Raw genomic sequence first — 288358 nt, 5'->3', positions numbered from 1 at the left:
ACATTCTGGTAAAGTACCAGAGAGAACCACATTAAAACAAACAACAAATTATGATTCCTAACTTTAATATTGATAACAATTTTCTGGAAAATGACACTTCATAAAATTAGTAGATCAATGGCATTTCAAATATAAAATGAAAGCTACAGTAAAAGTATTAAAAACACTAACTACATTTGAAATATGTTACTTTGTTACCAATCAATATCTTCTGTTTGAAGGGAAGCAACTGTTGAGTAGCCTGGTAAGAGTTTAACAAGGGAAGTAACTCTTGAAGCCTAGGTAATATTTCAAATCTTCTATCAACTTGCTCAAATCTTTAAGTCTCAGAAAAAACCTTCTTGTCAAAAATAGTGCTGAACATCAACAGTTTTAAAAGGCCAATCTTCCTGATGGACAAAGTAGATGTCAGAAACAAGGGATGATTTGCCTAAAGTTTGAACTCTACCCCTTAAAAATGATTTTAATTTAATAAAAAAAAACAATTTTGTAACATATATTTGGGTGTGGGCTGTTTTAAGGTACTATGATTTAAACTCACTAATAAGAAAGGTTTTGACTTCAAATCATGAGTTTTTTGTAAATTCAATATTAACAGTATCACCCTATATGTTCCACACCAGGACTGTACTCTCTTGAAAATATGATCTACAGCTCTGGACTTCTGTTCTGACCAGCGAAAAAAAAAAAAAAAAAACTTCACTCTTACCTGAAAGAAGAATGTCCCAATGATTTCTGATCTACTTTTTATAAAAACTCACAATGTATTTTTGTAGCATCTTCATATTGTAACTTGTATGTTTATGCAAGCAGATGTAAGATGTACAGATACTGGGACTTTATCATGAGATATGATTACCCCTTGAGGGAGAAACCCTAATGAAGCAGGAAATTTCCCTAACACAGTTTAAAAACACCCTTGAAAGTCTGTAATATCAATGATCTGCCACTACAGGTCAAATGATTTTTTTTAGTTTCATCCAAATTTGGAAAATCTAATGTGTGTTTATCCTTTTTTCTGAAGAAGTCATTACACAGATTTAGGTCATATTGATTAGATATGAAGTGGGATGGGTGTTTTAGAGATATTTTCATTGAAACACAAGCATCATAATTACAGGAGTTAATTGGGCTCGAGGATCAATTTCATCGTTTACAGTGCGTGTACATGGCATTGAAACAACAGCTGATGGAAAACCATCAAAAACAAATGATTAACTCAGATGGAGGCACACAAAAAAACCCAGACAATTCAAGTTGGGACCACCAAAATCCAAAACGAAACTGAAAACTCAGAAATCTCTGACTAGCTGTATTCTTCTTTAGCATACAGAAGGCTCCACCTTAGATATACATCCCAGCATGGCGCGGACCAAACCAGAGAGAGCCTATGGGTGTAAGTACTCTACCAGACCGGACATTAAAGGCCAAGTTTTACCTCACAAGGAATTCCCCGCCGCTTATCCTATAGAGAGCCAGCTTGCTGTTTATAAAACAACATGGCTTTATTTTGTGCTAGTTGTCAAAACAGTTCGCTCCCATGATGAATTCATAAAGCTACTATCACCTTGTAGTCAATTGACTTTGTAACCAGAATCCCTCCAATCTGTAACGCCATGATTTCTGCTCTGCTCTTTTTTTTTGTATCTAACATCCAAAGCTTTTAATCTAATGATGGTGGTGTTTATAGAATCACATAAAACATCTGTTGAATGGAGAATAAGCTTTACTTATACTGTACACTAAACTGCAATAATGGATGTTCCGATCCCAACCCAAATTTCACATACAACATGCTACAGTTTTTTTTTATACTTTGTTCGAATGTTAAAAGATGTCCAGTCTTACTTGGTTTCAAGGAAAACAAAATAACCAGACTAACAATATCCAGATAACACAGAAAGGTTCTATTGTACACACACACCAAAGTATCCAGACTAACAAGGTTCTATTGTACACACACACCAAAGTATCCAGACTAACAAGGTTCTACTGTACACACACCAAAGTATCCAGACTAACAAGGTTCTACTGTACACACACACCAAAGTATCCAGACTAACAAGGTTCTACTATACACACACACCAAAGTATCCAGACTAATAAGGTTCTACTGTACACACAAACCAAAGTATCCAGACTAACAAGGTTCTACTGTACACACACACCAAAGTGTCCAGACTAACAAGGTTCTACTGTACACACAAACCAAAGTATCCAGACTAACAAGGTTCTACTGTACACACAACCCAAAGTATCCAGACTAACAAGGTTCTACTGTACACAAACCAAAGTATCCAGACTAACAAGGTTCTACTGTACACACAAACAAAGTATCCAGACTAACAAGGTTCTACTGTACACACAAACCAAAGTGTCCAGACTTACAAGGTTCTATTGTACACACACACCATAGTATCCAGACTAACAAGGTTCTACTGTACACACACACCAAAGTATCCAGACTAACAAGGTTCTACTGTACACACAAACCAAAGTGTCCAGACTAACAAGGTTCTACTGTACACACAAACAAAGTGTCCAGACTTACAAGGTTCTACTGTACACACACCAAAGTATCCAGACTAACAAGGTTCTATTGTACACACACACCAAAGTATCCAGACTAACAAGGTTCTACTGTACACACAAACAAAGTATCCAGACTAACAAGGTTCTACTGTACACACAAACAAAGTGTCCAGACTTACAAGGTTCTACTGTACACACAAACCAAAGTGTCCAGACTAACAAGGTTCTACTGTACACACACACCAAAGTATCCAGAGACTAACAAGGTTCTACTGTACACACAAACCAAAGTGTCCAGACTAACAAGGTTCTACTGTACACACAAACCAAAGTGTCCAGACTAACAAGGTTCTACTGTACACACAAACCAAAGTGTCCAGACTAACAAGGTTCTACTGTACACACAAACCAAAGTATCCAGACTAACAAGGTTCTACTGTACACACAAACCAAAGTGTCCAGACTAACAAGGTTCTACTGTACACACACACCAAAGTATCCAGACTAACAAGGTTCTACTGTACACACAAACCAAAGTGTCCTGACTTACAAGGTTCTACTGTACACACAAACCAAAGTGTCCAGACTTACAAGGTTCTACTGTACACACAAACCAAAGTGTCCAGACTTACAAGGTTCTACTGTACACACAAACCAAAGTGTCCAGACTAACAAGGTCCTACTGTACACACAAACCAAAGTGTCCAGACTTACAAGGTTCTACTGTACACACAAACCAAAGTGTCCAGACTAACAAGGTTCTATTGTACACACAAACCAAAGTATCCACACTAACAAGGTTCTACTGTACACACAAACAAAGTGTCCAGACTTACAAGGTTCTACTGTACACACAAACCAAAGTGTCCAGACTAACAAGGTTCTACTGTACACACAAACCAAAGTGTCCTGACTAACAAGGTTCTACTGTACACACATACCAAAGTGTCCAGACTACCAAGGTTCTACTGTACACACAAACCAAAGTGTCCAGACTTACAAGGTTCTACTGTACACACAAACCAAATTATCCACACTAACAAGGTTCTACTGTACACACAAACCAAAGTGTCCAGACTACCAAGGTTCTACTGTTCATGTAAACCAAAGTGTCCAGACTTACAAGGTTCTACTGTACACACAAACCAAATTATCCACACTAACAAGGTTCTACTGTACACACAAACCAAAATATCCACACTAACAAGGTTCTACTGTACACACAAACAAAGTGTCCAGACTTACAAGGTTCTACTGTACACACAAACCAAAGTGTCCTGACTAACAAGGTTCTACTGTACACACATACCAAAGTGTCCAGACTACCAAGGTTCTACTGTTCATGTAAACCAAAGTGTCCAGACTTACAAGGTTCTACTGTACACAAACCAAAGTATCCAGACTAACAAGGTTCTACTGTACACACAAACCAAAGTGTCCTGACTAACAAGGTTCTACTGTACACACAAACCAAAGTATCCAGACTAACAAGGTTCTACTGTACACACAAACCAAAGTGTCTACACTAACAAGGTTCTACTGTACACACAAACCAGTGTCCACACTAACAAGGTCCTACTGTACACACAAACCAATGTGTCCTGACTTACAAGGTTCTACTGTACACACAAACCAAAGTGTCCAGACTAACAAGGTTCTACTGTACACAAACCTTAGTGTCCAGACTAACAAGGTTTTACTATACATACAAACCAAAGTGTCCACATACATACCAAAGTGTCCAGACTAACAAAGCTCTACTGTACACACAAACCAAAGTGTCCAGACTTACAAGGATCTACTGTACATACAAACCAAAGTGTACAGGCTAACAGGGTTCCACTGTAAACACAAACCAAAGTGTCCAGACTAACAAGGTTCTACTGTACACACAAACAAAGTGTCCGGAATAACAAGGGTCCACTCAGAAACTAAAATGGCCACACTGATAAGGTTTCATCTTGAAAATCAAAATACCCAAACGAAATGAAAACAGAAATAAAAAACCAATCACCATAACAGATTTATCCTTTTTAGCGAGGTTCCACATTTCACAAAATTTCCATGAAAACCATATTCTTATTTGATAAATATTGACTTACATAAATTATCCCCTGGTAATGAATTCAGCATCGCAGTCATTGAATAAGTCATAGTTGATGCATGTTATCTCCTATGTTTTGAAACGATGAGATGAAATAGGTTGATATAAATACCTTTCATAATGCTTTACATTCACTCCTTGTTATCACTTAAGTTGTCTCATCACTCAACCTTCATTCAGAAGTAAAGCTTTAACTAAATTTTATCACACAAGAATTTACCCACGGCAGGAAATGGTAATGAAAAGTCTTATAAAACTTGGTGTAACAGAGATATTGTCAGTTTAATTAAAACTTTTTAATTTTGACAAGAAATCTAATTTTCTGAGATCAATAAAGTGGATGAAGTCTTCTGTCTGATGACTCCAAAAACCACCTGAATATCACTCATGTTATTGGAGTTCAACCAAACCAACACTTGGTTTCTTCATACAGGCCACGTAGTCCAAGTAGGTGTTTTAACAAAAACCTGGTTTGTTAAAAATAAAATTTTGAAAATGAACCAATTTAATCTTTCCTATTCAAACTTCATAACTACAAAAAAATTCAAATATTTTTTTAATTTGAAGATCAATTAAATGTATAACAATGACTTTTTAAATTTTTGTTGAATAACAAAATTAAAACCGTTTGACCCTTTGCTGCAAGAATTAAACAACCTCATCATAAAAAGAGAAAAAAAGACAAGAAGGACTTTACAGACCAGAGACCAACACCAATACACAGAGACACTCTCAGACCAGAGAAAACTAGGTCATCCCAAGGACATTCCCCAAACTTGTCTGTCCAGAGACCGTCATCACCATCACACAGAGGCTTGTACATTATAGAGAAGATACAGACTTGTCAGACCAGAGACCATCATCACCATCACACAGAGCCTTGTACAGGATACAGAAAATATAGACCCTGTCAGACCAGAGACCATCACCATCACAGAGGTTTGTTCAGTATACTGACTACATGTTTGCCTGTCTGTCTGTCTGTCTGTTTCTGAAATACTGAAATATCCTAATGCCCAATAGTGCAGCATGACCTGGCATCTCAAACACTTACAGAAAAGTTCTTAATTGCATTGGACAAATATTTCCCAGAGAGGCGATTGGTTCGGGTGCAACCTTCTGCAACTTATCACAATTAAGGATAAACCTCTCAGAAATCATCTTAGAATCCCCTAAAAATCCATATGCTTGCTATAACTAGCACATTTTCTTTACTTACAGAAACCCGACATGCTTTGAAAAAAACATTTCCAATCTGTGTTTGCAGTGTAGAACACTCTGTAGACTGAATGGGACACTTATTAACACAAGAGCTGCGATTCGTACAAAAAGCAAGAGTATATTTTTGGGATTGTGAAGTAATTACTTGGTGAGATTATGTTGATATCTCTATTGCAATTTCCAATAAAAACACTTTGAGGGGTCAACAGGAACAGATGCAAATAGAAAACTTAGAATGCTAAATTACAATTTTTCGAAATCCCTCTTCATCGAAAAGACTCCCTAAACTTTTTCATGGATGCCTCGAAATATTCAAAACTTTTTAAATATTAAAGCTGAAATGTATAATCTACAATTTGAAATGCTTCAATGCAAGAGCAGACAATAAAAGTGTCAGATCAGTGCTTATCACCGCCAGCTTACAATATAAGTACAAAAATGTTTACACCTATCAATCAAAACACAACATATATATCAACAATAAAATATGCACATTATTGTTTAGCAATGCAACACATAAACTTCCAACATAAAAATCTGTGGAGTACAATTTTTTCTAACTTTGATTTCAAAACATGGAGACACATAAACTAAACAGCAGGATTATATTAAATTTTATCATTGAAATCTTGTGGGCTCCAAATTACACAGAAATGCTGAATAGTGACTTGCTTGCTATCTGACACCAGAACCTCAGAGAAGACCGTTTTAAGTTACACATCACATAGGGGAAAAGTTGTTCTAATAAAATTTATTCTCATCCATGGTCATTAAAAAAAGAAAAAGCCCCCCTCCTCTAACTTTCATATATCTCTTTTCATTGATAATCACAGAGCCCAGGACACCCAATTGACCTGAAGAAAAACATGCCATACTAGATTAAATATTTTCAATCTTATTAAAAGGTGTCCAGTTTCTTCTCACATAGCTCAAAACCAAGACCAGCTGGTTTGTATGGCAAACCCTCATCTTTAAAGACTGAGCCAAGAATACATAATACCTATTATTATCACCTCTGGGTCCTTTGTAGAATGTGTTTTGATATTAAAGACTGTTTATTGATAATTTGAACTCTTTGTCAAATTGTCTTCTTTTTAGAGGAGATTGTTTCCACAAAAATCATTAAAGATAAAATTATTTTAAATGAATGTTTTGTCACTAACAAGCAAAATTAATAATTGACCTAAAAACATGTATTAAAAATTCATTCAGTATAGAATTCCACAATCATGACTAATGGCAAATCTATAATTACAAATTGTATTTATCAAGGTCACCAAACACCACATTAACCTTTGTAAAAGTTAATAAACCCCTTCATCACCTCTGTCAATGTCTATATCAAAAAATTCAAAATGACTTATGTCACAGAAAGCAATCTATCTCTATAAGACCTCTTTGTCAAGGTTAATAAACCTTAAAGTGACCTCTCTGAAGGTCAATAAACATAATGACCTACATCAAAAGTAAACAATATAATGACCGATGTCAAGGTCAATAATCCATACAAAATATATGATAGCCCTGTTCCAAGGTTAGAAATCCTTCTATAAATAACCTCTAATTAACAAACCACACAATGTCCTTTGTTGAAGTCTACAATAACTATAATGACAAATATGCAGCAAACGTTACATTATTCTATGCATAGACTCACAAATTCTAAAATTACCTTCTCATCAAGGTCAATTCACAAACCTTAAAATCATAAGGCAAATAAACTTTGTAATGAACAACTTGTCAAGCCAACATTTCTAGTACATTGATCAAAAGTACAAAACAGTGAAAAAATCTACCACAAAACTTCTCAACCTGATGTATACAAAATCTTAAAAATAAATCTAGTACAAAGTCAACATGTGAAAAAATCTCATGCTTCAAAATTACAAATATCTCAGTCAAGGCAGTCTTCAATGATGTCATCAAATTCTGCACACTATATGAAATGACAAATGTCAAGGTCAACACTCTACAATGATGTCATCAAATTCTGCACACTATATGAAATGACAAATGTCAAGGTCAACACTCTACAATAATGTCATCAAATTCTGCACACTATATGAAATGACAAATGTCAAGGTCAACACTCTACAATGATGTCATCAAATTCTGCACACTATATGAAATGACAAATGTCAAGGTCAACACTCTACAATGATGTCATCAAATTCTGCACACTATATGAAATGACAAATGTCAAGGTCATCACTCTACAATGATGTCATCAAATTCTGCACACTATATGAAATGACAAATGTCAAGGTCAACACTCTACAATGATGTCATCAAATTCTGCACACTATATGAAATGACAAATGTCAAGGTCAACACTCTACAATGATGTCATCAAATACACAACCTAAATAAAAATATTGCTGCGGTCAGTGTTTGCTCTGGTCAGTCCCCTGCATGTGGAAACTTTATCCCTCTATAATTTAACGTATTGATCCCCAAGCACCAAGAGTCCCATTCAAGTCTACAGAAATGGCGGAAATGATGCCGCAGTATAGTACATAGCCATCAGATTGACATCCAACATTCCATGGTGAGTCTATCATAAGTCTACTAGTCATGCAAGCTTATACTTAATGGATATTCAGCTAATGTTTCAATTTTCCACTCGAACAAATCAGAACCCATGATTGTCTTTGTAATGGAGATGATCCCTTTACTCATAACATTCGACAATGACCTACTTCTGGACCATTTTCTAGAACACTTATTATTCCATCCAATTTTCTTTTTTTTTTTTTTTTTTGAAATCCAAAATAAAGTAGACACTCAATGACCTGAGGTAATGAGGTTTAATAAGTACAAAATGATAAATGACAAAGCTATCCTATCATTTGTCAGGGATCACTCCAAAGCTCAAGTTTTTTGCTGAAAATCCCATTGAAATTCTCAAAATGTACTCTATAAGAGTTTATGAATATCACAAGAATTTCTTCAACAAGAAACCAATCTTTCTTTACAAAAGGAAAGTTGCCTGCAGAAAAATCAATTAAGAAAAAAAGAATGTCAGGAACCTTTGTGACATCTGAAACACATTTCTTTTTATTTTGAGATTATCACATAAGTCATAACAGAATAGTGGTTGTCAGATTCATGTCCACACAGACTCAGAACCGCGTTCATCTTTTGCACACTTATAATTGCCAGGCACCTGAACAGATATCCTATTTTCTGAGCATTGTTTATTTTTGTCTGTATCATCTTCAATGCAGGTCCTATAAAAGGGTGTTTTTGAAATAAAAATTAAACCTGAAGAACACTATCTAGGTAGCCATTTACCCAGCATGCAACGCTCACAACATTCTCTCCCTGTAGCTGTGCGCCACATGTCAGTTGGATGCTGGATCTGTGACCTTAAGGATGACCTCTGGAGCACCTGTGTGGTGTAGATGGAATCTTGTTCTCTTTCATAAAAACAAGTTAGCCAGTTGATCTGCCATAAGTGTGAAATCTGATAAAATTGACTTCCTATTTTCCCCAGCTCGAATGCAGTATAAGATCTCTATATCTACAAATAAACTTTTCCAGCGTATTTTACAACTACACAGCACATTTTTCAGAGATAAGTCTGTGTTTTATCAGCTACAGTACAACTGATACTAGTCCTTAGTATAAACTAACCACTAAATCAACATCATCATTATATTGAAGATACACTGTAGAACAAAATATAAAAATGAGAGTGACCTCCCTTGAATGTCAGTAAATTCCCCCTTTTGACCCCCACTACAAACTATTTCCCATATATCTACAGGGATTTGCAAGGTCATCTATACCTAAATCTGTTTCACAAGTAAAGGAATTTTTGGGTGGAAACTTCAGAGATTGGGCTTTAGTATAATCCCCAGGGATAAAAGATAAAACCCTACTGGTTGAAGATACATTTTGTCAGCACAAAGAAAGATAAATTTTCATATGAAAATGACTAACAGGTTCCGTAAGAAGTTTTTTTCATCTGCATATAACATCTAGAATGACGAAAATCTTCACTTGTACAAAGAAACGATGCATGCCTTTGGCAGCTGCATATTCCAATGTTAGTTCAGTGGAAAATAAAAACCTACAAACCAAGGGAAGGGTAGATAGGGGGAGGAGGGATGGGGGAGGGATGGGGGAGGGGTGGGGGAGGGATGGGGGAGGTTAGGAAGTATACCTTGCACCACAGATATAGATAGACAAGATGAATTGTCTACAAATCAATAAAAAAGAATGAAGTTTGACAGGTATTTCCGTCCAAGCAAAAGAGTGGAGCACATGTACTTCTAGCTAGCATACCACAACAGACACTCCAAGGGGATCAGTTATCTAAACATGGAAATCACTCCAAGGGTCTGGCTAATGAACCACGACGTTTAACTCTTCAGCAATATGCTTAAGAACCATGCCAGTCTCACAACGTTTGGCTTAACAAAGCATGACAGACACTCTAAGAGACGAGATTTGAAACAAAATGCAATATAAAGAATGGTTCAAAAACTCCATGACTGACACTTTAGGGATCATCTAAACTTAACCTTAGATGGACCAGCCATGTCAGAAGAGGTCAAACAAACGTATAATAAAAATATCTCTTGACTGTGGATAAGCTTCATTACTGATCAACCCAAACACAAAGTTCCTGTTAGAATAACATGCCTTGTTTTACACCGGAGACAGCTGTAAGCCTTTCACTACGTCAACTGACATCTCCCCACCCACCTCCTCCAAAGAATTATTGGTTCAAATCGATATGTCCGTGCATGTGAACCTGTGCATTTATTGATGTCTGTACACCAGGGTAACGTATACCTCCAGTTGTTATCATTTAAACGACAACCAGCTGAGAACAGTGTCCATTTTGTCTACATCGTAAGCATGCACATTCAATCTTTACAGTTTAAGCCTCCATAGATCATTCTTGAATGATTTTGTAAAAATTTTCCAGAAATTATACAAGCTTCTTTTTCTTTAACATATGATTAATTTTGTTATCAAAACAAATTTGTTAAAAAAAAAAACAATTGTCATGAATTAAAACAGGATAATGAGCAATGATTACAGCAAAGTTTAAAGATGTTTTGTGAAAGGCCTTTGGTTTACGGCAATACTTGGATTCAGGTTGATGATAATTATAAATTAACACACATCAAGAAAATATAGATACTTAACTTACTACACAAGAAGGATAGGGAATAAAAGGAAAGGGAGGGATAGGGTTCGGGGAACGAAAGGAAGAAATGATGGTAAAAAGAAAGGAAGAAAAGGAAAGGGAGGGATAGGGTTCGGGATACAAAAGGAAGAAATGATGGTAAAAAGAGAGGAAGAAAAGGAAAGGGAGGGATAGGGTTCGGGGAACGAAAGGAAGAAATGATGGTAAAAAGAAAGGAAGGAAAGAGATAATGGATGGAAACGTATGATACATATAGAATTATAGCAAAGAATGAAGAGGAGAAAAGAGGAAGTGGAGGATCGAGGAGAAAAGAGGAAGTGGAGGATCATAACAAGATGCTAGAAAGAAAGAAAAAAAGAAAGAATGAAGCAGGCATTAAGTGAAGGCATGAAGAAAGTAAAAGGAGAAAGGAGAGTAAGAGAGAAGGTAAACAAGTAAACAGGAAAGGAAAGTGGATGTAGATACATGGAAGGGGAGGGGGGAGGGGGATGGGGAGGGGGAGGTAAGAAAGGTAAGCCATCAGGTGTTTCACTCCTTCTGCTACTTGTGATTAATGACAGGGATATTGAGCTTAGAGTGGCTGGGAAAGAGATACAGGAGGAAGGAGGGGGAGAAATGAGACAAAGGGGGAGGTATGGAGGGAGCAAAGTCTGGGAGGAAATGGAAGGAAGGAGACCAGAACCAAACATAAAGCTGATCACCATTTATATAGTCATTATCTTAGCTTCTGTCATCATCTTTGAGTGATTACAACCACACCGCTTTCCCTGTACAGCTGAACAGCAGGCACATAGCATTGTCCACCTGGCACACGGTTACAGCTGCTTATTTCTGCCTGTCTCTATATCTAAACTGTTGACCATGTTGTTGTAGTAGGTTATAATGAAAACAAGAAATTAGCAAGGCAATTTAAGCTTCATTTACCCTAAATATTGTGTGAAGGATAAGTACTCCATAAAATATAAATGTAACAATAACTCAGATATCTACTATTTGTAAATATCAATCAAGTACTGAATTAACCTAGACTAAAATTAGAAAAGGATATATGAAATTAAATTATCTTGTAAACTGAAAAAATTTTATTGCAATGCAAACATCTTTTTAACCTTGATTTTAATCAGTCTCTACAGAAGATTTGAGAGATCTGCAAGCTTGTGCTGTAAGTAACAGACGTCAGGACCACCCAAATCAAACACACTAAGGAAAGAAATTTTTTAAATTGACCGAAAATTAGGACAATTTCCACCTTCTCAATTAATCTGATTACCATTTACGTGAACCGATTGAAATCAAATAAATATATTGGAATTAAGAGAAATGCGTTCTTTTATCATCAAAGAACTATTCCCAAATATGTTAAGTTGGCTGATGTTACACGTAGTCTACTTCAAGCATTAAATTGAAACCATAGATACTTCCCGAGACTATTTTGATCTTTTCGTCTTGTTATGTTCTAAAGAAAATCTTTAAAAATACGAAGTTTGTGCAGATTGAATTTCATCAAGCAACATACAACATCTAACAATGATTTTTTATAACTGCTAGATGTTGTTAACATAACACAATATTTAACTGATTAAGTTCAGATAAAAACAAAAAGGGAGGCAAAAAATCACAATTCCTTTTCCTCAAAGAATTTATCACACTTCTCTCCCCTTCCTTTTTTTTGCTGATGTTAAAAAAAAGAGTGCAGTAAAATAAGTAACAAACATGTACAATATTTCATAATAGGCATATACAATTACTTAAGTTATACGAAAGTGTGTACATAGATAAATATGTCTTACAATTCTACATAAAAGCCAGTTGTTACACAGCCTATCCTTTGAGAAGACAGAACGACATCAGATCAGAAAATAATTTCCTTCACTTATGTGGTATAACATTGTACATGTTTATCAGCAGCTTCAGAAAAAATAGTCAACTCCTTTAAAGATCTGAAACACAAACCCTCATAATAGCATGTTGGGGTTACAATAAAAAAGACAAACCAAATTAAAGACAGCTGCATCTTAATCACACAAGCGTTTGACACCTACAGTCATATGCCACAACTGTCTGTAGAGTTTTCAAATCTCAGGCAGAAAGTCCTTTTTTCACAAGAGATTATGATAAATAAGTTGTCATGGAAATATGCATTTCTGCATGATGTGATAATGAATGACAGATGCGGAGGAGTTTTTGAAATTCTAGTTCTATTTTTTTTGTGGATTTGGACTTCAATATCTCTCAAGAGAAAAAAAATGATAACCAAACTGAAATTTCAAAAATTGTTTTTGCAATGTGCACATTGCATTTTTTCTTCTTCTTCTGAACTTCACACCACAAAGATCTATTTCTGATGAATTTCACACCACACAGATCTATTTCTGATGAACTTCACATCACAAAGATCTTTTTTCTGATGAACTTCACATCACAAAGATCTGTTTCTGATGAACTTCACATCACAAAGATCTTTTTCATATCTGATATACTGTATTTCAGAAAGATCTATTCGATAAAATTACATTTCAAGTCAATCTTACTTGTGTTGTTTAATTTTACTCACAGCTCTTGTCTGGATTGTCATCTTTCAATAGATACAACAATAGATTTGAAATGAAAAAAATATTCTCAAGAAATTATAACTTTCATTCATTTCTTCCATTAGTTCACAAAATATGCAACAAGTCTGAATTTTTTAATGTAAGAGGCAATATTTTGTGTCACCCTTGGTAACAGTATAACAGTACTATAGGATTATATTTAAACTAGTGTTATGTCCTTGAAAGACTTTTGACCATTATTGTTTCATAGACAACCCAGCTGTACCAATTGTAAAAAATGTAAAGAAAATGGGAAGTAATCATGTGATGCATGCATGTATTGAATGCAATCATTTGAGAAACAAGTTGTTACAGCAACAGACCAATATTTTTTTCTTTTCTATTGAGTATAGCAACTTCCCAAAAGTGTGTTCAAATACTGAAAAGACCAATTATGTAAGCGATCCATGATATATATTGTAATATAAGAATTAATGATATCAAAAGATCGTAGTAATTCTTGTCGAGTAGACCTCAAGTTGTTCTAAACTTCAGGTCCCCCATTGTAATTCTTATCGAGTAGACCTCAAGTTGTTCTAAACTTCAGGTCCCCCGTTAATCGTCAAGTAGACCTCAAGTTGTTCTAAACTTCAGGTCCCCCGTAGTAATTCTTGTCAAGTAGACCTCAAGTTGTTCTGAACTTCAGGTCCCCCGTAGAAATTCTTGTCAAGTAGACCTCAAGTTGTTCTAAACTTCAGGTCCCCCGTAGTAATTCTTGTCAAGTAGACCTCAAGTTGTTCTAAACTTCAGGTCCCCCGTAGTAATTCTTGTCAAGTAGACCTCAAGTTGTTCTAAACTTCAGGTCCCCCGTAGTAATTCTTGTCAAGTAGACCTTGTTCTAAACTTCAGGTCCCCCATAGTAATTCTTGTAATAGACCTCAAGTTGCTGAACTTCAGGTCCCCCGAGTTCTTTCAGTCATATATTAAGTTGTTCTAAACTTCAGGTCCCCCGTAGAAATTCTTGTCGAGTAGAACTGAAGTTGTTCTGAACTTCAGGTCCGCCATAGAAATTCTTGTCAAGTAGACCTCAAGTTGTTCTAAACTTCAGGTCCCCCGTAGTAATTGCTGTCGAGTAGACCTCAAGTTGTTCTAAACTTCAGGTCCCCCATAGTAATTCTTGTCGTGTAGACCTCAAGTTGTTCTAAACTTCAGGTCCCCCGTAGTAATTCTTGTCGAGTAGACCTCAAGTTGTTCTGAACTTCAGGTCCCCCGTAGTAATTCTTGTCGAGTAGACCTCAAGTTGTTCTAAACTTCAGGTCCCCCGTAGTAATTCTTGTCGAGTAGACCTCAAGTTGTTCTAAACTTCATGTCCCCCGTAGTAATTCTTGTCGAGTAGACCTCAAGTTGTTCTGAACTTCAGGTCCCCCGTAGTAATTGCTGTCGAGTAGACCTCAAGTTGTTCTGAACTTCAGGTCCCCCGTAGTAATTCTTGTCGAGTAGAACTCAAGTTGTTCTAAACTTCAGGTCCCCCGTAGTAATTGCTGTCGAGTAGACCTCAAGTTGTTCTGAACTTCAGGTCCCCCGTAGTAATTCTTGTCATGTAGACCTCAAGTTGTTCTGAACTTCAGGTCCCCCGTAGTAATTGCTGTCGAGTAGACCTCAAGTTGTTCTAAACTTCAGGTCCCCCGTAGTAATTGCTGTCGAGTAGACCTCAAGTTGTTCTGAACTTCAGGTCCCCCGTAGTAATTGCTGTCGAGTAGACCTCAAGTTGTTCTAAACTTCAGGTCCCCCGTAGAAATTCTTGTCGAGTAGACCTCAAGTTGTTCTAAACTTCAGGTCCCCCATTGTAATTCTTGTCAAGTAGACCTCAAGTTGTTCTAAACTTCAGGTCCCCCGTAGTAATTCTTGTCAAGTAGACCTCAAGTTGTTCTAAACTTCAGGTCCCCCGTAGTAATTCTTGTCAAGTAGACCTCAAGTTGTTCTGAACTTCAGGTCCCCCGTAGTAATTGCTGTCGAGTAGACCTCAAGTTGTTCTGAACTTCAGGTCCCCCGTTGTAATTCTTGTCGAGTAGACCTAAGTTGTTCTGAACTTCAGGTCCCCCGTAGTAATTGCTGTCGAGTAGACCTCAAGTTGTTCTGAACTTCAGGTCCCCCGTTGTAATTCTTGTCGAGTAGACCTAAGTTGTTCTGAACTTGAGGTCCCACTTGTTCACTGACTGATTAGTGATAATCAGTGGGTAGTGAAAATCTTCATACTGACACAATAGTGATCAAATTGTTTGTAATTTCATGGCTAAAGGTTTGACAGGTCAGATTGATATATTTTGAGCATTAATTTGGCCTTGAATGCTCAACAACTTGATTTTTTAACTAACAATGGTTAACTAACCATTGAGCAACCAGGGACTGATGTCAAACTAGAGCTTTCAAGTGCTTCCATGTCTGGTGCTAAAGGACTTGGATGTGTTGTGGCCAACTGAACGAAGAAATAAACTAAGGCCATGACATTGATTTATCTTATTTATTTTACCTGAAGTATCTTTGATATTAGAACAAATATATTTTGGATTTCGTATCGTTTGTTATTACAGAAATTTGAGAACTTTTAGAAAAGCTTGAAATCTTAGTAAAAGTGTGTAATCTGATTCCAAACTAATATGATATTGACACCATAACGACAGAAAAAAAAGATCAGTGATGGATTTCAACAATCAATCAATGCGGGAGAAATGGGTACAGCAAAACATTTAAGTATGGTTCTCACAAAAAAAATTTATGACTCATGAGAATGTTCATAACAAAAACAGAATGACAAGCAATTGTTTTTGTCATATCACTCCTTTATCCATAGAAACAGAAAAAATGTATCAGTATTCGAGCCGTATAGATTGTCTATGGCCCATCGAAATAGATAGACAGGCTGGCCCTATCGTGGTGTGTGTACCTTAGGGAGGGAAACTAATGCATGAAGCCATGTGGCCATTCATACACATCTCAATGTGAAAGATAACTTTTTCTGCCAACATGGGTATGTAAGCACAAACATTTCCACCTCTCACCAATCACAAAATCAGTCTCACAATGTGCAAATTCAATCAACACTCCACTCTAACATATCCCAACACTTGCGTCGGAAATGTTCACTTCTAACAGCAACCGGACACCATTATTCTTACATAATCGCATCATAAATGTAGTCCACATCAAATAAGAAATGAAATTTTAATTAAATCCACAGCTAAACAGAGAAATTCACAGAGATCGCGGATACTCAGAAAGCGATCAGTTCTGCTTTGTGGTGATGTATGAGGGGGTTAGGCACCATACCTTGCTCCCATCCGAACCGAACGCCTGTTTCTGCCATTGTGCAAACCGCTGTCTGCCTTAGCATGTTAGGCGTCCTGCCGTTGTGCCAGCAGTTGAGAGACAATGTTTGTTTTTTGATGAATGTAAATGGTTTCATCATTTCTCTAGGTTCAAAACTTCGTAAAGATTAATATATCTGGCGTCTTCAAAAGCTTTTATGTACTCAACGTTCGAAACTGTTATGCCACAAATCTTTCATTTTTGTCAAGAATCATCACTTTTACCCCTCTACCATTACATAAAACTTCACTAAAGTTAGACAAAAATCTACAAAAGCTACTTTCCCAACAAATACATATCAAAATTTGATATATTCAAACTTTTCATTTTATTTAACGAACAAATTACTCTAAACTAAAATTATTCCTTCAGAAGAAATCTTTTTCCCAAATTTTACGTGACTCATTTTGAGATTCAAGATTAAAAACTAGGAATCAGATTTGAATACATGTTAAAAAAAGGCTGAGCATTGGAAACTTATCTTAACAGGACCACCTGCCTAACAAGACCAGTTTTCTTACCCGCAAAATGAGTGCAGGAGGAATTCTAATGGAAAAGGGGGTTGGGCACTTTAGACAGACTGTTTTAGAGTACAAGATCCTAAAGCTACAAGTGAGTTTAGAATTCTGAATTTTGTGTTTAGGAAGATTCAATCCAGAGTTTGGTCAGACAGCAACAGACACTCCATATTAATTTGACATGCCTTAAACACATAACTGCCACAAGAAAATGGCAAGTTTAATTTATAGGAAGTAGCTATCACTACTGCAGAACTGGTGAACCATGACATTTGTAGGTCAACAACAGGTGGCGCTACCATCACAGTGACTCTATCTGGCCAAATGTCTTGTCAGTATAACATAACACTAGACCTGCCAAACCTTCTAAATACCATATATGATATTTGATATTTGCTTTTCCGATTCTAGTATGGCTTCATATTATATTACAGTATAAACAGAAGATATTTCTGTTGACCTGATTCAGCGAAATCAAATGTACTAGATTGCAAAAGAATGCAACGATATCTGCAGTAACTCTTAGAAAATATAATAATGATTTTTGATTCTTGCATTTAGCTACAAAACTAAGAATCAATGCAAATTTGCAGTTTTGAACTGATATGAAACACACATAATCATAAAATCATTGTGAATTTTGAAGTTGATAAGTGTTACAATATACTGGCTACTTTGTCATGTGATATATCAATCAGTACATATATAAACTTGTGTTTGCAATCATTTATATATATGTATATACATTAACTTCTTTTTTAATAAGTGCATTGACCTCATAAGAAGACCGTCATCGTAAAAAGGTTGTGAAAAGTTACAACTTATTTGAAGACAATCATTGTTGAAATTAATTCTAAAAACTTTTCCTACGATCAAAAAAGAATTCTAAGGGAATTTTAATAAAAAAAACAACCCGTAAAGACAGGAAACAGAAAAAGCAATAGAGAAGGCTGATGATAAGAAATCTCAAATTTCAAGAAACAAGACCAAATTGTTAAGTTTTAGACATTAACGACTAAAAAATCTATAATTATGTTGTCAAAGAAATGAACGACCTTCATTCCAAAATGAGGCTCTATGATTTATTGCATCATAAACCCTCACCAGCTTGTATGCCCTATCTCAACAAGGGCATTTTGACATTGGTAGAGCCCTAGCTGAGGCTTTTAATAGGGTTCCTCACAGAAAACAGGGTACTAGATAACAGTGTATATGTCAGGTTATATTTTCATAATGTCACTTAAACTCCATGTTGTGTCAGCCAAAAAAGATTTTATAATTTTTCACTCCACAAAATTTTATGACGTGAATTCAAGCAACAAGGGAAGCTATGAAAATTCTACTTATGTGACATATAAATCTTTGGTTCATAGATGAATACAGTATCCCAAAAATAGTTCAATATGAAATATTTAAGATGAGTTTTTTAAAGAACCAAGTTAAATACTTGTGATAAATATATAACAGAACTGGACTGGGTTAATCATCAGCAACCAGATAGCTGACAGAGCATCCATCTAGAGTTCAGAGGGTCCTGTAAATGTAACCTTTTTCATTATCGAATAAAACAATATCAAACTGAAATGTCTATGATTTTTTTTGTACTTCTGTATTAACTAATTTAAATATTAGAAAAATTCTTCTTAAACTTTGTTAGCTTCGTTATTTTGTCCTTCAAAAGATAAGTTAATGACAAGAATACTTTTGTGAAAAAATATTTCTTTCATACAAAAAACTTTTGTAAACTGATAAACTGAAAAGAAACTGCAAATCAGAAACAGCTAAATTCAATGGAACTCTCCACTGTTGGAGGTCCAAAAGAACAATGAGACAATCTTCTTTAATGCATTAAAGAAGTTTTTCTGAATTTTCTTTCATGTTTTAATTCTTTTTTTATTCATGTTCTAATAGATTCATTTAATTTGTTCCAGAAAGACAGAAACAATTCAAATGATAAGGTCCTTCATATCTTTAAGTCTGTAATACTCTCACAGCCTGTAATAATATTGGCTATAGTGTTTGTTTTTGAGTGAGAACTAATGGATTAATTTCTAGGTGTATTGTAGTCGACAACACACATGCACTATTACCAAAGCCGAGATGATGATCATCGACCCGAGATATTTATAAAGGATAATAAGAATGGTGACGAGGAGTCATCAGAAATAAATGGTATCCATCCATCATCCTGACAGACACGGCCACAATTTAATTATTTTGGATTGAGTAACCTTAGCCCTTTTTCAGGAAGTTGAGCTGCCATGTTGTCGAAGCAATTGGTATCTTCATATCTAGTTTATAGCAGTCCTGTATTCCCTGGCTGTCCTTGGTACGACACACCGCTTCATTGTGTTTGAATTAGGGGCAAGCAGTTAACTGCAGACGTTGAAGGAATATCTACCTCTCAATAATCGCCCACAGCAAAAACCTATAGCCAGCAACAATCATACCATTCTTCAACATCATTCATCATCACAATATTTGAAGACACAATGAAGCTTTTCATTTCCCGTGTCAGTCCGAAATGAATAATGTAGAGAAAATTCAAACTCTGAGACAAAGTATTCTGACCATAACAACTATATAACTATTTCATTTAGTATAAATTTCTAATAAGATATTGTCCACATGGCTGTATAATCAGGTACCAGTTTCATGGGGAGTAAATCTAGCTGTTATATTTTTAAATCAATAGATTCCAAAAACAACTTACTCTCCTGGGATAAAAACATTTATTTGCTTTCAAACATTTTCATAGAAATTCCTATAAAATTCCAGTCATTTTTTGCACAAACCCCGAGTTGTGAAGAGAAAAATGAAACTTAAATGCTAGTATATGTATCGAGGTTTCATAATTGTTATTTGATATGTTTTTTGGAAGATATTTTTTCATTATTTTCTTCAAATATTACTTTTCTGTAAATATGGATGTTTTGAATAGTCTCCTTTGACAGAGACACAAAACAGTATATATACATAAGCAAATATATAGATATCTTTTGGGTGCTCTTTCTTATAATGAGTTCTAAAATCAGGTAACTCTAGTTTTAGTGTGTGCGACTGATTCACTTATTTTAATTTCTTTTAAGTCATTTCATCAGAGATAAAAAATTACTTCCTTTCATAAAACGCAGGCTGCACATCTTCCATTACGCTGAGAAACATATTGTAACCTACTTCATAAATGTACCATGCAACTAATACTACTTAATAATTTTTTTAAAAGTCATCTGAAAATTAATGAACCAATTTAATACAACCCGGTGCATTTTCCCATAAATAATTGTAAATCATCTGTCCTTGGAAGGCGATTTCCATCATGCTGAAATTCAAATACTTAAAAACACGTCATCTTCAAAATGCCTTTAAAATCGAAGTGGTGAACCATATAGTAATTTGTCACTACATGAAACCAGAGTGACAATGATAGCCGAGACGGTAGAACATTGATATTTCAACACTGGTGGAGATCTCAGTCGTGGAATCTGTATTAAGCCCAATGTACTATATCATTGTCCTGTAATAAGCCCATCCCCTTCCTAACTAAGAACAAATATTTCTATATTGGCCATATGGACTTATCACCCAGTATCTACCATACAGATCATTCTTATTCTCCATTACTTCATGTCTAGCTTTGATCATGATAATGGACTAAGAGACCCACCCCTCCCTCAGTGTGTTCTCACAAAACCTTCCCTACCCCCTGCACCTGCAAGGAAAAAAATCCCCAGGCTCCACATAAAAACTGTCCGTCCGAATCATTCTTGTAAACTTTCTGAAGACTTACAGTCAAAACTGGAATAGGAAATGAGAATGTATGGCCAATGTTAGTTAATGGATCCAGAACCGTCACTGCTCTGAGCTACTAAAAAAAAACACAACCCGATAAACATCGGCTGGAAATCAGAATAGAAATGTGGAGATGATATAGTAGATGTTGAAAATGTGGGTTCACCAGGGAGTGTTAAAGACATACAAAACACAAACACTTAATATTAAGTCAATATTTCTGTTTCTTCTGACAATATGACTATCCGTCTGCCATTTTGACAATCCTTACTACCTTTAGATGGCAAGTTTTCTTAATCTTCTGGTCTAAATCAGAATTCATCAGCGTAGGTGCTTATCTACGTTTTGGTTTGGTCTCACACCATGCTTTCTCTGATAGCAATCTAGCACTGTAGCAGTCAAACAGTGAGATAAAAGGGAGGTAAGTCAGTATGATAAAAACACATACTTAATATTTATATCCTGTAATGCACTGAGAAATTTGAAATTGCTGGATCATAAACACATGTTAAAAACATTAAAGACAGATTTAATTTTTTTCTTTTTTTTTCTTCTTTATCCAAATAATTTTTTTTTACATCAAAGCCAGGTTGGAGGATGGACAAAAGCCAGGTACAATGATTAAATTTTGGTGCTGATGCAAATTACTCAACAATCAAAACCGACAAATGAAATTATCCAGCACTTGTATTAAAAAGAACACTTGCAGTTTGTATAACAGAATAATGACAAGAGATAAAACATTCCTATCATGATAAACATCAACAAAAACGATAAGTTGTTCAATCGCGACAGAAATGGTTTTTTTTGGGATGTTCGAACCAGGAGTATTGGCATTAAAGCCCTGTAAATGGCTTTTAACTCTAAATGTTAAACTTTATTTATAGCTGTATGTGGAGACCTGAAATGTAAACATTTACGTGTTATCGCTGTGTAGTACTGGCATTTGGACAAATTCAAAATTAGACGGAATGGGGATTACTTCTTCTGAGATGTAGAAGTGTTTTAAATATAGAGGGGGATCACTCCAGAGGTGGAGATGGAGAAAATCTTATTTCATGTGGGGGAGTTCAGGAATATTAGGGAGATTCTTTTAAAGGTTGAAGAATTCAAGTTGGAATTCTTATGGCGGTCAAAAGTATTCTTTCAGAATTGAAAAAACTGCATAAAAATGGAAGATAAAATTTTCTCTGAAGTTAAAGAAAATCCTTTTAGAGGTAAATAAATTAAATATGGAAGCTTATCAAGGCCACAGAAGATCTTTCTCAGAAGTAGAGAGACCCTTTTAGAGCCGAAGGATCTTGGAACTTGAAGATGCTCATTTTAATGGACAAGAAGATGGAAAGATTGGTTTCAGATGTGAGAAAGGATTTCCTTCTAGAGGTTGGGAAAGGAGGGGTCTATTCTGGTACGTTGGAGAACATATTATTTCAGCAATGGTTTTTACTTCATTCTTCAGTCAGACAGAGACTTAGGTGTCAATGACAAAGCCAAGTTTAGTTTGATACAAACAAAAATAAAAATCATATTTGTACTTTAATGACCTCTCAACTCTGAAGATGCAACACTACCAACACAAAGGACAGTAGGAAGTATAAATACATTGCATCCACCTAGAAATCACAAAGGTTTTTATTTTGGAATCGAAAAGGATATATTGGATCGACAATTGATAATTACAAACTATCAATGGATTGAGGTCAGAGGGCAGAAAAACAGGAAGAAATCATTTAAAGCTTCTGCTTTAAGACTGATAATATATCATGAAAATTTGTTCCCAGATCTGTACAATAAATGTAATACCCTCGCTATAATGAATGATCATTTGATCAGAACAAAATGTGTAAAATCTCACATTAACAACTTTGATTCCCCACTAAAATTGTGCAAATCTGACAACCATGCCATCAAACTGTTAATTAAATTGTCTGCTGGATTTTCTCCCATCAAAGATTTATTTACACTGACGCTGTTAGATCGTAAACAGTCACATCACTGTATTATACAGAAGAGTTCCAATACACCTATACAAAAGTTAACAGTTTAAGACATGCATATGGTTTGAAATGACTTTAAAATTCTACAACTTCTCAAAAAATTACAGACATAATCAATTTTCAACTAAAAAAAGGCATTAATAATTGAAAACAGATTCTGTCTGTAGTTGTTTCCCCTTATTTATATACGAAGTTATCATAAGGATAGAATGTAGCTTTAATTATCCACACTAATTATTTCCAGCTGTAACAAAACATTTACACCACAAGTATACAGTGAAATATGCATTTCATTTTTCAGCATTCCTAAACTACAACTTGAAAGTTCTTTCTGTCCAATTTCGAACAAAGGTTTCACTTTATGACATTGTATCTTGTCACGTCATTTAAGATCAAAAAGTGATGTCATGAAGAAAGTTGTGATGACAACACTAAACTGACCTAGAAAACTTCATAGAATGAGGGTAACTTAAGTTAAAGGACATTTTCTTCAATTACAAAACACAAGAGTACATCAGCTGTAAAATATACGTTAAAAGTAAGGACGGCCTAAAATAACCTCTGACCTTAAGACTGTCCAATGAAAATGCAACACTTACCTGTAGAAGGTGACGCAATGATAAGCATTATAAGAAACAGGCCTCCACACCAACCTGCAAAATAAAATACAACAAAAAAATAATTCAACTGCTGAATTGTAGAGATCTGCTTATCACACAGAGTACACACCTAAACAAACCTTAAACAAAGACAGGAAGTAGAAGTAAGGGCAATAACTCTAAATGTAATCGAGAAAGAAATGTAAAAAGGGCAACAACTCTATCCAGACACAAAACTATTTCAGTATGTAAAATTTCCAAATCAAAATAAGATACAAAATATTTCGTATAAACAAGTGACTCTACACCAAACAATGAGATTCTAATAATCAATAGGCTTCAGACAAAGTGACATTTAGTCAAAAAGGGCAATAACCCCAAATTTTAGGAGTACAAAACCAAATTTCTTTTTATACCCCAAGTCATTCCTTGTCCTTTTCTCTATAAATTCCAAGCATATTTGATAAATTCTATGACTCATTTTGCATCAGACACATTTAAGTTCTTCATTTCAGTTCTGGAAGTTACCAATGGAGAATTGAAAATCACTGTCTGCTGTGTTTGAAGGTGTTCAGAATGGACATTTTTGTTTACATAATACAGTAATCTCGAATCCATCTAGGAATGGACAAATATCACAAATCAAACACAATGAATAGGTGTTAATGCATTATATTGGCAGTATGGAATTCATCGCTGAATGTGTTTTTTATCATTAGATTCTAATCTACCCTCAATGGCCGTCTGCTTGCCTACATCATTCAATGGCCTGACCATCACAGGTTGGATGACAAATTTTCCTTTGAGTGCTGGACCTGAACCGAAAGCAATCATTCCAAATTGATCACTGGTTCATCACACCAATAAAAAAACCAAATCGCTTAATGAGAGGACCCCAGATTCTGCTTATTGGAAAAACTAAGGGGAGATAATTACTGATACACACACAAGCGTCTCAACATGTTACCATCACCCATAAATAATTCACACTGCCACGAAGACATGACAATCAAATTGTAGGTTTCATCTGCTAATCACGAACTATATCATACATTGTGGCCTGCCCATGCCAATTTCAACAAGACACAAAGAGGAATCCCAGACCTCTGAAGGGCTGGAGTACCTTATACTCCTATACAATACTGTTTCCAGATCAGGACATATCATTACCACACCCAACGGAGCGTGTCAGAGAACTGTGACTGGTATGGGGTGGGTGACATTTGGTGTCAGAGCACAGATTAAGTGTCCCCTCCCCCTCTATCATCTCAAACCCCTACCTACTCCGTTAGATTAACTTCCCCTCCCTCGCCCCTTTAAAATCTCTAACCCTTTTATCTAGTCATCTGATCTAGTAACACTAGCCACAACTCAACCACAAAATTGTATTAATCTTTCTGGTTTTTCTTTAATTTCAAATTCCAAGACAGACACTCACAGCCTGTGAAGTTGAGAACATGCATGGATCAAGTTGTCATACATATTACATACCTAAGTTTAATAATAGGTACAGGAAAATATCAGTTTCCTTTTGTAAACATAGTCCCATTTTTTGATTCTGAACTCTATTTTCATCCCAGGGCACCTGTCAGGAAAATCATGCATTAACGTTTATCTATTCATTTGGCTTTCTTTAATTCTTTTCTTTAACTGTCAACATCTATGTTTTGATACTTTAGCTTTTTCTTTATTTGTATATGTTTCAACATCAAGATCCTATTTTACTTTGAGAGAAAGAAAGAAAAAAGAAAGAAAAAAAGAAAGAAAGAAAGAAAGAAAAAAGAAGAGAAAGAAAGAGAAAAAAAAACAGGAGGAAAAAAAAAAAAGAAAAGAAAGTAAAAGGAAGGAAAGAAAGAGAAAAAAAGGAAAGAAAGAAAAAAAGAAATACAGAAAGAAAGAATAAATGAAGGTATGAATGAAAGAAAGAGCAGATAAAAAGCAAATATAAACAATTAATCAACTATTAAGACTCAAAGAAAGGACAAGGAAACAAAATTCAAATATAGAGAAGTACGATGTTGGTGTCCTACCATAATTACAACCAGAGGTCACTGGGTTTACATGCAAATATAAAGATGGATGTGAGATGCCGGGGTTTATGCTAATTACTCATATGTTGTTGTGTGGTACTTCAACCTTGAGTTACAAACAAAGAGCTTCATTGAAGACAAACCACACAACTACAGTCATCCCGAAATAGCATTTATCTTCTACAGAGAGAAGAAACTACCACAAACTCGCCAGTCACCAAAATCCCATTAAACAATGTATAGCTAGGAATGTTTACAGGCAAATTACATTTTTTATATTGAATTTCTTAAACAAAATGCTACCAGTGAGTGAAGAATGTTTCAAAAACAGATATGATATATCAAGGTTTCTGATTAATGAATTCAATTTGTATCTATTAATAATTAGTAGAACTAACAACAGTGGTTCTGTAATAAGCCCACTCATATCTATTAATAATTAGTAGAACTAACAACAGTGGTTCTGTAATAAGCCCACCCATATCTATTAATAATTAGTAGAACTAACAACAGTGGTTCTGTAATAAGCCCACCCATATCTATTACTAATTAGTAAAACTAACAACAGTGGTTCTTTAATAAGCCCACCCATATCTATTACTAATTAGTAAAACTAACAACAGTGGTTCTGTAATAAGCCCACTCATATCTATTACTAATTAGTAGAACTAACAACAGTGGTTCTGTAATAAGCCCACCCATATCTATTACTAATTAGTAAAACTAACAACAGTGGTTCTGTAATAAGCCCACCCATATCTATTACTAATTAGTTGAACTAACAACAGTGGTTTTGTAATAAGCCCACCCATATCTATTACTAATTAGTAAAACTAACAACAGTGGTTCTGTAATAAGCCCACTCATATCTATTACTAATTAGTAGAACTAACAACAGTGGTTTTGTAATAAGCCCATCCATATCTTCTGTAATAAGCCCGCTCATATCTATTTCTATTTAGTAGAATTGCCAAACCAATTCATTGTCCTACAATAAGACTGTCCATACGTCTGAACCAGAATTTCCTATTTTGGTCCCAAAGGTTTCTGGAATGATCAAAATATAAATGATAATGGATATTGTTATTTTCACTGGACCTCACAACCTGCCATTCAGCACTACAGTCTGATCCTTTTCTCTGTTTTTGCCTACTGAGCCGCAGAGAGCTCAACACTCTGAAAATGTTTCTGGGTTTTAATATACAGAAATATAACCACATACACTTTGGAGTACTGACTGCTACAGAAGCCTCAGGGTACAGGTGACTTCAGACTGGCTTAATTCCACATTCAATTCAAAGAAGTTTTCGTCATCCCGTTTGGTTTTTAACACCTTATTTTTCCCCACAGTGAAGATATGGTGAGTCCCCTAGGAGTTAATTAGGAAGCATTCAGCCTACACAAAACATATAAAACAGCTTGATACTTCCCTCGTTTCTATCTCTCTTCTGAAGATGAGACACAGATAAATCTGGTAATTGCCAAAGAAAAAATGCATTTGACCACAGCCTGAAGGATGTTAGGCAATACATATATCCCTGTTGGATTAAGTTTCTGTAGGAACCATGTTTATTTCTGTAAACTCAAAGACCTGGTGCTATTAGTTATGAGAAGAGGGAATCACTTGCAGCAGAGAATATTCGAGGGATCTTTTGTCAGGGTTGGTCTTCAGTCATGTCCTAATCCAAAGTAATTGTCACAATGTATCACCTGTCAGAAAATGTCTCACTAATTCCCCGCCCTCTCCCTTAAACTCATTACTCCTCAGCACTCAGATCTGTGCTTCATTTTCTTTCTCATTAATCTCGGTTATTATTTCATGCCATCATCCAAATCAAAAGGAAACAAAATAATTGTAGAACCTGTCTTAAAAGGGCACTCTCAAGAGAGACCACTTGTGTTGATAGATCAAAGAGGCCACAGCTACAGCAAGAAACAGGTTTAACTTGCCTTGATAGGCCAAAGTTATAGGAGACAGGTTCAACCTGTCATAAAAGGCCAAAGTGATAGAAGACAGGTTCAACCTGTCATAAAAGGCCAAAGTTATAGGAGACAGGTTCAACCTGTCTTAACAAGACAAAGTTTCAACCTGTCATAAAGGCCAAAGTGATAGAAGACAGGTTCAACCTGTTATAAAAGGCCAAAGTGATAGGAGACAGTGAATTCTTGTTCCATAGACCACTATCAAAGATAAATTTGATTTGTCAATCATTTTATACAAAACTTCCAATATTTTTTTGGAAAGATAAGTTTGCCAGTTAGTAATAGTGTATATCCTTACTTAAGTGTTGTTTTAGACAAAACATCAACATAATATCAAAAATTTCCCCATACATGAATAAGACATTGAGAAAAAGAGGAAAAAAATTTGATTATTCAGTATGAAATATTTCTCGGACCATCTTTGGAGAAACAAAAAATATATAATTACCCATAAAAACCGAATTCCAGCACATCTTTAACTCCGTAAATCTAGGCCGACTTTTCTTGTAGACGTGTTTTCCTTTTGATGAACAATTTACCCACTATCCACCAAAAGAAACTGTTTTTCTGAACAGACACAAAACAAAAGTCTGGCTGATCCTGATCACTAACATTAGTTTGCGGACAAAGTCTTTTATCTTACCATAAGTCAACAAGTACGGTACCTGGCCACGAACCACGGCTACTTCGCCCATGGTGTGTACAGATACATTAAAATTACACTCCAACATTTCTTTCCGTTGCTTTCAATGGATTATTCTGGTAATTAGATAACACTAAACGTAAAATTTGTAACACAAATCGCTGTGTTAGGTCAGCCAATCAGATTAATGTGGTTCAAGGTGTATTACGACACAAAGCGGAGTGTCCTTACGAAAAACTCATTAACGTTATCATGGCTTTATCAAAGCACTGTAACATATCAGACTACCGAAATTGTTACGGTGTAAGATCTTTACGTTTTTACAGGAAATTTGTCATCAAATGCATTGAGCCTGAACATGTTTGACAGTAAACAAAATCTATTGTTCAATCTCGTACACATCTGAATTCTAACTCCACCACTGAAAGTTCAGCCATTGTAAAAGTAAAATTCTAATGGATCACTGAACTGAGGTGGTGGTTATAATGAATCTCGTTACTAATACTATAAGATTTCAAATTGTTTTCTTGTACTTTTATGGAAAACAATTGAGCAAATAGAACAAAAAATTTTTGTGTTTTTTTTTTTCTTTCATATAAGTTCACAACATAGCCATATAATATCTACTTCTTTTAAACAACACTCTCAGCTTAGCCTTCATATCATCACAGTTCTTTTTTATCAATGAAACATACCCTCCTGATGATAAGTCTAAATTACAAGGTAAAGCCCCATCCCCAAAGATTAGGGTCATTTCTTCATAAAAATTTCTTCATGCGGCCCTAGATGTGAGTCTTCATTTTACCTTGTTTCAATGGAAAATTTCCTCCCCACCCCTCCCCCCCCCCCCTCCCCCCCACCTTCCAAACATATATCAATCACATATCCATCTCTCCCTTGACCCTTAAGGAATAATTCCAGCCCCCTAAGGAATAATTCCCGCCCCCAATGCTCATTCCTCTACCTGTTAAGATAAGCTGATGATAAATTTCAATAAGGGAGGTCGATGTCACCACACATAGAGAATGCACTGCCAAATGCCTATTTAATTCTCATGATGACATGCCATGACTTGGTGATGATTTCCCATCACGCAACAAGGAAATCACATTTCTAAAATGTTGGAGAGCATTGTTGTGTGAGACCAAAAGCCTTGTACACCTCAAGCATTTCTCTACATGTGTGTTAATTACTTACAAATTCCCTCAACGACCCGGCCTCTTATCTCAGCCTTCCAGTTAACACTGGGATGCTAGAGAATTTTCCTGATGGTGGGCCATGGAAAACACACACACACAAATATACGAATATAGTTATAACAAATTGACCCTATCAAAATCACAATCTAAATGTAATTTTGTTCATTTCAAATTAAGTAGTTCCGCAAATGTTATTTTCATTCACATGAAATGAAGTATGAAATTTCAATTTTCAAGTTACCTAAATATCTTCTATTTAGCTACAGTTTCATCCTAACAAGAGGTCTGTGTTCTATACATAAAAAAAAGCCCTCTGTATTCAGCCCGACTATGCCGTCTGCCTCTCACTACAGTAGAAATGGTGATGTGTCATAGTTCTGACATCACAGCCAATAATCAATACTCTGCCAATATTGTGAGCAACCTGTGGTAGCAAGTTCAAGCTTCTGTTCATTGGAAAGCACTACATCAATAACAAAAAATAGCCCTTTTTAAATAATAGTGCAAAATAGTTACCATGGCAATAACAGAAATCTAACTCCTTGCTGTCAAAACAAGATTTTTTTTTTTTTTTTATGTTTCCTTTCATTTTGTGAACACATCATTTTTACAGTAAATTTCAGCGTTTTTATCATTTTATTATAGTCTCATGCTATATTACATAGACTTACATTGCCTAGCATTGCTATTTGAAAGAAAAGACAATGTGCTAATAGCTATGATTGCACTAAAGCACCATCCATTTCAGAAAATGACAAATATGCATGTGCTTAACAGTATAATCATGACCAACAATAAACTATTGATCAACCACATATGTCATTTTTTTTATTCCTTTTCAACATAAAAATGTTTGTAAATTTGTCTTAAAATCTAACAGAATTACTGATCAATTCATTTATCATAATCAGTTGTGTTAATGATAATTCAATCTTTTTCCAGGACATCTTTGTTCTCACATAATCATTCAAAGATCAACCAACCAAATCCAGCTTTAATATTGCATATTGTGTTACATATTTTTCCATTACCATTCCAAAGAATCATTGTTTCAACTTTCAGATTTTTCAAACTTCAGGTTACATATGTATAAATGTCTTCAATTAAGTGAAAACTAGGACACCTATATTTTTTTTATTAAGAGTATTCTCCCATTTATTAATATAATGAGAAACCAATGAATGGCCATTTTATTATGGCATTGAGTTACCTCCCTTAATCAGAGTTTGAATCTTGAATTGTTTTGCATATTTTTTCTCTTCTTAAAATTTCAATGTATCCAATATAAATCTAGATCTGAAGATTTAAACTATTTACTATTGTATGGTATCACTACGATGTAACCTTACAAATGTCTGTTGTGTATTACCAGCTCATGAACTGCCGTTATCCTGTTAACATTCAAATGCAATTCAGTGCTGAAATATTTCACAAAAAGTGATCGTGAAAATATTACACCAAAACTTGTATTAACTGTTAGGAGTACATTGATTTTTAAATTGATTATTCCTGAAAGTTATTTTACAGGTCTTGTAGTTTTGACCCCAAAATGTTTGTATCTGCTGTCTTAGATACAAATATTCAGGGTACCATATACCTTTAACTTAAAGGGTCTAGGATGGAGAATATTTCAGTGAATCATATAAAAGATTGTACAAACAGATCTTTGGTTACATTTTAATTTAAATATTTCTCACATTATTTATAAAACCTGATTTTCTTATCCCGAAATCTGTTACCCATACCAGGAAAAAATGGATTGCCCTATGATATTGAAGGATTTATCTACTAATTCAGATCAGTATGATAAACACAATTGAGACAAGCTGTCAACGTTGAATTCAGGTATATTAATATTGTATTGACCAAACAGGACAACAGACTATGGTGGTAAACTTGTAAGCCATCTGAATCATAGACGACGGTGTTTTTATACTGTAATTTCTATAGGATTTTTATACGTAAAGTCCCTGATCTATAAATAAACACAGTGATTTTATTCCGGATCTATATATAATAGACTCAGGCTGAAAATGGTTGTCCAACAAAGAAACCTGTCAAAATATTTCTCATCCCAATAGTAGCCTTTAAAATCTAGGTACATGTACAATGTTTAACCTTAACCCTTAAACCTGGGATTTTCAAACAATAACTATTAAAGGAAACATACCAGATATTCATAATGTGTTTGTTTGGTTATTCAGGGTATTTTGTTCAATACTGAACTGTTTTACAGAAAAAAAGATATTTTTCAGACAAACATTTTGTTTGTATACCCCATAAAAAAATTATCTTGAAGGAAAAGAATATCATTACTACTGGATAATATTTCATTCTGTTTTTCTTTCTATTTTTCTTATTTTGCCTGTCAAAATCATTTTCTGATTTTTAGTCTATTTCTTTGTAAAATGCAGAAAGCCCATACTGAAATGTCACGGTAAAGTTGCATATTCAAAATGTCAATTACAAATACATGACAGGAATCGCCCATTACCATTTAAAACGTTAAAAACATCAGTGTGTCGATTGCTGATGAGAGTGGAGTTTACAAGTGGAAGTCGTCCAAGAGGAAACAGATTATGTAACCCGGACTTTTGAAAGCATTTTCTGGTAATGCATAGAAGAGTATAGGGCAATTCTGTTTGTCAGGTTAGATTAGACTGACTCAAAACATTGCACATGTCACCACAAAACAAGTCCTTCAAGTGAAAACTGCCTCTACGTACCCTAAAATTCAACTTTGCGGTCACTTTAAGTGAAAAATGATCTGGCAGTTACATCTCCTTACCCGGTTTTCAGAAAGATTTCTGTTTCCAGTACCTTTACCATGAGAGAACTCTTATTCATGAAATATCTAATGAGATGGAAATTTCAACTTTTTGAAAATAAGCCTTTAATTATTATGTTTGCTGATAATGACTTAACGGATGCCTTCTAATTAACATATTTGCAAAACAAAATATTATTTTTTTAAGAAAACAAATAAATTTCATGCCATCCGTAAAACCTACAGAAACAGAAACATTACAATGAATTTGAAGAGACTTTCTGTACAATCCCAATTTTTCTCCAATTTTTCTCCTGCTACAGAAATACTTGACTACTACATCCATGTTGATCTGTGACCTTTTAAGATTTTTTTTCTTCCCCAAACCTTTCCTCACATTTTATCATGATGATAATTAAAGAAGCCCTTGAGTGACCCCATCAAGTTGTGGATACTATCTTTATATATAGCCTTGCCAAATCCAATGACATCGAACAAAAGCTTTTTTTCACATTTTGTCAATCCTGATGTCCAGTAAATTCCTCTGTTCATTACCAGGGTATCACTTATTTGACACTTAACAACTAATCTGTTATTCTTTCTTTCATCTTTCACCATAAAAAACAAATATCAGAAACTGTAACATCTTTATGTTTTCATTTCTGTACTTGTTTAATACCTCACAAATTTTACATACCTCTATAAGTAATTGTACAAGTTCCCTTTCTGTGATTTATATAGATGAATTTTATAGGTTTAAAATTATAGGAGGTGTATGTTTTGGGCTGTGAAAAATACATCATTCAAGTTATTTTCGAAACTTTGAACTTTTTTACCCGGCAGCTAACTGTGAGAATCAAGCCATGATTTTCACCCTTCATCACCATTAAACTCTCCTTTGCCTCTACATTATCCTTGCTTCCTTCGCCTTCCAACCCCACCACCCACTCTACTTCCTCACAAAAACAGGATACAACGTGACACTTGAGGTTATTTTATTTCCGTAAGAATATCATATGATATAAACAAAAAGATATATTTTTCAAACTCAACCTCACTTTTGACAGTTTTTTCTGACTTCTGTCGTCATCACTGCCCTGAGAACATGCCCTCACACCCCATATACCAGACATGACAAGAGATTGACACCAGATGGCAGCACCATAGTCAGAAACGAAATTCCAAGCTAGGGGAACCTTTCACAGTAATGACACATAAATTATCAGAAATATTAAAACTGTGTGGTAAGCTACGTGACGTATGATTGAAAACAACAGTTGAATAATAGCTGTTAGAAAATAAGTAGGGGAGGTACAGTCGGAAATGTGGCTTAACTTTGGAACACCTCCTCCACAGGAAGGAGGGACAAAGCTCAATCTCTCATAACAACCAGTAATTTTACATAATGTGGAAATTTTTACAAGCTCTATAATGGATTAGACATGTGGAAATTGACATAACATATCTATCTCGTGAGGAATCGGAGGATTGTCAACTTAGAATTTTCTGATTTTCTTATAAACACGCAATCTGCGTACTCAGAAATGATCCCCAGAACACGGTCTGGAATGGCTTGTCTGGAGTTATTAAGAACACTTTTGAAGTTATTTTCCTAAAATGTTAATAGTAAACAGGTTTAAATCTAGGTCAAATGACAAAAGTTACTGGTTAAAACCCAGACATTTGATTAACAAAGAGACCCAATAGGTTTATATCATTCATGAAGTTTGTTAACAAATGTATTTTAATTTTAAATGAAACATGGTCAAATTATTTTTTAACAGAAAAATCACAGACAAAATTATACTGCAAGCTAGAAAATATTATAATGCTTCTTTTATGGGTCAATTTTTTTTTTCAGCAAGCATGACAAAGCATAAACCTATGTGGTTACTCTATGCCTTATGGGTCGAAAGATGAAGTTGTTTGAAGCTTTCAACACATTTAACCTCGACCTCAAAGAGAGAAGGTTCCTTAATATTTTAACACTTCATCATGTTTTATGCTAACAAGAAATGGGCCAAATATTGTGACTTCATTACTTACAGACTATCATCAATATTATTCGACCTTTTCTGTTGTTTAAAGTGATACTGGACTGAAGCCAGACATAGCACCATTGCAGCTTGCCAGGTAAGTTTGAAAAACATACATGATGGCATAAAATTGACTTTATTAGGGACCTGGATTTGCTCTGAAAGGATACCAATAATAAATTGATGTTAAAGACAACAACAGCTGACCATAACATACATTTTTCATTTGCCTGTAGCTCATTGTGGGTCATTGCACTTTCAATGGTTGTTGTTGTCAGCTGTTGATGACACGTTTTTCAAAATCAGTCAACTATCATTTTTTTTTAATCCCAAAGGATTCATTCCCACTCCCCTCCCCCTTCACTGCCTCAATGACCTGCCAAATCATACATGTTAATGATGAAGTACTCAGCTACCTGTTTCATGCACAGGTATCATAAAATGATTGGTTTCTATAAATAACTCCCATGACATGCTACAGGTATTTTTGTTCCTCTGTGTAATCATAATAACATCAGTACACATGTCTTTATTTACTAGTAAATAGGGTAGCTAGTGAAAATTGTCCATGTAAAAAAAATAACACAAAATTCAATTCATTTTAAAAATCATACAAGACCAGGAATGCATCTTATCAATCAATCAGTTTGATTTTTTATATAGAAAGCACCTTTCTAAACACTGCATGCCTCTATCTGTAATTGCTATACAAATGACACTGCATATTTCCCATGTAATAATTTCACTTGTTAATTTAACCCTGCATCAAATGGTTCACTGAATGAACATTTAATAATGTTTAATTTAAGGCAATTTAACCTATTGTTGAACAATAACAGTTTTTTAATGGACCTCACCAGGTGGATAAAATATGATATTGCAGATTTTGGTTGTTTGAGAAAAGAATTCCTGAGTAGTAGGTTATGTTATTCTTGACAAAGGTAGCAGTTTGATTCTAAATTGGCTATGATTACTGTCAGATACAAAAATAACCATATATATTTCAAATAATTTACTATTTCTAATCAAATTAAACATCCTAGATAAAATGAAAGTCTATGATTCAAAATACACAGTAAAATATGTTGTAACTAAAAGTACTTTGTAAAGTGTTCATTTCACTCAAAGATATTTGCAATAATTTGATTACCAGATGTTTATTTCAAAGGAAAGATATTTCTCTTAATTCATAATTTGTGTTTCATTTCTCAGTATTTTCACTTGATGAAATGAGATCACTGATGAAAAGAAAACTTGACACAAAATGCTTCATATTCGACATTTAAGTGTAAAAGGTCATTACATCCAACTTCACGATGAATTGCTGCCACACTCTGTTGAAAACAAGAAACAGGAACATTTGAGTAAAAAAGTAAAACAGATTTTTTCCATTAATTAATTAAATTCTGAGTATTTTTTTGACAGAAAGTTTCTTCCGACTGGCATTCCGTTAAATGCTGTCCTCTAATGAATGTTAAAATAGTCATAAAACCTAGCGCCGTCTCAACTCCCAGGGGTGCAATATTTATCCTCCCTCAACCAGAACTCTGCACAAAGCATCTTCACAAAAACGTCTAATCATTTGAAAGTAGTCAACAGTCAACAAGGTAAAGTAACATCCTTCACAAGAGGTCTACGGGTCCTGTATCATATATATTCTCCAGCTCAGAATGTAATTTGAAATCCTTCACAAGAGTTGTCTTTTCCTTACCCCATGATATAATTTATTTAATAGCACACTGTTTTTTTTATTTATCAGCTTTTATGCCATTTTACTCTCATGACTTTTTATTCTTCTTTAACAGATCTTCATATTTCTGATATCAATCTGTACATTACATCATTTCATATAACACCTCTAAAATACACATGAGAAGAACAATTCTGCAATAATCTCGACACAAAATTTAATACATAAAGACTGAAACGCTTTTCTTACTAAGAAATCAAAAATCATTTTCCTATCTCGCAAATGCATTTTATACGAGGTAATTTCTGAAAATAATCATAGTTTGTCAAAACTAACAGCACGAGGTGTTTATCACTGATGAAAGTGATATAAGTTGCCACGATATATTTCATTGAAGATATGTAACACTATATAACTACAGCTGTGTTTTAACACCATATATTAATTGTTCCTGCGAGATATGTGCCTGCGTCACATACCTACCAGGAAGGTGAGCCATTCCTGACATACCCCACTAACCTTCCCTCCTCCACCTTTCTCTTTGATCCGGGCCAAAAGGGTCTACAATACGAAATTATGACTAACATTTCATTAAATGCCCTATCATTTCAGCACTGTATCGGACATATGCTGCCTTCAAAGACTAAACACTCCATGAGTCAACATATTTCGCAGTTTATGAGATTACATGCAATCCATGCAAGTCAAGAGAAGTTTAAAATGTGGACAGCGGCATGTTTCCCTAGTACTAAAATACATGCTACATGTGTTTAAAACTTTCAAGCAATGTTATGTATTAAAAGTCTGAAATTTAATACTTAAGAGAAAAAGAGTGTGTCGATTTCCTCTAGGCTTAAACAGATTCTGTTAATAATTTTCTAAAATAAATACTATAGGTGTTGGATTTTCTACAACTTCATCAGCATATCTTAAAGAAGTGAAAAATTGCTTGTGGCTTGTTTCTTTGAACTATATCGATGCTACAGAATGGTATTAGTTTTCATAATACAATCTGTTTTCTAAAATGTTAAATTTATCAAAAACACTTGTAGTAGATATCAAATGTGAATGAAAACTGAAAAAAGAAAGATTTTTTTTTTTCAACATCTCATTTCAGGGTCTTTTTAACCCACAATAGCAAATAAATTGACTAATTTTCTTTGATGGTTTGTAAGAAAATCTATTTTTCATAACTTTCAAGTGCAATGCTGGTCCATCAATATCACTGCAATGCAGATGCATCTACTGATTTGTGGAACTATGCACTCAGAACAATATATATAAGGAGGTAGAGAAGTACCCTAAAATCTCTTAGATATAATTTGTGTTCCTTTTCTTCATGTTTTATCAATTTTTTTTAATTCAAACACCTGTATATATACATGTATACATAAAGCTCCTCTTGACCAGACAACTTAAGACAGGAAATATTTCCAAAAATAATGCAGTGTTTTACCAGCAACCTGAATTTTACAAGAGCCTGTGCATGTATGGATATGAAAGATATTTCTGTCTTTTTCTTTCATTTAGGGAAAATGGGGCACGTTTTACTTGTCGAACCAAGTTTAGTTTTTAATCATAAAGCAAGGGATCAATTTTTTTGAGTAAAATCAATACTTTCACCACCAAAGGCAGACAAAGTCACAAAATAAAGTTATATGAGAACACACTCCCCTAAATGATTATAGTATAGTTTGGAAACAATAGCTCTAAGGGAGTGTTAACAGAGAAGTAATATTTCAAATACTTGGCATAGTATTACACAGAAAACAATCTTACACAAAAAATATACGAGGGGGTCACAATATTAGAGGTGTACTGACAACATTTCACCCTCTGACATATATCGCCTGTGTTTCTGTCAAACACATGTTACTTATGTAGAAAACTGTAGTGTTACCAGACTTCTGCCCCAATACATTATCCAAAATCCTTGTCATCTTAACTTCATACACATCATGTTTTTTTCTTTTAAATTAAAAATGACTCCATTAAATTTCTAGTATTCATCAATATATTTATGATTTTTGTTTGAAAATTGCAGATTTGAAAAAAACAAAAGCAGTTTTAGCTAACAGTTAATGTCTAATAAGAAAACTTTTGTTACACAAGCTGACAAATCTTTTCCCCGAGAAGGACATATTTCATCCGTGATAGTTTATGATGTCATAGGTAAATATGAAGAAGGCAAGAAAAAGCATCATATTCTCCATAATTCTCCATAATAATTTTGTCGTGAAAATGTTTGTAGTCCACTCTGCCCGCTGGGATAAACCCCCTGAAGTCTGTAATAAATCTGAAACGTCCTGTATTTTACATCTGTTATGACTACCACCGTAATGACATGAGTTTTATTTAGGAAGCAAATATTACCAGTCAATTTTCTACCATTACAGACAAAACTCAACGTTATTAATAGTGTGTAAATTGCAGTAAAATTTGTGTGATATTTAGAGTAAAAACAAACATTATTTGACAGACAGTTACGAGCTCCCTATTCCCTATATATAGTTAAACATCATACAAAAGTACAATAATTGGGGATATCCTGTAGACAATTAGCTTCTAAGTGATTTTTTCTCCTGTCGTATAAAATCATTATTTGGAATATTTTCTGAGTGAAAACACAATGTGACAAATCGCAACTGAATATGACAAAGAAGGAGTCTTGTTCCCACAGAGATCTGGTCTGTACATCAATATAACAAAGGAAGGTCTTGTTCCCACAGAGATCTGGTCTGTACATCAATATAACAAAGAAGGAGGGTCTTGTTCCCATAGAGATCTGGTCTGTACATCAATATAACGGAAGGTCTTGTTCCCACAGAGATCTGGTCTGTACCTCAATATAACAAAGGAAGGCCTTGTTCCCACAGAGATCTGGTCTGTACCTCAATATAACAAAGAAGGAGTCTTTTTCCCACAGAGATCGGGTCTGTACATCAATATAACAAAAAAGGAGTCTTGTTCCCATAGAGATTTGGTCTGTACCTCAATATAACAAAGAAGGAGTCTTGTTCCCATAGAGATCTGGTCTGTACCTCAATATAACAAAGGAAGGTCTTGTTCCCACAGAGATCTGGTCTGTACCTCAATATAACAAAGGAAGGTGTTGTTCCCACAGAGATCTTGTCTGTACATCAATATAACAAAGAAGGAGTCTTGTTCCCACAGAGATCTGGTCTGTACATCAATATAACAAAGGAAGGTCTTGTTCCCACAGAGATCTGGTCTGTACATCAATATAACAAAGGAAGGTCTTGTTCCCACAGAGATCTGGTCTGTACATCAATATAACAAAGAAGGAGGGTCTTGATTCCACAGAGATCTGGTCTGTACATCAATATGACAGAGAAGGAGGGTCTTGTTCCCACAGAGATCTGGTCTGTACCTCAATATGACAAAGAAGGAGTCTTGTTCCCACAGAGATCTGGTCTGTACATCAATATGACAAAGGAAGGTCTTGTTCCCACAGAGATCTGGTCTGTACATCAATATGACAAAGGAAGGTCTTGTTCCCACAGAGATTTGGTCTGTACCTCAATATAACAAAGGAAGGTCTTGTTCCCATAGAGATCTGGTCTGTACATCAATATAACAAAGGAAGGTCTTGTTCCCACAGAGATCTGGTCTGTACCTCAATATAACAAAGGAAGGTCTTGTTCCCACAGAGATCTGGTCTGTACCTCAATATAACAAAGGAAGGTGTTGTTCCCACAGAGATCTGGTCTGTACATCAATATAACAAAGAAGGAAGGTCTTGTTCCCACAGAGATCTGGTCTGTACCTCAATATAACAAAGGAAGGTCTTGTTCCCACAGAGATCTGGTCTGTACCTCAATATAACAAAGGAAGGTGTTGTTCCCACAGAGATCTGGTCTGTACATCAATATAACAAAGAAGGAAGGTCTTGTTCCCAAAGAGATCTGGTCTGTACATCAATATGACAAAGGAAGGTCTTGTTCCCACAGAGATCTGGTCTGTACATCAATATATCAAAGAAGGAGAGTCTTGTTCCCACAGAGATCTGGTCTGTACATCAATATAACAAAGAAGGAAGGTCTTGTTCCCACAGAGATCTGGTCTGTACCTCAATATAACAAAGGAAGGTCTTGTTCCCACAGAGATCTGGTCTGTACCTCAATATAACAAAGGAAGGTGTTGTTCCCACAGAGATCTGGTCTGTACATCAATATAACAAAGAAGGAAGGTCTTGTTCCCAAAGAGATCTGGTCTGTACATCAATATAACAAAGAAGGAAGGTCTTGTTCCCAAAGAGATCTGGTCTGTACATCAATATATCAAAGAAGGAGAGTCTTGTTCCCACAGAGATCTGGTCTGCACATCAATGACAGAGAAGGAGGGTCTTGTTCCACAGAGATCTGGTCTATACATTGTCTGTCGATACAGGGTGAGAATTATTCAGGATCTAATTTATACAGTCTGTGGTTTTAACAGATTTTCTTTCATATAGGGTCTGATCTGTAAAGATATGGTTAACACTTGGTCTGGATTAAACAGGGACAGATTTATGCATGGTTTGGTTTACACAGGGTCTGGTTTACATAGGGTCTGGTTTACACAGGGTTTGGTTTACCTGGGGTCTGGTTTACACAGGGTTTGGTTTACACAGGACTTACACAGGGTCTAATTTATACAGAGTCTAGTTTACACAGGGTCTAGTTTAAAAAGGGCCTGGTTTACACAGGGTCTAGTTACATGATCTGAATTAAATAGAAGTATATAGATCGGTATTATACATTGTCTCATTAATCCTTATACACTAAAATTGGTCTCCAATAAAAATATTCGAAAATAAAGTTCATATTGAGTTTTCAAGGTTTTCAAAATTTAGCAGTTTATACACCAATATCTGGAAAGAGATTCACGATCATATCTTTGATACTAAAATCTACACAGAGAGAAATTCTGCAAAAATCATTTATTTGTTAAATATTAGAATGTAGGTTCCATGTTTTTATATGTTAAATCAGTTTGTTAACAAATAGTTGAAGTTTTCAGCAGAAATAAAAACACACATGTTAAATATTAACGGACAAGTGTTTTTATGGGCGTTTTAATAATAACACCCTGAGTCAAAAATGATGAAACATGACGTTCCAAAGGTTGGGAGAAAGAAACATAGAAATAGTGTTGATATAACTAGTTTTTAATTTGCTTCATCTTTGAAATTTTGAAGATGTAACATCTTCAACTTCAAAGTAAATAATGAACATAATTAATTATCTTGTTTAAAATCTGTGAAACTGATATCAGTCGTCACTTGTGCCTCCGCACAAAGGTAAATAGCAATTTTTTTTCTCTTTTGAGTTTCTGTTAATCGCCAAAGTACATGTACACTTCAAAACTATCTCCCTAGCAACAAAAGGTTTGAAATATGGCGATGAACAAATTGCTTGTAAATTCCTTTCTCATCCTGACAATCTTTTCCGCTGAAAAATATTTTTCCTTGCTGGAAAATCTCTTCCTATTTTGATGTATTTTTTCTAACAATCATCTCTGTAATTTATTGAGCCTACCTCCTGTTGTTCAATCAGGCTTACACATTCTGACAAACAGCCAATGAAATTATAGATATAGACAATAGCAGCTGTTCCATCAATCAACCAGGCTGGTGTATCAATGGATGTTGGGCTATCAGTGAAGCAATAGGCTCTAACACACATGTTTATATATAATCCTTTACAGTTGTTTTATAAACACTGTCTAATTTGCTTGTGGCAGTAAATGGGAATGTATACAAGCCACATTAGATTACAAGTGGAGTGAGAAATGGTTCCCTAGCACCTGTAATGAAACGATGGATGGCTTGTCTTAATGCAGGGTATCATAGACTTCATGTTACTTAAGATGTAGATATTTAGTTAGTATAGGTGTAGGGTAGATCTTCACCAGTACAGGGCAGATATATATATATAGGTGTAGGCTAGGTCTGTACAGGTGTAGGCTAGGTCTGTACAGGTGTAGGCTTGGTCTGTACAGGTGTAGACTAGGTCTCTACAGGTGTAGGCTTGGTCTGTACAGGTGTAGGCTAGGTCTGTACAGGTGTAGGCCAGCTCTGTACAGGTGTAGGCTAGGTCTGTACAGGTGTAGGGTAGATCTGTACAGGTGTAGGCTTGGTCTGTACAGGTGTGGCTAGGTCTCTACAGGTGTAGGCTAGGTCTGTACAGGTGTAAGGTAGATCTCTACAGGTGTAGGCTAGCTCTGTACAGGTGTAGGCTAGGTTTGTACAGGTGTAGGGTAGATCTATACAGGTGTAGGGTGTAGGCTAGGTCTGTACATGTGTAAGCTAGGTCTCTACAGGTGTAGGGTAGATCTCTACAGGTGTAGGGTAGATTTTATCAATGACAGTCCATCATACCTATATACTGTCCTTATTGATGACAGTCCATTATACCTATATACTGTCCTTATTGATGACATGTCATTATACCTATATACTGTCCTTATTGATGACATGTCATTATACCTATATACTGTCCTTATTGATGACATGTCATTATACCTATATACTGTCCTTATTGATGACAGTCCATCATACCTATATACGGTCCTTATTGATGACAGTCCATTATACCTATATACTGTCATTCTTGATGACAAGTCATTATACCTATATACTGTCCTTATTGATGGCAGTCCATCATACCTATATACTGTCCTTATTGATGACATGTCATTATACATATATACTGTCCTTATTGATGACAGTAAATCATACCTATATGCTGTCCTTATTGATGACATGTCATTATACCTATATACTGTCCTTATTGATGACAGTCCATTATACCTATATACTGTCCTTATTGATGACAGTCCATCATACCTATATACTGTCCTTATTGATGACAGTCCACTAACCAAGCTCAGTCAGACAGGTTCTTTGTTCAGTGAAGCTCAAATAACGCCTATACACTTAAATTCAGGGAAAACAAAAACTGTATAAAAATTCAATATTAGTAAACAATGCTTTTATAAAATGGACAATAAAAATATCAATTCTAGGGAAACATTCTTTCTATAATAAATCAACTGCACTACAAACAATTATACTGAACGACAATTTTAGATAAAACATTCTTCCTTAGAAAAATCATTCCGGAATTGGTCAATAGGTTAACAAATACTTTTCACAATGATTAAAATAACAATGAAAATATCAATGATTTCTGTGTATATTCAACATGACACTTTGTTACCTACAAAACATTAAGATAGATATATCTGAAAGGTATGACAATAAAAAGAGCAGAACGATGAAAAGAAGGACAGAACAACACAATATAAACCTATAGCAAGGTCTCCCTTCCCTGGTTTTGTCAAAAGTGCCAATAATCATAATCCTTTTATAATGATTTATTTAGAGTTGTTATCATTTGAATGAGTTCAACCTCATCCTGTTATACAACAAATATGGACCAATTATTTGTCAGGTGTCAATTTTACCAGCAGATGTTTAAACAACAGTGCAAACCCTGGAATCACCAGCTGAATTATCAAGATTACAGACACAGATGTCAGAAAAATATAAAAATCTAATTCAGTACTGGTTCTACCTTAAATAGCCATGTAATAAACCATATCTTATGGACGTTTAGTACCATTTCCATCAGTCATTAATCTCTGTGGGGTATTTATTTACTTTGATGTTATTACCATTCTTAAAACACAAATTCAGATGTCTATGTGTATTTGTATCAGTAGATTTAGTAAAATATCTTTATCAAAAAAACAAGTGACAATGAAATAGTGTTTCTTTGTAAAACCATGAAAATTTAGCTCAACAAATACTTATGATTTTATAGCATCAAAAAATAATACACATTGTATCAATGATCAGTAAACAGTCTGTTCACTGCAGGCTACTTTGAGCATTGGATCAGAGGTAAAATTTCACTCAATTTTCCTTAAGGGTTCATCCTACCTTCCACTGTATATATAATACAATTTTCAAATGTGAAACTTTGCAAAGTTACATATAAACCTCATTCTCATAATTCAATGAAATTGATTTCACTCCTTATTACAAGTTTAAGAGTTCCCCATTGACATTCAAGATAATCATTTCTTGGTATTTTAAGCGTATTACAAGCCAAGATCTAAAATATGATCAGCGTCAGATAGCTGCGGGATATACCTGCGATAGTTCATTCACTGAGCAGTCAATTTCAAGGACTTTCTCTCTATTTCGAGAAAGTACTCCAGAAAAAGAAGCAATTAGTGTTTCTTTTTTTATTGGACCTTGGAACTGTTTACAAGTTGTTTGCAGTTTTCTTTTTTTTCCCTCAAAGCATATCTTAGATATCACTACAACTCTTCTACAAAGTGTGTTTATTTCTTTTTTTTTTTTTTAGTTTGTCATTAAGAAAAACTGATCTCATTTTATAGCTCACAAAGGAATATATAACTGCCAAACGGACTACAGGAACAAAATGCTTTTATTCTTAGACTTCTGTATCTCAACAAGGGAAAAACACAAATGGTGTTTAAAACAGTAACCTTCAATTCTAGAAATATATTAAGGAAAATAGATTTAAATTTTAGCACCTCACCTGCTAGACTTCCTAACTTTAATACCTTAAATCAGCTTATATCAGACCCTGAGCACACCTACACCCAGGATCAAGGTAAAGGTTTCCATTAAATTTCAGTAATTGTAAGGAGTGCAGTATTCATTAAGTTTTATACAACTTTACAAGACAGCTAGTAAACAAAAATTGCTTCCGACATCTTTTCCTTAAATTGTGTATTTATCCTACAAAAAGCCCAGGCACCAACATAGAAATTCTTATTCAAATCTATGGGGTTTGCTTCTTGCAGGACAATAAAGAAGCATTTCAGATTACTTATTCTAAATGGCAATTTAAAAAAATACCATCTATGAAAAAATAAGTTCTTCCAAAAAATACAACAGCCTGCACATTAAAAGCTATCACTCTTCAAAACTTACACAAAGTCTCACTTTATGAATTATATGAATTATTACAGGAGTTACCTCCCTCTGAAACATTTAATATTAAAGTGAAAAGTTCAATTATTTTTTAATGGTTTCAAACTTGTAAAGAAAAAAAGTAATTGAAAATCATTTTAGACTACAGAAAATACCTAGATGTCAACAAAGCTTTCCTCAACCTAACCGAAAGGATTCCAACATTTTAACTACGGAATGTACCACAAGCTGCAAAAATAAGAATTCTTTTGTTCTGCAACTTTTCCACATTCCTCTGCCATTAGCAACAACCTTCAAACTGCCTTAACTACCAAATCCATCTATGTACAACAAAACCAAGAATGTTCAGACTTCAGAATGAATTCTCTTCAGTTCTACTGCAATCCTAAAAATCATTCATATACTACATGTCAAACTTGATCCAATTCAAACATGGAGATGGCCCCTTTTTGTTCATCGCTTGTGGATTTATGGTATTGAGATGACCCCTAGAGCTACATGTTGTCCAATCATCATAAAGAGGGTTACTTTTCTCAAATATTCCAGACAGCTTCAGATCATAATTTAACTAATAAAGCATCTGACTGACAGAATATGTGTGCAGCCATTATAATGCCCAGTATATAGGTATGAGATAACTGGCTCATCCAGCACAATATCTTTGATTTTCACTTCCACAGTTTCCCTTCTGTTACCAATAGACTGATGTTAAACCATAATGTTAACGATACCAACAGCTTTAGTAAATCACAAACAAAAATTAACATTATTAAGACATAACAGTATATAGGGGTTAGTAAAAGTACTAATCCACCTCAACACAGGCTAATAACTGTACTTTGTATGCCAGGACAACATATGTGTTACAAAGAGCCTGGTAATTTCCTGTGATTGTGATTATGTCCAGCTGTGATGGGTCCTGATGCTACAGATGGTATCATCTTGCTAAATATTGCTGTTATCTGTCGATTGATCAAGAAGATACATAGGAGGTTTATTGTCATGTCTCATAAAGCCATTCAAACGTTACATGAAAGGTCACAACAATATACCTGTCTCTTAAGGTCTCTGTTAGCCAAACCATTACAAGAGGCACCCTTATGATCTTTGTATAGTGGACAATGATGGCTGGTGTATATTCTATAAGTCAATGAGAACCAACCCAACCCCTAACCCCCACCCTACATCACCCCCTCCCATCCCCCCACCCCACCCCACATCACCCCTTCCCATCAGTGATATGTTCAAGGTGTTTTGTTCAATCCTTGGGCAGTTTGAGTTTCTCTGGAAGCTAGAGATCTCAGATCATGTTGTACTGTCACAGTTGTGTTCATGGGCAATGCACTTTATCCTAACTGTTCTGGTTGTGGTAAGTCTGCTGCTAGATGTTCATTGCGATAGTCACCAGCTACTACCAGGAGACCTTTGGGTGACTGACAACTAGAACCTTTTATATATACTTCACATCTATAATGAAACAATTTATGTCATAGTGTATTAATGACTCTCGATAGCCTATATATAAAGGCACAAGGGGTTTACCTATTGGAAGAAATCCTACCCAGGTGAAAAGTGAATAAGTTACCACTTCACCACCTGACTACAATGTTACAAAGTATACTTGCCTTAACACACAATTAAAAGTCAGGCCAATGACCCCTGGGCATCAGCCTTAGGTTGGATTATGATCATCATGCTCATATATATGGTACATTCGAGAAGTAATTTCCAAGTACATGTTAAATTGTTACAATGAATTCCACAAACATGAGAGATTTTAATTTTTTCAAGCATAGATGGCGTATTTCAAATCTCACAAACACGGCACATTATCACCAATGATTTTGACATATACTGATTTACATTTAGTCAAAACGACAAGTTTACAATCAGTTTTTTAAGATATCAATGTTAAATCCGACCGCTGGCACCATCAAGATCAGTACCTCTACTATCCTAACAGGGGCCCCCTGTTGATGCCGGAGGCAATTGGAGATGTTACAGATCGTGGATCAGATAGATGACAATGATACCATTGGGCTTGTAATAAATTTGAAGAAAACAGATATTCTTTTATCATTTCAAGCTCAATAATTGAAAAAAAATAAGAATCACCTTACAGCACTATAAAACTTGACTCCAAACGTAAAATAGCATCAGTGTATTTTCCTTCGTTTCTCTTTTATTGCTATTCTCATCTATCCATCACAGTTTGACTCCAGAACACATGAATGTTTCATTATCTTATGAAAAAGGCCTACATCTCACATATAACATGAGTATAGTTACAGGGTCCATGTGGAGATTTTCTGGTTAAAATTCCTCAATGTTTACCATACATTTCCTGTTTTGCAAGTACCTCCTAAAATGTGATTACCTGGTCTAGATTCACAGATTTCTGTCAAAGAGATATGCAGTCCTTGTACAGCAGTTCATCAAATTTGACAATCCCCATTTACTTTGCTCTAATAAAGTTTAAACAGAAGGGATAAGTCATTTGATATGTTGTAGAGATTTCCTACAATCTATTTGAGACCCTTGTACAGCAGGGTTACTAAGGACTGAGGTCATTAAGTACATGAAGGTGTATACAGAAATATAGAATAATGGAGGTCATACCAGTTTTTACAACCAAAACAATGAAACCTTTCAGAATTTAATTTGTCAGACAGGGGTCAGTTTCTCTTTTATTATCAATCAATGTAATAATTTGCCAAACAATGTTATTAACTAGCTGTCAGCCAGTGTTCAGCTACAACATTATTAAATACACATTACACATTTCTACGTGAAACTGAATCTGTAATGAGCAAGGATTTCAATGCTTTGTATATCAAACTATATATATCACATATCTTGAAGTTAATCAGAATACAAGATCACAAAAGAAAACTGGAAATAAGAAATGTATACATCACATCATCAAAGTTGCTTAACCTGAAATTTTTCTAGTAAAACTAATTTTCGTGATGTAATACTTACCATAATTTAGTATGTATATTCAATGCCTACATCCATCTCTGTATCACCTTAACAAGGATTTCAAATAATCCTGCATACCTTCCCCAATCCTCCAGCACAAACTCTTGCATTTAGTTATATCCTCAGAACTAGAAAATGTCAAATCTTCGCATATAGGAAGAGTAATGGAAAAGGCTGGGGGGAACTCAATAAAGTTATGGTAAGAAGTACATCATGCCGCAAAAAGCAGCAGACAAGACCTGAAAAGAAGACCCATTGAGAAGAGCCCAGGATGCAGCCAAGCCAAGGGAGAATGGGACCATCCCCTGTTTACCTGAGGAACCTCCTGCAACAGGGACACCGCGAAGGTAACAGAAGAGGTACTGCCAGACTGGAACTGAGCAGCCCCACCTTATCGTAGGAATGGATGAATCCTTCTTAGGGGAGTAAGTGGACATAACATAAATCCAAAATGACAACAATAGAAATTTTAAATAAGTGAAATTTTTTATACAATAAACAATAAATCACAACGTTGTAGCAAACAACAGGAGCTTGTCTGAAAAGAACACTTAAATGTACACCACTGAAATATACAAGAATACGCCAACTAAAGAGCAAACCAAAACAAAATGGCCACACCTACACTACACATGGACAGCCACATGTCTACAGGTGAGAGGAATCAATTACCCACACAAAAAACAGTAATAATCACCATAAATTGTCACAAACAATAAACGATAGATGGGCAGTATTCAGAGAAATGGCTACTGAAGGCAAGTAGGAGCAGTATTGAAAATGATCCAAGCACCTGATCTGCCATAAAGTGAAGGGAATGTTATGTAATATGAGAGTTTGAATGTGAGTTTATTTGAGTATTGGGAAAGATAGGCGAGATTATTTGAAATCCTTGTTAAGGTGATACAAGATGGGTGTAGGCATTGAATATACATACTGAAATTATGGTATGTAATACTTAAATAAAAACTGTATTCAAAATTCCATGCCTGATGATACAACTCATAAAACCAACTGCTGGAGACTCAAGCATTCATTCTAAAATAAATTGTTTCTCAATCTTCATTCAACAGACAAATAGAAATACAGATTAGGTAATTTCAACAGCAATCATAAAACATTTTCTATCTATGACTATCCAATTCTTAATAGATTTCATACTTTCTTTCATCACTTCCCAAGCCAGAAGATCTGCAGCAAATGTGTAAAAACTTAAAAGAATCATGGCACGGATATCATTATTAAATCTGAAACAAATGCATTTTAAAGTTTTAACCAAAACTTTCAAGCATATTTTAAAACACTTGCACTTTCACACTACAAAAACCCAAACTCTGATTCTACTTTAAAATTTTACTTTTTCTATTTTCTACAGATCTATAATTAACAAATGATGAACATTAGGGTGTATTTTTAGAAAGAATGTATAGCATAGCTAGCTGAAGTTATCTTTTGTTTTTTACAAAAGCTTCCGGTTCGGAGATCTGAATACATGCTCACTAAATGTAATTTTTGTCTACTTCTGAAAAACCATTGTAAAACATTATCAGTGAAGTCTCATCAAGTCAAGGGAGAACTTTGTGTTGAGAATGCAGGCTGCAACATGAGTGTTTATAAACAGTTTTGTTTTCTGATTACGAACTGCAGTTTACAAGCGATAAAGCAGCTAAACATAATCTTTTGAATCCTTTGGGATAAAACAGCCCAGGTTACGCCGACATGAACTGACCCAATGTGCAGCTAATGTTTATGTATAGCTGGACTTGGTTCTCATCTGAAAAAATCCATACACGATTCAGCTGGGTTTATCTCTTAGCATGGGCTTATCAAGAGTAAAAACACAAAGATAACATTATTTATTTTTGTTGGACGACTGATGTGTTGAATTGAATGATAATTTTGGATATAATGTCAGTTAGAGATGCCAGATCTGAAAATTATCTGAACTTGATTGCTGACACATTGAGAAAAATTATAAATATTTTGGCTGGTAATGATTGCTGATAATAATACACTTATTTTTCAATCTAATCATTATCATAAAAAATATCTCAATATTCTACAGATTTTACTATCAGAACAATAGTGAAAAGGACAGGAAACATATGGCACTGATTCAAATCAATTTCATTCATGTCACATTTCTCTTGCCTGGTGTGTTAATTTTAATGTCAATTTCGACTGGTCTGTCATTATTCTATATTGACATCATCCATCAAAATTACCTGACAGTATGTCAACAGACATCTGCAGTGCAGTACAGGAGTATTTGTTTATAAATTATCTTCTAGGTACAGAATCTTTCAACTAAAGCCTTCTGTGATCGATCAAGCTTACATTTTATAACATGTAGTTATTAAAAGAAGCAATTCAGCTCTGAATCCATATTTATCTTCATAGCTATGTTTTAAGTTCTGAGGGAAACTCTTGTTTTCTTCAAAATTCAATTTTCCAATTTGGTAGAGAGATGGCTACACATTAGACACTTTAAGCTGGCGAACCTTGACTGTATCGTTTCTAAATAATAGATGATTTAAATATTTCATTGCTTTGGAAAGAAACAGACAAATGCTTCTTGTTTTTCTTTTTACATTTGACAACATAACATTTTTTGTGAAGACAATGCCTTTCTTTTTCAGCCACAAAACTGTTTAATAGTGTTTCGTTTCTCAGGACTGGAAAGAGTGATATTGATCTATAGCTAAAATGTTTGATAATCAGAGTCTTAAATGGAGAATGAGATAACTGGAAAAATAGGAACTGATGAATTAATTGATAAAAAGTGCTAACGATGATGACAAGATCTTTCATTGATATCAAAATCTCTTTTATTCTTTCTCATCTTATGTTGCTGAGAATCTTCCATAACATTTTTCACTGTAAAATATTCTCTAAATTGAACTTAAGATACATTTAATTTAGTTTATATTCAATATGTATTTGTTTAATATTATGCTAGTTTTTCAATATCAGTCAACTTTCACACAAGTTTGAAGTCAATTAGTCACCAGTCTATAGAATAGAATTATGTAATATTTGGATAACAAACATTAACACTCGTTCAAACATTACGACTAAAAAAGCAAAAAGCCATGAATAGAGATTTTTAAAACATGAATGAGAAATAAAAAAAACTCAATGTAATACTCTTTTGTTATGTGAAAGTTAATTATCAGACATAAAATTGTCCTTATCGACCAAAACCTCACGCTTGTCATTTTAACCGTGTGCATCCCTCCATGATTTAAGTATACTGCACCGCCTTTCTAAATAGCCCCATGACTACCTTAGCGCTTAATATAAAAATCAATCAAACATTGTGAAAATCTATTAACATCATTCATCGATTATGGTAATTTTTTCTCCATCCTTTGACGCTTAGTTTATCATGCAACTGTTGGCAAAAACCAACGATGCATGAAATTTGGTGACACACACAAAGATTATTCATTTCACGACCAACAGTATCCTTTTTCCTGGACTTATAGTTTTAATCTGTCATTAGTTTTCCTTGTTCTGTAAGAATGTTACATTTCACTCATCGGGACCTCTACTCTTTGTCTTCAAGCTAAAGTGAACAATTTGATCAAAGACAGAAAAAATATTAACGACCAAACATCCTTTTTCATAGTTATTGTACATGCCAGGTATAGGAAAGCAGAATCGATAATGAGGCATTCGACCGTGAAAGGCCTCAGTTGAGCCACTTGAGTATTGTTTGGTGAGTAAGATTCAGTCATGATGCAGCTGGAGACAGGAACGTGATCAGCTGGTAGTTAGCTCTATAGTAGGGATTATTTGTAACAATACCACAAAGAAAAATAAGCACAGAAATCATTCTAGGACTGCTTTATATCACACAACATTGCTTTGTGTGAATTAACCAACTACTTTTTCCAAATCAAATATGAATTGAATTATTTTTTCTGTATCAATGAATTTTATCATTAATCAAAATTAATCATGTTGTTTCCTTCAAGGTGTTTGAAGATTGTGTAACATTGTATTGTGTCTACATGTATGTATTAACAATCACATGTCCATGGTGACTGTCAGCCCTAGGTAAACCATGAAACCAGTCAGTCTGGACACCATTATATGATCAGTTCTTAATAGTAACAGTTCATGTAATTGTAAATACTTGTCTTATTTTCAATATCTAGTCACATCTCTGAATGCAATCATATTTCTGTATCTAATCACATCAGTGTGTAGTGACATCTCCCTATCTATAGTCACATCTCACAGTATCTCTGTATTAAGTTACATCTCTGTGTCTAGTCACATCTCTGTATCTAGTCACACCTCTGTACCTAGTCACACCTCTGTATCTAGTCACACTCTGTATCTAGTCACACCTCTCTATCTAATCACACCTCTGCATTTATTCATCTCTGTATCTAGTCACATCTCTGTATCTAGTCACACCTCTGTATCTAGTCACACCTCTGTACCTAGTCACATCTCTGTATCTAGTCACACCTCTGTACCTAGTCACATCTCTGTATCTAGTCACACCTCTGTATTTAGTCACATTTCTGTATTTAGTCACATGTACATATCTTGTCTTAATTTCTATATGCACACCTTATGTTTATTTTTATGCACTTTCATATCAATTACTATTAGTATGAAAGATTCTGGTTATTTCCCAGATGTCATGACATAAAGCCAACCTGAAACCTCGGCCATTCACATCCTTGGAGTGATCACTTCCCCTTACAGATGATAAACGACATAGACTTTCTAATAAATGGTCCTGTGACTCAAAACAGTGGCAAATGAAATATTACTTTTGTTATGAATATTACCCAGTAAGAATATCCCACATAATTCACAAGCCTATTATGACCCCCACACCTACATACCACAGACACAGCCTTTTGAAAGTTGCTATCTCGTCTCATATTTTACTAATACGAACGAACATATTAATAATTTATGTTAATGACTGTCTGATTTTCCATTTCAATCAAAATTCTAATTCAAGAATGTCTTTTCAACAATTCCTTTCAAAATTTTTAACCAGACCCAATAATATTTAAATAAATCTTGAAGTAATTTTAAATAGAATATTAAAAAAGCAGGTAATTTGAAATCAATATGTCATCGCAAATGGAAGTAACCCTGAAATTTTTCAGATCTTTACATGATGACATGTGATATGGCACAATCTGATTTTGAACACATGACCTCACTGAGGCGTGACAACAGCCATTTGAATTGTGGCCTGGTTATCAGATATATTGCCAAGTCATTAACAATATTATCATGCATAGAAATTTTGAATCATATTCAAATAGTTCCTGGCTTAAACTGTTATAAAGAAATTCCCGTCATGTTTGTCATTTAATAATATCTTTCCTTCCATTTGTCTGCCATTTAACTCATTCCTTCTGTCCATCATTCACTCCTATGTTTCCATTTGCTCAACTTCTAACCAAATTCATCCCTTTTTTATTTTCTAAACCAAAACAAATTAATCAATATTTTCTATCCTTAAGTTACATACCTGGTAAATCTTATTCTTTATGTTCAAATTACTTCTTTGTCCATATTTCCGGTGGACATTTCTATGTTTATTTTTCAAACTAATTTTTCAGTCTTTTTTTCTTCCCAATAAAAATATTTTCATCCAATCAAATGATTTCTGTCTGTCAATTATCCAATCAAATTACTTTATTGTCTTCTTTTCATCAAACAATCTGGTATTTTCAAATCAAAGAGCTAGTTTTGATCTCATCTCAAGAATTTGATCACAAAAATTCAAACATATGTATATTCCAACAAAAGTGTGTTCAGCATTTTTTTTTTAAGTTTTAAAATCCATCCCAGATTAAATGGCTACTGTGTTATCCAGGCACCAAATAACTTGACTTATGTAGTTAAGGAGTTCCTCTAATGAAAACACCCACTTCACATTTTTCAAGTGATATAAGATATTAGGTCAAAGGTTGACAGAACAGAATATATTTTTCCCATGCTGCAGAAGGTTTCATGCAACTTGCACGTCCAATAGTACCCATTTATTTCATTATCCTATAATGATGTCAATTTGTTCCATAATTTCATCAGGAATTTGTTGTTAATACTTACACTTGATAATTCATTTAATTAATTCCATAAATTTGAAGTCACAATGGTTTATAAACTGATTTTGGTTTTAAAAAAAGGCATAGAAACATTAAAAATGAAAATTAGCTCATCAGTCCATCAGAAAAGTGAGATGTTGCAATAATACTCTGTATCTTCATCATCCTCACAGTACGTATTTTTCCATTGTTTCAAACTCAAACAAGTTAAATACTCTCAGTTTTCAAACCCATTATCTCCCCAGAAATCAATATTTCAAGAGCAGCGAGTGAACAAAGTAGTTTTGGTTTTCTATTCCAGTCGGCTAATCTGACCCTTGTTTAATCCAGCACAACTTTAACCTAGTTGGCTTTTCTAGCTGACCTGTCCAGCATATACTTTACTAAAGCCGGAAAACCCTGCTACTTAAATTAACAGCTACTTCCTTATTCCTTGTCTCTCTATTGCACAGACCCTTACTATTTAGCACTTTGATCACTCTGTGCCTTGCTAATCTTGCAAGCTCACCCAAAGCTAACTTCAGTTAGTGCCTTGCTTGTCTAGCCCCTTGCTAATAACATTCATTGCTTACATATTACTAGAAAATCCTTGCTAATTCAGTACCTTGCTTATGCAGCATTTTGCCAATCCTGTCCCCTGCTAATCCTGTATGTGCCTTGCTAATTTATCATAATCAATGCTAAGCCAATACAATTCTTAAGCAGACCTTAAGAAATAAGAATTCCACAAGTCATCATCTCATATGTGACTTCCTCTACACATAAAGAGATGATTCAAGGTCCATTCCTCTGAAAAATGTCTGCAATATTTCTTATTCATTACTTTTTTGATAGAAAACAAATTGTCTGGACTAATTTATCACAAGGTTAGTGCTCATGATTTGGCACCACTTCAGAATTATCTCCCATTAAATTGGAGATCCTACAATGACACCCAACCCCACAGAAATATGTACTCTTCATGTTACAAAAAGCTTAAACAAAAAAACAAAAAAAAAAAACCCAGTCATACATAAACAGGCTACCAAAGGAAACATCACACTCAGACATTCTTTATGTATAATGCATGACATACACCTACCAAATTTGTGTAATATCTAGAAAGACAAGAAAACCTACCATTAGCAGCGTCGAGGTGATCACAGCTTTGCTTTAACCTAATTTGTCTCAAGGGATACATAATTAGAGTTCTGAAGCAACATCCATACTCACACGATAGACAATGGACCTGAATGTATGTTCCTCAGTACTCATATATAGTTTAGCCAGCCAGTAAAAACAGTCAGCTGCAACACACAGCCTGTGTGCAGTTTGGATTCTTATTAGTTGAATATAAAGTACAATGCTGTTTTGTGCATTTTTTTTTTATACAAGTCAATACAGGATCTTTTCTAATCCCATCAGATCTGGTTAACCTTGCTGAACTACAAATATTGTGCCTTGTAGGAGATGTATTATACTAAATATCTTTTTAACCTGTCTTTGTGTTTCCAACACAACCTCGTCAACCCTTCCAGCATGTACTGTACTAATTAGCAGACAGCATACAGCAGGCCTGATATCAGACCAAACTACATTGCTTAGCTTTTGCATAATAACTATTCCAACAGCTCGGGAAATAGGAATGTACGTCCAATACAAAGGCCATTTCGTAATCGTACATCCCTTGCACAAGCTTTCTAATAACTCGGAAATAAGCACTTTGGTGAGTGAGATTATATTAAAGCATGCTCTTGACAGATACATATGAATAATTCATTGTAAGCAAAATGCCAGAGATATAGGGTTATTTCATCACACAGAATATTGGTTTCTTCATTTCATTTATTGTTTAGGAAAGGCTGTTCTGTTACATTAAATGTTGTCATAAAAAACATTCTTAATGAAATTCTTACACGACATGAAAGTGAAAATTTTAAATGTTTTTTAAGAATGCTAAAAATAGCAACAAGAATAGCATTTTTTTTTAGAACTTAACAACAAAAAGTTGTAGATCACTTCTGACTTTTGTCGATTTTTCCCACCAAAGCCTTGAAGCTAGGATGTAAACAGATTCAAGTTGAGTCAGACAACAATCGAAGACCTATTCATGAGGCACACTGCCTCCACAACCGAAAGCAATCATATAAACTACAGCGAATCAGTCCATGCTTCATTTTCCAATTTTTCAGTCAAACAATATCCTTCCTTCCATAAAAACTCCATACCAATCTCCTGTGTGAGGGCAGCTTAATTAATCAAAGACTTCATTCACAAACTTGGTGGGAAGGTTATAGAACTGCCCCACTGTATACTAGATCTATCTATTTATCAAGATGAACATTCATATCACTTTGGACTTTTGGGAATGGGGGTGAGGAGATATGAATTTCAACTTCTAGTTGTTTATTTCATATTAAAATTGACAGCCTGGGAAGGAAAGCCATGGAAATCCCCTATCAGCTGTCACTGGGATTTAATTTCAGCACAAAACCAGAAATATATTTATCATTTCTAAGTTCAAAACTCTCAATTAAAACAAGTCAGATTTCTATTCTAGAAATAAAATCTTGTGAAACTTTTTCACGAATGATTCAGTTTTACATCACATATGTAACATCTGATGGGGTTGTAAGGATAAAAGTTTCTTTAGAATCTATAAGAATGTTGACAATACTTTCAATAGAAGATGGGCATGCTTGGTTCATGTCTGTCTGCAGATCATAAACAACACCAATAGCCATTCAATGCACATATTATTGCCACTTTAAACTGGATGAACCTCTGAGCTGACCCATAACACACCATTTTATCTGTGTCAGCCATTCTATCTTTGCACGAATATTTGTGTTGCTAACAGGCTAACAGACAGAGTACAGGAACAAATCAGGTTCAAATTCAATATCAAACAATAGATTGAAAACTTCACTTGTTTCTTTACCAAAACTACTGAAAAGTGAAGTCACCAAACACTCTATACAAAAACCTCTACTCAATTACAGAGAATTAACCAATAGAGAAAGTTTAAAATCTTCAACATGTCAACTTCAAACTTAATTTTGTTGTTGTGCCTCCAGCTCTGGGAGTTATTGATTTAGCCATGTAGGAGCCCAGTCATCCCTTTACAAGTTAGTTAAGTCGTACTTCAAGTAGAAAACAAAATAAGGGTTTAACCAAACAAAGAAACATCTAAAACAATTTAGAGCTTTCAGTTACGGAAAAAACGGTCCAGAGATGTAGCCATATTGTCAGCAATAATCATTGTCAGGGTTTCCAAAATGGCTGACATTTTCCAACTGTTAGGTCTCCTGAGATTATTCCAGATGTTAAAATCTCTTTTTTAATTCATTTTTACAGCTTCATTCCAGATTACAGACAGGCAAATCTTTATTTCCATGTTATGACCGAGGTTTTCACAAACATCCTTTGGATCCTGTTAAGTATGGATGAAAGCAAAATCTTGAATTACTATTGTAACAGAAAAACTAGCATGCAGTGACCCATGACATATTGCATGTGGAAATTTGAAGAGAAAATTACCCATAAAATCCCAATCATTCCACTAATGTCTACTTAGAAACAGTTTCCATGGCAACAACTGAAAGAGACTATTCAAGTTTAATGGATAAAATTGGTGGACATACAGAGAGAGAGTCTTCAAATTATGTGCAAATAAAAACTGTAGGATGATTTCAATCTCCAGCCATACCATAAAAATGTGTCACAGGTTGTGTATTTTATCTGTGCTAAGATGAAGACCAATCGCTGCCTGTTATAGGGACTGACACTCACCAGTATTCCAGTAAATGCATGAAAAATCAATTGTACACAATTTAAAACAAGAGAAAAAAGCAGATTTTATTGTAGTGAGTAAGTCTGACATTGTTAAGCTTACTGCCTAACAAAAGAGGACAACAGAAAAATTGGTTAAAGACAGACTTTAAATGGTCCATACACTATGTTTAGGTAAGGTCAAAGGTTATCTGTAGTTATACATTGTCAGAGCCCTGCAAATGATACATGATCTACATAAACAGAGAGAAAGCTTTTAAGGTAGTTTATAAAAGACACAAAAATCCAGGTACAAGTTTAATAGATTACAAAACGTTCAGCATTTCACATTTAAAAACTCTATGTCCATGTTTATCACAAAAAAGCATTTCCTATCCATGGATCAATTGAATATGTAAATGAGTAAATTTGAAGACATGGACAGCACTTCAGCTGATTTGCTTTCATCTTGAAACACATGATATCAATATCACAGAGTGTTGACAAACAATGATTCGACAAGAGATTTAAGTAGTGTACAAGCCTGTTTCATACTTATACTGGCAAAGAATTTTTAATACTGAAAGTTAATACCCATAAAGATTATATGCATGCACAAGGCTTAAAATTGTCATCAACAAATCCCAATGAGATGTAACCAAGTCACTTAACTACAGTTTAAAGAAACCATAACAGGACCAAGGTATCATATTATATCTTAATCTGAAGAATATGACGGCAGTGTTTGTTCTCATATCAGTTCCTAAGCAAACAATGTAATATTGTTTAACCCGAGTCAATTATATCACTCAACCAATTATTTCAAAGCTTCAAACCAAGGGTAATCAAATTACACATTTACAAATTGCTTATTGTGTTTTCCCTATCTCAGAAACGAGGAAGTGGAAGTAGGGATCTGGGAGACAATTTCAATTAGGATATTTCATCCATTTCTTTTTTTTAATGATAATTTTATTTTAGTTTATCAAAACAGGATAACATTGATATGAATGACTACCTTTAAAATTCAATCAGTTTATAAACAGTAAATCAGATTTTTTTTCTGTTCAGTTATAGGTAACCCTCAAAATAAAACTCTAAGTACTTTTCACAAAATTATTACAAGTAACCTGTGATATATCCAGACTTGTTGACCGGTGATATATCCAGACTTGTTGATATATCCAGACCTGTTGACCTGTGATATATCCAGACTTGTTGATCTGTGATATATCCAGACTTGTTGATCTGTGATATATCCAGACTTGTTGACCTGTGATATATCCAGACCTGTTGACCTGTTATATATCCAGACTTGTTGATATATCCAGACCTGTTGACCTGTGATATATCCAGACTTGTTGACCTGTGATATATCCAGACTTGTTGACCTGTGATATATCCAGACCTGTTGACCTGTGATATATCCAGACCTGTTGACCTGTGATATATCCAGACTTGTTGATATATCCAGACCTGTTGACGTGTGATATATCCAGACTTGTTGATATATCCAGACCTGTTGACCTGTGATATATCCAGACTTGTTGACCTGTGATATATCCAGACTTGTTGACCTGTGATATATCCAGACCTGTTGACCTGTGATATATCCAGACTTGTTGATATATCCAGACCTGTTGACCTGTGATATATCCAGACCTGTTGACCTGTGATATATCCAGACCTGTTGATATATCCAGACCTGTTGACCTGTGATATATCCAGACCTGTTGACCTGTGATATATCCAGACCTGTTGACCTGTGATATATCCAGACCTGTTGACCTGTGATATATCCAGACTTGTTGATATATCCAGACCTGTTCACCTGTGATATATCCAGACTTGTTGACCTGTGATATATCCAGACCTGTTGACCTGTGATATATCCAGACCTGTTTACCTGTGATATATCCAGACTTGTTGATATATCCAGACCTGTTGACCTGTGATATATCCAGACCTGTTGACCTGTGATATATCCAGACTTGTTGACCTGTGATATATCCAGACCTGTTGACCTGTTATATATCCAGACTTGTTGATATATCCAGACCTGTTGACCTGTGATATATCCAGACCTGTTGACCTGTGATATATCCAGACCTGTTGACCTGTGATATATCCAGACTTGTTGATATATCCAGACCTGTTGACCTGTGATATATCCAGACTTGTTGACCTGTGATATATTCAGACCTGTTGATCTGTGATATATCCAGACTTGTTGACCTGTGATATATCCAGACCTGTTGACCTGTTATATATCCAGACTTGTTGATATATCCAGACCTGTTGACCTGTGATATATCCAGACTTGTTGACCTGTGATATATTCAGACCTGTTGATCTGTGATATATCCAGACTTGTTGACCTGTGATATATCCAGACCTGTTGACCTGTGATATATCCAGACTTGTTGACCTGTGATATATCCAGACTTGTTGATATATCCAGACCTGTTGACCTGTGATATATCCAGACCTGTTGACCTGTGATATATCCAGACTTGTTGACCTGTGATATATCCAGACCTGTTGACCTGTGATATATCCAGACTTGTTGATATATCCAGACCTGTTGACCTGTGATATATCCAGACCTGTTGACCTGTGATATATCCAGACTTGTTGAGATATCCAGACTTGTTGACCTGTGATATATCCAGACCTGTTGACCTGTTATATATCCAGACTTGTTGACCTGTGATATATCCAGACTTGTTGATATATCCAGACCTGTTGACCTGTGATATATCCAGACTTGTTGACCTGTGATATATCCAGACTTGTTGACCTGTGATATATCCAGACCTGTTGACCTGTGATATATCCAGACTTGTTGATATATCCAGACCTGTTGACCTGTGATATATCCAGACTTGTTGACCTGTGATATATTCAGACCTGTTGATCTGTGATATATCCAGACTTGTTGACCTGTGATATATCCAGACCTGTTGACCTGTTATATATCCAGACTTGTTGATATATCCAGACCTGTTGACCTGTGATATATCCAGACTTGTTGACCTGTGATATATTCAGACCTGTTGATCTGTGATATATCCAGACTTGTTGACCTGTGATATATCCAGACCTGTTGACCTGTGATATATCCAGACTTGTTGATATATCCAGACTTGTTGATATATCCAGACCTGTTGACCTGTTATATATCCAGACTTGTTGACCTGTGATATATCCAGACTTGTTGACCTGTGATATATTCAGACCTGTTGATCTGTTATATATCCAGACTTGTTGACCTGTTATATATCCAGACTTGTTGACCTGTGATATATTCAGACCTGTTGATCTGTTATATATCCAGACTTGTTGACCTGTTATATATCCAGACTTGTTGACCTGTGATATATTCAGACCTGTTGATCTGTTATATATCCAGACTTGTTGACCTGTGATATATCCAGACCTGTTGACCTGTGATATATCCAGACCTGTTGATATATCCAGACCTGTTGACCTGTGATATATCCAGACTTGTTGACCTGTGATATATTCAGACCTGTTGACCTGTGATATATCCCGACTTGTTGACCTGTGATATATCCAGACTTGTTGACCTGTGATATATCCTGACCTGTTGACCTGTGATGTATCCAGACTTGTTGATATATCCAGACCTGTTGACCTGTTATATATCCAGACTTGTTGACCTGTTATATATCCAGACTTGTTGACCTGTTATATATCCAGACTTGTTGACCTGTGATATATCCAGACCTGTTGACCTGTGATATATCCAGACCTGTTGACCTGTGATATATCCAGACTTGTTGATATATCCAGACCTGTTGACCTGTGATATATCCTGACCTGTTGACCTGTGATATATCCAGACTTGTTGATATATCCAGACCTGTTGACCTGTGATATATCCAGACTTGTTGACCTGTGATATATCCAGACCTGTTGACCTGTTATATATCCAGACTTGTTGACCTGTTATATATCCAGACTTGTTGACCTGTGATATATCCAGACCTGTTGACCTGTGATATATCCAGACCTGTTGACCTGTGATATATCCAGACTTGTTGATATATCCAGACCTGTTGACCTGTGATATATCCTGACCTGTTGACCTGTGATATATCCAGACTTGTTGATATATCCAGACCTGTTGACCTGTGATATATCCAGACTTGTTGACCTGTGATATATCCAGACCTGTTGACCTGTGATATATCCAGACTTGTTGACCTGTGATATATCCAGACCTGTTGACCTGTTATATATCCAGACTTGTTGACCTGTGATATATCCAGACTTGTTGATATATCCAGACCTGTTGACCTGTGATATATCCTGACCTGTTGACCTGTTATATATCCAGACTTGTTGACCTGTTATATATCCAGACTTGTTGACCTGTTATATATCCAGACTTGTTGACCTGTGATATATCCAGACCTGTTGACCTGTGATATATTCAGACCTGTTGACCTGTGATATATTCAGACATGTTGATCTGTGATATATCCAGACTTGTTGATATATCCAGACCTGTTGACCTGTGATATATCCAGACCTGTTGACCTGTGATATATCCAGACTTGTTGATATATCCAGACCTGTTGACCTGTGATATATCCAGACCTGTTGACCTGTGATATATCCAGACTTGTTGATATATCCAGACCTGTTGACCTGTTATATATCCAGACTTGTTGACCTGTTATATATCCAGACTTGTTGACCTGTGATATATCCAGACCTGTTGACCTGTGATATATTCAGACCTGTTGACCTGTGATATATTCAGACCTGTTGATCTGTGATATATCCAGACTTGTTGACCTGTGATATATCCTGACCTGTTGACCTGTGATGTATCCAGACTTGTTGATATATCCAGACCTGTTGACCTGTTATATATCCAGACTTGTTGACCTGTGATATATTCAGACCTGTTGACCTGTGATATATCCAGACCTGTTGACCTGTGATATATCCAGACTTGTTGACCTGTTATATATCCAGACTTGTTGACCTGTTATATATCCAGACTTGTTGACCTGTGATATATCCAGACCTGTTGACCTGTGATATATCCAGACTTGTTGATATATCCAGACCTGTTGACCTGTGATATATCCAGACCTGTTGACCTGTTATATATCCAGACTTGTTGACCTGTTATATATCCAGACTTGTTGACCTGTTATATATCCAGACTTGTTGATATATCCAGACTTGTTGACCTGTGATATATCCAGACTTGTTGACCTGTGATATATCCAGACTTGTTGATCTGTGATATATCCAGACCTGTTGACCTGTGATATATCCAGACTTGTTGACCTGTTATATATCCAGACTTGTTGACCTGTTATATATCCAGACTTGTTGACCTGTGATATATCCAGACTTGTTGACCTGTGATATATCCAGACTTGTTGATCTGTGATATATCCAGACCTGTTGACCTGTGATATATCCAGACTTGTTGACCTGTTATATATCCAGACTTGTTGACCTGTGATATATCCAGACTTGTTGATATATCCAGACCTGTTGACCTGTGATATATCCAGACTTGTTGATATATCCAGACCTGTTGACCTGTGATATATCCAGACTTGTTGATATATCCAGACTTGTTGACCTGTGATATATCCAGACCTGTTGACCTGTTATATATCCAGACTTGTTGACCTGTTATATATCCAGACTTGTTGACCTGTTATATATCCAGACTTGTTGACCTGTGATATATCCAGACTTGTTGATATATCCAGACCTGTTGACCTGTGATATATCCAGACTTGTTGATATATCCAGACTTGTTGATATATCCAGACCTGTTGACCTGTGATATATCCAGACTTGTTGATATATCCAGACTTGTTGATATATCCAGACCTGTTGACCTGTGATATATCCAGACTTGTTGACCTGTGATATATTCAGACCTGTTGATCTGTGATATATCCAGACTTGTTGACCTGTGATATATCCAGACTTGTTGACCTGTGATATATCCAGACTTGTTGATATATCCAGACCTGTTGACCTGTGATATATCCAGACTTGTTGACCTGTGATGTATCCAGACTTGTTAATATATCCAGACTTGTTGACCTGTGATATATCCAGACTTGTTAATATATCCAGACTTGTTGACCTGTGATATATCCAGACTTGTTGATCTATCCAGACTTGTTGACCTGTGATATATCCAGACTTGTTGACCTGTGATGTATCCAGACTTGTTGACCTGTGATATATCCAGACTTGTTTACCTGTGATATATCCAGACTTGTTGACCTGTGATATATCCAGATTTGTTGAGCCCTAAACAACATCATTTAGCCAAAGACAATTGTTTGTATCTTGGGCTAATTCACTTGTTCAAAAGTTGATGTCAGTAGCTCGTATAACGATCCCTCCATTATTTTTCTAACACACCAACCCTAAAGAATGCCTGCTCTCTCATTTGATTGTCAGTGGAACTCTTCAAATATGGAGGAATATTAATTAATCATTACAAGTCATACCAGAAACACATTTTTGATGCTGTTTCATTGATTTCTTAGCACTGGCCTATTATATGATGCATCAATTCATTAGAATTAAGCTTTGGGACAATTCATTAATTGAAAATCCGACCGGGGGCCAGATGACTTATGTGCCTGTGGTGAACTGCAGGGTGCAAACTGTGACCTGCCAATCAAAACTACACACATATTTTGTAAGCTGTGTTTTTAATGAGGACAGAGAAATGTCCTCTATGTAATTCTTTAAAATCTAGACAGATCTCAACTGTTTGCATTCTCATTTGACAATCAATAAATGTAACTCCAATTGATGTGAAATGTACTTTTCGATATAATCTATAGCCTAAAGCAAATCCATTCACTAACTCATTGGTCAAAAGAATTCTGAACCTACCAGCATTGAAACATTATCTGAGAAATTAAATTGCATAACATTCAACTTTTAAACCAATTTTTGAGTTTACCGCAGTATCTTCATGAATCAAAGTGAAAAAAATTAAACTGCTTTTAAAGTTATCAAGGAATTACATTTGTCTTTGAGCATTAACTTTCTTCTCAACTATAGATAAAGATGTGTAAGGATTGTAATGCACCACGTTCAATCTACAAGACGTGAGATATCAAATCCTATATAAGAATGTCATGTAGCGGTCCAGTTTTTAGAACTCTCAAATGTGTGTCTGAAAGGACATTGAATTCCATTTAAGACAAGCGTCACATGTGGGTCAGTCTAGACTTACATGCTAAGATTTAATACGAGACCTCAAAGCCCTAAATAGGACCTCTGTGGACAATCCAAACTAGAACATTATAATCACAAAACATAACAAGAGAGCCCTTAAAGGACATCTGAGTCCCTAACGGTTCAAACCGGAACATAAGACACTAAACATAACAACAGAACTCCAAACAGCAGCTCCAAGTCGATGATGGTCAAAACTCAGATGAAAGAATCCAAACAAGGACAACAGAGCTTCAAACAGGACCTTCAACCAAACGTGGGCAAAAGATTCTGAAGAAGAATTCAGAAACAAAAACAGAACTGGACTGTCCAGTGTTAGAAACATAACAGTTAACAAAGCCACAAATATATATACTAGGACATAAGACACCAAACCTTAGGACATCTGAACCACAAACAGAACCTTTATGTCCAGGACTTTTCATACTAGGACATAAGACATTAAACCTTAGGACATCTGAACCACAAACAGAACCTCTATGTCCAGGACTTTTCATACCAGGACATAAGACACCAAACGTTTGGACATCTGAACCACAAACAGAACCTCTATGTCAAGGACTTTTCATACTAGGACAAGACACCAAACCTTAGGACATCTGAACCACAAACAGAACCTCTATGTCAAGGACTTTTCATACTAGGACATAAGACATTAAACCTTAGGACATCTGAACCACAAACAGAACCTCTATGTCCAGGACTTTTCATACCAGGACATAAGACACCAAACGTTAGGACATCTGAACCACAAAAAGGACCTCTATGTCAAGGACTTTTCATACTAGGACATAAGACATTAAACCTTAGGACATCTGAACCAAAAATAGAAACTCTATGTCCAGGACTTTTCATACCAGGACATAAGACATCAAACGTTAGGACATCTGAACCACAAAAAGGACCTTTATGGACCTATGAGTAAAGGGCTATCCAGAAAAGGATATCTTAGACTAAAACAAGACAACACCGCCCAAACAGGACCTCAGAATCTAAGACTTTCTAAACTAGGACATCAGCATTCCAAACAAGACAAGGAGTTCCAGACATGACATCACCAGGAACAACATTGGAGTTTCAGGAAGACAATAAAATCCCAGGTGTCCAACACCTTATTCAGGACATATACAGATTATACCTTAATTGTAAGGTTTCAAAAACTACTTCCTTAAGTAAGACTTATGCTAAGTTATCATAAGACTAATTATGACATGTTGAACAATGATTTACATGAGAGAATCATTAAATTAATGTTTATAATATATATCATACTTAAGCCCCAGGCACACACATTACCATGGTAGAAACACATTGTCCAACCAACACACAACACATATCTTAAAAAGATCTGTCAGCTTAAACTTGGAAAAATTCAATTTAGAGTTTCTGATTTTTATTTAATTCAAATATTTCATTAAAAAAAATAGTTATGTCTTAATCTAATTAATATCAATATTGCTGAACATGTATAGAGAATTACTACCATAAAATATCTAAAATGACTTGTAATCTTTGGTGTTGACCTAACTCGTCATACCGACTATACAGAGCTGGTGAATACAGATGTTGCTCCCTTCTATCCTATCACAAAGCAGTACAATATATGAGCTTTTTTTATATATATAAATACGCTATAATTCATGCATGCAAGTATCTTAATGAAATTTTGATTAAAATACTTACAGCAAATAAAGTAGGCTTAAGTTCCAGATGGTAGGAATATTAATCATGCTCAGAGAGATGAGAACATCATCAAACTTGTCTAGAATGACTGCTAGCTTGTCAGATCCCTCTAACAAGACCACTACTTTTAGTACCTCTCTAAAACAGCCACTACATTGTCATCCCATAGTATTTAGGAGATACTTAGCCACACCTTTCTAATAAGACCACAAATTTGTTGGACCTCTCCAAACATACCACTTGCTTATCACACCTCTCTAAACAGACCACTACTTCTTCACAACTATCCAATGAGATCTCTACATACAAGGAGGTCACTTTTTTGTTCTATCTCTCTAAAGAGACAACTTATTTTTCACAGCTCTCCAAATGGATCACATCTTTGACACACCTCTCTCAATAGATCATGTCTCTATCACATCTATCCAAAGATATCAGTCTCTCTAATTTTGTTGTACTCTTTAAAGACACTGCTTCTTGTCAAACCTAAAGGGCATAATTTTTGTCAAAACAACTGTTAATTTGGAAACCTAAACTATGGACCACTACCTCTTTCAACCTGCATATAGAGGCTGCTACAAGTCATTGAAGTACAATTAATGTGCACATAAATATTTTGTTAGCTTCCTGTTCTACAAGGAAACTTAAATCCTCTTCTAAAGGAACCAGACATTTGTCCTAAGGCAAGCAATTTATAAATTTAGGTGGCTCAAGTATAGATGTAAAGTCTTTGTGAAAACTTCAAATATTGGTTAAGGTTTCAAAATAGTAATTATGTCAAATTTAAAGGGAATAAAACAACAGATTCATTTCTGAAAATATCTTTAACTTTTACGATAGGTTCAAATTTCAATACAAAATATCTTGCTCTGACTGTTTCAATATAGATTTAACTCTAAGGACAGTTTCTCAGGACAACTTCAGCTTTCAAACCAGGCTTTCATATAGCAGGTTTAATTTTAAAGAATTAACTGATGAGAGATAGATTAAACTGCACACACTTTCGCACATTAAGAGAAGTACAACTCACAAATGTGAAGGTAATTACATAATTGGGCACATGGACTACAGCTATTGCAGATATTACCCAGCCTGCTTGTACATGGAGGTGATCACAGGTTTTCAACATGTACACATCCCCCATGGGGATTCCTATCTTACAAGTCTGTTGATATGCATTGCCCTGCTGCCAAAGCCAAACCTTTCTAAGGACCTATGAATCCTACCACAAGCTGTACACAGCCCCAACTCTCTCCTACAAACTCCACCACAGAGGTCTGACCTCCAAGTTCCATCTAAATTTCCCACAAACACACCATATCTTTCCGAATCAAGAGATTTGGTACACTACACTAAAAACGAAGTTCTGCTAATGGATGGAGTTTTTATCAGTTACTCCAGCTATATGCGACGTATGTACAGCTAAATGGACGTAATTCAATCACATTATTGTAGGATATTATTTCATTTGCAAAATTAAGGGAATGTATGAAAAGGTTAGAGCAATGAGATATCTTACATACTCCTTGTTAAGTACATACATAAAAAATACATTCTTAAGACATTATTTCAGGAAAACCACCAACCATCAGCAAGTTTTTTTTTATTAGTTGTCGGGAATGATTGTTGGGGTTATATTGGAGTGGGAGTAGAGGAGACCAGGGGGTAGGGTTAGGGGCAGGAGAACGTCCTTTAAAAATCAAAAAAATATAAAGGAATGAAATATGAACATAACTCACAATTGATTTTCAAATGATCAACAAAATGTATTCATTCAGATGTCAGAAAATCATTTTATGGAATATCTATGATTCCAGCTGTTAATAAGTATCCAATGGTCATTTCTTAAAACAACTTCTAGACACCTGTATACCTGAATGATAATAATGACCTATTAACTCATCAAGTATCAACCTCCCATATTGTCCTGATAGGTACAATAATGTCCATGAATGAAACTGACTGCTGACAGGTCAAACTTTGACCTATGACCTCATAAAAATATCAAGTTAAGTGTGTAACTGGAGGGGCCCATCTATTTCACCTGTGGTGTTTTGGAATTTTGACACTTCTCCAATTTTTCTTGTTTGTAGAGCATTGACCGCCACAAACTGACCAGGTTTTGAAATGATAGGCTACTTGGACACCTTCTGTGCTACAATAAAGTCCTAAAAGTCAACTAAACTTGGTCAAGCATGCACCCCATGCAGCATTAAGGACCCTTCAGAAGTAGCCAATGTCTTACTTGTAGAAGCTGATTTATGACTTGCAAACTGGCCATGGGGAAGGACTTTCAAACTGGCCACAGGGAAGGACTTTCAAACTGGCCACGGGGAAGGACTTATAAACTGGCCATGGGGAAGGACTTTCAAACTGGCCACAGGGAAGGACTTTCAAACTGGCCATGGGGAAGGGCTTTTAAACTGGTCATGAGGAAGGACTTTCAAACTGGCCACACGGAAGGACTTTCAAATTAGCTATAAGAAAGGCCTTTCAAACTGGCCACAGGGAAGGACTTTCAGACTGGCCATGAGGAAGGGCTTTCAAACTGGTCATGAGGAAGGACTTTCAAACTAGTCCTGAGGAAGGACTTTCAAACTGGCCACAGGGAAGGACTTATAAACTGGCCATGGGGAAGGACTTTCAAACTGGCCACAGGGAAGGACTTTCAAACTGGCCATGGGGAAGGGCTTTTAAACTGGTCATGAGGAAGGACTTTCAAACTGGCCACACGGAAGGACTTTCAAATTAGCTATAAGAAAGGCCTTTCAAACTGGCCACAGGGAAGGACTTTCAAATTGGCCATGAGGAAGGGCTTTCAGACTGGCCACATGGAAGGACTTTCAAACTGGCCACAGGGAAGGACTTTCAGACTGGCCATGAGGAAGGGCTTTCAAACTGGTCATGAGGAAGGACTTTCAAACTAGTCCTGAGGAAGGACTTTCAAACTGGCCACAGGGAAGGACTTATAAACTGGCCATGGGGAAGGACTTTCAAACTGGCCACAGGGAAGGACTTTCAAACTGGCCATGGGGAAGGGCTTTTAAACTGGTCATGAGGAAGGACTTTCAAACTGGCCACACGGAAGGACTTTAAAAATTACTTGATTTTTTAGAAGACAACGTGGGACGGGCCTCTGTGCAGTATATCAGGAAATCAACACAAGAATGCAACAAATGAACATATACACAAATTTATTAACATAGAAAACATGAAAACTACAGACACCCAGTCACACTCACAATCACTCTCCATTCATACACTTTAACAGTAAAGATGGCTACAGTCTCTTCACAGACAAGGTACAAGGTGGTCTCACAATCAACATCTCCAATGTGTCGAATAGTGCACACGGAGGGTGCACGCAAAACAGCTTCCGTGGACTGACAAAGTCCGAGTTGTAAAGGAACGACTCGCTCAGTTCCCAACACCAAGACGAATTGCTGACAAAGCAACCGTATCCTGAAAACTCCCTCACTGATAGGGCGGTGACTAGCTTACATATTACAGCCGAGTCGCTACATGACAGCCTGTCCCTGGAGACAATCCTTCTTTGCAGTTGACCTAGACCCTGAGTAACTGAAATGTAACGTTGGTCGGTCCCGTTACTGCACGGCGAAGACCTGGCGCTCCAGCGGTGCTGACCTTCTGTAGGCTCTATGGTGATTTACCCATCATGTGAAGCTTAAAACAAAAACAAAAGACCACTAAACGTTCATCCTTCCACCCATGACTACAATTACATATAACTCACAAAGTTTCTTACAACTAACCAGTAAATTAACATTATTTATAATCAATACTCTATTATTTGTTTGTGTAATACAATGGGAATACACGACTACATTTTACAATTCTACGGTGCGTGATAAAATACACAATATCAAAATTCAACAAAACAACCATATCGTTACGCGAAACATACACGACGCTAACGGCCTTCTATAGAATTTATACCGTGACGCTCTCACAACGGTTCATGCGCACACGACTTCCACTCACGGCTTCCATACTTTTTTTAACACGAACGTAACCACATTTCTACGTGTACTTTACGGTTTTACAACGACTAAATAACTGACAAAATAGCCACTCTAGATGTACAATAACAATTTTCAAATGTATCCAGCCTAATTCAACGTTAAATCCTAGAAAATAAACATGCATCGTAAACACTGAAAGCTACGCATGAACGAACACGCACCGACAATAGATAGCTTGACCTATAAGAAGGACATCGTAAATATGGCAATAAACAACCACATAAAACAGCATATTACGAAAGAAAGACAGAATACTTACCCCAGTCAGATGTCTGGGCTTCATTTCCACGACTAAACAAAGTCACTCACGCCATAAAATCGGCAAACAGGTGACGAAAACAGAACAAAGGCGTGCTGGTCACCTGGACAGTCAATGTCCACTGTTCCGCTCACACTCGCATACCCGCTCACGTGACCAACTCAATAACAATGCACAGGTAAACATACAGGTGTGCGTGACATCATCCCCCTTTTTCTTAGGAAGTGGTTACCACTTTCTGCCCAAATCACGAACAATGTATGTTCCTAGATCCTGCTGAGGAAATCTGCTCCAACGTTGTCTTGGCCCTTTATGGCTCGTATTCTGAGTCTGTATGGCTGCAGAAGAAGTGCCCAACGCATCAGTCTGGCATTTGCGGTCTTGGACCGGTGCAAATAAGTGAGAGGCTGATGATCTGTCTCAAGTACGAATTCCTTTCCGTAGATGTAGGGCTCAAATTTCTGTACCGCCCACACTATTGCTAAGCATTCTTTCTCAACAATTGCGTAATTCTTCTCCCTGGGTAAAAGCTTCCTGCTTGCATAAGCCACTGGCATCGTTTGACCGTTTTCCTCTTGAAGCAGAACAGCTCCCAAAGCTGTATCTGACGCATCAGTGCGTAGAATAAACTCTTGCTCGAGGTCGGGTAACTTCAAAACTGGTTTCGTTGTAAGCAACCTTTTGAGGGTTGTATATGCCTTCTCGTGACTCATATCCCATAAGACTTTGGTAGGATTGCCTTTCTTTGTCAAGTCCGTCAATGGAACGGCAATAGCAGCAAAGTTAGGGATGAAGCGCCTGTAAAAACCTGCCAGTCCCAAGAACGAACGAACCTGTTTTTTCGTTGTTGGCCTCGGTGCGTTATCTATGGCAGAAATCTTTGACTCCTCAAGACGCAGTCTTCCGTCTCCAACAATGTGACCCAAGCAAGGTAGACTGCCAAAACCAATAGAACATTTACTTGGTCTTGCAGTAAGTCCTGCCCTGCGTAGACGTCTGAAAAGCTCCCGCAACACCTCCAAATGTTCCTCCCACGTACTAGTATAGATGAGGATATCATCGATGAAGTTATCAACATGTTCCATTCCATGCAACAACTTTCTCATCAAACGGCTGAACGTTGCCGGGGCGTTCATCAACCCGAAAGGCATTACCTTGAACTGGAAAAGTCCCTGGGGAGTCGAGAATGCCGTCATCTGTTTCGCTTCCGAAGATAGGGGAACTTGCCAATAGCCTTTGCTAAGATCTAGCTTAGAGAAAAAATTAGCTCCAGCGACTCTTGTGAAGATGTCTTCGGTGTTTGGCATAGGCTCTGCGTCGAATATGGTGACTCGATTCAATCTTCGAAAATCAATACAAAAACGGTTTGTCCCATCCTTTTCCTTGATCAGCACGACAGGTGCAGAGTATGGTGATGTAGACGGCTCAATGACGCCCATTTCAAGCATCTTCTTCACCTCTTCTCCGATGACTTCCTTGGTGTTGTACGGTAACTGATATGGCTTGACATGCACAGGATCCTTGGTGGATGTGTGTATTACATGTTCCGCTAAGTTTGTCCTTCCCGGAAGATCCGTAAGAACGTCCTGAAAATCAGTCATCAGCTTCTTGACTTCAGCCGTACGTACTTCAGTCAAATCCGACGAAATTTCAACGTGTTCTATGTTCTCCGTTCTGTTGTCAATTGGAACCGTTTCGAGTTCGCACGGAAACTCCATTTCATCATCAACATCCTCCTCTGACACAACCGTATTCATCACACAGGACAAAACTCCGCCTATCTCCTCCGTAATGATGCTGAGGGGCTCCAAGTACTTCTTCAATAGGTTTATGTGGAAAGTCTTCTCTTTTCCCTGCTGGTTGATTCGATAATCGAACTGTCCCACTTTCTCCAAGACCTCGAACGGCCCTTTCCATTGCATGAGGAGCTTGTTAGCCTTAGTTGGTAGAAGGACCAGCACTTTATCTCCGGGTTTCAATTCTCTAGCCTTAGCTCTTCTATTGAAATGTTTTCTCTGCATTACCTTGGCTTCTTTCAGGTGCTCCAAGGCGATCTGACATGTATCTTCCATCCTCTCCTTCAAATCAATGACGTACTGATATGTGGTCTTAATGTCGTCGTCTGGCATCTCCTTTGTCAGTAGCTCTTTAAGAATCATCATGGGGCCTCGCACAGCTCTCCCATACAACATTTCGAAAGGCGAAAACCCTAGACTTTCTTGCGGTACTTCTCTGTATGCAAAAAGGAGAGCGTTGAGATATCGATCCCAATCCTTAGGTCTTTCTGTGCTCATCCTCCTCAACATCCGTTTTAAGGTTCCATTGAACCTCTCTACGAGGCCATTACACTGAGGATGGTACGGCGTTGTTGTGAGTTGACGGATTGATAGTAACCGACTGACTTCCTTCATCAAATTGGAGGTGAATTGAGCTCCTTGGTCTGTCAGCATTTCGGTAGGTACTCCAACACGACTAAATACCTCCACTAGTGCCTCGGCAACTCTCTCAGTCTCTATGCCTTTTAATGCGACCGCCTCCGGATACCTGGTGGCGTAGTCAACAATAGTCAAAATATACTTGTTTCCTCGATCAGTGGCTGGCTCAAGAGGTCCCACAAGGTCGACTGCTATCCTTTTAAATGGGGTGTCTATTAACGGCATGCTTCCCAATGGTGCCTTTGGTACTCGCCCTTTTGGAAAAGTGCGCTGACACACGTCACAAGAGCGACAGAAACGAGTCAAATCTCCCTGGATTCCCGGCCAGAAGAACTCGGAGAGTACTCGGCTCGTCGTACGCTTTGCTGCTAAATGTCCGGACATAATCGACTCATGTGCAAGTCTCATGACGGTGTGACGGTACTTCTCTGGCAGTATTAGCTGTCTGAAGACCCTTCCATTCGCCACCTTAGGGCTTTGAAACTCCCGATAAAGCAGATCTTTATGGTAGAACACAGTTGACCTTCCGCCATCATCTCGAATGTAAGGTTCTGCCTTCGAAGCCAGTTTTCTGAATTTCTCCAAGGTCACATCTTTCTGTTGTTCCTCCTTAAGTTCCTGAACACTACCAATGTCTTCAATACTCTCTGGTACATGAAGAGCTCTATACGCCCACCGCTTCTTCTTCAACTGTGCCCTCGTCTCAACAGCTTGCACGGCCCCTACCATCTTCCAGTTCTCATCCGGCTGACCAACAGGGCGTGCTTCCTTTACGTTTCCAACAATCAGGTCATAAATGGGTGAGTCCAAAATAAATGCTTCCGTGTGTCCTTTGAAGTAGGGTGTGTCCACTTCAAGATTTACCAGGGGACATTTTATGAGCGTTCCATCTGCCAAGTAATAAGACTTTGTCCTCCCAGTGATCCGCTGAGGTTCCACGAGACTCCTCTTGACTCCTATTCCATCACATCCAGAATCTCTCAGAACAGTGGCAAGCTTTCCTTCTACACGCCCAAATACCACCGGCATGGCATCTGTACCTGATAACTTCAAATTACAAGGGGCACTCAAAGTCTTCGTGGTGCTTCCGTTCTGTTCTAACTCTTCGGTGTCTTTGGCTTTCACCGTGCCCTGAGGTATCCTCTTTCTGTCAAAATGACTTCCTTGCGCCCGGGATATAGAGGCAACTCTATTCTCACCAGCTTTCTTCTTACGGCAATCTCTCTCTATATGACCCATCTTCTTACAGAAGAAACACTCTTTATCTCTGTAACTACCAGATGGTTTCTTCACCGATGGAGTTTCAGAAGAAGAGTTTCCAGATGCTGAGACAGATGATGTCTTGTTTCCTCCCCCTTTCTGTCCATGACCTTTGAAAGACACCAAGTTGGCTCGAGTTCCTCGTGCTGCGACAAACTGATCGGCAAGTCTAGCCATCTCGTCAATTGATGTCGGAACTCTCTCCTTCAGGAATAACGACAGGTCCTGATTACAGCAATGGAGAAGTTGGTCCCGAAGAATCAAATCCTTGAGCCCGTTGAATGACTTTTCAGTCTTTGTTAACTCTATCCATCTCTCCAGATAATTATGAAGTCGGATGGCAAACTGTGTAAATGTTTCACCTCCTTCCGGTCTTGAAGTCCTAAAACTTTTCCGAAACCCCTCATCCGTCATTTCAAACCTTTTTAGGAGTGCCGTCTTGAGTTCATCAAAGTCCAGCGACTGCTGAACTGGTAATCGTGAAAATACATCTAATGCCTTTCCTTTCAACAATGCGCTCAAGTTCGCTCCCCAGTCTTCTCTCTTCCATTGTTGCGCTGAAGCATATCTTTCAAATCGCTGTATGTAAGCGTCCATGTTGTCTTTGCTTTCATCAAAAGCTGGTAACTTAGGACCTCTATGCACAGGCAAATCTCTAGGAGTAGAAAAGGACGACTCTTCTAGCGTACCCATTCCAGCTTGAAAGAGTTCCATCTTGCGTTCATGCTCCCTTCGTGCTCTCTCTTCAGCTCTAGCCTCTCTTTCTGCTTCTATTCTAGCCTCTTCCGCGATCAGCTTCAACTTGTTGTCTACTTCACGCCTCGCTCTGGCTTCTCTCTCTGCTTCTATCTTGGCTTGCTCAGCGAGCATAGCTGTCTTCTCTTCTTCCATCTTCAAAGCAAACTCGGCCTCTCTCCTCGCTTGGCGATCCTGTCTCTCCTGCTCACGTTCCTCTCTTTCTTTCGCCTGCTCCTCTCGTATAAACTCCTGCAACTTGGTACCTTCATACCCCAAATCCTTTCCCGTTGCGATGAGTTCACGGAGCTGAGACATGATGGCAAATAATATTACTTTGAAATAGAAAATAACAAGAATAAACTGTAAAATACAACTCTTAACTAAGCAAAATTACAACCACTCACCTTGTTTGTTCTTGACATGCAAATGACGTCCGTCCGGATTAGCAACCTACTTACCTTCAAGGCTCTCTCACAGCTACCGGATCCATGGTAAAACGAAAATACAGCAAAGACGGAGAAGAAGCAACGCGAGAAATGTCAAGCAATCTATCCTAAACTATCTCCTGTGTTTCTTTCCAGAACACTTAACGTCGGTCATCCCACCGCTGCCACCAATTTTGTAACGTGGGACGGGCCTCTGTGCAGTATATCAGGAAATCAACACAAGAATGCAACAAATGAACATATACACAAATTTATTAACATAGAAAACATGAAAACTACAGACACCCAGTCACACTCACAATCACTCTCCATTCATACACTTTAACAGTAAAGATGGCTACAGTCTCTTCACAGACAAGGTACAAGGTGGTCTCACAATCAACATCTCCAATGTGTCGAATAGTGCACACGGAGGGTGCACGCAAAACAGCTTCCGTGGACTGACAAAGTCCGAGTTGTAAAGGAACGACTCGCTCAGTTCCCAACACCAAGACGAATTGCTGACAAAGCAACCGTATCCTGAAAACTCCCTCACTGATAGGGCGGTGACTAGCTTACATATTACAGCCGAGTCGCTACATGACAGCCTGTCCCTGGAGACAATCCTTCTTTGCAGTTGACCTAGACCCTGAGTAACTGAAATGTAACGTTGGTCGGTCCCGTTACTGTACGGCGAAGACCTGGCGCTCCAGCGGTGCTGACCTTCTGTAGGCTCTATGGTGATTTACCCATCATGTGAAGCTTAAAACAAAAACAAAAGACCACTAAACGTTCATCCTTCCACCCATGACTACAATTACATATAACTCACAAAGTTTCTTACAACTAACCAGTAAATTAACATTATTTATAATCAATACTCTATTATTTGTTTGTGTAATACAATGGGAATACACGACTACATTTTACAATTCTACGGTGCGTGATAAAATACACAATATCAAAATTCAACAAAACAACCATATCGTTACGCGAAACATACACGACGCTAACGGCCTTCTATAGAATTTATACCGTGACGCTCTCACAACGGTTCATGCGCACACGACTTCCACTCACGGCTTCCATACTTTTTTTAACACGAACGTAACCACATTTCTACGTGTACTTTACGGTTTTACAACGACTAAATAACTGACAAAATAGCCACTCTAGATGTACAATAACAATTTTCAAATGTATCCAGCCTAATTCAACGTTAAATCCTAGAAAATAAACATGCATCGTAAACACTGAAAGCTACGCATGAACGAACACGCACCGACAATAGATAGCTTGACCTATAAGAAGGACATCGTAAATATGGCAATAAACAACCACATAAAACAGCATATTACGAAAGAAAGACAGAATACTTACCCCAGTTAGATGTCTGGGCTTCATTTCCACGACTAAACAAAGTCACTCACGCCATAAAATCGGCAAACAGGTGACGAAAACAGAGCAAAGGCGTGCTGGTCACCTGGACAGTCAATGTCCACTGTTCCGCTCACACTCGCATACCCGCTCACGTGACCAACTCAATAACAATGCACAGGTAAACATACAGGTGTGCGTGACAAACTGGACAGATTTAGCTACCTGGGCAGGTGGTATTCAGACATGGGGCAGAACACCATCAGGTGACCAGGAGAGTTAATTACAGGTAAACACAAAAGGTTTTAACAGAGACCAGTAGCCATCAGTGTATGATTCAAGGCCCTGAAGCAATAAAACCCTAGGGAGTCCAAACAATTGGCCAGGTCATGTATAAAATGTACACTTTTCTGTGACATCTTTATATACAGGTACTTCGATCAGTCAGAAGTTGGGAATGTGTTTTATGTCATATTTTCTACCAAATTTTCATTTAGATTTTTTTTTCTCAAAAGTATTAAAATAAATGATAACATAAAAAACGTATGTAGGATTATGTGAAAGGAAGATTTTGTTCTCTCGGCCTAAACAGAACAGGTAGAGGCAGGTGGTAAGGCTTTTTTATGTGAACAAACAATTCATTCTTCTTAATTATCACACTAATCGCAATTTGTTATTAACGTTACCGACAGGAAGACAGCGTCTGAGCTCCTTTAAACTTTAATAGGTGTAATTTTATTCTACAACGACAGTTGCAACTCGATTCAAATCAATACAAGAGTTTGGCTGATGCAGAGTTGCTGCACCATGTTCTGCAAAAACCATCAAACGAATGCAACATAATATATTTCTCATCTCAGATTTACCACCCTTTAATAACGCCAATCAGCTCCCTGTACAATCAAAACTTCATTAACATCATTTTTTCCAAACTAGTATCGTGTGATTTATACAATATCATTTTAATGTATCATAAAACATGCAAGGAATGTAATAAAATCAAAAGCAGGCATGTGCAGATTTTCATCCCTGGAAGGATAAAACACAGGTTTTATTGAAGAGAAATGTACATTACGTTCACCCATTACATGCTTACAGATGCTCTGATATCACCTTCCTGTGTAATAACATGCTGTCACATGCGTGTATGCCATATGCAGGTTGAACCACAGCCTTCTTAAGGCCCAAGTTTTACACTTGTGTAGGCTTGTCATAGTCCCAGGCCCAAATTTTACACTAATGTAATTTTGTCAAGGTTGAAGGCCAAAGTTTTACATTGTATAGACTTATCAAGGCTCCAGGCCTTGGTCAATTCAGAATTTTGAGAAAAAGGAGAGGTCCAAAAATTTTTTTTTTTTTAATGACTTAATAAAAAGATTCTAAAAAAGAAGGAACACACCCCTCTCCTACCTGCACTCTTTAAATCATCCCCTTGCTGTGAATCTGTGTTTTGTACTGTTGATTGTATTCCATAACTAATTTCAAATAGATACAGTCCCTCAAGATCTGCTACTTCATCATTACAAGTAGATTTATAACCTGACACCTGCAAAACTTCGAGATGCTGAAGCTATTAACATACAATACAGCATAATAAAACTATAGATATGTTGAAGTCCTGTGATCAGGATTAACTGGTATATCAATGTTGTTGGATACATGGTAGACTTATTCAAGTCGAAAAATCTTCAACTTTAACCCAAATCGTTAATTTATATATATTTTTTACTAGTGCAGGTGTCTGATTAACAAGTTTTCTATTCCATACAATAGGTAGAGAATACAGCAGTCAGGATATTGTTACATTTTTCAACAATCTCTGCCACGATCTGACACCCAAACTTCACTGCTACCCGTCAGATACTATCACAACCACAAACGCAGTTTTACTATAGCCTCGCCTTCTATATCTTTCATCATGACATTAAATATCTGTAATATTATTTCGAGCTTGATTCAAAGGCAGGAGATTTTTTTTTCAAAGCAAACTTAGACAGAATTTAAAGCTATGAAGTGAATATGGGTGACTGAGGTAATTTGTGAGGTTTTTTTATATATATATTATATTCTGTCTTATCGGAGATACACTTGGTGGATGTGTGCACTGCATGAGAAGCATTTAAACATGGTGATGCTGTGATATATTCTAGTTTTTCGTCAACACATGGGTAACTGATGAGTATGGGATATAAAACTCAGTACAGCATGTCTCTGGTTTTAATAAACTAGTGCATTACAGAAATATTCTGCCATTGAACAACCAAACCCAAGCTACAGGACCATGAATTCACTATAAAGTCACAGTCATCTGTCAACTTCTTGAAATTCACTTTTTTCTTTTACTTTTAAACAAGTGACTTGTGTATAGACTACATGTGCATTTTGAAAATCAATTTTTTTTCATTTGTGATTAAGATTTTATATTGACAATGATATTTAATTTCAGAAATCTTTTTATATTTGCTAGGTCAGAGTTGCCATGAATTTAAGTTTATTATACTCTTGAATACAAAATCAAAAATTTTACTTTTATGAACCAGTATTTTTATTATTTAATCTAAGTTGATTTGAATATACACAAGTACATCAAATAGCTGAAAGGAACCGGATATAGTTTTAAAGATACCTAAAAGATAGTGATACCACCCATGAGATGAGAAAATTTGTGAAGAACTTTAAAGACAATATTTTGAAAGTGCAATCATCAATTTTCAATGTTTTCATTTGAGAAAACTAGATGTTGACAAGTATCTCTTTTTAGCAACATTGTATTTCATACAATAAGTCAATCTGGTTTCCAAAGATATTAATTCACTTAACTAAAAAAGAAAACATTGGGAATATTATTAAAATGAAGCAACAATCAGCTTTTCTCCCTCCAAAAACAGATTACAGAAGTCTTACAAAAAATGCCTAGAATCAGAATTAGAATTTAATCAAAGCTAAATATCAGTCCAATGTATTATCAGAAAAACTCTTGATGCTGAAAAATGATTGTACCTAATTAAAAAAAGTCAGACAATAATGTAAAAAGCATTAAGCCTCTTCTTATTTACGTATGTAATTACTTACATAGCCAGCAGTCAAACATTATAACCAGGTGTACGTGTATGTAAGAGTAATGAGGAGTGGAAGTTAAACAGAACACACTGCCTCTATGTGTAGACCTCTTACACCACCCGATTACCCAGGCAATCCTGTATGCTTTGATATTAAAATGTTTATGGACACTTGATATGAAAAAAAATACATCACTTACCTGCTTTCTGTTTGCTCGTCAGAAAATTTAGGAGACATATGAGGATTATGAATTGCCATAAATTTCAATGTTATCTCCTATGTCCTAACGTAGTGAAATATGAACACAAACCTTTGTGATCCCATAAATAACTACCAACATGACCTTCTGCAACTAAGTAAATCATTATGAGATTTTTATACAATGTCATCCCCAGCATTTATCAGTGCAAGTGATGTTTACTTGCAATAAGAAGATTTCTTTTCATTTATTGACCACACTAGATAAAATTATGACCTTACAGAGACAAGGCAGCTAGTCTGACAGAAACATAAAAATCGGAATGAGAGGAAACAAAACAGACACGCACAAGACAGACAAACAATAAAAATGGTTGCCAGCAATGGAATAGGAGAGACAGGCAGAAAACAAACAAAATACAAACAGCTATCTTGATTGATGAACACTCACTGAGCAGAGACAGAAAAATCGCAGACTGAATTATTCAAGATGAATTCAAAATCAAATCAGGATCTACAAAGGAAACAATTGTAAAAATATAGGACTTAAATTAGAAAAACAAGAGGCTGGCAGATATTCAAAAGTTCTTAAACTTCTTACAAGAATGAAACATGATAACAGACGGAAAAGAATGGTCCATAGATGGACGGACAAAAACCAATACAGACAGGCAACAAGATAGTCAGACAGAAAATTCAACAGATGAACCTAAGGCCCCTTCTGGGAGTAAACAAACCAGCTATAACCTTCCAAGTGAAGCACTCTGCTTTCAGAGAGCAACCCTATCTTTTAACACTGCACTTCAGTACACTGCTGAAAATAAAAAACATGTCCTATATATACACCAATAACATAGCCCTTTTTTCAACTTCAGTCAAATTCAATTTGCTCTTCAAAAATACTGATTCTTACCATCTATTTTATATCCTAAAACCCACTTTGAGTACAAGATTTTTAAGATGCTGGCTTGGTTTTCGTAACGAGAGTATCCGTGGGTAAACATTTTTTCCCTGGTGCCACACAGTTGATTCAAGGCTTACTATGAATCATATTTCATTAGGTTTAATATCTTAGCCTTATCCTCGGGTTGCTGGGTTTTTTTGATTGACATTGTTCTAGACTATGTCCAAATGTCTGCATATCTTTTCAAAAAAATCAGGGTTCCTTTAATTTAGATAGCAAAATATGTAGTTACGACTCAATCGAAAAAGCATACAGGTGGCAGTTCAATCATATAATCTCGCAAAATTGTTCTGTATAACACAGAATTTCAACATCATATTATACATTTACCATGGCCTAACCACCAGAATAAAAGATACCAAACATGGACTGATCCTGAATACAAGATACCAAACATGGACTGATCACCAGAATACAAGATACCAAACATGGACTGATCACCTGAATACAAGATACCAAACATGGACTGATCACTAGAATACAAGATACCAAACATGGACTGATCCTGAATACAAGATACCAAACATGGACTGATCACCTGAATACAAGATACCAAACATGGACTGATCACCAGAATACAAGATACCAAACATGGACTGATCCTGAATACAAGATACCAAACATGGACTGATCACCTGAATACAAGATACCAAACATGGACCGATCACCTGAATACAAGATACCAAACATGGACTGATCACTAGAATACAAGATACCAAACATGGACTGATCACCAGAATACAAGATACCAAACATGGACTGATCCTAAATACAAGATACCAAACATGGACTGATCCTGAATACAAGATACCAAACATGGACTGATCCTGAATACAAGATACCAAACATGGACTGATCACCAGAATACAAGATACCAAACATGGACTCATCCAAAATACAAGATACCAAACATGGACTGATCCTAAATACAAGATACCAAACATGGACAAGATACCAAACATGGACTGATCCTGAATACAAGATACCAAACATGGACTGATCAAATACAAGATACCAAACATGGACTGATCACCAGAATACAAGATACCAAACATGGATCACCTGAATACAAGATACCAAACATGGACTGATCACCAAACATGAATACAAGATACCAAACATGGACTGATCACCTGAATACAAGATACCAAACATGGACTGATCACCAGATACCAAACATGGACTGATCACCAGAATACCAAACATGGACTGATCACCAGAATACAAGATACCAAACATGGACTGATCCTGAATACAATACAAACATGATACCAAACATGGACTGATCAATACAAGATACCAAACATGGAATCCTGACAAGATACCAAACATGGACTGATCACTGATCACCAGAATACAAGATACCAAACATGGACTGAATACAAGATACCAAACATGGACCGATCACCTGAATACAAGATACCAAACATGGACTGATCACCAGAATACAAGATACCAAACATGGACTGATCCTGAATACAAGATACCAAACATGGACTGATCCTGAATACAAGATACCAAACATGGACTGATCACCAATACAAGATACCAAACATGGACTGATCACTAGAATACAAGATACCAAACATGGACTGATCCTGAATACAAGATACCAAACATGGACTGATCACCAGAATACAAGATACCAAACATGGACTGATCCTGAATACAAGATACCAAACATGGACTGATCACCAGAATACAAGATACCAAACATGGACTGATCACCAGAATACAAGATACCAAACATGGACTGATCACCTGAATACAAGATACCAAACATGGACTGATCACCAGAATACAAGATACCAAACATGGACTGATCACCAAACATGGAATACAAGATACCAAACATGGACCGATCACCTGAATACAAGATACCAAACATGGACTGATCCTGAATACAAGATACCAAACATGGACTGATCACCAGAATACAAGATACCAAACATGGACTGATCACCAGAATACAAGATACCAAACATGGACTGAATACAAGATACCAAACATGGACTGATCACCAGAATACAAGATACCAAACATGGACTGATCACCTGAATACAAGATACCAAACATGGACTGATCACCAGAATACAAGATACCAAACATGGACTGATCCTGAATACAAGATACCAAACATGGACTGATCCTGAATACAAGATACCGAACATGGACTGATCACCTGAATACAAGATACCAAACATGGACTGATCACCAGAATACAAGATACCAAACATGGACTGATCACCTGAATACAAGATACCAAACATGGACTGATCACCAGAATACAAGATACCAAACATGGACTGATCCTGAATACAAGATACCAAACATGGACTGATCACCAGAATACAAGATACCAAACATGGACTGATCACTAGAATACAAGATACCAAACATGGACTGATCACTAGAATACAAGATACCGAACATGGACTGATCACCAGAATACAAGATACCAAACATGGACTGATCACCAGAATACAAGATACCAAACATGGACTGATCACCAGAATACAAGATACCAAACATGGACTGATCACCTGAATACAAGATACCAAACATACATCACCTGAATACAAGATACCAAACATGGACTGATCACATGGACTGAATACAAGATACCAAACATGGACTGATACAAGATACCAAACATGGACTGATCACTGAATACAAGATACCAAACATGGACTGATCACATGGACTGAGAATACAAGATACCAAACATGGACCAGACAAGATACCAAACATGGACTGATCACCTGAATACAAGATACCAAACATGGACTGATCACTAGCATACAAGATACCAAACATGGACTGATCACCAGAATACAAGATACCAAACATGGACTGATCACCAGAATACAAGATACCAAACATGGACTGATCACCAGAATACAAGATACCAAACATGGACTGATCACCAGAATACAAGATACCAAACATGGACTGATCACCAATACAAGATACCAAACATGGACATCACCTGATACAAGATACCAAACATGGACTGATCACCTGAATACAAGATACCAAACATGGACTGATCACCTGAATACAAGATACCAAACATGGACTGATCACTGAATACACCAAACATGGATACCAAACATGGACTGATCACCAGAATACAAGATACCAAACATGGACTGATCACCAGAATACAAGATACCAAACATGGACTGATCACCAGAATACAAGATACCAAACATGGACTGATCACCTGAATACAAGATACCAAACATGGACTGATCCTGAATACAAGATACCAAACATGGACTGATCACCAGAATACAAGATACCAAACATGGACTGATCACCAGAATACAAGATACCAAACATGGACTGATCACCTGAATACAAGATACCAAACATGGACTGATCACCTGAATACAAGATACCAAACATGGACCGATCACCTGAATACAAGATACCAAACATGGACTGATCACCAGAATACAAGATACCAAACATGGACTGATCACCAGAATACAAGATACCAAACATGGACCGATCACCAGAATACAAGATACCAAACATGGACCGATCACCTGAATACAAGATACCAAACATGGACTGATCACCAGAATACAAGATACCAAACATGGACTGATCACCAGAATACAAGATACCAAACATGGACTGATCACCAGAATACAAGATACCAAACATGGACCGATCACCTGAATACAAGATACCAAACATGGACCGATCACCTGAATACAAGATACCAAACATGGACCGATCACCTGAATACAAGATACCAAACATGGACTGATCACCAGAATACAAGATACCAAACATGCTTGACCATTTGACCAGTACTTACTTAAAACAAATTCATCCATGTCAATTCTAACAAGAAAAAAATGAATGAAATTCAAAAATATTTTTTTTAGAATTGCCTCTAGTTTCTTTGGTAAATAATATAAATTTCATTCAAAACTTAATTGTTTTTATGTATTTTTATTCCTGTAATTTTCTGTATATATATATATATATATTAGGATTGCAACAGCTCCGTCGTTAGAATGTCAGACTTTTCTACCTGTGGTGAAGATCTGAAATTTGGTTTCCATTGATTCCTATTACGGACGGTTTGTGTTTCTCATGGAACTCCTGAGACCACAGACTATTCTATGATATTTCATGCTAATTGCTCCGGACAGCATGTGGCAGGCCTCCTGTATTACTTTCAATGAGGTAGCCACCAGCTAAAGCCCTCCACAAAATAAATGACTGTATAAGGAATGATATAAATCAAACAAATCTCATATCAAAATACCAAAATATTTTATAGTGACCTTTAGCATACACTGATATTTCAAAATCAATCAATGATATTGACATCAACGATCTGACATATATTTATTTTGACATATGAGAGAAAGATTTTGTCCTGAACAAATAAAATTCAACCTGCAACTGAAGTCTGATGCTAGACCTCTTTTGGTGACCTTGACACTGAAGGTGGTATTCTCAACATCGCGTTTACTTGATGCACACTTAACCATCTTCAGGTGAAATATATCTTCTAATGAGAAAATACATAATTATCTTTAAAGGTTTTGGTCGTTATTACCGGAACTTAATGGCCTATTCAGGAAACCAAGCATCCAACATACCGTGACATGATCATATAAAAATATTGAGGAATACAGTTAGTCGATGTCTTTTTTTTATTTCTAAGTAAAGAAAATTGTCAAGTTGTACAGATCAAACCCCATCAAAGGAATGTCTGATGAATTATGCTCTGATCTCTTTAAAAGGGCACCATAACAATGATTAGCTTTTCTTTTTAACACCATTTTAATGTTCAGCCATGCACGAATAGAATTCTGCATCCTACATACATGTCGTGTTTAAACGTAATTTCATAAATATTTGATACTATTTATGGGAAACAATGAGTCATATTGAACATATAAGGATAAGACGACTGTTTAATAGCCTAGGTACAGCAAAGTCCAAGTCATAGCTACTGAAGGTGTTGGACAGTTCTGGCTTGGTAGCAAATGTAGTAGTAATAACTAGTGTTTCAGAGTAGTTACCAGAAATATGTGGTATGTTGTTTTGGTGTCAGATTTTTTTTTTTTTTTTTACAACTGATATAAATGTAAGGATAGAAAAAAAGAAATATGAAATAAAGATTTGAACAAAAACATTTTTCATCCTCAACATTAATTTCTCCTTGATAGATTTTAGATAGATTTTATACCAGCAATCAAAATTTTTTTTTCAATGTTGTGGCAATGTAACGCTACTGTATGGATGTAACACAGTGGCACTACATGACCTCTGTATGGTTATGACACTCTGACACTACATGACCTCTGTATGGTTATGACACTCTGACACTACATGACACTGTGATACTACATGACCTCTGTATGGTTATGACACTGTGACACTACATGACCTCTGTATGGTTATGACACTGTGACACTACATGACACTGTGATACTACATGACCTCTGTATGGTTATGACACTATATGACCTCTGTATGGTTATGACACTGTGACACTACATGACACTGTGACACTACATGATAAAAATACGGTTATGACACTGTGACACTACATGATAACAGTACGGTTATGACACTGTGACACTACATGATAACAGTACGGTTATGACACTGTGACACTACATGACATTGTGACACTACATGACCTCTGTATGGTTATGACACTGTGACACTACATGACACTGTACGGTTATGACACTGTGATACTATATGATAACAGTACGGTTATGACACTGTGACACTACATGACACTGTGACACTACATGACACTGTGACACTACATGACCTCTGTATGGTTATGACACTGTGACACTACATGATAACAGTACGGTTATGACACTGTGACACTACATGACACTGTGACACTACATGACATTGTGACACTACATGACCTCTGTATGGTTATGACACTGTGACACTACATGACACTGTACGGTTATGACTCTGTGATACTACATGACACTGTGACACTACATGACCTCTGTATGGTTATGACACTGTGACACTACATGATAACAGTACGGTTGTGACACTACAAGATAACAGTACGGTTATGACACATTATGGGTAAATTAATGATACATATTCATTATTTTGGAAAATGTGTCCTTTATGACATCATTACGTTGATGTAGTAAATAACCCAAAATCTTTGGCACATGAATATTAATAGTCGATAAAACCACAGAGAAAAGACGAACCAAACCAACACAAGCTGGCCCCTTTCCCAAACCCCCTCTCCCTCAAAATGGACCCAACCCCCTAAAATAATTCCATGTACTGAAATACCATGCACAAGGAACAAAGCAGCAACTTGTTGTAGTCCAAACTGACAGTTGTAAGCTTCAGAAATTTCACAAAGCTCATTATGTCATAAACATTGAATACACAAGATGCTTTGTCCTCTGTCCTTGTCATCAAACCCAACCTTTTAAATGTTTAATCTATCAAAGCACAAGTCCAATTTCAGTTTGAAATCACTCTGACTATTATTGACACAAAATTGATCATAACAAGCTAACAATACTTTTGCATGGATGACTTGGAAGAGTTAGTAGCTATCTGAACTGTTGAGTGTGGACTTTGTAGTGTAGTAAAATACATACCCAGGTAAAGAAATTAATGGGTATGCGAAGAGATATACAAGTCTTTGATGTTTGTGAGAGGAAGGTATTCAAGATTAGTTTTTTTTTAACAACAAACAAATATACCGGATATATAAGCATATAAATGGGAGACTTCCAACTCATTCAAATTTTTAAACCTGTTCAAAACATATAGCACAGCTCAAATTTGAAATGAATAAATATGATTTATTGTTCAAAAATGATTTTTTAATTCTTCAAAATATTCTGATATGAGTCTATCGTACAGAATGTTGTTGTTTTATTTCTTTTGGGCTCTGTTTCGCATAAACTTTAGTAACCTGTATATAAAACTTAATAGTTATTTAACGTAATACTTCTATTATATGCATAACTGATCAACTGTTATTTTACCATAAATATTCCTGTATGAAAACCTTTGGAACATTGTCCTAAATAATAGAAAAAAGTTGCAATACTTTTAATGAATTTGATAAGGTCATCTAAGAAAAGGGCTCTTTTCTGTAGATAACAGACATCGACAAAATTCCATCACCATGTGGCACATTTATTGTTTGTTCCCTGAAATAGGCAACAACAGTGGAGCAACACTCAATCTTAAACTTAAGTCAGGGGGTGGGCTTATCAAAGAGCAATGATAAAGAATTTGTATTTCTACAGAAACTGTAAGAAATGTGGGTGGGCTTATTATCAGACAAGGGCTTACTGCTGGATTAACATGGAATAGCTAATTTCAGTAATACCCAAACATGTCATTTTGTATAGATTCAAATATCATTAAGACTAAAGTCATCAATAAAAACATTTTTATGAAACTGACATAAAGATAGAGTGCCAACTAACTCCAAATTATCTTGTTTTCCTTACGTAATAAATTCTTGCTATATTTTTGTTGATGACTGCGTGAATAACGTGATGAAATAATGATGCGATGAATACCCCATACGATCTTTACCTTAACTGATAAACACGAGATTATATTTGTCTGATTAATGCATAATGATTTTGATATTACAAGACATGCTATGTCAGTTTACTAAGCTATGTACCTTAAGAAATAGCACGGGACGATGCCAATGAAAAGGACACATGGAGAGTTTATTAGGAACCCATATTTTCTCACAGAATCTTTCACATCTACCGATTCCGGTATAACCGTTAATAGATGAAGAAAGTCTGGTTAATTTAGACATCTACACTATGGCAAGGGGGAACAAGATAATGAACGAATAAACAGCTATCTGTCGGATCATTACAGTAAATACAAGCTATCTATTAGAGAGTATGTAGGCATGTTTACTCGTAGTCTCCAGCATATCTGACAGGCTTTCATAGACAGAACTCCAATAATCTCACATATCTCTACACAGCCATATAACCAATCAATTTTGTCTCGATCGCTAAGCCTCTTTAAAGTTCAAAATGTATCATGCACAAACTAATTGATTTATATCTTTAAAACATATTATGACATTTTTGTTCCTAAATCTGTTGAGTTAAAACAAATTTGTATGACCCTAATTTGATCCCAATTATAATTATCTCAATTAATGATTTAATCTTTATTCTCGATGATGGAATTAATTTTTTTTTTTTTTTTTTAGTGTCCAATTATGATGAATTAAGTACTTAATCATTATAGTATTTTAACTTTCATTTTTAAGAATGATTTATGTGTTCCCTGCTAACAGACCATGAAAACAGTCAATGGACCATCCTAACCTTTTAATTTCCACACTTATGGTGCTCCACGCTTGCCGATGGGGTTTTTCATGTATCTTGGACGGTTTTTCATGTATCTTGGACAATCTGTGTGGGCTCTGATCTCATGAATTATATCTGATCTTGAAATGGACGACTCTATGATTTCAGAAAATATCTCCTTTTTCATAAAATCTTGTCAAGTTTCATTCTTTTTTTTTTCTATACATTCCTTGTGAAAACTTCAGAACAGACTACACAAACCTCAGCACACAATATATTAAGACTTTACATTGTTTCATCCTTTCTGATTTCATATACCGGTAATAAAAAACGTTTTTGTCACTGAATTCCACAGACCGATGTCTGTATACCTCGGAATATTTTTTTTAATGAAAAGTTATTGAGAAAATATACATTTTGTAAAATGACTTAAAGAAATAGCCAAAAAAGAATGAAAAAAAAACCTAATGAAACAGCACGATGATTCAAACACCTCGCCATAATTATAAAAAAAATCCTATTTTCCAATTGTATTAAGTTAATTATATCCCCTGGAATTTCTAAAGCTTGCATGTAAAATGCTCATCTAGCATTTAATACATCTTATCCGTAAGACATAACAGACTATCTGTTCGTCAACACTTGTACAGGTAAGGTAATTAATTTAAGGCTAAGATTGCGGATTATGACATGTGGGGCTTCTACAATGGACTGACCCTCATGTTCCTAACACTGACTTTAATAAAAGCCATCTCATGTCTTGAATGACCTAACAGCACTCAGACACGCTATTTAAATATTCCAAGTTTTCTTGATATTGCGGTTCTGTATCCCAGTACGTTTTATAAGTAGATGTGGGCATATCTATTCACCAAGCTTTGGGGGTAAGAATTTTTTTTCTTTATTTTCCTCTGTCAGTAATAGCACAGACAAATAGATAGCCTATGTTTATTGTATATATTTTGTTTGGTGTGTATAAATTGACATCTTTGTAATCGGACAACCTGTACATATCTACGGTAGTCAATGTCACCATGATCACAGATATGACAGGCTTATGATAGATTTACTATGTACACTGTGTTGTATCCGATCGCTGAGTGACCACATACTACAATAAAGTGCGTCCTTGATGTGGGGTGAAATGAAAGACAAAAGAGTTGGTACAACAAAGTGGTAAAGTTATTCAAGTAGTACAGAAGAAAACTTCAAGCGTATATTATTACTGTTATTAACAGTGTATACTTACCGCGTGTTGCCATCATTAATCCAAGCTATTGAACAAAGTACTGGTAGATTGGAACCCTTCGGTCTCTGGTTAGAACACTACCAACTAGTATTCATACCGATTTCAGTACCTCTCTTGCAGTTCCACTTCGAACTGAAACCAGCACTTGGTAGAAATAAAAAGCGTTACGCTTTAGGGGTACACATGCGAGGCAAGATAATATATATAAGAATAAATCCACAACAGATTTAAAACACTAATGTCCGTCAGTTGCTTCCTCTCAAATGAAAATTTTCAAAAGATAGATTTTACATCCCAAGCATAGTGTAGACTATTGCCGGGAATCCTTCACAACAGACTTTCATTCGGTGTTGACGGCCTATCAGCTCAGAACATGTGTTGTATTTTCACTTTGCCACTACCGACTGCCTATCTAGAGTACGCTGTGTGTAGTTTAGTTTCCACTTCAGTGCTCTGTAGCTTCCACATAGGATCTCAATATACATGTGTGGCAGACTGCCCCGCCAGTAGCATCCATACGGTTGTGAGGGCGACACCGAACCAGCGACCCGTCTGATGTTGATCTCTCACTCAAAATAATTAGGATTTGTAACAAATGATTTGGAACGACAGGGGGCTACAGGCATACATTTCATTCAATGATAAAACAATTATCTGTCAAACATCCATTCTAGCAGAAAGACCAGAGTTGATGGTATCATCCATACATACACAATAACCAATCTCCAGTGATATATATATATAGTACATCTTGGAGGTGAAAGGTACATTGAGGATGAAATATTTACATAAAAACACGATAATTAGATAGTGAAATTAACTAGTAAAACGATTCTCGCCGCACACTTTGTACATTAAAACTCAGCCCATCGCTTTGTAGATAATCTAATTCTATGACTTCAGCGCGAAATGAAAATTGTGTTTCATATTTAAACCCGAAATGAATGTTGATGGAATCGTATATGGTTTATACGGCGCAAAGGGGGCGTTGCTGATATCACTTTTTCATTTCGTGTTTAGGGGATTTTTCCCGTGAGGTCAGATTGAGTTGATCAGATAAACACATAGAAATGATACACAGTGACATTAAAATGTGTCTGATTTATATTTTTTTCTACATTAGATTTATAGAATTCTGAAAACTTTTGTCCGAGACGTATAAAACAATGGGTCTACATTCTTATCACATTAAATTATTGCTCATTCCAGATAAACGTTATGCTTAGGATTACACTGACCAACACGCGAGATTCTTTCCAGCTGAGACACACTGACGTTACACAGAGTTTAATATCTTCGAATTCAGCATGCCATCTTTTTTCATTTCTCAGTCGCCTCTTCTTACCAAAAATGACGTCATGCTAATAAAAAGAGCCTACTCTTACAGAAACAGACTTTATCATATACCACATAATTTTATTTATGACAGCAGGCGTTTTAAATGGAACAGAAAACTGTGCGGTCTGTGAAAAAATAGAGGAACGATATTTTGGAGGATTTTTAAGACAACTTTGATTAGAGGCACGTCCGGAGTCTCTAAACTGTTAAAATTTTGGAGATGATGAGCCGTTGACAATTTTTGCTTAAATTGAAAAGACATGCCAGGGAAAAAGTTAACCCAAGCCTGTTACAGAGACATATCTAGACATCCTATCCGAATAAATTACAGCCAGACACAGGGACGTGAAAACCCGGGTAAGGCCGGTAATTTAGACCGGAAACAAACGAATCTGGAAACCAAGTTTTAGCAGGGGAACACAGAAACATACATTTAAAAATTAGCTTTTGGAAAATTAAATGATAATGTGTATGTAGAAAACTGGAGGACATAAATCACCAAGACAGACACGCAAACTTAAAACAGGGACACGTAGACACGTAACCGTACATACATATAGGGACACATGGTCACGTAAATAATCACAAGGGGACGAGAAAATAGAACGAATCTAAATTGGGACAACGCATACCTAAAATAGAAACGGGGAACCACTGAACGATAACGGATGCCTAAGTTTAAATATGTAACCTAGATATCATTCTAGATTTTACTCAGAACTTGATCTCAATATATGACTCCTACTTTCATTTCTTCCTATGACCTTGACCAGTGTGTGGATGTATGTTTTACAAGATATATGACCCTGACCTCCGTCTTGATACCATGACTTTGATATTTGTTTGGCTATACAGATCTGATCTTTCGATATATGACCTAGACGTTTGTTTAAATATATGACCCTTGACCTTTGATCGGATATATGACACGGAACGTTGGACCATGAATTTTTATACAATTATATAGGATCCTCACCTTTGTGTGGATATGTGATTGTGACGTTTGCGTTGATATGTGACTGTGACCTTTGTGTGGATATGACTGTGACCTTTGTGTGGATATGTGACCTTTTTGTGGATATGTGACTGTGACCTTTGTGTGGATATGTGAATGTGACCTTTGTGTGGATATGTGACCTTTGTGTGGATATGTGAATTTTGTGTGGATATGTGACCTTTGTGTGGATATGTAACTGTGACCTTTGTGTGGATATGTGACTGTGACCTTTGTGTGGATATGTGACCTTTGTGTGGATATGCGACTGTGACCTTTGAGTGGATGCATGACCCTGACCTTTGAGTGGATGCATGACCCTGGCCTTTGAGTGGATGCATGACCCTGGCCTTTTCTTTGATAACATGACATTGACTTTTATTTGGATATATGATCCTTTTCCCCCACGAATGATCAGGCTGAAAAAAATGAATTTCACAATCCTATAGTCAGATCATATCTGATCAGGTTGCAAATTAGAGTTGAGAAACTACTATTTTTTTCGAATATTTCACGACGGCCAACACCATAACTGCAACAGAGAACATCGAGACATGTACTACCAAGAAGACTATAGATGATGCACGTGGTTGCTCACAGAAGCAAATCAATACTTTATTTGCATATTTGGTCTCAATACCATTTCCCCGTGGTATGATGGCGTACCATACGCTCAGAATGTATTTTCGGCAGAAGTGATGCCAACACTGTGATACAATATGAAATCCCTTGGCTGAAAAAAGGAATAAATAAATTATCTTAATCAGACACGGTCGTGGGTTAATAACGATACAATGTGAGAAATGAAACTATCAATGTCATTATTTCCATATTATTGAGTAATATCATTTTAGTGATTAAGTCTAATCCGAGATAAGGTTATGGTGTGAATCACCACAGCGCTAATCGCGCGGCGTTGCGGTCTAGTGTACAGGCGCCTGCAAAATCCCAGTATCTGTTCAAAACAAATTAAGATATATAATTAACTTTGTAAATGCATGAATACTATAAAGACACATAATTTAAAACTGAAATTTTTGAGAAAATCACAGAATTTAGTCAGAAGAAAATCCCATAATATCAAAATTATGTATTTGTTTAGCGGTACCTTGTTTATTTTTACCATAACACGTGACTTGAAGTTAATAGGTTTGTGGCCCCTTGTCGAAGGCCTGTGATAGGAATACCATCTGTCCAGGCTGACAATTTTGACAAATCTCCCACAAATCATTGTATCGGCCAAACGATCGCCATTCGTTTCCTCGTTATCTCGTAATCAGATGCCCGTTAGGGAGAAAGGGTGGATAATCCCGATAGGGGTCTGACTTTATCTACACAGCCTGTTATTCGTCATAATACAAACCTTAGCAGAAGTGTGCCTAGACGATGACAAATTTGTCACATTTCATTTTAACAGCAATTACAACGTCTTTCCGTCTTCGGATTTGTTCTCCGATCTGAAATCCTGGCAAATGTTTCACTGAAATATAGGATTGACACGTGACCAGGGACGTATAGAAATGAAAATAATAAAGTATAGGTCCCTGACGTGACCAGAAATCCGATTTATATTAAACAATCATACCATTTTCTTTACATGCATCTGGAATCAAACTTAATGTGACAGATTTTGGTCGTACAACGTCATCATTGTTACTTCTATCTTATAACGATGGCCTGGAACTATGATAACGTTAAATGATGAGAGAGATAGAAAAACCAGCTATTACATAAGTTAATAGAAAGAAGAAATTTCTCGCGAAAAAAACTTTCAATTTAGATTCCAGAAAAATAAACAAGAATGTAAGTAATATAGTCTGAGGGACAAGGGGAACTAACTTCTGTAAATCATCTAGTCAAAATTGCGATGTTTTGAACGGGACCAGAACGACTGGGTATTACTATGTAAATATCGCATTATTTTTAAGTGGAATCGCTTTCTGAAGTATTGATGAAATTATGCAAAGGAAGGTGGTTCGTCTTGTTTGGCGGCATTGTAATCTTTGTTCAAAACGATGATCTCTCGAGGGAAACGCTGCACATTTTATCAAAATTCTTTCTAAAATACAAATATTCGAAGTTCGTGTAGATAAACATATTATGAGGAAGAACAGTAAATAAACTCATTTTAGAAATGCAAAAATAGTACCACGTGGCTTTATTTATAGCATTTCGTGGTAACGCAACGAGCAATCCGAGCAGCTTCATGTAATTGGTGTTGCTCGTTTCATGTCTATTTCACCAATAACTCAAACTGTTTGAAGAAAAGAGAGAGAAAAAATATGCGACATTGAGTAATGTGCCTCCTAAAATTACCTTCATCATAAACACGTTGCCGGCCTGTTCCGTGATAAAACACATATAGGTGTTCATCTCATAAATATATTGTATGAATGTACATGCATGTGCTCCTGACGGAACTGGTGCTCTAGTGGTGTAGAAATCTGGCTGTATTGTTATATGGTGCTGTATTGGTGTAGAAATCTGGCTGTATTGTTATATGGTGTAGACATATGGCTGTATTGTTATATGGTGCTGTACTGGTGTAGACATATGTTTGTATTGTTATATGGTGCTCTAATGGTGTAGACGTATGACTGTATTGTTATATGGTGTTGTATTGGTGTAGACATATGTTTGTATTGTTATATGGTGCTGTACTGGTGTAGACGTATGACTGTATTGTTATATTGTGCTCTAATGGTGTAGAAATATGTTTGTATTGTTATATGGTGCTGTACTGGTGTAGACGTATGACTGTATTGTTATATTGTGCTCTAATGGTGTAGAAATATGGCTGTATTGTTATATGGTGTTGTATTGGTGTAGAAATATGTTTGTATTGTTATATGGTGCTGTACTGGTGTAGACGTATGACTGTATTGTTATATTGTGCTCTAATGGTGTAGAAATATGTTTGTATTGTTATATTGTGCTCTAATGGTGTAGAAATATGTTTGTATTGTTGTATGGTGCTGTACTGGTGTAGACGTATGACTGTATTGTTATATTGTGCTCTAATGGTGTAGAAATATGTTTGTATTGTTATATGGTGTAGACATATGACTGTATTGTTATATGGTGCTGTACTGGTGTAGACGTATGACTGTATTGTTATATTGTGCTCTAATGGTGTAGAAATATGGCTGTATTGTTATATGGTGTAGACATATGACTGTATTGTTATATGGTGCTCTAATGGTGTAGAAATATGGCTGTATTGTTATATGGTGCTCTAATGGTGTAGAAATATGGCTGTATTGTTATATTGTGCTCTAATGGTGCAGAAATATGTTTGTATTGTTATATTGTGCTGTACTGGTGTAGACGTATGACTGTATTGTTATAATGTGCTCTAATGGTGTAGAAATATGGCTGTATTGTTATATGGTGCTCTAATGGTGTAGAAATATGGCTGTATTGTTATATGGTGCTCTAATGGTGTAGAAATATGTTTGTATTGTTATATAGTGTTGTATTGGTGTAGAAATATGACTGTATTGTTATATTGTGCTCTAATGGTGTAGAAATATGGCTGTATTGTTATATGGTGCTCTAATGGTGTAGAAATATGTTTGTATTGTTATATGGTGCTGTACTGGTGTAGACGTATGACTGTATTGTTATAATGTGCTCTAATGGTGTAGAAATATGGCTGTATTGTTATATGGTGTTGTATTGGTGTAGAAATATGTTTGTATTCTTATATGGTGCTGTACTGGTGTAGACGTATGACTGCATTGTTATAATGTGCTCTAATGGTGTAGAAATATGGCTGTATTGTTATATGGTGTTGTATTGATGTAGAAATATGTTTGTATTGTTATATGGTGCTGTACTGGTGTAGACGTATGACTGTATTGTTATAATGTGCTCTAATGGTGTAGAAATATGTTTGTATTGTTATATGGTGTAGACATATGACTGTATTGTTATATGGTGCTGTACTGGTGTAGACGTATGACTGTATTGTTATATTGTGCTCTAATGGTGTAGAAATATGGCTGTATTGTTATATGGTGTAGACATATGACTGTATTGTTATATGGTGCTCTAATGGTGTAGAAATATGGCTGTATTGTTATATGGTGCTCTAATGGTGTAGAAATATGGCTGTATTGTTATATGGTGCTCTAATGGTGTAGAAATATGTTTGTATTGTTATATTGTGCTGTACTGGTGTAGACGTATGACTGTATTGTTATAATGTGCTCTAATGGTGTAGAAATATGGCTGTATTGTTATATGGTGCTCTAATGGTGTAGAAATATGGCTGTATTGTTATATGGTGCTCTAATGGTGTAGAAATATGTTTGTATTGTTATATGGTGTTGTATTGGTGTAGAAATATGACCGTATTGTTATATTGTGCTCTAATGGTGTAGAAATATGTTTGTATTGTTATATGGTGTAGACATATGACTGTATTGTTATATGGTGCTGTACTGGTGTAGAAATATGGCTGTATTGTTATATGGTGCTGTACTGTGTAGAAATATGGCTGTATTGTTATATGGTGCTCTAATGGTGTAGAAATATGGCTGTATTGTTATATGGTGCTCTAATGGTGTAGAAATATGTTTGTATTGTTATATTGTGCTCTAATGGTGTAGAAATATGGCTGTATTGTTATATGGTGCTGTACTGGTGTAGACGTATGACTGTATTGTTATATGGTGTAGAAATATGGCTGTATTGTTATATGGTGCTCTAATGGTGTAGAAATATGGCTGTATTGTTATATGGTGCTGTACTGGTGTAGACGTATGACTGTATTGTTATAATGTGCTCTAATGGTGTAGAAATATGTTATATGGTGTTGTATTGGTGTAGAAATATGTTTGTATTGTTATATGGTCCTGTACTGGTGTAGACGTATGACTGTATTGTTATAATGTGCTCTAATGGTGTAGAAATATATTTGTATTGTTATATGGTGTAGACATATGACTGTATTGTTATATGGTGTTGTATTGGTGAAGACCATATGACTGTATTGTTATATGTTGCTGTACTGGTGTAGAAATATGACTGTATTGTTATATGGTGTAGAAATATGGCTGTATTGTTATATGGTGTAGAAATATGGCTGTATTGTTATATGGTGCTCTAATGGTGTAGAAATCTGACTGTATTGTTATATGTTGCTGTACTGGTGTAGAAATATGGATGTATTGTTATATGGTGTAGACATATGACTGTATTGTTATATGGTGCTCTAATGGTGTAGAAATATGGATGTATTGTTATATGGTGTAGAAATATGGCTGTATTGTTATATGGTGCTCTAATGGTGTAGAAATATGGCTGTATTGGTATATGGTGTAGACATATGACTGTATTGTTATATGGTGCTCTAATGGTGTAGAAATATGGCTGTATTGGTATATGGTGTAGAAATATGGCTGTATTGTTATATGGTGCTCTAATGGTGTAGACATATGGCTGTATTGTTATATGGTGCTCTAATGGTGTAGAAATATGGCTGTATTGGTATATGGTGTAGAAATATGGCTGTATTGTTATATGGTGCTCTAATGGTGTAGAAATATGGCTGTATTGTTATATGGTGCTGTACTGGTGTAGACGTATGACTGTATTGTTATATGGTGCTCTAATGGTGTAGAAATATGGCGGTATTGTTATATGGCCGTTATTATTTACTTTTATGTTATTCCTTTAGAACTCTCTGACTGGTTTAGATATAATGTAATGTCGACATGAAATCGACAAATACCTGTTTTCCATGTCGGGGGAAAAAGAGAGAAAGTACAGAAAAAATGGTTTCTATCTGAATTTCATGTAGAACTATCAATGTGATTGGAAATATTATCTTAATACGACTTTAGAAAAGTTTTCAAGATGGCCAAAATGGCGACCATTTCGAATTTCATTTACGCTTCTCTGTGGACCATACACAACAGTGTGTCAGAACAATGTGGCGTTAAGAAACAAGATTTTCAAGATGGCGGCATTCTTGAATGTGGCACGTGTTCGAATTCCAGTCACGGCCATCTAGTGATCGCTCACAATTCATCGGGTCTTAATATGACAGTTTTTATATAAAGTTGGTTGCAACTGGATTATGATGTAATCTGTGTATGTAGCCGTGAAATTTTGAACCTGCTGAGTGAACCTCATAGAACAGGGCGGATCTGGAGCAGTATTTGTCTGTTGTCTATACACGGACAAAGATATCGTTGGTTTATATGATTGTAAAACTCTTGTCACTTGATGTACCAGGAACAGTCTATACCTTAACTTCACTGAACACATTCAGAAACCATAACAAATATTGTCATATATGATTCTCACTTCCAACGCATATCTCCACGACGGGAAATAAAACTAACTTCAAATGATGTGAATGCGACGACATTTGATAATATTCAGCACCAAATAGTAATATAAACCATAAATTTGTTTTTCCCGTCAATAAATTTGATGATAACGAGCGAAAGGCGGAATGTTATTTATTACACTCTTTCGAAACCAATTATATATTTTTATACAAGTAACATATACGAGAAAGAAGATCCGCATACGATAATTAACATGCGACAAAAAATATCCGAACTGTATGTAAAAACCACCGTCTCCATTCGTCGTATTTTTGTCATATTAAAACCGAGATTTCGTCTTGCCTTGCATAACTAAACACCGCCCTGTAATAAAGTTGTGTTTTATTAATTGTGTTAATACGGGCCTTTTTAATGTCATCAATTAGTGAGGTCAGGTGCTGCTTGCACGCTTTATGCTATTTTTATCAGGCGAATCAGAGGCAGGTTTTACGTCAAGAGGAAACAGGCCCTTTCTGTTTCATGTGGTATTCGTTAGAATGATGGTCGACATCTTGAATGTATCGTTACAATAAAACTACACCACGAATCGCAATAAACGCGCCAGATCTACTGTTGTCTTTTCGTTTCCAGTTATAAAAGAAATAGGCCCGACATTCGCGAAATCATCATGGGCTTTTCTGTTGCACTTGCTACAGTCCACACACATGTGCTACATTCCGAGGTCTTTACAACGGCATAGGGGAAGTTGCAGAGAATGCGGAGGCAAGTCGAGATGTTACCAGATTCTGACAATAAAAGCCAATCTAACAACATCTAACATCGCGAAGGTCAACTCAGCTAGGAAAATAGACATTTCTTACGGCAATTTCAGATAACAAAACTATGCCAAGATCAGGGGCAGATAACCTGGTGTTGTCGCGTGAGCATTTTTACCAATTATCTGCTTAATTTTTTTTGACATGAAATGACTCTACATCTGGGTACGGTCAATATAAAGAAACTGTATTCGACGGTCATGGGAAATGTTTTGTTAAAATGGCGTTATTTGTTTAAATACAGATTTTACGACAGGTCAATGAAATTTAATGCTGGCCATTAACCGGAGATTCGTTTACATTAAACTTGAAATTAATACTCGATGTTGTTTTATTGTTCGTGGGGATTTTCTCAACAGACTTTTTCAATCAACAGACACACATAATTCACATGTCAATGTTGGTTGTTTGAAAATAATCGTAAACGGAATACCAGAAAATTATATAAGATCAGACACAGTGAGGAAGTGACGTATGGGATGAGAGAAAAATAACGGGAAATTATGTTTGTAATTAGAGAGAGATAGAGGAAGCGATGTTTGGGATGAGAGAGATAGCGGAAGTGATGTTTGGGATGAGAGAGAAAGAGGAAATGATGTTTGGGATGAGAGAGAGAGAAATGGAGTGATGTTTGGGATGAGAGAGATAGTGGAAGTGGTGTTTGGGACGAGAGAGAAAGAGGAAATGATGTTTGGGATGCGAGAGATAGAGGAAGTGGTGTTTGGGATGAGAGAGATAACGGAAGTGATGTTTGGGATGAGAGAGATAACGAAAGTGATGTTTGGGATGAGAGAGAAAGAGGAAATGATGTTTGGGATATGAGAGATAATGGAAGTGATGTTTGGGATGAGTGAGATATTGGAAGTGGTGTTTGGGATGAGAGAGAAAGAGGAAATGATGTTTGGGATATGAGAGATAACGGAAGTGATGTTTGGGATGAGAGAGAAAGAGGAAGTGATGTTTGGGATGAGAGAGATAGCGGAAGTAATGTTTGGGATGAGGAAGATAGAGGAAGTGATGCTAGGGATGAGAGAGATAGCGGAAGTGATGTTTAGGGTGACATTTGGGCGAAAGAGATACAGAAAGAGAGAGGAAACAATTATTTAAACGGCAGCACAGGGAGATATGTTTGGAATTAAGATAAAAGCAGAGGCAGTGATGTTTGGGATTAAAGAAAGGTATGGGAAGTCATGTTTAAGATAAGAAAGACACAGGAAGTGATGTTTGGGTTGACAGAGTGGTAGAGGATGTGATTTTGAGATGAAAGAGAGACACAGGAAGCAATCTTTTTATGAGAGTAACGGAGGAAATTATGTTTCGAATTAGAGAGAGACACAGGGAGTGATGTTTAGGACAAGAGAGAGACACAGGAAGTGATGTTTAGGACGAGAGAGACAAAGAGAGTGATGTTTAGGATGAAAGAGACACACAGGGAGTGATGTTTAGGATGAGCGAGAGACACAGGGAGTGATGTTTAGGACGAGACAGAGACACAGGGAGTGATGTTTAGGACGAGACAGGGACACAGGGAATGATGTTTAGGACGAGAGACAGACACAGTGAGTGATATTTAGGATGAGCGAGAGACACAGGGAAGGCTGTTTAGGACGGGAGAGAGACACAAGGAGTGATGTTTAGGACGAGACAGAGACGCTGGGAGTGATGTTTAGGACAAGAGAGAGACACTGGGAGTGATGTTTAGGACGAGAGACAGACACAGGGAGTGATGTTTAGGACGAGACACACACACATGAAATGATGTTTAGGATGAGAGACAGACACAGGGAGTGATGTTTAGGACAAGAGAGAGATAAAAATAAAAGCGACGTCTGGGGCGAGAGAGAAACAGGGTGTGATGTTTAGATGAGAGAAAGACACAGGGAGTGATGTTTAGGACGAAAGGGAGATAAAGAAAGCGATGTTAGGGGCAAGAGAGAGACACAGGGTGTGGTGTTTAGGATGAGAGAAAAACACAAGGAATGATGTTTAGGACGAGAGAGAGACACAGGGAATGATGTTTAGGACGAGAGAAAAACACAGGGAGTGATGTTTAGGACGAGAGAGAGACACAGGGAATGATGTTTAGGACGAGAGATAGACACAGGGAGTGATGTTTAGGACGAGAGAGAGACACAGGGAATGATGTTTAGGACGAGAGATAGACACAGGGAATGATGTTTAGGATGAGAGAGACACACAGGGAATTATGTTTAGGATGAAAGAGAGACACAGGAAATTATGTTTAGGACGAGAGAGAGACACAGGGAATGATGTTTAGGATGAGAGAGAGACACAGGGAATGATGTTTAGGACGAGAGAGAGACACAGGGAGTGGTGTTTAGGACAAGAGAGAGATAAAAATAAAAGCAATGTCTGGGGCGAGAGAGAAACAGGGTGTGGTGTTTAGATGAGAGAAAGACACAGGGAGTGATGTTTAGGACGACAGGGAGATAAAGAAAGCGATGTTTGGGACGTGCGAGAGACACACAGGAAGTGATGTTTAGGACGACAGGGAGATAATGAAAGCGATGTTTGGGACGAGAGAGACACTGGAAGTCATGTTTAGGACGAGAGAGACAAAGAAGTGATGTCTAGGACGAGAAGGAGATAAAAAAGCGATGCTTGGGGCGAGAGAGATACGAGAAGATATATTTGGGATGAGAGAGGTAGAGAAAGTGATATTTGGGAAGAGATAGATAGAGAAAATGATATTTAGGACGACAGGGAAATAAAGAAAGCGGGGTTTGGGACGAGAGAGACACAGGAAGTGATGTTTGAGATGTGAGAGAGAGATAGAGGAAGTTTGTACACGATTTATATTATAGAGAGAGATGGGGAAGTGATATTTAGGATGAGAGAAAGATAGAGAGGTGATCCTTGAGATTTGAAGAAAAGATGAAATGATGCTTTAGATGAAAGATAAACAAATTGATGTTGAAGGTCAGAGAATCAATAGAGAGATTGAGATGATATGAGTGAGATTATGTAAAGATGTTTATGACACAGCCTGACACATCACCCACAAGTCACTAGTACATTTTTCACTGAAATTACATGCTAGGGGAGACAACTCTAGTTTGGTTTCCTATCAGACGACATCATTGTTTTACAAAAACATTCTCTGTACTGATATTATTATAACTTTAAAAGATGATTCCAGAAGTTATATATATCCAAAAATAGATATTCTATCATCAGTCCAGTCCATAATGATAACCAGACTGTATGACAATCTACAAGGGATATCTTATTCTAGTCGGAAAGATCAACATAAAGAAATGGAATATAAACAATAAAACAATAAACGTTCGTGTAGTACTAAGTAGAGTTGTAAACCTGAATGGTAGAATGAAACAATCCTTCCACTTGTGTGAAGTTTTGATTCCGTCACTCCTATCTGGTGTTCAACAGGAAAATCTATTATGTTGTGAAAAATTCTACTAAGTGAATTTTGATTAAACAACAGTTGTTCCTTTGAACAATCAATACATCGTTTGTATAACTGTTATGTAACAGAGGTCATTACTTATATCAATGCCTCGGCTAGGAATCAAACCCAGGACTCATGGCTTACTAGTCTGACACTCAACCAATCCATCTAAAGAAAAGTTCTCTCTAGCCAAGCAGTATATTGCAGCTAGCATTTACCAAGGTTACAACTATATACTAGATTCAGCTTGTCTGTCCTACAGTCTATAGACAAACTTTGTTGTTGTGTGACGGTCTATACTAGTGGTGTGTAGAAGTATGTAGCAAATAACAAAAGGGACCTGGACATATCATTAAATTAAAAATAATTGGTGTTTATTAATTAGTTACCATGGTTATAGATTTAGTTTATTTATTGCTGTTTATTAATTAGTTACTATGGTTATAGATTTAGTTTATTTATTGCTGTTTATTAATTAGTTACCATGGTTATAGATTTAGTTTATTTATTGCTGTTTATTAATTAGTTACTATGGTTATAGATTCAGTTTATTTATTGCTGTTTATTAATTAGTTACCATGGTTATAGATTTAGTTTATTTATTGCTGTTTATTAATTAGTTACCATGGTTATAGATTTAGTTTATTTATTGCTGTTTATTAATTAGTTACCATGGTTATAGATTTAGTTTATTTATTGCTGTTTATTAATTAGTTACTATGGTTATAGATTTAGTTTATTTATTGCTGTTTATTAATTAGTTACCATGGTTATAGATTTAGTTTATTTATTGCTGTATATTAATCAGTTACCATGGTTATAGATTTAGTTTATTGCTGTTTATTAATTAGTTACCATGGTTATAGATTTAGTTTATTTATTGCTGTTTATTAATTAGTTACCATGGTTATAGATTTAGTTTATTTATTGCTGTTTATTAATTAGTTACTATGGTTATAGATTTAGTTTATTTATTGCTGTTTATTAATTAGTTACCATGGTTATAGATTTAGTTTATTTATTGCTGTTTATTAATTAGCTACCATGGTTATAGATTTAGTTTATTTATTGCTGTTTATTAATTAGTTACTATGGTTATAGATTTAGTTTATTTATTGCTGTTTATTAATTAGTTACCATGGTTATAGATTTAGTTTATTTATTGCTGTTTATTAATTAGCTACCATGGTTATAGATTTAGTTTATTGCTGTTTATTAATTAGTTACCATGGTTATAGATTTAGTTTATTTATTGCTGTTTATTAATTAGTTACCATGGTTATAGATTTAGTTTATTTATTGCTGTTTATTAATTAGTTACTATGGTTATAGATTTAGTTTATTTATTGCTGTTTATTAATTAGTTACTATGGTTATAGATTTAGTTTATTTATTGCTGTTTATTAATTAGTTACCATGGTTATAGATTTAGTTTATTTATTGCTGTTTATTAATTAGTTACTATGGTTATAGATTTAGTTTATTTATTGCTGTTTATTAATTAGCTACCATGGTTATAGATTTAGTTTATTGCTGTTTATTAATTAGTTACCATGGTTATAGATTAAGTTTATTTATTGCTGTTTATTAATTAGTTACCATGGTTATAGATTTAGTTTATTGCTGTTTATTAATTAGTTACTATGGTTATAGATTTAGTTTATTGCTGTTTATTAATTAGTTACCATGGTTATAGATTTAGTTTTTGCTTGATAATGTTCATTCTTTACATGATCTTTCTGTGACCTTTTATTAGGTTTTGACCATTTTAAAATCTAGTTTTCATCTGTTTGATTTTTTCATGTAGTTATGACCATCATTTTGGGGTATTTAGTTATCCTCAGAATTACGGTTATTTACGATAGAGAGATATAGAAAATGGTATAATGTCAGACTCCTGTGTGCTGATTAATGGACAGGTGAATTTAGATATAATCATTTTCTTCAGATCCAGATGGTTGTAAAATCAAACACTCTTGGTGTATGGAAGTGTTCCTATAACCAAATGTTTACCAACAACAGTAATTATACACGCCTCTTACTTTCATGTCATTCTACACAATCAAATAACTCAAAACCAAAGAAGATAGTTTGGATAAGTGAAGTTCCTATCAGATATAGACAGAGTCAAATACAATATTTGTCCACGATTTGCCATCTCCATCAGGCGAGTATCATTTTCTGGCCTACTGAAGTGTTATAGAAATTCCTACCTACATTATACTTTAAAAACAGAGACCAAATTATTTATCCAACAATAAGCCCATGTCTGGTAATGGGCCCACCCATATCTATTACTAATTAGTAAAACTAACAACAGTGGTTCTGTAATAAGCCCACTCATATCTATTACTAATTAGTCGAACTAACAACAGTGGTTCTGTAATAAGCCCACCCATATCTATTACTAATTAGTCGAACTAACAACAGTGGTTCTATAATAAGTCCACCCATATCTATTACTAATTAGTCGAACTAACAACTGTGGTTCTGTAATAAGCCCACTCATATCTATTACTAATTAGTCGAACTAACAACAGTGGTTCTGTAATAAGCCCACCCATATCTATTACTAATTAGTCGAACTAACAACAGTGGTTCTATAATAAGCCCACCCATATCTATTACTAATTAGTCGAACTAACAACTGTGGTTCTATAATAAGCCCACCCATATATATTACTAATTAGTAGAACTAACAACAGTGGTTCTGTAATAAGCCCACTCATATCTATTACTAATTAGTAAAACTAACAACAGTGGTTCTGTAATAAGCCCACTCATATCTATTACTAATTAGTAAAACTAACAACAGTGGTTCTGTAACAAGCCCACCCATACATTATGTAATTCCAGTAGAAATATCCACAAAACACTACTTTGTTCTGTAATAAGCTGATCTCCCTTTGTTTGCGACGAGGTGTTATGTCCCTCGGAAATTTAGTACAGGATCTATATATATACCTAAAGTGCATTAAATTACACATAGACATTCTTGTCATAAATCTTTTAATAAAATATTCTGGAATAATATAAACAGTTTCAGATATGTCAACCAATGCATGTCAACCTATGTACATCTATAAGGTAACATCATTTTCATCTGGACACTTCCAAATTTAAAAAACTGATCAGAAACAACCACACAAAATAATTAAGAAATCCTCCTCCTTGGATTTGTACTTTTCAATGATAATCATCCTCGATACTTTAGGGGTTACAAACACTTTTGTTCTCTGTACTCCTGGAACCATCCTCGATACTCCAGGGGTTACAAACACTTTCGTTCTCTGTATTCCTGGAACCATCCTCGATACTCCAGGGGTTACAAACACTTTCGTTCTCTGTACTCCTGGAACATATCATGGCAAAACTGAAGGCACAAGCCAAGTAATTTGATTGGTTCCAGTAGAAAACAAAAAAAACCCTGACCAATCACTGGCTGATACACATGGAACCTTCAATTTTACCATGACATCTTCCAGGGGTACAGAGAGCGAAAGTGATCGTAATACCTGGAGTATCAGGGGATGGTTCCTGGGGTACAGAGAGCGAAAGTGATTGTAATCCCTGGAGTATCGGGGGATGGTTCCTGTGGTACAGAGAGCAAAGGTGATTGTAATACCTGGAGTATCGTGGATGGTTCCTGGTGTACAGAGAGCGAAAGTGATTGTAATCCCTGGAGTATCAGGGGATGGTTCCTGTGGTACAGAGAGCGAAGGTGATCGTAATCCCTGGAGTATCAGGGGATGGTTCCTGTGGTACAGAGAGCGAAGGTGATCGTAATCCCTGGAGAATTGGGGATAGTTCCTGATGTACAGAGAGCGAGAGTGATCGTAATACCTGGAGTATCAGGGATGAATTATAATTAGCTTAACGAGACACAAATGTACAAATATAATTTTTAATTTTGCAAAATCATGGATATAAAATTGCTAAACTAAAGTATCAATACTACTATATCCATTAAGTACTGAAGACAAGAAATATGACAAAGTTTTAGTATCCATTTGGTTTTCCTTTACTAATTGAAGAATTAAAAAATCTTTAATACTTAATTACAGTACTGTTCATCAGTCTTCAACTTACACTTGTTTTGTCCCTTTGGCCAAAACAACAAAAATAAAAAAGAGGATCAAAGTTTGGTGTAAAGCTGAAATACACATTTTGTGTGTGTTTCAAAGATATCTATCCCCAGGCATAAATGTTTTCTGTGAGGCGAAGAGAAGCCCTGGGCACATATCCTGTGAACAGTTACATAGACAAATGTGTTAAAACCATACACCACTATCTTAATAAAATTCACAATCCATGTGGCTGCAATTTTACACAAATAATTCACAGAGCAATTTCTAACAAGCATAGATTCATCTATCAGCAGATGTTTCATAATAAATCATTTTACTAAGTTTATAGCTCTTTTCAGTAAGCTCTAAATCATAAACCAAAAAAACTCAAAAGAAAAATCCTCGTGACATAACATCATATTCAAAATTAACATAATTATATATGTACAAGTACAAAGTGATGAATGAATGCCACGAGTAAAAACGAGTTTTAATGCACAGAGAATATTTCAATTCTAGAGCAACTAACACTAGGAAAACACTCAAAAAATATCAGCACCTGGAGCATGTGTGAAATACATACTTTTGGAGTTTCATTTTGTCATTTAAAAAAATAAAATTGAGGGAAGATCTTGTAGTGTAAGATGGAAATATCAAGATTTAGTGGAAACCTATGTATCAGGGATGATGTCAGTAGAATCAGAAGTGATCAGAGAAGTGGTACAGAATGACATTTAAACATTCTACAGAAATCAAAGAAAGGGAATATGAAACCAAAGGAAACATTTTCTTCTTAAAAATGTAGTTTTATAGTCATGAAATCATATAAAGATAAGAAATGAAAAATAAAAGTAATCATAATCTATATTCTATTTTAAACAACTTGTTGTAGAGTCCTACCGCTACTGGGGATCTTCCCTCTTGTTTTACAAATTATTGTACACACACCAAACAGTTATATTATGTGGCAAAATAATACTTCTATGTGGTAAACAGTACCTCTGTACACGTGATGTGTAACAAATTACAGTACCTCTGTACACGTGATATGTAACAAATTACAGTACCACTGTACATGTGATATGTAACAAATTACAGTACCTCTGTACACGTGATATGTAACAAATTACAGTACCTCTGTACACGTGATATGTAACAAATTACAGTACCTCTGTACACGTGATATGTAACAAATTACAGTACCTCTGTACACGTGATATGTAACAAATTACAGTACCACTGTACATGTGATATGTAACAAATTACAGTACCTCTGTACACGTGATATGTAACAAATTACAGTACCTCTGTACACGTGATATGTAACAAATTACAGTACCTCTGTACACGTGATATGTAACAAATTACAGTACCACTGTACATGTGATATGTAACAAATTACAGTACCTCTGTTCATGTGATATGTAACAAATTACAGTACCTCTGTACATGTGATATGTAACAAATTACAGTACCTCTGTACACGTGATATGTAACAAATTACAGTACCTCTGTACACGTGATATGTAACAAATTACAGTACCTCTGTACACGTGATATGTAACAAATTACAGTACCTCCGTACACGTGATATGTAACAAATTACAGTACCAATGTACATGTGATATGTAACAAATTACAGTACCTCTGTACACGTGACATGTAACAAATTACAGTACCTCTGTACACGTGACATGTAACAAATTACAGCACCTCCGTACACGTGATATGTAACAAATTACAGTACCACTGTACATGTGATATGTAACAAATTACAGTACCTCTGTACACGTGATATGTAACAAATTACAGTACCTCTGTACACGTGATATGTAACAAATTACAGTACCTCTGTACACGTGATATGTAACAAATTACAGTACCTCTGTATACATGATATGTAACAAATTACAGTACCACTGTACATGTGATATGTAACAAATTACAGTAACTCTGTACACGTGATGTGTAACAAATTACAGTACCTCTGTACACGTGATATGTAACAAATTACAGTACCTCTGTACACGTGATATGTAACATGTACATTACATGGACTGATACACAAATATAGATGTGTACCAAACAGTACATCATCATAATCCACAAAAAATTACATCATATCTAACAAGAGATCCCAGAGGGATCTTGGCGCCCACCATTTGAGGATCTGTTTTCAGTTCTTGAAGATTTGTTTATTTTTTTGTTTGTTTGTTATAGGTGTTGTAAATGTTCATGAACTGGTCTTCATTGAATGTACTCAATGATGGCACAAGATATTTTTATTAAGCACCTATTAGCAAATATCATTTGAAAAAGATCCCAAAGTATTATTAGATAGCAGTCAGTTACAGGTAGATAATGGACAATATGCTTGTGCTGTATTACTGTCGACATCCAAGATGGCTGCCTGTGGGCCACCTTGATTTCAAATCAGTCCAAAAAAGGTACAATGCACAACAAGGGACCAAGGGAAACCAATATCTATGAAATAGGATCCATCCAGTACTTTCCAAGAAATAGCAGTAACAAACTTTTACTTCCAAAATCCAAGATGGCTGCCTGTCGGCCATCTTGAATTCGAATCAGTCCAAAAAAGGTACAATGCACAACTAGGGACCAAGGGGAAACTGCATATGAAATTTGAGGAATATCCATCCAGTACTTTCTCAGAAATAGCGGTAACAAACTTTTATATCCAAAATCCAAGATGGCCACCTGTCGGCCATCTTGAATTCGAATCAGTCCAAAAAAGGTACAATGCACAACTAGGGACTAAGGGGAAACTGCATATGAAATTTGAGAAAGATCCATCCAGTACTTTTCCAGAAATAGCGGTAACAAACTTTTACTTCCAAAATCCAAGATGGCCATCTGTCGGCCATCTTGAATTCGAATCAGTCCAAAAAAGGTACAATGCACAACAAGGGACTAAGGGGAAACTGCATACGAAATTTGAGAAAGATCCATCCAGTACTTTCCAAGAAATAGCAGTAACAAACTTTTACTTCCAAAATCCAAGATGGCTGCCTGTCGGCCATCTTGAATTCGAATCAGTCCAAAAAAGGTACAATGCACAACTAGGGACCAAGGGGAAACTGCATATGAAATTTGAGGAATATCCATCCTGTACTTTCTCAGAAATAGCAGTAACAAACTTTTACATCCAAAATCCAAGATGGCCACCTGTCGGCCATCTTGAATTCGAATCAGTCCAAAAAAGGTACAATGCACAACTAGGGACTAAGGGGAAACTGCATATGAAATTTGAGAAAGATCCATCCAGTACTTTTCCAGAAATAGCGGTAACAAACTTTTACTTCCAAAATCCAAGATGGCCATCTGTCGGCCATCTTGAATTCGAATCAGTCCAAAAAAGGTACAATGCACAACAAGGGACTAAGGGGAAACTGCATACGAAATTTGAGAAAGATCCATCCAGTACTTTCCAAGAAATAGCAGTAACAAACTTTTACTTCCAAAATCCAAGATGGCTGCCTGTCGGCCATCTTGAATTCGAATCAGTCCAAAAAAGGTACAATGCACAACTAGGGACCAAGGGGAAACTGCATATGAAATTTGAGAAAGATCCATCCAGTACTTTTCCAGAAATAGCGGTAACAAACTTTTACTTCCAAAATCCAAGATGGCCACCTGTCGGTCATCTTGAATGCGAATCAGTTAAAGAAAGGTACAATGCACAACTAGGGACCAAGGGGAACCTGCATATGAAATTTGAGAAAGATCCATCCAGTACTTTTCCAGAAATAGCGGTAACAAGAATTGTTTATGGACGGACGGACGCCTAGACAGACGGACCACGGACGCAGGGCGATTTGAATAACCCACCATCTATTAGATGTGGGCTAAATATAGCAAAGCCAATATCCTATTAAAGCTTATAATTGTTAAAGATTATAAGGGAATGATCATTACATGTATAACGTCACACATTTACGGTTATGATACCAATTCATCACGAACCACATCACTGTATATGTTATCTTAATACAGACCACTTTGATTCAACAATGCAACAAATGAAACATTATACAATTCTAGTGAGCAATATGTTTTCTATACTTCAGGTAGGTGCAATGTTGACAATTATAACTGAAAATTTTTAATATCTTTTTACCCAAAGTTAAAGCAACTTAGACTAATGAATATCACTGTGGAGCTTTTGGAAGTTTGGATCTTAAGGCAGTTGACAGCAAGAAACCTTATCACATTTAATCAGGGATTCCACCCTAATTGAACTGCACCACCCAATCATCTTTGGTGAGGATCATCAATTTGCAATCATTATATCCACAGGTTTTAGAAAACATTTCTGATTATATATCAATTTTTTCTTTTCTGACTTACATTTCCATTATAAATACTGACTCATTCTCACTCTTCCTGATTAATTTAGCCGATATCCTTGTAAAACATATAAATTAAATATATTACTATAACATTTTACTTTCTTTGTGTCAAATTATTTCAAGATCATTGTTTTTGTGTTCAATAACATTGAACAATGCAGTTATAGATCATTATAGCATTAGCCTTCAATAAGTTCAGGGGTCGTTTGTATTCAGTGTCAGGGGATGGACTTATTAAGGAAATAGCATTAGTTTACAATTTTACTGAATAGCTATATATACATTATATGGGTGGACTTATTACCAGGTATGGGTGGACTTATTACCAGGTATGGGTGGACTTATTATCAGATAGGGTGGACTTATTACCAGGTATGGGTGGACTTATAATCAGATAGGGTGGACTTATTACCAGGTATGGGTGGACTTATTATCAGGTATGGGTCGACTTATAAGCAGGTATGGGTGGACTTATTATCAGGTATGGGTGGACTTATTATCAGGTATGGGTGGACTTATTATCAGGTATGGGTGGACTTATAACCAGGTATGGGTGGACTTATTATCAGGTATGGGTCGACTTATTATCAGGTATGAGTGGACTTATTACCAGGTATGAGTGGACTTATTATCAGGTATGGGGTGGACTTATTATCAGGTATGGGTGGACTTATTATCAGATAGGGTGGACTTATTACCAGGTATGGGTGGACTTATTATCAGATAGGGTGGACTTATTATCAGATAGGGTGGACTTATTATCAGATAGGGTGGACTTATTACCAGGTATGGGTCGACTTATCACCAGGTATGGGTGGACTTATTATCAGGTATGGGGTCGACTTATTATCAGGTATGGGTGGACTTATTATCAGATAGGGTGGACTTATTATCAGATAGGGTGGACTTATTATCAGATAGGGTGGACTTATTACCAGGTATGGGTGGACTTATTACCAGGTATGGGGTGGACTTATTATCAGGTATGGGTCGACTTATCACCAGGTATGGGGTGGACTTATTACCAGGTATGGGTGGACTTATTATCAGGTATGGGTCGACTTATCACCAGGTATGGGGTGGACTTATAACCAGGTATGGGTGGACTTATTATCAGATAGGGTGGACTTATTACCAGATATGGGTGGACTTATTACCAGGTATGGGTGGACTTATAACCAGGTATGGGTGGACTTATAACCAGGTATGGTTGGCCTTATAACCAGGTATGGGTGGACTTATAACCAGGTATGGGTGGACTTATTATCAGGTATGGGTGGACTTATAACCAGGTATGGGTGGACTTATAACCAGGTATGGTTGGCCATATCACCAGATATGGGTGGGCTTATTACCAGGTTTAGGCTTATTGACAAATACATATAGTAGGTATAACACAAGTTTGTTTATGATTCTAAAGGTCATACAGGCACCGTTTTAAACAAATACAGTAGCTGACTACTGTAGTATTAATCAGTATAGCACCTTCTGTGTCACCACGAACACCAACACACAGACTATGTTTAGCAGGTCCAGTATTGTATAATGCACCTATTTGAGGACCAAGAAACACTTAAATGGCTTTTGTACAATACAGTTGAGTCACAAATAGCACCATCCATGTCACCAGCACACATCATTACAAAGCTAGTGCTGGTGTGTCAACACAAGTTCACTGATATGGAGTATGGAACTGTCTTTGTCACTAAATACATCTGGAAATCTTCTGTACATGTAACCGGTCAGCTTTAGGCATTTACATGAAGTCAACTCCCTTCTAAAGCGGTACCTGGTGGAGGAATGTACTAAATGGAATACAGTACAGCTTGTATCACAGCCAAGTCCTGTAATGAGAAAGTAGCAGTCTATACATGTAATACTTTGAGACTCGTCAGGTTGTAGAATAAGGATACTCCACCTGAGGGGTCACACTATATCGTAAAGACCCTGAGGGTTTTACCATATTTTGTGACCTCGAGGATGAATATCCCATCTTCCATCTGGACATATGTCGTATGCATCTAACTGATTTTAATAGCAGGGATAATTTTTTGTTAACAAATCTACACAGTGACTTTCTCAGTGAAATGAAATAAATATTTACAACTAAAACATTTTCTGTCGTACACCTTTTCTGCATCTTTTTTTCCATGGTTCAAATGTTTGTGTTGTGACTGAAAGCTTGATGTTAAAGGGTGTGTAATATACCGATGATCTTTCTGAGCAGGTACATATATGTGATAACATACCTGTGGACAGGTGAAGAGAATAGACTGTGCTATAAATAGCTCTTTCTTTGCTTTGTCGTACCTCCACATGTGTAACACATGACCTATATAAAATATAAATGTTTAAGAAATCTCTAAACCAGTAAAGATCAGAATATTATAATCAAATTCCATCTTTATAATAATCTACAATGATAAATCAGATTTATACTAGAAGCACAGTCACTAAAGTCTTATCTACAATGATAGATCAGATTTATACTAAAACCACATTCACTAAAGTCTTATCTACAATGATAGATCAGATTTATACTAAAACCACAGTCACTTAAGTCTTATCTACAATGATAGATCAGATTTATACTAGAAGCACATTCACTAAAGTCTTATCTACAATGATATATCAGATTTATACTAAAACCACAGTCACTTAAGTCTTATCTACAATGATAGATCAGATTTATACTAGAAGCACATTCACTAAAGTCTTATCTACAATGATAGATCAGATTTATACTAAAACCACAGTCACTTAAGTCTTATCTACAATGATAGATCAGATTTATACTAGAAGCACAGTCACTAAAGTCTTATCTACAATGATAGATCAGATTTATACTAAAACCACAGTCACTAAAGTCTTATCTACAATGATAGATCAGATTTATACTAAAACCACATTCACTAAAGTCTTATCTACAATGATAGATCAGATTTATACTAAAACCACATTCACTAAAGTCTTATCTACAATGATAGATCAGATTTATACTAAAACCACATTCACTAAAGTCTTATCTACAATGATAGATCAGATTTATACTAAAACCACAGTCACTTAAGTCTTATCTACAATGATAGATCAGATTTATACTAAAACCACAGTCACTTAAGTCTTATCTACAATGATAGATCAGATTTATACTAGAAGCACATTCACTAAAGTCTTATCTACAATGATATATCAGATTTATACTAAAACCACAGTCACTTAAGTCTTATCTACAATGATAGATCAGATTTATACTAGAAGCACATTCACTAAAGTCTTATCTACAATGATAGATCAGATTTATACTAAAACCACAGTCACTAAAGTCTTATCTACAATGATAGATCAGATTTATACTAGAAGCACAGTCACCTAAGTCTTATCTACAATGATAGATCAGATTTATACTAAAACCACAGTCACTAAAGTCTTATCTACAATGATAGATCAGATTTATACTAGAAGCACATTCACTTAAGTCTAAGTAACACAACATGTATCCTACATAATAATACCACTCTGAACCATTAAGAGAAAGACAAACTCATGTTAGTATGTAAATATCTGGTATGACTTCTTTTCCTCATAGACATGTCACTGTTTTATCAATTCTAGAATGTGTGAAATAAACTTTGTGATAACTAACTGGAGTCTAAGATGTCCAAACGGGCCTTGCTAATCTGAAACTCTGTTGACATAAGTCCAGACTGGCCTCACCAATCTGAAACTCTGTTGACATAAGTCCAGACTGGCCTCACCAATCTGAAACTCTGTTGATATGAGTCCAGACTGGCCTCACCAATCTGAAACTCTGTTGACATAAGTCCAGACTGGCCTCACCAATCTGAAACTCTGTTGATATGAGTCCAGACTGGCCTCACCAATCTGAAACTCTGTTGATATGAGTCCAGACTGGCCTCACCAATCTGAAACTCTGTTGACAGAAGTCCAGACTGGCCTCACCAATCTGAAACTCTGTTGACATAAGTCCAGACTGGCCTCACCAATCTGAAACTCTGTTGACATAAGTCCAGACTGGCCTCACCAATCTGAAACTCTGTTGACAGAAGTCCAGACTGGCCTCACCAATCTGAAACTCTGTTGATATGAGTCCAGACTGGCCTCACCAATCTGAAACTCTGTTGATATGAGTCCAGACTGGCCTCACCAATCTGAAACTTTGTTGACAGAAGTCCAGACTGGCCTCACTAATCTGAAACTCTGTTGACATAAGTCCAGACTGGCCTCACTAATCTGAAACTCTGTTGACAGAAGTCCAGACTGGCCTCACTAATCTGAAACTCTGTTGACAGAAGTCCAGACTGGCCTCACCAATCTGAAACTTTGTTGACAGAAGTCCAGACTGGCCTCACTAATCTGAAACTCTGTTGACAGAAGTCCAGACTGGCCTCACTAATCTGAAACTTTGTTGACAGAAGTCCAGACTGGCCTCACCAATCTGAAACTTTGTTGACAGAAGTCCAGACTGGCCTCACCAATCTGAAACTTTGTTGACAGAAGTCCAGACTGGCCTCACTAATCTGAAACTCTGTTGACATAAGTCCAGACTGGCCTCACTAATCTGAAACTCTGTTGACAGAAGTCCAGACTGGCCTCACTAATCTGAAACTTTGTTGACAGAAGTCCAGACTGGCCTCACCAATCTGAAACTTTGTTGATATGAGTCCAGACTGGCCTCACTAATCTGAAACTTTGTTGATATGAGTCCAGACTGGCCTCACCAATCTGAAACTCTGTTGATATGAGTCCAGACTGGCCTCACTAATCTGAAACTCTGTTGATATGAGTCCAGACTGGCCTCACTAATCTGAAACTTTGTTGATATGAGTCCAGACTGGCCTCACTAATCTGAAACTCTGTTGATATGAGTCCAGACTGGCCTCACTAATCTGAAACTTTGTTGACAGAAGTCCAGACTGGCCTCACTAATCTGAAACTTTGTTGACATGAGTCCAGACTGGCCTCACTAATCTGAAACTCTGTTGACAGAAGTCCAGACTGGCCTCACCAATCTGAAACTTTGTTGACAGAAGTCCAGACTGGCCTCACTAATCTGAAACTCTGTTGACAGAAGTCCAGACTGGCCTCACTAATCTGAAACTCTGTTGATATGAGTCCAGACTGGCCTCACCAATCTGAAACTTTGTTGACAGAAGTCCAGACTGGCCTCACCAATCTGAAACTCTATTGACATAAGTCCAGACTGGCCTCACCAATCTGAAACTCTATTGACATAAGTCCAGACTGGCCTCACCAATCTCACCAATCTGAAACTCTGTTGATATGAGTCCAGACTGGCCTCACTAATCTGAAACTTTGTTGATATGAGTCCAGACTGGCCTCACCAATCTGAAACTTTGTTGACAGAAGTCCAGACTGGCCTCACTAATCTGAAACTCTGTTGATATGAGTCCAGACTGGCCTCACCAATCTGAAACTCTGTTGACAGAAGTCCAGACTGGCCTCACTAATCTGAAACTCTGTTGACAGAAGTCCAGACTGGCCTCACTAATCTGAAACTCTGTTGACAGAAGTCCAGACTGGCCTCACTAATCTGAAACTCTGTTGATATGAGTCCAGACTGGCCTCACCAATCTGAAACTCTGTTGACAGTCTGTCTGTTGATATGAGTCCAGACTGGCCTCACCAATCTGAAACTCTGTTGACATAAGTCCAGACTGGCCTCACCAATCTGAAACTCTGTTGATATGAGTCCAGACTGGCCTCACTAATCTGAAACTCTGTTGACAGAAGTCCAGACTGGCCTCACTAATCTGAAACTCTGTCCAGACTGGCCTCACATCTGAAACTCTGTGGCCTCACCAATCTGAAACTCTTGTTGACATGAAGTCCAGACTGGCCTCACCAATCTGAAACTCTGTTCTGACTTGATATGAGTCCAGACTGTCACCAATCTGATAAGTCCAGACTGGCCTCACCAATCTGAAACTCTGTTGACATATCTGGCCTCACCAATCTGAAACTTTGTTGACAGAAGTCCAGACTGGCCTCACTAATCTGAAACTCTGTTGATATGAGTCCAGACTGGCCTCACTAATCTGAAACTCTGTTGATATGAGTCCAGACTGGCCTCACCAATCTGAAACTCTGTTGATATGAGTCCAGACTGGCCTCACCAATCTGAAACTCTGTTGATATGAGTCCAGACTGGCCTCACTAATCTGAAACTCTGTTGATATGAGTCCAGACTGGCCTCACCAATCTGAAACTCTGTTGATATGAGTCCAGACTGGCCTCACCAATCTGAAACTCTGTTGATATGAGTCCAGACTGGCCTCACTGAAACTCTGTTGATATGAGTCCAGACTGGCCTCACTAATCTGAAACTCTGTTGATATGAGTCCAGACTGGCCTCACCAATCTGAAACTCTGTTGATATGAGTCCAGACTGGCCTCACCAATCTGAAACTCTGTTGATATGAGTCCAGACTGGCCTCACCAATCTGAAACTCTGTTGATATGAGTCCAGACTGGCCTCACCAATCTGAAACTCTGTTGATATGAGTCCAGACTGGCCTCACCAATCTGAAACTCTGTTGATATGAGTCCAGACTGGCCTCACCAATCTGAAACTCTGTTGATATGAGTCCAGACTGGCCTCACTAATCTGAAACTCTGTTGATATGAGTCCAGACTGGCCTCACCAATCTGAAACTCTGTTGATATGAGTCCAGACTGGCCTCACCAATCTGAAACTCTGTTGATATGAGTCCAGACTGGCCTCACCAATCTGAAACTCTGTTGATATGAGTCCAGACTGGCCTCACTAATCTGAAACTTTGTTGAAGTATGTCTAAACGTTATGGTCACCTTTTCTGTATTAAATCATAGAGGTATTAATCTGTATAATCCAGACCATGTCTATGTTTTATAAATAAAAAATCAATTTACAGACTTCAAACTCGAAGTTGGGGTGGGTTTATTACAGAACATTGAAATAAAATTAAATATGTTGATAATGTTAACGAAATACTATATAGGTGGGCTTGAACATAACATGTACTAAGATCTACCAAAACCTTTTTGCCACTGCAGTGACAACTGTTCTTTACCTTGAACTGAATTTGAGTAGTTTCCATAAGCATCTGCAACAAAAAATGAGCCCTCAGAGACACTGAACTGTTCATACTTCACTAAGTTCACGAAAATATCCTGGACTAAAGGCTTGAAGAGTGATGTCCCAGTCGATCGCCAGGATTCTGTGATATAAGTTGTCTCATTCTTTCTCACTGGCAAGAATTTCCTACCTGTAATCAAAAAATATTCCATACCAATACATTAGATATACTCTCTTTCTTGGCAAGAACAAGGGGTGATAACTCTTCCAACAATTCCATGAGATTAATCTAAAAGTACAAGAGGAGATCTCTGGACAAAAAACAGTTTGTTTGCTAGGTTTATCCCCTTGGTAACAGTCAGGGTAATTCTATGGCGAGGTTATCTTGAACTAGCTGGTGGTTACCTCACTGAACAACACATGAGAGGCCCATCACATGCTATCCAGAGCTCGTCAATTTTTCAGCTGCCTAATTAGAAACACAAACTACCACAGGTAAACCTTTTCATCATATTGTGAAGTAGAACACCCTATGGATTGATGTATTATTTACAACAAATGGACATACCAAAGAATTACACTATACAATAAAATATGTCTCATCCAAATGTGTATTAAAATAACCCACAACATAGTCATTAAAATCCCTCGCCTGTGTTCATTAGTAAAATAAACCATGACATAGTCATTAAAATCCCTCGCCTGTGTTCATTAGTAAAATAACCCACGACATAGTCATTAAAATCCGTCGCCTGTGTTCATTAGTAAAATAACCCATGACATAGTCGTCAAAATCCCTCGCCTGTGTTCATTAGTAAAATAACCCACAACATAGTCATCAAAATCCCTCGCCTGTGTTCATTAGTAAAATAACCCACGACATAGTCATCAAAATCCCTTGCCTGTGTTCATTAGTAAAATAACCCACGACATAGTCATCAAAATCCCTCACCTGTGTTCATTAGTAAAATATATACATTTAAAGGAAGCAACATGGAAAACTGGAATACATATCAGCTAATCAGGTCACAGTAGCCTCATTAAATATGTGCAGAATTTGCCATTAATCAAACTTCGGCAAGGGATTAAGGTAACAGGTGTACTAACCAAGTTTCATCAAATCTGACCAGTCCTTCAAATGATATCACTTAGAAAGCAGCATCCGGACGGCTGGATGGAAGGACGTACAGAAGGAATTCTTTTTGGCAGAGGATAAAAACTCTAAACACTACTAACAGATGCTCTGAAACACATTCCTCAATTTACTGAAATAAAATAGAATTTTACTTACCACAAGAACAGGGAGGAACTCCATGTGACTGTTGGTTGATTTCCTCCAGGGACTCATCCATCCTCTGTCGTTTAGAACTTTGGTGTGATACATCCATCACGTTGGGCCACACATTGCTGTTATTGTTGTTTAAGGGAATGAAAGTACTCATCTCTGACTGAAACTGTAAAACAACATTAAATTATATTTAATTCTTACATTCTTCTGTTAGTACTGCTTTGCTATGTTGTCTTGTAGCAGGTGTACATCATAATCACCCTATAAAAACCACTAATGTTTTCCTGAAAAGCTTTGTCATTTACACCGACAATAAAAACCAAAGCAATGTTTTTCAACGCTTCTGTCTTTGATTTCCTGACAGTTTGGTACGTTGGCTGGACCAGTAGTTTTGAAGGTGAACGGTTTACACTGTCCTTTTAGTACGCTTGGATAAAGTTGATGTTTAACTTTTTTCTAATTAGTTATATCAGCATGGTTTAGATATTAAGCTGCGAGATGGACCACTTTAAAGAACATTATATATCTATACAGGTTTTGTTTATTTCTTCATTTTTTTCATATTTTTCTCTTTTTTCATTTTGCAAAAAGCAACATGCATCACATTTATTTTCCTGGAATTCTTTCATAATAATTCAATTACTTTGTTTGAAAAAATGCACCTACTGTATAAAGCCATTGTGGACACTAAACTTCCTAGTAAGATCTTCTGTACCCACAACTTTTACACTGATCCTGAAGACAGCCACAGCTCAGATTCTTTAAAGAAGCATCTCATTTTCTGAATGCAACCCCTTGCTTACCAAGTCTGTTATTCTAACAATGAACTCAAACACAGACTCAAAAAGTCAGTGGTACTCTCAACTTCTACATAGAGAGTACCGTAAAACTACCAAACTGAAAAACTACAACTGCATATAAATCTGTAACCCTGGTAAATACTAGCTCCAATATATAGATAAGCTAACAAGAACTTCTCTTCAGTTTGATCGGTTGTGTCAAACTAATAAGCCAGAGGTTCCAGGTTCGAATCTTAGCAGAGGCATTGAAATATATAATGAACTGTGGCCTTACATATACGTCTAAGACCCATGTAGGTACACTGCCAAATTTGGGAGTGACAAATATGGATCCACTATGTACTGTGCTTACTGTACTAAGTATAAATGCTAAATGATCAGGACAATCACAATTAAGATTATTGTCAAATTTCAGCAAATACTTGACTGATAAATCTAACATATATATAGTGATCGTATATATATATGGTTATTGATGTCAGCTTATATATATATATAGAAACTGGAAAATAGTGTGCCGATCACTAACATACATTAACATATACTAATATAATAATGTTATATTGTTTCTGGTCTGGGCAACTCTATAAAAATGTACATTTAAACAGCTGACAATAGCATGGTGTCATACCACAACACAAAGGATGTCACAGATAAAATATTCCGGTTTGAGGAGACACGTAAAATGTAAGACAAACCCGTGACGGTATGACATCCGCGTAAAGGTCATTAAAAATTAACAATTATAAAACTATAAATTTGAGAAAACACTCTAGAACATATCATAGTAAAATTGTAATATTCTGTACGTTTAAACCAGATAATCAGAATACAACGCTACAGGCTTTTAAGGTGAATGCCATCTAATTTTGGACTGTAAATAAAACCATAAACAAGTTACCTGTGTATGTTTATACCTGAAGTTTGAAGTCTTTGTTCAAGTTTTGTCGAGGAGATAGCTACATTCTTGGCGAAATGTATCATTTTTGGAATTCATATACTCCGTTTACTTACCGAGATAACACTGAAACGTTCTAGATGTCTGCCCTTGTCAAATGTGAACTCTCGTCAATCGTTGTGTATTAAGCGCCAGTTCCCTCCATTATTTACAACTAAAGTAGGTCATGTGTCTATTTTTAGATGGACACATTTCGATGTCATGAAGCGTTAATCGTACAGTTGAAGACTTATATTTGAAAATGTAAACTTGTTTTGATCTAGCTTTTCTCTCTCTCTCCGCAATTGTGCTTAATCAATATCAATGTGTGAAGCGAGTGAGCTCCACTTCCGGTATTTATTTACTTTCGTTTTGCCAGGATGGCTGCTGTACGCCTACAGTATTGGGTAATTGATGATAATTACCAGAAAAAGAAAATAGATGCATTAGTGTAACCATAAACAGAGAATTGGATATTTTGTCAAAACAACAGTCAATATAGTTCTGTTTACGCTTCACGTTGCCGATTTTCAATACGCATGGTCTATTCCGTATATCTATATAGTGAACACATTTTACCAGTGGCTCAGTTTATTAATGAACACTGAAGGCACACAGAATTTCTGCTGATTTTCTTTCTTTTCCTTTTTGATAAATCATATCGAAGCATACTGTCAGAAAGTAATTTATTTCAGATGGTATTAATTTTCCTTCTATTCATTTTATGTCTGTTCTCAGGTAAATAACAGATATATTGAACCCTACCAGTCCAAAGGAGGACATTCAGGATTCCAATTCCTTTCTTACGACATTTCATGACCTCACCTTTCCCATGAAGTTTGTTCTATCTATAAGTCTACATACCAGTATTTATGTTTGACACGGTCCAGTGTACAATATATCAGAGGTTGAGAAATAATGAAATCTCCTAATTTCCCCTCTGCCGTATATTTGGGCCCAAATTTAATACATCAATGAAGGATGTGTTGTGCATTTTCATTAATTGGAGGTCAATATTTTGTTGTTGTTTTTGCTTTGTTTTTCTTTTACTTTCTTTGCAATATATCAGAGGTTGTGAAATAATGAAATCTCACAATTGAATTTCCCCTCTCCTGTACAAATGTATATTTAGAACCAGATTTAATACATCATTGATGGTTGTGTTGTACGTTTTTATTCATTTAGAGGTCGATGTCTTTTCCTTTTCTTTACTTTTCTTATTTTTTTAACAAAAAGATTATTGTAGAATTAAAGAAGAATGTTGACCCGTTTGTATTGATATGTAATGTGCAGTTGTATAGCTACATATTTACTGTATAATTGATTACAAAATCCCTGAGAGTTTGGATGGGTTTTGTTCTAGCAGGTGTTTAAATCTCACATTGTTGAGTAGGCAGTTTTTTAAAACCCTCATTGCACAGAAGTTGTAATATGTCGTCCCTATTGCCTGATCTTGATTCAGAAGACAATATTTTGAAATATTGACAAAAGTGTAAGTTATGTATATGTGCATGGATGCTGATATGGCGCAACGTTTTGGAATAAACTAAATGTAAAAACATGAAAGAAAATCATAAAGAAAAAAATCATTCTAATGAGAACAGTTTATTGCTTACAATGACAGAACAAAAAGTGTCATAGTTATTTTTTTCCAACAAAATGATTTTTATTCTGAGCATTCTTACAAGTAACCTTCCTTTCACACAACCTTTTACAACACTGTTGAAAATTCATCTTTCATTCTTATTAATAAAATAATATTTAAACAATTTATCTGGCGAAAAACTCCATACATAGGCATCCAAAACAGGAACATTTATTATAAAAATACAACTTATGAAAACTGTGCAAAAACAGAAAAGTTATAGCAAAATTTACATTACTTAAAGGACAGTATGTGTAGCTAAAAAATATAATGACAAAATACATAATGATTATCATAACTTCAGAAAAGGAGACGATGAATCAATGTTTACCTTAAACTAGAAAATGCCCCTGCCTCCATATATAGATGTATCATTAACTGATGAATTTGTAAAAGTTGTCAAATGCAACCTTTGACCTTTAACCTTGACTGACAATCATCTTAATATGATAAGGTTTAGACTTTAATGCTGTGGTACTAATGGGGGTAAATATGAAACAAGTGTGTTTAAAAGTTCTTAAAATAAAACTTTGATTCTGAATTGGACAGGATGTGATGTGATGGGATGGACGGACATAGATAATACACTCTACTATAATTTTGATGTCCTGAGAAAAAACCAAACCAACTGATAAATGTTCCTGTGACCCTGTGAATAAAACAATTATCACTATATTCAAAGGTACACATATTTCTTGCATTACAAATGTAGAAATATTTCTCTTAATATAGTTACTTGTGAAAAGAAAATCCAGAATTCCATATGAGTCAAAGTACAGGGACCATCATGACCTGTTGATAACATGAACAGTTATACAGTTTGTGTTAACATTGTAACTGTATGCTATGGGACATCTCACCACAACATGTGTGATGATTACAGAAACTGTATTATAGAACTACAGATTTGTATTGTCATGTATCTACTGTAGTGGCATCTAGTTTAGAAGACCATGCTAACAAGTCCTCCACTTCTTCATCCAACGGATCATCTCTCTTCCCTGTACTGGGAGGTGGGACAGCTGAAGGAGCTGAAATAATGTTAAAAAATCATGTAATCTCTAAAAGTAAAGTCTTACAGGAAATAAACTCTGAAATAGATATTTCAAACTGATGAAAAGCAGAAATCTTCAAAGGATGTTTTCAGCTGTCAAAACTTTTATTTGTCTCTCTCAACTTACAATTTATAAATATTTTCTAATATCAAGTGTTGACAAATAAAATGGAAATTAAACCTGGTTTCCAAACGGGAAAAATACATTAAATTCCCTGAACCCTGCTAAGTAATTATCACTAAACTGGTTATAAGACTTACTCGGGGATATTCTAGGAGGAAGATATATTTTTCTCATTCTGTTCAGTTTGGCCATCTTTGCTGCTTTCTCATCCTCTGCCACTGGTTTATCTGTGAACTTTCCGTACATCAAATCATCATGCCTTAAAAAAAAAATGTAGTGGAATTGTATCAAAATTACTGTGTAATGGAATTTTCAGGTAAAAATCCAAATATGTAAAATATTCAAAGTATACTGAACGTTTCTTGAGCCTGACATGTTTTCTGTAACCCATGTTCATCAGACGTTCTCAAAATTCAAATATCTGGAAACAATAGTTGTAAGAGGTGGTGGAAAGACAGGGCCCCTTACAAATCCCTGGAAACAATAGCTGTAAGAGGTGGTGGAAAGACAGGGCCCCTTACAAATCCCTGGAAACAATAGGAGTAAGAGGTGGTGGAAAGACAGGGCCCCTTACAAATCCCTGGAAACAATAGCTGTAAGAGGTGGTGGAAAGACAGGGCCCCTTACAAATCCCTGGAAACAATAGCTGTAAGAGGTGGTGGAAAGACAGGGCCCCTTACAAATCCCTGGAAACAATAGCTGTAAGAGGTGGTGGAAAGACAGGGCCCCTTACAAATCCCTGGAAACAATAGCTGTAAGAGGTGGTGGAAAGACAGGGCCCCTTACAAATCCCTGGAAACAATAGCTGTAAGAGGTGGTGGAAAGACAGGGCCCCTTACAAATCCCTGGAAACAATAGCTGTAAGAGGTGGTGGAAAGACAGGGCCCCTTACAAATCCCTGGAAACAATAGCTGTAAGAGGTGGTGGAAAGACAGGGCCCCTTACAAATCCCTGGAAACAATAGCTGTAAGAGGTGGTGGAAAGACAGGGCCCCTTACAAATCCCTGGAAACAATAGCTGTAAGAGGTGGTGGAAAGACAGGGCCCCTTACAAATCCCTGGAAACAATAGTAGTAAGAGGTGGTGGAAAGACAGGGCCCCTCAAATCCCTGGAAACAATAGCTGTAAGAGGTGGTGGAAAGACAGGGCCCCTTACAAATCCCTGGAAACAATAGCTGTAAGAGGTGGTGGAAAGACCCCCTTACAAATCCCTGGAAACAATAGCTGTAAGAGGTGGTGGAAGAGGGAAACAATAGCTGTAAGAGGTGGTGGAAAGACAGGGCCCCTTACAAATCCCTGGAAACAATAGCTGTAAGAGGTGGTGGAAAGACAGGGCCCCTTACAAATCCCTGGAAACAATAGCTGTAAGAGGTGGTGGAAAGACAGGGCCCCTTACAAATCCCTGGAAACAATAGCTGTAAGAGGTGGTGGAAAGACAGGGCCCCTTACAAATCCCTGGAAACAATAGCTGTAAGAGGTGGTGGAAAGACAGGGCCCCTTACAAATCCCTGGAAACAATAGTAGTAAGAGGTGGTGGAAAGACAGGGCCCCTTACAAATCCCTGGAAACAATAGCTGTAAGAGGTGGTGGAAAGACAGGGCCCCTTACAAATCCCTGGAAACAATAGTAGTAAGAGGTGGTGGAAAGACAGGGCCCCTTACAAATCCCTGGAAACAATAGTAGTAAGAGGTGGTGGAAAGACAGGGCCCCTTACAAATCCCTGGAAACAATAGTAGTAAGAGGTGGTGGAAAGACAGGGCCCCTTACAAATCCCTGGAAACAATAGTAGTAAGAGGTGGTGGAAAGACAGGGCCCCTTACAAATCCCTGGAAACAATAGCTGTAAGAGGTGGTGGAAAGACAGGGCCCCTTACAAATCCCTGGAAACAATAGCCCTGTAAGAGGTGGTGGAAAGACAGGGCCCCTTACAAATCCCTGGAAACAATAGCTGTAAGAGGTGGTGGAAAGAGGTGGTGGAAAGACAGGGCCCCTTACAAATCCCTGGAAACAATAGCTGTAAGAGGTGGTGGAAAGACAGGGCCCCTTACAAATCCCTGGAAACAATAGCTGTAAGAGGTGGTGGAAAGACAGGGCCCCTTACAAATCCCTGGAAACAATAGCTGTAAGAGGTGGTGGAAAGACAGGGCCCCTTACAAATCCCTGGAAACAATAGCTGTAAGAGGTGGTGGAAAGACAGGGCCCCTTACAAATCCCTGGAAACAATAGTAGTAAGAGGTGGTGGAAAGACAGGGCCCCTTACAAATCCCTGGAAACAATAGTAGTAAGAGGTGGTGGAAAGACAGGGCCCCTTACAAATCCCTGGAAACAATAGCTGTAAGAGGTGGTGGAAAGACAGGGCCCCTTACAAATCCCTGGAAACAATAGCTGTAAGAGGTGGTGGAAAGACAGGGCCCCTTACAAATCCCTATAGTCAGACATGAAGGCTGAAATACTGTGAGCTAGTTATTATCATCTAATTAAAATACAGAAAAGTTTCACAAGATCACCCAAAACTGTAAATTAGAATGTTTCACAAAGTTCTGAGTTGTTCCTAAAAGATCAAAGACATAATGTGTTCATGGGAATTTCTTTGGACCTATTTCACCAAAGAGACTGTTATTATGTTTATAGCAATTTTGAATGAATTGACAGTGATGTCAAAGTCATTTTCATAACGTCATGACGACAATAAAGTAATGTCATGGTCATACAAAAGTAACAAAGGTCATAGTCACTGTAATGTCATGATAACATGAAAGTCAAGTCATAGTAATGTCATGAAAATTTCACAGCAATGTAAAATATCCCAGTAATGTCACAAAATACTGACCACGGGGCCAACACATTACTTCTGATACAAAATTAGGGGCTGGGCTTACAGGACAATGTAATGTCTTTTATTAAATAGCATTGCCTTACAAGTTTACTGAACATCAATACAAATGAGTGGGCGTATTTCCAGACATGGACTTATTGCCAGACAGATATAGTATTGATACAAGTTTCCAGTAAACCAGAGATCTCAGGGTAATTAGGAAACTCACTCTTCAATTTGTCTTTTCATTTGTTCCTCTATTTCTTCTTGTGGGAGACCTAAGTGAGCTTTCTGCAGCAAGGGCTGATCTTTGATGGATTCCAGCACTGAAACCAAAGGCAAACAATGATGTTTCTTCAACAAAGCATGCTTATCTAAATAGAAATCTTGTAACCAAAGAAGCAGGCAAACGCATTGTACAAAATTCTAAATTTCATGTCTTTTAAGGTTTTTTTTGTCTTTTCTTTTTCTACTCTTAATTTTTTGGGTTATTTTTTTTTTAAGTTTTACTAATTTCAATGTCTTCACGCTTGTTGTACATGTATCCTCTTTTTCACTGTATTTAATCCAATTGCTTGGCAATATGATCCATTTTTTTCAGGATCTGCCTGCCATGGTACTTTTTTATTTCTGTACAAATAAGGATGAATGCTGATATTGTTTTTCATATTTGTATACTATTCATAATCATAAATTTGTCTAGTTGTACAAGTTCCCACCCACTAGATCTATGAAAATTGTGATAATTTTCAGTTATGATGTTTACTGTAAGTGTTTTGAGTCTGAACACCCACATTCATGTACTACGTGTTAAACTCTAATGATTATGATCATGTATGCTATCATCTGTAAAGGATTAAGATTGTTCCTTTTTCATTACACTGGGGATTGGTTTTGCTTTCTTTTCAAGAAACATTTTGACAATTAAATAATATTTCATGAAAAAAACAATGGTGCCAAAATATTTCTTTCAGCAGAATAAGCTCACCTTGATGACAGACAAATTATTTAACAGAATCAGAGTCCTAAATATCTAGGCTTTTAGCACTGACCATATCATTAAAGTAAAAATTGTACATGTCTTTGTCTGCAGGTAAGAAAAAGAGTAAATAAAAAAAACAATGTATACTTGTCATGGGTCTATTCTGGTCATGTACCAACTCTCTCCAGTATACCCTATAGGCAAAATGGCTGCATTACCAAGAATTAACACTTGGTGAGATTAAGTCAGTGACCAATATCACATCTGCACTTCATAAGCACTAGGTCAACTTACATGGATTTTTCATTTCTGGCGTAGATTTAGAGGTAGCAATGCCACACCAAGTGGTGTGGTAATCATCAAATGACAGACGTGATATCCGAGAACCTGCCGTCCGTTGTGTGGGCTGTCTCGTGGGTATCTTCTCAGGGGTGGTGAACCTCACCCTTGATTCCATATCATGATGAGATGTCACACCAGCTGTACAACAAAAAAATAAGAATGTCACTCTGAGGATAACTAATACCCCCCACAAATGCAAAACTTCAGTTGCCATGATAACAAAAAATTTGGAAAAAACAATGACCCACAAAGGATGGTATTATCCCTGGCACCCAACTATTGGTGTTAAACCCAAATCTGATATACCAGGTATATAACAGTTTGTGACATCACTCAATTATATACATCTACTATCCAAGAAGATCTAATACAGTGAATGCACTAGTGCAAATTGTAACATCTTCTTTTGTCAATTATCGATTAAATTTCCTTACATCTCCTCGACTTCAACATTATATATATATATATATATACATATCAACCTTGTAGTAAGAGTTTATATCTTTATGTAGATCCTGTGTGTTTGACAAATTCATATAACATTCTCTAAGCTCTGGAGTGATACAAGAAGTCAAAAGAAATTGAAAATTTTGATGGTTACAGAAAAAAAAGATAACTAATAAAATGTCCTCAATAACCAAAGTCACAACTAGGGCACTAACCTAATATATACAGAAAGTTTTGTGGAGTTGAGAGGAATGGTTTTGAAGTTGTAGCCCAGAAAGGAAAGTTTACATTAATTTTGTAGGTATTTTTACAATGTTTCCATGGTAACAAAAAAAATATAAAATGAAATGGCATCAATAGCAAAAGGCACAGCTAGGGCACTAATCTGATATATAAAGAAACTTCTGTTGAGTTGAGTGGAATGGTTTTGAAGATGTAGCCTAGAAAGGAAAGTAAACACTGATTTTGTGATTTGTTTTATTATGTTTCAGCAAGTTTTGTGAGTTTAATGGTTTTGAAGTTGTAGCCTGGAAAAACCCCGGATGGATGGACGGACGGACTGACGCATGCATGTACACATATACACATACACACATTGACAAATGGACAGAGCCTCAATTAATATCCCTCAAAAATGCATTTTGCAGGCGATAAAAAAAAAATTTGCATGCACATCTACATATGATCCTTTATATTGATATCCAGACAGACCAAGAGGCATGCATACAGACAGGAGGGTTAGAATAACACTTTAGTGAGAACTAAACTGGATTATCAACAGGTCAAAGTAAGTAAGAACTCAGTTCTCAGTATTTTAGGTACCCACCATCTACCCTTTGACTAGAGGCGACACAGTAAGTAAGAACTCAGTTCTCAGTATTTTAGGTACCTACCGTCTACCCTTTGACTAGAGGCGACACAGTCTAGTACCATCTGTTTGTAAGCATGAGGAGAGTGTATTATCATCTCAGCAGCCTCTGGATTCACAGGTTTTATAAGGTTTGGATTGGCTAAAAGATTCTAAAAAAACAGAATAAAATGTTAGTTATATTGAAATTTTCAAACTCAAACCCAAATTATTCAAGCAATATGTTTTACACACATTCAATTTTTTCTTCATGAAAATAATGAAATCAAATCAGTTCATTCTGTCTTATCCAACATACTATTTTGTAATGTCATTTGATCCATTCTTTAAGAAAACTTTTAAATATGCAGATAAACTGTTTAATCTGACCTACAGGTGAATGTTCTATCTCTACAGTGTATAATAAAGAGATTTCAATTTATTTCAAAAACTGAAATTATCAGATCTTTAAAACAGGGGAGATAATCTGTGTTATATGTTCATGTTTAAAATAGTTGGTATATATAGTCACTACAAGTACATTCTGTCAAAGTGTTGAAGCATTCAAGATAGTAATGGGAATTACAATCAGAGAGAAATAATTTTTTCAGTGAAAAAAACTAAGTTTATGAAACAAGTAATAACTTGATGAAAATACAATAACATGATGATTTTTCAGTTTTGGAAATCATAATGATTAACTGTACTTACATAATAAAAGATTGAGGTACAGGGTACTACTGGTAAAGCCTTACCTGATAATACATGGTAGAGGATGAACTTACTGAACTGGATTGCGACATTTTGTGTTGAACTTAAAAAATCTACACACGAAGTCTAAACCTTTGAGGTATGACACCTACTCACGATATAGCATGTGCTAAATCTGAATTAATAAGATCCAGGGATAGAACAGGTAAAAACTGACAGGTATTTAACTAAATGTATCCAGCACAATAACAATGACCACACAATAGTAGACTAATTACCTATAATATGGTAGTTAACAACAGAACGATAAACAGCACTAATTACCCACTAACGAGGTAAGTTTTAACTACACAATTGTAGTAAAACACCTGTTTACCGATTTTCTATCCAGTAATTGATTTATTCTTATTCAATACTCAAATGCAGGTATGTAATGCTGTAAAATTATACATTTTTCATGTGGCTCAAATTTCATGGTTTACAGAAATAAACATTGTGATTGACACCTAATTTGTGGATAAATGTTGATCACAACAGCCACCAGTACTGTTATCCCTCTCAACTTTTATCTGTTTATCATATCGTGGACAAATAAATTCCTGGATCAGTGAAAATCAAAATAAATCCATCATATTTTACAATATTTCCAGGTTTTTGTTTTGTATTTTCATCCTGGCCTGTAGCTTATACAGAGAAAACATAACTGAAATAAACTATGACTCCTGATAGGGAAATGCATTTCTGATAAAACTTTATGTAACTTTACATAAAAATAGATCAAGACATATTTGTAAAGGATTGGTCAAGAAATCCAGTATTTCATGTCAGCATTATATGAAATTCTGAAAGAAGTATACTTATCTATTAACAGGAATTATATAACATGTATATTTAGATTTTCTGAACAAATTCACTTGTATATAATATAAAGCTGAGATGGATGAGAATTTGTACCTGTATTGTGATAAGGGAGTTGGGATTTTATAGCAAGATGATGAGAATTTGTACTTGTATTGTGATAAGGGAGTTGGGATTTTATAGTGATGATGAGAATTTGTACATGTATTGTGATAAGGGAGTTGGGATTTTATAGTGATAATGATGATGAGAATTTGTACTTGTATTGTGATAAGGAATTTGGGATTTTATAGTGATAAAGAAGGTGATAATGTGTACCTTTATAGTGATAAAGAAGGTGAGAATATGTATCTTTATAGTGATAAAGAATGTGATATTGTGTACCTGTCTAGTGATAAAGAAGGTGATAATGTGTACCTGTCTAGTGATAAAGAAGGTGATAATGTGTACCTGTCTAGTGATAAAGAAGGTGATAATGTGTACCTGTCTAGTGATAAAGAAGGTGATAATGTGTACCTGTCTAGTGATAAAGAAGGTGAGAATCTGTACCTGTCTAGTGATAAAGAAGGTGAGAATCTGTACCTTTATAGTGATAAAGAAGGTGAGAATCTGTACCTGTATAGTGATAAAGAAGGTGAGAATCTGTACCGGTCTAGTGATAAAGAAGGTGAGAATCTGTACCTGTATAGTGATGAGAATGTATGATAAACTGTAGGATTCCTTCCACTTGGAAAGATCGTCGAGGAAGTCTATACATGGACGGCCAGTAATCATATCCACTGAAATGAATCAAGTCTATATATACATATTTTATCCACTGAAATGAATCAAGTCTATATATACATATTTCATCCACTGAAATGAATCAAGTTTATATATACATATTTAATCTGTTCAATACTGCAACAAACCAGCAAATTGCTGGGAAGTTTCCTGCATGTCATTGAAACACTGAATATCATTTGAAATATCATCGAAATATATAACCTTATATGCAAATTCACTCTTTATTTTTAGATGCAATGTACCATTCATGTTAAGAGGATGCCAGTATTCATACACACTAATATTTCTGTCTTCATTGGCCTAAAGAGCTTGATCAGGCAGACTAATGTTTATAAACAATGATATATACATTTCTATAATTGTCACTTTTTTCCTGTGTTAGTACCACTGAACAACTGGTAAATGCTCATATGGTCATGGATACAATGTTTTAAAGAGTAATCCACAATCTACTACATGTGAAAATATTTAGTCTCATTAGTGTTTCAGATTTGGTGAAAACTGAAGCACATTTGTTTGTATGAACTTTGGGATTTTATGGGAAAAAGGGAAAACTCTGTATTAAGTGAAAACAAAGCCAGCAAACAGACAGTTTCAATAGGGATACTCCCCCACAAGAGTAAGATACTTAAACCTAAAATTTGATGATTACAAGCTACAGAAAACATGAGACATGTTTCCCATTTAGTAGTAGTACATCCACCAGGTACCCATAAATATCTTAAAATATTGGCTTGTTCCTACAAACATATATAGATATAAGGTTTTAAAGATATTTACTTACCATTAGGATGAAACGGAATGGTGTGGAAACAGATTTCAGGAGGTTTTTGGCTAAAGTGCTCATCAAACTTCACATACACACGAAATATGCCACCTAAATTAAGGAAATATGCAAAAATACAGTGGAAACCACTTAATGTCACATTAATAAATGTTACTTTCTGATTAATATCAGGATAAGAATTATGTAGAGATATACAGATGTATTGTTTATGATCAACAAAATATAAAGTTAGCAATGAAGCAATTAAATCATTATGATCTTTAAAACATTTGTGTCTTTTACAGTTTTTATCATCCTCACAACCAGGGTCATATGAGTATCTAAAGGTACTCCAAGAATGCAAACCAATATTGAAAGAAAGTGCTTTGTACATAATTCATAGAAATTCCTAAAAATGATGAATCAACTTTACATAATAAAGGAGTATATCTTAATTTAAAGTCTAACTTGTTTTTTGTGGGTTTGTCCATTGATGATGATATTTTTAAGGATTGAGGTACCAACCTTGCCATAATGTGTTCTTTAAACCTTTAATTTTGGCTGCCCATTCAAATATGTTGTCATCTTTTAGTGGTCTGGCTTCTATTCCCTGTAACAGACATCATGTGTGGTCTTTATAAAACATTTACAAATTGTCAAAGTAACAATTAACACAGTTTATTTTCTATATATAGATGAGCCTCTTAATTTTAAACTCATATAACTTGAAGACTTTGTTTGATTGAAGTATTTTGATAGTCATAGCCTAACTTCATACTAAACATTTAAAACCATTGAAACTGAATACTCAAATATCACAAGGTTTTCTTAATACACTCCTGCCGACAAGGTACATATCATTATAACATCAAGACATTCCTTTTCAGACAGCGATCACATTTTTGCTCGAGGTTTGTAGCATGATAACATCAATATCACAGGGTACAGTCTCACCCATCCATCTTAATACCAGTACATGACAAAATATCAACTGAACCTCATTACCTCAAACTCCTATAACTCGAAGACCTGTTAAATTTCATCAGTCCAGACCAAACTTCACATCAAACATTTAAAATGACTTAAACAGAAAACTTGGATAACTTGAAGTTTTCTCACAGTGCCACCAACTTTAAGACAACAATGTTCAACAGTAAATAAAGGGAAAATGACACTGAAGGGTATTTTATAGAAAAGTTGCAACCAACGAATATACTTACCCAAGGTGGGGCTTCACAAAGTTTTTCATATTCTCGTTCTATTAGCAAATGTGCCCTGGAAAACATTTCTGAAATGAAGAGTGAAGAAAATCTGGAATTGGCACTTGTATAACTTGTTCAATATCAGCTGCTTCCACTTCATCATACACTGTTGGTTCATATCATGTTTTCATAAAATCTTTTTTTTTTCTCTCTCTATTCTTAGAATTACCTGCTTGTAAATCTATTGTTTGATGGATTAGTCCATTTATTTCAACTGTAATAGGAAGGAGTAATGAAAACATCCTCCCCCGGCAGGTTTCAAACTAGCAACCCTTTGGTCTCTAGTCAGACTCTACTACTCAACTAAAGAGAAATTCTCCATACCAACAAGATGATGCTAGTAAGGCAATCTGTTCTTTCAACTTCTAAATTACTACCTCCTTCACAAAGTCTTCAATCTCAAAGACAACAACAACAGGCTCAATATCTCAATCTCCTATAGCTTCTACCCTTGGAGTGGTCAACAACACCAAAGTTGTAATAGCATGGAGTAATGAAAAACATCCTGCCACTGCTGGCTACTGCTGGTCTCTAGCCAGTCAATCTACTAATCCAGTTAAAGAATATTCCCACCAGTAGAGGCTAGTAAGGGACCTATAATCTCAACTTCAACACCATAATCTTTTCTGATTGATATAGGATTGATATATATATTGTTGTATGCTAATGATAATGCTCCTACACTATAAATCTAAACTTGAACTTTCCCATATCACATTTTGCTTTTGATAGCTATTTCCACAATCTCTGAAAATTAAAATCAAACTCGTATTTATTAATTTCTTAGATTACAAAGAGATATGTGCAGTCCATTCATATGATTATTTCATGTAGTGTAATCTACAAGCAAACATATTCAGAACCAGAAATGGCGAGTTGCTTTTCCAGAGCAGCGAGCACCCTGTACTATGTGTCGCTTTATGAACTACTGTTTATATATATATATAAACTTCCTCTAATATTAGAATCTTATCTAGTCGAAAGCTGTTTTTTGATGTCTCAGTTTATTTATTTTCATAATCTTGTTTAATTTGAAAGAAAGACCAGCGGCCTTTTTTGTTATAGAATCAGACTGAAGATGGAAAGATTACTAGGCCTAAAGAGCACTGTGTACTTACTGTCTCTTTATAAACTACCGTCTCGGATTTGCTTATTTTATAGTAAATGATAGATCAGTCTAGTGTGTTAAATCCTTCGAATGAAAGACAGCTATGCGTCCCCTAACACTCAGACACTGGAAAGCAAATGGCTTATTGACAGTTCTCGGGCGCCATTTGTTTCTCTTCGCGACGACACAATGCGCATGATTTTCAGAACGACTTCCTTATCCGGTGGTACGACCGTTTGCAAAATGGTAACAGATGTATTTACCCAATTTGTCATAATCTAAAAATATAAATGATAATATTATTTCATTCAATCCACTGGTAAGAAATACATTGACATTAGGAAAATCTTGAATTTATATGCTAGCAAAATTTCACTGGAGAAGAGACCGTGTTGAAATTGGGGATTGTGGGTATAATTAATATCAACTTCCTGCATACATCACACCGGCCACATCCCACACTGCAAAAAAACAGGTAATTAGTTTAGCAGGTGATATAAAACATTCTCGGTGAATGTAAAGAAACGTAATTGTGTCCACGTTGTTACATTTTGGACCCTGGTTCTCAAACTGCGCCAGAAATGGCATATGCTTGTTTATGATATCGGTTTCGCTAGTCAATGAAGCTATGAACTGATGAAAGCTGAACATACATACAGTACTCTTTTCATAATATCCGGATATTTCAAATTATGATACCCTAATAATATCAGTGATATAATTGTGCTTAAATATGCTATCTTACAAATAAATCTTGATGTTTAAAAGTTAGTAGACTACTCGCTCATTGTGTGTGTATGTGTGTGTTTGGTGAGGAGGGGGGGTGATTACATTTGTCCATTAATATCAGGATCAAATATGAGCGCAGTGCTGACTCGAAAGAGCAAAGCTTATGTGCTACGAGGACATTCTAGGTTGAATTCTTAATGGAAAGTACCAAGACCAAGAAAATATAAAACACCAATAGATATTGCTTAACTGATTTGTGCTTTAAGAAATGGCGTGCTACAGCAAGTGATCAATTGCACATTTATTGTGATATTGATGATTTGTGCTAATTTCAACAAGGTCAAAACATCTTTATGTTTAGTAACAATTAAAAGTAAGTCAAACAATTCAGGAAAGCAAAAATATGTTTTGATTGACATAAGCAACAAGTAAAGTGCAGAATGCACAAGATCCATGCTTTTCACTTCCAGATGCTCCATGTCTTTTATTTCCAAAATAATTCTTTTTGTTATGGATCAATCCCTGGAACCTCTCATCCTAGACATGAATGAACATTGTCTTACGTGTGTTATAGGTGTAGAGCTTAGCTCAGGCCTAAAATTTGCTCCACAATCAAATCAAACCTCAAACCTATGACCCTCCAAACTTTAGACAGATGCTTTACCAATTGAGCTACCTGATCGATAATGATTGACCCAGTCCTGATCTGCTACATTTCCGCTTTCTTTTTTCTACTATATTTTAGGTCTTTGCTGTTTTTCATGTAAGAGCAACGTTAAAATATAAATGAAGAAATTGAAGAGTTTTAGTCGATAAAAAAAGAATCTGCTATTGCTAATTTTGTATCAGTGGGTTCCAGTCAAAATGACTTTGATTGAATATCTTGTTTACTAATGTATTACGTGTTAATTTTCTTTGTAGAGCTCATATGATTTATATCTACAGCCATTTTTTTTTATTCTCTTTCCTATAATTTGTTTCAGTCTTGACAGAATTTTGATAATTTGAAACCCTGCACAATGTCAGCATCCGCAGTGTACCTGTTGGATGTCAAGGGCAAGGTAAGTTCATTGTTACTGCTCTTAAAAAGGTTGTGGCAATCTTTGTGGATTTTCAATGAGGATTTTTAAGGATTTGTAAAATTCTATGAATTTATTATTTTTTCTGGGAAATCCAATTCCATGTAGCATACATTATGATATTTCAATAATTAGATCGGGAATAAGTATATTGCTTGTGAGGCAATAAGGCACTTTGTGACCTAATACCCAGAGTTACTTTTTCTTCAAGTTTGTTTAAGATAATGGTCTTGAGATTTACATTAGAAGTTCTAGAACAACATTTTTTGCTGAACTTTGATGATTATACAATATGCCATTATATCTAATTTAGTTTTTACTGCTGTATAATTTTATGATTTGGTTTGAAATACAAGTATTTTACAATATTTGTACATGTGTTTTGTTTTTGTAAAGTTTCTTCAAAATTAATTTTTCTGTTGAACCTTAGGTGCTGGTATGCCGTAATTACCGCGGGGATATTGACATGTCAGTAATTGACAAGTTCATGCCCCTTGTGTTAGAAGTTGAGGATGATGGGAATGTCTCTCCTATTGTGCAGCACGGCGATGTCACCTTTGTCTACATCAAATACAGTAATTTGTATCTAGTGGCGACTACCAAGAAGAATGCAAATATTGCTCTGGTCTTTTCCTTTCTCCACAAACTTGTACAGGTAAAATGTGTGATATTGTTATGTCACTCCTCATTCAACAGATATTGAAATCAGAAAAATACACTCTAAAATAAGGTGCAGAAGATTTTGTGTTCTTAATTTTATATAGCAGAGATACCTAGTAGTCATCATTTCATTGCTTTCATAGCAATACTTAAATGTATATGTGTTTAAAACGAAAGAAAAATTGAGATAATGTCCATGTGATATTTTGATGTGATATTGTAAAACCTCTCTTGGAAAATGACAGCACAACAAGTTGTTTTACTCAGTAAAAGGACATACAATGATTGAAAGAAGCCAGGTAAATATGTTATCAAGTTGAAACCATAGAAGGGAGGTAATTCAATACAGTATTTGGTAACTAATGCTATTATACTAAATATGTATATTTTACAATTTCAGATTTTCCTTGAATACTTTAAAGAGATGGAGGAGGAGAGTATACGAGACAACTTTGTGTTGATTTATGAATTGTTAGATGAAGTTATGGACTTTGGCTTTCCACAGACCACAGACAGCAAGATATTACAGGAGTAAGTTAGGCCTGTAGGCTGTTGTGTTGCCCTTAGGCATCTGAACAACTCTTATAAAATACTGGTTATATTTTGTGAATAGGTTATGTAAAAATCTATTGCCTCTATGAAAGCAGTTAATATAATATCATAAGAACTGAGACTGAATAGTAATAGAACTGGTAATTATTTTCTGATTTCTCTCTTTTTGAAGGTCAAAATTAAATAGAAAGGTCATATCTTTACCAGTATATTTCCTGGGCTGGAATTTCAACAAAACCAATATTTTATTTCATTGGTGTGCTGTGATTTCATTGGTCTTCATATTTTTGTTATAGGTAATGCAAATGAACAGAATAAAATCAGAAAGGATACTTATGGATTTGCCCTTCTACTTGTGATACAAAAATCTTAGTATAGATTTAGATCTATGTTTCAGATAAAGACCTTGTCCACAGGATCAATGGTTTTAAAATAGATTTTAAATCACTTTCCTTGATAGCTTGTTTGCTACGATTTTTGTGGGAAAGGAAGAAATTGAAAACCAAACTAAATATGGTTTCAATTACTGTAAAATCATGGGGCTAAAATTTTGTGGTCTCCCACAACATCCATCGTGGTTGATAAATCTCCCTCACTCAACCTACAAGTTCTACAATCCAACATTTATCTGTTCATCATTTCATACAACATTTATCTGTTCATCATTTCATACAACATTTATCTGTTCATCATTTCATACAACATTTATCTGTTCATCATTTCATACAACATTTATCTGTTCATCATTTCATACACATGTATAAATTCCTAGATTCAAAGTACTCGCAAATTTAGCAAAAATAAATCCTCCATGAGAATTAAGGATATGATATGACATGATGAACATTCAGAAATTGATATTTCAAAATGATTTTATCAACATATATCTGACATTGTTTATGTTTCTATAGGTATATAACACAAGACAGCCACAAACTTGAGATTGCACCAAGACCGCCTATGGCGGTGACTAATGCTGTATCCTGGCGATCAGACAAGATCAAATACAGGAAAAATGAAGTCTTTCTGGACGTGATTGAGTCTGTGAACCTCCTGGTAGGTGGTACTCCAGTGAGCAGGAGAAAGAAAACCACTTGTGTCACTTAATGAAAAATGTTTCATTTTGCACACTGGCATCCATAATATGTTTGAAGAATTTCAAAATGTAATGTTATATTCTTGGTTTCATGCAATATGGATATAACCAATGTGCCTTTCAAAAGCTGCATTACAAAACAAAATTAGATTCCCTTTCCTTGCATTATGTAATTGATGTTTGAATACTTATCGATATTTACTAAGATTTGATCAATATTTACAGTTATGTGGTAAATGAAACTGACAAGTTTATTTTCATATCAGTAATTTGTTGATAAAGACAAATAATTTGATGAAAAATAACCTTTCTGATTGATTGATATTGTGCTCCTACACTATGACTTCTCATTGATGAAGAAACTTTTTTAAAGCAATGAACATAAGTTTGATCTTATTGATTTGGAAGCTTCAGTTTCTGTCTCACACCAAAAGATTATCTCACAAGGCAAACATTTAGTTATTTATTCTTAAACTATATTGTGACTGTCTTAGTACTTAAAATGTCTTTTAGAGAATGTTTTTACACAATTAACAACAAATTTGAAATGTAAACTCCACTAAATCCCCTCAGGGAGGAGTTGTTCATTTCCTAATGTCGTCAGGAGATAAGTTCATACAGTGTTGTTTATAATTATGATAACAGGTGAGTGCGAACGGGAATGTACTTCGCAGCGAAATAGTGGGAGCCATCAAGATGAGAGTGTACCTGTCTGGTATGCCAGAACTCCGTCTGGGTCTGAATGACAAAGTTCTGTTTGAAAGTACAGGGAGTAAGTATTTTTGAGAAGATTGTTTGCAGTGCCCTTACAGAGTAGGGAGACATGAAATGTTTACTTGTGTATTCATATAGATAAAAAAATTCTTGATCAAGCACACTTACTACCTCTGTTAAATTGAAGTCTTACAAGCCTTAAACGTAATTTCTACACTTTAAGATGGATGTACTTCAACTCCCAAAGCATCAATTCATCATTCCAACTGTTGTATAAACATTATTGTCATACCACAGTGGTGTAACGCTTATATGTTTTTGTTGGCTGACAGAATGACCTTTGACCAATGCGAAATAAGTAGTTCACAGTTATTTTTGTAATAATTTCCCCCCATTTTTATGCTTTGCAGATAAACCAATTTATTTCTGTGTGTAATGAGTTATAATATCTCCATGTAATTCTGAAAATGTCAGTTTTACAATTATAAATTTATTATGTAGTGTGACAAAGTCACATTTGTGTACCTGACCGATGAACTGCCATTGAGAGCTATTTATTTTTAAAGGATATTATTATGATGTTCACACACCCTGTTGTGATTTTTATAAAGGAGGAAAGAGCAAATCCGTAGAACTGGAGGATGTCAAATTTCACCAGTGTGTTCGGCTGCCAAGGTTTGAGAATGACCGGACAATTTCTTTCATTCCTCCAGACGGCGAGTTTGAACTCATGTCTTACCGACTAACTACTCATGTAAGTACTGACCGTTTCAATTGATATTCTGTAAAATCCTTCATTTTCGTGGGAGTTTTATTTTCATTGATTTTGTCTAAGTCAAGTTAATGAGCTACATTTATCCACAAAATTAGGTGTCCACAATTTATAATTTTTTTGGAAGACTATGGAAATTTATCCCCACAAAAAGATTTTATATTGCAGTATTGTATATAGAGTTGCAGTAGTCACATATGACAAAGAAATGAATGTTGAATTCTGTTTATCATGAAGCTTTTATACATGTGCAAACATTCCCGCATTTTATTGGGCTAAGACACAATCTAAATTGGCATTATTCTCACTCTATATCCATTTCTTTGATGACATCACAATGAATATGATGTCATGAATTTATGAAGTCAAAGTGGAACCATTCATCATCTCATAGTTCCCCTATGTCATATAAAAAGTGTAAGTACAAAAAAATGTGTAATGGTTGTTATTAAACTGATTGATGACAGATAAGGTATGCGATATACTTTGCTGTTCAGTCATGTTTTCATGAGGCTCAAATTTCGTGGTTTTCCAAAAAAATGTTTACATTTTGATTTGCACCTGAATTTGTAGATGAATCTTGCTAGCAAAATTTACTAGTATATTAATAACATTGATCTGTCTATCAATTCATGGAAATGTAAACTTGTGGATTTAGAGGACCAACAAAGTCATGGAAAATAACCACCCATCTCCACCCCCCTTGAAAATTACTGACACCACTATTTACCCACACAAAAGAATGTAAAAGAAAAGCTTTGTTAATTAAAGTACAATTTGTTTCAGGTGAAGCCATTGATCTGGGTTGAATCTGTGATAGAAAGGCATGTACATAGTCGTGTTGAATACATGATCAAGGTAATTACTACTACTTAGTACAAACTCAGGGGGATACAATACATATTCCATGTTGTACTTCATCTTTAACATTTCACTTTTGAATCTTTAACCAACTAAGTTTATTGCATAAAGACAAAATCTTCTTCCAGACATTGAGCTGGGAAATTGAAATTCTCTGTCAGAAAAATATGTAGATAATTGATGATTTAATAATATACAAACACAAGCAGCCTTATACTACACAGGGATTTGTCAGAGCTTAGTTATAGATAAGCATTATGACATGTTTTCCAGGCTAAAAGCCAGTTTAAAAGACGGTCCACTGCTAACAATGTGGAGATTATTATACCTGTACCACGGGATGCTGACAGTCCGAAGTTCAAAACCACCGTTGGAAACTGCAAATATGCCCCGGATTTAAATGCAGTGATTTGGACAATTAAGTCATTTCCTGTAAGTTTTTGGTCTGTAATAGAATCATTTATGAAATCCCAAGGGTTCTGTCCTTGATGCACATTCCTTCTCTGCACCATTGTAATAATCTTGAAAAATTCAAAAATCTTTATTTTCCGATAAATACAATTGAATGTATTAATAGTTTATTTAAATTGTTCATGGATACTACAATGAAACAACATTTTTATTTCAGGGAGGAAAAGAATACCTGATGCGAGCTCACTTTGGACTGCCTAGTGTGCAGGCTGAGGAGACCGAAGGGAAACCACCTATCCATGTAAAATTCGAGATTCCATACTTCACTGTGTCAGGCATTCAGGTTGGTGTAATCTGGTGAACATTAAACAGTGTGTTTTTTAAAATTTGATAAAATTTATTCAAAGTTCAACTATAACAAAACTTCAGATCATTTCATGTCACCGGGGTCATTTATAGATTTGTGATAATTTGCAGGGAGCGTTCACTAGTTTCACTAGATAAAAGTTATCATCTACTTCTCATTTAAAGGTGAGGTATTTGAAGATTATTGAAAAGAGCGGATACCAGGCGCTGCCATGGGTGCGATACATCACACAGAATGGAGACTATCAGCTGAGAACTCAGTGAGGAGTGATTTACAACGGAAATGAACAGAATAGTTTTACATAGCATATAACAAGTGCTAATTTTACTGCAGATGTGCAACACGGTTGTTGAAATACTGCCATCATAACTATCAGAGTTCAATCTTCCTGACAGATTTCTTTTAACATCATCATTATTAAGTCTTTATTCGTTTATTGTTTGGTCAAAACATCAATGTGACTTTTTTTTGTATTTTTTTCCAAGTATTTTTTATGTAGTTTATAACACCAAAGTTTGTTGAAAAGTTTGAACATGAGAGAGCTGGCCAAAGAATATTTGATCTGCACAATATTCTAATGTTAAGTGGAAAGTTCAAGCCTAAGAGCTGGTAAGTGATTTATTTGTTCTACCCATTACTGAAGGAAGAAAAATTCCAACAAATTTCTTTATCTGTTGGGGACACTTTGTGTCTAAAATTTATCTGTAATGGTGTTTATGTTTTAGAATCAGCAGACCATGTTAGAATCAGCAGACAGTGCATAAATTAATTTCATTTTATGTAATTCATCATATTTGAAACATTCTTAAGTCATTCCAGTTGTATGGCAGTAAACAATGAATGGTATCTGGTGTCCGAGAATGCAAGACTAGAGAATATCGTGGTTGCTGCATTGATGGTGTTGATTTCTGAAAAATTAACAGAAATATCATCAAAAGTTTCATTTTCATATCCCAAACAGCTTCTTACTTTAGTAGAAAAATGAAAACACAGAAAGTTGTTTTTGATGATCACTGTGTGTAGAATAGAAAAATAATAACTTCAGAATTGAAAAATGAGAAGATATTTGTCAGATGAGGTAGATAAATACAATCTTCAAAATTTAATTGTGTACAGAGGTGGAATGAAGTTTGAGGTAAATTGAATTAAAAGAGGAGAAAGCTGTAATAATCATGCTTTGTCTCTGAAGTAGTCCAGTAAAATATCTGAGACATAAAATATTGAATGAACCTTATTCCCTTCCAAATATCTGTCAGATTTTGAATCGTTATTTTAGATCTTTACAGTCAACATTCAATACATAATTGCAATATCAAAGTAATCGACAGGTACTTCTATTGACTAGTCATTGTTTACAGAAGAAATGTCCCAAAGTTTCTGTCCATTTTACTCATGCTGATTTAGGCAAAAGATGGAAAAACAAAATCATATTTCCAGAAATCTACAAGGTTGAATAAGATTTATAAAAATGTGATAATAGTCATTATTTGTCAAATGCTGCATTTTTTGTATTGCTTGTAAGCATCATTTCTCTTACATTGATGTAATACTTTCATAGTTGAATGAGAAAAGATATGTTCTGTTTAAACAATAGATTATTGCAAATTATTTGAAAGGTTCTGACCCAATAAAAGGAGTACAAATCTATTACTATCTTTGTATTGATGGGGAAATAAGAAAATGTCTTTTTTAGGATTGTTATGTAAATTATTTGGGAAAGAAATGTGTACCATAAGAGAAAATATTGAAAAGCCCAGTGCTACCATTGTTCAATGTGAAATGTTCCTTTCCAAACAGGCATTTTGGAGATTTAATTCTTCGTCTACAAAAGGGAGTAAAACAGAACAAATTGCATTTGAAATTTGAAATAATGTGAAAGCTAATTAATGTATTTATATATATATATATTCAGATGTATGGTCTTGTCTATAATTAGAATGTCGTTTCTATGTAATTGTCTATAAAAAGAATGTTGTTGCTATGGCATTGGATAATGATGTATATTTACTTTGCTTTATTGTGGTTTGCACATGGTGCATTCTCTCCAATGTTGGTAGCAGTCCTGGTGTATACAAAATAAAGAATTTACTCTCCTTGTTTGTTACTGATTATATCTCAACGTCATCAGATTGTGAACCACCCTATGCCAATGGTCCCTCTTTCGTTGTCCATCCCATAACAATTATGTTTATCGCAATCTCTTGAGACCTTTCTCAAATTTCACATGTAAGTTACACCTGGGCCCTAGTTGTGCCCGTTAGATTTTGGCATTGATAAAAAAAGACAATAAATAGCTGACAGGAAGGCATCTTGGATTTTGACAATATAAAATTGTTATCATTATATCTTGAGAAATACAGGATGGATATTTCTCAAATTTCATACATTGGTTCCTCATTGTACCTAGTTGTACATATTTGGTTTTGGGATTAGTCTGAAAAAATGGAGTGACCAACATGCAACCATCTAAGATTTTGATAGAAGTTTGTTATTGTTATTTCTGTAATAGTAAATTTTGTATGTAGCTTCCCCTTGGTCCCTTGTGTCTGTGTGATATTGGGATTGATCTAAAACATAACTAATGGCTGACAGGCTACCATCTTGGATTTGACCGATTATTATCGCAATTTTGCAAGAGCAATATTCAAACTTCATAGAGTTAAGATTTTTAAAGAAAAAAGATCAGATGTGCGCCGACACTTCTGAGAAATGTTCTTGTCTCATAAAACTTGCAATTGCTTTCCCATCATTGACTGCAAAAACTTCCTCTTATTTTTTAACCTCTTTCAAACTTGTTAGCATAAAATTGTGTTTTCATGAAGTGTCTGACTTTTTCTGAAGAAAATCACCCCTCTCAGTTTTCAGCTTATTTCTTTTAAACATGTCATGCTTTATCATTATGATAATGTTTCATTCACGGGATTCAACAATATTTGGAAGAGGCCTATTGTTTTTTCTGCATTTTAATGTGTAATTCAATCTCTCAAATACTGGTAGACTGATCCTGCATAATACAGTACATCAAATATGGAAGTAACCCAGCCCCGCCCAACAACCAAATATGTCTGGAGCCAAATCATAGGTAATTCTGATACAACAACCAAATACGTCTGGAGCCAAATCATACATACTTCTGACACAACAACCAAATATGTCTGGAGCCTAATCATAGGTACTTCTGACACAACAACCAAATATGTCTGGAGCCAAATCATACATACTTCTGATACAACAACCAAGTATGTCTGGAGCCAAATCATAGGTACTTCTGACACAACAACCAAATATGTCTGGAGCCAAATCATAGGTACTTCTGACAACAACCAAGTATGTCTGGAGCCAAATCATAGGTACTTCTGACAACAACCAAGTATGTCTGGAGCCAAATCATAGGTACTTCTGATGCTTGGTTTATCATTTTCTGTTGATGTACCCACAAAAAGCTGTTCTACAGTTAATTATATGGGAGATGTTTATGAACAATACCCAGTCAAAAGCTGTAGTTTAAAGTGTACACCTGTACCATCTTCACATTTGTCCATCCTCAGGTTACAGATTTTGCACAAGCTTGATAATGTTGTTGCATTCAAGTTTCAGAGGAAGTAGACAGTGTATGACAATTATATAGTAATTTTAAGAACTTGTATCTGCACTGAAAATTGTTTGAAATTGTGTGATAGTGTTAATTAACCCCCTGCAGAATGCTTTACAGGTGGTTATTAATTAGGGCTCTGTCCGTCCGCCCGTCCGTCCGAGGGCTTTTCCGGTCTACTTCAAAACCGTTCAACTCAATTCCACAAAACTTGCTGTATATATTAAGTTAGTGCCCTAGTTGTGCCTTTTCTTCTTATGGACATTTTATTTATTTTTTTTTTCTGTAGCCATCAAATTTTTTGTGACTTTCTTACTCCAGAGCTTATAGAGTGTTGCATAGATTTGTTCATGGACAATACCAAGCAGTATTTAAATATCAACAGTCAAACACACAGGATCTACATCAAGATATAAACTATTATTATAAGGTTGATATATAAGATATATATATATATAATGTTGAAGTCGAGGAGATGTAAGGAAATTTAATTGATAATCAACAAAAGAAGATGTTACATTTTGCACTAGCGCTTTACCTGTATTAGATCTTCAGGTGATAGTAGCGGTATATCATTGAGTGACGTCACAAATTGTTATACCAGTATATATATTAAGGTTTTACACCAACGGCTAGGTGTGTGTGGGATAATGTCAAGCTTTGTGGTCCCTATATGTACATCATATTAGTGTTTTACACCAACAGCTAGGTGTGGGGGATAATGCCACGCTTTGTGGCTCCTATATATACATCATATTAGGGTTTTACACCAACAGCTGGGTGTGGGGGATAATGCCACGCTTTGTGGCCCCTATATATACATCATATTAGTGTTTTACACTCCTAACTTTCAACTTGCCACATGCAAATCAATACAACATACTTTTTATTTTTCTATTTCATTCTGGATACAAAATGTATTGTCATATTATGCTGATAGTGTCAGTAACATTCCCTGTCTGAAGTCTGAGCCACAATATATGATTCGTCTCCAATGTGACACGACATTATCAGTCTACTGAAACATTTAGGATTCCACTTCCAGTAAATTCTGACCAATCGATCTGAAATGTTGACCTACTTAATTCATTTTGATTACTTTCCTACATATTTATATATATATATATATATATATATATATATATATATACCTGTATACATCTGTTTAGAGAGTGGTAAATATCTGTAAATATGTCGGCACAAGGATACTGTCCATTTTATTATTATTAATTTTATTATATAATGAAAATTTGTCATTTGAAAAAAAAACATGCTTACATGATCTCAATACAAACAGTAATTGTGTGAAACTATGACTAATCTGTTAAAATGTTAATTCACAAGAGTTTTGTATTGTCAAATTTTAATTATTGTCCCCTTGTTTGGCATTTCAGCGTCTCGGCAACCAGGAAAATGGAAAAGGTGCAAGAAAGGGGCTTGTGCTTTGTTTTTAATGATGATACCTCTGACCTCAAAAATACTGCTAACAGATGCTAATACTTCTTTCCTGCATATTAATAGGATGAAGGTGATGGCTTGTGAAGTTTTTAAAACTTTTAACAAAATTTCTCCTAACTACATTTGTAGTCTGATATCTAGACAAGAAACTTTGTATGCTTTCAGAGCAGAGGGTAAGGCACACATCCCAAGGGTAAACACCACCAGGTATGGACAGAATTCCTTCAGGTACGAGGCGTCCCGCATATGGAACAGTCTCCCGAAAGATCTGCGTCAGGTAGAGAATTACAAAGAATTCAGGAGACTGCTCCGTATGTGGGATGGCCCGGACTGTAGGTGTTCTATGTGTGCTCATATGTGAGTTTCCTCCCTTTGTTCAGTGGTGTTGTTATCTATGTGCTTTTATCTTCTATTTTCATTTTCGTGTCTTATTCTTATGCTTATTTTGTTTGTCTTCTTGCTTTGGTTTATAGACTGTTGTCTTATTTACTTACTATTTATAATCTTGACATTGACAAAATGTTCTCTTTTAATTTGCACTATATTAGTATCATAGTCTGTCAATTTTTATTTTTTGCTATATTAACATATATGTATGTGTTTTACTTCTTTTGCATCAAGAAATAACTGTGTATATCAGATATGCAGGTGTTCGATCTTAGCCTATTTAGTCTTATCTGATTACTTAATTTCTGTGATATATAAAATGTGATAACTACTTTTTGTTTATAATCTGTGTATAAATTGCTAATGACTGTGATACATATCCTCTGCTGCTTGTTGCTAATATTATATTGCATGTTATTTTGTTTCGTATTATGTTATGTCGAAGTACAAGCTCACCAGAGCTCACCAGAGCTTATGTTTACTGTCTGTAATATTCGACGTGAAATAAAGTTTCTTTTATCTTGTATGTTGTATGACTAGTAGGAACCAAAGAAAATGTCCATAATCTTCATCAACTTGCATCTCTCCAAACCGTTTTTTGATTTTGTTAGTTGCTATCAAGAAATGAAAAACTCGCCATCGGGAAAATGAAAATCACGTGTACCATATAACGTTGTGGAATGCTGTTGTTTTCACTGTAAGAACAGATCGAGGTAAGTGGCAGAATGTAGAAGAATCTGTCCTGTTCCGGATTTCCAATTCTAGTGGAAACAAATTCGAAATCATTTTTATTTAAAAAAAAAAACCCACACAATTTGTTAGCAATTGGTAGGCTACAAAATATACAAAGTAGAAAGCATTTTTTATTAAATTTATATATAACTGAATATGTATAACGGATAAGTTGCGGTAATATATCGCGTGGTGCGACTGCTTTCCATAACCGTAGGTCAAGAACATGCGTCGTCTACACGTGTAAAAATATTAACATTATACGTATAAACATTTCTGGATTATAAGAATGACGTCATTCTCCAAGGATAATTCAACGTTCAGCATTGCTAATGCAACCAGGGACATATTAACACCGTCAGTGAAAGCGTGGCTAGCTTCCTGTGTCACAATCTCACTTTTCAAAAAATTCAAGTTTCGCTAAAAAACGAAGATTTTAAATTGCCGTAAAAGACTTAAAAATGACCTGATTGTGTCAAAAAATAGCGTAACTATATGTACACTAAAGATCTATTTGTTTATAATTTTCCGTTGCATGTGACCGCTGTTGATTCTGCAATAAGTTGTCTAGGCTTTGTAAGGCTACAACGGAATTTACCATCACCAATAGCTTGTTAGCTTATAGCGTCGGTCACTTTCAGTTTTTCATATTCTGGTGTTAAAAATAATCAACCTTCATATTTAAATCATCACCATCATCAACAACAATAACAACAACTTTTTAACGCAAATGAATGTAAAAAAAAAACAAACAAAAACTTAACTGGAGTAAACATGCCTTTTAGTAAAAACCTTTTCCTACCAAACCTACATGATTTTACCCGAGAAAGAAAAGTTAGGCTTAATAATAAGAATGATTCAAATGGATGTTCTTGGACATCACGAGACATCGATGTGTTGACGCGTTTGATTGACATCAGTCAAGGTCGCTCCGAGCATGTGCATTTCCCCGTGATTTTCGCCCGTCGTTTCGTTTACATCACAATCTCAACAGAGGGCAAGCCACATGGGAGAATCTGTAAGCCCTGTGTAGTATTTCATAGATTATAAGATGATGAAGCCAAGTGATCAGTGTTTAATGTCAAAACTCGCAGACGACCGGGCATTGAAATCAATTGATTACAACATTGTTCATAATATTGAACGAACAGACGAACATCACAGCCGACGTGTCAACAGCTTTCACAGGTAGATTGTTCTTCTTTTGATTGTCCGTTTAAAAATACACATAAGTCTGCGATCGTTGACCTTTAGTAAGCGGATTTTTCTCTCTCCAATTTTACAATTATTTCAAAGCAGATATGCGATACTATGTACCGCAGAACTGGTTAAAAAAATAAAAAGTGTAATCAATTCATTAGAATAGACACAATTAACCGGTTTAACTTGTCATAATTGAGAATTCACCTTAAAATATATATATCAAACCCTACCAGATTAGATCTCTTCACGTACGGTTCAGAGAATCAGAAATTAAACAAAACAAACAAAAAATGCAAATAAATAAAAAAGTAAAAAAAAGATAAAAAGGATATATGCCGACCATTAACTACTTTCTTAAACTTTTATAATTCTATTCATGCCTCTCGTTACTGCATCATTTGTAGGAATTCAGTCTCGCACCAGAACAAAATGCTTAGCCTACCTTCGACCATGTGCGGTTCAAAGGTCAAATAAGTGTCAGCATTAGCAAATAAGACATTTTCGAAATCCAAGGTTTTCCAACCTCCATTTACACCTATTCTTTATAACCATGGGCTTTGTGATGATAAAACTACTGGGACAACTTGTGGTAGTCAGAAATTCTGGAATCTCTTACAGATTTATTGCACATCTGTGGTCTCTTTAATAAAGATAGAAGGAAGCCTATGGTAATATATGTAAAAGTCAAATGACTGCCTTTAATTTGGATTTGGTCATGATGTAACCCATAGGTATTCAAAGATGGCATAACCCTTTGAATTTGGAGATACTAGTTAAACATATATTTTGTGAACCGTTTCTTAATGGTTCTGACCCATTTTATGCATAAGTTGATCAGTTGAAGGTACTGTGCTGGAAGATAAGTTAGATATTTACAGAATGTAGCCAAAATAGATTCAAGTTTATTAGGTAGAATGGATACTGTCCTTTGCTTTTGGTATTTTAGTTGGATCGTGTTTCATGAAATGATATTGCTTGATGGTTTCCATGTTTTTTACCAATATAATATTGAACATTGGTAAAGGTAATTCAATTTGATATTATCATCTTATTGTTCAAACCTAGGCTTTATTGTTTTAAAGGAGAAGTTGGATGAAGTTTTCTGATCCCAGTAATCTTGAGGACAAGTGAAAGTATACATTCTAAAAAGATAATGTGAAATTTTGATGTCTCGTTATAGAAGAAATGTGAAATGATCTCAGTCATAACAATACTTTTTGTTTCCTTATAGCTTACACTTTTCATTTTAAATTGAAATTAAATTGTTTTCAGAATAACTTGGGGAAAAAAAAAAGAAAAAACTTTTCACCATGGTTTTGTTCTTTTCCATTTGTTTTAGATCAAATGAAAGCCAAAAAGAAAACAACTTTGAACCATTTTCTAAACGGTGCAAAACAGAAGCAAATATTGAGCTGAAAACAGAAACAGGTGATATAGGAGCTGTAAAATCATTATCACAGAAAGACACATGTGCTAGTATGACAACGGAAACATCAACAGTGACAACAACAATACCAGTGATAAGAGAGGCACATGTCAACAAAAGAAAAAATCGATATCCAACCAGAAGTGCTGCTAGACAGGACCCAAACTTTCGGGGTGTGACATTCCTGCTACACACACAGCTACAGGGCTGTGAAAGTCAGCTAGTCATATCAGCCTATTTTAGGTAAGTATTTCTAACCAGCTTACTTTGGTTGATACATTACCACACTCCTGTGCACTCTTTGATTTTCTGTGATACTTCTTGTAGTACATCTAGTAACCTAGAAAATCATATTCTTAAGCACCATCAATCTAAGTAATAAAAAAGCGATATTTTTCTGATAGTACATAAATCCTCAATCAGTGATTTTTGGTATTCTGATTTTGGAGACCAGAACTCATGCTTTTCCTGTGGGACTCGCTAAAATTCTTAGAGCCTACTAAATCTCTTAGTATTAGAATTCATCAAAATTTTGGAATTGGTGTTAAGGACTAGCCTTTCAAAAAATCTTACAAAATAACTGCCCTATAAGCCTAAAGGTCCGAACCCCAAAAATCTAATAGTTTTGAGACTCATCAATGAAAATGAAACATACCCCACAAAAATTTCTTGTCATTCATAAGTCCTGCACTCTCTTCATCTAGGTCAGATATTGTACCATTGGTGTTATTGTTACAGGACAGAAGCATTAGGATATATCTACTGAATTGCAATAGAGAAGAGCTTACTCATGATTTATGGCAGAAGTTTTTACTTTACAGCAACATAAATGTGAAGACAGCTGGTTCCCACAGCCAGGTGAGAAATCGTCATAGCAGCTGTGGCTCCGTGACCAGCTATCACACTGACTGCTGGAGTGGATCTGATGAGGATAGCCAGCTAGCCTATCATAAGAATCCGTACATCTCAGGTAGACACAGCTTGTACCTTGACAGTGGTGAATTAAGGACTTTGAAAAGCCATACCCTGCCCCCGCTAAATTTTGACATAAATATCATTCTGTAAAACACATGCATCTTGCCCAGCGAGTTTGATGTTTGATCTTGACATCCTTTCTATAGCAAAATTTTAACTTTTTTTAAGATTGCCAAAACAACCTTGACCTGGACTAGTAACATTGTAACTTGATAATTCTCCAAAGTGCTGATATGACTGTGATATTCTGAGGAATAAGATATGATACTGATCCTAATCATGACCTTGACCTTCATGAGTAAAACATTCTCACATCATGAAGAAAAAAAAATTTAACCGATTTCATGTGTATTTGATATTTGATATAATGTTTTAAGCATGGGGTCATGTAGAATTTGGGAAATACTTCCGATGGTGGAAAATTTTTGCCTATTTTGAACAAGGGTCTTCAGAGACAGGTTATGCTCCCCGATTGGGATAAAATTTGAGTATGAAAAATAACAAAGGGTAATAAGAGAGTTTTTGTGCACTGTCCTCCTACTCGTCGAAAGCTTTCTACCTAGGAAGTTTCATGTTGATATCTCTTATGATTTTAGTGTAATGCTCCAGACTAAATTTAAGTATGAAAAATAACAAAAGGGCAATAACTCCTAAATTATGCAAAAGGTGGTGATGATGCTGCACATCTCCTTGTTGAGTTCTATCTACACATGAAGTTTCATATTGTTACCTCTGACAGTTTTTGTGTTATGTTCCACAAAAAATTATGATGAACGGACAGAAGGAGGAATGGACAAAGTGTTGACTATATGCTCTCCTTTTGGGCATAAAAATAAAGAAATTTTGGACAGTCCGTTTTGGTCAGAATTTAAAAGTGGAATAGGGTGGAAATATATGACATAAGAAAGATTACATGAACAAAATATGGCAATGTTGAAGAAAATTGATTTCTATTATTTTGCATGATGGCACAATTTGTAGACATTTCAAGTAAAAATATGCTAATTAGCTCTGTTTCAGGGAAATGTTTTTCATTTTGGAGAAATTTCTCCATGTTTTCAGCTCATTTTCTTGAAAACATTTATTCTCTTCCTTTTTTCTGTTATGAACTTGTTTTATCAATTTTATTTTTCAGTGAAGACGTGTGCATCATGTGCAACTCGGAGAACTCCTCTTTGGAGAGATGCTGAAGATGGTACACCACTGTGTAACGCATGTGGCATCAGGTATATTGTATGGGCACCTTTTTAAAGACTACTTGACAAAGGACCTCTTTCACGAACAATAGAATTTTGCCCACGACCCGATTTAATCCAAACCATGTGGCATTTATAGCACTCCAATACATTCCCCTAAAATAGCACTGAAAAAATTCAAAAGGCCCATAGGGCCTGAATTATTATAGAATTTGTGACATTTACTTAGGGTATAAGGTAAGGTTCAGAAATGGCACCATAACAAGGCAAGGGTTCATCGTAAGGCTTCTTATAACCACTTATTTTGTTCATTGGAATCTATTTGTCATTTGAAGCAAACATTATTTGTCAAATTTGGCATAAGAAAAAAGCTATGATCAATTAAATAAAGAAAAATGTGATATTTTATTGATTTTTAGAACAAAGTAATTTGGCCCCTTATATTTGCTGTTCTTGGCCAAAAAATTGAAAAAAATTGTGACCGATAAGTTTGTCAATTAGCAGCTTAATTGCGTGCAGTCAGAATCTTGAAAAGTGATGTCATGTGATTGTCACGATTTTTTTCAATGTTTTGGCCAAGAACAGCAAATATAAGGGGCCAAATTATTAGGTCATCTGACCCGAAGGGTCCGATGACCTATAGTCATCATGCTTCGTCCGTCGTCGTCCGCCGTGCGCCGTCCGCCGTCCGCCGTGCGCCGTGCGTAAACTTTTCATTCAAACGACTTCTTCTCAAATACTAGAAGGTCTAGGGGGCTAATACTTGGCACAGAGGATACTGGCATGGAGCTCTACCAAGTTTGTTCAAATGAATGACCTTGACCCACTTTAAAGGTCACAGGGGTCAAATATGTTAAAATCTTTAAACAACTTCTTCTCATTAACCAAAAGGCTCAGAGTGTAGATATTGGGCCTGTGGCATGCTGGGATGAAGCGCTATCAAGTTTGTTTAAATGAATGACCTTGAACAACTTTCAAGGTCACAGGGGTCAAATATGTCAAAATCTTTAAATAACTTCTTCTCAAATACTAGAAGGCCTAGGGGGCTAATACTTGGCCCATAGCATGCTGGCATTACAAAGTTTGTTCAAATGAATGACCTTGGCCCACTTTCAAGGTCACAGGGGTCAAATATGTTAAAATATACAAAGGACTTCATCTCAATAAGCAAAAGTCTATGAGTGCCGATATTGGGTCTGTAGCATGCTGGGAGGAAAGGCTACCAAGTTTATTTAAATGAATGACCTTGAACAACTTTCAAGGTCGCAGGGGTCAAATATGTCAAAATCTTTAAATAACTTCTTCTCAAATACTAGAAGGCCTAGGGGGCTAATACTTGGCCCATAGCATGCTGGCATGGAGCCCTACAAAGTTTGTTCAAATGAATGACCTTGGCCCACTTTCAAGGTCACAGGGGTCAAATATGTTAAAATATACAAAGGACTTCATCTCAATAAGCAAAAGTCTATGAGTGCCGATATTGGGTCTGTAGCATGCTGGGAGGAAAGGCTACCAAGTTTATTCAAATGAATACAACCCACTTTCAAGGTCACAGGGGTCAAATATGTTAAAATATACAAACGACTTCTCAACAAGCAAAAGTCCATGAGTGCTGATATTGGGCCTGTAAGATGCTTGGAGGAGAGGCTACCAAGTTTGTTCAAATGAATGACCTCAACCCACTTTCTAGGTTTGGCTTGCTTTTTGTCAGATGACCGTTAAGGCCCATGGGCCTCTTGTATTAAAAGCGCTTGGGTGCACGGAAACCAGAAGAGTTTGAAATAATGTTTGTTAAAATGACAAATAGATTCCAATGAACAAAATAAGTGGTTATAAGAATCCTTGCGATGAACCCTTGCCTTGTTATGGAGCCATTTCTGAACCTTACCTTATATCCTAAGTAAATGTCACAAATTCTATAATAATTCAGGCCCCATGGGCCATTTGAAATTTTTTTAGTGCTATTTCAGGGGAGTGTATTGGAGTGCTATAAATGCCACATGGTATGAATTAAATCGGATCGTGGGCAAAATTCCATTGTTCATGAAAGAGGTCCTTTGATGGGAGAATTAAATAACATAGCTTTGCCCCTTCACGACTGTAGGTATTTTTTTATTTTCAGCATTCTTTTGCATGGAGATGTTCTCTCAAATATTTCAGTTGATTGTTTTGAAAGTTGTAAGGCTTTGTAAGGATGATTTTGAATGGTGAAACAAAGTTAATGCAACATAGGTGTCTGTCCCTCCATTTTTCTCTTGTTTGGATAACTAAAATTTTAATTCGGCAATAAGACCATGCCAGGTAAAAATATGCCTGTTTGTATAGATGGAATTTCCAAAAATTCAATTGTTCTGTAAGAAACTCGCTTATTGTCTTGGAGTCAAAGGTAATGTGTTGGACACCTTAGTGAAGGGTAATTTCTCCAACGAGAATTTGTTTTGTCTTGTTATTGAAGGACAGTTGTTTTATTGTTTTCTTTACCTTTTAAAAATTAAGACATGACAGTTTGTTATTTTGTCAGTCTGTCCATTCAAACTTTTCAACTGGTTTTGTTCAAACTTGGTTGGATTTATTTTAACAAGAAGAAATTAACTTGTGCTTTCTCATTGGCATTTTGATAGAAAATTCATGTTTCATTTCCATATTTGTGTTTATTTTAATACAACAATATATTTCTCTTTGTATCAGACAGGCATACATATTTTTCTGCCTACAATACTTTAGTTCACTAGTCTTGATATATTATTGTCCTTTTACAGGTTTAAGAAATACAAGGTACGTTGTAGTCAGTGCTGGCACATACCCAAAAAGGACATCAAGACGTTTCCTAACTGTCCGAACTGTGGGGCACTTCTACGTGTGTCAGTCTGCAGGCGGAGCTGGTGACATGTACCCATAGTTACACATGTAGAAAAGGAAGGCACAGGTAAAATGTGGTTGTGTAAGTGGTATTTTACGTCATAAAATATTTTATTAAAATATTACTGAAAGGATACACATATAAAAGGCCAACAATATCTAAAATGTTAGAACTTTTAACAGTAGACATATAGAGAATTCCCCTGTTACACACATTCTGTACTCTGTCAGTTTTGGCAATATCAAAACATATATTCTTTTCTTCACATATCATTGTTTCGAAAATTTACTGGTTAACGGTGCCTTTAATATTTCATCTAAAAATCACCATGTCATGAAAATATCAACTACAAAGCACATGATTTACTATTGTCTTGTTCCAGTGAATTTAACTTATGTAAGAACTGAATTTCAAATCCAGTCAAAAAGCAGTGGGTTCCAACAAGGTAGTAGATTTCATAATCGTATTTGGGACTATGGCCCCCATGTTTTGTCTAATTCGGCTTACGGTTGTTATTGGTTTTTAAATGGGAATGACACTTAACGTCCCACATGGTGTCCAAGGTTAATGACAACAATTTTTTATTTCTGTAATCAGTTACCATGAAACCCGTTAATGTACACAGTGTTTGTTTAGAGTTAAGGTAAAAATGGGTCAAATAAGACAGATTTTTAGTGTTGTTGAAGAAAATACTAGCTCATATTGCCACAAAATATCTTCATACTAGCTTCCACTTACACTTATACAGAAATATTGGTGCCTTATGTCATGTTAGGTGTATGAAAGCTGTCTACAGGAAATGACACTATTTTCTCAAAGGCAAGATTGAAGATATTTCTATATTTTTTGGCACAGATATGTGACCATTCTTCAATCATATTTAGATGCTGTATAGTAATGATCTAATTGTCATACTAAGTTTGTTCATGCCTTAAACTTATTTATACATGTGTATAATAGGGAGATAGATATGTAGACATTTCGAAGTTAAGAGAAATTTTATTAAAGTTTATTAAATTATTTGCTCACAGTATATGTAGAACCAATAAGTTTTGGTACAGGGTACTGTGTACAATGTTGATGATATTTTTTTAATGTCTATAGAATGATGTTAAAAACTTCCTGTAACGAAGACTTATAAAATCTTTTTTTAAAATAGCTTTGTGTTTGATAGTGATCAATGAAGACCAGATTGGGCTGTGCCAAGGTCAAAGGTTAATTAGAGATGATTGATTAATGATAAACACAGTCTGTAATACTATTTTCCATTTGAATATCTATTTTTTAAGGAATATTTTTACTTTTTGAATAAAACATCTTCAGGATCAAAGAAACTTGTTGTAAGGTCAAGTAATAAAAATTTGTCACAAATCTTGCTGAAATAAAGGGCCATCAATATTCCAATTAATAACCCTGACCCTCTCTGCAGTGAAATAGATGAAAAGATTAAAAACAACTACTTCTTATGGAAGATGAGGCTTGGAGTTATGAATTAGTGGCTTGCTATCATAGACAATTTATTGCCTTGACCCTAACTTGACATGAGTAAAATGGTTTATGATAGATTTATATAAGATTGAACTTCTTTAAGGTGATAGCTATTCAAGAAATGGTGGATGATACAGGTCTCATGGGCCTTCTGTTTACAGTTATGTGTATCTGTTCATATATATACAATGTATCTGTTTGAAGTTCTGTCTCAGATTGTTACTAACTGTCAAAGGTCATGATAATGAGGAAAGATTATTTAAAATTGACAACTTATTTATTCCGTGTGTCAATTCTTAAACACAAAAGTAACAAAATTTCTAGAGAATGAAATTAACATGTATATGAAAACATTAATTGTGAAGGTATTGTTGTTTTGTTACTAATTGTATGTAGAGGAGTTAATTTACTAATTTGCATCCCCAATACTCCAGGGCTAACGGTCACTATTGCTCTCTGCACCCCAGGCAAAATTGAAGGTTCCATGTGCAATATCTTGTGGACAAGACAAAAAGGCTAGTTTGATAATTTGATGTACATAAAAAAAATCTCAAGTTGGCATAATGGTACATTGTAATGACTTTGAAGAGGGGTGTAGCTCCTTTGTAATCTTCAATAGAAGCGCATCAGCCTGTGATTAGTCAGTTTCACCTGGAACCAATTAAATGTTCCCTTGTGCCTTCAATTTGGCCATGACATGTTCCAGGGATGTAGAGCAAAAAAGTGACCATAATCCCTTGAGTATCGAGAATGACTATTTTGATGCATTCCATTTAAATTGTTATATTTTGTTATATTTATGTGCTTAATTTATGATGATATTTGTTTCAAAATGTTGATGTTTTGGTCTTTTTCATAAAACTTTATATAAGATATGGAAAAGATGCACAGTCTGTTAATGTTTTATTTTTCATTGTCATATTATTCAGTTTTCACAAAAATGCATGAAAATCGTTTATCACATCATAGCATTTTCATTTTATATGAAGTCAACAGGATATGATTTCTCTTTTGCAGAAAAAGACAGGTTAACTTACAAATCCAAGGGGTTTTCATGTTTTTTCTTGCTTAACATTAATGATTTCATTCATCATTTTGTATTCACATCTTAAACAATGGCTGTTTTTTCAACTTTTCCACAAGATTGACTGTTTTTTGGGGTTTTATTTATATCAAAAAAAGAAGTCTTGTCAAGGGACATAACTCTAATGTAAATTAGAATTTAATGTAGGGAATGTACAAATGTAATGTTAAGGAATGCATGGCCAATATATTTGATGAGCCTAAAACTAAGTGCAATCAGTGCCCCTCCCATAGAAAGACTTCCTATCTCCTAATTCTGATCAACAATAGTGTTTATTTTTTGCAATTATAATGATAAGTTTATTGTTTAATATGCAAACAGGAAAAAGTAGTTTAGGCTGAAAAAAGACTTATACTGTGGAATTCTGATTTTTATGTTGTTTTTTTGTTTTTTTTGTTTTGTTTTTTTAATTCTTTTTTCTTACATTCAAATATTGAAAAAGAATTAAGAAAAATTATCTACATGATTGTAAAATAGAATGCATCTTTTTTTTTTTACTTAAAAGTGCTATTATACTTCAGAATTTATATACTTTTTTTACTCCAAATAATAATTTGGAGAAAATTAGCTGGTATCTGAGAGGGCAAAGAAAATAAAATCAAACATATTGTTATGTCATATTTATTACTAGACATTTGAAACAAAGACCTCATAATAGATAAATATATTATACAAGATGTTCTCAATAGTCTACATCCTTATAGAAGTCTATATATATACTTTTTTACAGAAATGTTTGAGTTAAAATAAGTGTTAATTTTACAGTTATTGAGGTCATTGATATGTGTATCTATAACAAGGTGTATCTCGTTAAGGTACTGAAGATAATACCAAGTTGGATTACACTTCTTTGTGTGTCATATTTTCCAATCTTAAAAAAAAATATCATTTTTTTATGTTTTGAATTTATTACTTGTTTTTATTATTATTTTTGAATTGACAATTTTTTTCCTTCAGGTAAAGGAAAAGTTGTTTTTGAATCATAATGTTGTTCTTGTACTGATATTGATGTGTTACCATGTTTTATTAGCTAAAATAGTCTGTTGTTGTGTGTAATGTTTCTGTTTTATATTGATATCAGTTTAAACTGTCGTATTTTGGGATTTTTTTTAAAGAAGACCTCTGCATCATTACCATATTGTCAGTTAATTACAACCATCGTCAGTCATATCTACATATATACAGCATGCTCATATTCAGGGTTGAAGGAAATTCACAATTGACATGAAGGACCAAAATAATAACTTAAATAAATAAATGAATGACAATAAAAATACAACAGACAAATGTTTTGAAGCATACAGAGGTAGTTCAACTTGGTACTTTTTATTGATTTGCCACAGAAATATATTATACTCACCCATACAAAGGCCACACATTTCATTTAACTAGTGAGAGTTCATTGATTTTTCCATAATTAAATCATTGAAAATAAATCTATGATTATCGTCTTATCGTTTTTGTGTTTCAGGGAATTATTCTGAATTCTGATTATATGTTGTCATTTTCTAACAAAATCGTTTGAATTATCTCCCTTAGGTCTTTAACATTGAAATGTTCAAGGAAAAAGGACATTACTATCCCTTATATCTATATCAGTATAATTTTTATTAGATTTTTCTAAATTTCAATTGTTTGGAAGATACTCTAAAAACAAAAACTGAATACCAGTAATATTTTTGATAGTTCTTTACACTTTTGCTGTTGAAATGATACAGAGCAGTGATGAAAGGCCTATATTTTACTTGGTATCTTAAAATTATAATGTGCTGGCCACTGATAAAACACTAGCATGATGTGCACATATAAATGAGAAATTGCTGCCAAGAGTACAAAATAATTTTTTTCTGACTGTTTGCTCTCAGTCTACTACATGTGCCATAAAAGATACATATCCCACAATAAGTCAGTGTCTGGTAATAAGCCCACCTTAATCTTTTGCTGTTCTGTAGAATTACCAAACAAATACTATTCCATTATCTGGTAATAAACCCATCCCTGACTTTGAGCAGATTTTGTAGGTCAACCCCAAGTCTGGTATATGTTATATGGTATTACTAAAAGATATCCCCAGCCGACTGTTCACTTCTGTATATGGTGTACAGATAGAATTGGTTTCAACAAAAGCAAATATGACATGTCCAATACACAAGCAACTATGTGAGCTAATTTTATCATGATTTCATAATAAAGGTAAGAAAGGTTTAACATTTGTAGCTTTATTTGTTTAATACATGTATAACTATGGTGATTTAACAACAAATAAAAACTGGTTAAACACATCACAATTCAGTCACCTGTCTTAGATGATGACATCATGTAGAATCCTGCATTGATATTGGTCTGATTACAGATAATAAAATATACAGGTCATCGGCTAACTTTCATCAAAAAGAGAAATTATGAATTTATTTAAGACAAGCTATCCAATGGCACAGGATATTGTATAGCAATTCTCAATGAAAAAAAATCATCTTCAGATTCATATCAGGTAAAGGGGAAGTCTAACTACTTAGGGGTCAGATCAGACGGGATGTCAGAATACCCTGGGATTCAGATCAGACGGGATGTCAGAATACCCTGGGATTCGGATCAGACGGGATGTCAGAATACTCAGGGGTCATATTGAATAGAAATTTGGAATACCCTTGAGTTCAAATCAGACACTGTCAGAGTACCAAAGTGTCAGATCAAAGTGTGTCAGAATACTCGGGAGTCAGATTAAACAGGATGTAAGAATATTCTGGGTTCACATCAGATGGGATGATGGCCTACATATAAGCTCCCAATTGGACAGGTCTCGCTGAAAACCATGAGTGGCAGAAAAAAATCATCCGTGTAAAAGCACCAAGAATGTAGTGATAATTATCAAACTTCTTGTTGACCATGGAAAACTTGGTCTCTGATAAAGTAACAAATATACAGCACACAAAAAAGCCAGGTGGTGAATCTTACCCTTACATGGTTTAACACCACCAATATACATGTTATATATGATCGAGCATGATACCACTTATGTAGAGAAATTTTAATTTGTAAAATGAACAAAGAGAATTAAATATCTTCTCTCATGCTTGTATTTAATACTGATATACAATATACAAATAAAACATTAAACATAACGATTCACTCTCCATGAAAAATTCAAATTTCAAAACTTATTATATAATGAGAATATTTAATCCAGTTGTTGATAGTTGCTATTTATAGATAAAACCCTATTTTTCATGCATTTATTAACATTCCATGAAAAGACTGTACATTATATGTAAAGTACTGATGTAGTACTTCTAATCATTATCTCTGAAAAACGATTGTTTCCAAAAATCCAGCAAAACTTGTTTTTTCTGCTTGATAAACCCATTCCTGGTAATTTGTCCAACAATATCTATAGTAGTTCTATCAGATATGAGTGATTCTGTGGTAAACTGACCTCCCTATTTTGAGTTAAAGGTTAAGTGCTGATTGAGGCCCTCGGCTTATTAAAAGATAAGTGCCACAATCCAATCAAAGTGTATTTGGTTTGCTGGGTATATTACCATGTGAGGACTCCTTGAAGTACCAGGTGGCTATATTACTGAACAACATATGGGAGGCCCATTACATCTCGTCAACAGCAATTAGTGCAACATGTCCAGCCCAAGGTCAAGGCCATGATAGCAGGACTGGTGAGTTTCTCAGCTTCCTGAGAAACACAAACTATCATGAGTAAGGAACATTGAACCACATACCTTGGATGGTCACCTCAGGTAAATGTCCTAACCAACTGAACTATTAACAAACCTCAAAGTGTGGTAAAAAGCAATAAAAATATAATAACTAGTGTCAGTTCAGGTCTTAAGATGACAATTATTTACGTTCTTACAATCAAACAAAACACGCATATTATAATCATATTCACTAACCATATCAATCAAAATCTCACAACATCAACGATTTGCTTCACCCACTCGGCACACAAACACATACATGTAAGAGATGCAGGTCTGGGTTTCATTGTTCAAAGTCCAATATCCTAACAAGTAGAAAAAATTCAAGTTTTCATAATGCTACTTGACAACATGGAAATATTAAATTTATCTTCCTTTTCATCGTCTGATACCTATTTAATCACTGTATACAGCCAAACTTGCATTTTTTCACCTTTTTGTCATTAAGGCAAAATCAGAAGTATACAAAGATGTAGTTTTGTCTTTGAAGTTCAATGATTTGAACATTTGATTCAAGGAATTTATACTTTGTGAGAAGTTTTCAGTAAGGTTGATAAGATATGAACAATTTAACCCTGGTGAAATAATATCATTTATCACTAATATCATTACATCCTCCTCTGCTTGACCTCCTCCACAACTTTCATGTCTTTAAAAAAATTAAAAATCATTAGGTCAGCTCAACACGGCAAGAAAGTGAACCATTTAAATGCGATTAATCAAAAAACTAATGGTTAATATATAGGTGCAACATAACTGCCTGTACCAGTCACAAATTAAGAAATTTCTTGAAATTTTCAAAGTTCAAGTGCCATAACTCCAGAGACGCTGATCCAATATTCAACTTTATGTCAGTTCAACATCTTCATCAATCAAAGAGGAAATGAATGGAAACTAAATCATTTTAGAATGACGGCAAGAGGCAACACTATACATATACCCAAGCTATTGGATGGTTTGGTGTACAGCATAAAAAATGATAAGATACAAAAAAAATGAACCTGAAAATTGTAATTAAATCCTCGTCACACATCCTTCATTGAAAAGATATTGTTAAAAATTGAAAATCAGGGATTTCTTTTTCAACTTTTTAAACCTGGCCTATTGCCATTTATAAGCTGTATAGGATGTCCAAAAATGAAATGAAACACTCAAAAAAAGAATTTGTCATCACTGTACTAGAGGTAGAAAATATACATGACCAGATACATGGAACTCAATTCTCTGAATGCTAAGCTCCTCTCCCCCACCCCCTGCCCCCACAACATCACAAACCCAAGGCAGAAATACTATTCAGTCACATATAGAGTCTACTGTCAACTGCTGATAACAAAATAGAAGCTGACAATGACCTGCTGTCACAATGTTACATGATGGTACATAATAGTGTTCAATAATATGTTGAAATCACAGTGTCCATGGAGGCAGACATCACACACCATACTGTTTGTGCGGAGACTTTAAGCACTGCAGAACTACAGGCACGCGAGCATGTACACCTGTATGTAAACAAGCAGAGATCCGTTTTAGGCCTCAAGGCTGTGTGACACTCAAGTTGTTTGGATGATGATGACCAGGAAGCCCAGTGTCAGTGAGGTTGTGGGACGTGGCCGTCAACGTAGAAATTCCTTGTTGCTTGTGGAAGACCTAACTCTATCCCCTCTAGATCTTTATTTAGTATAATCTGACAACCTGTCAAAAGAAAGGCCACTTCTTTTATATATAAATTAGCTTCAGCAGTTAATATACCTTAAAGACAGTGAGATTACATGCTGTAGTGAAATGTATGTCTCTACCTTAAAGACAGTGAGATTACATGCTGTAGCGAAATGTATGTCTCTACCTTAAAGACAGCGAGATTACATGCTGTAGCGAAATGTATGTCTCTACCTTAAAGACAGCGAGATTACATGCTGTAGTGAAATGTATGTCTCTACCTTAAAGTCAGCGAGATTACATGCTGTAGCGAAATGTATGTCTCTACCTTAAAGACAGCGAGATTACATGCTGTAGCGAAATGTATGTCTCTACCTTAAAGACAGCGAGATTACATGCTGTAGCGAAATGTATGTCTCTACCTTAAAGACAGCGAGATTACATGCTGTAGCGAAATGTATGTCTCTACCTTAAAGACAGCGAGATTACATGCTGTAGCGAAATGTATGTCTCTACCTTAAAGACAGCGAGATTACATGCTGTAGCGAAATGTATGTCTCTACCTTAAAGACAGCGAGATTACATGCTGTAGCGAAATGTATGTCTCTACCTTAAAGACAGCGAGATTACATGCTGTAGCGAAATGTATGTCTCTACCTTAAAGACAGCGAGATTACATGCTGTAGCGAAATGTATGTCTCTACCTTAAAGACAGCGAGATTACATGCTGTAGCGAAATGTATGTCTCTACCTTAAAGACAGCGAGATTACATGCTGTAGCGAAATGTATGTCTCTACCTTAAAGACAGCGAGATTACATGCTGTAGCGAAATGTATGTCTCTACCTTAAAGACAGTGAGATTACATGCTGTAGCGAAATGTATGTCTCTACCTTAAAGACAGTGAGATTACATGCTGTAGTGAATACATGTATATGAAAGTGAAAGGATTTTATTTAGATGAATTTTTTAACTGCTTGGTCAAACTACCAAGTACTTTTAAGAATCGGCCAAGCACCATTGGTATTAAAGTCTATTAATATTTTTTTTCATTGACATAAATACAACAAAGCAGATATTGACAAGTCAACAGAATCTTAATAAAAACTTAAATTTGATGAAACAAGGAAAAAATGAGAACAAATCAAAGTTTAACAATGTGAGTCCTGAAACAGTACAAGTTATTTGTGTTGTTAAGGTGTCTTCCTACTTTATTGATAACAGCTATAACATATTTTTCAATAATAGTTTTTCCAGTGATTAATTTCAACTTCTGATACCCAATCTTCTTATCTCTTGTTATTTTCATCAATCTCCTATAATATTTCATAAAATAGAAAATTCTCGATGCAATATTTCAATCAAAGCTAATGAGACAACATGTTTTGATATGACTTATCTCCCCTTTTATACCTCAACCCAAAAACCTCAAACCAGTTCAAAACTTTACCTAGTCTGGAGTTTTCTTTTAAAAATACTGCCATGTCTAACATGTCGTCTTCTCTGAAATGGTAATTTAGATGCTTTATATGTAATTATAAAACAAAAATAAACAATGAGTTGTAAACAAAATAACATACTCCTGGAGATATCAACTTTACACAGTTTGTCAACAAACCAATAGATTCAATCTGGATTTAACTAAAGAATTTAATTAATGAACAGGATTCTTAAGTGTTTCTAATCATTTCATTTTATAATCCATAATGCTGAATATTCAATAGGATTGAGATCTACCACAGCCTTGGATTTGACCTCCTTGTATCAACCACTATGGAAGTGACCTCCCTATACCCATCCACCCCAATCCACCTCCTTGGACCCCTCAATCTATCAAAGAATTGACATCCTTGTACCCACCCTAGAACCCCTAAAACCAACATGAAACTGACCTCCTTGTACTAATCCATCCCCGTCTCCTCCTTGGACCAACCCCTCAAATCACCACTCTATTGACCTCCTTGTACCCTTCCTAGAACCCCTCGAACCACCACACTGACCTCCTTGTACCCATCCTAGGACCCCTCAAACCACCACACAAATGACTTCCTTGTAACCACCCTAGGACCCCTCAAACCACCACACTTACCTCCCTGTACCCAGCCTTGGACCCTCAAACCACCACATTAACCTCCTTCTAACCACCCTAGGACCCCTCAAACCACCACATTGACCTCCCTGTAACCACCCTAGGACCCCTCAAACCACCACAATGACCTCCTTGTAACCACCCTAGGACCCCTCAAACCACCACATTGACCTCCTTGTAACCACCCTAGGACCCCTCAAACCACCACATTGACCTCCTTGTACCCACCCTAGGACCCCTCAAACCACCACATTGACCTCCTTGTACCTACCCTAGGACCCCTCAAACCACCACATTGACTTCCTTGTACCCACCCTAGGACCCCTCAAACCACCACATTGACCTCCTTGTAACCATCCTTGGACCCCTCAAACCACCACATTGACCTCCTTGTACCCATCCTAGGACCCCTCAAACCACCACATTGACCTCCTTGTACCCACCCTTGGACCCTTCATATCACCACATTGACCTCCTTGTAACCACCCTAAGACCCCTCAAACCACCACATTGACCTCCTTGTACCCACCCTTGGACCCCTCAAACCACCACATTGACCTCCTTGTACCCACCCTTGGACCCTTCATATCACCACATTGACCTCCTTGTAACCACCCTAGGACCCCTCAAACCACCACATTGACCTCCTTGTAACCACCCTAGGACCCCTCAAACCACCACATTGACCTCCTTGTAACCACCCTATGACCCCTCAAACCACCACATTGACCTCCTTGTAACCACCCTAGGACCCCTCAAACCACCACATTGACCTCCTTGTACCCACCCTTGGACCCCTCAAACCACCACATTGACCTCCTTGTACCCATCCTTGGACCCCTCAAACCACCACATTGACCTCCTTGTACCCACCCTTCGACCCTTCATATCACCACATTGACCTCCTTGTAACCACCCTAGGACCCCTCAAACCACCACATTAACCTCCTTGTAACCACCCTAGGACCCCTCAAACCACCACATTGACCTCCTTGTAACCACCCTAGGACCCCTCAAACCACCACATTGACCTCCTTGTACCCATCATAGAACCCTTCAAACCACCATATTGACCTCCTTGTACCCACCCTTGGACCCTTCATATCACCACATTGACCTCCTTGTAACCACCCTAGGACCCCTCAAACCACCACATTGACCTCCTTGTACCCATCATAGAACCCTTCAAACCACCATATTGACCTCCTTGTACCCATCATAGAACCCTTCAAACCACCATATTGACCTCCTTGTACCCACCCTTGGACCCTTCATATCACCACATTGACCTCCTTGTAACCACCCTAGGACCCCTCAAACCACCACATTGACCTCCTTGTACCCATCATAGAACCCTTCAAACCACCATATTGACCTCCTTGTACCCACCCTTGGACCCTTCATATCACCACATTGACCTCCTTGTAACCACCCTAGGACCCCTCAAACCACCACATTGACCTCCTTGTAACCACCCTAAGACCCCTCAAACCACCACATTGACTTCCTTGTTCCCATCATAGGACCCTTCAAACCACATTGACCTCCTTGTAACCACCCTAGGACCCCTCAAACCACCACATTGACCTCCTTGTACCCATCATAGAACCCTTAAAACCACCATATTGACCTCCTTGTAACCATCCTAGGACCCCTCAAACCACCACATTGACCTCCTTGTAACCACCCTAGGACCCCTCAAATCACCACAAAACTGACCTCCTTTAACACACCCAAGGACCCTTGCATTTAAAACAGAAAGTGTCACATCAATCTTAATATTAAAACTATCAAGATGAATGACATACTCTTCCTTTGGCTCAGGTAATCTGTCTACATAATCCTCATGTACATAAACATGACAGGTTGAACATGCCAGTGATGCTTCACAAGCACCTAAAACAGAAAACATTACCAATCTGCATACCATTATAAACCGTGGTGGGTTATTATATTTTCAAAAGAATGAGTATTTTTGAATGAAATAGGATTTTATGAAGTGATCCAAAAAATATTGTGCAATTGCTTTTTTTTTTTTTTTTTTGATAATTGTTAAAAGTAGTTTTTTGAATAATAGTTTTCAGTTGCTGAGCAAGTTTGTATAAAAAAAGTGTTACCCTCCAGTTCAATGCCATAACGGTGAGCTAGGTACATGGCATTATCTCCAACCTTCCCCCGTACAGGTATCCTCTCCCCACTCCTTGTTATATATACAATATTTACCCTGGAAAAAATAATAAGAGATCATCTCAAAGGGATCTTGAAGCCCCACCATTTCAATCAGTACAGAAAGGGAAACAAGTTGTTAACGAGTGTTCATTTCAAAGTTTGAAGTTCTTCAAATATGACATATTCATACTTGCTCAAAATTGAGAAAATAAATCCATATTTATTTCCTCTCAGAGTGCTGCTTATGTTTAAAAAAAATCAAATTCAAATCATATTTGCTTTTATGGTTTGAACTTCTTAAAATATGAAATTCTAAACTTGTTCAAAGTCAGAACCTGAATCCATAATGATTTATCTCCCCTTACAGTGTTAATTCCTTACTGATTTTCGTTTTTATGTGGAATTGTATTAACTTTCTTATAGAATTACATAAATCATCAACTCCACGCACCCAGGATAATATATTTCTATGATAGTATGATCAGGCTTTGTAATAATCCACCCGTATATATATATTTATAGAGAAAATTAATCACTTAACATGACAAACAAATATATCATTAACGTTTTCAGGCCTCGCGGCCATCTTCAGGTGATTACATTACATGTACCCTGTACATTACTTAGTAATCTATATTGTAACGTAATGTTATTGTTATAATAAAAGGGGAGTTAATAACGTTATTAATTGTGTCCCGACGCAATCTTCAATTGATATATATGTTTTTTAGAACAATGCTTTTTCATTGTCCCAGGATAAGTCAACCTCTTGACTTGTATATTAGCCCACTGGGCTAATTGCAAGGCCAAATTGGTATCAAATTAATTCAAATTATTATGAAAGACAACAAGGTAAAACATGAAGAAAATACAATAAAATGAAGAGGTAGGCCTAGGTGGGAACTGGAATTTGTGTGAAGATAACAATTCCAACATGTTATTTTCCAAGAAGTCAATGAAATTGCTTAATTTCTGGCAGCATGTGCCTTGAAATGAAATTAGGGGATGATTTCAGGTGTCATTCTTACACTTCATCCTCACTCTTTGGATCTTGCATTTCATAATCACCATGGTGGAGTGGACCTGTGAAGAAGTGGAAAAAAAAAAAAAATAAAACAATGTGATTGTTGCATTATTAAATGTTTATATACTACATGTATGTAACAGTATTTGACTAATTGACATATTCATCTGTGTACTAATATCTATCTACACTGGTTTTCAAAGTTAAAACATTATACACTGATAAGAACAACCCAGAGACCTCTGCTGTCGCTTTGCTTGGCACCTGATGTGATCAACATACAAAATTGTATATGGTTACTTAATTTGTTCTAGGGAAACCTTTTTTTTGGAAATACTTCCTTAATGTATAGTTATGCCATTTTTTTGTTCCGTAAATTGAAACATTATCATATTAATTGTACTGTTATACCATTGGTAATTAAGTATATTTGACTGTCCACATGTATGCGTACAATGTCCATGTAGTCATGTTGAGATGAGCTTAAAATGTACCAGAGTACAATGACAATGAAGCAGCCATATATCCAAGGGCTGACCCCACCCCTTTTATCTTTGAGATTCATCCCAAATCTATCACGCTATGCTATGTCAATGAATTGAAACCAAACAAATAAATAAATGAAGTAAAAAGTGTTCATACTATAATATATATATATTTTTTTAATCTGACTAATGAAACACTGGTATTTTTCTAAAAAGTGTCAACAGAAACGACCTCAAATTTTTCTAACCTGAAATGACCAACATGTGTATCGGAAATGTGACTGCACTTCGGTTTCTAATGACATTACTAAATCACAGAGACTCTTGATCAAGCTGATCAACAGTGACCCAGAAATACATATGTAGTACATAAAATCATAACTTGATTGATGAAAAAAATCAAAAATAATATCCTCATGTGAAAAATGTGGATAACTGTGGGTAAGTGTTTATTGTTTAATTCTTTATCTCACGTGAGGCATATGGACAGGTAAACTTCTTTTCTATAACACAAACCACCAGGTATTTAAAAATACAAGTTCAATTTCCATCTGTCAGTCTACAAGTCACTAGTTAATTCAAATAAAAAATTAGAGGTCAGAAGTGATCATTTCAAAATCTTCATTTTTCCAATATAAGGCCTGCATTTCAGACAGACTTTCATAGTGAAAACTCGACAAGAAGTAATAAAAAATGGCCGATTTGTATTCATTGACAGATGATTGATAAGCTATTTCACCATATCTGGGAGGATGTTCAACATGTTAAAAAAGCGTGTTTTAAAAAAATATACAAATTTGCCTATAAAACATATTCTCATAATATTTATGGTGAATGGTTTTAAGCACATCTTTTTATTCTTTCTGAAAGAGCGACACTTTACAGCAACCAAAATTATCCAGGTGCAGGTCAATAGTTCATGTGACAAAATGGCTGCTTCAAAATACATAACGGTCTGGAACCAATGTCGAAACAATACTTCCAATACTGTCTGGAAGCACATCCCTACATGATGGTAAGACTTGCGGGCCCCCTCGCATACCCTCCCTCCCATGACCTTTCATCTTACAATGACAATACTGTAAATGAATTAAAAAGGATACCTGTTGATATGTGAAAGCGCCGTTTGCATAAATACAACTTCGGAGCTCGTTGTATATTCATGCTGTTACTGTCATTTCGTAATTTTGAAGTAGCTTTGAAATTACGCAAGCAAAGTCTACAAAAGCTTCGGATCATGGGGGCTGACATCTTGAAAATATAGCCCGAAATCAGTAATGATTAGTTTCGTAAAAATGATGCGCGCGCATCTACACAGAAAAAAAAGAGTGAAAAAATGGACGATACGAAACCACCGCTGTGGTGCTAGCTCTCCTTATTAGCATGCAAGTCTACTACGATGACAGAACAGCATTGTAACAGCGGATAAGGATTTACTTTCTCGTGTTTATTTTCACAACCTGGATTTACAACAAATAGAATAGGAAATTAACAGTTTAATCATGACGTAGCATTCGGAATTTGGATGGTATTAGATGATTTGTGAAAGCATGTTATATGTTTATCACCGTCATGTTTTGATGAAAAGGTCGGAAAGGCCATTTCCAACATGGCGACCCTGAATTACAATAATAACAGGGTATTTATACCACTTTTTAGAGTATTGTGTGTAGTATTGTTTATTTCTTTAAGCAGTGGAACTAATACAAAGAAAATAAGAGATGTAACGGATCGAAATCAGGGGAAGTTAAGTCTGCATAATATCGGTGAAAAGGATGAAAAGTTGGCCAAACTGTTTGACGACGAATATTATACAGACACGCGACAAGAAAATGTCTCCCCAAAGGTCCTGGGTGGCATTGACATCGCCAACGAGGCGGTTAAGATATCCATGCAGTTGCTCTGGATCACCAATCAAGAAATTGGTGTGACTGATATGCAGGTGAGTAAAGAGAAGCGTTCAAAGTATGTGTATTCCAACACATTGTGTACAATACACAAACAACGAAGTTGGTCCACAAAATCTGGTTACACTAACTAACACTATCCCATTTGCACACATTCAATTTCCACTCCGCAACGATGCTGTTCTTTCGATTTCAACAATATGAAATTGTCATTTGCTATCAGGTAGACATTGTTTACACTGCATGAAAATTTTAAAGCATTAATATACATTCTGCATTCAATTAGAACCATATCTTGTTTTGTCTGCAATTAAAGAAGTTGTCAAACAAGACTGTGTGATGCAGTTAGTACAGTAATTTTCACTCCTAACTGTCATGCTGTCTTTTATAAATTTCATGAAAATGAACAGAGATGTATATTTATACATAAAAGACTTAAGCATTGTTAAAAGATGAATATTGACAAATTACAGTGCAGCCTGCAATAATGTATGTTAGATACTGGTCATCAATTAGTTTGTAGAATACTTTTGTTTCCACAATCATATGAGACACGATGTATAACCTTCAATATTTTACTTTTCCAAGTTTTGTTGAATATTGGATGAATATATAAATTTTGACAAGTGTAATCTATGCATACTCATGAAAATTAGGAAAGTTCAAACAGAATTTTAAAAAAAAAATAGAAAAATGAGTGCCTTCAATATCTTTTTGATGGATTACCAAGTTTTAAATTGTCAGCTTTGGCTAGCAAGCAATTCATACTCATTTTAAAAGAAGAGGCCCAGAAAAAGCGATTACAAATTCACCAGTATCATTCCTTATCATGTAGATATAGTTTCAAGATTTGTAGCAATACATGTAGTTAGATTTTACATCCTAGAAGTCAGCTATGTCAAATTGATGTTGAAACTTTGGTGTAATGGCAAGTCATGGATCATGATTAAACTAAAATATATCAGTATACAGTATCTGCCTGCTTTGAGGTTTATTAAACTATTTCACATTTCTTTATATTTTAATGTCAAAATTTTTATCATGACTCAGATCATGAATTGATTTGCTTCTTAATGCATTTAGATTGATACGGTACGACACTACAGAAAATTGATATTTGGATTATGCTAAATAAATCCAATTACTGAGTTTTCAGATACATGTGGAGAATTCAAAACTTTGAAATTCATCCTGAATTTAGTGGTAATTTTATTTGCATACCAGATCAAAAACATGTTGATTACTAAGAAGCTTTGAAGTGCTTTTGAATTTTGATGCAGTATACCTTTCTATGCATTGATAATGCACATTATACACGTTCACAAGAGATGTGCATGCATTGGTAATTTACTTTACCTGTTACATATACTCACTGATGTATTGCTGTCGATGACAGCTGAATTCTATTTGAATTAATATAATGACTTTTGGGTTTTGTCATCAAGAATAAATTACTTCAGTGTTCAAAGGCAATAGTAATGTTTTGTATGCATTATTTATAAGGTAGATATGTAATTGCTGAGAATTCAATGAGAAGTTTTTATGTTCATGAACATGTCATAGGATAAGGGTATATACACAACACTTTGGTAATTCTCAGAATACAATTTTTTTTTTACAAAATTGCTACATTGCTTTGATTTCATTTAGTTCAAAATATCTCCTGTTCTGAAGCTTATTGAATCCCAACAGGAAACAGTATTTCAGAAATTAATATCTATAATGTATTTGCTGCAGTAATAGTATTTAAGTAATTATGTCACTATAAATTTCATCACACTGACAATTGTAATGACTTTATGTGATGCTTTTGAATTATCCGAACTTGCATTGTGAAGTTTCAAGTATCTTTTTATTCAATCTGTTTAAGTAGCATTGATTTAAAGATTTGCATAAAAGTTTGTTTTTTTTTTAAATATATCGCATATTTATCAAACTTAAAAGCAAGGTTTTCTTTTATTACAGATATAATTATGATATGGAGATTTCCTATGTAAATGATTTTAATCAATTTGTGTTCCCATTATAAGGAATTACATGTAAATACATTTAAATGGAGACATGTTTTCTAAATTTGTGACCATAGCCAGTAGAATTTTAAAACATTCACCAAGTGAATACTTTTAAGAGTTTTCCAATTCACTTTTTGTTCGTGTTTAATTTGTTGAGTAAAGGTACTGTTTACGAATAACTACTGGACTGTACATCTCCACACGGCTTTGAAGCTGATATGATTGCTCAAACAAAATGTTATTTAGTGTAACCCCTACTCCATCTAACTTGGATTCAAAGGGATCTGTAGGTGCTCTAAATCCATGTAAACGAGCTATCAGATTTGCTGGTATTAGGTGTATATTTACACAAGGTCCAAAGAAAGGAGTGCAAATACTAGTTGTCTGGGGGTGAACTTTGAAGGATAGAACCTATGAAATGTTTTAGTTAAGAAGGATGATAATGTAGACAAATTAGATATTGCCATTTAGTGAAGTAGTTCCTTTCCCTCCCAAACCCCCATGTAGGGCTATACTTAAATAATTCACTAGTTGTTAAAGTCTGTTTTAATAGATAGTACTTTACTACTGTGTATTTAAAATTAACAATGAATACAAATTATTCAAATGGTTTGTTTTCAAATTTTAAAAGATTTATAATTCATGGTTGCCTGTTTTAGGAATTTAAAATGATTTTGTTGAAGATAAAATACATGGCAAAATCTTTTTAAATGTAAAACATTTGAAAAATGTTTTTATTGAAATGAAAAAAAATTCAAATTACTAATGTATTAATTTTTAGGACGCTTTGATAAACTGAGCCTGGTAATTAAATAAGCAATGTTTTACAACCAGAGGTATAATTTGATACCCTTGAAATGTATTCATAATAGATGATAGATTATTTATTGTATGTACACACATGTATGTGAGAAGACTCCAGTTCTTTGATGTGTATACAGACCAACCTTTACATTGTATCATATCACACTGTTAATTTGACCCAAGGAATTAGCTTTATATATAAAAGGCAGCAGTTTTTCTTTGTACTTTGGGACTGGTGCAAGGGCCCATATATGTTTGCTTTGAAAGAATAAATGAAGAAGTGCAGACGTTGAATGTGGTTTAACTTGTAACTCCGAACTGTAGGCTATACAACCTTAGTTTGGTGTTCAATATATATAGAAAATTCACGATACCCTGACCAAGATTTTGATCTCTGAACTTGGTTCAAACTTTTCACCCATTTGACCAACAATTCATTAATCAATTATTGCACCATATATATACAGTCAAACTATGAGGTTTCAAAGTTGAAAGGACAAACAAAAAGACTGATACTTTGAGACTATGAATCCTTTGTGGTGGGTTACATTGACGTTTTCATGTTCATGGCTATATATAGTTGATGACAAGATTTTTGTACCAGGACAAACAAAACAAATTCTTAAAAACAAGATTAAATGAAAAGATGCATTTATATTTTGAAACAAAACATTTTCATTTATATAAAATGATATGCTGCATTAAAGTGGTCTTTAAGTAGTAGAGTTATTATTTCAAAACTGATACATAAACATTATAGGCACTAATGAACTAAAAAGAAAGGAAATTAATATCATAAAGTATTCTGTCACAGAAACGAGAGTACTAACATCACACATCTTTAGTCGTCGAAATTACAAGAGTGCTCGCCAATGGTCTGATGACGGCTAGTTTGAATCGGTCGGAAAATGCATGATTGACAGATAAATTATGATGTTTCTCCTGCTTTTTTGCTTAAAATGGAAAAGTGACGTTTTGGGAATTAATGAAATCATCATACATGTGATAGGATTTCCTTCGTTTGTTTTCAGAATTCTGTAAATCAGACCTAACTAAATGCCATTAATGGCACCAGTGAACATAACACAACATCCCATTCATAATCTTTGATTAAACATCATGGCTTGTAAGTAATTAAATTTTAATCTGTGTCCATTCTTTAATCAACCTCACAACACAGCCAATGATAATGGGCTATCGTAATCCCATTGCCAGGTAGCAATCTTTGAAATGTGTGAAATTTTGCTGTAGGGCGATAGTACCTTTACAGTACAGATAAAGATTTTGTTTCAATCATGTAAACGACTAAGTTGTCTGTATTAATATCTGTCTGTGGAAAAACTTGGAAACATTGAAAAGTTTGATTTATAAAACTTCAATTTATCAAGGGATAAATTAGATGTAATATATAAAAATAAAAATCAGGACCAGATGAAAACTTAGATACATCAAGTAATTTGAATCATTAAAGTTTGATTCATAGAAGTTTGACTGTAGCTACAAATCAAATTCTGTTGTTGTTTGCTCTGCTGCTGTGTGATGATCAGTCCAGTAGAGAAAAAGCACAATAAACATAAAGTAAAACCATATTATGTAGATTTGTAATTGACAAATTTAAGCCCTCAACAGCATTTTAAAAGCATTCAATCAATGACTTTGATAGGCAACGTACAACATCAGGAACGTCCCAGACTAATTAATATCCTTAAAAATTTCTCTATTGCCTGTGTAATCAGTAAAATGCAGATATAAAAGGAATTTCATTGATTTTGATTCTACGGGAATAAAATTAGATGCATCTGACAATTTCAGATGCAACATACAAAAATAATCTTGTTGATGCATGTTGGTAAATTACCTTTCTTCCCCACAGTATGAGAACTGACATACAACAAAATGTATTGGCATGGTCTTATCAAGAAAGCTTTAAATTAGTTAAAGTAAAAACTTCCTTGACAATTGTGTAAAATATCAATATAGAGAGTTTAGAAACTGAAATTCTATGACCAGAGTGCAGTTGATATGAGAAGATATGCAAGTACATTGATTAATCCCGTTCCAAATGTGCATGTTGTTAAGATCTGTCCTCACTATGTCCGCCTGAGAAAATACCTGTTTGAAGTAGAGCTGTAAGGTGTACCCCAAAACATGATCAAGGGCTAGGGATTACTGCACATTGATCAGGGCAGCAACAGCTTGTTGGAGGTTGTATGCAGTTTCGCACTCAAAGGGATAGGTGCAAGGGTCATTGCATGTAGAGATAAAAGAAAGGTGGGCTTATAGAGATATCATATATAGCAATTTCATTGTAAACTAAAGTTCTAGGCTTACACAGATTTTGTGTGTATGGTAATTACTTCAGTAGGATTACATGTATTTTGTAGAGTAAATACCTTACTAAGTAAGGTTACAGGCATTGTGTGTGTACAGTAATTAATTAAGATTACAGTAAATACTTAGTAGGGTTTCAGGGATTTTGTAAAGTAAATACTTAGTAGGGTTACAGGGATTTTGTAAAGTAAATACTTAGTAGGGTTACAGGGATTTTTTAGAGTAAATACTAAGTAGGGTTACAGGCATTGTGTGTGTACAGTAATTAATTAACATAACTGTAAATACTTAGTAGGGTTACAGGGATTTTTTAGAGTAAATACTAAGTAGGGTTACAGGCATTGTGTGTGTACAGTAATTAATTAACATAACAGTAAATACTTAGTAGGGTTACAGGGATTTTTTAGAGTAAATACTAAGTAGGGTTACAGGCATTGTGTGTGTACAGTAATTAATTAACATAACAGTAAATACTTAGTAGGGTTACAGGGATTTTGTAAAGTAAATACTTAGTAGGGTTTCAGGGATTTTGTAAAGTAAATACTTAGTAGGGTTACAGGGATTTTGTAAAGTAAATACTTAGTAGGGTTTCAGGGATTTTGTAAAGTAAATACTTAGTAGGGTTTCAGGGATTTTGTACAGGGATTTCAGGGATTTTGTAAAGTAAATACTTAGTAGGGTTACAGGGATTTTGTAAAGTAAATACTAAGTAAGGTTACAGGCATTGTGTGTGTACAGTAATTAATTAACATAACAGTAAATACTTAGTAGGGTTACAGGGATTTTGTAAAGTAAATACTTAGTAGGGTTACAGGGATTTTTCAGAGTAAATACTAAGTAAGTTTACAGGCATTGTGTGTGTACAGTAATTAATTAACATAACAGTAAATACTTAGTAGGGTTACAGGGATTCTGTAAAGTAAATACTTAGTAGGGTTTCAGGGATTTTGTAAAGTAAATACTTAGTAGGGTTTCAGGGATTTTGTAAATAAATACTTAGTAGGGTTACAGGGATTTTGTAAAGTAAATACTTAGTAGGGTTACAGGGATTTTGTAAAGTAAATACTAAGTAAGGTTACAGGCATTGTGTGTGTACAGTAATTAATTAACATAACAGTAAATACTTAGTAGGGTTACAGGGATTTTGTAAAGTAAATACTAAGTAAGGTTACAGGCATTGTGTGTGTACAGTAATTAATTAACATAACAGTAAATACTTAGTAGGGTTACAGGGATTTTGTAAAGTAAATACTTAGTAGGGTTACAGGGATTTGTGTGTACAGTAATTAATTAACATAACAGTAAATACTAAGTAAGGTTACAGGCATTGTGTGTGTACAGTAATTAATTAACATAACAGTAAATACTTAGTAGGGTTACAGGGATTTTGTAAAGTAAATACTTAGTAGGGTTTCAGGGATTTTGTAAAGTAAATACTTAGTAGGGTTACAGGGATTTTGTAAAGTAAATACTTAGTAGGGTTACAGGGATTTTTCAGAGTAAATACTAAGTAAGGTTACAGGCATTGTGTGTGTACAGTAATTAATTAACATAACAGTAAATACTTAGTAGGGTTACAGGGATTTTGTAAAGTAAATACTTAGTGGGGTTTCAGGGATTTTGTAAAGTAAATACTTAGTAGGGTTTCAGGGATTTTGTACAGTAAACCTAGTAGGATTATCAGGATTTTTTTTAGAATAATACTTAGTAGGGTTACTGGGGTTTTGTAAAGTAAATACTTAGTAGGGTTACTGGGGTTTTGTAAAGTAAATACTTAGTAGGGTTACAATGATTTTGTAGATTAGATACTTAGGAAGGTCTAAGGGATTTTGTAGAGTAAATACTTAGGAGGGTTTCAGGGATTTTGGAGAGTAAATACTGTATTTATGATGGAAATAAAATTATTACAGGCTTCCCCGAGAAATAAACTGACCACAGTGGACAGCAGTTTCAAGCTATTTCATAATAAGATTATGTGATGAACAGCTATAGAAACTTTAGTTATACTGTCTATACAACTGTATCTGACTGATTTAAATTGATTACTTAAGTTGTCCATTTTGTAACTACTCAGTATATTGTTTGATTACAAGTGATCTCTGAATTGTAGACTTTAATATGATAGGCAATACAGAAAGTATAGCTTAAATCTTCTAACATTTCATGAATATAGACCTGATATCTATAGGTATGAAAGACATAAAATGACAAAGCAATTGTGTTCAATAAAGACACATGTATAGAATATGAGATCAAATTTGTGCATTCACTTCAAGATCTGGGATAGATAATGTTCAAAAAGAAAGGGACTATATATATATATATATATATATATATTATTTATTAGCACTGAAATGTTCAACAATTTGATTGTAATGACAAAATATAAAGTTTTTAGGGGGCCTGACTCAGTCTTTTGATAAGTATTCTGAATAGCATGTGTTTAAATGTGTAGCTTGCCAATCACTTTACAAGTTGCCTACAGATTAATGTGATTGTGGACACTAAAGCATAGCTCACATTGTTAAAAAAAAAAAAACGATATTGGACATGAATTATCTGTGAAAACTTGCAGAAGATTTTGAGTTAAAGTTTAGAAGTGAAATTGTGGTTTTTGGAAATCAGGAAAAAAGTTGGGGAATCTTATCTTGATTTATATAAGAATTTTCTGACCTGAATGCCCCTGGTTTTATCTGATATAAGATTTAGCATTGGGAACAAGACTATATGCATCCATGATAGATTTATAGGAAAAAGTAAAATATTTGTATGCATGTATCCAACAACCTGATAGCAATTCCATGCAAGATTGTTTCAAATCACATAATAAGATAATTTATAGAAAGCTGATCATTTACAGTGTGAAAATATGGAGCTTGAATTGGAGACTATAAATATTGTCAGATTGGTACCCATTCTTATAGATTTCATAACTTATTATAGAAATAAAACAATACAAAGTTGTTCATGTACAAATGTATATAAGGTTGTGGTACAAATTAATCATTGAATCAAGAGGGATTTACTTAGAACCATGGTAAGCTGTGATGTATCAATCATTATTTTCAAGTAATTATATATATATAATTGAGATACAGATTTACACAAACATTTAAAAAAAAAAACAGAAAGAAGAAATCAAGCAAAAAGGATAAAAAAGAAAATCAGAAGAAAACAATGTCATTAGATGGTCACAATATCATTAATTGGATAATGACAATCTACTGTATGAAACACTTGTTGGTATCATAACAAGTGTCAGTGTGATACATATTGGGAAGGTGTAATATATGTAATTCAGTTGGTAGGGGTTCAGATTTAGCAGCCAAAGATGGAGGTATAAGGTGTGTTGTGTGATCCTTATTCAGGACAGTTTGTGATGGTCCACTGACTTCTGTGCAGTCCTGGTTGTGTTCTTGGGCAGGGCTATTAATTCTGGTGGTATCCAAGTAAGTGGCTGTCGGTAGCCTGCGATTGGCCTCTTGCATGGTGTTCATTAGGATAGCCACCATAACTAGCTGCTACAAGGAGACTCGGTACATGTAAATTCCTTAAAATGTTAATGCACACAGTGATATTAACCCAACAGTAAACTGAAAAATAATTTGCCTATATTTTCCAGCTTTCGTCGACCATATCTGTGCTGTCTGTATAAATAAATACTAAGTGTAATATATACATTGAACAAATTATGAAAAAATATATATTAGTTTTTGATAAAAAGATTAAAAAGCAAAAGTTCAAAATGGAAATGTAAATGTATTCATCATAATGACGGGTAATTATGTTACTAAATCAAGGTTTCAGTAATTTATCATCTTTCTTTATGGTAAATAGATATAGAGCTGCTTGTAAAATTTTACAACCAAATGAGTGTGTTTATAGACAGAATGTATAGTGCCTAATGCTATTCTTTGATGAACACAATGAATTGTTATTTGATATTTTACATGATAAATATAATTTGAATTATGATCGTTGACTTGGAACTGAATGAGGGCCAACATCCTGTATCATCGTTGTTATGAGTCTCTTCGCTAGACAAACGGAATAATATTTCTTAGCGTCACATCGTCACATCTCCGGTTTGTACACTGAGGATACATGTCAGGGACATTGGTTTTGAAAGGGAAAATTTCTCTAGCAGTTTTATCATGTGTTCATCACTACACTGTGTAGCTAAGGAAGGCAGTATAAATTGGTTGAGAGATGTTGATATAATCAGTTGAGAAATCACCATGATCTCCATTTTAATAGAGAGATAATCTTTATAAAAAAGTGTGTTAGTTTGAAGTTCGACATAAATGTAACGTGTACATGTTAGGTAGAGAGTCAGACATAAATGTAACGTGTACATGTTAGGTAGAGAGTCAGACATAAATGTAACGTGTACATGTTAGGTAGAGAGTCAGACATAAATGTAACGTGTACATGTTAGGTAGAGAGTCAGACATAAATGTAACGTGTACATGTTAGGTAGAGAGTCAGACATAAATGTAACGTGTACATGTTAGGTAGAGAGTCAGACATAAATGTAACGTGTACATGTTAGGTAGAGAGTCAGACATAAATGTAACGTGTACATGTTAGGTAGAGAGTCAGACATAAATGTAACGTGTACATGTTAGGTAGAGAGTCAGACATAAATGTAGCGTGTACATGTTAGGTAGAGAGTCAGACATAAATGTAACGTGTACATGTTAGGTAGAGAGTCAGACATAAATGTAGCGTGTACATGTTAGGTAGAGAGTCAGACATAAATGTAGCGTGTACATGTTAGGTAGAGAGTCAGACATAAATGTAACGTGTACATGTTAGGTAGAGAGTCAGACATAAATGTAACGTGTACATGTTAGGTAGAGAGTCAGACATAAATGTAACGTGTACATGTTAGGTAGAGAGTCAGACATAAATGTAACGTGTACATGTTAGGTAGAGAGTCGTACCACTTCATGATACTACATTTGCCAACCTAGTTATTTTTCTGTGATAAATGTAATTTCTCTCTATAATTTTTCTCTATATAATCATGTGGACACAATTGTTTTGATTTACTCCCAGTAATGTTACAGATGTCTTGGTAAATTTTGGTAGAAGTGGGGGAATCAATTCTGTGTACAAGCAATATAGAAAAAAAATATTTATAATGAAAAAATAAATTGTCTAGAACATGCATGGGAGTACATATGCAATCCTTTGAAAGTAGGATTGTAGGAAAGTGTGATTGGGACTAGTACAAGTGTTCTCCACAGACAGTTCTATTTGGCCATGGGCTGTTCAGCTATATATATATTTTTTTACCATTCAGCCAGTTTGAATCATTTTCAGAGCATGCAAAAATCACTGTCTTATCTCTTCTTTTGTTCCTTTCTTATTTGATATTTATTAAGGTATGACTAATTACTGCCAGAGAATGTCAAACTAAATTCATTTTGATCTTAGCAAACACTAATATAATGGTGTATGAAATGCAATGAATATCTCTGTGTGTTTGCGACATTATATATATGTACCCAATTACATTTCCTGGGTATGAGGGAAAACACCATATACTGGTAGTAAGAAATGGTCTAGAACTGGGGCCTTAAGTGGCTAGAAACACAAGTTCACTTCTGTACAAGCATTTAGAAATTGTCAGAGACCAGGCTTGACTAAATAATGTATAGCACATTAGCTCTAGTGTACTGTCCTAGTTGGTGAGCTGGTACCAGAAACTGTACAAGGATCTGAGAAATTATAAAGTATATGGTCAAGTTGATCAAGCCGAGGAGGTGGGGAAAGAACTAGAAATCACCCTGAACAGACTGAGAAGGTTACACACACATGGGGAATATGTAGTGTGGAGGAGGTGTAGGTATTGTACAGAATAAACGGCCAAATTGGACAAGGGATTGTCTTGAAGGTCTAGGAGGTTGGGATGGACTGGAAATTGAACCAGTATGTCAACACTAAAAGGGGATGATTATAAAGGGCTTGAATGAGGTTACACAAGAAGTCTGACTGGTGTTTAAGGAGTTAGGATTAGTCTAGTACCTGTATGTGTTAAGTACATGTAAGACTAGAGTTGAAATTTAGTCCAGCTCATAGCTTAAAAAATAAAAGTGATTCATGAAAGTGGATGGGGAGCTTGAGGTGGGAGCAAAAGTGGAAAACAGTCATATACAAAGGAGTCTTGCATATTTTGACACAAATATTCTAGTTGCTACAAGGATGAAATATTAATATCATTGTGGATTGAATATTATTAAGATCATAGAGGGATGCTAAGCGGAAATAAAGGTAGCTTTATTCTGCTGACAGCTTGTATAAACATGAAGAGGCATTTGTATGCTAAATAAGGTAAAACCTAGGAGCCTGAGGCCTCGCATGGTGTATAATGCGACCGGCCACCGATCTTGTCCCTATAATATTAAAGGATAAGGTTGTTTGCCCTAGGGTTAGAATCATCGACGCTGTATATATAAAAAGGCCGATCTCGATCAGATTTTGACAGGCTTGATTTAAACATTTGGCCTTTTATCTGTTATTCATGACACCTGGGTCTTTGGATTCATTTAAATGCAAATTATGGAAGGTTTTATAGAAATGATGATGGATGGTTATCCACCTGAAATCTTCATGTTTTTGATGGTGTGCAACCTCTAATGTAAATGACAGAAGATGGTTAAGTATGCGACCCCCATGTATAACAAAAGCAAACCCCGAAACAGGATTTATCTGTTGTTACGATCATCTAGTAAACGTGGATCAGAATTCAGCATTTTGTATAGATTGTTTTTTGTTTTGTTTGAATAAATTTGAACATAATTTGTCAGGATATGACATCTAAAACAAATGTGAACCAATTCTTTCAAAATATGAATATTCAGGATGTAATCTGTGTGTTTAATTTTCATATATTGTAGTTTCATTTTGTTCTGATGTTCATGATAAAACCTGTTTTATCTGGCCTCTGAATATTCTGACACCTTTTTATTTCCATTGTAATATCTGGTATTTAATTTGCACTTAATTGACCACAAATATCACCAACCATGCAGTATGCAAACATCTGGAATTTTTAATGTTATCAGGATCACTACCTAATGTATTTTGTAATACTGGCACCTCAAACATAATATGTACCATTTTAGGACAGATTGTTCAAAGTAATAATGCCCTTAGATCTAGGCCATGGTTTATATACAGTTGTTGAAGGTATACATGGCAGATGTGATCAATGAAGCCGAAGACACCTATTCTTTTGGAACACCTGGTCTTATTCTTGTGCATCATGACTCTCCATGTAATTTTTTTTTCATTTATGTTTTGCTTTAGTTTTATCAGAGTTGAGTATGGATTTTATTGACATGTCTGTATTGATTGTATTTCTTTGTTTTTTTATACAACTACCAGTAAGAAATACACTTAGAAGTATCATATACTGATCATAATACAAAGTGATGGCCCCATGTTACATATTACATATAAATGCTACATGCTTCGGAGAACAAAAATATTGTTTATATGTGGTAGGAAAAATTTGAAAATAGCTAAAGATCAAGATAAAAAGTAGGGAAAATGTTCTTGTAGTGTGGAGTTATACTAGTAGTACTGGTGGTCATATGGTGGAAACATTATGTAGACTTCTAAGTGTGGAGTTATACTAGTAGTACTGGTGGTCATATGGTGGAAACATTATGTAGACTTCTAAGTGTGGAGTTATACTAGTAGTACTGGTGGTCATATGGTGGAAACATTGTGTAGACTTCTAAGTGTGGAGTTATACTAGTAGTACTGGTGGTCATATGGTGGAAACATTGTGTAGACTTCTAAGTGTGGAGTTATACTAGTAGTACTGTATACTAGTAGTACTGGTGGTCATATGGTGGAAACATTATGTAGACTTCTAAGTGTGGAGTTATACTAGTAGTACTGTATACTAGTAGTACTGGTGGTCATATGGTGGAAACATTGTGTAGACTTCTAAGTGTGGAGTTATACTAGTAGTACTGTATACTAGTAGTACTGGTGGGTGGTCATATGGTGGAAACATTGTGTAGACTTCTAAGTGTGGAGTTATACTAGTAGTACTGGTGGTCATATGGTGGAAACATTATGTAGACTTCTAAGTGTGGAGTTATACTAGTAGTACTGGTGGTCATATGGTGGAAACATTGTGTAGACTTCTAAGTGTGGAGTTATACTAGTAGTACTGGTGGTCATATGGTGGAAACATTATGTAGACTTCTAAGTGTGGAGTTATACTAGTAGTACTGGTGGTCATATGGTGGAAACATTGTGTAGACTTCTAAGTGTGGAGTTATACTAGTAGTACTGGTGGTCATATGGTGGAAACATTATGTAGACTTCTAAGTGTGGAGTTATACTAGTAGTACTGGTGGTCATATGGTGGAAACATTGTGTAGACTTCTAAGTGTGGAGTTATACTAGTAGTACTGGTGGTCATATGGTGGAAACATTGTGTAGACTTCTAAGTGTGGAGTTATACTAGTAGTACTGTTGGTCATATTGTGGAAACATAATGTAGACTTCTAGACTTAATACAGAGGAATGTTATATGTAGGTAAGCAATTGAAACTTGTTACTTAAATGTATGTATTTAGGATTGAATCAAAAATATTTAATAACTCTTTCATTTTTATTCCAGACCATTTATGATAACTTGAAATATGAAGAGGAACAGTTCAACCCACAGAAGAAGTTGGACTATGTAAGTGGACAATGAAGAGCTTTATTCAGTACTTTAAACAGACCTATTTCAGTTATATGTACAACTTCAAAATGACCAAGTAGTATATAACACAACATTCATATATTGTAGGAATAGTATTGTTCCACATTGATTTCAATCCTGACCTTACTTTCTTATGTAGTTTGTTGGAGGTGGATGAATAGAAATTAATGACTGTATATATATATATATATATATATATATATATATCTAGGTATCGAGGAAGATGTGCCAGAAGTTATAAATACTAAAAGGTTAATGTTCAAAAGTCGAAGGTCACGATTGTTGTTACCATAAATAGAAAATGAGTTACTGCATGGCATGTGTTGGTCAGATTTTACATAGACTTGGATGCACATGCTCATTATTGCTTTTCAGATGTGAAAGTCAAAGTTCAAGGTTATTGTTAAGGTTTCTATACAGTATTCTTTGGTTTCTTGTTGAAAGCACTTCCTTGGGATTTTGGGTCTGTAAATCAAAGGTTAAGATCAGTGTTACCGTAAATTGAAAATTGATTTCCACAGATCACAGATAGACTGGCAGGGAGGTTCAAAAACTATCTCCAAGTTCTCAATACCAATAAGATCACAGTGCAGAACCTGTACAAATTTCATGTGAAACAACCAATCACAAAGAAGCTTAGTTGCTGTCATCTTCCTCCGATGGAATTCAGGTAAAAAAAGTTATTTGTATTTAGGAAAATATTTTCTCATTGCTGCAGATAGTAAATTTTTGTCTCTGGTTTGACATTTATTTCATATTTTGTTTACAATTTTACCTTTCTTTTTTTTCAAGTTTTTATATTATAATGGAAGTCACCAGTAAAAACCATTTTCAGATTATAGTGCATCAACTCATACCTAAAGTCTCAGCAAAAGGGAGCATTGTGAACAATTGATACTACATCTATCCTTAAAAGAGATGATTATAGTCGCTTTTTATACAGATTTGCCTGTTTATTTTCACTCAAAAGTAGATCGATGAGTTTTCAAGTTGACGTAATGGTCAGCTGACAAATTAATTGTTTTGCATCAGTTTTATCCTTAATCCTTTATGAAGAGATGTTTTCTCTTACTTTCAGTGAAGAGAGTCAGTATGGCTGTAAGATCTCAAAACGGACTAGCTGTGATTTGTATCCAGAAAACCTACCAAGAGGGGCCTTTAACCCTGGAAGAAATCTCACGGAAGGTTAGTGTTTTTAGCCAGCTTTTTTGTATGATAGTCTTTTAAAGAAATCCCATAAACTGCTAATTCAGACCAAACTCTTGGATTACTAACGGAGAAATCTCACAGAATGTAAGAATTTGAACAAAATATCAACAATGGGATTCATTTTGACAAATTGCAAACGAAATCTTGAAGAATGCAATTCAGAGATGAAATCTCACACACACTGCACATCTTCAGTAAAACTCCATTTGCGACATTCTGCCGCTAATTTCCCATAAATGATACCCCAAGAAACCAGTAATGAAGGGCATTATCCAGGTTAATTTTCACTGCTAGTGTTTCATTGCAATATCTCTGTCAAAAAAAGAAAGTGAAATTGAAATTAAAGGTTAGTACTGCTATTTTTGTTAACAAGGGATTAAACCTAACTTCCAGTAATCCTGTGATTGGAAACCTTAGGTAATTTATGCACAGATATCTTACATTAAACTTTTCAACAGTAAGCAATAGCATTAATGCTAAGGCATCCCTCCATCCCATTGATATGATAGTACTCTAAATAAATAGTATTCAGCATTTTTAAAGCATTGATTTAATCAACAATTTTATGTTACCATGATGTAAGCTTGAGGAGCAGTAAAACAAATGGCGATAACCATACCTTTAACCCAGTTTCTTTGCATAGATTTTGTTCTTTACAATTCACCTTACAATATACAAAAAAGAAAAAAATGTATATATTTATATATATAGTATATGATACAATAATAGCAAGTTAAGTCAAAAGAAACAGGAGATAGAAAATATAGCTACCATATTTCATTTGTGCACTTTAGAGCAGTGTGCAGGTGTAGCATAATTGTGTGGGCACCCAACAAACCTTGAAGAATCTGTTGTGGAAGAAAATTTACATTGAGATCCCCACATTGACCTAAGCAGTACAAGATGTAAGAGAATCTTGCTGCTTTTCAAATGTAGACAAAGTCTCAATTTTCTGCCTTGGTAAATTCTCCATGACAAGCCACCAAAGCCGGTAAAATTGTCAGAATTATTTATTCCACTGGGGATTAATTTTGAAAGGAAATTGAAAAGTCATGGAATACAGACTGTCAGCTTCATTGTATGGTGATGATAAAGGTATTGAAATTTAAAATATACATGACTGATAAGCCAACTGTTCTGGTTGTGGTTTTATAAACTGAAATGTGGCATTGATTCATATAGATCATTCCACTTGCGTTGTGCATCAGGTTAGTGAAATTGGTACAATAGTTTTTATCTAGATGTTTGTAAAAGGGGTAAAATCCAACATGTCTTTGTCCAAGTTTCAATTCATTGAATTTGGAACTAATTTTGGAAAGGATACTTCCTTGTTGCCTTATGACTAGTCAAGGTCATTATGAGGCAGGATCTCCCTTGAAGTAGCTAGTGACCACTTCACTGAACAACAAATGGGAGGCCCACCACTTGCTATTAAAGAGCCATTGGGATTAAGTATTTCACCAGAGAACACAAACACAACAGGAAAGTTCCTGAACTCAGGTCCTTGAAAAACTACACACTGCCTTATTCTGATGCTCCATGGCGAGAGCTATTGCAGCCTTTTTTGAGAGTGTTAGGTAACACATAGACGTGGTTGATTGTATTTTATTTATTTGATATTGACTTTACTTTTAGTTTGTTTCTCTTTTGGCAGAATCTCTAGCAGGTTTTTTTTTCATTTTCCCAACATTCCTTTTTAAATATAAGGCTTGGTTATGTTTTAAAATTCTTTTTTATCGGTATCATTCTCTTTGTCTCTATAGTTACAATGAAATACTGCAGCACTTTGAATTTGGAAAATGTATCATAGTATCCTATGACAGTTAAGTTTCTAACTTAACCACACTGTGGTTTGGTGAGGTATTTACCCAAAACTTAAAATGAGCTGTCTTAATTAGGATGTCTAACCATGTTACAGTGTAGCTATCACTACCTTGAAGTTTCAAATTAACACAGGTCAATTTAGTATATTCTCACATTATGGTACTACTTTGTACAAACTCATTACAAATATATCCAATGGGTTTACTGTTTATTATTGATTAATTCAATTTCATATTCATGTAATTATAATAAGCTGATTGATCAGGTCTTAAATATGTCTGAAAGCAAAAAATTGATAAGAAAACCATGAAAAAAATTTAATCTAACAAAACGCGAGAGGAAGATTAAATTATGATACATTTTTTTAAAATGCTGGGTATCATGCTGCTTATAACATGTTTTGGGAGAGAAGATTGTAAACACGGAGCCGTTTGAGTGTTACTGGTGGATAGGAGGGGATTTGGGTTGTGGGCCACAGATGTGTTTTTACTTGCTGTTTGTTGGAGGGGAGTGAGTGGCTAGCAGCCAGAGACTACGATATAGGGACCTCATCTGATATTCTCAGAACTACTCCTCCAAGACTACCGGGAGAGTGTCAGCTGTTCCTATGTACTTCCACATTTTTATTGGCCAAACCTGCTTTTTAAACTGTTGCAAAAGTATCCCTCCACACACCCATGTCAAAAGATCTAGGAGATGTTTTTCTTGATAAATGTTTACATTACAGAGTTCAGTCCCAAGATAAAAGACAATTAAATCTGTTTCACATGTATTACAACCGCAATCAATGTTTTTCAAGTCTTCTGAGCAGTTGTCCCTCCAAGTTATTTTGGGTTTTTTGTGGCAGAGCTTTAAAGTGGGCACCCTGTTGGCAACTGGGCTTCAGTAAACAAAGCCAACTCCTTTGAAGTTTTAGTAGTGATGTGTGGAGATTTAGTGCACTAGGTATTTTCATGCCATCCACCAATGCAGCGTAGAATGTGAATGTAAATTTAAATCAGTTTAAATTTGTTAGTAGCATAACTTCTGTTAATTTATTTTTCATGCTTGAAATTAGGTATTTCTTTATTTTTTGTTTTTTTAATTTTGTTATTGTTATTTTTACTGGAAATGCGTGTTGAAAATTCATCTGAAAATTTATTAATAGCTGCCATTTGGTGAAGAATGCATGGCAGTAGAAGATTTTGTTTATTACGAAGTTATATCACTTGCAGTATTTACATCAGTTTAATTATGTTGTACAATTATTACATGTCGTTATAAAAATTAAATCACCAATAATATCAAGATGTCAACATGTCTATCAATTTGATGAAGTACACATTTTTAAAGCTTTGCAAATTCCTTAGTTATAACTGTTGATCCAACTGTGAAAACTCTATTATGCTCTGTCTTGAAATTTATAGTACTATTGTGTGGAATTTCTCTGTGTGTCATAAACACAAGTATTCATTCTGCCATCTTGGAAAAATTATTCCACTCTCTAATAAAAAAAAATTACTACAGCTTTATGATAAAATATTCAGAGCATTCCCATCAATATGACTTCATTATCTGTTTATAAATTAAAGCTGGGAAGCCAGGACTGGATGTTTAATACCAAGGTGCTGGCTCAGTATCCCCCAGTATTATTTAAGTGCATCCATCTCAGAGCATATAGTGCATGCTGTCATGAAATACTGGAATCTCCTGCAGGGCAAACCAACACCACCACACTCCGCAAATATGAAAGGGAGCTCTTCTTCAAAGACTAGTATGATTGCCAGAATTTTCCAGATGGCAGAGTTTGAATTTTCGACATTGGCCTTTCCCAAAAAGTATTACAATATGCATGGCTAGAAATCCTTTGATGTCGTACTTGCGGCTTGTGTTACAAACGTATCAATACCCTTTGGGGACCAGGGTCTGTTGGAATAATTCTGCATAATTGCACAATTTTTTTATGACATTGGTAGGGAATATTAGCTGAGGCCAAATATAGTCGTTATGCAGAATATATCCCTTCTTGTCTGTGGCAGAACTATACTGCGTATAGATGCACAGATCGCTTGGCTGGTTTGGATCAATAATTATTGAACGCCCGTAGGCAACGATGGTACCAGTAATTTTTTTTAAAAGGCTGATTATCATTAATTATATAAACCATATAATGTGATAAATAGGTCTGTAATTATGGATTATGGGATTTAAAGTACTTTTTACTGGCACAGAATGATTTTAGAGAAATGCGCTCTTGTAAACTTTGGAGCCATAGAAAAATCTTGAAGGAGTCGATTTTCTGATTTGTCAAATGAACTTGTAATAAATGGGAGAAGTTATTAAATGAAAGTGATATATATCTTGTTTTTCATGTTGCAAACATATTTACTAGAGTGAATTGCGTATTAAAAAGATATTATTTTTCATTGCTCTAAAAATTTTGAAAAGTCCTAGAATGTGTTTGCATTGTCCTATCCATAACTATGGACAGCCATAAATCAGCTTCTCATAACTCGGACAGGTGGTGCGGCTTTTAACTTTTGTCAAGAAAGCTTATTAATTCTTCATTCCATTTGAAAACGTATTTGAGTTCTCAGCGTCTCTATGCTTTGATTTGCTGTTGCCTTTATTACCTGTCGAAACTGATTGAAAATGTAATAACTATTCTGAAAGGGTTGGTGGCCCAGACATTTCAATGAGCTTTATAATACAGGTTATTACTTATATAAATGACCTGTGTGCTCATGCTGTCATTACAATATATCTTACCTGTGAAAATGTAGCATTTCAGATTCTGTATATATATTAACAGTATACACATGTTGTCTTAACTGTTCTGCCATGGATGTATCAAAATTAAACCCTTAAAAATGTCACAGCTAGTTTATTTTGGTCAGTTTTTATAGAATTTTTATCGGAGAATCGGTTAAAGATGATAGGGTAATATGTATGGGATCTTGTTCTGCCTCAATATTTATATACTATTGCTTACATTAGACTTATTTATTCAAATGAATAGTCCTTTGTGGGTGGGACACATATGAATTATCATAGAAATCATATCCATCAATACTAAGGACACGTTAATCAAGCAGACCGAAAAATTTGACCGTGATGTTATCAGAAAGTTGTTCTAATCAGGAGAGTTTTAATCAAATGCAAAAAAAAAAAATTTCTGATGCATTTAGTTTTCATTATGGCAGCAATGGTACATTTTGAAAAAAAATTATGATTTCATCTACAAAACCAACATATGAAGACTCTAATATCAAAATAAAGACATGAGTTGCATTAAGAGTTTGTCATATTCTAACTTATGTAATTATACATTCAAAGGGAGAATTAATTATTCAAGAATTTATTGATGTCATTGATTAACTGTTTTTAGTTTGAACTTGTAAAACTTGTTTGTCCTAGATTTGTGTATATATAATCACAGCATTAGGATAGGAACCAAATTAGGGGGAGGGAGCTTAGTGAAAATATGTACTGCCACACATACAATGAAATCTTGTCCCCAAGCACAGTCTTGTAAACCTCCTCAGGAGAAACTGATTAGAGACAGGGTGTTACTATAAGGCAGACACAGGAAGCCATTTTGTTCCTAATCATTTTACACATAACGAGCAAATGGGAGACACATTTTACATCATAAGGATCTCGCAGGAGAAAGTGATCTAATTGGGGACACATTTTTACATCGTAAGGATCCCACAGGAGAAAATGATCTGTTTGGGGACACATTTTACATCATAACGATCTCGCAGGAGAAAGTGATCTAATTGGGGACACGTTTTTACATCGTAAGGATCCCACAGGAGAAAATGATAGGGACACATTTTACATCATAACGATCTCGCAGGAGAAAATGATCTATTAAGGGACACATTTTACATCCTAACAATCTCATAGGAGAAAATTAAATTATTTTGCAACATTTTACATCACAATGAACTTATTTTATATCACTATGACTTTACATGAGAGTTACTATGACAACGAGCTAGTTAGAATCTATATAACAGATTCTGTAAGTGTGTTGTGTAGAAGTTACATGATAGAAGAGATTTTTATTAGGGAGGTTGGCACAGTATTACATACATGTGAAATCTGTTTTAGGGAGGTTGGCACAGTGTTACATACATGTGAAATCTGTTTTAGGGAGGTTGGCACAGTGTTACATACATGTGAAATCTGTTTTAGGGAGGTTGGCACAGTGTTACATACATGTGAAATCTGTTTTAGGGAGGTTGGCACAGTGTTACATACATGTGAAATCTGTTTTAGGGAGGTTGGCACAGTGTTACATACATGTGAAATCTGTTTTAGGGAGGTTGGCACTTGTTACATACATGTGAAATCTGTTTAGGGAGGTTGGCACAGTGTTACATACATGTGAAATCTGTTTTAGGGAGGTTGGCACAGTGTTACATACATGTGAAATCTGTTTTAGGGAGGTTGGCACAGTGTTACATACATGTGAAATCTGTTTTAGGGAGGTTGGCACAGTGTTACATACATGTGAAATCTGTTTTAGGGAGGTTGGCACAGTGTTACATACATGTGAAATCTGTTTTAGGGAGGTTGGCATGGTGTTACATACATGTGAAATCTGTTTTAGGGAGGTTGGCACGGTGTTACATACATGTGAAATCTGTTTTAGGGAGGTTGGCATGTGTTACATAAATGTGAAATCTGTTTTAGGGAGGTTGGCACGGTGTTACATACATGTGAAATCTGTTTTAGGGAGGTTGGCACAGTGTTACATACATGTGAAATCTGTTTTAGGGAGGTTGGCACTTGTTACATACATGTGAAATCTGTTTTAGGGAGGTTGGCACAGTGTTACATACATGTGAAATCTGTTTTAGGGAGGTTGGCACAGTGTTACATACATGTGAAATCTGTTTTAGGTAGGTTGGCATGGTGTTACATACATGTGAAATCTGTTTTAGAGAGGTTGGCACAGTGTTATTACATACATGTGAAATCTGTTTTAGGGAGGTTGGCATGGTGTTACATACATGTGAAATCTGTTTTAGGGAGGTTGGCACAGTGTTACATACATGTGAAATCTGTTTTAGGGAGGTTGGCATGTGTTACATACATGTGAAATCTGTTTTAGGGAGGTTGGCACAATGTTACATACATGTGAAATCTGTTTTGGTGTTACATACATGTGAAATCTGTTTTAGGGAGGTTGGCACGGTGTTACATACATGTGAAATCTGTTTTAGGGAGGTTGGCATGTGTTACATACATGTGAAATCTGTTTTAGGGAGGTTGGCACGTGAAATCTGTTTTAGGGAGTGTGAAATCTGTTTTAGGGAGGTTGGCAATTTTATGTAGAAATCTGTTTTAGGGAGGTTGGCACAGTGTTACATAATGTGATGTACATGGTAGTTATTGATCTCGCAGTGCTTGTTGAAAGATCTATAACATCAAGTTAGCAACTATCTCACAGAAACATTCAATTTCCAGGCTAGTCCTAATGTTTGCTGGAGATTAATGAAGCAGATGAAAAGCATTCAACTCACAGGCTGAACCTTTGAAGGGCGTTTGATAGTCCGACTTCAAAAACCAATTTATATCACATAAATAATATTTGTAGCAGTCAGTCAGAATGGAAACACAGGATGTATATCCATAATTTTCTCATTAGACAAAAAATCAAAAGCGACAGGCTATGTGAAAACCTGTGTGATGGACTCCTTTGCATGTTATATTTGCAGACATCAAGCAACAAGTTTTCTGTTTTTGGGGGGAGGGATGGGAGGAGGGAGGGAAGAAGAAAAAAAACTTGAGAAAAATTAAATTTCATGAAGCAGATCTTGGTGTTCTTAATGTTTACAGAAACTTTATCACAGCTGTTAGATTGTATGTTATGTTGATAACAATTAAATTGACTTCTGCACTCATAGCTGTTGTGTTGATTCTATATTTGTTTTACAAGATGATAAATCCAACTTGAATGTCCATTGACTTCTGCACTCATAGCTGTTGTGTTGATTCTATATTTGTTTTACAAGATGATAAATTCAACTTGAATGTCCATTGAATTGCTGCGGTATTGCTGGGGATTCTAATGATGCCAATCAAAGTATTTTTGTGGTATCAGTTTGATGTGGGATGCTGTAATTTCAGGTTGTAAAACCTGTTTGAAATATTTTTGGGGGATGACTTTGTAATAGTATGTATGCAGTTCTTAAAGGTTACATGATCAGATTTCTGTGTTGAAACTGTAGGACGATTTTTCATAACCTTTTGCTAAATATTTCCCCACCTTTATTATCTGACAATGTAATCCTGTGCAATTCTGTGTTGCTTGGTTTCACAAGTGATTGTTATTATTTAAGTCTTGGTTAAATAGTGAATTTGTGTTCTTGTGATATACTCAGAGTTAAATATTTACAGATATCATTTTTGAAAACAAAATTCTTTTGTTATTGATAAAATATTTTGGGTTTGAATGTGTAGGAATTGGTTTTGTTTTTAATTGTTTAAAGGGAAAGGTTTGGTTATTCATTTTGAGAAAGTACCGGCTTTATGTAAAAAAAATGAAAGTTATGGGAGAATTGTTTCCTTGTAAATGTCTAGATAGAAGTTTAATGTTAGATTTTAAATCTGATCAAGGACCTGGGTTTAGAACATCTTTTTTTAGCAGTACATGTATGTAATTTGGTACATGATGAACTATCTGTCAGGTGTATTCCACTCCTCCTGCGGGTTCAAACTTTGTCTGCCTCAATTTATTGCCCTTTTATGACTTATGATTAAACCGGGGAACTGTATAGATTGCCTCCCCACTGTTGGAAGTAAAGTGCTAGTTCGGGACTTGGTATGGCTAGTGAACATCAGATTTCTCTTTATGGCTGGCCCTATTCAGCCTTATTTAATGGTCCCCATCCCTCCTCACAGCCTTTCATTACCACAGAAAATTCAATAGGAAAAGGACCATTTAGCATGCTTCAGTTTTTTCTATGTCCAATAATATTTGTGAGTTTGCTGTGTGGTGCCAGCACAAGCCAGCCTAGATGAATACTTAGTATGATAAAGATACATATTATGATATAGACATTTCAGCTATGGGGCACCCCATAGGTTATCCAAAACACAAGATTAACATGTTTTTTTATATACTTACTGAAAGACACCATTAAAAGAAAAAGAAAATAATGAACTGAAAGTGTAATTTTCTTGTCTTAATTAATAGCTGATTTTGAAAAGAAAGTTGTACTTTGATAGATTTTCCTGTTTCCTGACCTGCTCCCTGTAATTCTAACACATCCTTTCAGAGGATGTGATCCAGTGAACCTGCAGTAGGAGTTTATTTCTCTTAAGTTCATTAGAAACCTTAGTGTTAATCATCGTTTTCCCTTGTAGACTCCTTTAGTGCTGTCCTGTAACAATGGAGTCATGTGATGATAAATGATCTGAAAAGATAAGGAAAAAAGTTGAAGACACGTTTGAATAATTTCCAGAGTCATTAATTTTGAAAAGAGCATTAAAAAGAAGAAACCTTTATTCTTCATTGAGAAGAGTTTGAAAACTTTTGGTCACAACTTTTATGTAAATTTTGATGGTGTAAACTAAAAAAAAAAACAGTATTGTCATATGATGTTGTAAATTACTCTGCAAATTTATGAATCCATTTCATAAACTTCTTAACCATCTGCCACTTGTTGAGGAAAATCTTTGTTTTTTCTGGTTGTATGTTTTTTTTTCTCACATCACTCTTAAAGGAAATATTCGACTCTGGTGGTGAGACGTTTGTGTTTTAACTATGTATGCTCTGTACATGAGAAAGAATTCCAGCATTATACCACTGTACCCCATACAGCACTTCTCAAGTACTTTGTACCAATATATGGCATACATTTGGTGAATTTGTATTTTAATGATAATCAGTGATAGGAGAGCCACTCTGAAATTCTCTATACTTTTCTGTAGTCTGTAACTCACATCATGATTTAAGTGTCACCAAGTGCTCGGCATTATGTACGCGAGCAGTAAGAGAAAATCTTTGTTAATGTTCTACATTCACATAATAACATAGGTAATGTAATTGTGCTGTTTCGTTTCTTTCCAAAGACTTCATTCAGCTGGCAGCCTCCCTTTGTCTTCAGCTATAGTTATATTGGCTTGATAATATACACGTTTGCCAGCGTTATAATCATATTGCTCCAGAATCATGTGGTAGCTCTTTGTGTACTCTGGCTCCTTTATTTTATACTTTACCAAGAAAATTAGGATGAAACATTACTGTACCACCATGTACAAGGTACTTCTGTTTATGTCAAAATACTAATTCATTAAATAATTTATTTGTAGAGACTGCGATATATGTTTGGGGATGGTAGACATTGGTTAGAGACTATAATCTACGAACAGTCTACTAGCCTAGATAGGAACATCTAGATTTTGGTTTCCTTTCTATTATAAAGACTGCTCTCTTACCTATAACAGTACAAAGACCTTTACAAAGTGCTGATGGATGGGGGTTGCACTATCAAGGTTCAAACCCAGATCAGGTTTTGGAGGTTATTCAAGGTTAATTAAAGTTTTGAGATCATCAGTGAAGGTTGAATACAGCTTTCAATCAACTTTGTTTTCTAATCAATTTACTTTTTTGAATTTTGCAATCAAAACAGAATTGCAGTGAATTAAAACACAGAAAATAATACCAATTTTCATACTAAAAAACTGGGTTTGCTGGGTTAATCAACATGTGACCAGCGAGAGTCATTATGAAGTTCTCTTGTAGTATTGGTGTGGGGTGCACCAAAACTGGTGCATCATGGTCCTTTTTTTCAAATCAAATCTTGAATCGTGAATTCTGGAAAGGGTTTTAGCAAGGTCATAATTTGAAATCACTGTAAGTGAACAAAATGGCGGCATTCATCAAGACCAAGGTATGGGACCACTTCAAGCTTTTCAAACGGGCGGCAAAAGGGAAAAGTCCATCCCTGCATGTACATTATGTAACACAACCCTAAAGTACCATGTACATTATGTAACACAACCCTAAAGTACCATGTACATTATGTAACACAACCCTAAAGTACCATGTACATTATGTAACACAACCCTAAAGTACCATGTACATTATGTAACACAACCCTAAAGTACCATGTACATTATGTAACACAACCCTAAAGTACCATGTACATTATGTAACACAACCCTAAAGTACCATGTACATTATGTAACACAACCCTAAAGTACCATGTACATTATGTAACACAACCCTAAAGTACCAAACAGGATCTACGACACCAATGAATTATCATCCTTAACAAAAAAAAGGAAGATATATCTACCAAATGTACTACTGGGTCTACCCACTCTGCTGGTAACATTACGTAGACTTCAGCTTAATAGACTGAAGAATGGAGTCTTTCCAATCAATGGAAAATGGCAGATCATGCATGGACTGATATTTTTTAATAACTATGTAAGAAAGAAGCACTCAGTCTAGTCCTAGATACCAATTCCCACAAACTGACGATTTTAAAACTCTCATGTTATAGGCGATGCAATGTATCCACTTGTTTCTATAGATTTAATTATTTTCAGTTTTATTCTGAATGTGTTCTCTTTTTGTATATATGATGAGTGCTGTTATTAGTAAATTGCTGACAGAATCATCCAAAGTGATTTTTCTTGATGTGATCCAATAAAAGTGTGATTTACCCCAGCCTTCTAGTAGCTGGTAGTGACCTCATTGAACAACATATAGGAGTTCAGTCGTATACATTCAGGTGATCAACTCTGAACTGACTGTGCTATTGAGGCCCCTTTATCTCTTGTTGATGAATGATATATAATTACTAACCTTACGTGCAATAAATTGTGAATCTGCCTGTACAGTACATACAGTGCATTCTGTTTTAAAATTTCAGTGCCTGGGGCATTGTGTTATCTTGAATGTTTGATTCTGAGAATTCCATGCTAGTGTCTTTAAATTCATTGACTAATTGTGTGAATAACCATCAAATTGCTATTGTTACAAAAACCATGAAACACCTACATAATTTGAAAAATGGTTTATTGTAGAGATTTGTTTCATATTCTCTGATAATGTAATGTCAATAGTCGACCAAAAGGTCATCAACTGACCCTTATATGCCTGAATGGCAAACTCACATGCCTGTGGTGGTGACTGGGTCTCTCTGCACAGTATTCATAAAGACTGTGTACTTCCAATTTTACAATGGAAGCTCAGAATTGCTCAAAGAAAACCTGCAAATTTGCTGTATTGCTAAAATCACTAAGAGCTGCTAAGACAGTTGGGTTATAGTATATTTTGGGGATCATGGGTCAGAATTGGTTCTAGGTCACATCTATTTTCAGTCCTGAGTTAGGGTAAGAAAGATGTCCTATATGTTAGAATGAAATGTCATAGAATTTTATACTTTACTAGAATGGAGATAACTGTATGTTTAGGTCATCTGACCTGAAGGATCATGATGACCTATAGCCGTCATGCTTATTCTGTCACTGTCCGCAGTGCGCCATGCGTAAACTTTTGACATTTCAAGCTTCTTCTCCAGTTCCACTGGTGCCAATGAGCTAACAATTGTTGGGAATGTTAAGGAAAGGTTACCAACAAAGTGTTGTTATTTTTCGACCTTGTCAAAACTTCAATACGGCAGCAAGGGAGGTCTTTTTGTAACATGATTGTACAAACATGGTTTTCTTTTACAACATCTATTTCAAACTTCTCAAGTTTCATCAGTTGGATTTTTACTGTTAAGAAATAGGTAACGCTTATCACAGTTTCCTTCTCCTAAACAAAACTACCATCAGCATCATTGGAAACAGCTTATAAGTATAATTTCATACAGAGTAGAAAAAGTAACCTTTCTCCCTGCTGAAAGTTTTTGTAGTCAGATGACAGTTAAGGCCCATGGGCCTCTTGTTACAAGTACAATCCACAACAGTATAATTTTGTGGAACTCATGAAAACATTGATGTATTATTTCTCTGAATTGTTTATTTTCTCAAAAAGAATCATTAATTTGTTTTTGTGTTACAGTATGGAAGAGCAATATGCAGTACTTTGATAGTCTGAAATGGCAGTACTTTATATCTGTGGATGGTATCCATACAGAGTATCCAGCTAATGCTTTCCATGGAGAACATAGATGTACCAATGTCCATGACCACAGACACAGGTAAGTAACACACCTTCATGCATGGGCTGTCAGGTCTCCAAAAGGAAGGGATTGTCCAAGTAACTTATGTCCTGAAGGGAGGAGAGAACTCCACAGACTTTATCCCAGTAACTTGTGTCCTGCAGGAGAAAGGGGGAGGGGACAGTCCCACAGACTTTATCCCAGTAACTTGTGTCCTGCAGGAGAAAGGGGGAGGGGACAGTCCCACAGACTTTATCCCAGTAACTTGTGTCCAGCAGGGGAGAGGGGGAGGGGACAGTCCCACAGACGTTATCCCAGTAACCTGTGTCCTGCAGGGGAGAGGGGAGGGGACAGTCCCACAGACGTTATCCCAGTAACCTGTGACCTGCAGGGGAGAGGGGAGGGGACAGTCCCACAGACGTTATCCCAGTCCCACAGACGTTATCCCAGTAACCTGTGTCCTGCAGGGGAGAGGGGAGGGGACAGTCCCACAGACTTTATTCCAGTTACTTGTGTCCTGCAGGGGAGAAGGGGAGGGGACAGTTCCACAGACTTTATCCCAGTAACTTGTGTCCTGCAGGGGAAAAGGGGAGGGGACAGTTCCACAGACTTTATCCCAGTAACTTGTGTCCTGCAGGGGAGGGGGAGAGGGGAGTCACACAGACTTTATCCCAGTAACTTGTGTTTTGTACTGAAAGGAGAGTGCCTCTGAATTTATCCAGTAACTTGTGTTGTTTAGTGAGCGGAAAAGTCTGTCTTTGTGTAGTTTCTGAATATACAAAAGTTTCTTCCTTATCCAAGAAATTTTTTGGCTACAGGGACCCTCTGATGAAACAAGCAGAAAATTACTAACACAGTCATAATGTACACAGGCTCAGGGTCATCCCACATACTTATAATGTACACAGGCTCAGGGTCATCCCAGGAGATGCTGAGAGCCAACCACTTCAAAACAGTCGTGCAGAAATGCTTTTGATGTACATGTTTTCATGTACAGTACCCTTCTGATCGTAATGAGTACACACAGATGACTGGGCAAGGGTAAAAGATACAGGACTAAACATATAGTAGGGAGCTGTATGTAAGAACAAATCATTGCCACATGTGTCTATCACAATGTCTCTTTCATTTCCTTAGTGTACAGTGGTATAATGAAAAAAAAACCTCATAGTTATAACTTTTTGGGCTTCTGATATATATAATATTACAACTTTCGAGTTTTTGTGGAGTTCTTTTACTACAAGAAAAAATTTCAATGTTGATATACTTTGGTTTTGTTGATAAGACTTCTGATATCTGAAGTACATTGATGAATTCTTTATAATAATTGCAGCAATTTTTGTCCTGAAAAAATACTGTGGATTCATTTATCGGATCGTTTGAAGGCGTTCCTGAATAGAAATTAGTGATGCATGGATATTTACGGTGATGTAATAAAGTCAGGATGGTTTTGTCCAAAATTATTTGTACAGTTGTAGGATAATTTTGTGGACTGGAGTTCACAAACAGCAGAAGTTATTAATGACATACAGACGGGTAAAAAATCTTCTCTTCCTCAGAGATAACCAGCCGCATCTAAGCAGAAGAAATTCTCAGATGTGGCTTTATAAAGTTGTTTATGAGTTTACATGTTGTTGGCTGATCAAGAGCTCACACGATGATGGCCAGGTGCAAATAACATTTGATATAGGTTTTAAAGGGGCATCAAAGTAATGGTTTAATTAAAACCATATTGAACAACTGTTGCTACAAGTGTCTGATGTTGGGCCTTGGTGAGACCAGGCACTATTCTAGAGAAAACAGTTCTTAAATCACTGCATAGACATGTGTCTTAATCTGACACTGAGACTGATTACAGACCCATGAAACATTTACTAGCTATGATAGAGTTCATTAGAGGCAGACAGTATTATGCTGTAGACATGTGAACCCATCATCACATAAGACACTTTGACCCAGGAACTTTTTATACTGTAGAAATGCACCCCGTGACATGGTAGACACATGGACCCCATCTCTTTGTAGATACCTGAAGTCTTACACATGGTAGACACATGGACCATGTGACACGGTAGACACATGGGCCCTATCTCTTTGTAGATACCTGAAGTCTTACACATGGTAGACACATGGACCCTGTGACATGGTAGACACATGGACTCTATACCTTTGTAGACACTTGAAGTCTTACACATGGTAGACACATGGACCCTGTGACATGGTAGACACATGGACCCTATACCTTTGTAGACACTTGAAGTCTTACACATGGTAGACACATGGACCCTGTGACATGGTAGACACATGGACCCTATACCTTTGTAGACACTTGAAGTCTTACACATGGTAGACACATGGACCCTGTGACATGGTAGACACATGGACCCTGTGACACGGTAGACACATGGACCCTATCTCTTTGTAGACACTTGAAGTCTTACACATGGTAGACACATGGACCCTGTGACATGGTAGACACATGGACCCTATACCTTTGTAGACACTTGAAGTCTTACACATGGTAGACACATGGGCACTGTTAATATAGACTCTTGACTTTGCAGTACGACAGTACAACCCTAGATTTGCATATCACTTTAGACACAAAGACTTTGGTACCACTGTAGACAACACATGGTCAATTGTAGACACACAGATATTAACTGTTACAGGCAAAGTCATCAAGCTTTGGTTACTTATCATAAATTCGGATACAGATATTATCAAGATGTTTTCATCTACAAGTAGCCAACTTTCAAAGATGGAATGTGACTACATGTAGTGTAATTATTGGAGAAGTGCCTCCACAGCCAATCTGCTGATAAGTTCTTTGGCCTCAAAATGTTTTTCTAATAAAAACTGATAAAAAAGATCCATTTCATTTGTGGCGCTGATCTAGTCCTAACATTTTTTCACAGATGAAAACATATTTGTAGTACTTTTGTATCACGGCAGCATTGTTGGTGAGAGAGAGCAATACTTGATTGACCTTGTCTTTTGAGGGGCTCATGTTAAATAGCTATACTAAAGGTGTAATAGATGCAATAGGTGATTTTAAAAGGATATTTTGACATCAGCAAAAAAGAGTAAAAAAAAAGTTACACAGTCTCAAGACCTCTTGTTCTGTAGTGTTTTTCAACAATTTAGATTTTCACAGATTTTTCAAAAGCTTGAAGCTAAGTTTGTATTTTTGACAGAAATCATGAAATAGACATTTACATGTTCTTTTTTCCTCATATTTTACTCTATCCCTAAAAAGAGCAAATAATCAAATGACTCAAAAATAGGAATGTTCACAGTGTCATTAGATTTTGCATACTTTGTCTAATTATATATATTTAGTAACTGAACTTATTTAATTTGTTGGTTTATCACAAAGTTTTACCACAACTGTCCTTGAAAGGTCATATGAGCTACACTTGGTTACTGGTTAGCTTTAAGACCCTGAGAGGGTCAGATGGTAGCCCAGTTTCAAACAATTGATGTTCTATACTTGAAAGACTATGATGATTAACTGAACTTGTGGTAGTGTGGTTGTGGTTGTGGTTACCATCATGATTGAATTGGCTGGGTTGCAGATTCTTACCTACTACTGAAAAATCCGATACTCACAAAAACATGCATTTAAATGTTATTCTCGAAATCCATTACCAGGTAGTACTATAATTCATGTCTATTGTTTTCTCGTAACTATTTTGTGGATTACAAATTGGTGGATTAAGAATAACTATGAATTCAACGAAAATAACATTCCATGGAAAAACATGATTTTACAGTCTCTGAATACCCAGGAACTGAGTAGGGTGTCAGATGGTTTCCTAATATTTAAGAACAGTTTAAGAACTTTTTATGTGGAACAGACTTTTAGAGAACATTTTCTGAGTTTAGCTTTAATTACGTATTTTAAAAAAATTTCATGATGAAGATCAGTGGGATGCAATGTCTCAGATGTAATTTACTGACCCTGGGGTCTGGCTCGCCCAGGAATTGCCCCGGGGCAAGGCAGCCTCAGGGTGCTACTGATAGCCCTACTTAGTATTTATCAGTCCTCAGTTTGCTTCTGTCTTATCACCAACATTTGCCTTCGATTTGTTCACAGTCTTGGTTCTCTGCAAGACATGATGAAATTACATCTTATCTCTATTACTGGAGTTATATCAAATGATAGGAAATCTGTGGGAGATAGAGCTATGGCTTGATGGTGAAGGGCTTTTACACAGGCAACTGTGTGCTAGCTGGCTACTTTTACTCCAAAACCCAGCTGAGTTTGGAGGTTCCTTGTATCAAAAATTAATTCTTAAGTTCATACAGAGGTTAAAGTATTTTGGATTTTTGCCATGGTTGACTCTACTCTGAGAAAAAAAATTAACTTGGTTATTTCTGTTTGGTGTCTGAAAATAGTGCCAGCTTTTCACCGTCTAATTTTCCTTACTCCACGTTGTTACAAATTGATGTGGATTTTGTGATGATGCATGATGACAAACTTTTTCAAGTGCCCCATTTTTACAAGAGAAATAAGGAGGCAAACACAGAGGAAAGTTTCTAAGATATTAATTCAGTGTTTTGCTAAATTTGTTAAAAGACTGAATGTTTAATGTTCAATGAACATAGTCATAAATTTGAGAACCATGGAAGCATCCATACTTTGATGAACATTTTTAAGTATTATGCAGTTTCTGTAACTATAAGCATTATTTATTTTACAACAATTTGGAAACAATCTATCAGCTTATATAAAAATCTGGTGTTGGCCCAGATAGAAAAACACCAGGGGTCTCACTATTGAAAGACTGTAGAACCTAGGTAAATTCCATGTGTTCAGGCAAGTGACCCCATACCTTTTCCCTGATTGGGAGATTTGAGTTCCCTACCACTGCACCACTCAACCACCCGCAGTTTATTAATCACACATGTGTTTCTTTGATGAAGAGTTTTTGATCATGTGTGTTTTTGTTGCAGGACGGTCTTTGTGTCAACAGTGCAGCCACAGCCCAAACACATTGTAATAGTAATGGACCATGGAAATTCCTTGAGTGCCAACCAATTGAGAACTGCAAAAGGCATCGCCAAGCACCTGCTCAACTCCCTTTCAGAGAAAGACAGGGTACAATTTATGTTTTCTTGTTTGCAAAACTCAACCTGATCCATACAGTAATAAACATGTTTATACAACTAAAACCTCAAAACATTGAGCTTATTGAATTCTTCAAAGAACAGCTAATCAATAAAAATGAAGACAGTTCAATTATACTAACATCTGCTACTGTCCACCATATTTGAGTCTACCATATTTATCTGACAGTAGTCTGACAATAAGCCCACACAAAAATACATACCATTATTAAATAAAATGATTATTGATATTATTAATAATTATTAATTTCAATTATTAAATAATTATTGATATTATAATAATATCAATAAATCAAATTATTACATAACCAGTAAAATATACCATTGTGTCCTGTAATAAGCCCACCTGCTGACTTTGAGGTTGAGGTTGTGTGCTGTACCCTTGGGCTTCTCCCAGTAGAAATGATTGTTTTAATGTGACTGAAGGAAAAGAATTTACAAATTGTATCTGCTTCTTTTGTCAACAGGTTGGAGTAGTTGGCTTAGCATCGCGGCCAACTTTTTCCAGGGCTCCGTCTGATGATACATGTATCCACTCCTCCATGGTACCTGTCACATTTGAGGCGACCCTCTACTTCAGCAAGTTTATAGACAACCTGGAGAAGGAGGATGGTAATACCAAACTTTGTGGATCTATATATACATACATACATCTGACATTTTGTCTTTCTTTTTTTGAGGATGAAGGGTACCTTCAACAAAATGGTTTTATAAAAAAAGGGAAAAAAATATGGCTTTATTACATGAAGGTGTAATTAAAGGGGAAATAAAAAAACTGAAACATCATGTCCTAGTTGTAAGTTTAGTCCATCAGTGAGGCAGTGTCCATATAAGGAACTTAATAGGGGAAGTATACAAGTGTTTTAGATTCTTTTGCTTTATTTTAAATGAATCAGTTTCAGCAAACTAAACCAGGTTGAGTGATACAATTGATGAACCCTCTGTATGAGTTTTTTAACTGTCAAGCAAAAGGTTAGTTTGTGTAGCTTCATGATAAATGTTAGAGTATCTTAAACCTGTTTCTTTGCAGCTTCAACAAACCATTCCCTGGGATTCCAAGTTGCTTTTGATATAATTGAAAACATGGTCAAAAAGACAAAAGGTGCAAAAATTGGTAAGTACTAGATAACAACCGAGGAAATGAAATAGTTTACATTGTTGTCTTGCTGGTGTAATTCGGTCTTAAATTTAGGCTTCAGTAAACATTGGATTTACTAATGATTTTTTTATGTTATGAAAGTCTGATTATTTAAAAGAGCACCTCTGTATGTTCTAACAAACACAGGAATTCAGAACCAACGTTGATAACAATTAATGAAGAAATAATCAAATATGCCTTGTCAGATTTTTTGGACAAATTAAATGATTCTCAAAGTTTTAAGTTGTTGGATGAAAATGAAATACAAACATGTTTTCATACTTAGATAAGTTAGTATCTACAAAATTTCTGATTCCATTAAACGTTTGTGTGACCAGGAGTAGCCTCATTAGGAATATGGTGTGATTGTTACCTTTTCAGAACAAGCCATGATAATCTACATCAGTCGAGGCCTGTTGTCCTCACTAACTGAGGCTAAGGATGTGATGGACGTGATTTCACAACGTAATGGTGGCCTCGGACATCGTGTCATCATCAACACCTACGCTGTCATTGATGGTAAGTGTGAAGCTATGCACCTCTTAACTTCAGTAAAAAGAGGAAATAATGTTCTCTAAGTCGTCAATATTTTATAATCCGTTTTCTCTCATATTTAAAGCGGCATTTCAGTAAACATCAGATAATGAAGATTGTGTTTTTTGGTGGATTTTTAAAAGTTGTGATATCAATTTTTAGATGGCAAGCCGATCATGTACGAAAAGAGCTTCCTTCAAGACATAGCCGATCAGAACTTCCAGAAATATAATGTGCGGATTAGAAGTCCAAACAAAGTGGTGGTAAGTTGTTAATCGTGGATGGTATATGATACGGATGTTATTGAATATTTTTGGTCACCAGAAAATCTACACATCATATCAAATATAACCAATGAAAACAGTGCACAGTAGTAAACATATTAATGGATTTAAACTCTAAATTATGTCTGTACATTTAAGTTTTTAACAGCTAAGGTGGACTCAAAGTTTATATTTATCAGCATTGAACAAATTAGATATAATTTGAAAAGAAGTAAAACAATAAAAAAGGGTAATCAAGTTCCAAATTATAACTATTTTTGGAATTCATGTTAGGATTATGTTTTTTTAGTCAAACATAACTTTTTGGTCTACATACATTAATGATAATTTGTCTCGTTGTTGCTACAGCCTGGTGTAATGATGGCTATCAACTCCACCAAGGATCTGAGCAGTTCTGTTGGGAGGTTCTACCTACCCTTCAATCGTACCACCAACCATCATGTACGATACTCTCTACCCTATATAGATAAAGCAGACTCAGGTAAGGTCACCAATAGCCCTCTTTATGTCATGAAACATTGTAAACTGTATGACAGAAGTGGTTAGTTGCTGCTTCTGGAAGCAAGTGATAGATTACCATAGACTGTAGGATGAAGTGACAGATTACCATAGACTGTAGGATGGAGTGATAGATTACCGTAGCCTGTAGGATGGAGTGATAGATTACCATAGACTGTAGGATGAAGTGACAGATTACCATAGACTGTAGGATGAAGTGACAGATTACCATAGACTGTAGGATGAAGTGACAGATTACCATAGACTGTAGGATGAAGTGACAGATTACCATAGACTGTAGGATGAAGTGACAGATTACCATAGACTGTAGGATGAAGTGACAGATTACCATAGACTGTAGGATGAAGTGACAGATTACCATAGACTGTAGGATGGAGTGACAGATTACCATAGACTGTAGGATGGAGTGATAGATTACCGTAGCCTGTAGGATGGAGTGATAGATTACCGTAGACTGTAGGATGGAGTGATAGATTACCGTAGACTGTAGGATGAAGTGATAGATTACCGTAGACTGTAGGATGGAGTGATAGATTGCCGTAGACTGTAGGATGGAGTGATAGATTACCATAGACTGTAGGATGGAGTGATAGATTGCCATAGACTGTAGGATGGAGTGATAGATTACCATAGACTGTAGGATGGAGTGATAGATTACCATAGACTGTAGGATGGAGTGATAGATTACCATAGACTGTAGGATGGAGTGATAGATTACCATAGAGTGTAGGATGGAGTGATAGATTACCATAGAGTGTAGGATGAAGTGACAGATTACCATAGACTGTTGGATGAAGTGACAGATTACCATAGAGTGTAGGATGAAGTGACAGATTACCATAGACTGTTGGATGAAGTGACAGATTACCATAGACTGTAGGATGAAGTGACAGATTACCATAGACTGTAGGATGAAGTGACAGATTACCATAGACTGTAGGATGGAGTGACAGATTACCATAGACTGTAGGATGGAGTGATAGATTACCGTAGCCTGTAGGATGGAGTGATAGATTACCGTAGACTGTAGGATGGAGTGATAGATTACCGTAGACTGTAGGATGAAGTGATAGATTACCGTAGACTGTAGGATGGAGTGATAGATTGCCGTAGACTGTAGGATGGAGTGATAGATTACCATAGACTGTAGGATGGAGTGATAGATTGCCATAGACTGTAGGATGGAGTGATAGATTACCATAGACTGTAGGATGGAGTGATAGATTACCATAGACTGTAGGATGGAGTGATAGATTACCATAGACTGTAGGATGGAGTGATAGATTACCATAGAGTGTAGGATGGAGTGATAGATTACCATAGAGTGTAGGATGAAGTGACAGATTACCATAGACTGTTGGATGAAGTGACAGATTACCATAGAGTGTAGGATGAAGTGACAGATTACCATAGACTGTTGGATGAAGTGACAGATTACCATAGACTGTTGGATGAAGTGACAGATTACCATAGAGTGTAGGATGAAGTGACAGATTACCATAGAGTGTAGGATGAAGTGACAGAGTACCATAGACTGTTGGATGAAGTGACAGATTACCATAGAGTGTAGGATGAAGTGACAGATTACCATAGACTGTTGGATGAAGTGACAGATTACCATAGAGTGTAGGATGAAGTGACAGATTACCATAGACTGTTGGATGAAGTGACAGATTACCATAGAGTGTAGGATAAAGTGACAGATTACCATAGACTGTAGGATGAAGTGATAGATTACCATAGACTGTAGGATGAGAAGAGATTTTGGTTCTGATGGAAACAACAGCAAATATGTTGTTAGTTTGCAACTTTTTAGAAGTGATATATTGTTATTGTATACTCTGAATGATAATGCATCTGAAATTTCATGTTATATATTATGGATCATTATGTAAAGCAGATATTTCAGCCTAATCTATTATATAGGTAGTTAACTTTTCATCTCTCCATTCTCATGTAGCTCTGACACTAACCATCAGCCAGACCTGTTTCCATGACAACCAGGTGATAGGTGTGACAGGTGTGGACCTACACATGGAGGACATCGTACAGGACATGACTTACTTGGATGGTGAACAGGCTTACTTGTTCCTTATCAATACTGAAGGTCAGTATCCATAACACTACCCTGATTACCAGTGGTCAGTATCCATAACACTACCCTGATTACCAGTGGTCAGTGTCCATAACACTACCCTGATTACCAGTGGTCAGTATCCATAACACTACCCTGATTACCAGTGGTCAGTGTCCATAACACTACCCTGATTACCAGAATGCATTTTAAAGTTTTTACCTACATTTCTATGCAGTTGATGAAGGATATTGAATGTATTTGTATTGACTTGTCCAACACAGGTTACACATTGATGCATCCATCATTCAGTCGCCCAATCAAGACACATCTACAGCCCATGCACACGGATATCTGGCACTTTGAAAATATGGATGGATTTGTCAAGATACGAAGTGACATGTTAAAGTAAGTATGTCATGTTGTTTGATCATGTTCATCAACTTGTTTTCTGTCAACAGTTTCTTTCTCTTTTCTTTGCACCAGCATATTTCATAATCTTATTTTCCTATTTTTAAAAATTGCTCTGCCCCTCCTTTGTTTCTGCTGGCATATTTCGTAATTTCATTATTTTCCTGTTTTAGGAAATACCTTTTTTCGCCTCCCTAAATGTAAAATACTGGACTCATTGAGGCAGTATAAAACGGTTATAATGACTGCATGATGACAGTATTAGTTTTTACTTGAAAAGGTTTCTACTGTAACACAGATTAAGACATTTCTAGCTCTGTGTATATCATGTAGTACCATATTGTGTTTTAATGTTGCTGTATCAATGCTGGATGTTTATAACATAACATGATTTGTGATTATGTTTTTACAGTAAAGAGCGTGGTGAGGAGGTTTTGATGATACAGAGGAAAGTGACACCCGCCAATTCATCGGATCCAGTTGTTACCGTCCCAGAGTTTTATGCTAGATACATCTGGAGAAGGGTCAGTTCTATAAATATCACCTCAAAGTTGTCAGATATCGCAATTTTTCTATTCATCTTAGAGAAATATTGTTAATTCATGAATCCATTTTGTTGATATTAGAAATTTTATTGCGTAATGTTTTGTTCAAGAATAAGAATGGTGCTCCCTCATAATATATAACAGACAGTGTCAATTTTATCTGTTAAATGGTGACTTGACAAAGTTGTATGGCTGGCAAATATAGAATAGCGTGTAATCTGTATTTTTCTAAAATTACAACGTACTGGAAAGTCATTAATTTTCTTGGGGGGGAGGGGGGGGGGGGTTTAGACGTTATAGGTCCTCTCAATCCACAACCTGTTAAAATGAGTATTTATTTCATGTACTGTCAAGATTAGTATATTTTTATATATATATTTATCCACAAAATCAAGTGTCCATAACATAGGTATTTTTGGGAGGGAAAACACAAAAATTCAACTCCATAAAAAATATATGATTCTACAGTAATTATTGTAGGTTATGGCAAAAATTTGATTCCCATTTCAGGTTGAAGATACACCATTCATTTTGGCTTTAAAAACTGTATCAGAGAGGAAAAATAACAGAAAACTGGTTAACATACCAGGTAAGTGAGTCTTTGGTAAAAAAACAGACCTCAAAAATGTGATATCTGGTGTTGCTTTTTCTGTCAGAATGATTATAATTTAAAGTGATACCACAAATTGATACAATAGGTGTTGAAATATCTGTGATGCTATAGCATAAATAGGTATGACATTGTGTCTTGTGTGACAAAAGATTTCTAAAAACTTTTGCAGTAACAGAAATGTTTTCACTGTAACGATTGCTTGATACAAAAATGAGGTAATCACTGTTTACAAAAGATAGCAGAATTACAATCCTCTTCGTATGATATTGATTGACAGTATCAAAGGAACCTGAGCTAGTGTACCACAGACTGGACCTCGTACCCAAGAACAAGATGTGCCTACACCTCAAACAGCTAGCTACACCTGGTAAGTCCTGTATTTTCACTCAGTTGCATTAGAGTGCATTCATTTTGTGAAATTCTTCATGAACACTTGTTCTATAGATAACGGTGGAAATATTTCAAATCTTATCAATCACAAGTTGCCAACAAAAGAAAACAGAAGGAATTGTATATCTTGATGTAGAGATCTGATACCATCACACTGACTGCAGTCATTCATACTCTTTAACATACAAATGTTGACCAGAAAATAAACAGATTAAATTCTCACGATAAGATGTTTACTTTGGTGTAAAAGATACATTTTGTTTTACAGAGGTGAGCAGTGTGTTCCTGTCTGCCACAAGTTTCTCCGAGCCATATACCTACCTCAGTAAGGAGGAGACCAAGAGGATGGTCCAGAGTTACCTTCTGTATCTTTCTGATAGTCTGGAGCTGCTGACCAATCCAGGACTCAATGTAGGTATCACAGACTCTCAAAACATAACTAGGATGGGGGGGAAAATATAACTTTTTTTTTTTTCAATTTTAATGTTTGAAACCTTTACCTTATTTATCGTTCAATAAGCACAGAGGCCCAGTGTAATACTTTTACTTAGAGACAGGAGCTTGGCTTATTACAGGACAATGAAATAACACTGATTGATAATAGACAGAACTATATACTGGAGAGAAATGTTTCAGTATTAATAATTAATGATCTTGGTTAAGTCAAAATCTGAGTAATTAAAAGCACAATTATCCCAAGGCCAGTCTTGGATTAACCTTTTGTCTGAATTCTATTTAGTTTTTATGACTGTATCTTGTTTGATCTTTAAGTTTTTGCTTTTGTTAGGATGATGTGAGAGATGACGTGACTGCTACCGGGAGAATCAATGCAGAATGGCTAAGAAGATCCTACACCAGTAATCTTAACGATTACATCATCCGCAGGCAAGTTATTCTTATTGTTAAGTCAACAAGAAAATTGGGTTATTGACTTCATGCCTAACATTTCATCTCAACAACTATCTGAGGTAGATTATTGTTATCCTGAATAAGTATAATTGTAATGTTGATGCCAGCAGCCTATGATATTTTCAAGATGTGTTACATCACTATTGAGGAAATGTTTAATGTACTTTTTTCCTGATTGTAGGTACATCGCCACACGGAGTGGAGTGTTCCGCATGCTGCCAGGTACTCTAATGGAGAAAACATTTGATCCTACTAAACGGTCATGGTATGTATCTTTAAAAGTTTTAAAGTTTTAAATCTTCTGAGGTGGGTAGAGGGAATTTTTGCTGAGAGTAAATGAAATTAGCAGTGGTAACACATTTGACAACAGATGTTTGATTCGTAAATAAGCTGTGAAAATCTAGCTAACCAAGTCGTCCAAATTTCCGGATTTCATAGAGCTTCTCAATACTTTAATATCTCATGATCTTCATTAAACAACAGGTACCAGCGTGCCATGCAGTACCCAGACCAGGTGACCCTCACCTCTCCATATTTGGATGTGGGCGGGGCTGGCTACATCACTACTATAAGCCACACAGTATTTGAGGGAAAGTGAGTAGATAATCAGCATTATTATTAGTGTCAACATAATAAAGCTACATGGTTTTAAAATCTCTAGTGGACAAACTGTTCCATTGAAAAATATCAGATCATTATTATTAAGACCTCTTTTCAAATCCATCATCAGTTCTGTGTGTTTCTAATATTTTGACATTGTTTTCTTTAATCATATATGTACATTCAAGTTCAGTTAATAGGTTTTAGAAAATATGTGAAATTTGCAATATTACTTATATGAACTATGTCGGAGATCTGTTAAAAATTTAGTGGAATCATTACACCATAATATGATGTAGAAAGGCTGGCACTGATGACCTTGTTGTATCATTTCAGGCGTGCTCCACACAGTACCACAGATCCAGTCGTCGGAGTGATGGGGATGGACATCACACTTGGGTACTTCTACAAACTCCTTGTAGAGAATATCCCCATGTGTCAACATCCTACTGTGAAGTAAGTCTCAGGGCACAATAGTATCCCAGTTCAAAGGAGAAATGTTAATTTGTTGGTTTTTAACTCACCTTGCCCAAGGGCCAAGTGAGCTATTGCCATACCATGGTGTCTGTCTCTCAACTTTTTTCTACAAATTGCTTTGAGTCCCTTGTAGATTTGGCCAACCCTTTTCAAAGAACAGTGGGTTGGGTTCCAGAATGAAACATATGTCGTGTAGTGTGTACTTTGATATTTAGAATTCCTTTTCCTTTAGTTTTGATGAAGTGATTTCAGCCAAGCAAAGCTAGGTGAACAATACAGATCCTAAGGGCCTCTTGTTTTAATGGCCTTCTTTCATTAAAACAAAACAAAAATCAGTGGAATAAATAATAAATATCAGTATTGACATGTTCTTGACAGGATGTGGATTTGAAACTGTAAACATTTTCAATTAATGTCAAAAGCTAAGCCAGTAATCCCTGTTCCGTGCTTCTCTTTATATTTGAGATGTCAGAGATAAGAGCATGTGATGATGTAAACTGTCTTGATTCTAGGTGCTTTGTTATGGATGACACCGGATACCTGATCGCACATCCAGCATTGATTGAGCCTAATGGCAAAGGTCCAGTAGAACAGCAACATATTACTCACCAGGTAAGTCTTACTTACGTACTGCAGCTATCCATCTTACTAGTATGAAGGTCTTCCAATTTAATGTTTATTTCTATTTCTTCTTGGTGTATAAATTAATCATACTTGTGAAAGATGATATTCAATATGCACTCATCAAAGGGAGGTAACCTTAAATTCCTGAGTGTGTATATCCTTAAGGTATATTTTGTGCAATTATATGTAAGATTCTCAATATAATTTTCATTTCTGTTGATATAAAAGTGTTTTTGTATAAGGAAAACATGTAGATAAAGAAAATTTTATCCTGTTTTTAATTTATTATAATGAAATACTGTGTTTTTAGGAACCCTTGGTGGCTAATGATATCCTGAATCATGAACACTTCGTGAGGAAGGAGCTTTGTAATCGGTACAATGACCGTACTGTCCAAAGGTTCTACAAGGTATTGTATATCTATAATAGTGTACCACCCAAACTGCATTTTTGACATTTTTTTGTTGTTATCTTTTATATAAAATAGTTATTGTGTTGAGTCTCAACCAGATGTAAAATGAATTGGCAATAGCAAAATATTGCTTTGTAAATGATAAATTGTGAGGAAAAATTCTGTGATGTTTGATGAAGGTCAGCCAAATTCAAGTCAGATTTAAATTTCATAATGTTCATTAAGGAAATGTTTTATAATAACAGTAAATCATCAGAAAAATAAAATTGTCTTTGAAATTAATGAATTTGATGATAATTACAGTTCAACACCAGCCTGGAGGGAGTTCTTACTAACAGAGTACATGGAGAACACTGTGCACGTTATCAGGTATGTCTTTATCTCCAGTCACCAGCTTTAAGTGAGGTTCTTGTGCAATCAGTATTGTATTTACTTTGATGACATAATGATGAAAGTTATTAGAAAATAGTGATTGAATTATAACAGATTAATGATGAATCATTTACTGAGGAAACTGTTTTTGAAACAATAAGTTTTTTAGTTAAAATTCAAATTAGCAGCAAAGTTATTAATTGTGTATATTATCGTTGAGAGTTTCATATGTATTGGAGACAATCAGCATAAGAAAATATGGGGATCGGTATTGACTACAATCTTTCTGTGTAATGCTAGGTGGTGTGAGAGTTTTTAATTTCTCATGAATGTCTTTTATGTTTTACAGATAACACACATTCCTGGAACTAATGCCTTCATCGCAATAGTTAATCACACATGTGACACAGCAACTGCTTTCTGTCCTTGTAGTATGGTAGGTTGTGGTCCATTCAGAATTCTTTCTGCATGTCAGTTCAGTATTAGAAATATGATAAGTGTATTATATATCATAATACATTATTTTATCTGACACTTCTGATAATGAGCTCACCCAAATTTATCCCAGCTTGTGTAGGAAAGTTATTTTCCTGTAATATGCCTGTCTCCTGACCATTAATCAGAGGTAATACTCTTTTGGCTATTATAGTAAGATGGATACAGCTGGTCAGATTTTAACTTCTAAATATCGTATCATTTTTCATTGTTTACAGTTTGACCGTCTGTGCCTGAACTGTAACAGAATGGAACAGATTGAATGCGAGTGTCCTTGTGAATGCCCTCTAGCAATGAATTTCTGTACCGGTGCCTTATTGAAGGAAGAGGATATGTAAGTTCCTTGATCTACCTCTGTACAGATATCAACTTAATTTGAAATAAGTCGAGGTTACACAGCAGGCGGTTGTTGTAGATATCTTTCTCCCTCATTTATAGTTATTTTTCAAAACAAGATGTTTTTGCAGCTAAGCAAAAACAGATTATGAAAGTGAAAGAAATACTATTTATACCATATATAATGTGGCCAAAATTCGCTGTGTCAGCCATTCAAAATGTGTTAAGATTAAATCCATGTGTGGTTGATGCATGTGAATTGAACAACATCCACCTGTGTAGGGAAAGTACAGTGAATGTTATTTTCCTGGAGCTCTTACTTTTCAGGAGTTTCAAGGATTGATTGCAATCACCAGAAACTGATATCTGAAGAAAAAAAATGTTAAAGTTAATAAAAATTCATCTCATTTTTTTCATTCGTTTTGTGAAATATGCATTCTTTCTCTTTAAGGCCTTTAACAAAACCATGAATAGTTTTTAACGTCAGAAAAGAAACCTTTTCATATTTCAGTATGATTTATATTATTAATGGTATCTGTGGAAAATATTGTCAACTGCATTTTGTGTTTAATTTAAACAGGAACCCCAGCTGTCCTCGTTATCCAGAGCCAGAGATGCTGTTTCCACTGGATAATGAGCTGATGGAAAACTTGGAACCCTGTCGCAGGCCCTTGTGTAGTGAACGCACCAGTAAAATGTAAGTTCAATGGATTTTGTGTTTAATTTGATAGGTGTACAGGGGCTGTGTAGTTGTTTTTAGTAGGGAAGATTTTAAAACTATCTTCTTGTTTGGTAGAAATGTATGATTTGTATATTCCTATGATAGGTACATTCTTGATTCTGGAAAAAAGCCAGATTTATCGATGTGAATTTTCTGATTGAAATGTTAAGTAGCTGAATTTAGACATATTTAATATTGTGTACACGAGGATGTAAAATATTTTGTTTTGTATATGTGAGGTTAAATTATGTGATATATTGTGTATGCAGGGTAGAATAGCCGAATCAGTGTTTTATACTGTGTAAATTGATTACAGGACGTGTATTGGAGTAATGGGTTGTCAGTGGTGCCAGGTGGCCGAGGATGGATTAACTCCCCTGAAAGGACCATACTGTGCTGACCAGCGTGTGTGTTTTGGTGGCATTGAAGGTGCCCAAACTCCTTATGGAGACCAGATTAAAGGTAAAGAAAGGACCTATATAAGTATTGAGGAAGTATTAAAGAAACAGTAAAGCCAAAATCTGTAACTCTGTTCTGAGGCTTTGTCTATTTCATTGTTAAAGTAATGGGAAAAATTCAGAATTAGATACTTATCTCTCATCTAGGAAAATGTGAAAAATTGGCCCTCTTGTCACAGAAATGTTTATAAAATGGCATCTAATATTTCAGATTTTCTAAACTGCATCATGTAAAAGTGTCATTATAAAATGTTATATGTTTCAGCGTTGTTATATACTGACCCTCCACCACAAGTAAAGAGTGCCCCAGTCGGACCTGTGGCAGGAGGTATAATGGGATGTTTTCTGGTGTTGGCCCTCGGTGTGTATTGCTACCGACATCATATTCATCGCGACTCCCACCAGTACATCACCAGTCTCCCAGACAACCCTAATCGCATGTCGCAATACTACGAGGCTGAGGAGGTGGAGCCTACAGATGACCCAGGCTCAGGTCAGGTTTTAGATTTAATTTCAACATCACAATATCTAAAAATGTGTTCGAATATTTGCCTGTAATTGAAAGGATAATCGATAACATCATCTTTTCATTGTGGATGATATGTTCTTCACAGAATACTGCAACGTATGTTCCTATACACACTGTATCCATGAAATGATGTTGTTATTATTTGATTTTTATGATTATCTTTATTTTTAGGATAAATACATGTTAAGCCAAAGCTTATCTAACACATGGTTCTCTTATCAGTAAAACACACATATACATAAATGGGTTAGTAAAAACAACAGATATAGGGGGTTGCAGGGAAATAAGATTAACATAGATATATTTTGAAAGAGATAGTTACTGTAAAAGATGAAAAAATCAAACAAAATGACCAATATATGGGAAATTGTATAATTTCAGATAGATGTTTGGCTTGTTTTCTTTTAAAAGTGGTAAAACAGTTTGTTTCCTGATGTCAGAGTTGTTATTTTCGAGGGTTTCTAATTTTCGCTATATTCAATAATGAAATCTGTAAAGACCAATATTGTCCATTACATTCCTTTCTTGAAAATTATGTCACGTTGTTTCAAAGTTTTACTAAAAAATCTGTGTTAAGTACTGTTTTCTATTCATACTAGAAAAATTGAAAATAAAAAAATAAGTAAAATTGGAAGATTGAAGAGCAGATGATGTTGGAGGGAAAACTTAAGAATTTCACATATTTCACATAAAATGTTTATCGAAAACTGAATTTGATATTTTTTCAGTTCTGACTTCATAAAAGATGTATGAAACAAAAATGGAATTTTTTTCATTTTTATTTCAGTCTCTTAATGTGTTTTTTCCATTGTTTTAGGTCATACAAACTTTGTGTTAGCAACTTTTGACAATGCAGCGAGTGTGTCGCCATATCGTGTGAATACATCTTATCGCCGGCCTGCTGGTGGGGATAGTGACCATGGTTATAGTACGATGACTCCACATGAGGACAGTGAACATGCAAGTCTTCCCTGCCTCGAACCTCTTATCATTGGCAAAGACCGTTATAGGCCTGGACCTTATTCAGTGGTAGCCAAAAATCCTATATTACCCCCTCCCCCTAGTAACTATAGACGGAGTCGAAGCCCGACTCCACCCTTAACAAGACTGTCGGGATGTCACCAGTCCATACCCGAGCAAACGTGCATACCACAGACGATCATTAATACACCCATACCGGAGTTACCCAACAACATCATAGCCAATGTACAAGTACATATGGTGGACACACACTGAAAATCAGTCTCATTTAATCTATTATTTCATTATTTAAGTTAATTTATCAAGGCCAGCAAAAGTACAATTGAATCATTGTGTTTCATTTTGTGGTGAATCAAATCTCCATGTGCCCATATTCCTGTGGAAATCTTTCTACAGAAAAATGTATTGGGAAGACTAAATTGGGGAAATGATATGTTCTGATAGAATCTCACGTGTTGTGGAAAAACTTTATGGTGGATCATTTGTATTACCGATAGTTGTGAGAATCACCTATGTGGATTGTGCAACAGTATTCACGTCTTTGTATCATCATCCAAGTATTTTCCTTGCCCCGACGTCTGATAGCTGTTTTAACAACGAGCTGTGTTACCTGGACTGATGACCCAGGTGAAGTTGATAGTGCGTCAGAGGAGATTTGGTGTGATTCATGCCAGGAATATGCTGGAAGAGAACATGATGATCTGTTTTTTGAAAGGCTTTAGCGAAAACTTTGATAAGCCTAAAAGTATTTTTCAGTTCATGTGGAGTTCATAATTATTGGAACCAACTGCTCCAGCCATGATTTTAAAGGTTTTGTGTGTTGATTTGAAATCAAACATTTTCACATACAAAATTAATATGACTTTGTGATTTGTGCCAGGGCTCATCGCTGTTGACATTTAGGTTGTAAATTTGTGAAAATGTCCTTCGGACCAAAAGTCTTGATTTAATACAAAATATGGCTTAATAGCAGCAAAGGACAGTGAAAATGTGCCCCTGTCTCTGGGACAAAGGTCAAATAGAAAAGGATCTCAGGAAAAAATTTGTTATCTGGGCATATTGGTGTGTACACTATATATACATGTACTGTTGAATGAAATGGCAGAAAAATCGTTACATGAAAAATTGTATGTAATTATATATATATATATTCTCCCTTGTGCAACATTATCCAAATGCAACAGAAATGAAATTCTTGCAAAACCTTCAAAAATATGCATCGAAAGGATTTTAAGAGAAAATTCTGCCATGTGGGTTGATAAGGATAAAAACATAGGGGTCGTTATATCTTTTATGTTATTTGTTTTTTTGTTTATTTGTATAATTAACCAGGCATATGAACATGCTTCTTAATGTTTGCATCTTCTACAAATACAATAGGTTGTTCCATCTTAACCAAAGGTTGTAAAAACTTTTTGCTTGATATATTCAATGCCATGTAAAGCATAGAATTATCTCCCTTTATGGATTTCTACATTGATTATCAAATTTTTAGCTTTTTTAAAATTGTTTTTTATCAATATCTGAGTTACCAAGATTCAGTTAATATTTATTTTATATGAAATTTATTCAATAGTGCTATGTTCAACTTATTGCCATTCACCTAGTTGAAAAAATGCTATAAATATCACTTGGAAATTCAGTTGAATTTTGAAGTAATTATGAACCTACACAAGTACATGTGAAGAAACAGCTTCTTTTGTCTTTTATTTTTTTCAGAGCAAGCTTTTATGTTTTGGAAGGGTTGGGGTGTTCGTATCGATAAATTTGTGATATAGATATAAGAATATAGGAGAAAGCAATCAATTTTGACGGAGTTGCTTTCCCTTTGTTTGTAGAATTAAACTGCTGAATATATTTATGCAAGTTGCTGGCGACATTTCCTTGTGTCTCCCTGCTCTGTGTCTATGTATGCAAATCTATTTCTCTGTGCAATTGTTTGGTTTTACATGTTAAATGGATCATCAAACATCTAGGCTTTTCTTTCATCGTGCCTGAACTTGTGATACTTCAAACTGCTAGGTGTGACAAGTTCCAGTAGGCCACTATATGACTCATTTTGTATAACCGTCTTATGTTTTAAAAATTTAAAGAAACGAAATTAATCCACTGACTGCCAAAATGCTGCTTACAAATTAACTTCTTTTTCTGCTAAGTGATCTTGCTACCAAGGACGGTTTATCCATAGACATGTGATTGATTTAAAACAAGTTTTATTATTAACATATCTATAGATATTTTACGAAAAGTTTACACAGACGTTAACTTTTTATTTCTATTCATTTTAGATTAAAACTAGTGTTAATTGATAAAAGAAGAATTCAAAACTTAATGAAAGAATTTTTCTGGAATTGTAAAGAAATCATGTTATCAAAGATTAACGTATTTATGGTAATTAAATTTGTACAAATTCCTCGGGAGCAGGTCTCTAAATTATGGGAAAATAATTTTTACCAAATTACAAATGTAGGATTCTGTTTGTTGCAACAATGCAAGAAGTACTGTGGTTTTTTTAATGGATAGTTTTAACATAACTTGCTTATTGCTGACATAGTAAAAATAACCTTGACTGTTACTATAAAAAGCTTTTGCAGTTGTAAAATTGTACTCCTACTACATAAGTGATTTGCTGGTGTAAAGTTATTTTATAATCCAAAGCAATATTTTTAATTTCTTATATTTTAAGAAATAGGTTTTTAAAAATTTATGTGAAGAAATTAAGCTCATTATGTCTACAACTTGTCAATGTCTCTCTATGCATTTGTTGTCCAGAGGAAATTCTTGTTGGTTGTTTCATTGTGATGTGATAGGATTGTTGTAATGAGCTGATCAGAAGAAATTATTTTTATTCATTTTTAGAAATTTAAGTTTGCTATTTCTATGATTTTTTTTAACTGTATAGCTTTAAATTTTTAAGCTTGAATGACATTTTCTGACTGTGGTATGCTGTGCATGTAACTGCTATTTGTGTTCTGAATGTGCATGTAAACTTAGACTACAGATATAAAGTAGCAAGTCTAAATTACATGTGGGGAGGGGGAATACTTTTAAGGACAAATCTTTATTTTAAAAGGATAATGTTGCATTTCAACCTTTGTTGATAAATCAGATAAAAAGTTTTCTTACAGTAAAAACCTTGTTACACTGTCACCATTTCAGAATAACTGGCATTATGAATAGGTTAGGCAATATCTAGGGGGATATATATAGGGACCATATGGTAGAAAATGAAATGAGTGGCATTATATTGAGGTTTGCTATGTATGTTAATGGTCTTGTCTTAGTTCCATTTGTGTTTTGTCTGTTTTGTTTGTTCTTTATGTAACCTGTGTGACGTTGTCCTCACAGGTGTGGTATATGAGCCCCCTATCTCTCTCCTCACCAACCCTGTTTATTCTATATTTGTGTATATATGTACATGTGTGGGTATGACCCCCCTGCCACATTAATCCCCATTATGTTTTAATTATGTATATGATCAACACTTAACATGTGTATGTAGATTATGTCATATGTGAAATGTTCAGTTTGGACTACCTCAGTTTGAAAGTTTTGTAAATTTTGGCCATCAGATTTCAGCTTCATATTTATTATTATGAGAATTTCATTAATCTCTAATCCCACCCAACTCCATGTTCCTGTATTATGACCCATTTCTTTAGTAAATCTAGCTCCCCTCCCTCTTCTTCATTACAACTCCCTCATCTCCCATTCCTCCACACCCTCCTGGTCCTTTTATGACCCCTTCTCCCCCTCTCCACACCCCCTTCTGGTTCTTCCTTTATGACCCTTTCTCCCCCTCTACACACCCCCTTCTGGTCCTTCTGTTATGACCTCTCACCTCCCCAGTTTTTATTAGGACTCTCTTCCCCTCACACCATACACTCCCCTAAATTTTCCTCAGTGATCACATGTCTGTCTCCACTTTGAAATTGCTGTTGCTATCCCAAGCATCCAATGGCACAAATGCCTGGTACATGGAATTTAGAGATGTTGTGCATGTCATGTGGTTTTGGAGATTTTTGAAATATGTGTGAACAGACGAAAACAAATGACTAGAGCATTTCTGAGGGGGGAATGTGAGGGGTAGAGAGATAGGAAAAATTAGAAATATCCAGATTCCTACCCAAGGTTTCTATCGCCATCCCACCTCCTCAAAACCCTACAGTAACTGCCCATATCCCATCCGCCCTTATTCCTTGCTTGTCTTCTTTAATTATATGCATGTACCTTTGGCTGGTCATGTGTTGACATAGATGCACCACTATATTAAACCTTAATGTGACAAGTTGACACCAAGCCTGGTTTGTTATTGTCTACAGGAAGGTGTAACTTGTATACTTTGTATAAAGATCTTCCTACTATAAAAACCATATTTAGTTTAGATACTGTAGGTCCATGAAATTTTTTCTGAACTGTAGAAGTAAATTGATCCACAGTAATTACAGTAGTTTACTAGTAAATATTTTTCATGTGAAACTGATCATCACATTTAAGATATGGATGCTCAGTAAAACTGACAAGACACGCAAGTCTGATTTGAAGACATTAGAAATATATATCATAAAAAGATTTATAGTGCTATTTCATTGTATTTAAACAATGTTTTCATATTCTATAATTATAGAATGTCCTATATATATGCATTATTATGCAGATAGAGTATACTAGAGGGGAATCTAGGTGTTATTAAATCAATTTTATTTATGAAGATATTTGAAACGGCCTCTAATAAAATATAAAGATATTTTTTGTAATTAGTTCAACTATTACAGTTCCCTATGAAGTTGATTTGATGTAGTGTATACATTAAGATCAGAATACCTTTGTATCACCTGATGGAAAATTTCATTCTGTCCATTTTAATTTAGGGACCATGCATGGTAATTATTCTGAGGAATTTTAGAAACTCTAGGCCATACAAAAGGTTCTTGGCTCAACTGGCCCAAAGGGCCAAGTGAGCAATAGGGATACTGTGGTGTCTGTTGTCTGTCAACTGTTTCAACAAAATGCTACTAGTCATGAATGACTGAGGGGATTTTGACCAAACTTGTTTAGAATCATCCTTTAGGGAAGATGATAATATTTTGTATCAAAGGTGTGTCCTGGCTCCTCCAGGGCCTTGGGGCCTTGCCAAGAATGGGTCTGAAAGTTTCTAGTGATGGAAGATTCGCTCTAAGGTTTGGCCCCACCCCACAAGAAAATGTTTCTGAGTCATAATCTTAAAAAGGTTTGAGATCCCACCATGGAAGTTCTTGCTGGACATAAAAAGAGACAGTTATGATATAAGTATTCACCCATTGGTCTTGCCTTAGGAAACAGATGAAGTGATGGAGCTGTTATTTAGAAATATTAGAAATAACCATCTTTTAGGCAAGTATACCATATCTGGGCATTACGATCCAGGTGAGCAATATAGGGCCATTGGGCCTCTTGTTTTACAGAGTTGTTTCCCCTTAGCATGTAATGCTATTTGGATTTAATGTCTTTTTCAAATCAATTTTGTGTTCCTTTACCTGTGTGTAATTTCAGGGGCTGAATGTTGGCCAATTTTATTATAAACTATTATGGCACCCCATTTGTCATTACCATTCAAATTTCATTTTTCACCCAAAGTTGTCAAAATTTAATAGAATATTAACCATGATTGATGAAAGGTTGAGGGCAAGTTGACTTACCAAATCTTGTACAATGCTGCTCTCCCCTTCCCTATAGTTTGTTCCAAAATTGTTGTAACATTTTATATGTTGTACCAGTTGGTGCACTTTTGCATCAAAAATATTTTGTAATAAAATCAGAAATGTGATATATGTGTTATTTTCTTTTTTTGGGTGTTGCTTTTAAAGGACATCTAAAATCGTTTCTAAGACATCAGTTGTCACCTAGACAGTATCACCACTTAACAGGAATATTTTATAGCAGTTGATGGCCAACTTACTGAACAAAATACGGGAGGCCCATCACATACCGTCCAATTGGGGCAAAATAATGGGCCTAGACACAACAGCCCAGGGCAGTCATGATCTCAGTTTCCTGATGAAATCAAAATCAAATTCGCAAAAAAAATGTTTTTCTTTTAAAAATAAAACCGACATTTTAGTAAAAAGAAATACAACATTTTACGGGATGACATCTTTATCTTTGACATTTGTTTTGCACTGAGAATATCGGAAAGATACATGAACTTCATCTTTATATTTTTTCTTCTTTGACATTTGTTTCGCACTGAGAATATCGGCAAGGTACATGAACTTCATTGTCTCGTATCTCCTGTATTATCTGCCAATGTCCTTTCATTATTATGTAAATTTTAAAAAATAGTTAATATATTACATTCAAAAAGAGCAAATCTTCACGGGGGAATTTATTATGAACAATGAAGGAGAACTTGAACTTAGTGCAGCCATCAAAATGTTAATCATAGACGTCTGCAATGATTCAATTAATCATTTGTCTCATTAGCATATACGTCTGTCATTTACACTTACCTGTTACCAGTTAACAGCCTGCTTACACCGAATCATTGGGACAACTACATGACGATCTGGTAGGTTCATACATTTCTTGTATAGTTTGAATACTTTTTCATCTTTAAATCTGAATTGTCCAGAAAACTTGTTTTTAATTTAATTATTCATAATAGTTACAATATTGAAATGCGTGTGCATTTCATGTTACACCTAAATACGCACTACAGACCTGTACTATACCGTGGTGAATGGACTAGTGAAATCAGCTGCGTTATTTACATATGTAAATGTTATGTTAATTGGTAGCGATAGTTCCCTGTATACACACATTGTACATAATCAGGAAACATGAGATCAGTAATGATGTATTCGTATTTTAAACATATCTGTCGCTAACTGATTGAAAAGACTGTCATTATACGATAAAATCAAGACATTCTTCATCAGAGATGACAAGTTGTCATTTGGTTTGAAATATGGAGGACTTGAGAAACATTGGTTATTAACTCTTTATCTCCGGAAATAAGCCCAGGCAGTCAACAAATCGCCACTGATTTTTTTGGTCAGGGGTGGACTTATTATAGATCAATGGAATCATTTTTGCTTGGAATTGCCTCTGAGCAGCAATAATTGTGAATGGGCTAGTTACTAGGCATGGGCTTACAGGCGGATAAATGTGATAATGTTGCTAAGTTAAAGGGAAAATATTTGTCAAGGAAGTAGATACCGGAAACAAAAATGCCCGGACGTAAAGAGACATCCTGAAGCTGACAGGTTATTTCAGATTTTTTATGTTGAAAAAGTCTGGAAACAAAGGCAAGAACACGAGACAGGTAGGGAAAGTCAAGTATATGAGAAAGGTCAGGAGGTCAAGGTCAGTGAAAAATGAAACGTAAGAACAAATCGACTTCTCGAAAATGACCAAGAGAAATAGTCGGGTGCATTAGAATGACATTAGTGTGTGATATGCAGGTATCGTGTATGTGTAATACAATATAAATCTTGTATATAGTTTTTTATACGTTAATGTCAAGGGAAGGATCAAAATTGTAAATCTGTGTGATTCAATTAGCTCTGAATTTGAAAGTATGATTGTAATGATGATGACTCATTCTGGGCGTATTTCAGACCGCTTGTCTGCTTGGAATAACAGGACAGCTGTATAGATGTTTCAACATGAAGTCACGTGTATGATATCTCTCAGTGTAAGTATATACTTACCTTAGTGTGTGTTAACGCAGCTTTCTCTTAGTGTAAATATAGAAGTAACACCCTCTTAGTGTAAATATAGAATTACCTTAGTGTGTGTTAACGCAGCTTTCTCTTTGTGTAAATATCGACTTACTTTAATGTGTGTTAACACAACTTTCTCTTTGTGTAAGTATAGATGTAACATCCTCTTAGTGTAAATATAGAATTATTTTAGTGTGTGTTAACACAGCTTTCTCTTTGTGTAAGTATAGATGTAACATCCTCTTAGTGTAAATATAGATGTAACACCCTCTTAGTGTAAATATAGAATTATTTTAGTGTGTGTTAACACAGCTTTCTCTTTGTGTAAGTATAGATGTAACATCCTCTTAGTGTAAATATAGATGTAACATCCTCTTAGTGTAAATATAGATGTAACATCCTCTTAGTGTAAGTATAGAATTACCTTAGTGTGTGTTAACACAGCTTTCTCTTAGTGCAAATATAGATGTAACATCCTCTTAGTGTAAGTATAGAATTACCTTAGTGTGTGTTAACACAGCTTTCTCTTAGTGCAAATATAGATGTAACATCCTCTTAGTGTAAATATAGATGTAACACCCTCTTAGTGTAAATATAGATGTAACATCCTCTTAGTGTAAATATAGATGTAACATCCTCTTAGTGTAAATACAGATGTAACACCCTCTTAGTGTAAATATAGATGTAACATCCTCTTAGTGTAAATATAGATGTAACATCCTCTTAGTGTAAATATATATGTAACATCCTCTTAGTGTAAATACAGATGTAACATCCTCTTAGTGTAAGTATAGAATTACCTTAGTGTGTGTTAACACAGCTTTCTCTTAGTGTAAATATAGATGTAAGACCCTCTTAGTGTAAATATAGATGTAACACCCCCTTAGTGGAAGTATAGAATTACCTTAGTGTGTGTTAACACCGCTTTCTCTTAGTGTAAATGCAGATGTAACATCCTCTTAGTGTAAGTATAGAACTACCTTTGTGTGTGTTAACACCGCTTTCTCTCAGTGTAAATACAGATGTAACATTCTCTTAGTGTAAATATAGAATTATTTTAGTGTGTGTTAACGCAGCTTTCTCCTAATGTAGATCTGAATGTCGGCATCGTCATTACATGGAAATATTCTACTTAACTTTACTACTGATGTAGTTTTACATGCCAGTCAGTGAACACACTGGTAAATGATTGAGTCGGCTACAGTTCCAATCCACGGTTGTAGTTTTAAAACGCGACTGCAGTAAATAAATGACAGACAATGTTTGTAAAAATGGACATAAATACTGACATGCATGATGGTTTCGATGTTAAGGACGCTTTCCCTTCATGAACACCTGATCTTGTTAGATGTGAATTTATCCAGAGACATTTTTTAAAAGATTATCATGGCGTTTTTTGTTGGGATATACTGCGGCATATTTTGTGGAAAAGAAAAATATGTCAAAAGATGAACGACAAAATCATGAAAATGATAGTTTTTGGTTGATAACATCGAGTTTGGTGGTAAGATCTTCCACCAGTCTTTTGCACGGGAACGATTCAGAGGTAGACATTACGAATTTCATGTATTTACACATGGGATCAATATAAATACCACCTTAGACAGATAATACATCCTTTCCATATGCATCGACGTACATACTGACCCGAATCTATCGACAACTTCACTGGAAAGCATTCGGAGCTTCTACGTCATCAAAGGGCGTTTTGATTGGCTAAGACAATGTGAGGGACTGTATCAAGCAAAATTGTGCAGGTCTCGGTTATTTGTTGAATTTCGTTAAAACCAAAATTCATGATCTAATCTCCATTATATGAATAAAACGAACACTCCATCCCCAAAATAAAGGAGGATTTATGAAACCAGACAAGGACACGACAGACTCTTCTACATCAGTCGGCTCTCTCGGCCTTTTCCTATCACAAACAAACATGGATAGCTTCACCAAGTGGTATGATATAATCGTGATTATTTCAATTTCCCTGTTGTGAGTTTGCATTGTTTAAACATCGCCGTTGATTCAACAGTCAAGTACATGTTCCCAATATCATGATTTTCGTGCAAGATGTCGGAAACTGATAGACAAGTGTAGGTTGATGCAAATCAAGTTTTGCGGCTATCATACTGATCTCATTGAAAATATTCTAGTTCTTCGTGCGATATGAAGCTGGGCGTGTTTGATGCTCATTAGTTTGTCTGTTGGTTCCGTTGTGTGATATGAAGCTGGACGTGTTTGATGCTCACTAGTTTGTCTGTTGGTTCCATTGTACGATATGAAGCTGGGCGTGTTTGATGCTCACTAGTTTGTCTGTTGGTTCCGTTGTGTGGTATGAAGCTGGACGTTTTTGATGCTCGTTAGGCTGTCTGTTGGTTCCATTGTGTGATATGAAGCTGGACGTGTTTGATGCTCGTTATGCTGTCTGTTGGTTCCGTTGTGTGATATGAAGCTGGACGTGTTTGATGCTCGTTAGTTTGTCTGTTGGTTCCATTGTACGATATGAAGCTGGACGTGTTTGATGATCACTAGTTTGTCTGTTGGTTCCATTGTACGATATGAAGCTGGGCGTGTTTGATGCTCACTAGTTTGTCTGTTGGTTCCATTGTACGATATGAAGCTGGGCGTGTTTGATGCTCACTAGTTTGTCTGTTGGTTCCATTGTACGATATGAAGCTGGACGTGTTTGATGATCACTAGTTTGTCTGTTGGTTCCATTGTACGATATGAAGCTGGACGTGTTTGATGCTCACTAGTTTGTCTGTTGGTTCCGTTGTGCGATATGAAGCTGGGCGTGTTTGATGCTCACTAGTTTGTCTGTTGGTTCCGTTGTGCGATATGAAGCTGGGCGTGTTTGATGCTCACTAGTTTGTCTGTTGGTTCCGTTGTGCGATATGAAGCTGGGCGTGTTTGATGCTCACTAGTTTGTCTGTTGGTTCCATTGTACGATATGAAGCTGGACGTGTTTGATGTTCGTTAGTTTTTCTGTTGGTTCCATTGTGCGATATGAAACTGGGCGTGTTTGATGATCATTAGTTTGTCTGTTGGTTCCATTGTACGATATGAAGCTGGACGTGTTTGATGTTCGTTAGTTTGTCTGTTGGTTCCATTGTACGATATGAAGCTGGACGTGTTTGATGTTCGTTAGTTTATCTGTTGGTTCCGATTTGTGATATGAAGCTGGACGTGTTTGATGTTCGTTAGTTTGTCTGTTGGTTCCATTGTACGATATGAAGCTGGACGTGTTTGATGATCATTAGTTTGTCTGTTGGTTCCATTGTGCGATATGAAACTGGACGTGTTTGATGATCATTAGTTTGTCTGTTGGTTCCATTGTGTGATATGAAGCTGGACGTGTTTGATGATCATTAGTTTGTCTGTTGGTTCCGTTGATGTATACATTGTATATTTAATTGGATTGATCAAGATTGACATGGCGGATGTCGTCGCTTAATGGTTAATCTCGCTTTTGTATAATGTTTTTTTTGTCCTGGATATTTATGGTTTTTTTTCGGGAGGGGCGGGGGGCGGGGCGGGGGAGAGGCGGGGGCGGGGCGGGGGAGAGGCTTGTGTTTTGGTTTGAGTTTGGATGATGATTCCTGTCTTATGTTGATTTTGTTGGTTTTATTTTTATACACGGCATTCCAAGAAGACATCGGATCCACTATAAGTTTTTCAACTGCAATATCTTACAATTACGATGGTGTACATTGTTTATTTAAACAGATAAACTAAAATTTCACTTACTTCCATTTTATGACTTTCCGTACTGCTATCCTCAGACTCCACTTACATATTCGGGATCTGTTTTTTGCAATTTTTGATTCCTCATGACAATACCCTAGAAATACAGAATAAAAGACGAGATTGCACAATCCGTAAGTTATCACTAAGGACAACAAAACACAAACAATAAACAAATGCAGTTTTCATACTTTACCAGCATCACCATCATTTGTTGTTTAAGACGTTGCGTTTTTACACCACAGTTGTCAGCTTGGAACTGTAGCCAACACGTTTTCATTTTCCAGGTGTACCTCTCTGTTTTTGTTTTAATTTGATTTTTTCGCTAAGTATGACAATAATTTACATCAGCATTGTCACATATTGTCTCCTCATCAATAGCTTCTTCTCTCCTTCATTCATTTCGGAGGCACATACAATGGACCAATCAACGCCAAACTATTACAAGAAGAGGGCTTTCTATTGGCTGATTCCAGTGATCACGTGACCGTAATCGAAGGAAGTGCTTTCGGGGATATTTCTGAGGAAATGGAATTGGAAGTAGGGATAGAAAACCGTTTTGAACCTGGAAAGGTCCCTAACACAACTTTCACGGATCTGGAGGGATTAACAAAAGACCAGAAAAATTACACACGACATTCTGTTAAATCCGGTGTGTATAACAGTCTTAAAAAAGAAAATGAAAGTGAACAACATTTATATACTCCCTGCTGTATACGTAATGTTTCAAAATAGGAATATAGCTCTGAAAAATATAATCCTTATAGAATATAAGGTACTGATAAGTAAGATGTGATGATAAGTTCTTGTTACATTCGTCGGAATTCTAGTCACTCCATCTAAATTCCTAACGCATTTTTTTTTATTCCGTTCCAGATAAATCTAATGAAACGACAACATCAACATCAGTGATCGTCGCTGTGGTTATCCTCGTTGTTGCGCTGGTATGCGGTGCCGTAGTCTCCACCAAACTTCTGTATGAACGTTACATTAAACGAAATGATCGAAAACACCCAACAGATTACGATAGTGACGAATATTCTGTAATGATGACTTGGGATTGACGTGTATATATACGGTTGAAATTAATCAGGCCAGACACAATTTTCGAACGAATTTTTGGAGTTGAAAATCCGGATTCATGAAATAATGACAGTATTACAATTTGTTTCATACCTAATATCAATGTATATGTATACCTAATGATAACTACCTGGACCCTTTTTATTTACAAGACAGACAGAGAACGATTAGGATATTTGTTATGTAAAAATGTTTGGTTTATCTCATATTTCTACTGTTTTCATAACAATTACAACATTAATAAAAACATAGTGAATAATTTCTTTGTAAAACACAGATTATCAATGGTGAAAGGATCAGATGTTACTGGAGTTATTTCCCTTTACGCCACCACGATCCATAATTTATAGTAGTTCATCAAGGGAGATAAGTAAGTTAAGGGCCGTAATGACGTAAAGCAGAAAAACTCTGGATCTGAGTGTAACGTCAGTCTTTGCGGCAAGCTTGGACAGGCTTGGTTTGATTTGAGTACACAAAGGGCAATAACCCTACTTAACCAAATTCAGTGGGATCAGTATCAACACATATGTTGTCTTTTATTCCTTTCACAGAATTATCTAGTTTGGAAAAAGGATGGAAAACCCTTAATCTTGGATACTGACATTTTACAAAACTCGTCAACCCATCAAAATACAATATGTCGTTCTAATTATTTCATATATTATTTTCAGAGTAATATACAAAATTCTATCGGTTCCAGCCATCATGATCGTTAAGCATGAAAACAGCGATACTTGTCAGTTTGGAAATTATTTATTAAATGAGATTCATTGAGCAACACCTGCCAAGTTTTCTTTTAATAAATTATCTGTTAATAATATCAACACCAACAATAACAAAATAAATAGTATAAACAATTGAAAAAAAAATCAACTGGATTAAAACATATTTTGTTAAGATAAATAATTTACATCAATTTTTTTTAACTGAAACAAATAAACATTAGCCTCGCTCAGGTTGTATTGCAGTTCTTCAGTTGGACATTACTCGGCACAATTCGGCTGATCTCGAAGTGATCGGAATCTGCCGAGGCTATGATGTGCAATGTATTCACGTGACCGTAGAATAATCGATTATCAATTATTCGCTTACGTCGAATATGATTTCATTCTCAACATGCAGGACATCATTTAAAGTCATGGGCATAGCTATTTGTAGTCCGTCTGGACAATTACTTGTGGGCGCTCCAACTCAGACGATGATGTCCTGACATTGCGCATCTGATTACAATTACAGGATGCAATTCATGGACTTTTTTTCTCAGTGTGGGTCACTTTCTGGTAAATGTTCTCTCGTCTGTGTCCATGTCTCGTCTCGAGATCTCGCTGAAAGTTCGTTACTAGATGTCGTCAGTGTTCCAACACTTGGTGTAGCTAGAGCTCTGTCACCAGATGGCGTTGGTCTTGTCCAATGACGCGTCAGCATTGTCTCCGCGAAGTTCTGTATGACCAGTTTTGTTGCCTGAATGGACTTTCTCTGAACGTACTTGGCAAACATGTTCCTGACGCCTGCGGTCACTTTCCGCCTCTGTTTCAGCACGTGTTTGTATGGCTTGTGATCCTCATACTTTCGGATACGTTGGTCAATCTCTCTGAGTCTATTGTCTAATTTCAGTATTTGCGTCCTGCCATACATTTCAGCTCGGGCTATTTTCTGGATTTTGTCCAGGGCCTGGGGCGAAACGTCATAGGTTTGCTCCATGACAATAGTATACCGAACACTGAAAATAAAACAAATATATATCTATAGTTCTAAATGCCCTGTAAGGTTTCCAGACTGTCCCTATTTCTATGCTATCGACACTTATTTTTTGTAGGTAGAAACATGGATACTTCCCCTAAATCAGGCATGCATTTCATAGATTTCTGTAGAGCACTAAATGGTATATTTTGGTTCCTCACAAACTCAAGAGACTGCAACAGCCGAAGAAAATTATTTTTCAAACATGGAAAATGTGAAGATCCTAAATGTTGCTGGGTGTGGAAACGTATACTTGTTTGTTGGGTTTAATGCCCCGTGAAGAGCGAGTGTCATTTTGAGGCAGAGTTTCATGCTTGTAGTACTAACTGGTGGCCATCACGCAGAACATACGGGTGATATTTCTTTGCCAAGAACACAATTAGATTACGATAGCGTGATGGTTCATGACGTCAATAGTAATAGTATTGACATGACGTCACAAATATCAGCAATGATGGTCACATGCTACCATATAACGTAATCAACTTATTTATGTGACAAGTGTTTCCTTCTTTGTTTGCAACACATTCTTATTTATTTCAGACCCATTTCATAAATATTCTATACGGAAAATATAAAAAAAATGCCCAAAGTAAAATAGCCCGGCGCTTGATCTACAAATTGCGCGTGGTAGCCAATTACACATAAATCATGATAAAAAGTACCACGGGCATGGATAAAGAAGTCCGTAACAAGTTACCCGTGGGTGTTTATTAAATGGCTGAGAGGTCGTAAATAGAGCACGCAGAAATACCCGTAAACGATTTGAGAAATATCTACAAGGACTTGGAAATTTGGAAATACTGGTCGCTGACATACACCCTGTACTGAAGAGGGGGGGGGGGGGGGGGGGGGGGGGGAGGTGAAGGGGAGATAATCACAATTAGCCTGATTAATCCATCATATCGCTGGAGAAAGTAGCGATGATACTGTCTACCGCCCCCAATCGACTGTCAAACTTGTTGTAGACAGCATACATGACCATCTGCTGTCATTATTATTTATCAGAATGTTTTTAACGTAATCTGTCCCGTAATTATTCACATTGCTGTTAATAACATACATTCGGAATACTGTTTACTTATCGGATTATATAAAAAAAACATATGGTCAGCGTGAGAGCTGGGAGTCCACGTGTGCTATTAGCAGTATTTTATTTGCACACAATGTTCCTAGAAATGATCTTATGAGCATATTTTGTAGGAAAGACGAGTCCAGGAGTCGAGTATCAAAAAGTCCAAGTCCCCCCTCTACCCCCCGGATTTTATAATCTGAAGAACCTGAAATGTCTGTGAATAGCTGTTCTGCATTATTCGTAACATTTTCATTATTCATGATTTTCAAAAACGATGGCTTTGTCTTTGAATTCGGTTATGACCAATGTCCGCTCTATATTAATATTTTCGGAATCATACAAATACTTTCACTGGAATTTTATGAAATATTCACAAACCTGCAGATATGATTCTGTAGAGTTTCCACAACAGTCTCAACCTCGCTTCGCAGTACGTTGCACAATATTCAGCTTGAAGAGAAAAAAACAATATGAAAATGACATCCAATATGGCGGCCTTCCAGAATCAAAACATGCAAGTTCGAGCAGGGCCGTGTGTAAACATGCTTACGGTCAAACTCCGACCTCTTTAATTACGTAACTGTACTTGACAGGTGTCGACCTCGCCAGAACAATGATAGGCCGGGGCTGACCCTGTTGGTTGCCATGGGGATAAACCCTGTGGCGTGTCCCAGGTGAGTGACTACTCGCCTGTTTAGATATTGGTGAAACACCTGCGAGCTTTAATTATACAATATCATACGATGATAAACAAATATGTGAGTTCGTTACGTGTTTTAAATTAAACATTGTAATGAATGGCTTTGATGAGGCGTAAGAAAGGCTCCCCCTTTTTAGACCACTTGTTGGAATTTTGTAAATTAATTCTGATGCTAGGAGACGTTATTTTTTAACACGAAAGTAATAATTTTTATCGAGGGCCACACGTGTTTTGGTTAGTTATTGAAAGTTTAAGTTTAAGTTAAAGCATTCAAACATGTAAAGTTTTTTTTTTTTATTTGACGTTCCAATTCACGTTTGACTGGAAGCAACGGACGAAACCAAGAATTATAATAAATGAGGATCAACAACATGCAGTGGACTTGGGCATTAAGATATTGTGGTGTAATATTTTCATTAGAAATACACGGGATTTATAACATTTTTCAAATTTTAGATATAAAAGGAATTAACGTTCACAGTGAAGTTGTTTAGTTAAGACGGGCTAGCAATCTTACAGATAAATAAATATTTCGACCCAAAACTTCGTTCAGAATTGCCAACATCATTGGTATCTATTTTCATTGTAAAGGATAATGGGGTCATCAGTCTTTGATTTTGTATCATTCCCCCCAAACAGGCCACTCACTATTTGTAACACAGTAGGCTGAAAGAACTGAATGTTTTTCTTGCTCTAGTAGAACAAAATTTCTAACTTTGGTATTACCTAGTACCGCTAGTGGTCCCACATATCATTTCATTTCCCCTGGTTTTGGTGACAAAAATACCAAACTATTTTCTGACGAAATATCATACTGTGTCATTACGAATTATCGCACGTACTCGTTATATACTGAACGAAAGTCCTAATAAAACCCACAAAATGTGTCCTCTCATTTGTTATCAATTGAAAAAGAAAGCTATACTATTTTTTATCAAATTTCAAAGGATCATGATGTAATAGCCTGTAAGAGTTAAGTGTAGGATGTACACAAACGCAAGCTTGTAAATAACCCCATAAATCTTTAGAAAATTTGTAGGGACTATTCAGGATAAGACGATATCGTTAGAAACAACAAAATATTTACCATTTACAGCGGAGATTTCTTCTGTATATTTACTGTAACATGGACACACGAAAACTGTACATTCAAGAGTACTTACATCCTCACTTCATAATTACAATATTAACTCCATTAAATTCTCTTTTCCATTAATTCTGTCTGATTTACAATTAAAATGTTGGTAAAAAATTTGTAAGTTATTGTAACACTCAAATTTTTCAGGTTAATGAAAAGATCTAGAATCATATTCAAGGTGACATTGTGAAAACTTTGTTGATTTGATTTTCCAACCTGTATACCAACTCGTTTGTTCTCTTGTTATGATAGCTTTCTTCTCCAAGAAAGGTGAACGGCGATACAAATATATGGTCATTAGCTATACTGAAGCGTATTTCGTAAAAAAAAAAAAAACAACCAACAACGTCCAAATTAAAGGAGAAATATGCGGAGGACGAAATCATACGAATGATTGAGTTTCTGGTTTATATTCGAGTCCGGCGGTAAGATCTTCCAACAGACTACTGGCACACCTATAGGCAACTGACTGTATCCTTTTGTTGGCTGACTTGTTTTTGTTTTCATACGAGGCTGAATTTACCGAAGAGCTTATCAAAACTGGTCACGAAGACCTTGCAAAGTAGTTTGATTTCACTTTCAGATATATTGATGACGTCTGATCTTTAAATAACAAGAAATTTATGGATCACTTTCATTGTCTCCCCAAGAATTGAAAATCAAAGACATGGCAGACTCTTCTACACCAGCCGCTTATCTCGACAACGAAACAAAGACAGACAACTTTATACCAAGATGTATGATAAACGTGATGATTTCCATTTCTCTATTATGAATTTTCCATTTCCAGATAGCAGCACCCTTGCATCCTCAAAGTATGTTATTTACATGTCACAGTTGATTCGGTATTCAAGGGTCTGTTTCTATTATCACGACTTTCGTGTAAAGAAGTCGTCAACAGATGGACAAATTCGTAACACAGGGGCCCAAAAGACATGAAGCTGGTCGTGGTTGGTGCTGGCTAGTTTGCCTGTTGGTTCTCTTGTTGTATACCTTTCTCTCATTTGGGAACGTGACATTACTTACTTGAATTACCAAGGTTTACATGACGCGTACTCTTCCGGAACACTTGGTATTATTCTCGTTGTACTTTATCAGGAGTCTCCGTATAATTCTTTCTTTTGTTCCTACATTGCCCTAGTGATTATGTTGACATGTTGGCATTTTCTTGATGTTGTCTTGAATAAATGAATAGCTTAGAGCGACGAATTTGTCTTTTTCTGACAAATTGCATAGAGAAGTGAACTGAACCCATATTTAAGGTCATAGGAGGACATTTTGCCTTCTAGTAACAAGAGAAAAATGTTTAGCTTTGAAAGCTATCAACTTGCTTGTATTTAGAGTTAGTTATAAATTAATTAGATTTAGACACATTTTGAAGGCCAATGGTGTTAAATGTAAATGCACTTGTGAAAATCACTTTGATTGCCAGGTGATGAGGTTACTTTGGGATTCTGGACAAAGTCTTATGTTGCTGCCCATCAGCCATTTTTTTAATCAGTCCCACAATCGACGATACAATACAAGGGTGCAAAGAGACCTACATATGAAATTCGAGAAAGGTCAGTCGACAATTTTTCATTTTTTTGAAATTGTCATTGTGTATGATCTTTATCGGTTTTAGGTAAATTGGACATTTTCTGTTCTTTCTTTGTTGTGTAGACATTAGTTTATCTACAAACCATCACTGTGAAGACCAGAGATGACTTTCTGTCAGCTATAAGGATCCAAGGACAACATATCTAAATACATATGTAATTTTAGCGCAATCCGTTCATTACTTTTCAACCAAAAGCAAAACCCAACATGAATTGTCAAAATCAAAGATGGATGCTTGTCAAACCTGAATAGACACCACTACAGACAAAGGCAAACTTTCACACGAAATCTGAAAAACTACTTTGCACAAAACGACCATAACAAACTTTCATTGCCAAAATCCAAGAGGAATGTTTAGCCATTTTGTTTTTCTGACCAGTATCAAAATGAAAATCAAGAGGAAACTACTTGAACCTTAAGTAAACCTTTATATGAAACTGATAAAAAATCCATCCAACAATTGCAATAACTTTTATCATCAAAATTTAGCATTTCTGATTAAATTCAAAATCAAATCAACACCAAATGGGACAAAGGAAAACAACATGAACTTTGTGAAAGATCCATAGAGTACTTCATAATAATGATGACAAGATTTGTGTAAGAGCTGACAATGGACAGACAACAGAACATGATTACACAGTGATTACACAGCCCACCATCTAGTGGTCTAAAAAACCACAAGCAACATTAATTATTCAAATTATTTATTGAAATTTATATGTAATATAGTAACAACACATTCATGGAACACATTTCTGGATAATGCACCTGAGATATTTTTATGACACCTAAAACATATTTCGAACAATGCAGCTGTGGAAAATAAAATCCTGTACCTTAAAATACTGTAACAATAAAACATACTTGGCTGTTTGAGTGAAATATAATTGGCATTCAATTGAAAACAAATATATGTCTATGTTTTACTTCCTGTATATAGTAGTAAACAAACAGCTGGAATAATAAAATCTCTACCATGTTATGCTGAACCTAAGGTGAAGATATCAAAGTTCTAAGGCATCACATTGATATAAAAAAAGACATCTTTCTGATTACTTCAGTTCTCCTCAACTTTTCTAAAACTTGTATATAGTGACCAGTACTTCCTAAAACATATATGGAATAGCTTGTATTTCTCAAAACCTATAGATATATAGTGAAGAGTACGACGCATGACACCAGACAAAAGGGAATTTCAGTAGGTCACCCTGAGACGTGTTTCATGACCTGCTGAAGTATTAACTTTCATTAGAAATTATCCACTGTAATCTCTGGATGTTGGATCAAAATCTGTCCATATACTGGTAATATAGTTGTGTTTTCAATCTGAACCTGTCCACGACTTATTGAAATAAGCCAATAATTCTGGATTAGAATGTTTGAACTTTTTCCTTGATTTCTTGCAACTCTTTACAAAGACATTGCTTTCAGAGCCTTTCTTTAATGAATCACTATCAATCAGAGTCAAGGACACAAAATAATTATATTTTTCTAATCAGATAAAGTTTTTCCTCTAGTGCACTGATCCCCCAGTTTTTGTGTCTCTCCTTCAAGCCATCCAATGTTTCCACCAACTTCACACTGTGTGTCTTGTCTGGAAAGAATATGAGGAAAATGTTAATTTAGGAAAGAAATAAAGACAAAAACTGATGTCAACTTAAATATGAACTAATCACCCGCTCTTCTACTGTAAATTTAACACTGTTCAGGTGAAATTCATCATGCTGAACTATGAGTATGCAAATAGCTGTTTCTGTATTGTTTATTAAGAAATCATTTTGTGGTGATTCATCAGTTTAATGATCTGACAAGGTGTGTTCAGGCTGGTGCATAGGGCAGTTTCTTAGACATGTTTGTTGAAGAAATCAAATAAGAAACCACAGGGTGGTGGAAGTTTTCAATCATAAAGGGCAATAACTCTGTAAATACAAATATATTATCTAGTTATTGGCCACAAACTAGATGGTAGCAATAAAGTTTTAAAATCTAATCTATGCGTTACTTCTCTAGTAAATAGACTTGATACATAATTTTATAATCCAAGAAAAGCCTTAACTCTACAAAAATACATCTGAATCGCCCCACAGTTTAACCTTGCCTGATGTCTAATAAAGATTGGTAAAGTCAATCAAGTTTTGTCTAGTTCTCATATGGGATGAAACCACAAGTGTACTGACAAGTGGCTGGAGATTTTTTACTCATATCAGTCAAGATCATTCAAGATATCATGGGTCTTAAGCAGGATGTAAAGTTTGATTGAAACTCCCTTACGAGTTCTTTTCTGAATGAATGTGTGTGTGTGGGAGAGGTAATGGTAGTGGTGTGTGTGTGTGTGTGTGTGTGTGTGTGTGTGTGTGTGTGGGTGTGTGTGTGTGTGTGTGGGGTGTTGGTGGTTTGTGTGTGTGTGTGGTGGTGGTGGTGGTGTGTGTAGTGGTGGTGGTGGTGGTGTGTGTGTGTGGTGGTGGTGGTGTGTGGTGGTGGTGGTGTGTGTGGTGGTGGTGGTGTGTGTGTGTGGTGGTGGTGGTGGTGTGTGTGTGGTGGTGGTGGGTGTGTGTGTGTATGTGTGTGTGTGGTTGTATGTGTGTGGTGGTGATGGTGTGTGTGTGTGGTAGAATGGGTGTGTTGTGTGGTAATGGTGTGTGTGTAGTGGTGGTGTGTGTGTAGTGGTGGTGGTGGTGGTGGTGGTGTGTGTAGTGGTGGTGGCGGTGGTGGTGGTGTGTGTGTGTGTGTGTGTAGTGGTGTGGTGTGTGTGTAGTGGTGGTGTTGGTGGTGGTGGTGTGTGTGGTGTGTATGTGTGTCTTTCTGTCTGTCTGTCTGTCTGTCTGCATGCCAGCCAACTTTTACCAAAAATTGTCTGTAACATAACATACACACACCAGGTAATACATTCTGTCTTTCAGTTGCATAGGGATCCAGAAATTCTATTTCTCAGCTTGCTCAAAGTAGGAAGATAACATTTTGGGAGATTCTGCAAGGTTAAGGAATCTTGTAAATGTCTACTTACCATACAGCTCCATCACTTGGTCCTCAGAGACATTATGTGGCGGTCCTGTGAAAACAAAAGGGGAGATAACTTTAATAAGATATTGTATCTCAAAATATCAAAACATTTAATAGGCCTAATGTTCACTTGTTTCTAAAAATAACTTAACGTCTAATATCTACACTTTTACTGTAGTGGCAACACATTATATCCTCATTATCTTAAGGTTTTGAGAAAACTGTGTTCTTTGACCTAGTATTGGGTATTATAAACAATATGGCAACTAAAACATACCTATCACTAATAACCAGATGTGCCACTATACACAAAACCCCCAGTCCACAACCAATGAAATTGATAATTTCATAAAAATGGAAGGGATATAACTCTGGAAAAACATCTTCACCAAAGGCAAACATCACAACCTATTTCTTTACACTTCAATCACAGATTAAATTCAAAGAATAATATGATTTCTATTACCTATTATAAATACCTACCAGCATATTTTGTTTCATCATATTCAAGAGTGACCAGTGCTAGACAACATTCTGGTTTCATCAGACCCTTCAGAAGATCAGTATACCTTAGAAAAATATGACAAACATGGAAATGTTAAAACATATAGATTGTCCATGGCTGCAGGTTTTTGGTCAAGAGGAAATTTTACCTATCTATGTACCATTAAGTCCACAGGGAGCCAGCACAATACCTTTGACAGAGAATGAGCACACAAGATCCATACAAGTATTTGTAAATAATTTACAGAAACGTATATGAATGGGGATCATTACCAGACATGTGCTTATTACTGGAAAAATAAGTATCGGACTGTATACAATTTATATTATGAAATTTGTAGGAGTAGACATCAGCCACATTGATTAACATCACATGTTACTGTAAAGATTGTGATTTTTGAGGAGTTTTATTTTTTGCTACAAATGAGGGTGAAATAACATCATGAAACAAGAGGTCAATTAGGCTTTTATCAGTCATGTGGATCTCAAATCCATAGGGGTGGGGACACACCTAAGGTCTAGTTCTGATATCGGTAAGGAAATAACAGCGTGAAGTTTGAGCTTGATTGGTCAAAGTGAACTCAAATTATCGTTAAAAAAACGTTTGTGTGGACACTGCTGCTGACATAGCAATACCTGTATGTCGTCTTTGGCAGTTAACACAATAAAATGAGATGGAACAAATTAATCATGATCACCATGAAAAAATTATCGTTTTGATACAAACATTAAAATATAAACCATCTAAAAATAACATTCTTTATAAAATCAATGCTACAATCTTGCAACCACAAATTCAACATTATATAAGAAATATTTTATGAGGTTTGGGTCACTAACCCATTCCCTTTCAGAATGTGAGTAAATGACCAATCACTTTTCTCATCTATATTTTTGACTTATTTATCACTCTTAAAGTAGGTCTACAAGGGTTACTTACTTTACTCTGTCACTTCGATTGATGGCCACCAATGACGCTCGGTCCCAAATAACATCAAACTGGCCAGCAACGTCTCTGTGATTAAGAAGATATATATCACATGTATGTTCGAAGAAAAACCAGTATGGCCAGAAATTTAGAGTACATCACTGCAGGAAAGACAACAGAGGTAATTGTCATTTCTTATATTCAAATATTCTCCACATTTACCTGGTACTGTAAAACAATAAATTTTTGTAGGATTGCTAATTTCCATGGACTTTATTGCTACTTTTAAAACCATATGTCAACAAATGACAGTTAAACTGATATGCACTTTTAGCACTTGGCAAAGGCTCAAAATCTATATGAAAAAAATAGTAAATTAAAAAAAAAAAGTATAAAATTAAAAAAAAAAATGGACTGAAGACTTGAGGACATTAAGGACATATAGGACTGTTAAAGCATCATCAGTCTGGCAAACAATTTTGGTGTAAAATCCTCAGTTTAGAACTTGAAGGTGGTATTTGTGAATAGGCAAATCATACAAGATAGGTTTTAATTTTTCTTGTCAAAGCATACTGTCAAATAATTCATTTTTGTGGGAATTTTATTTTTACCAATCAAAGGTGGTCAATGCCAACTTAATGAAATACATGTATATTTTTGTAACAGCATTTTTTTCAATTTTATCACATAAACAGGCACTGCTCTCAAATGTCCACTCCTTTTTCATATCATATTGCTACATTCATGCATAAATATTTGTTGAAAATAAAACCACAAAATTCAAGCATCACAAAAGGATCTTATTTTACAGTAGAGAAATATAAATGTTTATCTCAACAAATTTAACATTTAACTTGACAACTGAATGTCAAAAAATATTGATAAAATATTAAGGTACTTATGTACATACTTGTTGAAATCATAAATGTCGCAGCAGTATAGTTTAATCTTTCCATCTTTGCTCTTCAACAGAAAAATAAAGACATAAATGAAGAAATGACAGTCATATTTTCATGATGGTCTCAAATTTTGAATTATTTACTTTATTATGTCTCAAGGGCTGTGGCCAGACCCCAGGGTCAAATCTCACATCATGATCATGTTTATATCTTGATGTCCATCATTGCTATATATGGTGATGGGGTGGGTATCTCAACTGTTTCACAGATATCGCTCAGAAACGAAGTCCCTTCAGGTGAGGCACACCCCATGGCCAATATTTACATCATGATTGAGTTATCTCTTGATGCCTGATAATGCTATAAATGGTTATGTGGGATCTGAACGGTTTCAAAGCTGTAACCCAGAAATTAAGTCCAGAGGGGTAAAACCACACCCAGGAGCCAGTTCTTACATCCTGAATTTGTTTATCTCTTGATGCTGGTCACTGCTATACAATGTATATGGTTATGGGGTGGGGATCTCAGCTATTTCAAAGATATAACACATTTCCTATGTTGAGCCCCTCCCCTCCTGCCTTAGGGGAGCCAAGATCCATCATTTATTTCAAACTGATATCCCTTCACTAAAACATGCTACAGACCAAATCTGGGCAAAATCCAGTCATTTGTACAGGAGGAGTAGGATTTTAAAGGACTTGTAAAACTTCCCCTTTTTGGCCCCATCCCTCAATCCCTGGGTGGCCTGGACACACTATTTATACAAAATATATTCCCTCTCCCGTACAAATGCTTTTGACCAAATTTGGTAAAATTCCATTGAGTCATTTGTGACTAGTAGCGTTTTGTAGAAAAAGTTAACAGGCAACAGACAGCAAGATACAGGTGCCAGGAGAGCTAAAAAAAAAAGGAAAAGACAACCTTGAAATTGTTTTGCAGTAAGGAAAGGGTGGGGAAATTAAAGTTTAAACAGTTTAATAAATTCAGATTTTTACCTGAAAGAGAGATCCTTTGACTTCCTCTGCAGTTTCTTTTGTATACTCTACTTTTTGTTCCTCGAAGAATTCCTCAAGAGCCATAGCTGAGCATTCCACTCCAACAACATTGTGTCCCTTGTCAGACAGCCTGCAAGAAAGTACTGTATCTTATTATTATAATTATTATATATTATAAATATAATTATTTTAGTCATGGCAAAATTATGAAAATTTTCATAAACACATTTTTTTTGTTTTGTTTTTCCACTACAAAATTATATATTTTTCCTCAAATGTTGCACATTTAGCATGAAATATGTGAAATTAGAAATTAATTAAAGTAATTTCACAACAAAAAATATAAATTAGATAATAAGATTAAGTTTTTAGTAAATGATGTTTCAATTCTTTTAAAAAACAGATCTGAATAAAGATTTGCATTACCTTACCAAGTAATTGAAACAGTGACAGCCAAAATACCTGAAGGAAAGTCATTTTTAAACTTCTTTTTAGGCCGTCATAGCTCAGTATTGCCTACATCAATTGTTGCTTTATAGGCTGTTAATAGCCAGGGTCATATAAGGATGTGCCAGGTTCATGTGGTGGAGTCCAGCCAAAGTTTCCAGAGGAAAACCAGTGGTGACTTCCCCTAGCAGGCATCAATCTGCAAGCTAGCAGAGGAGGGCTAGTGATAAAGACAGTCATACCCCTTAACCACTCAGCCAACATGGCCAGTTAACTGATGTTACCTCCAGTGAAGATCCAAGTATGGGGTTTGATGCTACCCATCTGTGGCAGTTTGTGTTTTAGGAGAGTCAGTCTGCACTACAAGTTTGTTTCTGAGTCTGATCAATCTGAAAGACATTATCACTCTCAGAAACAGATCAGTCTGTGACGACTTTGTTGTGGCAATGTATCCTAATTGCTTTGGATGGATGCAAAGGGCCTCTCATGTTGTTCATTAAGGTAGCCACCAATTATACCAGACCCCACCTCAAAATGACCCTGGCTGTTCAGGGGGCAGAAAAACCAACAAACAAATAGAATTACTCACCATTTTATATCCACTGATTTACCACAAAGTGGGAAGAAAATGTTGGTGTTTTCACGGTTGTCTAGAATGTTATCCATGTACTTCTCCCAGTAACTAAAACAAAGACAAGAGGCCCATCAGGCCTTTATTATTCACCTAGTTTACTTTGCTGAAATTAATTAATGTAAACTAAAGGAAAAGCGTTCAAAACACTTGCATCTTTTTCCCTGTTATAATCTCACCCTGATGCACTGTTTGTAAAACACTAAGTTCTCTTCACTAAAGATGTCTTCAGTTCCAACAGACCAAAGATTTTAAAGAATCTGCTCTATTTCCACTATTTTGCCTTTCTTAACCAAGAGGCTGGAACCCATTGTTCCTATGATGCTGATTCTCTTTTGACCAAGAATGTTTCAGTCTAAACTGACACAGAATCAAGGCATTCCTACATAAGAATGATTTCATAGAATTTCCTCTATAGAGCCCTACCCCTCCCACAGGGACTGATATCCATCATTTATACAAATTGATTCCCCTTCACCCAAACATGCTTCTGATCAAATTTGGACAATATCCTGCAGCTACTGAAGAACAGGAGAGAAAGTACTTGAATTTCTCTATTAGGCCCGACCCCTCAGTCCCCAGGGGCGGAGACCTATGGTTTATACAAAACTGATATCCTTCACTCAAGTATGCTTCAAACCAAATTTGGTTAAATATTTTTGCTCTCCAGAGTAGGGAATTTATTTACCCTTTCATACCTGAAGTGTAAAATGGACTTTTTCAGATGAAATGTCAGAAGAGTCTACATTTAAAATTGGAAGGAAAGTATAAAAAAAAGAATGTTTTGGGTGTTGTACATTGCTGTCTAAAAACACTAATTTTTCATGTCTTTGAAATGCTATGACAGCATATAAAATCTGCATTAAACCTTTCATCCCTAACTAATTAATGTAAACTCTTCTGACATTGCATTTGAAAAAGTTCATTTTACACTTCAGGTATGAAAGGGTCAATACATTCCTACTCTGGAGTTCAAAAATAACTTGATCAATTACATGTATGAAATAATAACAATCAACTGACATACAGTAACTTTTGAATCTAACTTAATTGAAAGATGGAACTTTCTACATTCTACAAGACAATAAAAAATGTGACAATGCCTGAGAAGATATACATTATAATTTCCAGAATTTGATTTAAAAAGGCATAGACTTACGGATGAACAGCTTCTTGGTGAAATCCAATTTTTCTTTCTGTCCATCTCTTTTGCCATCCATCTACATCAACGACAGTGAACTTTGGTTTCTTTGCTGCTGACACGACTGAATCTTCGGTGTCACTAGACGATGAAGGGCTGGACATTTCCTGAAGTGAAATAAGGTTCCATCATTCTGTAAAAACATGACCCACAATGGGGGGCTGTTCTATTATTGTACAATAAAACAGAATCAGTATGTTACACACATGCCTGTGATTTACCGTTTCATAACAAAGAACGATGAAGTATAATCATCGAGACAACGAAATCACATGAATAAGGTCAGGATAATAAGGGAAAACACAATCTCGTCCCCCGACCCTAGTACTCACTTTCTTAAAAAGTGGGGTGGTCCTAAGCAATCGGATGGGAAATACACGTACGCACTTCGTATACATGCAGGCACGTCTTATCCAATTTGGGAGAGTCTCCAGGCGTGCACAGCTTTTGTTCTTTTTCAAATGCTACACAGCTTTGATTTTATTCCGTGCTTCACAGTGAATTCGTTGGTCCAGGAGCTTACCAGGATATGAACCACAAAGAAAACACACAGGAGGCTTTTAAGTCTACCTGTCAGCTTTCATAACAGCCTAATTTTTGACCTAGTAAAAGCATAACTTATTTTGTCCGTGCTCATAAATCGAAAGTAGGTCTTAAAATACAATGATAAAATTCTGTCGATAGAAAGTTTGAATTGCTTCATAAATATGTTGTTTATACATCATCATAATCAATGAATAATAAAATAAAAACTTTCAATTGAAAGATAAAATAAAAGTTATATCCGTATCTCTTCGGGTATCTCCGTATTGGAGTTTGTCCAATCAAAATTCGTTCCGGGAAAATTTGAACCACAATTCCATTCGTAAAAGAAAATGGATGCTAAATAGGTAAAATGAAAACATAGTTACGATTTTAACAATCAGACCATAATCTGATTAGTTTCTCCTATTTTTCGCCTATAATCTAAATACCTAGGTCTGCGTCTATCATTATTACCATAAATGTACCTGTCACGTTAGGCGATAGGCCTAATGAACGTTCCTAAAGTTAGGGATTGTCTAGCTTTGTCTGGATCCATTATCGTGTATTATTCCAACAGTGTGAGAGGTACATGGGAGTACTCAATGACTTGAAAAGATGACAAACATTTTTTTATTAACAGCAATAGACCCAGGTAGATAGATCTTATTCATAAAAACATAAATTCCTGATCTCGGGGTATTAGTCATGCCATTGCTTTGACCACCTGTACAGTTATGTTAGATCGAAAATTTGTCTCTAAAATGATAATTTAATGTCAATATATAGATTTATTATACTGTTACTGATATTGACATTTCCGTGATTATGCACATTTTGGAGACAAAACTGAAATGGTCATAAAAGTGGTAGACATGCATCCACCATGCATGCACTGAATTAACCTAAACAATTATTCCTGTAACATGTCCAGAAATCTTGGGTTCATTTCAAGGCAAAACAAGTTTATTTACCACACTAGCCTTTTCAGACCTTCTTGTTAGCTATTTCTTAAAGCCATGTCAGTGTTTTTTTTTCTCTTCACTTTGACTTAGAAATTCAGTTGTGCTACCATTACCAGTTTAACAAATTGCCTGGTATAACCTTACTTGGCAATACCAGGCTATGTCATGTAGTACTGGACAATATTTAGCGGTGCCAAGCTGTAATTGGTAATTGAATTTTAAGAGCTGTAGATTATACTGGAGACTCTGGTTTGATATCTGACAAGCATTCAACAGGAATTTGTTTTCCCTTGTTCAAAAGTGTTCTTTCACTAAGGACCTATAAAATGTTTGATTTCTGTGGTTTGGTCATATTACATAAGACATTTATTTGATAAGATAAGTCAATTAACATATACCTCTACTTTTTCTTTTGGAGCAGTATCATGATTATAGGCTGTCACAAATAAGTTTTACTGGCCCCACTTGTATAAAATTTTCTCAAGGAACAGGAGGAAGGCATAGGCTAGGATGTCCTGAAATTCCTTGAGGAATTTTCATACAAGATATTTTCAAGGAGATATCAGCTGAGGAAAATCTAGACTTGAGGAAATCTCAAGTTGAGATGTTTTATGCAAGTGGGGCCAGGTGACTTGTTGCTGGGACAGTAAACAGATATTCATAAACAGTTATAATCATTTTACAACGAGCACTTGAAAATTTCAAGTCTCAGTAGAGTTATATACATATTCTTATACTGTAACTTTCAACAAGCAGTCCCCTCAGTTACCCATGTTTGAGAGTCGCCTGTTCAGAAAGGGGTAACATTATGCTGATGTGCTTACAAGTACTTTAGGCATGTAAACCTCTCACTTTGATTTGGGGAGACTGTGGAAAGGTCAAAATACATGTAAATGTGTATTCTGACAACCCAGTCACAAGTAAATGATTATGATACATCAATGATGTAACAATAATTTATTTGTCAATGAAAATAATTTGTGACAGTATAACCACAAAAATGCATTTGCATACCTACCCTGTATGATGATTTTTAATGATATCAATGATGTTGAATTAACACATCATGAAAACGAGTTCAGGAAAAATAACTTAGTGATGCTTTTGTGCCTGTAATTTCAGATATCTCTGTTACCTTGCTCAGGATATATTATGCAAGTAACCTTCCAAATCAAGCAAAATATCATTTTTTTTTAGGTCATGAAATTGTACATTATCTCTTGAACTCAGGTAAGTGACAGGATAAGGAATTAATAAAGAAATTAATAAAATAAACAAAAAAAACAATGGTTCTACTTCTTTTAAAAACATCCTCTAGAGACCATAGAAGTTCTTATAACACAACCAGTGACAGATTCATGTGTGATTTTTCAATGACTACAGGGTCGGCTTCGTCAGACAGTGTGGATATAATGATATTCAGAGGATTGGTCATAGTACAGCAACAGCCTTGAAAAATTACCAGACTGAAATATCCCAGGCCATTCTAAGGATAAAACACCCTTAGAGAATGTCGCAGAATGCAGTAAAATCAAACGAGAGAGATGCGACATATTGTATATTGGAGAAACAGGCAGGAGATTCAGGGTCAGACTTGATGAACATCAGAGAGATAAAAAATCCCAAGAAGGCCCAAAATTCACCAGATCAGAGTGAAAACACTCTCAGTCCCAGATCGTTCAATTGGCACCTACAGATCATTCCAAACAGCAAAATCATGTCATTGATTGGGGAAATTACAAAAAAGTTGACAGAAAACAATCACTACTAGACAGGAATGAGGGGTGGGGGTGGGGGGGGGGGGGCATATACTCTTGCACATCTCTCAAAAACAAAGCATAGCATCATTGACAACAGTATTTTTTACCATACTATATCTTTTCTAATCTATTATTCTGTTTACCATCTTGTAGCACTATTTTCAACCTTAGTGTACATAGGACATCTGGACATTTGAAAAAGTTTGATTCTGTAGCATCTTGTTTACTATATACGTCAGTGCTAGTACACTCCACACTGGTCTGGTGAAGGTGACCATTTAGTCATCGAAACATCACACTTAAATCTTCTACTGGTTGTGTTACCTGGTATATGAACTTCTGTACTATTGACATTACTAACCTGAAGAAAACATTCAAAAATGTCCCCTAGAGACCTTGCGTGGACGAGAAATGATTGCTATGAACTTCAGTATGCCTCATGAACGTGCAATGTTTCTTTTATTTGCAGTACTTGCTTGTTAGTGACTAGACTAGGAGGAAGATGGATAACATCAAGGTTGCCATTCGTGTCCGTCCACTAATTGGAAGGTAATAAAAAGTTACATATCTGGCATCAAGTAAAGTAGTGTCTTGATAGACATGTGTCCATTTGTATCGCACATGTTTCTCTTCTCAACTGATATTATAGATCTGTAAAACTTGTTCTTCTTTTTTTCTTTTTGTATTTTTCTTCCAAAAAATTTCATTTGCTTCTTAGTATATTATTTTCTCAAAATAATTGAAAAGAAAAAAAATCAACTAAAAGCAAAAAAGGCAGGGCAATAATAGTCTTTACTTTGATGAAAATGGTTATAGTTTTAATGAATGTACGTACAGGCACATACAGGTGACATAAATCACTTAACACAATACAAATGAAAAGGATTTTGATACTGTTGTTTAGAGGTTTTATTTTTTTTAGTTAAACTATATAGATCAGAACAGAATTGGACACAACTTGTACAAGTATCAAATATAATGATTTTATAATTCAAATTTAACCATTCTTAACACAAAATTTTAGTGACATTGAATATCATACATACATGTCCATTTTATAATGATTTACTTTACATGCATGTATTTAATTGTTTTGAAGTCAGCACATAGACACTTATATATCAAAAAGGTTATTGTTTCAAATTTCATCTTTTGTACAGGGAGGGTGGAATGGTAAACCATTGGACGGTACATGAAGACACTATCAAGCCAACAGAGGCAGTTGGAAAGCTGGGAACACCATATACGTTTGGTAAATATTGTAATAACTTTAGAAATGAGTTCCATTTGTATGCCTCTGCCATGTTATGGAGATTCATTTTGTATTACCCATGTCTGTCATGTCTCATCACATTCTGTTGCATCCTATCACATCCTTTTGCAGTCCTTTCCAAATCAGTGTGATATCTTGAAAACCTCTCAACATATTTGGTTTATATTTACCCCAAAGTACATAACATCAGGTTCTACACCATCATCATAACATCAGGCTCTACACCATCCTGACATCAGGTTCTATACCATCATAACATCAGGTTCTACACCATCATAACATCAGGTTCTGCACCATCATAACATCAGGTTCTACACCATCATAACATCAGGTTCCCAACCACATCAGGTTCTACACCATCATAACATCAGGTTCTACACCATCATAACATCAGGTTCTACACCATTATTACAATATCAGGTTCTACACCATCCTGACATCAGGTTCTACACCATCATAACATCAGGTTCTACACCATCATAACATCAGGTTCTACACCATCATAACATCAGGTTCTACACCATCATAACATCAGGTTCTATACCATCATAACATCAGGTTCTACACCATCATAACATCAGGTTCTACACCATCATAACATCAGGTTCTACACCATCATAACATCAGGTTCTACACCATCATAACATCAGGTTATACACCATCATAACATCAGGTTCTACACCATCATAACATCATTCTACACCATCATAACATCAGGTACACCATCATAACATCAGGTTCTACACCATCATAACATCAGGTTCTACACCATCTACACCATCATAACAACATCAGGTTCTATACCATCATAACATCAGGTTCTACACCATCATAACATCATGTTCTACACCATCATAACATCAGGTTCTACACCATCATAACAACATCAGGTTCTACATCAGGTTCTACACCATCATAACATCAGGTTCTACACCATCATAACATCAGGTTTTACACCATCCTGACATCAGGTTCTACACCATCATAACATCAGGTTCTACACCATCATAACATCAGGTTCTATACCATCAAAACATCAGGTTCTACACCATCATAACATCAGGTTCTACACCATCATTGCAATATCAGGTTCTACACCATCATAACAATATCAGGTTCTACACCATCATTACAACATCAGGTTCTACACCATCATAACAATATCAGGTTCTACACCATCAAAACATCAGGTTCTACACCATCATAACATCAGGTTCTACACCATCATAACATCAGGTCTATCATAACATCAGGTTCTACACCATCATAAATAACGTTCTACACCATCATAACATCAGGTTCTACACCATCATAACATCAGGTTCTACACCATCATAACATCAGGTTCTACACCATCATAACATCAGGTTCTACACCATCATTACAATATCAGGTTCTACACCATCATAACATCAGGTTCTACACCATCCTGACATCAGGTTCTACACCATCATTACAATATCAGGTTCTACACCATCATAACATCAGGTTCTACACCATCATAACATCAGGTTCTACACCATCATAACATCAGGTTCTACACCATCATAACATCAGGTTCTACACCATCATAACATCAGGTTCTACACCATCATAACACCATCATAACAACATCAGGTTCTATACCATCATAACATCAGGTTCTACACCATCATAACATCAGGTTCTACACCATCATAACATCAGGTTTTACACCATCCTGACATCAGGTTCTACACCATCATAACATCAGGTTCTACACCATCATAACATCAGGTTCTACACCATCCTGACATCAGGTTCTATACCATCATAACATCAGGTTCTACACCATCATAACATCAGGTTCTACACCATCATAACATCAGGTTCTACACCATCATAACAACATCAGGTTCTATACCATCATAACATCAGGTTCTACACCATCATAACATCAGGTTCTACACCATCATAACATCAGGTTCTACACCATCATAACATCAGGTTCTACACCATCATAACATCAGGTTCTACACCATCATAACATCAGGTTCTACACCATCATAACATCAGGTTCTACACCATCATAACATCAGGTTCTACACCATCATAACATCAGGTTCTACACCATCATAACATCAGGTTCTACACCATCATAACATCAGGTTCTACACCATCATAACATCAGGTTCTACACCATCATAACATCAGGTTATACACCATCATAACATCAGGTTCTACACCATCATAACATCAGGTTCTACACCATCATAACATCAGGTTCTACACCATCATAACATCAGGTTCTACACTATCATAACATCAGGTTCTACACCATCCTGACATCAGGTTCTACACCATCATTACAATATCAGGTTCTACACCATCATAACATCAGGTTATACACCATCATAACATCAGGTTCTACACCATTATTACAATATCAGGTTCTACACCATCCTGACATCAGGTTCTACACCATCATAACATCAGGTTCTACACCATCATAACATCAGGTTCTACACCATCATAACATCAGGTTCTACACCATCATAACATCAGGTTCTACACCATCATAACATCAGGTTCTACACCATCATAACATCAGGTTCTACACCATCATAACATCAGGTTCTACACCATCATAACATCAGGTTCTACACCATCATAACATCAGGTTCTACACCATCATAACATCAGGTTCTACACCATCAAAACATCAGGTTCTACACCATCATAACATCAGGTTCTACACCATCAAAACATCAGGTTCTACACCATCATTGCAATATCAGGTTCTACACCATCATAAGAACATCAGGTTCTACACATCATAACATCAGGTTCTACACCATCATAACTTCAAGTTCTACACCATCATAACATCAAGTTCTACACCATCAAAACATCAGGTTCTACACCATCATAACATCAAGTTCTACACCATCATAACATCAGGTTCTACACCATCATAACATCAGGTTCTACACCATCATTACAATATCAGGTTCTACACCATCCTGACATCTGGTTCCAACCATCATAACATCAGGTTCTATTCCATCAAAACATCAGGTTCTACACCATCAAAACATCAGGTTCTGCACCATCATAACATCAGGTTCTCGCCATCAAAACATCAGGTTCCCAACCATCATAATATCAGGTTCTACACCATCATAACATCAGGTTCTCGCCATCAAAACATCAGGTTCTACACCATCATAACATCAGGTTCTACACCATCATAACATCAGGTTCTACACCATCATAACAACATCAGGTTCTACACCATCATAACTTCAAGTTCTACACCATCATAACATCAAGTTCTACACCATCAAAACATCAGGTTCTACACCATCAAAACATCAGGTTCTACACCATCATAACATATGGTTCTACACCATCATAACATCAGGTTCTACACCATCATAACATCAGGTTCTACACCATCATTACAATATCAGGTTCTACACCATCCTGACATCTGGTTCCAACCATCATAACATCAGGTTCTATTCCATCAAAACATCAGGTTCTGCACCATCATAACATCAGGTTCTACACCATCATTACAATATCAGGTTCTACGCCATCGTAACATCAGGTTCTACACCATATATCAAGGTGGTCAGCGATCAATTGCCACAAGACAGGTGGTGTACGGCATTATCTGAATATTAACATACTAGTAGAGAAGTCATGGCAACAATATTGTCTGATCAGGTTGATTTTAGCCTGTTGTGTGACACAGAATAACTTTATTTCAGCAAATTGTACAATATCAAAAATTTAAACTATGAGATCACAGTGGTCCAATGAAAGTATATCAGTGTCCATCCTGTCAAGATCGGAATGGTTGTCATCACTCGAATGGCTCTATTTCATGGACTTGGAGAGTTATGAATACCTTGAATGGCTGTATTTCCTGGACTTGGAGAGTTAGGAATACCTTGAGTGGCTGTATTTCCTGGACTTGGAGAGTTAGGAATACCTTGAATGGCTGTATTTCCTGGACTTGGAGAGTTATGAATACCTTGAATGGCTGTATTTCCTGGACTTGGAGAGTTAGGAATACCTTGAGTGGCTGTATTTCCTGGACTTGGAGAGTTAGGAATACCTTGAGTGGCTGTATTTCCTGGACTTGGAGAGTTAGGAATACCTTGAATGGCTGTATTTCCTGGACTTGGAGAGTTATGAATACCTTGAATGGCTGTATTTCCTGGACTTGGAGAGTTATGAATACCTTGAGTGGCTGTATTTCCTGGACTTGGAGAGTTAGGAATACCTTGAATGGCTGTATTTCCTGGACTTGGAGAGTTAGGAATACCTTGAGTGGCTGTATTTCCTGGACTTGGAGAGTTATGAATACCTTGAGTGGCTGTATTTCCTGGACTTGGAGAGTTATGAATACCTTGAATGGCTGTATTTCCTGGACTTGGAGAGTTATGAATACCTTGAATGGCTGTATTTCCTGGACTTGGAGAGTTATGAATACCTTGAATGGCTGTATTTCCTGGACTTGGAGAGTTATGAATACCTTGAATGGCTGTATTTCCTGGACTTGGAGAGTTATGAATACCTTGAGTGGCTGTATTTCCTGGACTTGGAGAGTTATGAATACCTTGAGTGGCTGTATTTCCTGGACTTGGAGAGTTATGAATACCTTGAGTGGCTGTATTTCCTGGACTTGGAGAGTTATGAATACCTTGAGTGGCTGTATTTCCTGGACTTGGAGAGTTATGAATACCTTGAGTGGCTGTATTTCCTGGACTTGGAGAGTTATGAATACCTTGAGTGGCTGTATTTCCTGGACTTGGAGAGTTCTGAATACCTTGAGTGGCTGTATTTCCTGGACTTGGAGAGTTCTGAATACCTTGAATGGCTGTATTTCCTGGACTTGGAGAGTTCTGAATACCTTGAATGGCTGTATTTCCTGGACTTGGAGAGTTCTGAATACCTTGAATGGCTGTATTTCCTGGACTTGGAGAGTTCTGAATACCTTGAATGGCTGTATTTCCTGGACTTGGAGAGTTCTGAATACCTTGAATGGCTGTATTTCCTGGACTTGGAGAGTTAGGAATACCTTGAGTGGCTGTATTTCCTGGACTTGGAGAGTTCTGAATACCTTGAATGGCTGTATTTCCTGGACTTGGAGAGTTCTGAATACCTTGAGTGATTTATTGTTTTGCAGATTTAAAATTAAAGGACTATCTTTTTCTTAATGGTATAATTACAAACAGCCTTTTGAAAGAGTTGATTAAATTTGATGAAATTAAATAAGGTGATATTTATCTATTTTCAGATCGTATCTTTGATGAATTGATGACAACTTATGATATCTTCGAAGAAGTCTGTAAACCTATTGTTGAAGGTGCTGTGCAGGGATTTAATGGTAATTGAAAACATTTTCCCTCTTTTATCTATCTTATATACAAGGTGAGAGTAAATTTTAGAAGTAAATTTTAAAATTTTGAATAAGTAAACAATGTCTAATAATGCAGGGTAACAATATAAATAAAGAAACACCTGTTTACATCTTTTGTATTTTCTTTAATTCTAATGTAAACAACACTGTCAATTATTTTTCAGGAACGATATTTGCTTACGGTCAGAGTTCCTCGGGAAAAACATTTACCATGTCCGGAAGTCCGATGCAGAAAGGAATCATTTCACTCGCTGTAGAGGAAATATTCGCCATTATAGAAGCTGTAGGTTTGGTTTGAGTCTAGTTTGTTGGACAAAAACTGATTATGCATTTATGATAAATGAAAGCAATTTCTTTTTTCCCAGTGAAATTATCTAAACATGACATTTCCATTGAACATAATCCTAAGTTGAAAAAATTCCATTTTGAGAGGTTCCTAGACCTCCCCCATAAGATAAGGATGTCTTCTGGTCATTGTTTCTAAGGAAGTGAGAGACAATTTAGTCCAAACCTCGCTTTGAAATGTGTTATTATTTCTATGACAGCACAATGTGTCTAACGGGTACAATGCATATTTATTTGCTTTCATTTTTTTTATCCGAATGACTGAAGAGCCTGAAAATGGACATTGAACACCTATCTAGTCATCAGAAATACACATTTCTTTATGTTACAATTTACACACGTTGAGCCTTCCATTTTGGAGGATAAAACACAACATATCATCAAATGAATTACTATGGCAAACCCTACCTTGTTTTTCCAGATTATTGGCATAAATTCTTATGTTAAGCTTCACTGTTTCAAATTGATTCCTTCAAAAAGAGAGTTCACTAGTCAAATTTTGGTCAATCTACAATAGGTCACCACTTTGCATTTACATGACCAAGATTAAGAAAACATAAAACAAACAATAGTCGTATATTATACAGCATTTTTCAAGCACTTCATTGACTAAAAATGTGGGTGAAGATATCGTTATCATAGGAGGAAGACAACAGGAAAGTTTAGGTGACACACTAACTAATCTTTATATTTTTAGTCACATCATCGGGAGTTCCTGATTCGTGTAGCCTACATGGAGATATACAACGAGAAGGTGACTGACTTACTGTCAAGCGAGGAGAAAATTATCAAAATACAGGAAGACCAAGTTAGTATATCTCATATGGAGGATTAATGTATATATCATATAGAGGATTAGTGTATATATCATATAGAGGATTAGTGTATATCTCATATAAAGGATTAGTGTATATATCATATAGAGGATTAGTGTATATATCATATAAAGGATTAGTGTATATATCATATAGAGGATTAGTGTATATATCATATAGAGGATTAGTGTATATGTCATATAAAGGATTAGTGTATATATCATATAGAGGATTAGTGTATATCTTATATAGAGGATTAGTGTATATCTTATTAGTGTATATCTTATATAGAGGATTAGTGTATATCTTATATAGAGGATTAGTGTATATATCATATAGAGGATTAGTGTATATCTCATATAAAGGATTAGTGTATATATCATATAGAGGATTAGTGTATATCTTATATAGAGGATTAGTGTATATCTTATATAGAGGATTAGTGTATATCTTATATAGAGGATTAGTGTATATATCATATAGAGGATTAGTGTATATCTCATATAGAGGATTAGTGTATATATCATATAGAGGATTAGTGTATATATCATATAAAGGATTAGTGTATATATCATATAGAGGATTAGTGTATATCTTATATAGAGGATTAGTGTATATCTTATATAGAGGATTAGTGTATATATCATATAGAGGATTAGTGTATATCTCATATAAAGGAATAGTGTATATATCATATAGAGGATTAGTGTATATCTCATATAGAGGATTAGTGTATATATCATATAGAGGATTAGTGTATATATCATATAGAGGATTAGTGTATATATCATATAGAGGATTAGTGTATATCATCTAGAGGATTAGTGTATATCTTATATAGAGGATTAGTGTATATCTTATATAGAGGATTAGTGTATATCATCTAGAGGATTAGTGTATATCTTATATAGAGGATTAGTGTATATATCATATAGAGGATTAGTGTATATATCATATAGAGGATTAGTGTATATCATCTAGAGGATTAGTGTATATCTTATATAGAGGATTAGTGTATATATCATATAGAGGATTAGTGTATATATCATATAGAGGATTAGTGTATATCTCATATAGAGGATTAGTGTATATCTTATATAGAGGATTAGTGTATATCTTATATAGAGGATTAGTGTATATCATCTAGAGGATTAGTGTATATCTTATATAGAGGATTAGTGTATATCTCATATAGAGGATTAGTGTATATCTTATATAGAGGATTAGTGTATATCATATAGAGGATTAGTGTATATATCATATAGAGGATTAGTGTATATCTTATATAGAGGATTAGTGTATATCTTATATAGAGGATTAGTGTATATCATCTAGAGGATTAGTGTATATCTTATATAGAGGATGAGTGCAATATTTTCAGGTATGAAGCTGTTATTGTAGCAGATTGAAAATTTGATCAGTATTATGTATCACTTTGGTTGTTTACATTATTGTAAGGTTTCTTGTATGTAGGGATGGGCGATAGCCTAGCCTTAGTCATTACATACTGCAATATTTGGTGAGGGACATTGCATTGCAATGACTTTCAGTATCGCAGTGTATTAAATTCAGTTTTGATTGATGTATTGTCTAACTTCTGTGGTGTTTTGTGTAGTTTTCAGTACATCACTGCATTAAATGTAGCTATTGTTTTATAATGCTCATAGTTCTACAAAAATCATTTCGATATAATACTCAAATACAATAGAACAAGGTATATCACAATATCGCTTTAAATATCACAATCTATTTTGGATTTGAGAACTTTGTGTATGTCTTGTAATTAAAAATGAAATAGATCACTTCAAAAAACACGTTTCAATTCAAAGCAGAAATCAAATTACGGAGAGCAGAAAAAACCATTTAGGTAGAAATTTAATCACGTGCATCACTAATTTATATCATTGTTGTGTTTCAGGAGAAGAACATCCAAGTGACAGGTGTGAAGGAGGAGCTCGTGAGCAGCAGCAGCGATGTGTTGGCCATCATACAGAAAGGCGACAGTAAGTAGCCTCTGTCTATAAGATGGACTGAACTTTACACATTACTGAAACATGACGCTGACTGTAAGATTAAAGTTGGTTTTCATGCATGTGCTGTTGGTTTGTTCATATCATGAACATCACTGTTTGGAATTAAAGTAGATTGTCATTAAGATATCAAATTTTACAACATTAGTAAGACATGGTAAATGTATCTATGTGATGCTGACTTAATGTACTTATCTGTTTATGGTTAATGTGTCATTGTAATGCTGACTTAATGTAGTTATCTATTTATGGTTAATGTGTCATTGTGATGCTGACTTAATGTAGTTATCTATTTATGGTTAATGTGTCATTGTGATGCTGACTTAATGTAGTTATCTATTTATGGTTAATGTGTCATTGTGATGCTGACTTAATGTACTTATCTATTTATGGTTAATGTGTCATTGTGATGCTGACTTAATGTACTTATCTATTTATGGTTAATGTGTCATTGTGATGCTGACTTAACGTACTTATCTATTTTTGGTTAATGTGTCATTGTGATGCTGACTTAATGTACTTATCTATTTATGGTTAATGTGACATTGTGATGCTGACTTAATGTACTTATCTATTTATGGTTAATGTGTCATTGTAATGCTGACTTAACGTACTTATCTATTTATGGTTAATGTGTCATTGTGATGACTGTCCTTGGTGAGAAATAATTCATTGTTGAGTTCTATATGTGTGTGTTTCAATTGTGAGAGCCTTGGTGTCATTGTGTTAAATAGTACTCTTACAATTTTGGTTGTGTTCATAAATAATGACATTGCTTGAACCATAAACTTTTTAAAATAACTTTTATGATAAGGTTTGTTAATTGTATACTTTGTTTTGCTGTAAAGAACTTTGTTGTGAATATTTTTTTCTTTTTCATGTCTTCTGAAAAAAAGCATTCAAAAGTTCAATTAAACTTTTGGAAAATTTCTAATACAGTCATGCTTTTGTTGCAGACCGGCGTCACATGGCAGAAACAAAACAAAATGACCGCAGCTCTCGGTCTCATTGTATTATACGTATAGTAAGTATAGGATACTAACACTTCAAGGGGGGCGGGGGGAATGGGGGGTGGGGGTTGGAGGGAGGGAGGGGAGAGCAGTGGTCGTGTGATTAGCTCTGTAGAACAATAGAACATCAGCAATCGTCTGTGAAGAACCAAGGTCTTGGATGCAATCTGTATTTCTCAGGAAATCACTGATTTTTTGGCACTGTTATGGTTTTCACTTTATCCCAATTTCTTTGGATACTGTATAGATGTTTAAGGCCTCCTGCATGTTGTTCAGTGAGGTATCCACCTGTTACTACAGGGAGACCCCACCTCAAAATGACCCTGGCTGTTTACAGGGTAATAAACCCAGCTAACAAATGAGATTTCGACACTTCAGTAGACCACTGTTACTTCAGTGGTATGGAAATATGATACTTCCTTAACAAAAAAAAAATCAAGTGCAGAAACGGTCAAACGAATGAAAGTCATTCAATAGAATTTTTCCTGAATTGTAATTTGTCTGTGTTCTTTCATTCAGATTATTGAGAGCCGAGAGAAGGGTGATGAAGAAGCAGTCATGGTTGCTCATCTGGTAAGTAGCCATATTGGCACATTTCCTCCCCTAAAGTGTGGATATTATTATTAACGGCAATTAATGGCATAAAAAACAGTCTAAGGGATGATGATAGCACACTGCTATAACAGGGTTAACTCATGCCTGGACACAAAGTTTAATTGTGTACTGACAAGCCATGACATTTAATGAAAAAAATAAATCATGGGAACTGTGCAATGTTCACCACTGCTATTGAGGTGATAGCACAGAGTGAAGGCTAGTTTCTGGAATTGTGAAAACATAGCGAGGAAATCCTGAAGACTTTTATGATGAATTCACTCATTTGCGAAGCCTTACTTTTCAGTTTTAAGCATAAAAGCATGAGAATCATCGTCACACATTCTCCTGTTAGTTCAGACTAGCAAATTTAGAGACTACAAATGACTTTTCACCAGCTTTACTGGGACTGAAAATCACTTTGACTCAAACGAAATTCTGACGAAATGAAATCTTAGTCATCCGAAAAACAATTACAAAGATGAAAAAGGAAAAAAAATCAGGACTTAGAAGTTATTTTGACTCCAATGGAATTTGAACTCAAGTGATTTCAAGACAGCAAATTTCAGCTGTATGTGATTTTAGAATATAATTTTAACTGATTGATTTGTACGTTCTAGGGAAAGCTTTTCCATATTTGTTTGACTAGTCATCAGTACTACTAATGGGAACTGTAAATTTGAAATCATTTAAAATTTGTTTTATCCTACAGAATTTTGTTGATCTTGCTGGTTCAGAAAAAGCGGGAGAAAACTCTGGGGATCGTCTTCGTGAAGGCTGCTCCATCAACAAAAGCCTTCTGATTCTTGGACAAGTCATTAGCAAACTCAGCGATGGAGTAAGGTAGGTTATTCACCCACTCCCAAGCCCTAAAACCTTACTCCCTACCCTCACCCGAATCCCCTTATTCCAACTACCTACTCACGACCCCCAAATGCTACTCCAACCCCCTTCCCCTACCCCAAACCCCAAACTCCATATCACATACAACATGTGTTCCTGTGGTTTTAGTCTTTGGCATATCTTTTAGCTTAAAGTGTCTACAGGAAGTTATTGTATAATGCTTTGATTCTTGGGTGTTTTCTGAGCAGGGCTAGAAAAAAAATTTTTCTGATACTCGTCTGTCGGGCAAACTGTCGGGTGAAACTTGAAATTCACTTGCCCGAATCCAATATTCACTCACTCGAAGAAAAAAGGCAACAAAACATAATTTAAGGAACACAAATTTTATTATCAATTTCTGTATCAAATGTTTGAACTCAACACTTGCTTTTATTCTTTTACTCATATTTAATTCACTGTAACGCGAGCGAGAACATCAACTTTTTGACAGTAACTACGTACACAAAACAACCTTGTTTACAACATTTGTGGTGACGTAATAGGTTTTCGCGTAGTCTGGATCAGCCCGAGTCTTGACACATGGTGTAAACAAGGATACGACATCGATGTATTTTATTGACTATCAGTGGATTGTTTAAGTTGATAAACGTCATTTATTATGGAATATTCAATAGTCAAAACTACAAATTTCGCTCGCCCGCTGGACAAGTAGCTGAAACAAATCACTCGCTCGCAAGTAGCTTTGACTTGTCTAGACGAGCGGACGAGTGATTTTTTCTAACCCGGCTGAGGCTAGATCAAACATGGTATGTATATGATTTGTCAGATGTAAATAAGTTTCAATTTTATTTTCCTTCAGCAACCAGCATATTAGTTATCGTGACTCAAAGCTTACCAGGATACTGCAAATATCATTAGGAGGAAATTCTAAAACGGCCATCATTGCTACCATCACTCCTGCTTCCCTGGAGGAATCTCACAGCACACTCAGGGTACGTCTGGCTCACTTATTATATGGGGAATGGTGTCAAAAGCAACAACTGCATATCTTACTAGTTGATGAGATCTCAGTAACTTACTAGTTGATGAGATCTCAGTATCATACTAGTTGATGAGATCTCAGTATCTTACTAGTTGATGAGATCTCAGTATCTTACTAGTTGATATCTCAGTATCTTACTAGTTGATGAGATCTCAGTATCTTACTAGTTGATGAGATCTCAGTATCTTACTAGTTGATGAGATCTCAGTATCTTACTAGTTGATGACATCTCAGTATCTTACTAGTTGATGAGATCTCAGTATCTTACTAGTTGATGAGATCTCAGTATCTTACTAGTTGATGAGATCTCAGTATCTTACTAGTTGATGAGATCTCAGTATCTTACTAGTTGATGACATCTCAGTATCTTACTAGTTGATGACATCTCAGTATCTTACTAGTTGATGACATCTCAGTATCTTACTAGTTGATGACATCTCAGTATCTTACTAGTTGATGAGATCTCAGTATCTTACTAGTTGATGACATCTCAGTATCTTACTAGTTGATGAGATCTCAGTATCTTACTAGTTGATGACATCTCAGTATCTTACTAGTTGATGAGATCTCAGTATCTTACTAGTTGATGATATATCAGTATCTTACTAGTTGATGAGATCTCAGTAGGGGGTAATGTTTTTAAAACAATGAACCAAGACTGTGGTGTTGTCATGATCACCGTCAATTACATCAGCTTCTGATCTGATGTTTGAGGATTGTCTATAGAAATGAGAACTATCTTTGTCATATCCCTTCATAATTGTGTTTAGAGATAGTTGTAATAGTATTCATATGCTTCATAACTTAGGGGATTGTTTCAAAAACAAAATTTCTGTTTTATCACTTTACATTGAAGTGCTGGTAGAGGGATGTGATTGTCTCAAAAACAAATGGATCATATAATTCAACACTTTATACAGTCTAACCTGTATTAAACGGCCACTGTTGGGAAATTATGAAAGTGGCCTTTATAGAGAGGTGGCCTCTTAATTGAGGTTCCTTATTTTCGAACCCAAGTTAAGGCAATTTGCACATTGATATTTGAGTACAGTTTAATAATCAGGATTGTCACTGTATTCCTGTACTTAGGAGTTTGTGGTTTGGTCTGACTTCGTTTGCTGCTCATATTTCAAAGTGATTTGCCACAAAAGTGATATGCCTGTATTGTGTATACTAGTGACGTAAATGAAATCAAACTCAATATAAAATGCATGTTGAATTGTGTTAACATGTAGGAATGTTCACGTGGCGAGAAAACATGACTCACAGTCAAGAAAGCTTGTCAAATGAATTGTGGTCAAAGCGGCCATTTAAATGAGGTTCGATCACGAGTTTGGGGACGAAAAGGGTGGCGGCTGGCGGCGTTAGACAGGTGGCCGTTAAATTAGGTATCATTAATGAGTAAAACCGATTGGGAGGGTCTGAAAACGGCTGTTATAAGCAGGTGGCTGTCTAACTAAGGTGGCAGTTATGACAGGTTAGACTGTATATGTTTGGTGATATTGATCATATTTGGGAATATTTGAAAAAAGGTAAAGAAATAAATTAAAATGGTAGTTTATGGTGTCACTTCTTAAATATAATGTTTAGAACAGTAATGTCAAAGCCAGGAGTTAAAGGAGCTGTTTTGTATAGGTTTACTGTTTTATATATGTTTGCCTTTTCATAATGAAATAAAGTGAATAAGAGTTGAGGGTTTTTATTGTTTTCCATGCAGTTTGCATCACAGGCCAAAAAAATTAAAAACAAAGCCATGATCAATGAAGTATTGTCCGAAGCAGCCATGCTGAAAAAGTACCAGAAAGAAATTCACCACCAGGTACAATTAAACGAGGTAAGTATGCATATTGTACATTTAGAAAACATTCTCTTTCTAGAACAACTTAAGCAGAAACACTGAACATCAGAATATTTTCAAGGTTTTGGTAATGTTAAAGAAGGAATACGGTAAAATCATCAAGTTTTGTTGGGAATTCATCTTGGTTGATTTTGTTGGTGGTCTTAATGCATGAATTCATATGTCTACAAACTGATTAAATAAAACCAAATGAAAAAAAAATCCATGAAAATTGAGTCCCAGGAAAATTCTGTAGTATATTAATCAATCCTTTGTCTGTAGCGTGGGAAAATTGAAAACCAGGACCTGAAGAAAAGCCTGGAACAAAAGGAAGCACAGATAAACAACTTGAAGAAGTTTATTATCCAGTCTGGCCCTACACAAAGTCATGCCAAGGTATCATGTAAATCTCGCCTGGTCAGCTGTCCAAAGTTTGGTCTAACAGATAATTAAAGTTATTGAATCATTTAGATATGGAGGAAATTTTTCAGGTGGTAATCAAAGTACAAAAGAAAACAAATATTCAGTCTGTCTTGTCTGAATTAGTGATGGGAAGTCGATAAAAATCTAGAATGGATTATTAGTTTAAATAATATTGGTTTTGATGTAGGTAATCAATTATATAATTGACTGGCTGTGTGTACAATACTCTAAGAAAGTAAATGCTTTCTCCTCTGCAGAAGAAAGAAAAATATTGGAAATCGGCATGTTTATGACTTGTAATATGAAATATGTGTTTGCTACAACACCATAAATGATCAGTACCGTTGAGTGATTATTAAAATTTAAAATAAATCACTGCGTTAGAAGAGGTCAGATGATAGTTAATCTATTATGTGGTAACATCCTGTCACTAGTCAAAATACCAATATTTTTCAAGGTTTTTCAAGGTTTATCAACAGACTGGTTCTGATTTTATTATAATGATGATGAGCATCATTTTGCATATTTATTTTTCTGTTCACAGAGAAAAAGAAGAGAGACATGGTGTCCTGGGAAAAATAAGAGAATGAGCATCTTTAGGCCATCAGTCTCCTTCGCTGGTAGGTAGGATTGTGGTACACATCTTTAGGCCATCAGTCTCCTTCGCTGGTAGGTAGGATTGTGGTACACATCTTTAGGCCATCAGTCTCCTTCGCTGGTAGGTAGGATTGTGTTACACATCTTTAGGCCATCAGTCTCCTTCGCTGGTAGGTAGGATTGTGGTACACATCTTTAGGCCATCAGTCTCCTTCGCTGGTAGGTAGGATTGTGGTACACATCTTTAGGCCATCAGTCTCCTTCGCTGGTAGGTAGGATTGTGGTACACATCTTTAGGCCATCAGTCTCCTTCGCTGGTAGGTAGGATTGTGGTACACATCTTTAGGCCATCAGTCTCCTTCGCTGGTAGGTAGGATTGTGGTACACATCTTTAGGCCATCAGTCTCCTTCGCTGGTAGGTAGGATTGTGTTACATCAGTCTCCTTCGCTGGTAGGTAGGATTGTGTTACACATCTTTAGGCCATCAGTCTCCTTCGCTGGTAGGTAGGATTGTGGTACACATCTTTAGGCCATCAGTCTCCTTCGCTGGTAGGTAGGATTGTGGTACACATCTTTAGGCCATCAGTCTCCTTCGCTGGTAGGTAGGATTGTGGTACACATCTTTAGGCCATCAGTCTCCTTCGCTGGTAGGTAGGATTGTGTTACACATCTTTAGGCCATCAGTCTCCTTCGCTGGTAGGTAGGATTGTGGTACACATCTTTAGGCCATCAGTCTCCTTCGCTGGTAGGTAGGATTGTGGTACACATCTTTAGGCCATCAGTCTCCTTCGCTGGTAGGTAGGATTGTGGTACACATCTTTAGGCCATCAGTCTCCTTCGCTGGTAGGTAGGATTGTGTTACACATCTTTAGGCCATCAGTCTCCTTCGCTGGTAGGTAGGATTGTGTTACACATCTTTAGGCCATCAGTCTCCTTCGCTGGTAGGTAGGATTGTGTTACACATCTTTAGGCCATCAGTCTCCTTCGCTGGTAGGTAGGATTGTGTTACACATCTTTTTAAATGTTGAAATATCAGAAAAATAACCTTGAGGGGGTGTGAATAAGCTACTACAGTAACATTTAATTCAATCTGATTAAAACACACGTCATCATTATACTGAAAGCTATGAAGATCTGACTGTGCCAGGGAAGGGGTCATGTTCAGATGACCTCAATACTTAAATTACAACAATGGAACAGGCAATAGAGACAGTGTTGAAAATATTTAAAGTATCACTTCAGTTCCTTCAGACGTAGTTACGATAACCAGCAATGAGAATTGTAAAGCATAGGCGAAGCCATCTTGGTATGGTTGAGATTCAAGACACTTGTTTTTTATCAATTTAATCATGACAAACCATGATAAGAGCCAAAAAGAAACAGGCTCTTGCAAGATTTTGGATTTTGCCAGTCGCATTTTGATTGCTTGGTTGAAAGGTCATCTGAGCATGACCCTTTACCAGCAGTCTTCATATCTGCATAATGTAGTGTATTATAATAATCTGTATTTTAAGAAAATTAGAACTAAGGAAAACAGGATATATCAGAGGGGTGACAGTGCAGAAAATACTTTCATAGTTAATTTTGTTTTGTTTTGGACAAATATCTTGCAGACAGTTCCTACAGCTCTTCCCATTAAAAATGAAATTAGATGATGTGACTTTGTATGCAATACAATAAAACTCTGATGCATTAAACAGATATGAAACATTTTCAGCCTTTACCCAAATTTTGCAAAATACTGACTGTCTGTTTCTCTGATATAAATTACCAAAAACTCAAGTTTCAGCCTCTCTGTCAGCTGTCTACTGATACACGACATAACCTTAGAAACTTTAGATTTGATTGTAAAGCCATCCTACTTAATATGGAAACAAAATCACCATTTGTCAACAGACACAGACTTGTTATCATCATATATCAGTTTGTCAAATAACATATCATGTGCATTCCCAATTATCTGTTTGAGAAATCTTATGTTTGCATGTGACTGACAAATATTGTAATTTTCCTATGGTGTTTTCAGTTGAGGAGGACATATTTCTGTCTGAGCTGCCGGTAGTTGAGGATCTGCCAGAAACTCTCCCCGAGGAAGATGCTCCAATGATACCAGCAAATATAACAACAAGGAAGAGATCATTTGAACAAACGAAGATGCAGGAAAAGAGATCTGCCATTAGCATGAGTCCCGATGCTAAAACCAAACGAATGATGGATCTGTAAGTTCTCATTTATCCCTTCATATTCTCTCCTTTCTACTTTACTGAGTAGTTTTCAGCTAACAACATTTAAAGCGACTATAATGTTAAAAAACACTACGACAAAAGGATATAAAACTTTCTATTTTCCAATAGTATGTTACAAAACTAAGACTTTGTGTTAATTACTAAAATTAAAAGTCTCTGCAACCATTTTTATTGATATCTAAAAAATAAAGAATGTAAACAGTGCGGTCTTGATCTAATTAATACCTTACTGCTCGTAACCCTGATGCTGAGCGTGATATAAGCCTAGAAAGAAGCAATATGGCGAATGCAAATATGAAAAAGCGAAGAGGACCTAAAATTTCAAAGAGAGAAAGAGTGATTCCGTGCAGTCAAGGACATTTTATACCTCAACATCTTGTGTTTATTGTTAATTTTCTGGTGAGGATGACAGTCTAGTCACCAAGATTTTAAATGTATGGGCTACATGAAAATCTATTGGAATTTATACTTACACCAACCCGTGGAAACTATTTCTTGATATGATAGAAAAGGTAATAGTTTTCAAATGCTCTGAAATTTGCCAGTTTTCATATAACCTTTGTATTATGCTATTCCTTTGGAGTGATATTGTCATTTACTAAACATGAACCTACAGTAAACCTCGGATAAGTCAAAGTCAATGGGACCAAGTGAAATATTCTACTTATCTGATGGTTCGACTCAACCGTGTTTTTGTCTATCGCCTGTAATCGAGACATCGTATATTTAAACTGACCCTGTTTTCGCAGATCGTGTCTGATAGCAAGGTATTAATGAAAAGAACAAACAACATCTCTATTTTATAATAACAATTATTTTTTATCAAAATACAAATAAATCGTAGGTTAATGACAGTTACTGTAATCATCATTGTCACAAACACGTGGATAATGCATACAAGATTGAACAAAAGACACACGTTACACTGGGTACTTTGTGAAAACAATACTTACAAATATACATGTACACATATTGTACTCACATTTATAGTATTTGGATCGTTGAGACAAATATTCTCCATCAAAGTCTAAACTCATGATTGAGAGTGGAATGAATGACAAATCCCGAATTTTCACCCTAATTTATAGCCCCTTTTGACACTTCCACTCAAATGTTCACATTTTCACTCAAATAAAACAACAACTCACGGGCAAAAAGTAAACATGAGATGTTTTATTTCAATGGCTGTTTGATCGCATAGTTCTGGGTTAAATGAGATAATTACCTGTGCACCTGTATAAACATAAGGATTAGGTAGATGGATACTGTGAAATTACATTGTGCATGTAAGCCTGTTGACACTGTTACGGCTGACCGATCACACTCGTTACTGACCAGGAAAATTTACCTGAGACAACATGGTGTCTGAATGTTCGACACAAAATGGAATTTTTTGTATGATTTAGAAGGGACGGACCACAAAATATATTCGACACAACCACAGTATTCGATTCAACAGTGTTCGATTCATCTTGTTTAATTTACTAAGATAAAGAGGAGAAAAAATCGGGACCGAACGAAGCGTTCGACTCATCCAATGTATTGGACTCATGCGTGTTCGACACAAGTGAGTTTTACTGTATCTGTGATATTTACAACAGGTAGAATAAGTAAGTTTAAGTTTTCAGCATTCAGTACGAAACTATGGCAAGAACAATAATAATGTCATAATGATTTCTCCGTGGCATATACTATAGCATTACATTGTTAATTCTTTCATGTTTTTCAGTGAAGATAAATATGAAGCCTTGCTGAAAGATCATGCTCGTCTACAGACAGAGTTTGATGATATGTCAACCTTCCACAACCTCGAGAGGAAAACTTTGGAGGAAAATATTGTTGAGCTACATGATGTATGTACCATGTTATTCTCTCTTGTGTGTGGCAAAAAATTGTGTTGCAGGCACTCTGGTAATATTGTATACTGTATATATATGGAAATATTTGTGGTGTAGAACCTTTTGTCATTTTCGTGGCTGTAGACACACCACAGAAATCAGATTCAACAGATAAGACTGCTGATGAATCTGTATGTTTGTGTGATATCTGTGAAAAATTTTCCCCTTGAAATGATGTCTTAGGTTTAATCTGCAAAAAAAGAGTACCCTAAAACAAATATTTCAGAGCTTGGGGCCAATAGGTGAAAAAGAGCAAATTCTTTCAGATCCTACTCCTCTTGTAGGAATGATTAGAATTTGCTCAGAAGCATCTCTGGGTGGAGGGGAATCAATTTTGTATAAACGGTGGATCTTGGCCCCTTTGGGCAGGAGGGGAGGGACTCAATAGGGGAAATGTGTTTGGAAACAGTTTAGATCCCTATCCCGTAACCATGTATGGTATTGCTGGGCATAAAGATGTAAGATGTGATGTAAGAATTGGTTCTGGGGTTTGGCCCCACCAACCAGATAACCATATAAACTCTTACTGGAAATCAAAAGAGAAAGACGGTAATGATATAAGAACTTACCCATTGGTCTTGCCCCCATCAAAGAGGTTAAGTGACTGAGCTTTAATTTGGAGACATTTAAAATACCCAACCTATAGGCATGTATAACATCGCTGGGCTTAAAGATCCAGGCCCTCTGGGTCTCTTGCTTTTTTTTAGTTTGATGGAATAGGTTTTTTTTTTTTTTACAGTTTTACCAGATTTTTTGTGTAAATTTTTTTACTTTTATTTAAAAGGCGAATAACATAAACATAAGCATAGCTTTTTTTTTATATCTGATATAAAGAAATGATGGGTGGTTTGGATAAGGAAATCTGTAAAATAGGTAAAATACTGTCATTTCTTTTTACAGGAAAAGGACATGATCCAGCATGAATGCATGAAATTGTCCGATGAGGTTATACAGACAGAACACAAGCTGGGTATACAGACTCGAAGGATGACAGACTGTCAGAATGAGCTAGAGAACTTCAGGAAGTCTGGAACTCTGGAAAGTCCGGATACAAACTTGTTCAAACTACAGCAAGAATGTGAGGACTTGAAAGAAACTATTAAACAGTTTGAACAGGAAAAGACATTTTCTAAAACAGAACCCCAAGAACCTACAGACGCCATACAAAAATTAGAACAGGAATGTTCCATTCTCAAACTTCAAGTAGAGAAACTTGAAGCTGAGAAAGTGGAGCTACAAGGAGTGGATACTGATAGTACCAAATTGGCTTCGTTGGAGAAGGAGTATGCCGTGCTTCAAGCCACTGCAAAGGATTTGGCTGATGAACGCCTGAGTGTGCAGGAAACTTTAACTGGTTTTGGGATTAAGATTGAACAGATACCTGTTCTGAAGGAGAAGTTTGAGGAACTTATGCAAGAAAATGAATCTCTTTCAGTGGAACTTAATTTATTGAAAGAGGAAGGGAAAATGAAAGATGAGGAAGATTTGCAAGATTTGAAAGAGACAGCCAGTGATTTGCAGCAAAAGCTTCAACAAACAGAAGAAGAGAAAGTAATGTTGTTATCAAAAGTGGAGGACTTAGAAAATGAGTGTAAGGAGAAACAAGTGGAAAGTGAAATGACCGAGATGAAGGAGGAATGTGAAAGGTTGAGGGAGACTGTCAGGGAGCTTGAGGAAGAAAAGGGACTTTCTAAATCAGAGGCAGCTGATTCTATTGAGGCCATGGAGAAGCTGAAGGAAGAATTGTCTGTTCTGAAACAGCAAACAGAGAAGCTGGAAGCTGAGAGAGTTAAGTCAGTAGAAGGCATAGATACTGAAAATGATAAGGTTGCTACACTGGAGGAAGAATGTGAAGTTCTGAGAGCTACAGTGAAGGATTTGGCTGATGAACGTATTAGTATGCAGGATGAACTGACAGAGTCAAGTATGAAACTTGAACAACTACCCATTCTAAAAGAGAAATGTGAGGAACTTGCTCAGGAAAAAGAATCACTTCTCGAGGAAATTTCTTCATTGAAAAAGGAGGGGGATACCGGACCAGAGACAATGGATGAGGAAATGCAGATTCTTAGAGAAAAAAACAGCAACTTACAGGAACAACTTGAATTGCTTGAAGAAGAGAAAGTGCAATTGATTTCCAAAATGGAAAACTCACAAGGTGTAGGTCAGGAAAAACCAGTAGACGATGCCATGGCTGCTCTGGAGGAGGAGTGTGAAGTACTTAGAGCCACTGTGAAGGATTTAGCTGATGAACGACTCAATATGCAGGATGAAATGAAAAATATAGAACAGTTACCCATTCTGATAGAGAGATGCGAGGAGCTTGTACAAGAAAAAGAAATTCTTTTAAAGGAAATCACATCCATTAAAGAAGAGAGGAAGACAGAGGTTGAAATTCAGGAGCTGCAGAGTCTCCAAGAGAAAGCTTGCAGTTTGGAAAAAAAATTGGAACAGACAGAAGCAGAGAGGATTACTTTGATTTCAAAGATGGAAAACTTGAATAGTGAGGGCCAGGATACAACAGCTTTAAGTTCTTTGTCTGTCTTACAGGAAGAATGTGAAAGACTGAGAGAGACCGTTAGAAAGTTTGAGGAAGAAAAAATGTCTTCTGAATCAGAGGCAATTGAAAGTGATGCTGGTATGCAAAAATTACAGGCAGAATACTCTGTTCTGAAACTCCAATTACAAGAACTTGAGGAAGAAAAGGTGAAGTTAGTGGACAGTAATCACGCTGAAAGTAACAAAATGTTGATGCTGGAGGAAGAGTGTGAAGTGCTAAGAGCCACAGTGAAGGATTTGGCTGATGAACGTCTCAACATGCAGGATGAATTGACAGAGGTTGGTGTTAAACTTGAACAACTCCCCACCTTGAAAGACAAATGTGAGGAGCTTGTGCAAAAGAATGATTTGCTTGTGGAAGAAATTGCTTTACTGAGAGATGGGAAAGCAGGATCAGAAATGCAGGAGGTTGACATGCAGATTCTCAGGGAGAAAGCCAACAGTTTTCAGGAAGAGCTACATTTAGTAAAAGAAGAAAGAAATAATTTAATTTCAAGATTGGAGTTGTTGCAAAATGAATGCGAGAAAAAAACGATGGACAATAAAATGGCTGCACTAGAGGAGGAGTGTGAAGTACTCCGAGCCACCATGAAGGATTTGGCTGATGAGCGATTTAATATGCAGGATGAATTGAAAGACATTGAGCAATTACCCATTCTGAAAGAGAGATGCGAGGAACTCGTACAAGAAAAGGAATCACTCTTAATGGAAATTTCTTCATTAAGGGAAAACACAGGATCGGAAATGAAGGATGTTGAAATGAAGATTCTCCAAGAAAAAGTCAGCAATTTACAGGAACTGCATGAATTGGCAGAAGAAGAGAAAAATAAGTTGATGTCAAGGGTGGAGAGTTTACAAAGTGAATGTCAGGGTGAACCAGGACAGGAATGTGAGAGGTTGCGGGAGATCGTAAGAAAGCTTGAAGAAGAAAACCAGTCTTCTAAAATATTAATCACCGACTCGGGTGATGCCTTGCAAAAATTACAAGATGAGTGTTCTGTTCTTAAACTTCAAATAGAAAAACTTGAAGGTGAGAAGGTGAATTCATTAGAAGGCACAGACAGAAATAAGATAGCAACACTAGAGGGTGAATGTGAAGTTCTTAGAGCGACAGTAAAGGATCTAGCTGATGAATGCCTTGGTATGCAAGAAAAATTAACAGATGTTGAACAACTGCCAGTTCTGAAGGAGAAGTGTGAGGAACTTTTAAAAGAAAAAAATGCATTATTATGTGAAATTTCCTCTTTAAAGGAAGGAAAGAAATCAGGGATTCAGGAACTGGAACTGCAGAATGTTATAGAGAAATCCAATAGTCTAATGGAACCATTAAATCTGGAAGAACAAGAGAAAAGTCATGTGGTTTCTGAGGGGGCAAACTTACAAAGTGAGAGTATGGAAACACCAGCTGATAGTAACAGTGCATTGGTTTTAATGGAGGAATGTGAAAGGTTGAGAGAGGCTGTCAGGGAGCTTGAGGAAGAAAAGGGACTTTCTAAATCAGAGGCAGCTGATTCTATTGAGGCCATGGAGAAGCTGAAGGAAGAATTGTCTGTTCTGAAACAGCAAACAGAGAAGCTGGAAGCTGAGAGAGTTAAGTCAGTAGAAGGCATAGATACTGAAAATGATAAGGTTGCTACACTGGAGGAAGAATGTGAAGTTCTGAGAGCTACAGTGAAGGATTTGGCTGATGAACGTATTAGTATACAGGATGAACTGACAGAGTCAAGTATGAAACTTGAACAACTACCCATTCTAAAAGAGAAATGTGAGGAACTTGCTCAGGAAAAAGAATCACTTCTCGAGGAAATTTCTTCTTTAAAGGAGAAAAGCACAGGGGCAGAAATGCAAGCAGTTGAGATCCAGATAATCAGAGAAAAAGCCAGCAACTTACAGGAACAACTCGAATCAGTAGAAAGAGAGAAGGCTCAGTTGATTTCAAAGTTGGACCACTTACAAAGTGAGGGTCAGGATAAACTAACACATGATGCAATTGCTTCTCTAGAGGAGGAGTGTGAAGTACTGCGAGCCACAGTCAAAGAATTGGCTGACGAACGTCTCACCATACAGGATGAGTTAGCAGAGGCTGGTCTCAAAATTGAACAAATCCCAGCTCTAAGACAGAAATGTGAAGAACTCGAACAAACAAATAATTCACTTTTAGCAGAAATTTCTGCTTTGAAGAGAACAAACATGTCTCTTGAAATGCAAGTGACAGAGACTGCCAGTAGTTTAAAACAACAATTAGAGGAAAAAAGGCAGGTGAACTCCAAATTAGAGGTCTTAGAAATAGACTGTCGCAAAAAACAAGACTTAGAGGAGGAGTGTGAAGTGCTCAGAGCCAAAGTGGAGGATTTGAACAATAAACATGCTAATATGGAAGAAAAAATTGCTGATTTAGGACTCCAAGCTGACCAACTTCCCATTTTGAAGGAGAACTGCAAAGAACTTGTGCAAGATAAGGATTCACTACTTCAAGAAATTTCTTCATTGAGGCAAGGAAATACAGATATGGAAAGACAATTAGTTGAAGTAAAAGATCTTCAGGATAAAGTCAGTAGTTTGCAACATCACTTGGAAAAGTCTGAACAAGAGATCCTCCTTCTCAGATCAGAATTAAAAGACTTAGAAATTGAAAGACAGACAAAAACTGCTGCATTCAAAAAGTTTAAAAGTGATTATGAATCTATGGTGTTGGAAAAGAAAGACTTAGATGAGAAAGTACAAAATTTAGGAAGAGAACTTACTGAAAGAATCAGTCAACAGAATGCAGAAAGTGGTCGAGTGTGTGGCCTTCTGGAAGAGATGAGTGAGATGCAGAAGAAAGTTGCCCAGTCCAACAAGGAGAGAAATGAGATGGAGTTGAAACTTGAGGATACCATCAGTGAGCTACAACTGGTAAGTCAGCCCAGATGCTAAATGGGAGTGTACGGAGTGTAATGGCCTTACAAAGGGATCATGTACATGTGTTTGAAAAATTTTCATTGAAAGTAAAAATGGAATAGTTTGATTTGGTTACTAGCCATGGTTTTTGTGCCATTACCAAATCAAATGGAGGCAGTCATTTAATGTGATGATAAAATCAAATGGAGGCAGTCATTTTGTTGCACCTTTTTCAATTCTTTCTGTAACATCATTGTGTAAATTATGTCAGAATCATTTCTGATGGGCAAAGCCAATAAAAACAATCTAGGGTATATTACACCAGTGACATAGTTAAGTGACTGAAATATTATGTTTGCCAATTCTCTGGATAACGGGCAGATTATGTGAGAAATAGTAATACTACCAGTAAATGCTTTACAATGTTAATACAACCATATATGTTACAGGTTAATACTGTAAACATAAACACCAGAGGTAGCACTGTGTAATATACATGACCAAAAACAAATGGCAGGAAATTTTTGCTTTATTGTGTTGCACTGTTGTATGTCACAACCAGACTGACACCACCTTTTTTTTTAAAAGAAAAGCCATATGAACGAGGAAATTATTGAGTACCAGAACGAGGTGGCCCAACTTCAGGAAGAACGATCTCAGCTGAGTAGTGAACTTAAGTCACTGAAACAAACACTTAGTCATTATGACAGTCCTGAAGCTATGCAATCCCAGATTGAAGATTTAAAATTGCAAGTTACTGACTTGTCTTCAGTTGAGATACAAAAACAAGAATGTGAAGATGAGCTGTGTGCCAAGAACAAAGAATTAGACCAGCTTAGATCAGAAATCTCTACACTGAAGGACCAGTTGGAGCCTTCACAGCACAGCATGTCCAACCTTCTCAACTCCTCTACACCATGGGCTGTAAGTTATTTTCTGCTACCATGAAAATTAAACAGATTTCCATATTATTGAATACAAACTTTCAGATCAATATGAACATTAGTACTCTTTATAACTGGATTCTGCATAATGATATATAAAACTGATCAGGTTTTATTGAACTGTTATTGTAAAATCATCTATTTTCATGGATCTCAATGTTGTGGTCTTTCAAAAAAATGCCATTTCATGGACTCATGTCTACTAATGGTTTGTGGTCACAAGATTTTGTGGATTAAGAGATCCCGTGGAATCAACAAAAAGAGGTCTCCCATAAATTATGTTTCCAATTTTTTTTATAGTTTTATGAAATATTTGTATCAAGGTTAGCTGATTTTCATGATATTTGAGATCATCTGAGACAAAGTCTAACGGTGATCTTTAGCGATCTTCTTTGTCAGGCGTCACATGTACATAAACTTCTATCATTTTCGACTTCTTCTCAAAAACCGCAGAACTAATTTTATTGAAATTTTTTTAGAAGCCTACACTAACCACAGATGATGAACCAGACTCAAGAATTATACAGTCCCCACCCCAAGGGGCCTGAGAGGCAATGCCAAACGCAGTGAAATTGGCTCAAATTTTAAAAATCTTCTTCTCAACACCCCAGATTTGTAGAATGAAATGCTCTTCATGGATGGAAGCTCTCTAAGATGCTTTACCAACATTGTGAATTTTATGACCCCAGAGTTTCACATTTCCCCCTGGAGAGGGAGTAGTTTACTATAGATTACATAGTATAAGTACATTTTTAGCATATTTTGTTTAATTTCCACTGGAAATATTTCAAACTTGGTTACAATTATAAGCAAAGGACGACTGCATGAGGGCATGCATATATTGATCCTGGCTGACCCCGCTGCAAAAGGTATCAAACTGACTTAAATTTTAAAAATTCAACATTTCCACTAACTCAATGAAATGTATGTTATTCATCAAATAATATCCTCCTAATCTAATTCTAACACTCGTTGAATAGTCTATAATACAAGTAGCTTTTATTGCTGTTTTCATTGTTCCAGGAAGAGAAAATGGAGTTGTTGAAGAAAATTGATGTCTTGAAGATAGAGAGAGTAAAGGTAAAATTGGGATTAGTTCGTAAAATTTTCAAATAGTAACTATGTTGTACTTTTTATTGTACTGCAATCATTAAATAGTGTGTAAACTGATGTAAATTATTCATGTTCCTTGGGGATGGTAATACGGATGGGATCCTGAGTAATGTTTAAAACGAGAATCTTGCTTGGTCTCTCAGTTGAGCTTAACTTTCGTACCAGTAAACAACAGAAGTTTCTTACTCTGCTTTTTTACTCTAAATTACATAAACTGTAAGAGCTAAAGGCAGATATTTTTATCAAAACCTCATCGAGTACTAGTTGGATTTTTACTTCATTTTCTCAAATTTTGCTTCAGTATTCCCGTCTGGTGTCCGAAGTTAACAAAATGAAAGAGGACAAAAAGATGCTCATTTCCTATTGTAATGATCTGGAAAAGGTAGGTCATGATCATGTGTTGACCAGTTAGGGCAGAGGTGTTTCTTGATGAGGCAGATTGGCTGAAACAGATTTATCTATTACTAAGGAAGCGACACAGCCATGTCATAAACATCATATTGGTAATAATAGTCACACAACGTGGATATTAGGCTGTGTTTGAAGTTAATGATGAATCTTGTACTTATTTACTTAATAGAAGTAAGGTGTACAATGAATAAGAAAAATATACTGTATATGATATATAAGGACATCCCTGATATATGACAGCATGGCATAGATGTTGTGAAAATTCTATTTTCTTTCATCTGAGTTTAAATAAAAAGAACAAGTACTCAGACAAGGGCTACATCCAGTGTATGACCGACTTGACTACAAAATAAATCACTTCTTTCCAGGATTAGGTTTTCCACCTGTTGCTTCTAAGTACATTTTTATTAATTGAATTTTATGGGTTGTACCTTTAGAAAAAATGGGAGTTCTAGGGTAGAGAAAGATGTTTTACTGGCAGGAAGAGATTTAAGTTTGACTGAAGCTTGATTTACCTCAACTTTTGTAGCAACAACAGAAAGCTGTGGATGAATCAGAAATGGGGAAGAAATTGAAGGCAGCTGAGGCAGATGCAGACAAATATTATGATCTGTTCAACAAACAACAGACGAGAATAGAGGAGCTGGAGTCTTCAGTCAGCAAAACACAGACAGACATAGATAACATGAGGTCACAAGTTCTCGAAAAAGAGAGTAAGTGTATGCTTATGTATATGGATGGATTGCTGTTGCAGTAGCATGTTTCTAATCACGTGTAATGATGGGTAGAGAAAAACCTCTTCTCTGATACCATACACACTTATCTGTCTGGTAATAAGCCCACCCGTGTATGTAGCTGTTTTGTAGACTCACCAGCAAATGTCATAGTACTGTAACTTGTAAGAAGCACACCCTCTGAGTATGAAGTGGAGGTGCATGATGAAATATCATATTTAAGATTAGTACAGAATTATCTGTGAAATATCCAGCAATGTTTAATTGGAATAGGTTTGTTCTATTGGAAGTATGAGTTGTGTGTAAGTTTGTGTTTGGTTCTTATTCCAGAAAAGCTGACAGAAATGCAACAAACAGCTGCCAAGCGATGGGAAGAGATTGGAGAGAAAAAGATGAAAATCTTCTCTCAGAATAGAACTATTGAGAAATTTGAAGCAGAAAAACAAAAATTGTATGTATTTTTTTAAGATCTTAGGAAAACTCTATTTATCCATACAGTTATAAAAGAGGTTATGTGATATCCTCATTTTCTATAATTAGATATGTAATGATCCCCTTGTAATCCATGAACGACTCATTCTCTTACAAAAGCTTCTAAACCTGCAGAAGATATTCAGTTTTTTTAATAGTGCCCATAGCGACAGTTAATTAATTACTGAATCAGCCAGAAAGTAAATTGGTGGAACTTCCACCAAAGACATTGATACGTTATGGAAGTCATCAGAACAGTCAGCTGCCTGCCTCTGATTGGGGAAAATTTAGATATTAACCAATTTTGTTCAAAATTGGTATGTAAAGATATAATGATATTGTGAACATTTATGCAGATTCCCTTTTTCCTAATTGGACAAAATGATCACAATTTCCTGGCCTGTAATCTGTCAAAACTTTACTAACACTACCACAACTTTTTATGATGTGACAAATCACTGCCTATACCTTTCCTCTGATTTGTTTAAATTTAAACGTTATCCAAGTTTGATTGGATTTAAGGGTTGGTTTGGAGGATTTTTATGCTGGTGCCCATAACAAATAAAACTTTGAAATCAGAAAATGAATGAATGAAACTTGTATAAAAGAAATTGGTAACTTTTCAGTGTCTGATTCTACTGTATTACAGGATCCAGCAATACGAGGAAACCATAGAGATGAAGGACAACAGAATCAAGAAATTACAAGTTGAAGTCAGACGGAGGGATGCAGAAACATCATGTATGTAGTACAAAGGATCAATTGATGATTCTTCCTTTGTAGAGAAAGCAAGTTATAATTTGCTTTCACCAGCTTCATTTTTCCTATTGACTCCAGTCTGGTCTTCAAACCGTGGAATAGATATGTTCAGTTACAGGGTTCCACTTGACAACAGAAGTGAGGACATCCCCATTTTCCATTGGTCACCATAAACAACATTTTTCTGTTTTCTACTAAGAATTGCTTAAAAAATGTTGAATTTGATTGAAAATGCAATGTATAAAGTAAATGAGTTGTACAACAAAAAGTGTTTAATGAGATTGTGAAATCAAAGATAATATACAATTTCTTGCACAGAGATTAAAATTTTTTTATCAAATACATAATTTCTGATATATCTGTGATGAAAGTGTAATAAAAGGATTCTCCCATATATCAAGCAAGCCATTAAACTCACTTAAACATCGCACACTCAGCACATGATGATATTTAAAACAAAACTAGAAGCTGAACTGGAAAAAAGCTAATTTTTTTCTATTAATATATCTAGAACACATATACTACTGATATATGCTACAGATAAATACTGAAAGGCAATACTTGTAACTACATATAAGGACTGAAGCCAAGGAGTTGCCACTTTGTGCATTTACAGGTGCAAATGTGATGTTTTTAAATCAAGCTTACAAATTGATATAGAATTTCTACATATTAAATATTATAAGTTATTTTTTATATTGGATTGAGGTGTACTATTTCCATAACATCATAAATAAATTCTTGTGTATAATTTGTATAAAATGACATCTAACAAAATCCGGGTCTGGAATATCTCTCTAACATGCTGACACTATAGACAAGAAAGTAGACTTACATGAATGTCATTGGTAAGGGGTTGGTCAAGGCTACCATTTTTAAATAGTATACTACCTCTGTTCAGTTCAATAAATACAAAGTATGCACATGGTCTTCTGTGTGCATTATGAGAAATAGCTGTCTACCAAGAAACTAGTTGACTTCAGATTTGGTTCACACCACTTTTGAAGGTATCATTTATTGTAGTATATAGAATTTTGCCTTGGTTAACTAAAAGCTAATATTTTTGGTGGTTTTTTGAAAGTGTGTTTTCCAGCAGTGTTTTCAATTATCTCTGCTGAATGTGCTCTAATTAGTGTCCTTTCATATAGTTGATGAAAGGTTCAGCTGATTTCTTGTTTTTTCATACTTATATATATAAATTCATAAATTACAGGACATGAAATATTTATGATGACCTGTGTGTTCACAGTAATCAATATAGAAAGTGTTCATCTGCGGAGGTATAAGTTATCCTCTGGACAACAGTTCTAGTTTGGTTTTTGATTTACAGGAATTTAGTCTATTGTGCAGTTAACAGCTTCTTTGTGTGGAAGCTAACAACAACACCCAGATTCAATGTCAGCCTCTAAGACCAAGAGCTTACAATGATGACAGTGAAAATACCCATATAAACTGTTACCAAACAGACTGCAGTCATTCGGTGTTTTTATGTTGCAGATTTGGAACCATCGTCCAAGGGCCAAAAGGGGGAAAACTCTACATCAAAGGAGAATGTTCCCGGGGGTGCGGTGGATCACTACAATGCCTATATGTTAGAGGCAAAGAACGTGCGACTGGAGAGGGAGGTTAACAAGCTGAAAAAGAAGGTGAAGACTCTAGAGGACAACCCTGTCACCAAACCTTGTAGCTGTCCCTTCCAGGAACTCAAAGCTAGATTTGAACAGCAGAGGTAAGTTAAAAAGGATCTGTTAATTTAGTCTTCTCTTTTTAGCCAACCCTCAGATAGTGTGCTATTTAAATAGTCCAAATCAATGGTCCTGGTCCGTCGTTTGTTGGTGACCATCTTTGAATTGGCAGTTAAAGATTATTATTCCCTTTTTTGCAAAGGAATGTTTAAATTTTGTATAATTAAGATCAAAAACAGGAAGGAAGAGAAAAGAAGGGAAAAGATCCAACTTTTAAAAAGCAAATAAAAATCAAACAGTGGTTGGTGCCAAGATCCCTCTGGAATCTCGTCTGATTCTAGAGTTTTTTGTATTTCTTGTCTATTACAACTTCTGTATTTTCTGATACCAATTTGATCCATTGACTTTTCTAAGGTCTTGTCGAAGCTAGCCTAAAGATAAAAATGATCAGCCTTTTAATTGATCACAGACTTCTTTCAGAACTACAGCATTTTGCTGATTTTATTTGTCCTGCAACAAGAAGCCAAATTAATGTCTGACTAACCTACATTTCTACATCCTGGCCTTGTTGACCTGTTCTACCCTGCCACCTGTGTTAATCACTTCCTCCCTGGTTTGATCCTTCTATCTTCTGCTATATCTTATCCCTGAACCTTCTGATATTGTGATTAATCTGACCTCATGGCTATCACCATGTGGTTCTATACTTGACATCTGTTTTACAACACCAAATTACATAATTACTTGACTGTTTTATTCCATTACATAACCACATGACTTTGGACCTTTGCTTGTTTGGTCAGAGTGATATGGCCTTGTCATTGTAAGTTTGACTCGAGACAGCGTGATTCATAAAAATTATTGGTCTCTGGATCGATACATATCTGTACATGCAGGACATGGGACAGTTTTACAAAACAGGATTTAACATTTCAAAGCATAGCAAATATTCACCACAAAATATTAAAAGAAAAAACAATTGAATTTCTTGGGTTTGGTGAATTGATGAGCATACAATTACTTTTTTATGTACAATACTTAAGCTTTGAACTGCATTGTTATGACATTTATCAATAGTATAAATGCAAGGCAGGCAAATAAATGGTACATTTAATTGGAAAACTTTGGCATTCATAACAACCATAAATGCCATAACAAGACACTTCAGTGCTAATATTCCAGGCTTATTTTGTTGTGTTATGCTGATTATATCTTGGTTTAAGTTAAAGTGAATGAATCATCAAGAGTGTAATTCATTAAGCCATTTCATTGGCGAACTGTTGGTTGCGATACTGACATCCTGATGGTTGTGTTTGTATGGCATTTACTAGGCTCTATTTGTTCCTTTTACTATTGACGACTTTTCATTTTTTATGATTTTTGTGCTTCCATGGAAACATAGCCAAAAAACACAAAATTAATGTTAACTTTCATTTCTGGGCTACAACTTCACTGAAATCCACAAAACTTTCTATATATCAGGTTAGTGCCCCACTTAATTCTTTTTGTTTTTTTTGCTGTTACCATGGATACAGATTACCCTCATCACTCTGGACCTGTGTTCTGAAACCATTAAAGATAATTGCCAAAATCTTTTTTTTACACTTATTAAGCTAGTAGTATCTTTTGTATTGGGAAGATCTCCATTTGAATACTTCTGTTACCATGGAAACAGATAGTCCAAATCACAAAGGTCAGTTTTTTCCGACCAGCTCTCTTAAACTTTTCAAGGTAAATACCCTTTATTCAAAACTTTGTACAGGTATCAAGCTAGTACTCTAGTAGATGTTCTCCATTTCAGTGCTCTGTATGGAACAATTAGAAATAGCAGATAGAAATTATACTTTGTGTATTAATAAGATATATACTGAAATGAAAAAAAAAACGCAACTTGGAAAATTGTTATTAATTTTGTATTAAATAAATAAAAGTGCACCCTGCCTATCACCCTATCCAATGTTCAAAATCAACCAGGTGTGACGAGAAACCTATGCACATCCGACGCGGTAAAAACATAAAAAACCGTGCCTGTACAAACATATGCGTTCTTTTTCATTCAAACCAGTATCAATTTATCACTAACATCGAGACACATCATCGCCAATAGTTTTGCAAACAATAATTCCTTTTACAATTATGCCATGGTTGTCACAGGTTGATAGAGGACGTGCTATCGTGATGCTTATGGCAGGGAGCATGCAACTTCACATCGCTCGACACTTCAGAGTTCACAAATCGACTATTAGTCGATTAGCTTCACGTCTTAACGCCACAGGAAGAGTCGATGACCGGCCGAGATCAGGACGTCCACGCGTAATGTCGCGACGTCAAGACTGGGTTGTTAGGCTGGCACACTTGCGTAACAGGAGGTTAACGGCTGCTGAAACGGCAAGGAATACGATTGGTAATCATAACCATCGGATTCATCCCCAAACAGTGATCAACAGACTGCATGAGCCTAATTTGAATGCAAGGCGACAGTACGTTGGTTTACCACTAACACCGCAACGCGAGCACGTCGTATGCAATGGTTGACGGCACATATGCCCAGACGTTTTCCTATGAGACGTTGGAGGTCCATGTTCTTCACCGATGAATCTCGATTCACGTTATTTCGAGCAGATGGCCGTCAACGTGTGTACCGGCGTCGAGGCGAACGTTTTGCTGACGCCTGTGTTTTGGAGCATAACCGATTTGGGGGTGGACCAGTTATGGTTTGGGCGGGAATCTCCCATGGTTTGAAGACACCTTTGGTGATAGTCAATGGGAATTTAATGGCCGTACCCTATCGGGATGAGATCCTTAGGCCCCATGTTGTGCCGTTTGTTAGGCAGCATCATCTAACCTTGCAGCAAGATAACGCGAGACCACACGTTGCAAGAGTCTGTAGAGACTTTCTTGCGACACAGAAATTGTTCCTATAGATTGGCCTCCATATAGCCCCGATTTGTCCCCAATCGAGCATTTGTGGCATGAACTAGACAGAAGAATTCGCAATCGCCGTAACCCCCCAAATACCCTCCCCCAGTTAGCAAATGCACTCGTCCAAGAATGGAATAACATTCCAATACAGACAGTCAATGCCCTGATGAACTCGATGCAACGAAGAATTAGAGATGCTATAGCTGTTCGAGGAGGACACACACAATATTAGGGCACGGTTTCAAAACTGCTGCCATTTCAACTTGGATTAACGTAGGGTACTGCCAATCATGACCTTCTAGTGAAGTGACCTTTTCTTAAAAATCTCCAAACATTTAGAGGATGTTACATCAATATTCAATATTAACTTTTACATATGAAATTTAGACATAATGCTTACAAGTATTATTTTATTAAACCTACAATTTGAAGTTGCGTTTCTTATTCGTTTCAGTATATATATGATTGTGTCTTTCTTTTAAACAGGGGTGCCCAGGGGATAAATTCACACGTTGCATTATCTTGTTATATCTTAAATAAATAATTTTTCTTGTTAATTTACATAGGGACATTACGGATAAAATTGAAATTAATATATGAAGTATACAATGATGACATTGTTTTACATTGCAGTGAGGAGAAGCAGAGAATCCAGAAAGAGTATGACGAGTTAAAGAAAAAACATATCGTAAAGTTGGGCAGTAGAGAAATTGATATGAGTACAATCAAAGTTCCTGATGTAAAAGTTCCAACCACAACCCCTGATCCAACAGAATTCTCTCGATATGATGACAGACTACTTTCAGAAAGTAAACGTAGACCATACACAAATTATCCAAAGAAACCATTTTCAGACAATGAATGCAAACAGCAGTGAGAAATCCACATGTTTATCAGACCTTCATAGCTATGACGGCATTTCAGGGAGGACCATTTTGGAGAGTTTCGGAAAAATTACATCGTTTCACGGTAACAATGAAAGGCTGATCCATCAAACACTAAACCAAAACTCTGAGTTAGGGAAGTAGTTTTAGGACTACAACTACCCTACAGAAGAATTTCTTGATATGGTGAATCAAAAGGTTGATCTCAGGTTTATTTCTATATATGTCTATCTTTTCTTCCCTCGTCTGTCTTTCACTCTACAATACAATGAAGTGTCACTGAATTTGCATTTTTGACAGATAACTTTTTAATCACATGTGGGAGTTTCGTTTATTGATAAGTGTCCTGTTTGACTTAGATTATTTTAAACAACTTCTTCTCATTAACTTTATAAATCACCTGTTTGGTTTTTAACGTGATTAATATTGTGCGTGAGTGTTTGTTTTTTCAAGGTCACAGGGGTCAAGGCTATTCCATTTTTGTACTTTGTTATTGTGTGTTTCAAAGTTGGGGAGAACTTTTGGTTTCTGAAATTGTATTTTAGGATGAGAAAGTTCAAATTGTCAAAATCTTTATACTTTAAGTTATATCATTAATGTTCATGTTCTTTTGTATTCTAAACTAAATGTTACAAAGTATACAAAGTATCAATAGAGCATGTTCTTCTGTATTCTAAACTAAATGTTACAAAGTATACAAAGTATCAATAGAGCATGTTCTTCTGTATTCTAAACTAAATGTTACAAAGTATACAAAGTATCAAAAGAACACCAAGGTCTGATTAGATTTCAGTGGTCATTGTTAAATGTATTAAAATGTAACCTTTGACCACTTTTAAAATAAAAAGATTGTTTAAAAGATATCTCTTGAACCCCATTATACTTGATCCTTCAATAGATTGAGATAAGGAGAAAAAGATGAGTATGTGAGGTGGAGGGGGTTGTGAGTAGGAGGGGGGGGGGCTGTGGGGGGTGGGAGAGATATTTATATTGATACAAACTGGAGTGTTTAGGTAGTTATAACAAATACAGATTTTTCCACCAAAGTTGCAATTGTATTACCAAAAAAAATCATGTTATTGGTTTAGGATTTTTGTTTGTGGTGGAACTTTTATGGAAGTTATTTCAGCTAATGACTGAAGCACAGTTACAATCTAATGACAAAACTGATACATTCCTTCTGTTTCCAGACTTGAAAAAAAAATTCATAAAGTCATGGACTGTACACAGTGCATTGTATAGTAAATATACCACAATTTTAATGGTTTGCAAGTTTTCAAGCATGGTTGAAGGCACATTTTCTGTCTCAGTAAATGATATGCTTGTTTGTAAAACTACAATTTCTGACACAGCATATGAATTAAACTGCAGATTTTCAGCGATGAGAGATTTACGCTGTGGATGTTGTTTCTTTCAGGAACACCTGGTCTTATTCTCTTACAAAATTTTAAGGACACTTAGGTAAAATGCTGTGTATAACTTTAATGATATGGACTTGTGGGCTTTTGGTGAACCTTCTTCACCTTTTTTACATCAAATGATGTTAGAATTGTGGATGTTTGTATGCATGTTATGGAAATAATGTTTATGTAATATAAGTTCCTTTTATATTACATACAGGGAAGCATCTTTTTGTTTAAACAGCAGAAATACCTGGTATGTTACACTATTACTTTCAAGTTTGTACTACCTACAAGAGAATTATACTAATGCATGTGTATGGCGGAAAAAATCATGTTCCAAAGTGTTTATCCCATTTACACAGAAATAGTGTCACTTTGGTCAAAGATTACGACAGTGCTTTCTGAACTGCCTCTGTAGGTCATTTATTTTGACCAACAAAGATGATGAGATTAGAGAAGTTTACACTGATGTATCCAGATGATACTTGGAGACTAAAACAAGTGTTTTGATAAGCATTGTTTTATTGTTTTTCTTAGATCAATGTAGCAACCTTACATTGTTTAGTTTTAATTTATGTACAAATGAGTAAAGACATGATTAATATTTGCAAAATATTTAGCATTTCTATTTCTTTCATCAACAATTCAACACACATGATATGAAGGGCTCTGATACCTTAGTCAGTAGAGTGTGGCCTAACAAACATCAGGTGAAGTCAGTAGAGCATGGCCTACCAAACCTCAGGTAAAGTCAGTAGAGTGTGGCCTAACAAACATCAGGTGAAGTCAGTAGAGCATGGCCTACCAAACCTCAGGTAAAGTCAGTAGAGCGTGGCCTACCAAACCTCAGGTGAAGTCAGTAGAGCGTGGCCTACCAAACCTCAGGT

At 35.7% G+C, this 288358-nt stretch overlaps 10 protein-coding genes across 10 annotated transcripts; 5 read left to right on the top strand and 5 right to left on the bottom strand.

The window, feature by feature from the left end:
* Positions 1-71490: 71490 nt before the first annotated feature.
* Positions 71491-75972, bottom strand: LOC132561381 (uncharacterized). Its single transcript, XM_060226106.1, has 2 exons — positions 75824-75972; positions 71491-75679 (listed from the first exon to the last, which is right to left on the bottom strand). The coding sequence occupies exons 1-2, from the start codon at positions 75970-75972 to the stop codon at positions 71491-71493; spliced, it is 4338 nt and encodes a 1445-aa protein (XP_060082089.1).
* A 35464-nt stretch (positions 75973-111436) lies between these two features.
* LOC132561367 (uncharacterized) lies at positions 111437-122859 on the bottom strand. Its single transcript, XM_060226092.1, has 5 exons — positions 122790-122859; positions 120979-121141; positions 119683-119877; positions 114838-114920; positions 111437-114432 (listed from the first exon to the last, which is right to left on the bottom strand). Exons 2-5 carry the CDS (start codon positions 121127-121129, stop codon positions 114394-114396), a joined length of 468 nt encoding a protein of 155 aa, XP_060082075.1. The 5' UTR covers positions 121130-121141; positions 122790-122859; the 3' UTR covers positions 111437-114393.
* Positions 122860-124606: 1747 nt separating this feature from the next.
* Positions 124607-136563, bottom strand: LOC132561369 (ubiquitin-conjugating enzyme E2 U-like). Its single transcript, XM_060226094.1, has 10 exons — positions 136468-136563; positions 135308-135375; positions 134613-134697; positions 134106-134198; positions 133217-133314; positions 131013-131139; positions 129625-129810; positions 128578-128674; positions 125673-125794; positions 124607-125388 (listed from the first exon to the last, which is right to left on the bottom strand). The coding sequence occupies exons 2-10, from the start codon at positions 135371-135373 to the stop codon at positions 125273-125275; spliced, it is 990 nt and encodes a 329-aa protein (XP_060082077.1). The 5' UTR covers positions 135374-135375; positions 136468-136563; the 3' UTR covers positions 124607-125272.
* A 141-nt stretch (positions 136564-136704) lies between these two features.
* Positions 136705-145791, top strand: LOC132561394 (AP-1 complex subunit mu-1). The gene is made up of 11 exons (XM_060226118.1): positions 136705-136932; positions 138170-138247; positions 138696-138920; positions 139326-139456; positions 140389-140533; positions 141219-141345; positions 141899-142041; positions 142846-142917; positions 143194-143352; positions 143549-143674; positions 143863-145791. Exons 2-11 carry the CDS (start codon positions 138206-138208, stop codon positions 143959-143961), a joined length of 1269 nt encoding a protein of 422 aa, XP_060082101.1. The 5' UTR covers positions 136705-136932; positions 138170-138205; the 3' UTR covers positions 143962-145791.
* A 6757-nt stretch (positions 145792-152548) lies between these two features.
* On the top strand, positions 152549-157553 carry LOC132561352 (GATA-type zinc finger protein 1-like). Its single transcript, XM_060226076.1, has 4 exons — positions 152549-152739; positions 153318-153466; positions 154607-154697; positions 157427-157553. Exons 1-4 carry the CDS (start codon positions 152549-152551, stop codon positions 157551-157553), a joined length of 558 nt encoding a protein of 185 aa, XP_060082059.1.
* A 4749-nt stretch (positions 157554-162302) lies between these two features.
* On the bottom strand, positions 162303-172482 carry LOC132561362 (adrenodoxin-like protein 1, mitochondrial). Its single transcript, XM_060226086.1, has 6 exons — positions 172335-172482; positions 170751-170805; positions 169671-169777; positions 169362-169449; positions 166915-166967; positions 162303-165501 (listed from the first exon to the last, which is right to left on the bottom strand). The coding sequence occupies exons 1-6, from the start codon at positions 172480-172482 to the stop codon at positions 165398-165400; spliced, it is 555 nt and encodes a 184-aa protein (XP_060082069.1). The 3' UTR covers positions 162303-165397.
* A 358-nt stretch (positions 172483-172840) lies between these two features.
* Positions 172841-222054, top strand: LOC132561365 (VWFA and cache domain-containing protein 1-like). The gene is made up of 30 exons (XM_060226090.1): positions 172841-173173; positions 186936-186998; positions 187544-187692; positions 188101-188207; positions 201073-201211; positions 206132-206276; positions 206773-206917; positions 207336-207419; positions 207825-207962; positions 208140-208240; positions 208610-208742; positions 210741-210887; positions 211139-211262; positions 211678-211789; positions 212321-212399; positions 212701-212790; positions 213082-213224; positions 213601-213698; positions 213904-213987; positions 214206-214316; positions 214659-214778; positions 215312-215411; positions 215734-215832; positions 216139-216204; positions 216557-216643; positions 216921-217036; positions 217619-217735; positions 218076-218221; positions 218483-218710; positions 219564-222054. The coding sequence occupies exons 1-30, from the start codon at positions 172841-172843 to the stop codon at positions 219980-219982; spliced, it is 4023 nt and encodes a 1340-aa protein (XP_060082073.1). The 3' UTR covers positions 219983-222054.
* Positions 222055-227356: 5302 nt separating this feature from the next.
* On the top strand, positions 227357-232235 carry LOC132561356 (uncharacterized). Its single transcript, XM_060226081.1, has 3 exons — positions 227357-227402; positions 231553-231823; positions 232048-232235. Exons 1-3 carry the CDS (start codon positions 227364-227366, stop codon positions 232233-232235), a joined length of 498 nt encoding a protein of 165 aa, XP_060082064.1. The 5' UTR covers positions 227357-227363.
* Positions 232236-239196: 6961 nt separating this feature from the next.
* Positions 239197-247718, bottom strand: LOC132561366 (probable thiopurine S-methyltransferase). Its single transcript, XM_060226091.1, has 9 exons — positions 247447-247718; positions 247073-247221; positions 245872-245964; positions 244836-244965; positions 243852-243904; positions 242954-243028; positions 241993-242078; positions 241514-241558; positions 239197-240103 (listed from the first exon to the last, which is right to left on the bottom strand). The coding sequence occupies exons 1-9, from the start codon at positions 247510-247512 to the stop codon at positions 239991-239993; spliced, it is 810 nt and encodes a 269-aa protein (XP_060082074.1). The 5' UTR covers positions 247513-247718; the 3' UTR covers positions 239197-239990.
* A 3145-nt stretch (positions 247719-250863) lies between these two features.
* LOC132561357 (centromere-associated protein E-like) lies at positions 250864-286344 on the top strand. Its single transcript, XM_060226082.1, has 24 exons — positions 250864-250910; positions 251522-251613; positions 256904-256993; positions 257191-257309; positions 258069-258179; positions 260105-260189; positions 261173-261240; positions 261746-261799; positions 262533-262663; positions 263523-263655; positions 265423-265539; positions 265825-265938; positions 266510-266585; positions 268589-268781; positions 270538-270661; positions 271607-276160; positions 276734-277069; positions 278113-278169; positions 278504-278584; positions 279143-279326; positions 279678-279798; positions 280468-280559; positions 282075-282306; positions 285818-286344. The coding sequence occupies exons 1-24, from the start codon at positions 250864-250866 to the stop codon at positions 286059-286061; spliced, it is 7455 nt and encodes a 2484-aa protein (XP_060082065.1). The 3' UTR covers positions 286062-286344.
* Positions 286345-288358: the final 2014 nt, after the last annotated feature.

The sequence above is a fragment of the Ylistrum balloti genome, unplaced genomic scaffold (genome assembly GCF_031769215.1).
Source record: "Ylistrum balloti isolate Yb309-2 unplaced genomic scaffold, AGI_CSIRO_Ybal_v1 Utg371196, whole genome shotgun sequence".
NCBI classification, from domain to species: domain Eukaryota; kingdom Metazoa; phylum Mollusca; class Bivalvia; order Pectinida; family Pectinidae; genus Ylistrum; species Ylistrum balloti.
Note: the sequence above shows the minus strand (reverse complement) of the source record. Positions and strands in the feature narration are given on the sequence as shown.

Bases quoted from the DNA above. Each gene is read 5' to 3' on its own strand.
- LOC132561381 (XM_060226106.1), bottom strand. From the start codon at position 75,972: ATGTCTCAGCTCCGTGAACTCATCGCAACGGGAAAGGATTTGGGGTAT. The intron at 75,680-75,823 runs GTTTGCTTTGAA...AGAAGCAGAAAG, and splicing joins CAAGCGAGGAGAGAGGCCGA to AGAGGCTAGAGCTGAAGAGA.
- LOC132561367 (XM_060226092.1), bottom strand. From the start codon at position 121,129: ATGAGTACTTTCATTCCCTTAAACAACAATAACAGCAATGTGTGGCCC. The intron at 119,878-120,978 runs GTAAGTAAAATT...TTTTGATTACAG, and splicing joins AGTTCCTCCCTGTTCTTGTG to GTAGGAAATTCTTGCCAGTG. The intron at 114,433-114,837 runs GTATGTTATCAC...TTCTCATTACAG, and splicing joins TTCTCTTCACCTGTCCACAG to GACTTGGCTGTGATACAAGC.
- LOC132561369 (XM_060226094.1), bottom strand. From the start codon at position 135,373: ATGTTTTCCAGGGCACATTTGCTAATAGAACGAGAATATGAAAAACTT. The intron at 134,698-135,307 runs GTAAGTATATTC...TGTCTGTTACAG, and splicing joins TTTGTGAAGCCCCACCTTGG to GGAATAGAAGCCAGACCACT. The intron at 134,199-134,612 runs GTTGGTACCTCA...TCCTTAATTTAG, and splicing joins AAAGAACACATTATGGCAAG to GTGGCATATTTCGTGTGTAT.
- LOC132561394 (XM_060226118.1), top strand. From the start codon at position 138,206: ATGTCAGCATCCGCAGTGTACCTGTTGGATGTCAAGGGCAAG. The intron at 142,042-142,845 runs GTAAGTACTGAC...AATTTGTTTCAG, and splicing joins CTTACCGACTAACTACTCAT to GTGAAGCCATTGATCTGGGT. The intron at 142,918-143,193 runs GTAATTACTACT...CATGTTTTCCAG, and splicing joins GTGTTGAATACATGATCAAG to GCTAAAAGCCAGTTTAAAAG.
- LOC132561352 (XM_060226076.1), top strand. From the start codon at position 152,549: ATGACAACGGAAACATCAACAGTGACAACAACAATACCAGTGATAAGA. The intron at 152,740-153,317 runs GTAAGTATTTCT...TTTACTTTACAG, and splicing joins GTCATATCAGCCTATTTTAG to CAACATAAATGTGAAGACAG. The intron at 154,698-157,426 runs GTATATTGTATG...GTCCTTTTACAG, and splicing joins TGTAACGCATGTGGCATCAG to GTTTAAGAAATACAAGGTAC.
- LOC132561362 (XM_060226086.1), bottom strand. From the start codon at position 172,482: ATGTCAGCCCCCATGATCCGAAGCTTTTGTAGACTTTGCTTGCGTAAT. The intron at 170,806-172,334 runs GTATCCTTTTTA...ACTTCTTCACAG, and splicing joins GCGCTTTCACATATCAACAG to GTCCACTCCACCATGGTGAT. The intron at 169,778-170,750 runs GTAAGAATGACA...TATTTTTTCCAG, and splicing joins CCAAAGAGTGAGGATGAAGT to GGTAAATATTGTATATATAA.
- LOC132561365 (XM_060226090.1), top strand. From the start codon at position 172,841: ATGGCGACCCTGAATTACAATAATAACAGGGTATTTATACCACTTTTT. The intron at 188,208-201,072 runs GTTAGTGTTTTT...TTTGTGTTACAG, and splicing joins TGGAAGAAATCTCACGGAAG to TATGGAAGAGCAATATGCAG. The intron at 214,779-215,311 runs GTAAGTCTCAGG...TCTTGATTCTAG, and splicing joins TGTCAACATCCTACTGTGAA to GTGCTTTGTTATGGATGACA.
- LOC132561356 (XM_060226081.1), top strand. From the start codon at position 227,364: ATGTTTCAACATGAAGTCACGTGTATGATATCTCTCAGT. The intron at 227,403-231,552 runs GTAAGTATATAC...CCTCATCAATAG, and splicing joins CGTGTATGATATCTCTCAGT to CTTCTTCTCTCCTTCATTCA. The intron at 231,824-232,047 runs GTGTGTATAACA...ATTCCGTTCCAG, and splicing joins ACGACATTCTGTTAAATCCG to ATAAATCTAATGAAACGACA.
- LOC132561366 (XM_060226091.1), bottom strand. From the start codon at position 247,512: ATGTATACGAAGTGCGTACGTGTATTTCCCATCCGATTGCTTAGGACC. The intron at 245,965-247,072 runs GTAAGTCTATGC...TCTTTGTTTTAG, and splicing joins CACCAAGAAGCTGTTCATCC to TTACTGGGAGAAGTACATGG. The intron at 243,905-244,835 runs GTAAAAATCTGA...TTTCTGTTGAAG, and splicing joins TCAAAGGATCTCTCTTTCAG to AGCAAAGATGGAAAGATTAA.
- LOC132561357 (XM_060226082.1), top strand. From the start codon at position 250,864: ATGGATAACATCAAGGTTGCCATTCGTGTCCGTCCACTAATTGGAAG. The intron at 258,180-260,104 runs GTTAGTATATCT...GTTGTGTTTCAG, and splicing joins TCAAAATACAGGAAGACCAA to GAGAAGAACATCCAAGTGAC. The intron at 279,327-279,677 runs GTAAGTGTATGC...TTCTTATTCCAG, and splicing joins ACAAGTTCTCGAAAAAGAGA to AAAAGCTGACAGAAATGCAA.